Raw genomic sequence first — 280,395 nt, 5'->3', positions numbered from 1 at the left:
AATAGCTGGAAGCCGAATTATTTCATTCCCCCACTATCCATGGCGGCCTGGAGGGGGAATAGTAATTAACGCTGCCCGGACTTGTGCAGAAGCAGGATCAGCCATATACTGCTGTATCCTACGCCGAAGTCTACCGACCCCGATTTCAAATGTACTCGCATCAAGCTACCTTTACTAGAGCGAAGGGTTGAAGGGTCATCTCGCTACCTATACTGAAGGGGGCGGCTGGTGGCAGTGGCCTAGGGCGGTAAAGAGTACAAATCCGCCCCTGTTTGTACCCCATGTTTGTTTCTTACTTTGTACAGCGCCACAGAATACACTGGCATTTTAAAAATCAATAATAATAATAAGACTGCATTCTCATGGTATTGCAACACAAAATGCACATAGTGGAAGCATTCAATCACACGGAAAGTATCCTAGTAGATGTAAAGGAATTGTTCTGAACTTCTGCCTGAGGAGATGTGTTTTGCAGTGTCACGTGTTGGATGTCTGCAATGCATATGCTATTGCTAGAGTCATATGTCTGCCTTGGCATGATATAGTTACGTTCTGCAGAGCTACTTATGTTTGCTTGTGCAGAATATTTTCGCCGTGGCCTCTGTCCAGCTATTTTCCTGGTGACCCCACATACACTACATCTCATTACTGTTGGTTTTTATTCAGCAAGCTCTGTGGCCGTTGGTGTCAGTCTCTTTCCATCTCTTTCCTCCCCGAGTCTCCCTCCCTCCCCCTCTTCCTGTAACACAAATCAGGATCATTTGCTGCTTCAGACTCAGTTCATCCTCGTCATCCTTCACACACATCAGGAGACAGTCCGGAAGAAACTAACTTTCCTTTTGCTTCATCCACTTTATTCATTAATTCATCTGCAACACCTCAGAGCAGCGTGTTCTCCATTCAGTAACCCCCTCTGTCTTCACAGTAGCGACCTGAGGACTTGCTGTGTTCCTTGCTGAGCTTGCTGAAACTTTTTGTCTCCCACTTTCTGCTCAGGTCACCACAGACTCAGCCCGCAGACCCTCCTCCCCCCATCTTCTTGCATCCTGCAGACTAACAGCAAATAATAAACTATTTTATCCCTTATACTTGTACTTATCTCTATACTTTGCCATTCTGAACTTTTGCCTGTGGTTCTATTGGTTTCTTTTCTCTTCTTGATTTATCTGTCGCTTCTTATCCCTGCCCGTGTGGCCCCAGCCTGGGGATGAGTGAACGGGAGGGAGCCGAGGGCTCCAGTGGAGGCTTCTCTCTGGATAAGGAATTTCTCTGCTCGCTGAAAGGGAAGTTACTGCTGGCGGAGCTGGTAAGTAAGTGTGTATAGCGTCTCACCGTGTGTCAGAATTCACAATGAGATCATGAGGTTTCTGGGCTGGACCTCAGCTCATCAGTTTATTTTTCCCAATTAAAGCTATGCAACAGAGCTGCCACCACCAGTGAATTGAAGCAACATGATTTACCAACATGATTTTTTTTTATTGAACAGTCCTTTGTGAATTAAACTATCAGTAGTCACTTACTTTCAGGGGCTCATGCTGCATAGGCAAACGCAGGGGGGGTTACAGCTGCCCTGAATCCCCCTCAGACCAGGGCCGGTGCAGTGTCTGGTAGTGATGGGTCGTTCGCGAACGAGCCGGCTCTAAGAGCCGGCTCTTTGCTGTGAACGACAAGAGCCGGTTCTCAGTTTTGAAAGAGCCGATGCCTCAGCCGCCCCACACAGCTCTGCTTTGCTGTGTAATAAAGGGCGCTGAGGCATGCTGGGAGATGTAGTCCTGTAGTTGCAGCTTGTACGAGTGTATGGGGCGGAGCAGAGCAGTAGCAAGAGGGATTGCCCAAGTCAGAGAAGCAGTCTGAAGTTGTCATGGAGACGGGGGCGGGGCTTTTACTCCGATTCTGAGCGGTGTCTATTGAGATTTAATAGGGTGCCGATTCAGAGCGTAAGAGCCGGCTCTTTAATGAGAGCCGATTCAGAAGAGCCGATTCTCAGAGAAGAGCCGGAATTCCCATCACTAGTGTCTGGGGACAGGCACAAGTTGAGACACCAGGTATCGTGCAGCTCACAGCACCGCCACCTTTCTTTCCCTCCTACAGTTTGGATGGAGCAGCTGCATGTGTACAGAGCATAGAGCAGCAGCAGTGGCATAGCTAAGGAGCTGTGGGCCCCGATGCAAGTTTTACATTGGGCCCCCCCAAGCACTCTATACATAACAGTTGATACGTGCACCAAAACCTGCCAATGGCAGCTACAGTGTCAGAGGTGCAAGAAGGGGACGGGAAACAGTTAGTTAATGATTACCACAATTCAAAGTATCTATAGAAGCGATTATTATGAGCACAGGACCAATAGAGAGCTAATACTGTAGTTGAGGGAGGGCCCAAGGGCCCTGATGCCGTCGCAACCTCTGCACCCCCTATTGCTACGCCCCTGAGCAGTGACGTGTGTACAGATCATGGAGCAGCAGCGTGTGTACAGAGCATGGAGCAGCTCTGGGGAACTTAAAGAGACTGAAGCCACTTAAAAAACGTCTTTTTACCTTTTATTTCTGTTAGGCATGTTTGCCCCTGTAAAAACACAGCTATCCCGCAGCAGAACGAGGATTTTTTACCCCCCAAATCCCCTGTGCAAAATCCATGACTTTCTTGGTCGTGCATTTTGCTGCCCAGGCTGCAGCTCTGCCTCCATGCACGTCAATCAGCGCGTATCTCCACCTCTCCCCCGCCCCTCTCAGTGAAAGAAGACTGAGAGGGGCGGGAAGAGGCGGCGATCAGACATTTAGGAAATAATTGTCAAATCCTGTCAGTCGGACGTTAAATTGCATTATGTGTACCCAGCATGATGTCCTAGCATATTATAATACTGTATTGTGCGTGGCTGAGGGAGACATTTCAGGAATCCCCCCCTTGAAAATCCTGGGTTTGCCCCTGTGCTGGGCATACACGGCTCGTTTTTGCCACTCGATTCTCCCGTTCGATCGTTTCGCCGCTTGATGCTGCAGTCGATTCTCTTATCTATCGCTCGTTTTTCTTATCTTTTTCCATTCACTGCTATCACAAGTCGAGTGGCGAAATGATCGAGCGAGAGATTGGACATGTCGGAAGTTATCTATCGAGCCATCTGTCTGGCTCAAAAAATTACCCGTGTATTCCCAGCAATTGCCTGCCATGTCAGTCTTTACATAAAACACAGCTAAAAGTACACACACACATTAGATAAAAGTCATCCTTAACAGCAATAATGACCTCTTCGGCCAACAATTGCTCGCCTTTCTAATGTGTGTACAGCACACGAACGATATCTCTTAAGGATCCAACATGTTGTCTGATCGTCGTCCCTCCGCCCCCTTCCATGTCATTTGATCGTTGTCCCTCCACCCCCATCCATAGCTACAGAATGCATCACTAGCCTGAAGGCTAGTGATGGCTCTGTACAGCATCGCCCAGTTTGCCGCACAAGGGATCGTTTCCTATCAATAATCTTGCTCATGTGTGTACTTCGCTTAGGAGTGTGCTATGTTTGCTTAACTGTAATATACAGTATATCTGGAGGATTTTCTTTCCCTTTACAAAAGTTTAGAAACCCTTTAACTGTATCCCATTTAGCTCTGGTTTGTTTTACTCATGAATTGTAAATATAAGGAGCTTTCCGCAATTTCCATCTCACTTCAGCTGTGCTTTAAGGTGAAAGGAGTAATTTGTTGATAAGTTTGGCGCTTACTAATATCATTGTTTGCAATGTAATCTATACTATTTTCTGTACAGGTCCTCTGCTTTGTGATATTTATCTGTTTTGCTGCATCCATATCGTCCTACTTGGCAGCCCCACTGATTGAGCTTCTCATCATCCTCATCTTCCTCATCATCTACTCAAGTCACTACCATGAGCGCCTTACAGCCCTCAACTGGCCGTGCACGGTGGGTACAGTGTCACAGATGTCACAGTGCTTCCTACACTTCCTACACTGTATGAAGTACTAACAACCATCATTTCAAAGCCAGGGAAAGATCTGACTGAGTATACTGAGACATTTTATGAGATAAGGTGGTTATACATCAGGAGACTTAAAGAGAAACCTTGACCAAGAATTATACTTCATCCCAATCAGTAGCTGATACCCCCTTTTACATGGGAAATCTATTCCTTTTCACGAACGGATCATCAGGGGGCTCTGTATGGCTGATATTGTGGTGAAACCCCTCCCACAAGAAACTCTCAGTACGTACTCCTGGCAGTTTCCTGTCTGTGAACTTTGTTGCATTGTGGGAAATAGCTGTTTACAGCTGTTTCCAACTGCCAAAAAAGCAAGCAGCAGGTATATCACCTACCAGCAGTAAAAATGTCACCATGTGATTAGAGATGTTGGCGAACGGTTCCCGAACCATTCGCCAGCGAACCCTTCACCCTGTACTACTTCCAGGTCGCTATGACCCGTAGTAGTACGGCTGCACTGGGCCGGCGGTGTGCATCATGAGTAACGTCACGCTCTTGCGCAGAGAGTGCCCGGCAACAGGCATGCGATCAAAGACGCGCAGCGCCGGCCCAGCGCAGCCGTACTACTACGGGTCATAGTGACCCGGAAGTAGTACGGCCAACATAGAGATTCGCGGGGGAACTGTTCAATCACATCTCTACATGTGATAAATGTCAGAATGTAAATCAGGGATTTAAAAGATTTTACAATGGGCAAACACTGACTAAATCATTTATACATAATTATTGTAAAAAATTAAGCACTTTTTCTATTACATTATTTTCACTGGAGTTCCTCTTTAACAGCCGATCGACCACCTGATTCGATTATTATAATCAGATGAAAAACGGAGCCGCCAAACACATGTCTTATCGACAATGCAATCAATTTGGAGCCAGAATTGGTTGCATGTATCGATCAGACATGCTGCAAGATGTAGATGCTTGATCGGGTGTGCGGCATGCGATATCGGGATGAGCGGCAAACACAACTAAACCCCTGTCACTGTCTCCTCTAATGTACAATGTGCCCTATGCAATTATACTTTACCTTTCCGGTGTCCACTGCTGGCTCCATCTCCACACTGCCTCCGATACACACGCCTGATGAGGTTGTTGGCGTATACGTGTGTGTGTGTGACGTCATGCTGGAATCAATCGGGAATTCGCCTGTGGTATAAGAGTACGCCACAGGTCTATTTCCAATCAGATTTAATCTGTCGTTTAGTCGATCTGCAGATACATCGTCTGATGTATGGGCACCATTAGACATAAAAATATAATGACAAACACACTTCCCTAATGACTAGTAACAGTATATATGAACTTAAAGGGACTCCGAGGAGTGCCCGAATTTAAAAGAATACACTTACCTGAGGCTTCTTCAAGCTCACAGTACACAGTAGGCGGCGAGGTCCCGCTTCATCACGGCGGCCGGAGTGACAGGTCTGCGCATTATTATTATTTATTGTATTTATAAAGCGCCAACATATTACGCAGCGCTGGACATGTGCGTGTTTTCTGCGCATGCGCAGACCTGTCACGCCGGCCGGCGTGATGACACAAGGCGGCCGGCGTGATGACGCATTGCATCAATACCCAGGAAGAGCCGGCCTGACACCAGGCCCGGTGTCGCTGGCTGACGCGAATAACCGGGGGTCGGCGGAGGCTGAACGAGTAGACCCAGGAGGACGCCGCGGGACCTCGCCACCTACGGTGAGCTGGAAGCAGCCCTAGGTAAGTGTATTCTTTTAAATTCGGGCACTCCTCGGAGTCCCTTTAATTGCACCATATCAAGTGGATTTTAAGAAAGGCTGATAAGCCCCAGATGGCCCTCAAAGGCTGATAAGTAAGATTTACAGAAATTACTCAAATACCTTCTCTGCTTGTCACTTTGGATGCAGAGAGGATGTTCAGCAGAATCCACCAGGGGGTATTTAGAAAGTGTGTTTAACCTCTTTGGTTGTAGTGGTTTTACTGAAAAAGCAATTCTAGCATTGTATTCAAAACACTTTGCTATTATTATTTACTGTATTTGTAAAGAGCCAACATATGACAATAAATGGTCAATAAATACAAACATAGACAATAAATACAAACAATGATACAAAGGATGACAGACGTAACAAGGTTATACAACATAGAACAAAGCTGTGCAAGGCAAGTGGTACAAAATACATGATCATGCAATTTGGGTTGGTTAGGTAGGCCCCGTAATACAGGTATGAGGCAATCATATGAAAGGAGAACACAATCATGTAGAAAACACTAGGGAAGGGAGCACCCTGCCAAAGGGGAGGGGAGGTGGACACAATAGGTACGGCTGAAGAATAAATAATTGGTAGAGAGTTTTTTTGTGGTAAGGGGTGGGTAGGCTATCTTAAAGAGAACCTGTACTGAGTAAAAATATTTAAAATAAACACATGAGGTAACTTCAAATGAACATTGCATAGTTACCTTGCCATCAGTTCCTCTCAGAAGCTCACCATTGTCTTCTGACAATGATCCCTTCCAGTTCTGACAATATTTTGTCAGATCTGAAATATATCAGTTGCTATTAGTAAAATATCAGTTGCTGGCAGTTATAGCTGAGAGGAAAACTGATGTACCAGGTAATGTTCATGTTTCCCTATGGCTCAAGTGGGCAATGTTACAGTAACTTTGTGCTGACCAGAAAGCTGTTATGGGGTAATGGCCATTTCCAAAATGGAGGACGGAAAATTCCCTTGATCATAGTGAACAAATAGGACGCGGGACAGGAGAAAGACACTGAGGAGTAGACTACATGGAAGGTAAGTATGACTTGTGTATGCTTATTTTGACTTTTAATTTTCAGTTCAGGTTTTCTTTAAAGTGGAATTGTCACCATAAAAATCAAATTTCAACAGCAACTGGTCTGAATGTATTAAGTGATAAAGATGCTAATCCTGCATTCAAAACTTTCAAAAGTTTTTCTGCTGTTATGATTTGGAGTTATCGCATACTTAAAGGGGAACTGAAGAGAGAGGTATATGGAGGCTGTCATGTTTATTTCCTTTTAGACAATACCAGTTGCCTGGCAGCCCTGCTGATCCTCTGCCTCTAATACTATTAGCCATAGCCCCTGAACAAGCATGCAGCAGATCAGGTGTTTCAGTGGTTCAGACTTATAAGTCTGGTCTGACAAGACTAGCTGCATGCTTGTTTCTGCTTTTAATCAGATACTACTGCAGAGAAATAGACCAGCAGGGCTGCCAGGCAACTGGTATTGATTAAAAGGAAATAAACATGACAGCCTCCATATACCTCTCTCTTCAGTTCCCCTTTAAAGAGACTCTGTAACATGAAAAACATCCCCTGGGGGGTACTCACCTCAGGTGGGGGAAGCCTCGGGATCCTAATGAGGCTTCCCACGCCGTCCTCTGTCCCACGGGGGTCTCGCCGCAGCCCTCCGAACAGCCGGCGACTGTGCCGACTGTCAGTTCAATATTTACCTTTGCTGGCTCCAGCGGGGGCGCTGTGGCGACTTTCGGCACGGAAATAGACGGAAATACCCGATCTCCGTCGGGTCCGCTCTACTGCGCAGGCGCCGGAAACTTGCGCCTGCGCAGTAGAGCAGACCCGACGGCGATCGGGTATTTCCGCCTACTTCGGAGCCGACAGCCATCAGAGCGCCTGCGCAGGAGCCAGGAAGGTAAATATTGCGTCACCGCTGTACGGAGGGCTACAGCGAGACACCCGAGGGACGCAGGACGGCGTGGGAAGCCTCATTAGGATCCTGAGGCTTCCCCCACCCGAGGTGAGTACCCCCCAGGGGCCGTTTTGTCGTTACAGTTCCTCTTTAAGGAGCATTGGCCCTTTAGTAGTCAGTGCCAAACAGTTGCATGCTGGGGGTTCTTTTTATCTATAATATATTCCTCTTCTTCCCTTTATTTTCCTGCCTAGCTGCTTATCTGAAACCTTATCCTCTGCTCACTTGTGTTTACAAGCAAGGCTGAGGTGACTCAGCAATTGGAGGAGAAAAGAAAAAAGTAAAGGGCAGAATGACATCAGTATTTGGCCTCAGCTGTGGGCAAAAGACATGGTTCCCACCAGGAACAGAATTCTCTTCATTTACTATATAAAATTCACTGAAATCAAAACATGTACAGTACAATACGTTATGTAAGTAGATCAAGTATTTATCTACTTATATATGTGTTTTTTTCCCTGGCATAGTATGGCTAATCCTACTGCTTTAAAGAGGTGGGTTTTGAGGGCTTGCTAGATTGTGTTGAAGGAGCCTTTGCTAAGATTCTTCATTTTGGCATACATTAGAAAGAGTCTCAAATTAGTAATGGAACCTGTCAGATGTGTCCATTATTACTGCTTAGGCTGGGTTCACACTGGCAATGGAAACATTCAGTTTAGCGGAACAAAATGTTATGAACCCAAACTGATCTTATGCAAGGCAATAGGATCCGGTCACATTAGTGAGTGTAGAACGGATCCATTCGTTCCATCCCGGTGAGGGAAACGCAAGTTTGGGTCCCTTTCTACTTTTCTGGATCAGCCAGACGAAGCAGATAGCAGCTGAACCCTATGGAATCAATGCTAGCCTATGAGAACAGACGGTGTCCAACCTGACTAGGCTTCTCAACACATATTTTGCAAAATACTCACCAGCCACCATCCATTACAGTTCTTCTCTGCTCTATTGGGGTCCATGCACACTAGACACACCGGTATACCAATCCCAGAGCCCCATCAAAAGCTTTAGGCCGGTTTCAAACCACAACCAGTGTTTTGGTGGCTGTGTGATCAACGCTTAAAATAGGCTTCGGAGATCCCCAGATTCCCCGCGGCAATGTGTGGTAATGTAGTTTATGGCAGCAAGCCAAAATATAAGTGAGGCTCTCTAGCACTCACATCCTGTGGCGGAAATCTGAACTGCAAAGAAGTGTATAGAAAATTACTCTTTCATGCATGCTCACACAAAACAATTTATCACGCACACAAAACAATTTAAAATATTTGTGGCACCATTGACTTACATGACTTCTGGTCACCGCATGTCACCACGCATGTTGCCCCGTAATGCGCTGATGCTTTCACGTCGTATGCGATGCTTCCAGCGCATTGAATCAGGTATGAAATGTCCAATAGACTTTCATTGCTTTAGTGTTACTCTGCGGTAAAAAAGGGTAACGCAATGCAATTAAATCATCCCAGTGTGAAAGGGGCCTCAGGCTGCAATTGGCTAGAAATAGACCAATGAGAATCGTCCCTCCCCAGGGAGGATTCTCATTCGTTCAAACTAAAAAGCAAATCAGTTTTTAATATGCTACAGTGTGAATCCGGCCTTAATAGGACAAGTGAAGTGAGAGGGATATGGAGACTGCCATATTTATTACCTTTTAAGCAATACCAGTTGCCTGGCTACACTGCTGATTCTCTGCCTGTAATACTTTTAGCCATAGACCCTGAACAAGCATGTCGATCAGATGTTTCTGACATTATTGTTAAATCTGACAGGATTAGCTGCATGCTTGTTTCTGGTGTGATTCAGACACTACTGCAGCCAAATCAGCAGGGCTGCCAGACAACTGAGCATCAATCTCTTTAGATAAATGTGGGGAAATCTAAAGCCGCATCTACACGCGTAGATGCGGCCGCGATGCTCCTTATCAATCGAGCCGCTGATGTGGCTCGATTGATAAGATCCGACAGGACGGATCTCCGCACCGCCGATTCCCTGCTCGATCCCCGTGAGGGAACAATGGCAGGGAATCGTGCGGGAGATAAGCGGCGCCGGCGGGGACGAGCGGGCACGAGCGGGGAATCGAATGCGGCGCACGCGCGGCGAGCGGGGACGCGGCGGGCACGCGGAAGAGGCGATCCGGCGGCTAATCGAGCCGCCGGATCGCTACAACCTCTCCCCGTGTAGACGGGGCTTTAAGATGCATGACCTAAATGTATAAAAAGCTTTACATATGATTTAGTAACATGTGTGGCCAGTACGGTAGCGTTGTGGTTAGAACTCTTGCCTTGCAGCACTGGGTCCCCAGTTTGAATCCCAGCTAGAGCACTATCTGCACAAAGTTTGTATGTTCCCCCCTATGTTTGCGTGGGTTTCCTCCAGGCACTTTAGTTTTCTCCCAGATTCTAAGAACACACAGATAAGTTAACTGGCTTCACCCTAAAAAATTGCCCCTGGACTACGATACAGACATGATACATGCATAGACATATGACTATAGTAGGGATTAGATTGCGAGCCCCTCTGAGGGACAGGTAAGTGACAAAACAATATACTCTGTACAGCCTTGCGGAATATGTCAGTGCTATATAATTACTAAATAACATTAATAATACATGAAGATGCAACTTTTAAAAACAAATGGTACACACTATTTAAAGTAAACCAGAGACGCTATAAAATAAATATTTAATACTTACCTGGGGCTTCTTCCAGCCCCACAAGCACCGCTGAGTCCCTCACCATCCTCCCATGTGCCTTCGTTCAGCAGCAATCAGCCCTAGTAACGGGCTAAGTCGCGTCAGTCGGGGTCTTCTGCGCATGCATATAGTGGCGTAACTAAGCAGCTAGGGGCCCTGGTGTGAGTGTTACATGGGGCCACAAGCACTCTATTGATATGGAGCCCTAAAACCTACCAAGGACAGCTGCAGTGTCAGAGAGATGTATTTAGAAAAAAGTTAATTAAGGATTACCGCTATGCAATGCACATATAGAGGTGTTCATTACCAGCATAGCACTAATCAAAAGCTAATAAGTTGAATGAAGGAGAACCCCTGGTGGGCCTTTTCTGGTCCAGGGGCCCTGGTACGGTTGCAACCTCTGCATCCCCTATTGTTACGCCACTGATGGCATACTATTCCCAAATTATTACAGTCATGGCCGGAATTGTTGGCACCTCAGATTTTTTTTTCCAGAAAATCAAGTATTTCTCACAAAAAAATGCAGTAACACATGTTTTGTTATACACATGTTTATTTCCTTTTTTTGTGTATTGGAACAATACAAAAAAAGGGAGGAAAAAAAGCAAATTGTACATAATATCACACAAAACTCCAAAAATGGGCTGGACAAAATGATTGGCGCCCTTTCAAAATTGTGTATAAATAAGATTGTTTCAAGCATGCACCGCCTTTAAACTCACCAGGGGCAAGTAACAGGTGTGGACAATTTAAAAATCACACCTGAAAACAGATAAAAAGGAGAGAAGTTCACTTAGGCCTAGTTCACATTATAAATCACCAGCATTATTGCAAGCTCTGATCGATTTCTAGGGCTATTTTTGAATAACTTTTCCAAGCGCTTTCTGAGTGATTTTCGCTTAGAAAAGGGTTTTTCGAAGCGCTTTTGTGCAGTGATTATGTTTTTCACTTCCTTTTCACGTCAGGAAGTGAACTCTTTTACCCGGAAATTAATAAATACAGGGAAATCGCAAATTCAAAGTGCTTTTTCAAGCGCTTTGCGATTTCCCTATATCTTCCATTGCAAATGCTCAAAAAATGGTGCAGGAGCCACGTTTGCGATTGGATAGAAAGCTCATCGCTTATGTGAGAACACTCACAAAAGCGCCATTACACTAGCGCTTTTAAGGTGATTTTTTTAATCGCCAGAGCTAAAAAAACCAAACAAAAATAACAGCAACATTGCTCTGTGTGAACAAGCCCTTATTCTTTGCATTGTGTGTCTGTGTGTGCCACGCTAAGCATGGACCACAGAAAAAGAAGAGAACTGTCTGAGGACTTGAGAACTAAAATTAAGGAAAAATATCAACAATCTCAAGGTTACAAGTCCATCTCCAGAGATCTAGATTTTCCTTTGTCCACAGTGTGCAACATTGTCAAGAAGTTTGCAACCCATGGCACTGTAGCTAATCTCCCTGGACGTGGATGCAAGAGAAAAATTGATGCAAGGTTGCAATGCAGAATAGTCCAGATGGTGGATAAGCAGCCCCAAACAAGTTCCAAAGAAATTCAAGCTGTCCTGTAGGCTCAGGGAGCGTCAGTGTCAGCCTGAACTATCCATCGACATTTAAATGAAATGAAATGCTATGGCAGGAGACCCAGGAGGACCCCACTGCTGACACAGAGACATAAGAAAGCAAAACTAGTTTGCCTAAATGTACTTGAGTAAGGGCCTGTTCAGACTATGTGCGTTCCTAGCCGTTTTCAGGGAATGCGTCCGGGTACCAAAAACGCATAGGAACGGCTCGTAATGCTTTTTAATGGGGTAGTTCACATGTATGCGTATGAGACGCATACGTTTCTCATCCGCATTGCTGCACGCAGTTCTGTGCGATACGCATAGAAACGGACGCAATGAAAGTCTATGGACGCGTATAAAAAACGCGTACTATTGCGTTTTTAGCGTCCGTTTTCCTCTGCGGTTCCCATAATTTTTTTTTTCCCCTGGGTCACGTGTGTGTGCAAAACGCAATAGAATACGCATTAGAACGCAAGAAAAACGCATGCGTTTTTCACCTTGCGTTTCTTTGATTTTAAACGCATTCTTCATACGCAGATAGTCTGAACAGGCCCTAAGTCAAAATCTATCTGGGAGAATGTCTTGTGGACAGATGAAACCCTGTGTCAGAAAGCTGGGTTTGCTTCCGAGATCTTGGGTATTCCAGCAGGACAATGACCCCAAACATAAGTCAAAAATGCAACCAGAAATGGTTGGCAAGTTGGCAACAAAGCGCTGGAGTGTTCTGAAGTGGCCAGCAATGAGTCCAGATCTAAATCCCATTGAACACTTGCGAGAGATCTTAAAATTGCTGTTGGGAAAAGGCGCCCTTCCAATGAGAGAGACCTGGAGCAGTTTGCAAAGGAAGAGTGGTCCAAAATTCCAGGTGAGAGGTGTAAGAAGCTTATTAATGGTTATAGGGAGCGACTGATTTCAGTTATTTTTTCCAAAGGGTCTGCAACCATATATTAAGTTAAGTGTACCAATAATTTTCTCAAGCACATTTCTGGAGTTTTGTGTGACATTATGTCCAATCTGCTTTCCCCCCCCCCCCCCCCCCTTTTTTACGTTTTGTTCCAATACACACAATGGGAATAAACGTGTTACTGCAATACTTTTCTTCAAGAAAACCTTGATTTCCTGGAAACACTTCTGAGGTGCCAACAATTTTGTCCATGACTGTATATAGATCCAGCCCCTATCCCTTTGCCCAGTAGTTACTTAATGCTCCAGCGTAAAATATACAATTAGATTTAAACCGAAAAAAGAAAAGTTACATTTATTACTAAAACATTTTATGAAGGCATATGAGTTCCATATCTGGATTCTTTTTACTATAACTCAAGTTTAGATCAAGCTAAATATTGGTGGAACATATCCAAGGAAACATTATGGTCTTATATACCTTTCACACATTTAGAAGCATTAATCATTGCCATGTTAATGGATTATACGCAATCACCAAATCAATTTTATCCAGCTCAATCGATTATAGAAAGATTAGCTCAAGTACAGAATGATAAAATGTTATAGAATTTAGTAGAATTTTTTAAACAACCCATTACTACTTTCTCAATGTATACCTAACTTGAGTGAATATACTTTACATATCAAAAAAATAAGTTTTTTCAAATTAAACACTATGTAGTTTATGCTGGAGCAGAGTGGTCTGTACATGCAGATAGGCACCCAGTATAACGTCCTCTTTACTGAAGAAAAACATGCAGAGATAAAACATACACCACCATCAGGAAATGTAGCATACTTGGAACAGAGAGGAACATAGATAGAATACAAGAAATAACAATCCCATAAAGATTATCATCACATTTTACACACAGTGGCATTTTGTGGTTGTTTTACTATACTGCAGTTTAGGTAATAATACCGTTGATACTTCCAACAGTTTAGATACCTCTGGTTTAGCAGATTTTGATCTAATAAGAGATCCTATTATAGTCCATATACTGACCGATTTTACCTGTCAATATCCTACCAATTTGATCATTTAATCAAATCTGATGCTCCAACGTGCCAGCCCCCTGATCGATTTTGGGATGAAATCAGGCGATCATAACGGACAGAAGATTTCAGTCGATTGGCGGAGGGTCGGGAGCGGCAACAAATTGACGGCTCTGCATCAGACAGTGCAATGCAGTGGTTAGATATATTTTTAATAGACTCCATTCTGAAATCTGTTAAACATGCTTATGTTTGTGCAATGAGTGGAAGGATTCTATCAAATCTATACCTCTCTGACTAGTGTATAGCTATCTTAAAGCGGAACTGTAAATTCCCTGAAAACAAAATGTTTTACTTACCTTAAACAAAAAACTGGGGACACCGAGAGCCCAATATAGTGTAGTAAGGTTGGACTCGAAAAGTATATAGTGTATATACTCACAAAAGTGGGTTACCTCCTAGGTAACCACTGTACAGGGAGGTGAGGAGATTAGACCTGTCCTCACTCAGGATTAAAAGTCGCTCTCTGTAGATCAGGAAAAAAGAGATGGGGATCGACCCCTCCACCACGGGTGGATATTGGTAATATAAGAGTGAACAGAGGCGCCAGAAGGATAAAAGGTATTAAAAAGTTCAAAATTCCTCAGGAGGTGGTGGTGGACTCGCCTCCTTGAAGTAGACAAGATACTGTCAGCTTTTTAACAACAGGTTTATTTATATACTCCAGACAACCATGCAACGCGTTTCGCAGGTATGTTCCTGCTTCCTCAGGCAATAACAAATAGGAGTACACGCAGTACAGTCTCAAGGTCATGATAAACGCCTCTGAGGCGCTTATCGTGACCTTGAGACTGTACTGCGTGTACTCCTATTTGTTATGGCCTGAGGAAGCAGGAATATACCTGCGAAACGCGTTGCATGGTTGTCTGGAGTATATAAATAAACCTGTTAAAAAGCTGACAGTATCTTGTCTACTTCAAGGAGGCGAGTCCACCACCACCTCCTGAGGAATTTTATACTTTTTAGTACCTTTTATCCTGCTGGCGCCTCTGTTCACTCTTATGTTTCACTTACCTGGGGCTTCCCCAAGCCCCCAGCAGCCGTCCAGTCCCGCGCCGGTCCTGCACGACTTTCCGCTCTCCCGCAGCGGTGCAGCTTCGTTACCATCGACTTACAAGTCAATGGTAAGGGCCCGGGCTACACAAAGCTTTCTTGGCGTTCGAGTCCGCAATAGCATCCTGCACTATGCGCAGGAACGCGAACAAAGCTACGTGTGACACTGAAGTATAAAAAACAAACAAACACAGAACATTTATATCGCGCTTTTCTCCTGGCGGACTCAAAGCGCCAGAGCACCAGATATAATGATTTGTATGTGTAGTACAGCTAAGAAATAAAACATTAGGAACCGAGACATAAGTCTAATATTGTTTCCAGTACAGGAAGAGTTAAGAAACTCTAGTTATCTATGCAAAAGAGCCATTGAGCTCCATGACTTTTAAAGTCAAAGAGAGCTCTGTCTTCTAAAGCTTATTATCTCAAGTGTCTGGCACTGCATTGTTTTTTTTTCTGCAGAGAACAGTTCAAAAGTTCACGCTCTGTAAAATCATTTAGAATGTAGAGTAGTGTGTAAACTGCAAATATTAGAGAATGATGCAATGTTATAAAGAAAAAACTATATAACTGAAAATAAAAATATGAGAATATTTTCTTTGCTACTAATATTCTAGTAATTATCTGTACTACACAACCATTATATCATAATTTTTTTTTCCGCTTCAGTGTCTCTTTAAAGAGACACTGAAGCGAGAATAAATATCGTGTGCCCCTGCTAAAACGCCGCTATACCGCGGCTAAACGGGGGTCCCTTACCTCCCAAATCCCCTCCGTTCTTTGCGGGGATCTCTTCCGCATTCAGGCAGGGCTAATGGCCGCAGCCCTGCCTCACGCGCGTCTGTCAGCGCGTATCTCCGCCTCTCCCCCGCCCCTCTCAGTCTTCCTTCGCTGAGAGGGGCGGGGGAGAGGTGGCGATGCGCCGCTGATAGACGGAGCTGAGAGGCAGGGCTGCAGCCGTTAGCCCTGCCTCAAGAGCAGCAAAATCTATGACCAAGTTGGTCGTAGATTTTTCAGGGGGGGGGGGGTTGGGAGGTAAGGGACCCCCGTTCAGCCGCGGGATAGCGGCGTTTTAGCAGGGGCACACATGCCCCTGCTGAATATAAGCACTGAAGCGAGATTTATTCTCGCTTCAGTGTCTCTTTAAGTCTGTCCTTTGTCTTCAATTACTGTAGTTTAACATTAATACAGTGTTTATTATAAGTATACAGTGTGAAGTATGGTACTGTTTTTTAGCTAAGCCTATTTTCAACATTGACTTTTGAAGAACCCAACTACACTTTATTATTATTATTTAGTATTTATATACTGCCGACATTTTCCGCAGCGCTTACAGTGTATATTGTCTTGTCCCTAACTGTCCCTCAAAGGGGTTCACAATCTAATCCCTACCAGAGTCATATGTCTATGTATTTATCTTGTAGTGTATGTATCGTAGTCTAGGGCCAGTTTTGGGGGAAGCCAATTAACTTATCCGCATGTTTTTAGGATGTGGGAGGAAACTGGAGTGCCTGAATGAAACTCACGCAGACACAGGGAGAACATACAAACTCCTTGCAGATAGTGTCCTGGCTGGGATTTCAACTGGGGACCTAGTGCTGCAAGGTGAGAGTTCTAACCACTACTCCACTGAGCTACCCACTTATCTGGCATCAGCCAATCCCTATTGCTACAAGATAATGGGGAATTTACTGTAATTACTTCGAGGTATTTTTATTAATTTACAGTAAAATCGAAATAAATGAGAGAACGAATTATATTCCATAGAACAGACTTTTGGCAAAACAATTAGGGCTGATGGTTACTGAGCATATGTGGATTGCAACAGCTAAATAGTTTACTGTACAGATCACTGGGAACATTTTTAAAAAATTGTATGATGATGTTACAGGACACCACACAGCTTAGCAGCCTTTCAAAATGACAAATATACACTCTGTTGTAGGGTTATTTTTGTACTGATAGTAAATCATATATTTATTAGTTGTCCCTTTATTTACTTTCCTCTAGGGAGATTTCTACCTTAAATACTGAAATCCCTCCATCATATATTTGACCTCTTTTTGCAGAGTGCCCTAATAAAGAGGACCTGAACTCTTTCAAAGTACAAAATGAAAACAGAGAGAAATGCACCTTGTGTGGATTTAGAGAGTTTAGCCTGTCTAATGCTCCCTCATGTATGACTAATCAAAGTGTAATCTGACCTCTCAGTTGTGTCAGTTGGCTGCCTCAGCAGAGTAGCTAATTTGTAAACACAGGATGTTAACCCCATGTCTGCTTCCATGAAAGCAGGAAGTAGACACACTGCAGATTTATTGCAGAATTTGTATCAGCTGTAACAAAGTAATGTTTTTCTGTAAAAGTTATTATGCTGTTGCTAATCTTTTAGAGCAGAGAGGAAGTTCTGTGTTTAGGTCCACTTTAAATACTTGCCTAAAGAAACCTTGAGAATTACCCATGAGAAGATGGACTAGTCCAAAACCAGTTAATAAGAGATTTAGTACTGTATGTTTATAATACCTACTGTGAGTGGCAACTGCATTGGAAGTATAACATTTACAACGCCTTTGTAACGATCTTAAACGTTACCTCTGGTGGAAAGCAGCGCAGCTGCTTTCACACCTGATGTCACCTTTCTGGCCAAGCCATCCCGGGTGTCGCTTCCCGACTCAGCTGGGACAGGGATCTCTGTTACAGCAGCTTGGGTCCACACGCCTGCACATGGAGCAAAAGGACCTTTACATGGAGCTAAAGGACCTTTATGGGCAGAGGAGACAGATCAGCTGACTTTGTGGTCAGCTGACTTCCACCTGTCAATCTTCCTTGCAGGTTGGTTCAGCCCCTCGGGCGGGGCTGCTTGAATCTGCTGTCAGTATTTAAACCTGGAGTTGTTACTCTGTCTTCGTCTGTCGTTGTGTACACTTGTGTGTCAGTACTCAGACCGTAGTCAGATCCCAAAGTGTGCTAGAACCGGCCTGAGCCGGGGATCCACACTTAGCTAGATTATGTTGATAGTTTAAAGTACTAGTTTGATTGTGATTATCTGTTATGACCTGTTTTCCTGTCTGACCATTCTTCTGAAACTCTGATCTTGTACCTTGCTATTCTGATACTCTGTTGCCGAATCCCCGGCTCGCCTGTAGACTCCGCATCTGCACTCCTGATTCTGTACCTCGATATTTCTGATACCCTGTTGCTGAACCCTGCCTGTACTTTAGACTCCGCCTCTGCCTTCTGAATCTGTACTTTATCTGTCCGTGTGTTTACGACCTGGCTTGCACGACCGCGAGAACTGACCTTACTGTTAGAGGCAGTTCCCAGATCCGTTAGTGACACTACCTTTGGTGTCACTCACGCTCTGTCCTACCTGCGCTCAGCCTGACTCCTCCCTCGGGCAAGTCTAGGCCTTCGGAAGGAATCTGTACTTGCGCAGTACTCCTTGCTGCCCTGTACCTGCTCTTGAGGTGCAGCCCTCAAAACATTACAGTTGCACCAAACACTCGTTACTCAGGTGTCCAGAGGTTAGCTTATATATCTGATTATCGGTGATACTGCAGATCACCAATAATCGGGTATATTCTGCATTCTCGGTGATACTGCAGTTCACCGGTAATCAGACCCTCTCTGTGTTACACCGATCGTTATAGAACGCCAGACCTGTTAGTGACACCCTCTCTCTGGTGTCACTCACGTTCTGTCCTTCCCTCTCCCAGTCTGACTCCTCCCCGTGGAGAGTCCAGACTACGGAAGGAACGTGTTGCTAAGACTGCAGTAAGGTCTGAATCACCTGCTCCACAGATGACCATTAGAGCCGTGTTATTTGTATCTGTTATTTGTATCTCTAAGACCGCAGTAAGGTCTGAATCACCTGCTCCACAGGTGACCATTAGAGCCGTGTTATTTGTATCTCTAAGACTGCAGTAAGGTCTGAATCACATGCTCCACAGATGACCTTTAGAGCCGTGTTATTTGTATCTCTGAGACTTCAGTAAGGTCTGAATCACCTGCTCCACAGGTGACCGTTAGAACCGTATTTATCTGTCTGTACCTTCCAGCCCCACTAGGGGGCCTTGTGTCTAGTCTGTTCTGTTGGTGTCCTGAGTGTTCCTTACCAACTCCGGTGGTAAGGTCCTGTAAAACCATTAGAGTTACGGTGGCACCAGACACACACTTACGCTCTGCTCTCGTTCTTGCTATACTGGTAATATTGGTGATTCTGCGGATCACACATAATCGAGTATAGCGTCTGTATTTTTGGTGGTTCCGCAGATCACCAATAATCAGTCATCTGAGTAGTGGCATTAATCATCACAGCCTTACTCTGGAACAAATATTTGCATATATACATAATTGTTTTATTGTTATTATGTATTTTTATTTCTCAAAAAAGTTACAATTTAAAAAAAATACTGTTTTAAATGTCCTAGAGCTGAAAGCTGCGCTCAAAGCTTTTAAAGGACCACTATCGCGAAAAAAAAGTAAGCATTTAAAATCTGACAGAACCGACAGGTTTTGGGACAATCCATCTCCTCATAAGGTATTTCAAGGGTTTGCTTTGTTTTCAACAGCATTTCCTGAACAGCAGTTTAACTGCCAAAATAGCAAGATACCAGCCGGCCTCCCTAATCACTTGCACACTATTATGTCAGTTAGATTTTGCAACTGTTGTTCAGGAAATGCCATTGAAAACAAAGAAAGCCCTGAGAATCCCCCTTAAAAAGATGGACTGGCCCAAAACCTGTCATCTGTCACATTTTAACTGCCTACTTTTTTCGCGATAGTGGTCCTTTAAAGCTTCTTACCTCATCTAGAATGACATTTGTTCCTTCTCTACATGGACAACACATTTTCAGTAATGTACATAAAATAGCCAGGAGATAGTCACAGCCAGACAACATGAAACACCTCTGTCCTATCATGACCTTATGCTAGGTACACACTATGAGATTTACTGTCAGATCGATTATTTCCAACATGTCCAATATGATTTCCAATCATTTTCTGATCATTTTCTTATCGTTTTCTGACTGTTTTCCCTTCACTTCTATCAGATATATAGAATTCGCTGTTTTCAATGTGTTTATATTTCTATTGGGTTTCTATATAGAGCTCTTTCACATTATACAACGTGTGCAGGAGCCGTTTCCTGCATGCGTTGAATAGCCTGCGGCGTGTCATCGGGATGTTGTGGTGCGATGCTGATTAGCGGCGGTAGTAATGAATTAACCAGATGGGAAAACGCCGGATCCCGGCGGTTCAACGCTCCCAGGTGCATTGAACCGCAACTCACCAAAACGCAGCGTCAGGTGTGAAAGGTAAAATGAAAGTCTATGGACTTGGGCAACGCAAAGTTTCTTTTACACCGCAGAAAAAGGGCTCTAGTGTGAAAGAGCAATTGGCTGCAGTAGTCCACTTGGCTGCCTGGAGGATAAAGTGTAGCAGTGTATTTTCTGTTTTAAAATGCAGATCTGGATCTCCAAAAACAGTTTAATCCATGGGTTATGTGGCACAGGAATATCTTTCCTATGTCTTGGTCAATATCATTTCAGTATTGCTGCACAAGTTTGTAATGTCATGATATACTTTCCAAACAGAAATTTGCCTTCTTAACAGGAAGTATTTGTGATTATTCAGGTTGGAAGGAGCATTTGAGGATTCAAGCCATCCCTTTGTTGTCCGTGATAGCTAAATACACCTCCAGAACTGCTGAATGCAACAAGGTGTCTGCTTGTTCACCTCCTGAGCGTTACGCCGCTCAGGAGGTTTTGTTACATGTTGCCCGATTCCTAAATGATTGTCCTAAATGACTGAAAAGCTTATAGCTAGCACTAGGCTAGCTAGTAGAAGTCTCTGGCACCCCCGATCCCTGCCACTCCCCCGTTTATACATTACCCAGCCTGGATCCAGCGATCGGCGCAGCCTCCCCGGACAGCTCCAGTCTTCTCTATGGGGAGGATCGCACATGACGTCGGCGACATCATGACGTCATGCGCAAACCCAATCCTCCCCATAGAGAGAGCGGAGCTGTGCAGGGAGGCTGCGCCGATCGCTGGATCCAGGCTGGGTATTGTATAGACGGGGGAATGCAGGGGAATGCAGGAGAGTGCTCCATCCTCATACTGCTAGACCTTTCTGCAGCCTTTGATACAGTTGACCATGACATCTTGATAAACAGGCTACAGAAATACTGCGGCATTGATGGCATAGTTCTTCAGTGGTTCCAATCCTTCTTGAGTGGCAGAACCCACAAAGTGTCTATGGGGCCCTTCCTGTCCACCCCTGTATCACTTAAGTATGGGGTGCCCCAGGGCTCAATCCTCTCTCCCCTGCTTTTCACGATTTACATGTTACCGCTGGGAAAACTAATCCAAAAACATGGCCTGACATACCACTGCTATGCAGACGACACCCAACTATATCTTTCCTTCAAGCCTGGTGTGACAGACCCAACTTTAACTATAAACGCCTGCTTACGTGAACTACAGCAATGGATGAATGACAACTGGCTGAAACTAAATGCAGACAAAACTGAAGTCCTTCTGATAGGAGGGCAGAGCATGATAACAAAACAACTTAACTTGCAGTCTTCACCACTGGAAATAGGAGGCACGGATCTGCGCAGCTCTGATCATGTGCGTAGCCTGGGAGTTCTAATTGATTGGGATTTAAACTTCAGAACTCAAATCTCTGCTGTGGTGAAATCATCCTATTTTCACCTGAAGAACATTGCAAAAATCAAGCACCTCATTCCCCCAGAAGATCTGCCAACCTTAGTCCACGCCTTCATCACATCCCGACTGGACTACTGCAATGCTCTCTACACTGGCCTTCCAAAAAAGGACTTGTACCGACTACAGCTGATACAGAATACTGCTGCCAGACTGCTAACCAACCAACCCCGTCACTGCCACATAACGCCAGTCCTGCACTCCCTTCACTGGCTACCTATAGAATGGAGGGTCCTATTCAAGATCGGCCTACTGACATTTAAATCCCTGAATAATTTAGGCCCTGGATACATGAAAGATATGTTGCAGCTGCGTAGCAATCCCCGCATTCTCAGATCAACAGGTTCTAATAATCTAGTCATACCCAGAGTCCACTTGGAAACTTTTGGTCCCAGAGCCTTCTGTCATGCTGCCCCTACGTTTTGGAACTCCTTACCTCAACAGATCAGGACAGCTCCATCCCTGGACATGTTTAAATCCAGACTGAAAACCCACCTGTTTAGTTTGGCATTTGCAGAAATATAACTTTTGTTGTGTGAATACTTCATCCTACTAATTACTGAATCTGAGAGAGCCTAAGCGCTTTGAGTCCTATGGGAGAAAAGCGCTATATAAATGTTATTGTATTGTATTGTATTGTATTGTATTATCCATGGGTGCCAGACACATTTACTAGCAAACCTAGTGCTAGCAGAAAGTTTTTCTATTTTATTTCTGCATATTTATTCAATGTGGGCCACTCATGAGGACAGACGGCGGTATGCCAGACACAGTGTCGGACATACCGCTAAGGAGGTTAAAATGGTCTGAAACTCTGACATAACATTCAATAAAAATGTGTTTTCCTACTTTTTATTACTTATACAATTATCATATTTGCTTTTGTGCATAAGTAATATTGTCTGTTTACAAATTACAAGTTTCCAAAGTGTAGTTTATCTTGCCCTGAAACCTGCCATTGCATTTCATTCAAACTGCTTTTTATTATATACTAACATGTTCTAATTAGCTGTTCTGAGCTGTTTGTGTGCTTGAAGCACAGAGAGCTCCTTTTCACTTCTTACACTGTGTTTACACACGTATCAACATTGGAATGCAAACAAAGATACTGTTATCTCCAGTTTGGATGCAGATTTGAAGATGAATAGCAGGACAAAGTGCTTTGTTTAACCATTTCAGTGATCTTCTGCTAGAAAAAATCTGTGATAGTAGCTTTCATGCTGTGATGAATCTTTTAGAGCAAAGTAGAAATGCTGACTTTCAGACCACTTTAATATTACAGAGCCAACCTGTAACTCCAGTATATTTGCCAGATCTCCTATTTTCTGATATTCTCTAAAACAGTTCAGAGGCTTGGAATCATTTTATGCATTCTTATTTGTGTAGATGAGATTCTGCCTAGTGTGTTCCTACCCTTAGAGGCTCCCATCTAATCTGCCCCCTACAGCCACTTGCATTACATTTTGCTTAATTTTATTGCTGCGCATCAGGGAAGGCTGCCAATAAAATAGCTAAATAGGAACTAGAGGCAACTCTTCTGCAGTTTACATACTGAAGTAATTGCAGCATAAACATGTATAAGTAGAATAAAGTGTGCCTTTAAGCAATGTAAAGCTGAAAAATATGTCAGTTGAGGAATCAGACTGCTAAATAAAAAAAAATACAAATAACAGCAGAAATAAACTGTATGAAAAAAAAGATTTGATGTATTTAAGTGTACTGCATTTTTTTTTACATTATTACTTAATTTAGTGGTCAGAAATAGTGAAAATTACTACTCTGCTGGTCTACCATAGCTTAGGGGTGGATGCACGTGTGGATATTCTACTCCAGTAACCCCCTAAATCTTTAAAGACTCCACCCCACCCACCTGCCGTGCATGCCCACCACAAACCCCCATCGCACGCGTGCGCACACACACTCTCCCCGTCATTACACAGGCAGTGGTAATATGTGTGCACAGCTCTGTGTCCATGCTGTGTATATTACAATGGCCTTTTAGATATATAGATATTTTGGTTTCAGGTTCACAATAACTATGTAAGGACTGGTTTTGCAATCGCTTGTATTATAACGTCCAGTTAAGTGTGCTCAGAATCGTCTCATTCGTAGCTGAATTGAAGGGGAAACACAAACATTTGTAGCCTTGCTTCATTTTACTGGCAGTGACTAAGACAGACTTTACCATTTGATATTGAATGCATTCATCATCATCTTTTCCAGAAATGATACATTTATGTGCAAGGAGACTTATAAACATACTCTATACAGTAGCATGGTGAACAGATAGTACTAAGTGCTTTCATAAATCATACAAGCATTCTATCTACACCACTTTACTCTGACACTTATGTCCGCATACTATAGCATAGGTCTAGGAAACACTGGAGCTTGACAATTGTTTTTGTTCTTTTTCTCACTTTATTCTGTTTATGCTAGCTGTGAGCATGCAATGTAGGGATGTCATCGGGGTGCTGGGAAGATCCTAACCGAGGACCCTCATTATGCTGTCAGATGCTTTGTGACATTGATTCCTTTCTGCATCATTTTCTCTGTTTCTTGTTTCCCCATCACATAGCACCATTGTTTTGAACTCTATTTGTATAAATGGAGTTATGAATGGATTATTGTAATGGCCGCCATACTCTCCTTGTTAGACAGCTGGATGTGTTACCAAAACAACAGGCAGAGAGATATGTGCTTGTCTACTATAATTGACTGTGTGACTTGTTTGTGCTTGTCAGTGGCATGCATGTGATTACTATTACTATTACCCTGGCATGCATGTGATTACTATTACTATTACCCTGTATTTATAAAGTACCATAGATGCTTATCTTGGGAGAGGGAAGTCTCTGGATCCTGGAAAGGCTTCCCCTGTCCTCCACCAGGTAGATCCAGCATTGGGACACCCAACCTCATCTACAATGCACATGTGCAGTAGCAACAGGGCTGTGGAGTCAGAAGTGAAGGAGTCAGAGTAATTTTTAATACCTAGAGTCGGAGTTTGAGTTGGTGGTTTCATAAAACTGATGAGTCAGATGATTTTTGTACTAACACCACAGCCCTGGGAAGTATTAGACTAAGGAGTCGGAGCAATTTTGGGTACCTGGAGTCGGAGGTTTCATAAACTGAGGAGTCGGAGTTGGATTTTTGTACTGACTCCACAGCCCTGAGTAGCACGGGACCACTGGTTGAGCATCAAATTTCTGCCAGATGCGATTAGAACGATGGAACCTGCCAGTAATCCACTGGGAAAATTGATGAATGTTTAGCAACCTTTAGAGATCTACTGAGGATGATTTATTGAGCTAGGCGTGCTCTACTACACTGAAAATCAATCAGGAAATATTAATCATATGACCACCAGAAGGCTGGGGCGTTGACAACACTAACCTTGTATCACTTGGCGCAGTTTAAAGCTATCGCTCACTGTTAAAGTGTTAATAGAGCTTTATATTTTTTTTAAACAAAGCCAGGCTTTAATGTACGCAAAGGTGCTCACAATTACATACAAATAAGTGTCAGAGAAGTCACGAGAAGGGCTTGCAATCAGTACAGTTACAAAATAATGCAGTAACCAAAGTAGAGAATTTTGACTAGGATGTCACAGAAACTTACATACTGTATATATTGTCACAATCATATAACACTGCAAAGATTAAGGCAGTTGGGAGTCTTGCCCAAGGTCACCTTACAGAATAGGTGGTGGCTTACTGAACAGGAAGAGTCGAGTTTTAAACCCAGATACCGTGTGTCAGAGGCAGAGACCTTAACCAGTACATTATCAAGCTTTAAGTCTGTAAGAAGCCCATATCTGCTCTCAATCATCATAGGGCAATATAAGAGTGGACATGCACAACACCACAAGAGATGCAATTCGGTATGGAAGCTGTAGTGCAGTCAGCCAATATAGTACATTGGAGAAGTAGACAACACCTGAAATATGACTGGGTCTCGACCCTGATTTATGAAATTATAGGTTGATTTATTAGTAGCAAGGGCACTAGATAGCACAACGTTTCGGCACGCAGGCCCTTATCAAATGCATTCGATAAAGCATTTGATAAAGGGCTGAGTGCCGAAACGTCGTGCTATCTAGTGGCTGTGCTACTAATAAATCAAGCTATAATTGCATAAATCCAGGTTGAGACCCAGTCGTTTGTTCTTTTCACATTGGATTTTGACACCTGTCGCTGGGATCCAGGTGTTAACTGGTTGACTCCCTGGTTGAGAAAAGATTTGTGGTCTGAGCGATTGGGCAAATCGGTTTTTTTCTGTGAACACCTGAAATACGGTCATCTGCCATGGTGCATTTGGAGGGTGGGTAGTGATGAAATGTATGGCATGCTGCATTAGACAGGTATGGAACACAAGAAGTTCTGTAAAACAACATGTATTGGAGAGGTGGGCAAATACCAACATTTTTATAAATTTGTAAAATGCAATCTAGCTGATCTGCAATTGCAGCAAAAGTGCTGTATTTTAGTTTTTGTTTTTCAATTGCGTAAAAGTAGTCCTTTATGATTCATTACTTTCTGGATCTTTAGCTCTCTTCAGGTATTAGATCAGGGGTGTCAAACTCAAATACAAAGTGGGCCGAACACTGTACACTGCGATCTATTCGCGGGCGGGCCGAAACACACTGGGACCCAGTCGCAGGCCAACCTCAATTTCTACTGGCCACCTTCCTCCCTTATAAAGTTTTCTGGTGTCTAGTGGTCCTCCCTCCCCTATACAGTTCCCTGGTGTTTACTGCTTTCCCCCACCTCCCCATATGGCTTCCCTGTTGTTCTAGGGCAGTGGTGCTCAAAGTGGGTGCCACGGCGCCCTGGTGCGCCGCAGACACTTCCCAGGGGTGCCGCGCTCTGCCCTGCTGTGTGTGTTTTGTGACAGCGCTTTTTTGGGAGGAAACACGACCGCCATTTGCTGTGCTCTTGTACTCAGCTCACAGCGATGTGGGGTTCGGATTGGTCCACTGCTCTCTCCTGTGGGCGGATACAGTAGAGTGTATTGTATCCGCCCACAGGAGAGAGCAGCGGGCCAATCAGTGCCCCACATCTCTATGAGCTGGGGAAAGAACACAGCAATTGGCGTGAGGCTGTCACGCTCAGCTCCTTTCCCCATACAGATCATCCCTGGTAAGTCCTACTCCTCCTCACCTTTTCACCCCATTTTTTTCCACTTCAACACCCTTCACATTTATCTCCAGAGGTATTCTTCTTTCACGCTATCTCCAGCACGGAGACGATTTCACTATTTGGCATCCCCTGCATCCCCTTAGCACAATCTTTTACTTATTCACTTTCTCTGTGTCCTGCTCAATTTACACAATTTCTGGGTCCTGTTTATTACTTTGGTCATCACTTTGGACAAATTGTGGGATATTTCATGTACACTATTAGTGCAATATTAGCATTTTTTACCTCTTAAAGTTTTTTGAATATAATTATTTATACTTTGGCATATATGTCCTCTGTTTGCATTACCAGTGGAATAGATTTGTCTTAGGGATATTTTACCAGCATTATTCATATGTAATTTATTATTGGAGCGTGACACTGGCTTATTTGGTGTTTTAATTGTTTTTAGTTGTATGTCACTTTTTGTTATGAATAAAGACGTATTTTCTAATGCGGGGGAGCAACGGTAGATTGACAGCCCATAGGGGTGCCTCGTAAAAATGTCTAAATCGCCAAGGGTGCCTTCACCCGGAAAAGTTTGAGAACCACTGCTCTAGGGCTTTACCTCCAATAAAGCTTCCCTGGTGGTCTAGAGTGGGCCATACACAATGCAAAATGGGGAAACCACTTAATGGCCAAATTGAATGGCTTCGAGGGCCAAATTTGGCCCACGGGCCGGAGTTTGACATGTATGTATTAAATGGACTTTGCCGATTATTCACAGTTGAATGACATAATCATTGTTTGTTTGTACAAGCATCTCCTAGCATCCACCAACAACATTGCTCCAGCAATTAGCAATTGGCTAGGTTGGAATTTTTCAGGTTGACCCTGTTGTTCTGATCATGTTTGAGGGCAGACAGAAGGGAAGGAAGAGTCTCTGTGCTGATATATTGTTGAGAAAGTGCTTGTTTTGATGGCATTGTTGAAATAATCTATGCAGAATACATTTTGACAATTTAAAGCGCTCATCTCTCTTTTGTCTATTTTATATTCAGGACTTCCTGCGCTGTGTTTCAGCTGCCCTTATTTTTCTAGTAGTGTCAATTGTTGCTGCAGCACGAAGTTCTGGGGAAGGAGGAGCCATTACAGCAGCTGTAAGTGCCTTATATTCTCAAGCTTTCTCTTTCATTCTTTATTTACAGCATCCCCCCCCCCACACACACACACACACACCTGAAAAGGACCTGTGCACACTAGCATAGTCCCCTCCACTTAGTTTTATCCCTACAACAGAGATTGTGTGGCCTCTGAAATGGAGGGGTGATATAGCCCGCTGTCCCCTGCCTTCAATGTCATCTCTGTCTCCACCATTGATGGGCATGAGGACACAAAGTCTGCATGCCTGGTTGGGTACTCACTCATAGGAATGAGGGATTACGATGTGATCCAATGGGCTCAATTCTGGTAGCGTTTAGTAAATAATTATCTCATGGAATTGGGTTTACCTCATGAGGAAAATAAACTTTTGAATTCTGGTAGTTTAAGTAAAGTTTTACATCATGTAATTTCATGAGGTAATTCATGTGGTAATTTTCGACTAAAAATGTGTGGTATTTAGAAGTGAAATACCTCACAATTCTGAAGAGAAATAAGGTGCGTGTTTGCATGTCTTTTACCTCACATAATTAGACCTACCTCTACCACATGATAAATGTAGTTCTGTAACAGAATTGTGATATCTGTCACACAACATGGAGCGCCTTTTCAGCATGTTCTGTGTTCAGGACCCACATAGTTTGCTGAAACAAGTAAAAGTGATCTGACCAACGAATCCCCCCCCCCCCCCCCAAAGCTTCTATTTTGTTTTAAAAAAGAAAAAGTGCTCCAAACCCGGTACAATCCTTCATCTGCCGCCCCCCCCTCTACATTGCCATTCCCCGACCCCTGGTTGGAAAAAAAAAGTAAAAATGCTCCAACCCACAGCCTCTATTTTAAAAAAAAATTAAGTAAAACTGCGGCAAACACCGATCCCCCCCCCCCCTCCTCCTCTGGTTAAAAGTGCTCTGAGCCCCCCCCCCCCCCCAGCAGCCTCTAAAAGTAAAAATGCTGTAGTCCCCCCTCCCCCCAGCCTCTAAAAGTGCTCCTACCCCCCCCCCCCCCCCCCCCGCTCCCCCAGCCTCTAAAGGTAAATGAGCTGGATTTTTTTTTATTTTTTTTTATAACGGATGTCTATAAATGTACTTTTCATAGGTTGCTACATAATCAAATACACCTTACCTCCTCAAAAATAAAAAAATCTTCCCAAGACTATCCTAACTTATGGAAGAGGCTTAACACTGAAATACCTCATGTTTTACCTCATGTTTTACCTCATGTTCGGAAATGGAGAAAAATCTTTCAGAATTGATAAAAGAAGAGGAAAATACCTCATGAGGTATTTTACCTACAAAAAAATATTTACCTCACATAGCTACCAGAATTGAGCCCAATGTCCCCATTTTAGAGCAATCAGTTAAACACCCCTCCTATGAATAACATGTATTGAAGTTTCATAAGCCCCCATAGACATTGGCCCATTGAGTAAACTTTAAAGAGTCAAATAATCACATAGGGGGTTGTTATATTTTAGTCTGAAGTCTTCGGGGTCCTTCTCTGGATGCAAAGACTACTCTTCTCTTTATAAACTCAGCTATTTTTCTTTGCCGCATGGCTCAGTCTGGAATTAGAAGAGGAACATGCAGCAAGCTGATAGTTGAGCAGAAGAGCTGGATGGACTTCCACCTTCTAGCATCAGGAAGACTGCAAGCAACATGGAGAGAATATCAATAGTGATGGAAAAGCCCAGTGCTAAATAAAGCTAAAGATCCTGCATGCTCACAGCTGAACAATAGTCACAATACCTGCTACCGTGATATCCATAATGTGAACAGTTTACTCACGGCCGGCAGGAATACTCAGTGAGGAGCCTCGATAAATCTGGATCAGCGCGAAAAAGACCACGCGTGTGAGGAAAGTTCGCCACTGCCTGTTAGTTCCAAACACGGCAACAAGATATGAAGTCAGTCCCTCTGTGCTCTGCGCTGCGTTCCAAGGGCCGTCGGCTAGAGCTTCCTGGACGCGAGGGCGAGAGAATACAAGAACCAATAGTTTGTACTGCGTCCACAGTTGAAAGACTGCGCAATACACATGTACACTTACTGGAAAGCTTCTTGTTTAATAGCACATCAAAGTTAATACAAAAAGCCCTGAGCAGCTTGTCTTAAACGTGCGCCGCCTCCTACATTTTGTGCAACATGGAGAGAAGCCTTCTGTCAACAGCACAAGAACTACAGGATACTGCAATCAAGCTGGGGGTCCCAGAGAAGAACCTAAAAGACTTCAGATTAAAATATTACGACCCTGAGTGTTGTATAATTACTTTAACACACTGGCCCAATCTATAGGGGGTCTCATGAGACTCCTATGCGCATTAGTTGGAATGACTGGTGCTTAATTGGTCATTGTGAATGTAGGAACATTCCATAAACTGTAATTCCTATAAATGGGCACCCACCAAGCATGGGGATTTGTGTACTTGTATTTGTGTATGTGCTACCTTCTGAAGAGACTCTATGAAGCACAGGGATTTGTCTATAGAGCCCCATACCAACTAGTGGTGGAGATGACACATTCCAAGCTGTGTGGAGGATATTTTTAACAATTTCAATTATTGGCAAGGAGAGGTCTATTTTACATAATAACTGCACGGGGCTGCTGTGCATTATCACAGTTTGCACGTCTTACAATAATACTAAAAGGAAACCTTTAAAAAAAAAAAGGTTAAATCACCTGGGGCTTCTACCGGTCCCCTGCAAACATCCTGTGCTTGGGGCAAAATGATCCTCCCGTCCCTCACTGTGGCTCAGTTTCGTTTTGTGAGTTGGTGGGCCACTGTGCCTGCACGGCCCTGGCCGCACACGTCCTCGCTTGCGTCGCCGAGAGAAAGCCTCGTACTAAGCCTGTGCAGGATGCTCCCGGCGACACGAGCAAGGATGCGTGTGGCTAGGGCCACATAGGGGCAGTGCCCATTGACTTGTAAGAAACAGAGCATTAGAGAGTGCTTCAGTTTGTTAAACTACCTGTCCTTGCACCATCTTGCATCCTCTAGTGTCCCATGCAGCTATTGTACTGGCCGCTGAAGCTCCAGGCTCACTACACTGCCGTCACATCACAGTGAGCCTGGAGCTCTAGTGGATATGCCTGCCTAGTGCTAACTTTTTGTTTTATGTACATGAGGGTAGTTTTTAAACATAGATTTACCTTTAAATACAGAATAAGGTAAGGAGACTCCGGGAAATACCTTTTTAGTATTACGGCCCCTGTCCAATTAACTTTAAGAGGTAGATAAAGGAGTACTATCAAACTTATTTGGGATATTTTTTCCTGTTGGGGACATAAAATATGTTTGATTGCTAAGTTGTGAAAACACCTCCTGTGAGAAAACCAGGACTGTGGAGTAGGAGGAGTCTGAACATTTTTGGGTACCTGGAGTCGGAGGTTTCATAAACTGAGAAGTCAGAGTCAGATGATTTTTGTACCAACTCCACATCCCTGGAGAAAACTCAGGAGAAAATTATTATTATTTAGGATTTATATAGCGACGACATGTTACGCATCGCTGTACAGAGTTTATACCGTATATAAACGCTTATAAGACGACTTTTTAACCCTTAAAAATCTTCTGAAAAATCGGGGGTCGTCTTATACTCCGGGTGTCATTTGTCAGGCCTGGTCCGGGTGTCAGTGTCGGGTGTCAGGCAGAGTTGTAAATACCTCATCCTGCCATCATCTGGTGAAAAGATAGATAGATCGTGCTCTTGTTTAAAATAACTTCTTGTAATCGCTTCTGGCGATGCAGAGCAGCAGTGTAGCTTCCGGCATCACCTGACTGGTGAATTGTGCACCCCACAATACAGCTCTGCGTGACCGTAATCAGTGGAGCGCACACGTCACCAGGCAGGTGACGCCGGAAGCTGCACTGCTAGTCATGTGATCGGCTGCTCGCCAGGAGCGATTTTTGCCGCGATGTTGCTATGCAGAGCATTGCATAGTAAAATCGCGATCGCAATCGCCGGGAAATCGGCGGGAAATTTTGTACTTTGCTGAGTCGCAATCGCTAGCGCTTAGTGCGAACGCTAGTAATTGCTAGTGGAAAAGGGCCCTAACGGTCCCTCAGAGGGGCTCACAGTCTAATCCCTACCATAGTCATATGTCCATCGTAATCTAGGGACAATTTAGGGGGAAGCCAATTAACTTATCTCTATGTTTTCGGGATGTAGGAGGAAACCCGCGCAGACACGGGGAGAACATACAAACTCTGCACAGATAGTGCCCTAGCTGAGAATCCAACCGAGGACCAGGCAAGAGCGCTATCCACTACACCACCATGCTGCCCACGTTGCATTTAAAGTGAACCCGAGGTGGGTTCTAAGAATCCTATTAGCACACAGAGGCTGGGTCTGCATATAATGCCCAGCCTCTGTTGCTATACTGTTTCCCTCCAGGCCCCCCCTGCACTTTTCTGTCCCCCATAATTCACACAGCCGTGCTAGCGACACACAGTGTGTCGATAGCCGGCTGTTTACATTTGCACTGTCACTCTCGTCACTCCCCCGCCTCCTCTATGTCGCTGCTCCCTGCCTTCGTCCCTTCCCTCCAATCAGCCAGGAGGGAAGGGACGCAGGCGGGGAGCGGTGACATAGAGGAGGCGGAGAAGCAGAGAGAGTGACAGTGGAGATGTAAACAGCCGGCTAGCGATGTCGCTAGCACGGCTGTGTGATTTATGGGGGACAGCAGAACGCAGGGGGGGCCTGGGGGGAGACAGTATAGCAACAGAGGCTGGGCATTATATGCAGACCCAGCCTCTGTGTGCTAATAGGATTCTTAGAACCCACCTCGGGTTCTCTTTAAAGAGGAGCTGTTAGGTATAAGGTCTCAGAGAAAATAAACACATATATCAGTAGCTAAATATAGGCTGTACTTACATTACATATGCATTTCACTGTCCACGTTTGGATTTCACAGAAGTTTTATATAGTATTTGCAGAGAATGATGCTCCTGACAGCTTATGGCAGGTTCCATGTTTGTCTGTCTCCTATGAAGCCAAATGTGTCGTCATGTCCTGCCTGCTTCCTGATCACAGAAAAGCTCGTACTGAATAACACTAGTGTGCAGTGAATATTAATTAGCCATGTGGCTAGGAACAATAGCGGACTCCTGCAGTGTACTCTGCCAGGAGATTTATCAGTGCTGTGCGCTGGACTGAGTTACATGCTATTGTTACTTGACCCTGTAACTTCTCATTAGCAGCCGAGGGGAGGGCCCAAGAATGCTTTGCAGTATGGTATGCGGCTTGCGTCTGCTTGGGAATAACAGCTTTGCTGATAAGCACACATCAAATGTAAGAGAGATTTTTATCTTCACTAATGCCTTTTTGGCTTCCTTCTAAACTGTTTAACACTGGAGAATAGAGGTTTAAATTAGCTTTTGTAGCCTGACAGTTACTCTTTAAATACAATACACAGCACTGGTGGAGAAAAGTTAGTGAATGGATGGAGATCAAGGTCTATAGGGCCTGATGCACAAAGCAATGGTAAATTTGCTGTGCGCTGGTAGTAATGCCAGGGGAACAGTGTGCATTACACTATTAAGGCAGCCCTATGGTAAAGTGTGGCATAGTATTGCGAGCCGTTTCCCTGGCGTTAGTACCAGTAAAATAAAATTTACCGCTGCTTTGTGCATCAGACCTATAGATACAATTGCTTATTTATTTTATTTTTTTAAGGCTTTGCTTTAAAAGATTATTTACCTTTTTTTAAATATCTTTGGGACCATAACTGATGTCCAGTTTGGCAGCTACTCCATTCCCTGAATTCATTTCTTTGTATCATTTATCCCTGTGTTTTATTTCACTAGTCCATTAGATAAAATGGATGAACCTGACACTGTCACTGTTTAATAATAAAGGCATCATTCCGATACAGTCCCTCGCAGACAGTGACTGCCTTTTGTTTTATTATTGTTTTGTCAATACTCCCCCAATTCCTGCCATTATTGCTTTTCAGTGTGGAGGCAGAATTAAGAAGAATATAGCAGAGTTAAACAAAGTGCTGGAGAAGCGTTACAGTAATGAAAGCTGTAAACTCATTTCTCTAATAACAGAAAACTGTTTAGACTTTAGCTGGGGACACGCCAGATTGTTGTTGGTTGTACAAAGCATGATCCATCAACTGTCAAGAATATGTGTATGTTTATTCCTATGGAGAAGGGAGGGGAAAGATTGACAGTACTGTTGCAAACAGTATCTTATTAAAGAAAACCTGAACTGAAAATTAAAAGTCAAAATAAACGTACACAAGTAATACTTACCTCCCGTGTAGTCTACTCCGCAATCTTTCTCCTTTCCCGCGTCCTGTTTGTCCACTGTGAACAAGAAAATTCTCCATCCTCCATTTTGAAAATGACCATTACCCCATAACAGCTTTCTGGTCAGCACACTGTTAAACTGTAACATTGCCCACTTGAGCCATAGGGAAACATAGACCTTACTTGGCACATCAGTCGTCCTCTCAGCTATAACTGACAGCAACTGATAAATAACTGACAGCAACTGATATACTTCAGTTCTGACAAAATGTTGTCAGAACTGGAAGGGATCACTGTAAGAAGAAAATGGTGAGCTTCTGAGAGGAACTGATGGCAAGGTAACTATGTAATGTTCATTTGAAGTTACCTCATGTGTTTATTTTAAATATTTTTACTCAGTACAGGTTCCCTTTAAAGCGGATCCGAGATGAAAAACTAACTATAACAAGTAACTTGTCTATATATCTTATCTAAAGTTTAGATGGTTTACACAGCAAAGCTTGCTGCAAACAGTTTTAATAAAATATGATTATTTATTCCTGTGATACAATGACAGCAGCCATGTTGTTTGTAAACATTACACAGAGGCAGGCTTATCTGTATCTTGAGCCATCAGCCTAATCCCCTCTCCTCCCCTCTGCCTCTGAAATCAATGGCTAGTAACACCTCCTGCCCAGACTGAGCTCCCATGAGCCCTTGCTACTGCCAAGGCTCTCTGAACCTATGGGCAGGGCTTATTTAGTTTATAGGGAATTAGAGTATTAAAACAAAAACAAAAAAGTATTTGGCTTGAGGAATGCCCTATAAACAATAGGAAAGGGACACAATTATGCAATGTGTAAAAGTTCACCTCGGATCCACTTTAAAGCCCAAAGCAGAGATGGCAGAGGAAAGACAAAACTAAAGGCTCATATACATGCTTGACTAATGTCGGCTGAAGAGGCTGATCATGACGGCCTCAGCCGATAATATACATGTGTACGGCAGACCCCGACCCCAACCGACGAGTGAACCACGAGGCAGGTCAACTCGCCTGACACTTAACTTTTTTTAACACGCCGCTCTGCCACCCACCATGTAACGTCATGAACATAACGTTCTTTCGTCCCTCCACCCCCCCACATAGCAACAGTATGCGTCGTTAGCTACACAGCTGGTATGCGTCTGTACTGGCCGGCCGGTACAGTGATGTCGCCAAAGAGGATCAGGTCCCAATCCCAGATGGGCGACACAAGACAAAGGTGTTTGTTTACACATTTTAACACAGACTGCATGATTGTCCATTTCAACAACTATCTAATGCAACAGTAGTGTACACATAAACATGAAATAACACCTGATTGGGGAAAGATCCAGAGACAATCTCACATCAAAGGGGGCTGTCTGTACCTACAGACAACCCACTACAGACAGCCCACTGCAGTAGGGAGAGTAGAGTAGATTGTTGTCGTTCTCCCTCCTGAGATAAGCAAGTATGAGTATTGTCTGATACCATCTTCTGGATTCATACCATAAATATGTACACTCTACTAACTGAGCTATGTAACAGCCGAGTGTGGCTGACTGTGAAAGCAAGAGCTTTGAAGCAATCCTGGAGTGAGAGGAATACGAGGCTGACATATTAATTGTAAATTGCCTGACTGTCCTACTGATCATCTGCCTCTAATGGCACCCATACATCTATGACTTGGCTGCTGATCAACCATCCGATTCAATAATTGTTATCAATTCGGTATTAAAATTGGTGCCACTAAGTACATGCCTGATCGATGATGGGACCAATTTTGGGTCGAGCATATTGATTGGATGTGCTGCAAGATGTCGGGCCGTTGTGGTCAACAGTGAGCGATATTGGTATGTGTGACGAATGCAACTGTGCCCTGTGCACTATACTTTACTGGTCTGTGTCCACCACTGGCTCTGGGCTCTGTCGCAATCCGCATACACGTGCCCCATGTGGTTGCCTGAGTAACATGGGCATGATGTCACACATGTGCCCACATATACGCCTGCAGCCACATGGGGCACGTGTATGTGGATTGCAGCGGAGCCTGGAGCCAGCGGCGGACGTGAACCGGTAAAGTATAGTGTATTCGGGCCCCGGTGGGGCACATTTAGCATTAGGGGGGACAGCATTGGGCCGGCGAGGCGGTGGATGCAACTCGATTTCAGCATGATCAGGAATCGGCCTGCGTTGTATGGGCAGGCAACAGATCTCTCTCTGATCACATTCGATCAGTGAGAGATCTGTCTCTTGATCAATTTGCCCATACATCCTCTTATGTATGGGCACCTTTAGCCGTAGCCCCTGAACAAGCTTGCAGATCTTGGGCTTGATTCACTAAAGGGTGCTAAGTGTTAGCACGCCAGTGAAAAGCCCCCTAGCACGTGCAAAGTGCCTTTGCATGCGCTAATATGCGCGCAAAAATTTGCTTGTGCAAAAGTTTGCGTGCGCAAAAGTTTGCATGCGGAAAGTTTAAGCGCTGCATGGTGCACGTGAAACGTTGCACCCGTGTGCACGAAACGTTGCACCGTCCACGTGCAACATAGCCTGATACGCGTACTTTGCACGCGGATGGTGTGACGTTTCGCGCCCACTGGTGCGACGTTTCAGGCGCACCAAATAGCGCGCAATCAGTAACAGCTTTGCCCCGGGCAAATTACTTAGCACCCTAGTTTGCACGTGCAAAGCTTTTAGGCGTGCTAACTGTGTTAGCATCCTTTAGTGAATCAAGCCCCGGGTGTTTCTGACAAAAATCTGGCAAGATTAGCTGCATGCTTGTTTCAGATTTGTGATTTAAGCCCCCTCTAAACCATTCAATTCCAGGCACGATCGACCGAATTCGATTGGATCAAATTTGAGTTTATCGATTAAATCCGACACGTCCGATCGGGATTCGATCAATCGTTTGATCGATTTTGCCTAGTTTTCAATGCAAATCAATCACACAATCGATCGAATCCCGATCAAATCCCGATCAGACGAATTTGAACGATCGCGCCTGCAATTTAATGGTGTAGAGGGGGCTTTAGACACTACTGCAGCCAAGTAGATTAACAGGACAGCCACGCAAATTATATTGTTAAAAAGGAAATAAGTATGGCAGCTTCCATATGCCTCTCGCTTTAGGGCCCCTTTAAGGTAGCTGGATCATATCTGTGAATCCTATTGTCTTTGTAGATATGTTGCCTGCTAAGCACGAAAACTGTTTTTTGAAAGACAGCTTTAACTGACCTCTTTATAAACTGGAAATGGTTGTAGCAAAAATGAATTGTTTTTTCAATATGCTGATAATACTTGAAATCTTTATTGTTTGTCACTTATCACACCTCTGACCCCGGCCCTGTCTTTTTACAGCTATTTGGCTTCCTATTGGTTGGTGTGTTCTCATATGATGCTTACACCATTTACAAGACAGAGATCATCGACAGGGCAGCTGAGGGAAGAGAGGGTAAGTACTCAGACTCACTTGTTTAGTGTGTGTCATTAAAGTGTGTCATACTTTAGAGACTATTATCACTAGTGCCGAATTTGGCACAAATCTGCAGCATTTCTCTGTTGACGAGAGGCTCCCCGCAGACATAGGCTTGCAGTCCAGATCGTACTGAGGTGCACGGCTTAGGGATTCGTGTGGCGGACAAATACTGCATAAATTGGAAACGGCCATGGCTCCTACTGGAAACCGGTACAAAGTCTTCTGGCTGTAATGCTGATTATCTGACTAATGCATTGTGAGTCACTCACTTGGAATAAGTATTGAAAACAAGAGAGTCAGACAACAACTGAAACACCTAATCTGTGTATTTGATCTAGATGAGTATTTAAAAGGTATCATAGCCCAAGGATCAGCATTGCCTCCAGAAAAGTGACATTTTTTAGATGGAAATGGTGATAGCAGCCCACATAGCTCCTAATGACTAGCAGATCCTACGGGAAACCTGTAGCGAGAAGAATGTGGCAACAGCCATTTTTATACCTATTTTCTTTTTTAACTGCCCCTTGCCTGGCTGATCTTCTTGGCTTCTAATGTGTTCTGAGTCACTCACCTAGAAGGAAACTGTACATCAGGTAATTCCAATGGCTGCAAGCTTGCGGCAGGTGTGATTTAAAGAGAACCAGAGATGAAGTACCCTCATGTATTTTACCTTATAAATCAGTGGGAACATGACAGTAAACACCTAATCTGCTCTTTGTTTCTTTGTTCTCTGTTTAATCTGACTGTTATCACCTCTGATAAGAATCCCCGACTGAGCACTCAGGCTGCTCAGTCTAGCTTTGCTATGGAAAGATTATAGCTGAGTCTGTCTTCTGTGGTGTCTTTTCAAGCCCAAGCCTGCCCCCTTGTGGCTCTGCTATAATGACTCAGCAATAATCATTCCCAGCAAAGCCAGATTGAATGCGCAGTCTGGGATTCTTATGACTGCTGATAACAGACACTTTTAGAAGTGAGGATGAAACAGAGAGCATGGTAAGTGTTTTCTCTAATGTTCTTACTGATATACATGGTAAAATACACAAGGGTGCTTCGTCTCTGGTTCCCTTTAAGCTGGCCATATACTGTATCCTAAAATGCCCATTAATGGTACAATTCTGCGTCCGATCAATTGTTTCGACTAACGAAATTAACCAATTAGATCCGATCTATGGGATCCATCCAAAAACTGATCAATTCTATAGATCTAATCGAACTGGTTAGTGGGAATTCGGCTGTTAATGAGCACAACCGATCACGTTTTCAATTGATTACCGATAAGAAACGATCGGTCGGCTGTGGGACTGTACTATTAATGGGCACCTATATAGTCTTGATTGTACAATCTTACCACTTTCATGTAAAAAAAAACCTGTTCAAACTATTCTCAATCTGTTGTCCTTTGTACTGAAGGGATGTGGCAAGATTGTACAATCAAGGTTGTATGGTGTATGGCTACCCTTAAGGCTAATTGCACACTTGGTGCGGTGCAATTGTCCTGCAGCAGGGGAGGCCGCCACAAGACAAACGGACCACACTATTTCATCTTTCAATCACCCTGTGGCAGAGTGTGCTGATAGGATGATTTCTGTAGCTCAGCCCACTGCTTAGTGATGTGCTCCCTGCTGGACAGGAAGTATGTTGCTGAATTTTAAACGATCAGCCTTTGACTCCAATGCAGTTGTGTGCAGAGTCTGCACTGCGGAGCCGTCATTTGGAGCACTTCTGTTGCATTGTGTCGCACCACGGGTATTGTGGCCAGCCTAATAGAGACTAATGGCTACTGCGATGTGGGAGCAGCGGGGGAAATCAGCGTGACATGACACACCGGGATAGCGTGAAACGGGCCTAATGTAAAATAAAAGTAGCTGATCCAACTAACCTGGGACTTCTTCCAGCCACCTGTAGTCGTCCTGGTCCCTCGCCATTGTACAGCTCTGTTCTCTTCAGCCACAGTGCCCCTCCGAAAGCTGGCCAACTGGGCCAGTCACATGCTTCTCCCAGGAGCCTCGTATGTAGCTTTCAGAAGGGCACGGCTGCAGCATGAACTAGAAAGAAGGCAAGGGGCCTAGAGGACTGCAGGGGGCTGGAAGTGTAAATGGCCATCTTTAGGTCTGGTTCACATGGATGGCAGGTGGATTCCGGCGGTCGGAAGCCACCTCGTCCTGTGATGTCTCGTTCGGGGGGGGGGGGGGGGGGGATGGCGCTGCTGTGATCGTTGGCGTCCCGTCGCAATCAGCGTTTCTTGTCCCTGCAAGGGGACATGAAGATGCGGTGGCTAGGAGACCCTAGAAGCCGCATGTGACTTCTAGGGCCGGCTGAAACGATGGGGTAAATCAGGATCGGAACGCCGCGTTTGCGCAATCAACAGTAATCGATGGTAACCGCGCAATGTTACACGTTCCCATTCACTTGAATGGGAACCTTTAGCCGACGAGTCCCGGAAGCTTAGCGGTAAACGTCAAGCGTCCATGTGAATCGGCCCTTATTTCACTTTAAGTTTCCTTTAAGGTGGTCGTTAACGTTACAATATTTTCCTCATAAGCTATCATTCGATCAAATTTTTATGATCGAATTGTACAGAAAACTACACAGTATGTGAAGAAAATCTACATGAAATGATTCTCTGGTCCAATGGAACACAGAATTTTGTTGATCCGAATGTTGGAAATTCACGATAATAGCTGCCCTAGAAAGTGCCCTAATCAACCTGTTTATGGAATAATTGATAATTACCTTCCAATTACTTATGATCCTGCCCGAATGATCGCACCAGAGGAAAATATTGTTCCGTTAATGGGCACCTTTAAAGTAGAATTAAAAAAAAGTAAATGCATACATTTAAACTTAGAAAATAGAAATTTTCATATTACTTTTAAAAATAAAAATTGTACAGAAATGTCCTCCACTCCCAATCTAATTATACATACATTTGACTAGATTTAGATTTTTCTGTTCATCCAGATGTTTTTACTGAATTAACATAAAATGTGATATTTTTATTGCATTGTGTGTGTCCAGCTTTAGACATCATATAAGCCAGTTATAAGGGACTGATGATGGCAGCCTCCATACTACAAAGATTTTGTAATGGAAAGACATGTATACGTTATAAGTGTCTGAAAGCTTACACTTTTCCATATTTCCATCGCTTCTAACATGTTGTATTATCTGTTGTGTTGTAGGAGATGTGTAACCATTCTACAGAAGCGCCCTCAGACTCTGGGACATAACCTGGGCATTTCACTATTCGTGGTTCATTGTCCAGCCACGATGAATTCTGCCTTCACAATACTTTCAGCTGGTTCTGAATTTTAAGTCCATAATTATCATATCTTACCTGTCATGAGCCAAATCAAATAGGGGCCAAGTTGTACACAGGCAGTTTGAAATATTTAAAAGATACCTGTAACCACCCCCCAGAAAAATTAAGATACCTAAGAGAAAGGAAAGCTCTGGATCCCTTTGATCCGTCCCAATCCTCTCTGCCTCCCCTCCTTCCACCGCTGGGCCCCAGTTGTAGTGTTTGACTTTATTGTTGAAGAAGCCTTCTTGTCTCCTCGGAAGGCTACGGAAGTACTTGGGTCTCTGAGTACTTCTGAAGACGAGTGGCTCCGTATTGCGTGTGCACGAGTGTGGGCTTGCCTTCTGAAAGACTCAGAGACCCATGTGCTTTCAAGGAGACCCGAAGACACCACTGGTGGGAAATTTAAACAGTGACCCAGCAGTGGACAGTGGAACAAGGGGACAGGGAGGGTGGCTTTACCGTTATCCTTTAACATTCGCTACTAAATATTGGACTATAGCAGTCACTAGTGAGTTATGAAGCTGCGGTACGATGTACTAAATATTGATGTCAGTTTTACCCATGTCTCAGCTTTACTTCAACATTGTGCACTGATGTGATATTAGTAGAGCTATATGAATATCACGTACTTAGTGGATGTGGATAGTGGATGTTTACATTGCTGCCTTGATAACTACAATGCACATTCATTTCAGTGGGGAGAAATTATTCACTTCTGTGAGAGGAAACTTAAAAAAAATGTATATTGCATTAAAATATGACTGTTCTGTACCTCTTATGGTTATCACTATGGTACTGGTTTACCCCACATGGTATCCAGCAGCTCAGAAATCACCATGAATTCTATATAAATTGCAAGCTATTTGAGATTTCTTGTGCCATAACAAAAAGTGATATGCTATGTACTGAAAAATTAACCTTTATAACTTGGCTCCTAAATTATGTTGTAAACACATAAACAATGTGAAGAGTGTGTGCTTCCTACAGTGTGCGCTATATTAAAACTCAGGTTTCCTTTAAACCATGTTTCAGGGAAAAAAGTCATCCTTGATTCCTCGCAAAGGCGATCAGTAGAAATTTCAAAGTTTAAATGTATGCATTTACTTTTTTTCATGGACAGAAATGTGACATCCCTGCATTGGGTGATTTGTTAAAGTAACACTGAGGCACACATTGAGTCCCCCCAAAAAACCTAAAGCGAAGGAAGCCTCTGGATTTGGCAAAAGCTTCCTGTGTCTCTCCAGGACACTCTGGAAGTTCCAAGCTATGCTCTTCTTCATACTGGGGTCCACAAGCAGTGATGGGGGTCCAGAGCACAGTGTGGGAAGCCTCTACAGGATTCAGAGGCTTTCCTCTTCTTAGGTAAGTATCTGCTTTTGACCCAAGGTTTGCCTTAGGTACACTTTCAGCTTCATACACACGCCATTAGGACATTGGATCGGGACCATCTGAGCTGAGAATTTAACATGTGTGCAGTACATGTGTCTCTTACAGTCGCTTATAGATCTTTGAGCAACAAGAAGCAACAAGTGCATTGCTCCACTCCTTACTCTACCTCCCGGAAGCCACTGCATCATGCGCTACATTGTCATCCATCATCCCCATAGCAACTGTACAGGTAAATTACCCTGCAGGTGACAGTTATTGCTTGTGTGTACGTAACTTTAGGCTTCTTCCTGCACTCGCTAGGAGCCTGGCTGCTTAGATACAGATTCTCCTAGGGCCAAACTCTTTTCTATAAGCTTACAGACCAACCACATTCTTTCCCATAATGCACTGAAGGAGGATCCATGAATTACAGCTTGTGCCCCTCTCATGAAGAACAGGGGAAGGAAGGATGAGGGGCAGCATAGGCCATGCCCCATCCCATAGGTCATGCAATGCTGGGATGATGCAGCAACCTGATTCCTAAAGCTAAGGGGAAAATTATCACTTCAGGTTGAAGGTCACATAATGAAAGCTTTCTCTTCAAGAAAAAAAGTATGTGCTAGAACATTCTGCCTATTACTGATCTTTGTGGGGAAGTGGAGCACAAGGGAAGAACTTGTTCCTTCCTACAATGTAGCTTAAAGCAGACACAGGGCTTGATTCACTAAACCGTGATAACTCAAATATCACACCTTATCAAAGATATCACACGGTTTTAAAGTTATCACACGTTATCAAAGTTAACACGCCTTGGGCTTGATTCAGTAAACCGTAATAACTGATATCACGGCCGCACTTGCGTATAACGCGCGTAACGTGTTTTGCGCAAATGCACATTTTTGCACAAAAATGTGCGTTTGCGCGGGAAAATTTGCGATTGCGCGCAAAAACGCTAGTGCGGCCGTGATATCAGTTATCACGGTTTAGTGAATCAAGCTCCTTATCAGAGTAACATAGCGAGCGGTACGAACCCACAGGGGCTCAGGGCAGGACGAGTGCCATTGCCAATTAGCAGGCATAAGTTCTTAGCGCTCGCTATGCTACTCTGATAAAGCGTGTTAACTTTGATAACGTGTGATATCTTTGATAAGTTGTGATATTTGAGTTATCATGGTTTAGTGAATCAATCCCATAATCTATATATTTTTTTCAAGTCAGTTTTAAAAAGGAACTCCAGTGAAAATAATGTAATAAAAAAGTGCTTAATTTTTACAATAATTATGTATAAATGATTTACTCAGTGTTTGCCCACTGTAAAATCTTTCTTCTCCCTGATTTACATTCTGACATTTATCACATGGTGAAATTTTTACTGCTGGCAGGTGATGTCAGTGGAGGGAGATACTTCTTGCTTTTTTGGCAGTTGAAAACAGCTGTAAACAGTAAAACAGCTTTTATTTCCCACAATGCAATGAGGTTCACAGACAGGAAACTGTCAGGACCATGGTCCTGACATCACATTGTGGGAGAGGTTTCACCACAATATCAGCCATACAGACTCCCCTGATGATCTGTTTGAGAAAAGGAAAAGTTTTCTCATGGGAACGGGGTATCGGCTACTGATTGGGATGAAGTTCAATTCTTAGTCACGGTTTCTCTTTAAGGCCTTCACATGCTGTAAAGGGGATCTCTTGTGAAGCAATGCATCTGAATTGGAGTACTTTTACAGCAAAAATCTAGGAAAGGGTGGTATAGTGACATTATCACACCCTGCTCAGCTCCAATAACATATACAGAGTGGGTTCACTGGCAGATATACTAAGAACGATCAATAGAAAACTGAATTAAAAGTGTAACAGTTGCCCCACAAAAGCCAGTCAGAATCCTTGCATTATTTATCAGGTTATTCATCAGGACTCTGATGAAGTGAACTGTTGAGCCTTGAAACGCTAGACAGGCAGCGTTCATACTGTTTCCTACCATTTCATATAAAGCTTTTTAAAAAAAAATGTTAGGTGAATTCACAGATTACTGATATGTGGTGGCGTGATTGAACTAAACAAACATAAAACATTATAAATGTGACAGGCACTCTTTTCTTCTGTATGAGTATTTTCACCTTTTTTTTTTAATAAGTCATAATAAAATGTACTGATTTTAACAAGTTATTGTCTATTTTATGACTATTTTCCTAAAATCACTGTGACAGTAATGCTGCATGAATGAGGAGATCACAGTTACCCCACATGGTTATAGTATATTTTTTTTGTATCCTAGTTTCAAAATGAATTTTGTCACTATATACAGCATAGCTCCCAACTGTCCCTCTTTTGGAGGGACAGTCCCTCTTTGGGAGCCCTGTCCCTCTTTCCTCCTCATTTGTCCCTTTTTTAGGACTTTGTCCCTCTTTCTATGTAAATATATGTACAGTGGTATGAAAAACTATTTGCCCCCTTCCTTATTTCTTATTCTTTTGCATGTTTGTCACACTTAAATGTTTCTGCTCATCAAAAAACGTTAACTATTAGTCAAAGATAACATAATTGAACACAAAATGCAGTTTTAAATGATGTTTTTTATTATTTAGTGAGAAAAAAACTCCAAATCTACATGGCCCTGTGTGAAAAAGTGATTGCCCCCCTTGTTAAAAAATAACTTAACTGTGGTTTATCACACCTGAGTTCAATTTCTGTAGTCACCCCCAGGCCTGATTACTGCCACACCTGTTTCAATCAAGAAATCACTTAAATAGGAGCTGACAAACAGAAGTAGACCAAAAGCACCTCAAAAGCTAGACATCATTCCAAGATCCAAAGAAATTCAGGAACAAATGAGAACAAAAGTACTGTAATTGAGATCTATCAGTCTGGTAAAGGTTATAAAGCCATTTCTAAAGCTTTGGGACTCCAGCGAAACACAGTGAGAGCCATTATCCACAAATGGCAAAAACATGGAACAGTGAGGAACCTTCCCAGGAGTGGCCGGCCGACCAAAATTACCCAAGAGCGCAGAGAAAACTCATCAGAGAGGCCACAAAAGACCCCAGGACAACATCTAAAGAACTACAGGCCTCACTTGCCTCAATTAAGGTCATTGTTCACGACTCCACCATAAGAAAGAGACTGGGCAAAAACGGCATGCATGGCAGATATCCAAGGCGCAAACCACTTTTAAGCAAAAAGAACATTAAAGCCCGTCTCAATTTTGCTAAAAAAAAAAACATCTAAATGATTGCCAAGATATTTGGGAAAGTACCTTGTGGACCGACGAGACAAAAGTTGAACTTTTTGGAAGGTGCGTGTCCCATTACATCTGGCGTAGAAGTACCGTATTTTTCGGACTATAAGACGCTCTGGACTATAAGACGCACCTAAGTTTAGAGGACAAAATCCAGGAAAAAAAAATATACTAAACCTGGTGCATCTATAGTGCAGGGGTGTCTTGTAGAACTTTTTCCCCCAAGCTGTCCCTGTCTAAGCTTCCATTCCCAGCTACACTATCCCCTGCTGCCCCCACCAGCCAGACTAAGTACACTACACTAACCCCTGATGCCCCATGAGTAACATTGCGCTATACTACATAACACTTATCCCTGATGACCCCACCAGTTACTACACTACTCTAACCTACTCCTGTTGCCCCACCAGTATCCTTGCACTACACTACATTACACTAGTCCTTGAAGTCACCAGCAGTTACTACACTACACTACACCACCCCTGCTGCCTTACTAGTAACACTACACTTCACTACGTCAAACTACCCCTGCCTCCCCCACCAGCTACACTAACTAAACATAACAGCTGCAAAGTGGATTATCTCACCTATCCAGGTGTCCATCCAGGCACTCTCTGTCCTTTTCAAGCAGCACAATCCAGGCATCTCAGCATACCAGGAGGCTTCCGAACTCCCTGTGCTGGTGGTGGTTGGAGCAGAAGATCAGTGATCCACCTGGCTGCAGAGGCTGTCATTAATGTCCCCATGCTGGCAGCGGTGAGGCAGAAGAGCGGCGATCCACGTGGCTGGATTAAGGATTGAGTCAACCGCTGTCATTAGTGTCCCCATGCTGGCGGTGGTGAGGCAGCAGAGCGGCGATCTGCGTGGCTGCAGTCACTGTCAGTGTCCCCATGCTGGTGGCAGTGAGGCAGCAGTGCGGCGATCCGCATGGCTGCAGCCGCTGTCAATAGTCTCCCCATGCTGGCAGTGGTGAGGCAGAAGAAGAGCGACGATCCACGTGGCTGCAGCGGCTGTAATGAGTACCGATGCCTTTGTACTTCCTTGTTTACCGGCGCCCCCTCATGACGTGTGACGCACATGGTCATGAGGGGGCGCCGGTAAACCAGGAAGTACAAAGACATCGGTACTCATTACAGCCGCTGCAGCCACGTGGATCGTCGCTCTTCTTCTGCCTCACCACTGCCAGCATGGGGAGACTATTGACAGCGGCTGCAGCCACGCGGGTCGCCACTCTGCTGCCTCACCACCACCGCCAGCATGGGGACACTGACAGCGGCTGCAGCCACGCGGATCGCCGCTCTTCTGCCTCACCACCGCCAGCATGGGGACACTGACAGTGGCTGCAGCCACGCGGATCGCCGCTCTTCTGCCTCACCACCGCCAGCATGGGGACACTAATGGCAGCGGCTGCAGCCACGGGGATCACGGATCTTCTGCTCCAACCGCCGCCAACACAAGGAGTTCCGAGCCGCCATGCTGAGATGCCTGGATCGTCCTGCCATGGAGTGGCCTGCTCTAAGGAGCCCCATGGAGCACGCTGATAGGTAATACCTTCAGCTGTGCTTTCTGCATCTGGCGTTAGGGGACACATTTGGACTATAAGACGCAGGGACTTTTTCTCCCCAATTTTGGGGGAGAAAAAGTGCGTCTTATAGTCCGAAAAATACGGTAACACAGCATTTCAGCAAAAGAACATCATACCAACAGTAAAATTTGGTGGTGGTAGTGTGATGGTCTGGGGTTGTTTTGCTGCTTCAGGACCTGGAAAGCTTGCTGTGATAGATGGAACCATGAATTCTACTGTCTACCAAAAAATCCTGAAGGAGAATGTCCGGCCATCTGTTTGTCAACTCAATCTGAAGCGATCTTGGGTGCTGCAGCAGGACAATGACCCAAAACACACCAGCAAATCCACCTCTGAATGGCTGAAGAAACACAAAATGAAGACTTTGCAGTGGCCTAGTCAAAGTCCTGACCTGAATCCTATTGGGCTATTGTTGTGGCATGACCTTAAAAAGGCGGTTCATGCTAGAAAACCCTCAAATAAAGCTGAATTGCAACAATTCTGCAAAGATGAGTGGGCCAAAATTCCTCCAGAACGCTGTAAAAGACTCGTTGCAAGTTATCGCAAAAGCTTGATTGCAGTTATTGCTGCTAAGGGTGGCCCAACCAGTTATTAGGTTCAGGGGGCAATTTCTTTTTCACACAGGGCCATGTAGGTTTTGAGTTTTTTTTTCTCACTACATAATAAAAACCATAATTTAAAACTGCATTTTGTGTTCAATTATGGTATCTTTGACTAATAGTTAACGGTTTTTGATGAGCAGAAACATTTAAATGTGACAAACATGCAAAAGAATAAGAAATCAGGAAGGGGGCAAATAGTTTTTCACACCACTGTATTTCTCTACTAAAAAATGTGTTTGATTGACTCTAAACTTTATTCCCATCCTTTAAATTGATATATTACGAATTTTAAAATGTTAATATGAAGGTAATAAACCAGGATAGAAAGAACCAGTGTGGTTTGAATTATAAAACAACATATTTTTCTTATGAAATCTTTATGGTGTGCGTGACTAGGGGTGTGGTGGGGTGTGACAGGGGAATGGCTTAAGTGTCCCTCTTTTTCATCTCAAAAAGTTGAAAGGTATGTATACAGTAATGTGACCAGAAGGCAATTTATGCTTGTTGACTTAGAATATAGACAATGTATTTGCTTTAATGTAAACTAAACTTGTGCTCAGCTATAGAAAGTGTTGCTAAGACTGTGCTCCAGGCAGCTTGACCACCCCATCACCGCTGCAGGATTACCAGAGCAGCCATCTAATGAGCTCCTGTGTGTGCCCCAAGTTTGCCCCAAGTCTGATGAAGGTCCAACTTGAACATAACTGTACATCTGCCCCCACCTCTCACATTGGAGACTTGGGTTTTACAGTTGCATTGGAGCAGGAGGCTTATATAATACGTAGCTAGGGAGGCTATGGGGAATAGTAGGTAGAAGATAGTACATTTCTGCAGATGCAATTTTCTGGCAATATAGGCTGTTCATTTTTGTTTTCTTACTGAACCATTGCCATTGCCATCTACTTTGTAAAACCTATACATGTAAAACATGTACCAAACAAAATGCACGTTTCCAAAACCTATGTCTACACTATGTAGCATGTAAGCAGGGCCGGCGCTACCATAGAGGCAAAGGGGGCAATTGCCCCAGAGCCCCAGAGCTTGTAGGGGCCCCCAGTGGCTACAAGAGGAAAATTATTTCAAAAGGACCTTATAGTTTTTGAGAAAATCGATTTTAAAATGTCAAAGGAAAAAAAATACACATTAAAAAACCAGCCGACTTTAACGGTTAATAGCATATCCACCTTAAATGTTAGAAATTTGCAGGATATGTTAAAAAGACACTGAAGCGAGTAAAAAACTCGCTTCTTCTCTTATATTCAGCAGGGGCATGTGTGCCCCTGCTAAACCGCCGCTATCCCGCCACACAACGGGGGTCCCTTACCCCCCAATTCCCCCCCTGCAAAATCTACGACCAACTTGGTCGTAGATTTTTCTGCTCCTAGAGGCAGGGCTAACGGCTGCAGCCCTGCTTTACAGCGCGTCTATCAGCGGCGCATCGCCACCTCTCTCAGTGAAGGAAGACTGAGAGGGGCGGGGGAGAGGCGGAGATACGCGCTGACAGACGCGTGTGAGGCAGGGCTGCAGTGGTTAGCCCTGCCTCAATGCGGAAGAGATCCCTGGGACTCCACGAGGGGATTTAGGGGGTAAGGGACCCCCGTTGAGCGGCGCGATAGCGGCGGTTAAGCAGGGGCACACATGCCCCTGCTGAATATACGAGAAGAAGCGAGTTTTATTAAGGATATTATTGGGAATAAGAGGAAAAAACAATTTTTCAAAAAGAATTTATAGTTTTTGAGAAAATCGATTTTAAAGTTTTGAAGGAAAAAAGTATACTTTTAAATGCGGTAAATGTCACTTTTAGTACATGTATCAAAAGAGAGCAATACATTTCCTGATGGGGTTTCCAGGGGGTCCATACGCAGCCGCAGCGCTTTGGTCAGGGATCGCTATACAGTCGCAATATGGCTGCATGAAGATCCCTGGCATTTTTTCCTATTTTCACAATTTTTTTTTTATGTTTAGAGTGTGGGATTTTTTTTTTTTTTAATTATGTGGTGTCCCCCCTCCTGAAACTTTTTAACCCCTTGCCCCCCCCCCCCCATGCAGGCTGGGGTAGCCAGAATGTGGAGCTCCGACCGATTCGGGCTTCACACCCTGATTATCCCAGCAGCAAAAAAGTTCCCCTAATGCCAATTTTTGTATCGGGGTATCTGTTGGAGGGCCCCCCAGGTTTATTTTGCCCTGGGGCCCCATTGTTGCTTAAACCGGCCCTGCATGTACGTTTTCTAATCTGCCTGATCATGTAATCTTACATTGAAAGTGATGGTCATCTCTCTGTAATTAGAAAGGACACGGTGTCTATTTTATCTGTAAAGCTACGTTTATAGTGGGCTTTGCATTCTCTGTAATGCTGGGAATACACGGTTCATTGAGGTGATTAGATGGTTCGATAGATCATTTCCGACATGTTCGATCTCCCTTTCGATCCTCAATTTCTGATAGTAGTGAATGGAAAAAGATAAGAAAAACGAGCGGGAGATAAGAGAATTGACTGCAGAATCGAGCGGCAAAAACGATTGAGAGGAGAATCGCCCGCCAGAAACGAACCGTGTATTCCCAGCATAACAGCAGGAACAGAAAGTCGTGCCACACATTATCTTTGCATTGCGTTGCATACAGTGAAGCATACAGCCAATGAATGTCACTGTTGATGCAAGTTTTGAAGTAACGCAGCGCATGCGTTGGGATGCCACACGCCGTTACATGGCATTGTACCCGTATATTGCATAGGTGGTGCATTGCAGTACGGCAAGCCATGTTATAATGTGGCTATTACACCGCACCGCAACACACCACTGTGAACACAGCCTTTTTTCATTATTGGAAAGAGTTTCAATTACCTGCACTTCATTTTTCCAGTAATGTCATTTTGCTGTTTCACAGCTCATCCTACACTGCCTCTGCCTTTGTAGTCTCTAACTAGCTATGTGTCTTGTGAATCTTTGCTTTACTTGTGCTGTCAGTGGAGGGCAGAGACAGATAGGTCAGATCAGCTCGCTGCCCTACTTTCTGCTTTCCCCATCACTGAAATTGCATTTCTTTGTTGCGCTTATCTGCCCTGCTCAGTAGACTCTCATTTAGCTTATTACCGAACTCAGAAATCAATGGATGTTTGTCATTTTAATGCATTGGTGTATTTTGCTCAGATCGTGAACCTACTTCATCTTGTGCATGTGAAATAAGTAATGTCATTGTTTTTAATTGCCAGTAGTGGATAACAGCGCACTGAAGTGGTGGTAACATCGGAGCCTTTTGCTGAGGTCAGTAGACTTGCTCTGACATGCATAATAGTTTCAAGTAAGTCCCTCCAAAAGAAAAAAAGCCTCAGGATAAATGCTGTATTTATACATTAGGCTTGTTAGGGAATGGTCTGGCTACTGTGGTGGCTGGATTGTGTGTACTGGTTAAGGGCACTGCATTTGACATAGGAGACCAGAGTTCGAACCCTGACTAGGGTCAGTACCCATTCAGTATGAAGTCCTTGGGCAAGACTTCCTAACACTGCAGGGTGGCCCCTTCAGTGTTCCCTTAGTGGCTGCAGCTCTTGAGTGCTTTGTGTCCAACAGGAGAAAAGCGCTATACTAATGTTAGGATTAATATTACTATATTGGATCTCATCAATGCAGTATAGCGCAGGAAGTCCTACTGATCAGCATAGGTACAAAGTACCAATTGCATGTGAATTGTATGAATAAAAGCCTACTTGGGAGGTGAAAGGATGATGGACTCAAATATAATGAGCTTCTCACTTAGTGGGTTTTAAAATAAATTGCCAGGATGTTTAAATTTAGATTTACGATATATTACCATAGTACACAGTACAATGTGCTTTATGGAAATTATGTCGGTGTGCCCTGAAACCCGTACGCTGGCAGTGGGGTAGGTGGCGGAATCCAAGTCTCAGCCATGTTCCTCTGCTCTCTAATGTACCTCTGTGTCTCCATGCACAGCTCAGGTCACTACCAGGTAACAGTGTTGATAAATTGACCTGTATGTATGCCTTCAGTGACCACACTCATCTGATTTTAGTATCTTATAAATAAATACTAATGGCAAACGTGCATAAAAGTTATCTGAGCATACCCAGGAAAGCGTATGCAGTTCAAATCAGTGACTCAATTTGTTGAAATAGACTGATTAGCATACCTTCAGTTTTTAGAAGATGATTAAGGGCTCGTTTCCACTATTGCGGTGCAGAATCGCCTGGATTCCATCGCTGTTGAAATTCCATGAAATAGCATGCGGATGCGAATTTTTGCGCGTTTTTTGCCGCGAATTCGCATGCGAATTCGCATAGGTGAGGGTATATGCGAAATTAACCATGTCACTGCCTGCTTGAATTACATTGGTACCTATGCGAATTCGCATGCGAATTCGCATGAAAATTCGCATACCATAGCCGCATGCGAATTTCCTATTAAATACATTAGCGGCGATTCGCATGCATTCCACTCGCAGGCGAATTCGTTGGCTCTTTTGTGCGTTTTTTTACCGCTGAAAAAAACGCACCTCAACAACGCTACAGTGGAAGCAGGCCCATCCACTTGCATTACATGTGCGAATCTGCATGCGTTGGACGCATGCAGATTCGCGATAGTGGAAACGAGCCCTAAGTGTCTCTATGTTATGTATGGTTGCTCTACATCTAATGAGATTTGCAACTCATAAGGGTAGGAGGAGGCAGAAATTCGGGGCTGGTTCTCTCATGAAGCAAGCTGACACATTTGCATCAGGTGCAGTGATTACATAGGCCGCATGTTTGTTCTGTGCTTACACTAACAGCATGCAGTCAGAGTAGGAGGAGAAGCAAGAGGAGAGGTCATCATTGGGGGAAAACAGTTTGTTGTGCTGTGTGAGAAGTCTGACAGTGAATGAGAAGGGGGGAAGCAGGAGAGCAGCAGTGTTTCATTCAACCTGCACAGCAGAAGGGAGGAGGTGGCACTGCTGTCCTGACTGAGGAGGAATGAAGCGGCTGAGAGTGAGCAATTTGTTTGTCACAGACTCATAGCCAGCCAGTTTGCTATTATGTTAAGCTGCAGCATGTCATTTGAGAACATTAAATGAAGCAGAGTATATTGTTGGGTGCTGGGGGGGGGGAGGGGGGGTCATCCTCACAAGTTTGCCTCAGCAGCAAAAAGCCTAGAACTGGCCCTGGCAGCGCTGGACTGTGGCAGAAGATTAAATCTCAAGGTATCATAGCTCACCAAAATAGTTTTTTTTCCTTTCTGATTTTATTATGTCATAACTTTATGTAATGGTATAATACTTTAAATATAAAATACTCATATGGAAAATGTTATTAAATATACTAGAATATACCAAAAACAAATGCGCATCATGTATTGGCACAACCATGAGGACAGTACAATAAAATATGTCCATAGGGAGCAGCAGGAGTGATATCCAACTCTACTTGCATGCCTGTGCTGCTGAATCCATATGCCAGCACACTTGTTTCATCCATTATATATCATTGTTGGCTTCATTAAAATTTGTTGGCAATATTTAGATATTCAGATGAGAGTAGCTGTCTTACAGCTCTTGTAGCATAGAAAAAAAGACGTAGGCATACATTTCTTTTGTGCAAATACCTGAACTTTAAAAGTGTAAAAAATAAGAGCAGTGAAAAAGGGGAGATATTAAAATGCTGTGTTGCAGATGGGTTTACCCATTTGAAGTTGTATGGATGGACTAATGAAAACATTATTTAGAATCTTTGGATAGCTTTTTACTCCCGGGCTACATTTATTAATGGGAAAGAGATGACAGAAACGCAATAGATAAAAAGTAATATCTATCATAAGTATACTGTTGTCGATGAACCCGAAGCAGAGTTCACATATTTTGTATTCGTTATAAATTATCCATCATCTGTATAGTTTCCCATGTATTATTAATGACAGCAATGCATTTTCATGGATGGCTGCCCTCTGGCTTAGTGAGACGAGCCTTTGATGTTTCCTGAATACATTTTTGCACTATTTGGCAAAATTGGATTTATTGCAATCTTAGCCATAGATGCCAAATATGTAAGTGTAGTCTGTTTTGATCAGTTTACGTAAACTCAATATTTGGCGATACATTTGTTTGACAAGCTAGTGTTCGTTTATACCTTTGTTCTGGGCAGGAAAAGGATAGGATAGGCATTGCACTTAAAGTGAGATAAAACTGACATAACATTCAATAACGATGTGCGCTCCTACTTTTTATTACCAATTCAGTTACCATATTTGCTTTTGTGCAGATGTAATATTGTCTGTTTACAAATTACAAGTTCCCAAAGTACAGTCTGCTATGAAAGCTGCTATAGCATTTTATTGCATAGCTGCTGTATTTATATATTAATATCTATCTAGTTATCATTTCTCACCTCTCTCTGCTTTTCAGCTTAGTGCAGCTCAGTTTCAGCACGCTGCTGGCTGTATACAAAATGTGTCTAACTAAGGAATGTAAACAAAAGAAAATGTTATCACCTCTTTGGATTAGGCCAGAAGCTGCCCACTGAAGCAAGGAACTTTCCACTGAAAAACAAAGTGCTGTAATTAACTGAATGCTGTTCTGCTATAATTTTTTTTTTTTTTGTGGTAGTGGATTTTATGCTGTAAATAATCTTTTAGAGCAAAGAAGAAATGCATACCACTTTAATAAAAGTTATAATCCAAGCAGTCAGGTAAATATACAGCTGACAACTGAGCCATTTAATTTGTGAAATGTATTACCTTCTATCAGGGCCGGATTTAGGCCAAGGCCATCTAGGCCATGGCCTAGGGCACCACAGAAGCAAGGGCACCAAAGCAGCAGGATGAACTCATGCAGCATTTGCAAACTGCTGCAATGCAGGGAGATCAGGCGAGCGCCTGACTGCGGTACACTGCTGCTAGGCACCTGTGCAGCAGCCATCTTGCTCCCTGTGCACGTTTGCATTGTGGCCGGTAGCTATGGACTTGGGCAGCATTGGAGACGGAAAGGAAGAGGAAGCTTCTGCACTGGAGAGGAGCGGAGAAATGAGTGACACAGATGGCTGCTGGGGTGTGAAGGTGAGCTGGCTACCTATACTGAAAGGTGGGTGAGAAAATGAGGCATTATTGGAGTCATCTGTCTACCTATACTGGAGCCTGGAGGGAAAGGGGGGAGGGGTCATCTGGCTACCTATACTGAAGGGGGCAGCTGGTGACAGCGGCCTTGGGCGGTAAAAAGTACAAATCCGGCCCTGCCTTCTATTACTGCGATCCTGTAGTGGATCCATGCATATCAGTCTACTATTATATCCCGCAACAGAAGTATTTAATCAAGTTTGTATTCACAGGAAAGAGCAAGCACAGAATGTGTGGAAAGAAGCTTACTTAGTAAGCAGCATGTTAATTTGCATGATCGAGTTACTACGGCAGTCAGGAATGATTTGACTTAAAGGGTACCAAAGACGAAGCAACCTGCTTTACATAATACTACAGGATATACTAGTAGGGACTTGAGAACAGACACTTACCTTGCTGTCTGTTTCATTCTGATCTGCCCTGTGAGCTTGTAATCCCCCCTGTAAAAACCACCGACTGAGCTCTCAGTCGGCTGCTTTATCAGGAAGCTCTATAGCAGTGAGAGCAGTCGGCTCAAGCCTGCCCCCCTCTCTGCCTGTGTTCTCCCTATCTGTGAGAGCAGTCGGCTCAAGCCTGCCCCCCTCTCTGCCTGTGTTCTTCCTATCTGTGCACAGAACGGCATCACAGAGAGCAGTGCCTGTGATAAGAGAAACAGCTCAGGAAACATAGGTTTATTTATCTACCCAGCTAATTAGTGTCTGGGCTTGAGTTACTCACTTATCTCTCCCAATCTGAGCCAGGAACATACAGGGACACTGCTCTATAATAATGATGATGACTCCACACAGATCTCAAGCAGCAGCAGCTGTTTTTGTCTTTGGTTTTACAGGAATAAGTAACAGTAATTGTGCCTGTGTGTATATGACTGCAGGTTTTTTTTCCTAATATATATATATGTCCCTGCATACATTATTTGATGGAGAACTTTACACACAGTGACACTGACCCGGAAGCAGATGGCGGCCATCTTGGATTTTAGACAGGATAAAAATGAAAAAGTAAATGAAATGAGCACAGGAGAGCAACAAAAATACAGGAACAGCCTGTATTTGGCATATACTTTGGAGGGGTATGCAGTGTTCTCCCCAGGCTCTTTTAGCTGGGTGCTCCACCCGGCTAGTTTTGGTGACCACCCGGCTGTCATCGGCTCATCTCCTCTTATACTGTAAGCAGAGTTGCTCACAGAAGCACCGGCCCTGCATTCTCTCATCTCACCCCACCCGGCTACTTTTTCATGCCACCTGGCTGGAAAAAAATTCTAGGGAGAACACTGGGTATGTTTATTTGAAAGGTACCTGTTCATCTCAGGTTTCCTTCAAGCAAACTAAAATATAATTGCTTGTTTTTTGGTTAGTGTATTCACATGTCACTTTTTATCCTTCACAGAATTACTGGATGAAGTAGAATATGTCTATAGAGAATTACAAAACTGATAAGCAGTGGCAGGGTTAAGTCTCGGTTCCCATTTGCAGCGCAGCCTTTTAGTCCATTCGGATTGGTCATTTTCACTGATCTCATTTTTACCCCTCTCTTTTCTCTTCTTCACTGTGTCACACTCCACCCCCTCCATTAGGCACACAGTGCCTGCATATTAGAAGGTCGAGAATCTAAAGGTGGCCACTAACGATCCAAATTCTAGCGAAAAATTTCTCAAGCGATCAGAAATTCTGATCTGATTGGTTGTAAATAATCTCAGTTGATGAGCACAACCGATTACGAACGAGTATAAAAATAGTCGTCCGATTTGATTTTCATCAAACTAAAATTTCTTGTTGGTTGTGATAGATAGGAAGCAAAGATTGGTTCATTGATGGTGTAGTAAACAATTTTTCTTGCGATCCGAATTATCTGATGGATTGAATTATTTTTTTGCTAGAAGTTGGACCGTTAGTGGCCACCTTAATGTGTGCAGCTTCCCCATGGCCTCATTTATTATCCATTGCTCAACCTTCCTCTGCACTCAATATATACGGTGTTCAGCAATACAGCCCTCATTCTTCACAATGTCGCTTTAACGGTTGTTAAATAACCATTTTTTAAAAGTGACGTTCATTTACAGTGTAGTTTAATAGATAATAAATAATTTTGGATTCCATAAAAGTTGTACATATATGAACATAAAGTGGCAACATCTTCTGCAGCACTTTAGAGTACATAGTTATGTCACTGACTGTCCTCAGAGGAGCTCACAATCTAATCCTACCATAGTCCCCCTGCATAATTATTGTGTGTGGTATACTGTATTTCTGCTTAAATATAATATAGTAAAAGAAGTGGTTACTGAGGAAAATACTGTATGTCTCATGTCTGTTTAGTATTTAGGACCATATATTTTCTTCAAGGAAAGGGGGCACTCCACTGGTAGGTCCATGTATATTTGACTTCGCCCACAGTATCTCAGGCCACACCCATTATTTTCAGCGCTGTGCTTTGCACCCCACCTGTGCATTGTGAAGGATTTATCAGATTGGCTTATAATTAACCTCCTTGGCGGTAATCCCGAGCTGAGCTCGGGGTATGCCGCCGGAGGTCGCCGCTCAGGCCCTGCTGGGCCGATTTACATTCTGAAAAAAGCAGCACACGCAGCCGGCACTTTGCCAGCCGCGTGTGCTGCCCGATCGCCGCCGCTCCGCGGCGATCCGCCGCGTGCAGCGGCGAAAGAGGGTCCCCCCAGCCGCCCGAGCCCAGCGCAGCCGGAACAAACAGTTCCGGCCGGCGCTAGGGGCTGGATCGAGCGGCTCTGACGTCAGGACGTCGACTGACGTCCATGACGTCACTCCGCTCGTCGCCATGGCGACGAGGAAAGCGAAACAAGATAGGCCGCTCATTGCGGCCTATCTTGTTACTTTCGATTGCCGGAGGCGATCGAAAGTACGCTTCCGGAGCGCCTTCTAGTGGGCTTTCATGCAGCCAACTTTCAGTTGGCTGCATGAAATATTTTTTTTTTTATTAAAAAAAAAACACATTGCAGCCTCCCTGGCAAAATAATTAAACCGCCAGGGAGGTTAAGTAATTACTGAGCAAAAAAAGAGAGAAAGTTATCTTCTCCCTCAACAGAAGCTTTTTTACATTGTTTACTTAGCTTAGTATAGCTCAAGTCAATCTGATAATTCTGGTAGGGCAATCCAATTTTATCAATTAGCTTCTTAAGGTAGCCATACACTTATAGATTTGCAGCACATTTGACCATCAGATAGATATCTGTCAGATGGCTGTCAAGTCGAATCTGACAGAAATCTATCTGATGTGTGCCACACACTAGGAACAGATTTCCAATAGATTTCAGAATGAAATCTATTGGAAATCGATCTGAAGGGGCCCATACACTGGTTGATTTCAGCCATCGATCAATCGATTCTATCAAATTCTCCATTTGATGGATTTGCGGCCGATTTCGATCGATTTCAATGGATTTTATCTATCTGACAGGATGGAAAATCTAGGTCGATCTGCTGCTGGTAGCAGATCGATGGCCCATAGAGTTGCATTAGATCTAATGGTCCAATAATGCATTTAAATCGATTTCCAATAGATTTCATTCTGAAATCTATTGGAAATCTGTTCCTAGTGTGTGGCACACATCAGATAGATTCCTGTCAGATTACACTTGACTGGCATCTGACAGAAATCTATCTGATGGTTGAATCTTCTGCAAATCTATAAGTGTATGGCCACCTTAAATGCATTATTGGACCATTAGATCCAATGCAGCTCTATGGGCCATGGATCTGCTACCAGCAGGAGATCGACCTAGATCTTCCATCCTATCAGATAGAATAAAAATCCATCGAAATCGAAAAACAAATCGATCAATAGATTTGAAAGAATCGATTTCTGATCGATGGATCAATTCTATAGGATCGATCGAATGATGGCTGAAATCGACCAGTGTATGGGCCCCTTAAAGGCACGTACACACGCCTGATCTCTTTAAACCACGGGTCGCCAGTCCCACCCGCGGGGCGAACGTTCTGACGACAGTTTCCCCGTGTGTACAGTCTGTCGGCAGGCTGATAAGGCTGGTTTTGACCAGTCTGCCGAGCGGATCAGTCAAAACCAGCCTTATCAAACACACGGGGAAACTCGTCAGAACGGCCGTCTGACGGCCCGTCGTTTGAAGAGATCAGGCGTGTGTACGCACCTTAAAGAGAATCTGTATTGTTAAAATCGCACAAAAGTAAACATACCAGTGCGTTAGGGGACATCTCCTATTACCCTCTGTCACAATTTTGCCGCTCCCCGCCGCATTAAAAGTGGTTAAAAACAGTTTTTAAAAGTTTGTTTATAAACAAACAAAATGGCCACCAAAACAGGAAGTAGGTTGATTTACAGTATGTCCACACATAGAAAATGCATCCATACACAAGCAGGCTGTATACAGCCTTCCTTTTGAATCTCAAGAGATCATTTGTGTGTTTCTTTCCCCCTGCAGTTCTCATGCACTGAAGTTTCAGGCTGCTCGTTTCTTCCTGCAAACAGCTTTGCCTTTGTCTGTAATTCCTCAGTATGTGAAAGCCCAGCCAGCTCAGAGGACCATTTATCCAGCTTGTAAAAGATAAGAGAGAAGAGAGAAGCTGCCCTAATCTAAACAATACACAGGCAGTGTGCATAGAGGGGCCTGGAAGGGGGAGTTCATAGCAGAACCACAACACTGAAGAACTTGGCAGCCTTCCAGACACAGGCTGACAAGTCTGACAGGGGAAAGATACATTGATTTATTACAGAGACTGTTATAGTAGAAAGTACTGCAGTAAGCCAGAACACATTAGAATAGCTTTTGAAACTTGTAGGATGATAAAAAACAGGATGCAATTTTTGTTACGGAGTCTCTTTAAGTGTAATGAAAAGTTTGCATATAAACCCATCTAGTAACTTGGAAACCAATAGTATGTTTTTAACTATTCGTTTTGTGCTGTGCTTAATGCTGTACACAATAGATGACATTTGAGTTTCATCCCTCTTTAACAGCACTATTGCTAAGTTTGCAAACCAGCTTGAGCAAATTAACGGTTTGGGAACTGTAACGATCGGTGTAACACAGAGAGGATCTGATTACCGGTGATCTGCAGTATCACCGAGAATACAGATATATACCCGATTATTGATGATCTGCAGTATCACCGATAATCAGATATATCTCTAACCTCTGGACACCTGAGTAATATGAGTGTTTGGTGCAACAGTAAAACTTTGAGGAGAGCCTCCGTATAGAGGGTGCAAGGCAGTAAGAGATACTGCCCAAAGAACAGGCTCCTTCCAAAGGCCTGAGGCTCCCCAAGGGGAGGAGTCAGGCTGAGAGTGGGAAGGACCAGAGTGTGAGTGACACCAATGGTGGAGTGTCACTGACAGATCTGTGAACTATCTCTAAACAGAGGAGATAGTTCTCGTGGTCGGACAAGCCAGGTCGGCAACAGACAGACAGATCAGATACAGAGGAAAGAGACTGATACGGAATCCTAAGGCAAGCAAGGTTTGGCAACGGAGTATCAGATATAGCGAAGTACCAAATCAGAGATCAGAAGAGAGGTCAGGAAAAGCAGAAGGTCATAACAAATAATCAACAATAGTCTAGTCTAAAGGTGTGAGCTCCTTGATCATCAACACCCTGGAACTAGTCTGAAGATATAACAGGATGGTAAAGCTAATTCCTAGTCTTGGGTGTGAGCTCCATAGTCATCAACACCCTGGAACTAGTCTGAAGAATGACACAGATAATATACAGTATTCCTAATCTGGGGTGTGAGGTCCGTGATCATCAACACCCTGGAACTGGTCTAGAGAATTACACAAATTATATACAGAATTCCTAATCTGAGGTGTGAGGTCCTTGGTCATCAACACCCAGGAACTGGTCTAGAGAATAACACAGAATCTGACAAAAAGGTCTGAGTGCTTCCACGTAGTGATCGCAACGGCAGACAACCAGAGAATGACCAGCACCCAGTATATATAGCAAGGCGCTCTCCAGCGCCTCCCCTAAGTGCTGGACCAATGGGAAGTGGTGGAATTGTCAGCTGACCGGCTTGGTCAGCTGACTCCCTTCTGGCTGTCATAAAAGCTCTGCCTCTTCTGAACCTGTGTGGACTATCAGTCCCAGCCACACCAGACCTGTGCTGTAAACCATCCACTGTGCTGAGCGCAAAACCAGCCGCACCGTTATCAGAGCATGCGGCGGTTCCCCTCCATTCCGCCATACTGCCAGATGTAGGCCTATGCGTGCAAACCGCCGCGTCGGACGCGGAATCCGCCGCCTTGTTCTCAGGACATGCAGCGGTTTCTCCACGTTCAGTCATGCTAGCAGATGCAGGCCCACGCGCGCAACCTGTCGTGTTGGACGCAGAATCAGCCGCCTTGCTCTGAGCACCCGCGGCGGCTTTTCCGCGTTTTCTCACAGGTACATTTTACCCCGCTGAAATGGATAGATCATTTTTAATAATATCAAAGAAGTTTGTAGCACCAATTTAAGTTGAAGGCTTTTTTTTTTTGTAACAGAAGTTGAATTCCCCCTTTAAATGAATGCCTGTTGCCTTTTACAGACCCTCAGAGGCTGAGTAACACAGATAAGTAGTGTTGGTGGTTCTGTATTTAGATACCTAATATTACTTACAGAATACAAATAAGATAAAAGGTCACACACACACTGATGATCACAGAACATTATGGTATGTGCGGTTTGATGACACTCTTTATTTTAGTAGTTTTACAGTATATGTACAGTTTCATCAGAGCCTTTGGAGCTTCTGTGATCGTGTCCTTTCTATTCCTCATCATGGAGTTTTTGCTGTGGAAATAAAACATACATGATATGCTGGGTTATTAGAGGTTTAAAGCTTGAGCTGTATTTATTAGTAATAAGAAAACTCAGTGATATGTTAGAGAGGTTGTGGCAAGTTTATGGCATGCATGCCCATGGCACGTAGAGCCACCTCTCTGGGTGTGCACGCCTTTGCCCTATCACCATCTCTATCACATCTGGGGCCTGATGCACAAAATCATAGTAATACTGCTGTGCACAGAGTACCAAGAGTTACGCTATTAGTGCGACCTGCGGTACTAGAGTAGTGCGACCATTGCAACGGTAAAGAGCAGTAGTAATGTGCATTTCTGTATCAACGGCCACGCTACTCAGGTACCGTGGGTCGCACTAATAGCTTGACTCACAGTACTTGCTGTCGCAAATAAGGGTAACATTGCCATGTGCTGTAAGTGCACGACAGTATTACCACAATTTTGTGCCTCAGGCCCCGTAAATGCCCAGCTAAATAGTAGACCGAGGTGCTGTGCAATCTGCAAATACAGCGCACAGCACTGAAGTCACAGGTTGCCATCCGTCTCCGCTTTTTTACATTGGCCAACATTCACGTCAATGAGGTGCAACGTTGGACTTTCAGTAGATGGATACCAGGGTGCTCCTACATCAGGAGATGGACAATCATAGAGCCAGAAGAAGTAGTGAGTGAAGGCTAAAAAATATAATGGGTGAGCACGATATGTTGAAACACAGGACAGCAGGAAATCTACAGCAGCAGCAGGCTGCAGCTAGCCGGCCAGTGCACAGAGAGTCTCACACATTACAACCAGAAACTGGCCGGATAGCTGCAGCCTGCTGCTTCTGTAGATATCCTGCTGTCCGGTGCTTCATCATATTGCCCTGGCTTCTGCATTCAACAATTCTGGTTCTTGTTTCTATAATTGCCACTTAAGCTTTGGTCAGTTTTACGGGGCCCATACACCTAACGATTTTCCCGCTGATATACAGCAGATTCGATCACAGTGATCGAATCTGCTGTGAAATTGTTGCACAAACATTGACTGAACGATCGATTTCCGATCGAAATCGACCGTTCCCGTCGATTCCTGACGTTCCTGTCCGTGCAGAAGATTTTGCTCAATCGCCGGGGGGTCGGGAGTGTGTTGATAGCGGCGTTCGAACGCCTGACGACCGAAGCAATACAGCGGCAATACATTACCTGTTCCGCCGCCACGTGTCACCGCTGCTCCTTCTCCGCTGGGCTCCGAGTCCGGTAGGCTTCACTTCTTCCTGTCCCGGCAGGAAGTTTAAACAGTAGAGCGGCCTCTACTGTTTAAACTTCCCTGGACAGGAAGTTCAGTGAAGCTGGAGCCGAGCGCGGAGAAAAAGACAGTGGAGACCGAGGGACTCGTGCAGGCCGGATCAGGTAATGAATGCGGGCTGGCGGCGGCGGCAGCTCCACAGATTGTGATCGGTTTCATGCTGAAATCAATTCACAATCTGTTTGCAGTAAAGGCAGCAATACAATCCCTCTCTGATCAGATTCGATCAGAGAGGGATCTATCTGTTTGTTGATCTGATGGCAAATCAGTGTATGGCCACCTTTAAAGTCAGAATAGCTTTAGGTATTTGAAATTAAGGTGAAATTGCATGATAATGGTACACAAAAAAATGTAATGAGCTCACAAAAGGGAAATAAACATACTCATTGACTGTGACATTGGTGGCAACGAGTGTCCTGGTGGGGGAGCAGCTGGAAGACTGCGTGTTTGTAAAGTTTGGGATGGCCGAAGAACCAGGATATCCTTTGCACACTACCATTGACTCATAATCTTAATATGAAAAGAGCTTGGCACCCAATGTTGCATCTTTGCACTCAGTTCTGTTTAGTACTCACAACAACTTAGTACCCTCAGAATTTAGGGCACTCACTGCACCTTAACACGCATAGGAACTTGACACCTACAACAGTCACAGCAACTTGGCGCCCACTGTTCATTACTACTTATAATGGCTTAGCCTTTACTGGACCTTGTCGCCCACTGTACTTAGCAATCACAGCAACTTGGCACCTACTGTTCCTTACTACCCATAATGAATTAGCCTTCACTGGACTGAAACAGAGATACATAGATCAGACACTGTCTTGTATTGACCTGAGGAAGCGGGCAGGTCACATGAAACGCGTTGTCTAACAATAAAAAATCGTAACCTCTTCTCACGAGGTAAGACTGTTTCTATTACCTCCACTCACTACATATTGTATTACAATTTGGGCACCTCCTCCCATCTTGCAAATTGCAGTGTTGGCACTTTGTGATAAATTAGTGGGTTTTGGACTGCAGTTCAGGCACTTTGGCCCATATGCAATTCGTTTTTTCTCCTGAGTTTTCTCCTAGGTGATATTTTTAAACTTGTAAAAAAAATGCCTTTTAAACCCCAACAAGCAAGAAAATATTTAAAATAGGTTTTATAGTACTCTTTTACCTCATTTTTGGTACCTTTTCAATTGCTGAGTGCTTTAAAGTTAATTTAATAGAAAATGAAAAATTATCTCTTAGGAGAAAACTCAGGTGAAAAAGTTAATTGCATATGGGCCCTTGTCTCTAAAAGTTTCACCATCACTGTGTTAGAATATTATAGTTAGGTGCTAAAGTTTGTCACAACTCAAGTTTTAGCAAATGTTAGGAAAGAGAAAAACCTGAAGAGTAATTATTTACCTTGCCTCCAACATCTCTGCTCTTGGCTCTCAGCTTGTTGACCTGGGACTCTGCAATGTCTGCTCTTTCCTCAGCCTCATCAAGCTCATGTTGAACTTTGCGGAATTTGCCCAGGTTTGTGTTAGCTTGCTCCTCCTATAGGTTTAATACAAAATAATTAAAAAGAAAGGAAGAATAGATGGAAAGAAGAGAAAGGAATGTGTTTGCCTGAAGACTTACAGCTTCCTCTGCCTGTCTTTTATAAGCTTTCACTTTAAGTTGCAGCTTGTCAACCAGGTCTTGCAGACGAGCCAAGTTCTTTCTATCCTCTTCAGTCTGGAAAAATGCAAATAAGAAAGTTAAGGTGATATTGCATAATTATTTTATCACTATTCAAATTGATGCATAACTTGTAAATGTTTTATTTTTTTTGCTAAACTTTCTTTGCTTCTTCCCTTGTATATAAACACCATACATTGTGATACCTGATAGGTGAGCTCTTTAATTCTCCTCTCAAACTTCCTCACACCCTTCACAGACTCAGCACTGCGTTTCTGCTCAGCCTCAAGCTCATTGTCCAGTTCCCGGACTCGAGCCTCCAACTTTTGCAGCTGCTTCTTCCCACCCTTCATGGCAATCTGCTCCGCCTCATCCAGACGCTGCTGAAGGTCTTTGATTGTTTGCTCCATGTTCTTCTTCATCCTCTCCAGGTGGGCACTCGTATCCTGCTCTTTCTTCAGCTCTTCTGCCATCATGGCAGCCTTTGTAAAAAGATATGTAAAACAGTTATAAAGCCAGTAGCAAGATACACTGTACATAATTCTTGATCCATACTATGTACATACATCAGTGATGGCCTTCTTGGCCTTCTCTTCTGCATTACGGCACTCCTGCACTGCTTCCTCCACCTCTGTTTGCAGCTGAGACAAGTCTGATTCCATTTTCTTTTTCTGATTAATCAAACTTGTGTTCTGTTTAGAATAAAAGGAATTTCAAGCAGTAGCAATATGAATATTCTGGGAAAGAGACTGATAATTAGACTGATTATATGTTGGAAAGTCAGGAAATCTCATTTCTTTCTAACCTGAGAGTGGAGAAGTTGCACTCTCTCACTGGTCTCTATCAGTTCTTGTTCTGCAAGTTTTCGGCCTCTTTCTGTTTGCTCCACCAAAGACCGGAGCTCTTCCAGCTCTGCCTGCAGCAGCATGTTTCTCCTCTCCACAATAGCAATGTTCTCCTTAAGATCTTCATTTGCTCTCAGCGTGTCATCTAGCTGAATCTGGGTGTCCTATAAGTGACAATATGATAGAGTTAATGTAAATTACAGTGACTCTTAGTCATTCTAAGATATTTAGGATAATTTAAGTGCTGGTCTAAACGATTTTACTATCTAAATAGACAATACTATCTAAGATTAATAAGTAACATGTAAAAAAGTTAATAAGCAACATGTTAACTTTTCATTAGCTTCTCACCTTAAGACTACCATGAGCCACCTTCAAATGTTTGTGGGCCTCAGCAGCAGCACGGTTGGCTTGACTAAGTTGAATTTCCATTTCATTTAGGTCACCCTCCATCTTTTTCTTTATCCTGAGGGCCTCATTGCGACTCCTAGTCTCAGCTTCCAATGAAGTCTGTAGAGAATCCACCAAGCGCTGATGGTTCCTCTTCATTTGCTCCATCTCTTCATCTTTCTCTGACAGTTTGCGCTCAATCTCAGATTTCACCTGGTTGTATTCTAGCTGGGCACGCAGAATCTTTCCTTCTTCATGCTCCAGAGAGGCCTGTATTGTAAAAAATCAACACAATAAAAAACATTTTGAACAAGTTCAGCTGCTACTAAGTTACTTTTAAAGCACCTCTTGTTTATTGGAAAGTTGACTGCTCACCTCAGCTTCCTCCAGTGCAGTTTGCAGCTCAATCTTCTCTTGTTCAAGTTGCTTTCTAACCTTTTCGAGCTCATGAATATTCTTTCCATTTTCACCTAGCTGCTCAGTCAGGTCCGCGATTTCCTCTGTGGAACAATTCTATTCTTAGTGTCATTCATCTAAAGATATGTGGTCCACTCATGTATTCATAGGAGGCATTGTGGTCTTTTTATGTTACCAAAAATCATGACCTTATTTTCTTACCTTGAAGATTTTTGTTCTCCCTCTTGCTGGTTTCAAGATGCTCTAAGGATTCTTCATAAGCATTCTTCAGCTTGAAAAGCTCTGTACTTAATGTGCGAGCTTCTTTCTGAGAGGCCTCAAGCTCTGTCTGTGACTCCTCAAATTTCTGCTTCCATTCTGAAAGGATCTTAAACATCAAGGAAAGGTTAGAACCTACTTTTCAGCTTAAATTTTCCTGTTAAAAATTTCCCTTCATTTATGATTTGTCACCTTATCAAAGTTTCTTTGTTTTTTGTCGAGTGCAGCAGAGGCAGCGTTTGACCTCTCCAAATCGACCATCAGATCCTCAATTTCATTTTGCAACCGATGTTTGGTTTTCTCAAGAGATGAGCATTTGGCATTTACAGCCTCCACAGCCTCTTCTGCTTCTTGAAGTCTTTGAGCTAATTTTTTCCTGAAGAAAAATGTGCAATAAATAAAAGCCTGATTTTTGTTGCTGTAAGAATCCGATGACCATATTATGTCCTTATACACTTTTAAGTTAACTTGTGGTCACATAATTATTTAGGTGCCACTGTGTTACATGCATGTTCGTAATCTGCTTCTTCAGCGCAACATAGCTCTGGGAAGGCTCTGTCACTATATGACTTTTGACGAATGAATGAACCTCAGTATATATACAGTAGAGTCTTGGTTATCCGGCACCAACAGGCATCAGCTGATGCCGGATAAGTGTGCATTTTGGTTGCTTGAGACTCAATGTTAAACATAGGCCTAATTAATACAATGCTATATCCCGCTTTAAATGCATACTATGAGTTCTGTATTAAATGGTAAAATACAGTAATTGGAACTATATTAACCTTGGGGAGCCATGTAACACAGTCTTTAAGCACAGCAGAGCCCATAAACACCCTAAGAAGTTGACCTTCACCACTGTGAATACTGCATGCAATTTGTGCTGGTTGGTTGAGACTGCTAGTTAGTTGTGATCCAGATAACCAGGACTCTACTGTATATATACATCTATAGGATAATGTATATATATCTTAAGAATTATCTCATATCTTAACTATCTCCATCAGGGTTAGTGTATTTCAACCAGTCACCTGATTTCTTATTTAACTTCACTTTACAACCTCTGGCTTCACAATTAGTTTGCTATACATTTATTATTATGCTGATTTAATTAAGTAATCATGAGCAATATACTAAGGTCCCACTGGTATTTGCTACTCCTAAGAGACAAACCTTTAGACACTGCACATTAGGAAGATCGGAGATCTCTGCATTTAAGATAGTTCAAAGACAACACACTAAAGATTTATTCAATTCAATTTTTCTCATAACTTTTCTCCCAGGTGATATTTTCACACATTGTCAATAAAATGCCTTTTAAGCCACCAGCAATAAAGAAAATACATACAAAAATTTTGACAATCCTTTTTCCCTCTCTTTTTTGGCACTTTTATCATTGCAAAGGGCTGGAAAGTAATTATAAACATAAAGATGAAAAATTATCTCCAAGGAGAAAGCAAAGGAGAAAAAGTGAATTGAATAAGGCCCCAAAAGAGAAATATACAAATAAACTTGTTTAGGGAATTTTTTTCTTTTAAATCATCAAGCAACATGAGTAGAGATAAGGGCTGGGCTCATTTTAGCTGGGCCTAGACTAGAGTAGGAAGCTTGTTGATAATTTACTCTAATGCCATGCAATAGTTGTTCACATATACTTTGGTTAGGCACAGGTTTGGTCACCCACCTGGATGGCACAGGATGAAGCAGAGCCTTCTAACAAACAAGCTTTATGCTCGTCTTATACGACTGTATAAAACATAATCCGAGCAAAAAGCTTCTCTGTTGAAAGGAATATTAAAGCTAGGATGCAGTAAGATACCTGGGCAGATGTTAAGGAAGCAGCCGGTTATTAGTGAGCTGAGGGGAAAGGATAATGTCATCAAGCATTTTTATTTCCATAAGCAAGCAAAGGATTAAAAAGAAAAAAGAACACTGATGCATGGATGAAGCGAGAAACAAGATGGCACTACAAGAACACTCTTACTCACTTAGCCTCCTCCAACTCCTCAGTCCTTTGGATGGCATCCGTCTCATACTTGGTTCGCCACTGAGCCACCTCTGAGTTAGCTTTAGACAGTACTCGTTGCAGCTCTCCCTTGGCTTCCTGCTCCTCCTCATACTGTTCCCTCAGGAGATCACAGTCATGGCGGGCAGACTGCAAAGCATGGGCTAAAGCATTTTTTGCCTAGTCAAAAGAGAATTTAGAATATTGTTTTCAGAAATTCTTCCTAAGTAAATGTATACATTATCACACATTGACTAGAGTTCTTGGTAGACATTTGGAGGATTTGCAAAGGAAGCATTTTAAAATAATAAATTAGCACTTCTCAAACTTGTTATCAAGTCTCAAAAATGATTAATGGTTTGTGGTTATCCCGATAGATAGTTAAATCGCATTAACCCTTTCCAGCCTGAATATAAATGCTGTAGATGGTTTGTCCTCAAAGTAAACTTATCTTCTGATCGATGGCATCGGCCATTCGCAGTGATAATAAGGGTTGTATGATTGTAACTCATGTTGATTGACCTCTGAACACTATCCAAGTGCCAAGGATGCAAGCCACAGCATGTCCCTGGCAACTGCCACATACAGTCCCTGGCAACTGCAACATGCATTGAAGCGTGCAGCTAGGGCTGTTTTCGACTGCAGATCATTTGCGTTCCACAAAGAGCAAGGCCGCTGGCTCTTTAATGTAAATCACGGGTACACATTCCAACACGTTCACTCCAATTTGGATCTGATTTGGCCCAATCACAAATATTATTATTTAATGTATTTATAAAGCACCAACATATTACGCAGCGCTGGACAATAGGTTCATACAATGGTTTCAAGGATGGCAGACATAACATACCAAGGTTATACAAAATAGGACAAGTTATACAAGACAAACGGTACAAAATGCATGGTCATGTGATTTTGGGCTGGTTAGGTAGGTTCAGTAGTTCAAGTAAGAGGAGTTCATAGGAAAGGGGAACAATGATGGGGCACACGATCATGTAGAATACACTAGGGAAGGGAGGACCCTGCCAAAAACATACATCCTAAGGGGAGGTGAAATGGACACACTAGGTAGGGCTATAGTAAAAGTATTCAGCAGAGAGTTACTGTGTGGCAGGGGGTGGGTAAGCCATCTTGAAGAGGTGGGTTTTGAGGGCTTGCTTGGATGTTTCCTGCTGCAGTTTTTGAGGGTTTGCGCTTGAGTAGAAAATACGGGAGAACAGGAAACTCACTGGCAAAATGCAGTGCAATCTGATTTCCCTGCAATTTTACCCTTAAAAATATGCAATAGCCAATCCAGTGCAAAATGCAATCACAGACACAAATAGACAATATGCAGGGAATCAGAGAAAAAGACAATATCAAAAGTGCTACCCACCCTGAATTCACTATGAATGTTATTGTTAATTATGTAATGATTATTACCTTGCTCTCTTCCTCCAACTGTCTCTTTAGGTCTTCCAGTTGCTGAGTGTAGGTTTGCTTTCCACGTGTTAGCTGTGACACTAATGCCTCTTTCTCATCCAGTCTGCGAGCTAGCTCCCCATTCTCTGTTTGCAGTTTAGCCTTCTGTGAGGTAAAATCATTGATTGTTCTTTGAGACTCTTCATACTTGGTCCGATGTTCATTCATCTGGTCCTCAAAGGTGCGGCACGTTTTCTCTAAGTTGGCCTGGAAGTCACAGTACAGAAATTAGGAAATGGACAGGAATAAAATATATTCTTTTAGTTGCCATTAAGTTCATTAAAATTATACTGAAGCCAAGGAAAAAAAAGAAGAAAGTCACATACCTAGAGACCTTTCCCTGTCCTCGCTTGGTCCCCTTGTTCCAGCGATGTCACCCTGTTGAACGTATCCAACCAACTGAGTGAATATACCTTCAGGGATCCTCAGAAGCACTTGCGGCCCAAGAGCTTTTGAACACGGATAGCTCCTTACTGCGCATGCACGAGCATGCACTCACACATGTGCAGTACGAGGCCACCCATCTTTAGATGCACTCAAGTGCTTCTGAGGGCTCCTAAGCGGGGGACAGAGCTGGAGTAAGGATACTGTGAGAGGACCGGGAAGGCTGTACAGGATCCAGAGCCTCCATAGGTGAGTATGTGACTTTTTTGTCACCACAGATTTGCTTTAACCTGGGGGTCAATGTAATTAATTGAATTATCGATTTTGCTTCATGACAAATGAACACCAGTATATTTGACAAATGGCTCAGCTTATCGGCTCAGTTTAATATGTCTTTATATTACTAATCCATTTTACCTGTCCTATATTTTTAAAATATCCTTATAATATTAGCCTCAACAGCTACTGAGACGTTCGGTCATTGGTGCTTTTAATCAGGTAGCGATTATTCAGTTCCGATAATAAAAGTCATTAGAATAAAAATAGAAGCTAAAGACGTTAATGGTTGTTCATTAATATTCAGATAGAAATTGCTTTGGAATTTTCTCAATGTCAGCAGGGGGCTTCAAAGTCATGATCTACAATAAAGAATAGATATATGATGATGTATTCTTTTTTTATAACCCTATTAAATTATTTTGAATAAATCAAACCGATATATTTTTGACTGTGCAATAAAAAAAGGGAATTTTTGCACACTATAATGCCTAAAGAAGAAAGAAAATAGAGGCATTGGGAGAGACCAAAGTATACCTTTCACTCACCTTGGCTTTCACCAGCTGCTCCATATTAGATGCTACATCATCCAGCTCCAGTTTCAACTCACTCTTCTCTTTTTCCAGTTTCTGTTTGACTCTCTGCAGGTTGTCTATCTGCTCACTGAGCTCTGCTACAGAATCTGCATGTTTCTTCCTTAGAGTAGCAGCTGTGGCCTCTGACTGCAGGGTGGACTCCTCTAGATCTCTCCTGAGCTTCAGAAACTCAGCTTCCCTCTTCTTATTGAGCTCCAGTTGCACAGAGGTGGCTCCTCCAGCTTCTTCTAAACGCTCACTGATCTCCTCCAGTTCTCTTGACAGATCGGAGCGAAGTTTTTCTACTTTAGCTCGTGCTGTTCTCTCAGCTTCCAGTTCCTCTTCTAGTTCTTCAATACGGGCCTAGTTTAGAGGAAAAAAAGCATGAGCTCTATTGTTACTACGTTTGACTACTTAAACTATTCAAAATGATGAATTCATAAATCATTATTGCTTAAAATACCTGTTGCTCTTTGAGCTTCTTCTGGAGCTGCATGCACAATAGTTGCTCATCTTCTATTTTGCTGTTCAGCTGGCTGGTCTCAAACTCTTTTCTGCCAGTGAAATATTATGGGTTATATTACAGCCAACAAGACATTCTAGAAAATGCAATAGCAAATGCTGGAGTGACATACTTTTTCAGTTTCTCTTCTAGCTGTTGTTTGTCATTTTCAAGATCCATTACATTCTCTTGGGTGAGCTTAAGGTCACCTTCCAGTTTTCTTTTGGCTCGTTCCAAATCCATCCTTATTTTCTTCTCTTGCTCCAAGGATCCTTCCAGCTATAAGAAGAACATACACGTCAAAATGGGCAGCGTGCAATACCAGAAATATAACTGAAATGCCTAAGGTAGCTCTGTCACTCACATCATCAACTTGCTGTTCCAGCTTAGCTTTTGATTTAGACAGAACATTGACTTTGTCTTCTTCAGCTTGAAGGTCATCTAGGGTTTGTTGGTGAGCTTCTTGGAGAGCTTTTTTCTCTTTGGTAAGTCTGGCAATAATCTCATCTAAACCTGCCATCTCTTCAGTCATGTTTTTAACCTATAAAACAGAAGACATACTGTCAACAAATCAAATCAGAAGTGATCTCAGAAGGAAATGAGAACCATTCGTGTAACTGAATAGAACTTTACCTTGTTCTCTGTAGCATGTTTTTCTTTTTCCACTTTGGCTAGTGTGAGCTCCAGATCATCGATATCCTTCTTGAGCTCAGAACATTCATCTTCCAGCTTCCTCTTTTTTGCAGTTAGTTCTGCGTTCATCTCCTCTTCATCTTCCAGCCTTTCTGTCTGCTCTTTCAGCTTTGCTTCAAGTTGTATTTTGTTCTTGATTAACTGGTCACATCTTTCTTCAGCATCATTCAAATTATCTTGTTCCTATTGCAAGCAAGAATATGCAGAAGTAAAAAAAAAAAATATGTTAGTGACATGACTATGTACTCCATAAAGCACTGAAAAAGATGTCAACTCTATAATAGGGATACTAATAATAATAACAATACATTTCTCAAGCAAATCCCTGAAACAGTAAGTGTTCTATACTTAGTGAAAAATTATTTTTCTATTAGCTTATTTAAAAATAAGTATGTATGCATTGTTTGCAACTGATGTTGACAAACTATATGTCAAATATTCCTAATATTAAGCATGAAGGATAATGTTATATCCAGGAAAAATGCATTGGTAGAAAAATTTGAAATATTGTGAACATGGTACCAATTATTACTGGGCGGTACCTTGCAGGGAGAAAGGATCAAACTGAAGAAGTATTGTACATCTGCTTGACTAAGAGCAGAAGTTAGGGCTGGTGCACACCGAGCGGCTTTTTGGGCGTTTTCAGATCCGCTTGCGGCTGCGGATCTGCTTGGTCAATGTATCTCAATGGGGTGGTGCACACCAGAGCGGCAGGCGTTTTGCAGAAACGAAAAATGCCTGGGTGAGGCATTTTTTGGATTTCGGATGCGTTTCTGCCTCAATGTTAAGTATAGGAAAAACGCAAACCGCTCTGAAAAACGCCTGTTCAGAGCGGTTTTGCAGGCGTTTTTGTTACAGAAGCTGTTCAGTAACAGCTTTACTGTAACAATATATGAAATCTACTATACTGAAAACCGCAGCAGCAATCCGCAAAACGCTAGCAAAACGCCTCATAAAAATAAAAAAAAGCGTTTAAAAATCTGCTAGCGTTTTGCGGATCTGCTAGCGGGTTTTGGTGTGCACCAGCCCTTAAAGATGGTCAATGAAATTTCTAATAGTCTAAGATGATGTTAATTTTATGCTAACTGTAGGCAAATGTATGCAGTAGCATTCAATTAGTTTCCAAGGTGCATACATCTGCATAAAATCAGAATTAGTAGCATCCTATTGACCAGTAGTTTGCCTGACCAGAGAATGCGACCTGTCATACAACACTGGTAAATTTTACACAAAGCTAATCTAATCTAATTTTTTTTATCTATTTGAATTCAAGCTGAATATGAACAAAGCCTTTAGTGTGCATATAAAATATTCATTGAATTCTTACTGTCCCTTGCTGTATATACACTGTGGTCCCATGTATTTGTGCATTGTACGAGGCATGCAATACAACTGTGTATTATCTTGCCCTTATTTGCTTTGCATCATATAGTGTCCTTTAACCCCCTTGGCATTATGATTCTTTCTGAATTTTAGGGTCTAAAAGCGGTGCAATTTTTTTGCATTCTTTTAGATCCTAAAACCTAGAAAAAAATCATGCTGCTAAAGAGTTCTGCAACAGCTCAGCTCTCACTCACCTCCCTGGGATCCAGGTGGTACTGTAATCCTTTAGTGAGATTTCCGGCTGTGGTCATGACAACAGATGGCGATCTCACCAAGGGGAATCAGAGCCTCGGAGGAGAGGGAGTAGAATAGCGGCCAACATCAGAATCCCCTGGGGGCTGAGTTAAAACACCCGCTGCACGCATTGCTCTGCACAGACCTCCCAGCAGCTACCACTAGTTCAGCTCGGGGATACCGCTCCTAGTATGTTTTTCCTACCCCAATCTGAACTCGTGATTACCGCTAAGGAGGTTAAAGGAATACCAAGTTAACCAGTGATATGATGAGACAGACATACAAATAACTACTCTTTGTTCTTAACATTCAGATATACAAGTGACAGTTTCTCTTATGTTGGGATAGATAAAAAGGTCAATAGTTCACAGAATTTTAGCTCTGGCATACATCAAAGACTGTGCCATTGAGCAGAGACAATGAAACATAAAAAGCTTAAAGTAGATTTAAATGTAACCACCACTGTGGTGCATCTTAAAAGGTCATTAGTAGAAGTAGGATGATAAATACGATTGTTTATCTCATAGTTTATTTTCACCTCTGGAATTCCTTTAAGCTAGGTACACATGATTAAACTTGGCTGAGGTGGCCATTAAAAACCACCTCGGCCAAGAATCTAGCATGTGTACAGGAGCACCCAGGATTTCACCTAAAGATATAGCAGGCCGAATCTTTAGAGCTGTCCAATGCCTAAATGACCCCCGATGTACTGTTCTTCTTCTCTCCTGTTGTCATTCACGCATCTGTTGGCATCCATGCATCATTCCCCTCCTCCCTCCACAGCAACAGTTGTGTTGCTAGCCCCTAGCATAGTAATGCAACCGTACAGATCTCAGCCCCTAACTGTTGCCTGAGGGCTTCAGTACCGATTCCCTAGGCAACAGTCCTCTTACACTCTTACATGTGTACTAGGGTTAAGGCTTTAAGCTTGTGTGGGTAACATTCTTTCGCCTGTTGTATGTTGGTATTACTCTGGTTACAGACTACTATATTCCATCAGTACAGTATTTGTTTAAAACAAGGCCTTCCATATGACTGAGTTTTACCCTACCACTGTTTCTATTTCATCTGTATGTAAAATATTGATTTGTGTGGCCCCATGCAAGATGCTGATGCTGTAAAAAATATGATTATTATATATAGCTACTCAATATACAACTGATTAGCTACTATACTTCATCAGAAGACTCATACTAATGTAAAGCAGCAAAACCAAAGTATTTTTGTGGAAATAATGTTTCTAGACCCATGTATATTATGTGTTGTTAGACGTACAGATTGCACTTGAAGCTGCAGATCATTTTTCTCTTGTAACAGGGAGACCATCTTCTCTTCCAGTTCCTTGCGCCTGCTATCAGATTTTTCCAGTGCATCCTTCAGTCTATGGAACTCTTCCTTCATATTTGCCATCTCCTTCTCAGTTTCCGCACTCTTAAGCAGGGGTTTGATCTTAAAGTACAGTTTCATCCATGGCCAGTTTTTGACACCCATGAAAGCTCGAATGTTCCACTGAATAACCAGAAGGGCATCTCTGAAGAAATACACAGTGCAAAGTGTTAGAACGGATTCAAGAGTGTTCTCCATGCAACGGATCATTTAAAAGCAAGATAATACATAGCACAGCAATAAATGCATTATTTGTGAACTACAAAAAGACTGTGGCAAAACAAAGGATTTTTTCCCTTTAGAAAGCCTTGTGAGATATGTCATGGATATGGTTTACAAAGATTGGAGAGCATAAGTGACCCAGCAAACAAGGCCAAAAGGTTAGTTAGCTAGCAGCTACATGAGTGATTGACTGGGGGGGTAGCAGCCAGGAAGAGGGGCAGCAGGCGCAGTGGTGGGGAGGGGGGTCGTAACCCCCCTCCTTCACCTGGGTCCCCCCGTCCGCTCTCCCCCTCCAGGTAACTGAGCTGTGTGTGGTCAGGCAGTGGGTGGGGGAGCAATTACTCACCTTTTCCTTCTGGATTCCAGCGTGCATACCACCGCTGGTCACTTCCTGCAAAGCTGCCCACTTGAGCAACATTGCAGGAAGTGACGAGCGGTGGTACGCATCGCTGGAACGCGGAAAGAAGAGGTAATTACTTCCCCTCCTGCTGTCTGACACACACTGCACTCATAGCTGGAGGGGGAGAGTGGACAGGGCGACTGACCCCCCTCCCCACCACTGTGCCAGCTGCCCCCCTTCCTGGCTGCTAACCCCTCCAGGCTACCTGGGGCAATTATACCATCTGTCGGGGAAGGGGGGGCGGCATCTTCACAAGTTTGTCTCAGGCGGCAAAAAGTCTAGAGCCAGCCCTGACCCCAGTCACTCAATGACCAACTGTACCAGGTTTGAGGCTTGGACCATTAACAGTTCAAGAATGGCAGCAATTAAATATTCCATTCCAAATATTCCAATTTTGATTGGCTTTTGTAGGCTTCACCCACTTTTCTGTATATTAATCACAGTCCCCCAGTGACCAACTGTGCAAAGTTTGAGAACCTTACTATTAACAGAGTAAGATGGCTGCAGTTTACATTTTCCCAGTGAAATTCGTTTTTGTCTCTGCCCAATTTTTGGTTATGAGGATAAAAAGTATCCTATATGTTATTCCAGGTAATGTACTATGTGTGTGCCAAATTTCATTTGAATCTGTTCAGCCATTGTTGCATGATTGAGTAACAAACATCCAAACTTTCGCATTTATAATATTAGTGAGATAAATAACATATGTATATAATATCGATTATTTTTTTTATGCATTTCAAAGCAAAGCTCAGTGTCCTGAGAGCGAATACAGGATTCTGTTTTACCTCTGATTATATTGGTTGAAGTTCAGCAGGCATAAGGAGAACTGGAAGTGTAGTTAAGCCCTATGGAGGTTCAGGCAATGTTTGGCTTACTGCCGAAAGTCTGCCATGTATGAGGTTGCTACAACTAGGCTTTCAGCCAATGTACATTAGCGTTATAATATATATATATATATATATATATATATATATATATATATATATATATATATATATATATATATATATATATATATGCAGTGGTGTGAAAAACTATTTGCCCCCTTCCTGATTTCTAATTCTTTTGCATGTTTGTCACACTTAAATGTTTCTGCTCATCAAAAAACGTTAACTACTAGTCAAAGATAACATAATTGAACACAAAATGCAGTTTTAAATGATGGTTTTTATTATTTAGTGAGAAAAAAAAACTCAAAACCTACATGGCCCTGTGTGAAAAAGAAATTGCCCCCTGAACCTAATAACTGGTTGGGCCACCCTTAGCAGCAATAACTGCAATCAAGCGTTTGCGATAACTTGCAACAAGTCTTTTACAGCGCTCTGGAGGAATTTTGGCCCACTCATCTTTGCAGAATTGTAATTCAGCTTTTTTTGAGGGTTTTCTAGCATGAACCACCTTTTTAAGGTCATGCCACAACATCTTAATAGGATTCAGGTCAGGACTTTGACTAGGCCACTCCAAAGTCTTCATTTTGTTTTTCTTCAGCCATTCAGAGGTGGATTTGCTGGTGTGTTTTGGGTCATTGTCCTGCTGCAGCACCCAAGATCGCTTCAGCTTGAGTTGATGAACAGATGGCCAGACATTTTCCTTCAGGATTTTTTGGTAGACAGTAGAATTCATGGTTCCATCTATCACAGCAAGCCTTCCAGGTCCTGAAGCAGCAAACAACCCCAGACCATCACACTACCACCACCATATTTTACTGTTGGTATGATGTTCTTTTGCTGAAATGATGTGTGACTTCTACACCAGATGTAACAGGACACGCACCTTCCAAAAAGTTCAACTTTTGTCTCGTCGGTCCACAAGGTATTTTCCCAAAAGTCTTGGCAATCATTGAGATGTTTTTTAGCAAAATTGAGACGAGCCTTAATGTTCTTTTTGCTTAAAAGTGGTTTGCGCCTTGGATATCTGCCATGCAAGCCGTTTTTGCCCAGTCTCTTTCTTATGGTGGAGTCGTGAACACTGACCTTAATTGAGGCAAGTGAGGCCTGCAGTTCTTTAGATGTTGTCCTGGGGTCTTTTGTGGCCTCTTGGATTTCTCTGCGCTCTTGGGGTAATTTTGGCCGGCCAGACACTCCTGGGAAGGTTCATCACTGTTCCATGTTTTTGCCATTTGTGGATAATGGCTCTCACTGTGGTTCGCTGGAGTCCCAAAGCTTTAGAAATGGCTTTATAACCTTTACCAGACTGATAGATCTCAGTTACAGTACTTTTGTTCTCATTTGTTCCTGAATTTCTTTGGATCTTGGCATGATGTCTAGCTTTTGAGGTGCTTTTGGTCTACTTCTCTGTGTCAGATAGCTCCTATTTAAGTGATTTCTTGATTGAAACAGGTGTGGTAGTAATCAGGCCTGGGGGTGACTACAGAAATTGAACTCAGGTGTGATAAACCACAGTTAAGTTATTTTTTAACAAGGGGGGCAATCACTTTTTCACACAGGGCCATGTAGATTTGGAGTTTGTTTTCTCACTGAATAATAAAAACCATCATTTAAAACTGCATTTTGTGTTCAATTATGTTATCTTTGACTAATAGTTAACGGTTTTTGATGAGCCGAAACATTTAAGTGTGACAAACATGCAAAAGAATAAGAAATCAGGAAGGTTTTCACACCACTGTATATATATATATATATATATATATATATATATATATATATATATATATATATATATATATATATATATATGTGTGCTTTGCAGAAATGACAAACCATTTCAGGACTTTATGTCCTGTTTCACATGCATCTGGTTGTAGTGACCTCATTGCGTATGGATGAGGAAAACTGGGGCCATCATGCAGTTTCATTACCTTCATATGTGTTGCTGAATATTCCAATTATAGGAGGAGCGGAAACATCTGTAAAATAAATACAGTCATTGCACATGAATTCACCTGCGCTCCAAAATCTTCTTAAACTCTCTTCTCATCAGCAGTCCTCGAGATTGTGCTTGGATTCGTGTAATGATCCTAGAGAGACGCTCATCCCTCATTTCTTCCAGGGTACCCAAGAGACCAGCCTTAAAGAACACCTACAAGGAAATAAAAACTATGCTTAGCAACTTTTTTTTTACTTGAAATCAAAGATATACACCTTATAAAAATTATTCTTATTAATGTTTACCTTTGTATGGCCAAATTTATACTGTGTGTGATCTATCTCCAGTGAGCCTAGAAGCTTCTCAGCCCCCTTCCTGCTGTCTATGAACTGCCCTTCAGGTATGGCTGAAGGATTCAGGATGCGGTAGCTGTTGAAAATGACACCTAGTGAATTTTGTATTTTGATGACCCTTTTCACAGAAGGTTCCATATGTCACAGGAGCAAGCTTACCGCTGCCTGAAATCCCCATATAGGATGCGGTTGGGGAATCCCTTTCTACAGATCCTGATACCCTCCAGCACACCATTACAACGAAGCTGGTGCATCACCAAGGGATTGTCCATCTCGCCTGTAAGACATGAGTACGCATTTAACACAGACGCGAAACAGCAACAGCCATTCATGGATGTGTGAAGTTATATATACTGTATATATATATATATATATATATATATATATATATATATATATATATTTATATACTGGGTGCTATCTATGTTTTGAAAGAAGAGAAGAATTGGATTAATCTACCTTGAATAATAATTACCTGGAGATTTTCGTTCATTTGGAATGATACAACGTACAAAATGAGGGTGAGTTGTCCTTAAGTTGGTCATGAGCTTGTTCAAATTTTCCTGTTGAAGCACATTAAATATGTCAAGGCAAGATATCATGTTTTCTTATTGCCTAAAAAATAAATGCACCACTTGAGGCATTCTACTTTTAGACCATTTTCCCACTGCATGGGATACGATCTAGTTTTCAGAATGTGTCCAATTTGACAATGGCTAGGACAATAGTTTTTTCAGTCAAATCATGGTGCTCCCTTTCCCCTGCTTGCATTTAACAAGGCTTTCCAATTGCACCACAATTTAACCAAAAAAGGCAGAACAAGTGCAGATGGGAACGATTGTATCCTCCTCTGTGCATTTTCATTGGCAATGGAAAAAAGACCCAACCTCACAGCACCATATTGTCAGAAAGTACGAATGATTAGATGAAATTCCAACGGTAAAGATAAAAGAATCTAAACAGTGGCCACACAGGTAGACCACAATTAACCCCATTGTTGGTATTTAAAACTACACAAACACATTCAACACAAATAAAAACTATGTGTAGAAAAAGACCATTATCATTCCTCCCTCCCTTTTTTAAAAAAGGAGAAAAGTTAAAATAAAGAGTTAAACATCTTACCCTATGTAGGGCAGATACTGTCTGGAAGGAAGAACCCTTCTTCTTTCCTCCTTTACCTTTTCCACCACTGTCTGTAATGTAAGAATAATAAAAATATTTGAATGTACTGTGGAAGCAAATAGTTTGCCAAGATGTATGTATACTACAAAGCTCCTACCTGAATCAGCACTGGAATAATTGGCAAACAAATTTGCCAGCAGCTTAAGAGCTGACTTCTGGTACAGCCCAACAACAGTCTCATTCAGGGGGTCCTTATTCTTCTCCAACCAGCCCATAATATTATAGTCCACAGTACCAGCATAGTGCATCAGGGCAAAGTGGGCCTCTGGCTTCCCCTTGGCATTCCGTGGCTTCTGGAAGTTGTTGGATTTGCCCAGGTGATTATCATACAGCTTGGCTTTAAAGGTGACATCACTGGCTTTGGGAAACATGCACTCCTCCTCCAGGATGGACATGATACCCATGGGCTGCAGAGGAAGAACAATTGTTAGTAAATATACAGTATGTTCATTTTTTTCTCCTGTGCAGAATTATAAAAAAGTACATTTGTTACATTAGAAGCTATTCAATAAAGATGTTCTAACAGTATGGTTATATGAGTCACATGACATAGTTGATTTCATACAGATAAAACTCCAATACATCTTAACTAATGAAAATAAATAAATGAAAAGCAGCTAATAATGACCATCTATCTACCTACGTACCATCCACCCATCCATCCATCCATCCATCCATCCATCCATCCATCTATCCCTTCATCCACGTCTTGCACATCATTCATCCATGTCTCCATCCACCCAGAATCCCACCCACTCGTCCATCCATCTATCCATCCATCCATGTTTTGTGCACCATCCATCCATGTCTCCATCCATCCATCCATCCATCCATGTTTTGTGCTCCATCCATTCATATCTCCATCCATCCATCCATGTCTTCTGCTCCATCCATCCATCCATCCATGTCTTGTGCTCCATCCATCCATGTCTCCATCCATCCATCCATGTCTTGTGCTCCATCCATCCATGTTTTGTGCTCCATCCATCCATGTCTCCATCCATCCATCCATGTCTTGTGCTCCATCCATCCATCCATGTCTTGTGCTCCATCCATCCATGTCTCCATCCATCCATCCATGTCTTGTGCTCCATCCATCCATGTCTCCATCCATCCATCCATGTCTTCTGCTCCATCCATCTATCCATGTCTCCATCCATCCATCCATGTCTTCTGCTCCATCCATCCATCCATCCATGTCTTGTGCTCCATCCATCCACGTCTCCATCCATCCATCCATCCATCCATGTCTTGTGCTCCATCCATCCATGTTTTGTGCTCCATCCATCCATGTCTCCATCCATCCATCCATGTCTTGTGCTCCATCCATCCATCCATGTCTTGTGCTCCATCCATCCATGTCTCCATCCATCCATCCATGTTTTGTGCTCCATCCATCCATGTCTCCATCCATCCATCCATGTCTTGTGCTCCATCCATCCAGCCATGTCTTGTGCTCCATCCATCCATGTCTCCATCCATCCATCCATGTCTTGTGCTCCATCCATCCATGTCTCCATCCATCCATCCATGGCTTGTGCTCCTTCCATCCATGTCTCCATCCATCCATCCATGTCTTGTGCTCCATCCATCCATGTCTCCATCGATTCATCCATGTCTTCTGCTCCATCCATCCATCCATCTATCCATGTCTTGCGCCTCATCCATCCATGTCTTCATCCATCCATCTGATCATGCTGGGTACACACTATGAGATTTTCTGGTCGATTTACTGTCAGATCGATTATTTCCAACATGTTCGATTTGCTTTCCGATTGTTTTCCAAGGATTTTCCGATCAATTTCCTATTAGAGTGCATGGAAATCGATCGGAAAATGCTCGGAAATCGATCGAAAAGCAAATCGGACATGTTGGAAATAATCGATCTGATAGTAAATCGACCAGAAAATCTCATAGTGTGTACCCAGCATGTCTTGTGCTCCATCCATCCATGTCTTGTGCTCCATCCATCCATGCCTCCATCCACCCATGTCTTGTGCTTCATCCATCCATGCCTCCATCCAACCATGTCTTGTGCTCCATCCATCCATGTCTTGTGTACCATCCATCCATGTCTCCATCCATCCATGTCTTGTGCTCCATCCATCTACCCATCCATCCATCCATCCATGTCTTGTGCTCCATCCATGTCTTGTGCTCCATCCATCCATCCATCCATTTATTGCTGAATACACACGGTGCGTTCCCGCACTCAATTTCCCGCTTGATTCCCGTCGATTCGTTTATTTCAAACAAGTCCGATTTGCATTTCGATGGATCGTTAGGTCGATTTGGCATACTTTACATGCGAATCGACCTAACGATCCATCGAAATGCAAATCGGACATGTTGGAAATAAACGAATGGACGGGAATCGAGCGGGAAATCGAGTGCGGGAACGCACAGTGTGTATTCAGCATATGTCTTGTGCTCCATCCATCCATCCATCCATCCATGTCTTGTGCTCCATCCATCCATGTCTTGTGCTCCATCCATCCATATCTTGTACGAAGGATAGGCTGTGTCCTTCTTGGCCCTGGGGGAAAATATCCTCAACAGAAAATCCCAGAAAGCACATTTTTCAAAATAATAAAGGGTACAGTATTGCTCATTTCATCTACACATGAGCAGTTGCTATCCATTGCTGTGTACTCGTACCTTCTCTATGAGATCGATACAGGCCTGCAGATCCATGCCAAAGTCAATGAACTCCCATTCAATTCCTTCCTTCTTGTACTCTTCTTGTTCCAGCACAAACATGTGATGGTTGAAGAACTGCTGCAGCTTCTCATTAGTGAAGTTAATGCAAAGCTGCTCAAAGCTGTTGAACTGAAGGTAAAAAAATAAAATAAAAAATGTAAGCACAATTAATATACCAGACCTAAGTTTAAAACGTTTTCATAAAAAATCATTCTTTTTGTTATTATAGTGTATTTTTTTTTTACATTCCAAGTATAATTTTGTTGTATATAATATTTGAAATGTTTCCCATTGCTTAGTGCCCCACAGTATCATCTTCACCAACAACCATTGCATCTGTTTTAGTTAACCAAAAATGTTTTCATTCAGCTTAACTTAAAAAAAAAAATAGAGACAGTGCATCGACAATGGTGCCTTTATAGGTCCTTTTTCCAGCAATACTAATAGCTTGGAGCTGCCGGTTCCTACTAATTGGGCTATGGTAGTTAGCCAAACTTCTCTTCATAATTTAAAAAAAAATCACTGTCTACCGACAAGAATTGGAACTTTAAAGGGAAGCTTAAAGAGAGCCTGAGGTGGGTTCAAAAAATGAAATAAAAGAAGGCTACCTGATATGGGGGGCTGAGCGGATCAGGTAGCGCAAAAAACAACGCTCCCCGACGCTTTCACTTTTGTGACCTATAGGTCACGACGCTGCAAGGAGAGACTGTGTGTGTCTCGCAGCGTGCAGGGAGGCGGGGGAGTGGCAGGGGAGAGAGAGCTGTCCAATGGCAGCTCTGGAAACCCTGCAGGAATGCCCGTGGCGAGCGTTTTGAACAGAGAATCCCTCTCCCTGTGTTTACCTCCGAGATAGCAAAAATATTGTTGCTAATCTCGGGGGCGGGGGCTATATCGCAGCGGTGAGGGGGCAGAGAGCGGCGGTGTGAGGACACATAGGCATATCATGAGGCAGAGAACATGCCTCTGTGTCCCATCTGCCCCCATCTTCCCACCTCGGGTTCTCTTTAAGTGACATGTGACATGATGAGATAGACATGTATACATACAGTGCCAGACACACAAATACATATGCTGTGTTGCTTTTCTTCTTTCTCTGCTGGAAAGAATGAATATTTAGCTAGGCAACTGACAGCTTTTCTCCAGTCGGGACCTAGTTGGACTAAAGCGTCCCTCACTGACAAGGAATTACAGCCATAAAATACTTTCCTAGCAGAGGATTTGGGCTTCTGAGAGCATGAGAGAGATAGAAAAGGTCAATAGTTTGTACATTTTAGCACTCTGAGACATGAGACAGACTGTTTAATTGAGCTGACACCAAACAATAAATCTACTTTTTTTGAGTTGTTAAACATAACATAGAATTTTTTTATCTCATCAGTTTATTTTCACTTAAAGAGACCCTGAGCTCCTTTTAAAATCTATATTTGGACTTACCTGGGGCTTCCTCCAGCCCACCATAGCCCGCGAGGTCCCCCGGCGTCCTGCAGGCTCCTCTCCCGGCCCTGCTGGTGAATCTGTTAATCTGCGACTTCAGACTGAAGTTGCCGATGCGTGCTTCCGCTGCACACACTATGCGTCATCACACTGGCTGGCGTGTGAGTCCTGCGCATGCGTGGCTAGTCTTAGAGAACCGTGCATGTGCAGGACTCTCGCGCCGGCGTGATGATGCGTAGTGTGCACGGCGGGGGCATGCATTGGCGAGTCGGCCTGAAGACGCAGATTAACGTAGCCGCCAGCGGGACCGGGAGAGAAGCCAGGAGGATTCCGGGGGACCTCGCAGGCTACGGTGGGCTGGAGGAAGCCCCAGGTAAGTCCAAATATCAATTTTAAGGGGTTCAGGGTCCCTTTAAGTTTCACTTTAAGAAAAAGACTTCACCGGTTTTCCCAAAGTCTTCCAATTACTGATAACATCATATGTAATTGAGAAACTAATAAATTATTGTGCACTGCTATGCCTTTTCCACCACATGATGATATAATACCTACATCAAAGATCTCAAATCCTGCAATGTCCAACACTCCAATAAAGTACTGTCTGGGCTGCTTGGTCTCCAGGGTTTGGTTGATTCTCACCACCATCCACAAGAACATCTTTTCATACACGGACTTGCCCAGGGCACCGATGGAATAGTTTACCTAAATAGTGAAAACTAAGATATTAGCATTACTCTTAAAGGACAATTGTAACAAGAGGAGGTTGCGATATTTATTTCCTTTTTAAATAATACCAGTTGCCTGGCTGTACTGCTGATCTATTTGGCTGCAGTTGTGACTGAATAACACCAGAAACAAGCATGCAGCTAGTCTTGTCAGATCTGACAATAATGTCAGAAACACCTGATATGCTGCATGCTTGTTTACGGTCTATGACTAAAAGTATTATAGCCAGGGGATCAGCAGGATAGCCAGGCAACTAGTATTGCTTAAAGAGACACTGAAGCGGAAAAAAATATATGATATAATGAATTGGTTGTGTAGTATGAATGAATAGCATGCGCAGTAGAGCCCGGAGGACGTCCGATGACGTCAGCGCGCCGGCGTGGGACGCAGAAGTTCCGGGCCTTGGAGCGCAGAAGAGCCCGACCTGGCAGCCGGCCTGGCCAGGTCGGGTCGGCCACCGGGAGCCTGCGGAGCGGCGGCGAGGGCACCTCCTGCCTGCCACGGGCTGGAGGAAGCCCCAGGTAAGTGGAAATTGATTTTTATTTTTTACCCACCCTCCCTGAACCTTTCCTTTAATGTTTTATTTCTTAGCTGTACTACACATACAAATCATAATATCATAATTTTGTTTTCGCTTCAGTGTCTCTTTAAAAGGAAATAAATATGGCAGCCTCCATATCACTCTTGTTACAGTTGTCCTTTAAAGTGAAACTTCACTAAATATAACATAATGAATTCAAATGCTTATTTTTTACAAAAGCCCTTTATAAATGATTTAGTCAGTGTTTGCACAATGTACTGTAAAATCTTTCCTCTCCATGATGTACATTCTTACATTTATCACAGGTGGCGTCATCTTTAGTGATGGCAAGGAGCATCACTGCGGAATGTTAGTTTGTCAGGTGTCCCAAAGAAAGCAGGAACAACACCTGGGGCTATATGCAATTCACTTTTTCTCCTGAGTTTTCTCCTAGAAGATAATTTTTCAACCTCTTTTTAAAATAACTTTTCAGCACTTTGCAATTAAAAAAGTACCAGAAAGTTAATAGAAAAGTACTATCAAAATGATTTTTCATATTTTCTTGCTTGCTGGTGGTATAAAAGGTATTGTATTCACAAGTTTTGAAAATATCTCCCAGGAGAAAACTCAGGAAAAAAAGTCATGATATTTTTAAACTTGTCAATAAAATGCCTTTTAATCTACCAGAGAGCAATAAAATACTCCAAATAATTTTGATAGTACATTTTCACTCACGTTTTGGTACTTTTTTTAGTTCAAAAGTGCTGGAAAATTATTTTATATTAAAGATGAAAAATGATCTCCTAGGAGAAAACTCAGGAGAAAAAGCGAATTGCAGATGGACCCTGGTCTCCAAGAATGGGAGAAGAAGGCTGCATAATACAGCCTAAGCTAAACATCACTGGGAGGGTGAGGCTACATACAGCAATATACAGTGGGATGCGAAAGTTTGGGCAACCTTGGTAATCGTCATGATTTTCTTGAATAATCGTTGGTTGTTACGATAAATAATGTCAGTTAAATATATTATATAGGAGACACACACATATTTGAGAAGTGAAATTAAGTTTATTGGATTTACAAAAATTGTGCAATAATTGTTTAAACAAAATTAGGCAGGTGCATAAATTTGGGCACCACAAAAAAGAAATGAAATTAATATTTAGTAGATCCTCCTTTTGCAGAAATTACAGCATCTAAATGCTTCCTGTAGGTTCCAATGAAAGTGTGGATTCTGGTTGAAGGTATTTTGGACCATTCCTCTTTACAAAACATCTCTAGTTTATTCAGGTTTGGTGGCTTCTAAGCATGGACAGCTCTCTTTAACTCACACCACAGATATTCAATTATATTCAGGTCTGGGTACTGAAATGGCCATTCCAGTACGTTGTACTTGTTCCTCTGCATGAATGCCTTAGTGGATTTTGAGCAGTTTTTATGGTCGTTGTTTTGTTGAAAGATCCAGCCCCGGCACAGCTTCAACTTTGTCACTGATTCCTGGACATTGGTCTGCAGAATCTGCTGATACTGAGTGGAATCCATGCGTCCCTCAACTTTGACAAGATTCCCAGTCCCTGCACTGGCCACACAACCCCACAGCATGATGGAACCACCAACATATTTTACTGTAGGTAGAAGGTGTTTTTCTTGCAATGCTGTGTTCTTTTTCCTCCATGCATAATGCCCCTTGTTATGCCCAAATAACTCAATTTTAGTTTCATCACTCCACAGCACCTTATTCTAAAATGAAGCTAGCTTGTCCAAATGTGCTTTAGCATACCTCAAGCTGTTCTGTTTGTGCTGTGGGTGGAGAAAAGGCTTCCTCTCACATACAGCATCTCCATGTGTAAAATGCACCGAATGGTTGAACGATGCACAGTGACTCCATCTGCAGCAAGATGATGTTGTAGGTCTTTGGTGCTGGTCTGTGGGTTGACTGTGTCTGTTCTCACCATTCGTCACTTCTGTCTATCCGAGATTTTTCTTGGTCTGCCACTTCGATTCTTAATTTGAACTGAGCCTGTGGTCTTCCATTTCCTCAATATGTTCCTAACTGTGGAAGCAGATAGCTGAAGTCTCTGAGACAGCTTTCTGTATCCTTCCCCTAAACCATGATGGTGAATAATCTTTGTCTTCAGGTCATTTGAGAGTCGTTTTGAGACCCCCAGGTTGCTACACCTCAGAGAAAATTAAAAGAGGAGGGAAACTTTCAATTGACCCCCCTTAAATACTCTTTCTCATAATTGGATTCACCTGTATATGTAGGTCAGCGGTCACTGAGCTTACCAAGCCAATTTGTGTTCCAATAATTAGTTCTAAAGGTTTTGGAATCAATAAAATCACAACAGTGCCCACATTTATGCATCTGCCTAATTTTATTTAAACAATTATTGCACACTTTCTGTAACTCCAATAAACTTCATTTCCCTTCTCAAATATCACTGTGTGTGTCTCCTATATGATATATTTAACTGACATTTTTTATCATAACAACCAAAGATTTATACAGAAAAATCATGACTATTAACAAGGTTGCCCAAACTTTTGCATTCCCACTGTATATAGTACATATAGGAAGTGTTTCTGATGCTGAAACCAAAGTCTACTACAAAAATATATAATTAACATTAAAGGGGTACTGTAGGGGGGTCGGGGAAAATGAGTTGAACTTACCCGGGGCTTCTAATGGTCCCCCGCAGACATCTTGTGCCCCCGCAGCAACTCACCGATGCTCTGGCCCCGCCTCCGGTTCACTTCTGGAATTTCAGACTTTAAAGTCGGAAAACCACTGTGCCTGCACAGCGATGCCCTCCCTCCCGCTGATGTCACCAGGAACATACTGCGCAGGCCCAGTATGGTCTGTGTCTGCACAGTACGCTCCTGGTGACATCAGCGGGATTGAGGACATGGCAACACAGGTGCAGTGGTTTTCAGACTTTAAACTCTGAAATTCCAGAAGTGAACCGGAGGCGGGGCCGGAGCATCGGTGAGTGGCTGCGCAGGCACAGGATGGCTGCGGGGGACCATTAGAAGCACCGGGTAAGTTCAACTCATTTTCCCCCGACCCCCTACAGTATCCCTTTAACCTCCTTAGCGGTAACCCCGTGTGTGACACGGGGTAAGCCGCCGGAGGGTGCCGCTCAGGCCCTGCTGGGCCGATTTACTTAATTTTTTTTTTGCTGGACGCAGCTAGCACTTTGCTAGCTGCGCCAGCACCCCGATCGCCGCCGCCGCTATCCGGTGCGGCGCGCGGCCCCCCCCCAGACCCCGAGCGCTGCCTGGCCAATCAGTGCCAGGCAGCGCCGAGGGGTGGATCGGGTCTCCCAATGACGTCCCGACGTCGCTGACGTCGGTGACGTCATTCCGCCCCGTCGCCATGGCGACGGGGGAAGCCCTCCAGGAAATCCCGTTCTTTGAACGGGATTTCCTGATCGCCTATCGCCGGAGGCGATCGGCGGGGCTGGGGGGATGCCGCTGAGCAGCGGCTATCATGTAGCGAGCCCTCGGCTCGCTACATGATTTAAAAAAAAAATAATTTAAAAAAAACTGCTGCGCTGCCCCCTGGCGGTATTTTTCATACCGCCAAGGGGGTTAAATGACTATTATTCTTCATTTATAAAGTGCCATCCTGTTACGCAGCATTGGGCGTCAGTAAGGGATGTAGATTACAACTAAAATATAATGAAAGAGAGGAAGAAGACCCAGTCCCATCAGACTTGCCATGTAAATAAAATTGTCCTCACCTGCTGGACACTCTGTCCCTTGGTGACATACTCATTCCCAACCTTGACTCTGGGGTGACACAAACCCTTCAGAAGGTCGGCAGAGTTCAGGCCCATAAGGTAGGCAGATTTGTCAGCCTCTGTAAAGTCAACATATGCTATATTATAGAAGCTGCGGTGTGCTCATCAAATGTGTACAAAGGCCATGTTTCTGTAATTTCAAATTATTCTTGTAAATTGATTAGAATTAGGTTAGAAAACAATGATTATTGAAAAAGTATACCAAAGTCTTTTTTCAAAACATGCATGGACAAACATATCAAAAACAATAGAGGCACTGTTCCAGTAGCTGCAATCCGCTTCAAAAAGCGAATCGCTACTGTTTTGCCGATTGCAATGAGCACCATGATAACATGTAAATTGTGGTGCTCATTTTCACGAACACAATTCTTTTTTTGCCTGAACGCAATTGCTGGCCTGTGCAAATCTCGGCTGTACAGTGCAATCGCTACAAGTGGGAAAAGCAGTTTGTGCAATTGGAAACACAACGAGATTACGCTTGCGATCGCACTTTGCTAGTGGAAAGGCCAGGGGCCCTAATGAATTACTCCTGTAGGCTGGCTGAAGAACTCTAATTAACTTCCAAACTGAATCTATCTTTACTGAATACAGAGTTTGGCAATGCTGTAATCCACTAAGAACAGTTATCTTGCTAATCAGCAATTTAATCTATTAGTCTAGGAGCTAATCCATTATTGTCTGATATTTAGGACTGATCCATTATTCTACTAAACGTACAGGTTATAACACAACTTCGTATAAATGTATTGACTATATCTCTCATAAATATTCAGGACAGTGGCCACAACCTTGAATATGCATCAACTAGAAATTATGTAATGCTTAAGCAACAGCAACAACAAATCATTTGTAAAGCACTTGTTTCCCATAGGACTGAAAACGTATAAGCTTATCTCAGTTGAGTACATAATTGCAGTTTATGATGTGTCACAGAGGAAACAGATATGATCATAAACATCATTCTTTTCAGTTTTGATTTAAATGCCTCCAAGGTTGAAGCTGTCTTGATTGAGTGTGGCAAGGCATTCCAAAGGGTAGGGGGAGCATGACAGAAGACTTTGGCTCCCAAGGTTTTTAGTTGGACTCTAGGAATAGTCAAGTTATTAGATCCTGTTAACCTGAGGTTCTGGGAGGTGTGACCCAGCAACAGGTATCTGGGTCCTAGGTTGTGTAGAGATTTGAATGTTAGCATGCCAGTTTTGAAGAGGATTCTCCATATTATGGGTAGCCGGTGGAGTGAACAAAGGATTGGTGCAATGTGGCGATGGCAGGGTTGGCTTGTTAACCACTTGAGAACTGCATTGTTAAACCCCCCTAAAGACCAGGCCATTTTTCATTCATTGGCCACTGCAGCTTTAAGGCAAAGCTGCAGGGCTGCACAACACAGCACACAAGTGATTCCCCCCCCCCCCTTTTCTCCCCACCAACAGAGCTCTCTGTTGGTGCGGTCTGAATGCCCCCAGATGTTTATTTGTTTATTTATGTTTATTTTTGTGTTTTTTTTAAATAAAAAATGTGTTTTTTTTAAACAATTGTACGCCCCCCTCCCCCCGCCAGCCAATCCCCGTGATCAGCTGTCAAAGGCTTCAGCCTATGACAGACGATCACCTCTGTGCCTCTGGAGGGGACAGCAGTGTCACACGGCTGTCCCCAGTACAGTGCTGTACACCCTAATTAGACAGCAGTTTCGCCGTCTAACAGTCTCCGAACGGCGATCGCTCAGCTCCGCCTACCAAGCAGGAGATGCGCACACAGACTGCGCGCATTCTCCTGCAAACTGAAGCCCCAGGACTTTACACCGCTCGGCGTTAGGTGGTCCTGGGGCTGCTGCCGCGGCCACTCCCTCCAAGTAGTTAAAAGGCTTGTGGCCACATTCTGTACTAGCTGCAGGTGGTATAGGTCTTTATTTGGAAGGCCTGCATAGAGGGCATTACAATAGCCCAGCTGTGAATTGATGAACATGTAAACTAGAGTTGAAAGGTCCTATGAAGGAATGAAGTGCTGAAATTTGATTTCTTAAGTCCTTTCAGACAAAACAATTTTATTTACCGTAATATGTTTGTCTATACATATTTATAAATAAACCATAGTATACTAGTACAAAGGAAGTACTTTTTCCTTGTTTGTTACTATTCTTGTAATCTGATGGAATCCAGAGAGCAGATATACTATAGTTGGGGAACAGTGGGGGACATCTGTCACCCAGCAATGTCGGCTGGATTTTTTAAAAACGGTCTGTAATTGGCTGGGAAGAATGTGTATCCCTCTCCTGGGTCAAATATATTGACTATATCGTGGATTCTTAAAAGTTAATACATTAGATTTGTACGACTATAATTTATATGCACGTACCCTTTTTTCAGATTCATATTTTTCTATTCTACAAGTTCAATTTGAAACATGTTACTAATTTTTTTTTTTACTTTGATTTTTATTGGATATAATGACATGATCTAGTACAAAAATCGGTAAAAACGCTTGTACATTTTCACAAGTAACTGATCATTTTAATATTGCTAATACAATTTATAGTGAAGTTTGAACGGAAAAGCATGTTCTGTTTTCATATTTTAATTTTCTATATATAATTAGTAAGAACATATAGGTAACAACAATAACATTTCTATAGCGCTTTTCTCCCATAGGACTCAAAGCGCTTAGGCTCTCTCAGATTCAGTTATTGGTAGTAGGATGAAGTATTAACTCAAAATTATATTTCTGCAAATGCCAAACTGTGGGTTTACAGTCTGGATTTAAACACGTCCAGAGATGGAGCTGTCCTGATCTGCTGAGGTAAGGAGTTCCATAATCTAGGAGCATCATGACAGAAGGCTCTGGGACCAAAGGTTTCCAAGTGGACTCTGGGAATGACTAGATTATTAGAACTTCTGGATCTGAGATTGCAGGGATTGCTAAACAGCTGTAACATTTCTTTCATGTATCCAGAGCCCAGATTATATAGTGATAATAATTGTAGGAAACCTGAATTAATTGACTGTGGTATGTACAAATGCAGCTGCAAAGCCAATAGTTTTCTAACATTTCAGTAGCCCCACGGATAATTCAGGGTTGCAATTGCAAACTTTTGCCACCTAATGGCAGGCAGTTCCTAAAAAATCTCCTCTACTGAAGGTCGCAGAAGCAGTATAGACAAAGCATGGCGGTCTACCTCTAGAAAACTTCACCTTACAACAGCTTTCCTGCAGGGCATTTACTTAATACTGCTTGAAGTGTAAAGGGTCCTAATCTTACCCTCTGTGCCATCTGGTTCTGCTTGTTCCTCCCTTTGCTTCTGCTTAAATCTCATATTTCCATAATGCATGATGGCTCCTGTCAACTTGTACACACCAGCTTTTTCCTCAGCAGTGAAACCCAGAACATCAAAGGCATTCTGTATGAGAGAGGAATTGTAGACAGAATAGTTACATAGTTATTTGGGTTGGAAAAAGTCATCTGTCCATTGAGTTCAACCAGAAAATATAATAAGGTTAATTTAACTAGAATCCAACAGTGTGTGTTATAAAATAAAGACTAAACATTTCATTGGGCAAGGTCCGTACTATGCCAGAGCAGATCCGATGTACGATCTGCTATGTCTATCCTCGTGTTTTTTATCGTTTTGTGTGTGATGACAATGGATGGCAAGGGAGGATTGGGGGTGGATTTTTGATAGTTTTGTTCATTTTCCATTACAAGCACTAGTGACAATGAATGGAGTCTGTCTCTATGATACGTTGAACACGGACATATCTGAATGGATCCTGTAGATAGCATAGAATTAATCAACATGTCCGTTTATCTACTTCACACAGTTCTGGATGTCCAGTGTAAACCTAGCCTAAAGAAAGGCAAATGAGGAACCTAAGACAACTTTACAAAACATAAAGGGGAATGTATTATAAAAGTTTCAAATGTGTTACAAGCTGCTTCACAAATACATATGTACTATATTCTCTATTGCTCTAGAGGTCTATAAAGACATATGTAGGTAAGTGACTGAGCAAGCACAATGACCATGGTCAGGGCAGACTGCACCCAACAGCAAATTAAAGGATCACTGCTGTGAAAAGTTATAATATTTAAAATACATGTGTACACATATTTATAACAAATACCTTACTTAGGTGAAGAGTGGTAAGCAGGAACCAGGTTACAGAATTTCAAATCACATTCAGGCTAGGGGCCCACTAGAGTGCTTTCAGTTGTGTATTGAGACTGGCAAAAAGCACTATGCTGAAGCATGTCTATGGAGAGGGACCCACACCTGCGATTGCAATTTAGCAGAATTGAAACTCCAGTACAAGAGAAAGGAGTGCTGCAAAATCACTTTTGAATCGCTTATCAAAAGCAATTTTTCATCAGCTTTGTGGCCAATTCTGCTGTTTATATAAAGTTCAAAATACTTACCGGGCCTCCCGAGGTTAATGGGGCTTCCGGAGCGTAGCCCCTCCCCCCTAGCACAAGAGGTGGTCTGCGCTTCTCTAATTTGAGATAGAGACGCACCTATGACCTGTTGGGCTAGTGGGCAGGGCAACGCACCAGAAGATGGCAAAAATGAGCCTCGGGGGCCCGGTAAGTATTTTAAACTTCATTACTACAGGATAAAACAACCACAACAAAAAATGAAAATCAGAAGCGCATGCGCAGGACTCTCAAACCGTCGGCATGATGACGCACAGCGGCTGGTGTGATGACATGTAACATGGCGGGGACTCGTACTGGCGACTTCAGACGGAAGTCACTAATTAACGGAGCTGCTAGAGGGACTGGGAGAAGAGCTAGGAGGACGCCGGATTATCTCGTGGCCTACGGTGGGCTGGAGGAAGCCCCAGGTAAGTACAGATTGTGTTTTTTCAAGCTGCTCAGTATCCCTTTAAGTATTAGTTTGTGCATTTTTAGATAAAAAATAATATCACTTCAGTTTCAGCTTATGCTCTCACATCTGTTGCCATGAGTTCATCGGAATCATCTATGGAAGCGACTGTTACTTCCCCTTGGGAGATGTAGGCATAGTCGTATGGATTGTTGGTAACCAGAAGCATATCTGTCATCAAAGACAAAAAGGGAATTTTGGTAGTAACTTAATAAACATGAATCAACTGCTTTATTGAGGCAATTACAGATGAAAAAGTTTTGTGTAGACAGGTCCTAAAAGACTATGTTGCTCTTTAGAGTATGGACCAAAGTAAAACTCACCTAGAAGCTCTGGTTTCTTATTGGATAATATCTGGTAGAAGATATGGTAATTCCTCTCAGCCTTTAGCTGGAAGATGACTCGAGACTTCTCCAGCAGATCTGAACGCAAGAAAGGGTGATAGCAGTAAAAGAAAGTCATCAGTTTATCACTAAAAGGAATGAACAATGTCGACTCCTGAGGGCATTATGGAGTGTCTCACGGTAAGGGATTTATTAAGTCATAAGTCTTTATCATATGGTGTTGTGTGTCAGCTCACCTTTCAAATATATACTGTGTGTATCTATTCCCCAATGATAAATCATTTTTTCAGGTCAGACTTCTGAAATAATTCTGATAGGGCTAGAGCATACTTACATGTTTCTATGTCTGCAGAAGCCAGCTTCCCAGATGCACCAAAGTGGATTCGGATGAATTTTCCCTATATAAAGTAAAGGGTGATTTACTTATTGTATTTATAAAGCTCCAACATATTACACAGTGCTGAACATTAACCCATTCAGGTTCCGTCGTTTTCACGTGAGAAATGTTCACCTCCCATTCATTCGCCTATAACTTTATCACTACTTATCACAATGCACTGATCTATATCTTGTTTTTTTCGCCGCCAATTAGGCTTTCTTTGGGGGGTACATTTTGCTAAGAGCCACTTTACTGTAAATGCATTTTAACAGGAAGAATAAGAAAAAAAATGAAAAATTCATTATTTCTCAGTTTTCAGCCATTATAGTTTTAAAATAATACATGCCTCCATAATTAAAACTCACGTATTGTATTTGCCCATATGTCCCAGTTATTACACCGTTAAAATTATGTCCCTATCACAATGTATGGCGACAATATTTTATTTGGAAATAAAGGTGCATTTTTTCCATTTTGCATCTATCACTATTTACAAGTTTAAAATAAAAAAAAATATAGAAATATTTCATCTTTACATTGATATTTAAAAAGTTTAGACCCTTAGGTAAATATTTACATGTTTTTTTTTTATTGTAATGTTTTTGTTTTTTATAGTAAACATTTTATTTGGGTACTTTTGGGAGGGTGGGAGGTAAACAATAGATTTATAATGTAAATGTGTGTTAATTCTTTTTTTTTTTTTTCTTCAGGTGTAGTATTACTTTTTGGCCACAAGATTCAAGATTTTTGGCTCACAAAACATGAGTTTGTTTACATGACGTCACTCTAAGCGTAGCACGCGCTTAGAGTGACACATCGGGAAGGAGACAGCCAGAAAAAGCACAGCTTCCGAGAGAAGCTGTCGCTTTTTCAGCGGGGGAGAGGAATCAGTGATCGGGCTCCATAGCCCGATACATTGATTCCTTGGCTACCGAATCCGCGGCTGGGAGTGCGCGTGCACGCGCACGATCGGCTGCGGGAGCGCGCGGTAGCGCGCATGGTTCCTGGACGTAGAAACTACGTCCAGGAACCAAAATAGGTTGATTTAGGTTACAGACAATATTTAGGGGTGACATACAGCAATATGACAATACAGGAATACAAGAAAACCAGATCACGCAGCACAGTATGAGTACAAGGTAATGCTTAGTCACTGGAGGGGAGCATGGAGATTAGGTAAGTCGAGTTCACTTAAGAGTTCACTCAGATCCATAGGATGGGTGTACAGTAATGGAGGTGCAAGAACAGGTAGAAAACATAAGGAGGAGGACCCTGCCCGAAGGCTTACAATCTAGAGGGTGATAAGAAACAAAGCAGAGAGATAGTGATCAGGAGAAAGAAACATTTTGCAGACTAAAGGGGCACATACACTCAGCCGATTTTCTGGCCGACCGATCGATCCCGATCGATCGCAAATTGGTTGGCCAATCGACCGATCGATGGCCGATTTCGATCGATTTCGATGGATTTTCATCGAACTGGCAGGGTGGAAAATTTAGGTCGATCTGATGAGATTGCTTATCAGTTTGCATTGGCCTTAATGGAAATCTGATGGCAAAAAAATGCCATCAGATCGAATTTCAATAGATTTCAAACTGAAATCTATTGGAATTCTATTCTGGTAAAAAAATGTTCTAAAAACGCATCAGATAGATCATCAGATGCATTTCTTATCTATCTGCTGCCGATCTGACGCGTGTATGAGCACCTATACTGTAGGTCAGCAGGTAAGGGAACAGGAGCATAATCAGTGGCACAGCAATAGGGGTTGCAAAGGTAGTGGCCGCATCTGGGCCCTTGGGTCAGAGGGGCACTGAGGGGCCCTCCCTCAAGCACAATATTAGCTCTCTATTGGCCCTGTGCTGGTAATAATCACTTCTATAGATGCTTTGAATAGCAGTAATCATTAACATAGTGTAATGGTTAAGGGCTCTGTCTCTGACATGGGAGACCTGGGTTCAAATATCGGCTCTCCCTGTTCTGTAAGCCAGCACCTATTCAGTAAGGAGCTCTTTGGGCAACACTCCCTAACACTGCTACTGCCTACCGAGTGCACTCAAGTGGCTGCCTCGCAAGCACTTTGAGTCAGACAGGAGAAAAGTGCTATACAAAAAAAGGAATTACTTGCACCTCTGACACTGTGGAAATCCTTGGCAGGTTTTGGTGCGCCATATCAATTGTTATGTATATAGTGCTTGGGGGGCCCCATGTAAAACTTGCACCGGGGCCCATAGCTTCTTAGCTATGCCACTGAGCATAATTATTGTCCCCACTGCTCCTGCAGCCGCGGGGTGCCCCATAAGTGGGGTTGGAGGGCATTGGAAGAGACTGTTATGTAAATTGATGGGGTGTGAAGATTGTGGCAGCTGCACCGATTCTATTTCCTTTCCCCCTCCCCCTGCTGCAGTCAATAGACATTTGCTGCTGAGGCCCTTATTCCATTAACTTTTCTCCTGAGTTTTCTCACAGGAGATTATTTCACACCTAGATAAAATACCTTTGAACCACAGAAAGCAAGCAAACTCTTGGGGCTTGATTCACTAAAGCACGCAAAGTGTTAGCACGCCAGTGAAGAGCCACTTTGCACGTGCTAACTAGGGTGCTAAGGAGTTTGCACGTGCTAACTACGGTGCTAAGTAGTTTGCACATACTAACTATGGTGCTAAGTAGTTTGCACATGCTAACTACGGTGCTAAGTAGTTTGCACGTGCTAACTACTTAGCACTCTAGTTTGCACGTGCAACGCTTTAGGCGTGATAACTGAGATATCACGCTCTTGTGAATCAAGCCCTTGATGTCAAAGTTTTATCTGTGGTAAATTAATTAGAAGGGATGGTCAATGAGATGCAAATAATTCCAAGTTGATGCAAATTGTATGATAATGTTATGCATGGACCAAACCAGTCCAGCCACTGCAGCATTTCATTGGTCCATTTTTAAGCCTCATACATTTTCATACATTTTGCATAAACATTTGTATTAACTTGAAAATGCATTTGCATCACATTGAGATGACCTATTTGAGCCTTAAATTGACTAAAAATTTTCTTTCCAAATTTGAGGAAGATTCGTTTGCTTGGGATTCATCACTCCACTCCTGGACTGGACGTATCAATATTATTAAAATGAATATAATGCCTCATCTCCTTTATCCATTGCAAACTGGAAAAAAGTGACTTCGCTGTGGATCAAGTGTATCTGGAAGGGTCGCAGACTACGCACCAGTCTGCTATATAAAGAGGAAGGTAGGTTAGCTTTGACTCATCTTACTCGAGTGAAAGCCTGGCTTCTTATGTCCAAGCAATGGATCCTATAGGAAAACAAATTATCTTGTGGATTTTTTGAGATTCTGCAATTAAAGTGACACTGAAGCGAAAAATACTTATGCTATATATAATAAATTGTATGTGTAGTACAGATAATTAATAGAACATAAATAGCAAAGAAAGAGTCTCATATTTTTATTTTCAGGTATATAGTTTTTGTTTTTTTTAATAACATTCCGTCACTCTCTAATACTTTCAGTTTACAAAATTACACTCTGCATTAACTTTGAAATAACGCAAAACTATTGACTCTCTGAAGTTCTCTGCAGTAAAATCTTATCTGAAGTTGTCTTTCATTGTTTCTTTGATATTTAAGTGCTGCAGAAAATAGCAATTCTCTCTGACTAAATTAGTTGAGAACTCAGAGAAGCTCGTTTGCATAGATAACAAGTGAAGTTTCTTAACTCTTCCTGTACTGAAAACAATATGAGACTCATATCTCTGCTACTAATGTTCTATTTCTTACCTGTACTACACATACAATTCATTATATCATATGTTTATTTTCACTTCAGATTCCCTCTAACTAAAACTGGAGTGGTGCCCTCAACTTCCTAAGTGTATGCAAGTAACACTCTGACTGTGGTGTACTTTATCCTCCCATCATAGGGTATCTACCTGTCTAGGCCCATTTACACCAGTTTTCTTCCAGGTACCTCATATAGCTTTGATTGTCATCAGAAACGGTGTGAGAAAGTGTTTAATTCCGATCTCCTGCCTAATGCCCAAATTCCCACCAGAGTCCAAGGGGTGTGTAATGGTCAATAAAACAATGAATGAAATGTGCCAAGAATAAATAAAAATGAGCAATTTTAGCTGATGGAATGTGCTGGAGCAAAACTTACAAATCGGGAAGAGTTGTCATTACGAAGTGTTTTGGCATTTCCAAAAGCTTCCAGCGCAGGGTTAGCCTGGATGATTTGATCCTCCAGAGTTCCCTAATAAAGAATGAATACAAGGAATGGAATCAAAACTTCATTTAATACATATGCACCCTCTAACGTACTTATCATTTGTATGTACATGTGATAGCTGTGGTGTACATACATCTGGCCCGTAGATGGCACTGTGCAACTTATATTTCCTATAAGATGATCTGTACTGCTTTGTGTTGTTGGTTCCTGTTTATGCATGCTAGAGACATGGAGGAAAGTAGTGCTTAACCACCCTGGCGTTCTATTAAATGAGCCAGGGTGGCGGCACAGCAGTTTTTTTCGAATTTTTTTTCTAAAATCATGTAGCTAGCCTAGCGCTAGCTACATGATGCCCCCCTCCCTGCGGCGTCCGCCGTACCTGCGGCGCGTACCCTCGTAAGGAAATCCCGTTCTGAACGGGATTTCCTTTAGGGCTTCCCCTGTCACCATGACGACAATTGCGATGACATCATCGACGTCGTGACGTCAGACGGAGTCCCGATCCACCCCTCAGCGCTGCCTGGCACTGATTGGCCAGGTTGCGCAGGGTTTTCGGGGAGGGGGGGGGGCGGCGTGTTACGCGGCGAGTAGCGGCGCATTGGCGGCAAGTGGCGGCGATCATCCCCAAGACGCAGCAAGCAAAGTGCTTGCTGCGTGTTTTCAAAAAAAAATTATGAAAATCGGCCCAGCGGTGCCCTCCTGAGCGGTGCCCTCCGGGGGTCATGGACGAGCTGAGCTCGTCCATACTGCCAAGGAGGTTTTAATGTAGAGAGCTATTAAATCCTGTAAATAAACCTAGTTTCAACTTCCTGCAGCTTTGTATCTTTATTGAGATATGAAAACTGGTATTACTTTTTATACTTACTCTGTACAAGGTATCTATAGCGTTTCTACCATGTTTTATTTACATCACCTCTGAAATAGAATTTTGTTTCCATGAAATCATTTTTCTATGTGTATCTCCCCTTTATCTCTTCTGTATCATTCCTCACCTTGTTTTGGCTGGCTGCATCTTTTTTTCCTCCTATGGCCGCAATGCTGGCAAAGTACTGGATGACACGTTTGGTGTTGACAGTCTTCCCGGCCCCAGATTCTCCACTAAGGAAAAAAGTAGAGAAATAGCAATGAGAATAGTGGGAACAGAAAACAGAGTTCTAAGAATGGAGATTCAAGAAAGGGAACACCTACGTGATCAGGATAGACTGATTCTCACGATCTAGAGAACAACAAACAGAAATATATAGTCAGAAACACACCTCATCATTTATTCCAGGTGACACTTCACTAAATGAGGAGCTGATCCAGTGGCCCTTGTTATAAGTAGTATTTCTTGGATCAGCAAAAAAGGCAACAAGGTGAATAAAATGCCTGGCTTCTTGTAGAAATACTACACAATAGATGGAGAACCATCTAATAGCTAAAAGTAAATATCACAGTAAACCAGCATCCAAAACTGCTGAAGACTAACATTTAACATTTCTTAGTTGTTACAAAGAATATAGTATGTTCAAGAGGTAAATAGAGAGAAAGAGATGCTGGCACAGCAAGCCGTCTACCATCCAGGAAAAGAGGAGGGGGAGGGCAGCTTGATCCAATGTTAGGGTGTATGTGTCATCCGCTGTGCATTCTCAGCGTGCTCAGGCCTAAACAGTCTGCAAACATGGAAGAGAGAGGGAAAAGAGCGCCGGCACTACTGTCATACACGTTTATTCCATATTCATTGGAAGGTAAAAACACATTTGTCCATACAAAAAAGAATGAGACACATACCGTTGATAACAAATGGATGGTGCGGTGGGTGCAAGGGGTGGTGGTGCATGGCCTGACGGCCGTTTCGCGCTATTTGCGCAAATAGCGCGAAACGGCCGTCAGGCCCTGCACCACCACCTCTTGCACCCACCGCACCATCCATTTGTTATCAACGGTATGTGTCTCATTCTTTTTTGTATGGACAAATGTGTTTTTACCTTCCAATGAATATGGAATAAACGTGTATGACAGCAGTGCCGGCGCTCTTTTCCCTGTCTCTTCCAAAGAATATAGTATATATATATATATATATATATATATATATATATATATATATATATACATAGATAGTTCTGCTCCTCACCCCTCCCACTCTGTTGTGCAACACATGTCGTCCTTCCCCCCTGCTCTATAGCAACAGTACACGTCACTAATCTGTAGGGTAGCATGCATCTGTACAGCACTCGGCCCCAAACTGTCACATGAGGGGTCAAGTACTGACCCCTGCAAGCGATGGTAGTTGTGTGGACACACCCTAAGGGTAGGGGCTACAACAGTCACCACTTTTTCTGTTTCCTGGACTAAGTAGAGTTGAGCTGCTAGCTCAATGTGACCACACTACTAAAGTCAAACTAAGTGGCTGGGTAATGCACTGGTTAAGGGCACCACCTCTGAATTAGGAGACCAGGGTTTGAATCCTGAATGAAGCCAGAACCTATACAGTAAGTAGTCCTTTTAGCAAGACTCCCTTACACTGCAGGGTGGCCTATTGAGTGTGCCCTTAGTGGCTGCAGCTCTCAAGCCCTTTGAGTCTGACAGGAGAAAAGTGCTGTACAAATGTCTTTGTCGATGCATTCATTGCAGTGAGCTTGCAGTCACTGCTCTCAGTGTAGCCACTAAGTTAAACTATCTAAGCACTGCTAAAAAAAAGAACTTTATTGCTGTAGATGCAGATACACAAGTATAAATTGCACATACCAGTGACATTGTCCAAATAACATGGGTGGGTGCAGAACCTCTAGCACCCTGCACCCACCCACGTTATTTGGACGCTGTCACCAGTATGTGCAATTTATAGCAATAAAGTTAATTTGAGCAGTGTCAACTTTTTACCTTCCTCCATTGCTGCATGTATACACTAAAGCAGGCCATACACTGGCCCGATTTGCGCCCGTTTCGACAGCAGATTCGATCACTGGGATCGAATCTGCTGCCAATCGTTCACGCTACACGCCGAATTTCGATCCATTTCGTCCGATCCCGTCGATCGTGCCGTGCGGAAAATAACCGTCGATCGCCCGCGGGTAAAGAGCGCATCGCTAGCGGCGTTCGAGTGCCCGACGACCGACGCAATAGAGCCCGCATACATTACCTGCTCCGCCGGCGCGACTGCAGTCTCCCGGTCACCGCTGCTCCGTCTGCGCTCTGGTCTCCGGGTCCGGCATGCCTCACTTCTTCTAGCCCGGCAGGAAGTTTAAACAGTAGAGCGCCCTCTACTGTTTAAACTTCCTGCCGGGCTAGAAGAAGTGAGGCATGCCGGACCCGGAGACCAGAGCGCAGACGGAGCAGCGGTGACCGGGAGACTGCAGTCGCGCCGGCGGAGCAGGTAATGTATGCGGGCGGGCGGGGGCAGCAGCAGCAGTACCACCACAACAGATTGTGAACGGTTTCAGGCTGAAATCGGTTCACAATCTGTTTGCTGTAAAGGTAGCCATACGATCCCTCTCTGATCAGATTCGATCAGAGAGGGATCTATCTGTTGGTCGAATCTGATGGCAAATCGACCAGTGTATGGCCACCTTAATCCAGGTCTGAGCATGCTCTGAACTCTCACGTATACAGCCAGCTGGTATCTTTTCACCCCACTTCATCTCTTCGTATCTGCAGTGCCTATGAACTTCTCTTGTTTGATAGTTAAACTATCAAACCTTGAGACATGTTTGCTTCGAAGCACCAACCAGTATAACTAACCTGTGAGCATGTATTGATAGGCGTTATCAGAGATGGAGAAGATGTGTGGTGGAGCTTCACTCCTCTTCTTCCCCCGATAAGCAGCCACAACCTCTGCATTGTACACAGGAAGCCACTTATAGGGGTTCACCGTCACACAGAACAGCCCCGAGTATGTCTGCAAAAAGAGAATAATACAAAGTTATAGCTGCAGAGTATATTTATAGAATAAACACAGAACCATATCTAATACATGAGGAAATATTCATAAGTAGGGATTTATGAAATATATGAGCATGGCTCTTACATAGATCATCCAGGCTGCATAACGCTCTTTGAGGTTGAACAGCACGGCTGGCTCATGTAGAAAGGTCAGCATGGCCATGTCCTCAATTTTGTCGAACTTGGGTGGATTTTGCTGGTGAACATCACTTTCCTTCACAGTGACAGTCTAGACAGAATCATAAAAGGCATGGGATTACTGATGGAGGTTTAATACATACAAAAAATAAAATAAGTAGTTAAAATAACATAATAAAAAGACTTTAAATGATTCCTAAAATTTGCATATTCTTGCAACATTATTTTGTAAACCTTTGTGCACACAAAACAGGAGCTAGGTGATCAGAGTTTCTAATTACTTTATACTTATATTTTTCTGAAACACCAAGGACGTGTTTTTAAAGAGAACCTGTACTGAGTACAAATATTTAAAATAAACACATGAGGTAACTTCAAATGAACATTACATATTTACCTTGCCATCAGTTCCTCTCAGAAGCTCACCATTTTCTTCTGACAATAATCCCTTCCAGTTCTGACAATATTTTGTCAGATCTGAAATAGATCAGTTGCTGTCAGTAAAATATCAGTTGCTGTCAGTTATAGCCGAGAGGAAAACTGATGTGCCCGGTAATGTCAATGTTTCCCTATGGCTCAAGTGGGCGATGTTACAGTTTAACTGTGTGCTGACCAGAAAGCTGTTATGGGTAATGGCCATTTTCAAAATGGAGGACGAAAAATTCCCTTGATCACAGTGAACAAACAGGACGTGGGAGAGGAGAAAGACACTGAGGAGTAGACTACATGGAAGGTAAGTATGACTTGTGTATGCTTATTTTGACTATTCATTTTCAGTTCAGGTTTTCTTTAAGTTAATGCATAGGAACCTCTTACTATGCTATAATGTTTCTAAAAATAAAGATTCTACTAGAAAAAAAGAAAACCCCAGATCCACTCTTAGGACACTTCCAGATTGATATCATTATTGGATGAGGTACTTCCCTTGCCTGTATTTTGTAGTATGGAATCGTGTAGCACTTGTTTACATTGCAGCCCTAGTAATCCCAGCCCATTATAAGATACCGGTACCAATGCCATCCTTGTTCAAATGAATGGGAAGTTGGGTCATAATCAAGCCAGGTGGAAGTCATTACCACTATACAAGGCCGGCCAGCACTGAATACTCTTCTGCTGCCTCCTATGTACTCTAAAAGTGACCATTTTTTCAAATAAAGAAAATGTTAGCATTTTAGACGGTGATATCTGCTTTAGGTTGCATATTTTATGGGAGAGACACCTTGGCAGTAATGTTGCTTCCAGATTTAATTAAGCTTCAAGTGTCCCCAGAAAACCATGTTCAGGAAAGAGAGTTTCCCTTGTTTTCAGTCATATCATCCTATTATTCCTTGGTTCGGTCTCTCTATGCAGATACCCTGTTTAAGGAATAATATTGTGCACTCAGGAGTTCAGTGTCAAAGTAAATATATAATTTTCTGGTTTGCATGAGAAAAATAGAGAACACCAAGAGCCCAATATAGTGTAGTATGTACTAGTATTGTATAATTGGAAGAGTAATAATATTAATGTAATACTCACAAACCAGGGTTACCAATTAGGCAACCACTGTCAAAGCAGGTGGGGAGATGGGTGGGTAATAGAGGAGGTAGTGGTAGACTTACCTCCTCCACAAACAGAACAAATGACTGTGGATTTTCAGTCAAAACAATTTTATTGGATACTCCAAATAAAGTGCAACGCGTTTCGCTCAGCGTTGATGATACTGGCAGATGCTGTTTACTCCTATCTGTTATTGCCTGATGAAGCGGGTTTGTACCCCGTGAAAAGCGTTGCACTTTATTTGGAGTATCCAATAAAATTGTTTTGACTGAAAATCCACAGTCGTATGTTCTGCTTGGAGGAGGTAAGTCCACCACTACCTCCTCTATTACCAAGATGGGTTTTTAAGTTCTTTTAGTGTTTTTTTATCCTGTTGGTGCCTCTGTTATCCTATTATCTATATCAAGTCCACCCTAGGTGGAGGGTTGTACCCTTCCTTCTTCTACTACAGAGAGTGAACTACAGAGGCCCAACTAATACAGTACTATACCCCAGTCTATATACTGTACATACATCTAGAACTCAGGCGACAGGAAAGGTAGAAGATGGCACCTGGAGGCTCAGGTACGGTAAGTATTTTCTGCTGCATGGGGAGAAGGTTTGTGATTTTTTTGGCCAGGTGTTCAAGCAACTGGCATGCACACGTATCTGGCAATGCCCGCCTGTGCAGGGGAATTTGCTGTACCATGAACTTATTAAATGTTAACATACAGTCATTGAAAGTATATTAACCTTGGGGGAGCTGTGGAACCCAGTCTTTCAGCACAGCAGAGCCCACAAACAGCCTTCATCACTGTGAGTTCTGCTGGCGATTTGTGCTGGTCAGTTGAGACTGCTGGTTAGACTCTACTGTATTACAAAAATGACTCTTATTAAGATTGTTTATTCTATATAATGCTTTACCTTGCCACCCTCAGTCTCAGCTGTCACCTTGGCCCCGTCACGGCTTATGATTTTGGCTTTAACATACTCCTCCTGGGGGTCTGTAACAAAACATTCTGTCTTGATGTCAAAGGGACGAGTCTGAGCTTCTAGTCGCTCCTTGTCAGACTTTCGGAGGTAGGATGCAGCTGCCCCAAAATCGGCCATTAGGGCGTCTCCCATGGTGAAGCCTAGAGAAAAAGACAGAATTAAGACAATAACGTCTCTATAGTGTTTATATTTTATATACAGTACTATATATATTTATAAAATATGTATGTCAACGATGCACTGCTGATGTAGATTTTTTAAAATAGTCCAATAAATATGAAGCATGCCTGAACCATGGAGAACAGAACATAGGAGGAGAAACATAGCTCCATTCTTTATAGAGTATGCTGTGATCATTATTATTTTTTTTCAGTAATTATAAAGCGCCAGGCAGCATTAACTGAAGCACTGTACAGTAAATACATAATTTTGTTATGTCACAAGGTTAGGTAAGCTTTGATCACTAGAAAATATAATTGAACCATAAACAATACAACGGTAGTGGTGGATCACCCCAAGGCACATGGAGGGCACTCAAGAGATGGACCAGAACCACACCAGGAACTAAGGCAGGTAAATTATATCACTGGAATGTCCAGAATGTAAAAGAAATTGAGTGAGCCTAGCTCCTTGCACTGAAATCTGGCCGCACCGCAAAGATGCATTACAAACTGATTTATAGAGAAAGAAAAAAATATGCTTTTATGAAACAATTTACTCTGAAAAACTGACCAGACAGACATAAGAAAATTGCCAAAGTAACCTATGCAAGCTCTACTTACCCGGGGCTTCCACCAGCCCCTGGCAGCCAACCTGTCCCTCGCCACAGCTCCACTTTCAGCTCCAGCCCAGGGTCCCCGCCGCTGCAGAGGCCGTCATCGGCAGGTCATCCTCTACTGCGCCTGCTCAGTAGAGGACGTCCTCGCGGGGTCGGCTTTTGCACTGTGGGGCCCCCGGGCTGGCGGGTGGGAGCGGAAGTCTGGCGTGGGACATGTCAGCTGCAAGGGGCTGGTGGAAGCTCCAGGTAAGTAGAGCTTGTTAATTTGGCAAAAACTGACATATGCCCATAGTGGAGCCCCAGATAACTGTTGAAAATTGGGTCAGAGTGCCTTATTGGCCTTTATTACCTGTCTGAAAAAGAAGGGTATTATTTTACTTTGCTGATTGTTTGTTGTTTTCTACCAATTTTATTATTTTATTTTATTACATGTTACCTGTTGTCAGAGTCTGGTTATCTTACTTACTCGTAATGTTTTGGTTGTCGGAATGATGCTTCTATTTTACCTCTGTTCATAAAGGCCTGTTTTTATTTTTTTCCCCCTTTTCTTTCATTAATAAAACTGACTGTTCAGTAAAATTGGCATAAAATATCATTTATAAAGCTATCTGTATGGCCACCATAAAATATTATTATTATCTTTTTTTTTGTTTGGGTGAACTGATGTTTTATATGGTAATTGCATGTTTTGTTTTATATGCCATGGAAAATGATAGTGCTATATAAATCCAATAATAATAATAATAATAATAATAATAATGAAAAAATATATATTTTGTTTTATATGGATAACTTCTGATCCATTGCTCTTATATTATTTTATAATGTGGTAACTTCTATATCTCCCCATCTGTGGCTGCCCATAGGTTGTGTGCAGTGCTACCAGACTGGCAGGTTTTGCATCAACTTAAGCTATTTAAAAAAATGGTTTGGTGGGATTTAGTGGACTTCAGGGACAAGTGCTGTACAGATATGCTTCTATGGAGAGGCGAGGGGGGATGGCAAGCGAGTGGAGGTCATCAGACAAGCAAAAGGCACCAAGCAATAGTGCTTGTATAGCGATCCAGCAGGATGGAAAACTATGTGACATTGTGGGAAAGCTGCTCTGACATTAGAATTTGGTCATGAACCATTGGCTCTAATGATGAAAATCTAGTGTCCATATTTATTATTAGTATTATTATTTAGTATTTACATAGCGCCGACATCTTCCGCAGTGCTGTACATAGTTAATAGTCTAGTCACTAACTGTCCCTCAGAGAAGCTCACAATCTAATCCCTACCAGAGTCCTATGTCTATGTATGTATCGTGTAGTGTATGTATTGTAGTCTAGGGCCAATTTTTAGGGGGGGGGGGCAATTAACTTATCTGTATGTTTTTGGGATGTGAGAGGAAACTGGAGTGCCCGGAGGAAACCCACGCAGACACGGGGAGAACATACAAACTCCTTGCAGATGTTGACCTGGCTGGGATTCGAACCAGGGACCCAGCGCTGCTAGGCGAGAGCGCTAACCACTATGCCACCTTTTAAAGTAGATTTTGACTATTTTTGCTTGTTTTTGAACAGCATTTTGGTTGGCTCTGAATATTATATTTCACATCTCTAAAGAAATATCATTAGTAGGATTAGATATAGATTTGTTTTACCTTCTTTTCAACTGACGAACCAGAAAGGAACCAGCAAGAGGACACGTTCTGGACAGAAAAATAAGGTATAATTAACATTTGGCAATGGAAATAATATTAGAGATAATCAGGGAGTCCTGCTAAGAGGCGCATGTTGGGATTATAGAAACACATGAGATAAAGAGAAGAGTCAAGTGTTACAGAGAGCAAGTACAGCATCATTTATTGAAACAGAAAGATATGAGGCAGTGTTAGACAGATAGCTGAAGTGTTGGAGATGGCAGGGTACATAGTGCTGTTGGCAAGGCATGCAAAGCTTATCATACTGAGCTGGGAGAGTATCAAAACATAGTAATCATCAAACACAAATATGTCTAATATTGAAGCCATAAGATGATGTAATGTGGAAGCATTATTACAAATGCTGACTTTTTAGTATGGATTAAAAACAGTATCGGATAACACCAAAAGTACAAATTACACTGAAGGAAATGTATTATAAGGGAACGTGCCACTTAAAAAGGCATGTACTAACCAAGAACAAAAATGGCCTAAAACAAGGGCATTTCTCAAGTCATTTCAACCAAAAGTTTGATCTAAACTTGATTGGGAAAAGACATTCTCTTTATCGATCGAAGGCGGAGGCAGGGGCATAAATAGGGGGGAGCAGCCACTGCGACTGAGGGGGGGGGGGGGGCAATTACTAACCTATACCCTTCCTCTGACACTCCAGATCAGGTCTTTTTGTGGCTACATATCTTATGAGTGTGAAGATCCCGGTGGACACACTTGTCTTATGAGGCTTGTAAGATGGTCCCCCAGGCTATAGGGGTCACCAAGAAGAGGCAGAGAAAGGGTATTGAACAGTAAGGAGCCCCATCAAAGTGTTGCTGATTTTTAGTTACGTCCTGAGGAGCAGATGATCAACAGCCACATAGTTTTGCATTGCATTAATAGGTAAAAAAAAGCTGGAGGTGGTGGCATACTTATCAATTCTGTACAAATATCTGCTGAAATCTGATTGAAACTGAGCAGTGCATGGCAGAAAAATGATCCAAATTGTTGGATGGAGCACACGTTGCATATTATTTGACAAGTTTTAGTCTCTGACATCTTATTACAACAAACACCATTAATAAAGCTACTGTATTTTTTAGACTATAAGACTCACTTTTTCTCCCCCAAAAGTGGAGACAAAAAGTCACTGCGTCTTATAGTCCAAATGCAGGGAGTTCCTGAGTTGTGAACACCTGCCAATAAGAACCTCCAACCCACCATAATGCCAGGGACTCCCTGTACTGTGCCCATGCAGAGGAGGACACAGGGGGACAAACTGAGGACACAGGGGGACACAAAGAGGCATAGAGGAGGACACAAGGAGGACACAAGAAGGACACAATGGGGCATAGAAGAGGACACAAGGAGGGAAGAGGGGGACACATGGGGGACACAGGAGAACACAATGGGATACAGGAGAACACGGGGAGACACAAGAGGTACAAGGGGACATGAGGTACAAAAGGGGCATAATCCACAAGATGCCCCTTCACCATGGATGCACCAGGTTTAGTATATTTTTTTTCTCTGGTTTTTGTCCTCTAAACCTAGGTGTGTCTTATAGTCCGGAGCGTTTTATAATCCCAAAAATACGGTAATTAGCATTGTTTTCACAATGTCACAACTGGGGTTAATTCTCTAAAGCCTCATCTACACGCGTAGATGAGGCCCCGATCCGACGGCTCGATTAGCCGCCGGATCGCCTCTTCCGCGTCCCCGCCACGTCCCCACTCGCCCGCACGTGCGCCGTATTCGATACCCGCTCGTCCCCGCGCCGCTTATCTTCCGCTCGATTCCCTGCCATTGTCCCCTCGCGGGGAATGAGCAGGGAATTGGCGGTAGCAAGATCCGACCTGTCGGATCTTATCAATCGAGCCGCATTAGCGGCTTGATTGATAACACACATCGGAGCCTCATCTACGCGTGTAGATGAGGCTTAAAGACTGTTCTCTGGTCAATCAGGGTCAGGAGAATTATTAGAAAAAATTTTATGAACCTGAATGAATGTTTGATGTCAAATTGGCAAGGCCAAACCGTTCTCTCTTTAGTTAGCTAGTCCTAAATCTAAGTACACACTTGCAATAATGGTAATTTAAAATGATCACTCAAAAGGCTCATGCACACGGTGGGATGATGTCGCCCGTCAGGCATCCGGGCCCAATCCCTTGGGCGCATTGCTGGGCCAAAAGCTGTACAGAAGCTTTCTCTGCCTGAAAGAGTTAATATTCAGCTATACAACTGGAGTTTTTCTCCAGTTGGGACCCAGTCAGACCATAGCATCCCTCACTGTTAAGGAATTACAACCATAAAACACTTTCCTGGCAGAGAACCGAGCTTCTGAGAGCAGGGAATAGATAAAAAGGTCAATAGTTCATTTGTTTTAGCTCCATTAGACACAGGGCAGACTTTGTCATTGAGCTGAGACAAAACAATTAATTTTTTTAAGTTTTTAAAAATAACATAAACCTGTGAGGTAGCTAAAAGTCATTTTTAGGAGTAGAAGGATAGATACAATTGTTTATCCAGTGTATTTTCACTTAAGGTTCTATTTTAGCACTTGGCTTACACTATATAGGATTGTAGAGCACAACGGTTATTTGAGAACAGGGCAGGCATACTACAGGGATATAACTTAAGACAAAAGGAACTGCAGGCATTTGGCACTATGAAGTTAGTATTACTATTATCCTGTGATAATCGCTATACAACATCCTTCTCAACCTTTTGTTCATTTTTTAACCATATTTTTTCTAAATGATAGATTCTATTTAATTTTAGGCCACCTTCTGCATAAACAGTTAATCAATACTTATGAATCCCTGCCTACACACCTACTGCTAATAGCAATATACAACTTCAGTGTAAAAAAAGTAAAAAAATGCTACAACAAAATTAGTCATTGCCTAGAGCAACCAGCTAGAATTCTTGTATTATTTAGTAGCTGATTTATTAAAAACTGTTCCAATTTTGTTTCTATTGTCTTGATAAACTGGCTTCACTAATTGTTGGGGAAAAAAGTGTGTTAAAACAATGGTTATATTGTCGGCAGTGGTTATTATGTAGAGGATGCAGTATGGTACACCTGTTGTGTGTGTGTCCAGTGAACTTACCCCAGGCCTGGCTGCTCACTCTGCCTTGGTGACAATAGAACATGTGTCCCTTTTGTTCCTTTATAGCCACAGCTCTCTACCTTATTTGGAACATGTCATCTGTCTATTTCTATTGTGGGCTACCCCCCTCCTTTTTCCAAATCTATTATCCGGTCCCATTCACCTACTAGCTATTGTCTCTGCAATTTTGGGTGTGGGTGTGTGCCTACGTTTGTGCGTCTGTGTAACACAACCCTTGAATGACATGGAGCAGATTGTGGTGAGATGACAGTGACCCAGAAAAAGCAGGTTTTCCATGTAAGGAGAGGCTGGTACCTCTTAAAATTTCACACCCTCATTCCCCTCTGTTCACTTCTTGACCTCTCTGCCCTCTGCAAGAGCTGGATTTAGGATCCACTTGTATGCATTCCTGAGCCTAGGACAATAGGCAGAGTGAGAGTGAGGAGCTATTTCTGGGAGATGGGTGGCCTTGAGCTGTCTGCAAGCAGCATAGAGAATTCACTCCTCGCCACAATATTCTGTCTTCACATCCTTTTGTTTCACAAAGTTATTTCTGAGGGGCAGCTGATCGCAGTACTCATTGTGTTAACTCTTCCCTGCAACACAAAGCCCCACTGAGCCCACTGATAATCCTGCTGTACTTAGCATGCAATACCTACAGCTATCCATGGACTAAGTGTCAAATCGAAGGTTAATTAATATACGTTTCTGCTTCAAAAATAGCACCAAAGGTGTATAAGACAGAAGAGCAAAGTCAGAATAATGTAAGTGCAAAAAATTACAATGGAAACATTTTATTTAATTTTTTTGGTGTCAATACTAAAAGCAGATTTACAACTGAATTGAATTTCAATGTGAAACAGGCAAGATGGCTGAAAGATCTATAGCAGGGGTCTCAAACTCGCGGCCCGCGGGCCATTTGCGGCCCTCGATACAATATTTTGTGGCCCTCGCCGGCAAAAGCTTCCTTATAGTTCGCTTCAGTGTTCCCAAGAAATCCGCCGCATCCCTGCCGCTAAACGAGGGCTGCAGAGCCCCCAAATCGCCTGGGGGCAATCCGCCGGCATTTCCTGGAAGGGGCAGAGCTTTCAGCTTCAGCTCTGCCCCTCCTGACGTCAATCGCCGCACGGATCTCCGCCTCTCCCCGCCCCTCTCTGTGAAGGAAGAGTGAGAGGGGCGGGCAGAGGCGGCGATGCGCCGCGATTGTGAAATTCCTTATGCGGCCCAGCCTCATCCTGACTTTTCCTCCTGCGGCCCCCCAGGTAAATTGAGTTTGAGACCCCTGCTCTATAGTATGTCTTCTTCTCAGAAATAAGAAATTCCTAAAAGATTGAGGGAACCTTCACATTTGTGCTTGCGTTTTATGCATGTGATTTTCCACATGCATAATTCTGTTTTTGCGAATTTAGTACTCTTTTTTTGTACGTATTTGTGCGATCTCTATGCAAAATTTCACATTGCAATTTTTCTGTGAAGACCAATGAAGTTAATGTAAAAGAAAATCTATCTAATTAACTTTAAAATCACACGCCAAAATGCAAATTGTATGCGTTCCCATTGACTTGCATTTAAACACGAATCGCACACGAAAAAAAAGACCGGCTGTCTGAATTGAAAGCGGAGAAACATCACAAAAAAGCAAAGTCCCATACAAATGCAAAAAAAAAATAAAAAAAAAATGCCATTGCAATACATTTCCAAAGAAATAACCATAAAGCAGAAATTTCCTCGCGTCACGCATTTTTCCTTTTATCAGCGGTACAATTTTTAGTGAATAATTGTATTTTCTTATAGAGTATTGAGAAAGTATTGTATGAAAAACAGAGAAGATGGTGGGTAGAGATGTCGCGAACATCAAATTTTCCTTTCGCGAACAGGCGAATCTGGTGAATCGCCATAGACTTCAATGGGCAGGCAAATTTTAAAACCTACAAAGACTGTTTCTGGCCACAAAAGTGATGGAAAAGCTGTTTCAAGGGGTCTAACATCTGAACTGTGGCATGCCGGAGGGCAAACCATGCCAAAAGTCAAACCAAAAATTATGGAGTTGATGCAAAGTCTGGTTTTAATACCTAAAGGGCAGAAATCACATTATGTACAGGGTGCCAGTGGGCTATGGAGTGTCTAACGCAGAGAAATGCAATAGTACTATCAGAATACAGTGAAATAATAATGCACTGGAGTGGTACTGTGTGTGCAACTTAATGTAGCAACAGCAGTAATGTGCACACAGCTCTGGGATCAGTGGGCTGTGAAGTGTCACACACAAAAAAAACACAGGAGACCGATGTGCTAGCCCTTAAAAAGGGCTGTTTTGGATGCTTTCACAGCAAGTGAGGTATGAGGGCACAGGCCTAGCTAATGCTTTCCCTATCTGTCTGCAGCAAGTCTGACCCTGCTCTCACTAACAGTCAGCAGCCAGCAGAGAAGGAATCCAATATGGCCACCGCAACTGCTTTTTGATAGGAGGGTGGGAGGTCCAGAAGGGGGTGCTAGCTGATTGGCTGCCATGTGTCTGCTGACTGTGAGGTAAGGGGTCAAACTTTAGCTAAAAGATGATGTATAGGGGTCGGACACCCCAAATGTTCACTGTTCGCCTCGATTGCAAACAGCAGAAGTCTACAGAATACTGTTCGCTGGCGAAATGTTCGGGCCATCTCTATTGGTGGGTCCAATCCATCCTGCACCTGCACCAATGCATTATCGATTGTTTCCTCTATCAACTGGTCACCCTGGTATAGTGGATTTTTTCATAGATATGATTACAACTTGATTCTTTAATTCTGTAATTGTTTGCTAAAACTATGCTATTTATCTATTATCAGGGCCAGTTCGATCTCTAATGGGTCCCTGGAGCATCACCCTAGAAAATGCAGCCCCTTCCCCCAACTTTGCTGGCTCCCCGGGGCCCCTGCACTATTTGTTTCAGCATTGCAACTCACCTGTTCCGACGTGCTGCTCTGTCCGTGCTCCCTATCTTCATCCCCACTGGCTGCCTTTTGCTCTGTAACCCGATGCATGTTAATGTGTAATGACTTGCGACAGGTCATGGAGAAGAGGCAGCCAGCAGGTATGAAGAAGGTGAGCATGAACGAAGCAGTGACCCGGACAGGTAAATCACAATCCTGCCAAATATGGTGCAGGGGCCCCGTGGTGCACATGTCGGGTAGACCTTTGCCGGAATGGTAGTGCTAGCTCTGCCTTTAACTACCTCCTTCCTCCTTTGGTGTTGGTTGAAATAAATAGAAGTGCATCAATTAGTTCAAGACAATTTTGTTATGTCTTGAACTGGGTTTAGTCTAGCTGGTTATGTTTCTGCAATGCAAGATAAATGACAAATAATGACCTTGTAACGATATGTGTCAGCATGAACAGAGTTCTGATTATCAGGTGATCTGCAGTATCACCTATAATACAGATATATATCTGATTATATGGTGATCTGCAGAATCACCAATAATACAGATATACCAGACAGCTGATGAGATAGCTAATAGCAAGTATAGTGATTGGTGCAACAGTAGTATTGATAGATTTAGCTAAACCTCACCAGAGGAGCTGGTGGGTACTAACAGTACAGCGTCCCTCACCAGAGTCAAGGGCCCTCTGGTGAGAGTAGAGTGGTCAGACTAATCGAGTTGGCAACAGACAGACAGATGCAGTACAAAATCGGAAGGCAGAGACAAGAAGATATTAACAGGCAGAGTCGGCAGCAAGATCAGATGGGCAAAGGTACAGAATCACTGAGCGGAAGAGTTGTCAGAACGAGCCAGAGTCATACACAGACAATAACACAGTAAAGAAGTAACTTAATAGCTATCAAATAATTCCTATCTTGTGTGAAATCCCCGGTTTCCTCCCAGATCAAAGCACACCGGAACTATCTAAGGTCTGAGCGCTAACACAAAGTATTCGCAACAGCAGACAAGTTGCGAGTGATTCAGCTAGGCTTATAAAGCAGAGGAGACCCCCTTCGGCACGCCCCCTCCTATCAGCCAATGAGGAGCGGCGAGCATCTCCTCTGATGTCAGCTAACGCGCCTCCTCCCCGCATAAAGGTCCTGTCTGTGCGCGCGTGCACGCGACAATGTAATCTTATGGGCGGCTGACAGACCCATCCTCGGTGTGCTTGACGCCCGAGGCACGGATACATTGCTAGTAGAGAGCTGGAGGCAGCTGCGGTGGTAGCGCTGTTCCCCGCAGCTGCCTCTCCATCTTTATTACAGACCTACACTTAATATTGCGTGAGACCTTTATTCTGTTTCTGAGAGATCCAGTATGAACTGGCTATAGTTATGCTGCCTGTTTGTATTCATACAATTATGAATCATTGTTTGACCTGGGGGCTTATAAAATATACACAGTCTATTTTTAACACTCTGGAAACAATGAACTAAGTTGTTTTGACATATTCCCATGTATAGCTGACAAGACGAGTCACTATTGTCTTCATCAACAGTGGCACAGTTAGTTTGCATTTTAGCCCAGAAAAAAAATGAATCTTTAAGGAAATCATTAAATTATGTCATAAGAATTTGGAGTGGAAGTCTACCTTTTTAATCATCAAGCTCTATTTGAAAGTGACACTAAACTTTACAAATGTTCTTGCCCTTCAAACATTCATCCTACCACTGGAGCCAAATAAAAAAGTAAGGTAATTATTATTATTATTGTGTATTTATATAACGCTGACACCTTCCACAGTGCTTCGTATATATGGTCATGTCACTAATCAACCTTCAGTGGAGCTCATAATCGAATTCCTACCACATTCAAAGTTTTATGTCTCTATCATAGGCCAGATCAGGGGAAACCAATGACGGTAACTTATCTTTATGTTTTCGGAATATTGGAGAACATTTACACAAGCAATCCAAACACCATGCAGATAGTGCCCTAGCCAAGATTTAAGTCAGGAACCCTAGTGCTACAAAGAGAGAGTGTTATCCACTAGGCCCCCATGACACTGAACATCTAAAAATAAAAAAATAGACATTGTCAAACAATAGATACCAACAAGTGTTGCAGCAGAAGCCCTTCTCACAGGGCTCCCAGCAAATGCCCCCTGCTGACTCATAGCCTATTATGGCTTCAGACTGGCGCAAGAAAGTTTGTGTGAGGGGAAGGGGTGCGATCTGCAGAGAGGAGGAGCAGATGAGGATTGATGGATAAGTCTAGCTGCAGCATTCCTGACAGATTGTAGAGGGTAGACTCTAGTTAATCCTTTCCAATTTATTTTCCTGATATTTTCCAGTGATGCCCTGGTCCAGATCTGGGAGGAGAGTGCTTTGAACACCATCCCTCATCTCATTAGGAGTATGCCCCGACAGTGTCAGGCATGCATACAAGTCCATAGGGGTCAAACAAGCTATTGCCTACGATTCTGATTTGCTGCAATTAAATTTAGCCCTTTGTAAGTTAATTTTGATTTCCATCAAATGATGTGGCATCATTTTGTTCCTGACACATTACCAAGTCCACATCAGTATAGATATTCAACATGATTTTTTCCCATTGAGATCTGATGTGTTTTTAAAGAGTCTCTTATGCCTCTTCAAACTTGCTTCCATCTCAGCCTGTCCCAGAAGGCAAAACTACCTGCTAACAATCTGCTTTGTTACACCTTGCAATGTAAGAAGTCGCTATTGATGCTAGATTTCCTTCATTTTCATTCAAGTGCACATGCAGCCTTTTCATATCTTCTCTAATTGTTCAGTCATGTCGGGGGGTTAGGAAGGTCGCAGGGGCAAGCTTACTAAGAGCCAAAGACAGCGAGTGCTATATTGAAAGGCAGCTTCGTAAGTAGAGGCAATATTAGAGAGATAACATTAGAGAGAGCAGAACTGAGTAAAGTTAGGAGTTTGAGAATAGAGTGCTTTTTTGAATACAGAGGTTGTCTTCCTGCCATGGCCCATTGACATGTTTTGGATTGAGATAGGAAAGGACAAGATGTACTGAGGGTAAAAAGTAATAAAGTTGTGGGAAAATGCTGTTTTTCAGGTGGGTGCAAAGTTTAAAGAAGGCAATCTCAAGTGTATGTCTAGCAAGGCAAGAAGGGCTGCTTATGTTCTGCACACACATTTTCCAGAGACAGATAATGCTGATTTTAGTGATATTTGTAAGCAAATGATAAACAAGGGAAGCTGTTTGAGTAAGCAGACTTAACATTGCAAAAGATATAGTGTTTCATAGTGCCCCTCAACCCCCTTCCCCAATGATTTTTTTCCACTACTGCTGTCAGTCATACTGCTTGGCAAATTGGACACTCCTTGAGGGTGGGTGTTTGTGCTATTTGGGGTAGTGGGGAAGTAGTACCTGGATACAAGGCGTGAACAGAAAGGAAATATATGAATGGTATTGTGATGGCCAACCACAAGATGACTCCACCCATCATCACAACAGTGTTTAACGTCCAGCCTATGACATGTGAATGTTCGCAGCTGTACATCCCAGGAATGCAAACTATTTACAACACCCAGTGGTGAGTGCTTAAAGGTTTACTACAACAATTTCAGTTCAGATTCTAAAGGTGCCCATACATCTAGCGACTTTGATGGCCAATCGCCCAAGAGAAAGATCTCTCGCTAATCAAACGTGATTAGAGAGAGATCGGTTGGCTGAGGCCGATTCCTGATTGTTTTCAGCATGAAATATTTTGGGGTATCAGTCATGTGATACTGCCTTGTCTCCTCACCCCCAACCCTTGCGCCTTGGTGTCTACCGCTGTGTCTACACCGTACTTCATCATTGGCACCCCACTTGGTTGCTGGTGTTATAGCACATGGGGCGCATGTGTGACGTCATATACAATATGCCGATAGTTACGTGGGGTGCCAATGAGGAAGTACAGCGGACACAGCAGCAGACACCTGGGGGACGGCGTCACAGGTAAAATATAAATGCATGGGCACCGGGGGGTACATCTAACATTTGGGGGGACAGCCGCTGGGGAATTCCATCACGTTTTACATTTGCAATTATCACACGCCGTTAACGCCGCACACCCGATCGAGCATGTTGGCTCCCAGCATGTCTGATCGATACATTCCACCAATTTCAGGCACAAATTGGTCAAATCATCAATCGTGCATGCTCTTTGCACTGATTTTCATCTGATTCGATAATAATTATCGATTCAAATGGTCGTTTGGCCACCAAGTCGACAGATGTACTGTATGGCCACCTAAGTCTATATTGATTGCAATAACTGATGCAACCAAAACAAGCTGCTTTTAGTAATCTTGGAAAGCAGTAAATTGCAAACACTGACATACATTGTAATATACATCCTTGAAGCTTTGTTAGGTTCTTCTTTGCTAGGAAATAATGCCTAATTTCCGTTAAATATACTGTAGTTCCATTTTTAAAATGACCCGACCGAGTGGGGCTTTGAACGTTGAGCTATACCAGCCCGCATGGTCCATGGTAGGGGCGGGGGGCTCCGGGGGGGGGGGGGGGGGGGGGGGCGGCCCAGTCTCCCCCTCTTCCTGAGCCCTTGTCCAATCCATGCACAAGGGGCTGTTCCTCTCCTCTGGGGGCCCCAGGAGGAGGTGGAGGGCGACTCCCTTAGGGGGGGGTTCATGGTGGCATCTGGGAGTCCCCTTTAAGAAGGGGACCCCCGATGCCCGCCCCCCTCCCAGGAGAAAGGGAGGGGGGCGGCCCATTTAACCCATTAACAAAAAGGTTAAATGAAATAAAAACAAAACCACAAGTAAACCACGAGTAAAGTATTTTAATATTCTTAATTAACCAGAAATACTTACCTTTGAAAAAAGTTCCCATGCCAATATCCTCGGAAAGGTTCCACGCCAATATCCTCTATCTTGCAATCTTCAATGACATCTTGATTGAAGATCTACACGCACTGCCTCCACACACGCCGCTACCCCCGCGCACTGCTCTCAGCTATACTATAGCTGAGAGCTAAAGCATCTTTAAATTTCCCTCCAAGACTCCCCATTGGGTCCTTAACAGACCGATGGGGATCAGGGGGATACCCATTGGTTGGTTAAGACCCTTGGAGGAAAATTTAAAGATGCTTTTGCTCTCAGCTATACTATATCTCTGCTGGTGGCCGCCACACACCCCCGCTCTCGCCGGCAGCTCTTAGCTATACTAAGTATAGCTGAGAGTGCGACCTATGCAGATGCTTTACTGCCAACTCCCATTGTCCTCCCCACCTGCCCACACCTATCACCCTCACCCATGCTGGCACCCAGTGTACCCATGGGTGTACTGGGTGCCAGCATGGGTGTGGGTGACAGGTGTGGGAGGCAGGGAGCACAGCAGGAGCTGGTGGTAAAGCGTCTGCATGTGACATGCTCTCAGCTATACTTAGTATAGCTGAAAGCTGCCCGGCGGGAGCGGCAGTGTGTAGCGGCGGCCAGCAGAGATCTTCAATAGAGATGTCGCGAACGGTTCGCCTGCGAACGGTTCCAGGCGAACTTTGGTGGTTCGCGTTCGCCTGGACCATGCGAACTTTTGAAGAAGTTCCATTCGCCCCATAATGCACTATGAGGGTCAACTTTGACCCTCTGCATCACAATCAGCAGGCACATTGTAGTCATTCAGGCTACACTAAGCCCTGGAGCCCCCCCCCCCCCCCCCCTTATATAAGGCAGGCTCGCTGGCCATGACACTCACTCGTGTGCTTGCTGCAAATAGACAGACTAGGGAGAGCTGCTGCATATTTTTTCTCCTAGGGAAAGATTAGTTAGGCTCTTGGCTTGCTCCTGGCTGATTGTTATTGCTAAAATAGCACCCCTCAACAGCTCTTTTGAGAGCTCTAATGTTTTCCTGATGTGTATTTTTTTTGTGTGTTGCTCACTGACACTGACATTATACAGCCCTATCTGTTGCAGCTGGACCTTGGTAATTGTTATTATTGTGCCAGCCAGGCCCTGCCTAGCTATCTATACTGGGACACCTACCTATGCTTACCTAACTACTGGGGCACCTACTTAACTATACGGGGACACCTTCCTACCTACCTATACTAGGTGACCTACCTATGCCTACCTACCTATACTGGGACTCCTACCTATGCCTAGCTAACTACTGAGGCACCTACCTATGCCTACCTACCTATACTGGGACTCCTACCTATGCCTAGCTAACCACTGGGACACCTACCTATGCCTACCTACCTATACTGGGTCTCCTACCTATGCCTAGCTAACTACTGAGGCACCTACCTATGCCTACCTACCTATACTGGGACACCTACCTATGCCTACCTACCTATACTGGGTCTCCTACCTATGCCTAGCTAACTACTGGGACACCTACCTATGCCTACCTACCTATACTGGGTCTCCTACCTATGCCTAGCTAACTACTGAGGCACCTACCTATTCCTACCTACCTATACTGGGACACCTACCTATGTCTACCTACCTATACTAGGTCTCCTACCTATGCCTAGCTAACTACTGAGGCACCTACCTATGACTACCTACCTATACTGGGACTCCTACCTATGCCTACCTACCTATACTGGGTCTCCTACCTATGCCTAACTAACCACTGAGGCACCTACCTATGCCTACCTACCTATACTGGAACTCCTACCTATGCCTACCTACCTACCTATGCTGGGACTCCTACCTATGCCTACCTACATACAAGAAGATAATAAGGTCGTTGCTTCATTGTGGACAGACCAAATTTGATCAGCTTGACAGTCACTGTTGTTCTATCATTGAGCTACCACAGCCCGGCGACCATATGGGCTGGAGAACTGCCACGGCCTGCACTCTGGCCATGTTGCGCACCAGTCCAGCACGGCCCTCACTACGCAAACAGCTGTTTGCGGTGCGTTACACAGTGAGTTTGGTGTGTCAGTGTGAAGCAGTACTCTAATTACACTCCCTGATTGATGCATACACATGCAAGATGTTTGAAAGCACTTTAGGCCTGCAATTTAGCATTCAATGTGATTTCTGCCCTTAAAACGCTGCTTTGCGTCAAATCCAGATTTTTCCCCGGGACTTTGGGCATGTATCCCACTCCGCCATGCCCCCCTCCAGGTGTTAGACCCCTTGAAACATCTTTTCCATCACTTTTGTGGCCAGCATAATATTTTCTATTTTGCAAAGTTCGCCTCCCCATTGAAGTCTATTGCGGTTCGTGAACTTTTACGCGAACCGAACCTTCCGCGGAGGTTCGCGAACGGTGTTCGCGAACCGAAAATCGGAGGTTCGCGACATCTCTAATCTTCAATCAAGATGTAATTGAAGATCGAAAGATAGATGATATTGGCCTGGGAACTTTTTTAAAGGTACAGGTAAGTATTTCTGGTTAATTAAGAACATTAAAATACTTTACTTGTGGTTGTTTTTTTATTTCATTTAACCCTTTGTGGAAATAGTTAAGGGGTACTTTGTACCTCTATACTCATTTCTCCTGGGAGGGGGGTGGACATCTGGTGGTCCCCTTCTTAAAGTGGACTCCCAGATGCCATCATGCCCCCCCCGGGAGTCATCACCCCCATCTCCTCCTGGGGCACCAGAGGTGGGGAAGAGCCCCTTGTTCCTGGATTGGACAAGGCCTCAGGGAAGGGGGGAGGCTTGGCTGCCCCTCCCCTTGGAGCCTCCCCATACAATGGACCATGCGGGCTGGTATAGCTCAGGGTGCAAAGCCCCACCCGGCCGGGCTCCGCATTCTGGCTATTCCAGGCTGCATGGGGGACAAGGGGTTAAAGAGGCTCGGGAGAGGGGACCCCACCTCTTTTTTTTTTTTTTTACATTTCCCACACTCTGAACATAAAAAGAAAACGTTTCCCAAAATAGGTAGAGTTGCCAGGGATCTTTATGCAGCCATATTGCGGCTGTATAGCGATCCCTGGCCAAATCGTTGCGACTTCAGAGGGGATTCCAGGGGGTCCAAACGCACTGCCCCATCATGAAATTCATTGCTCTTTCTTTTGATATATGTAAATTTGCACTACTGTTAGGTTTATTACGTTATCTGTCATTTACCGCATTTAAATGTATACTTTTTTTCCTATTGAAATGTTAAAATCAATTTTCTCAAAACTATTAGGTCTTCTTGAAAAGATCTCTTGTTCCCACTGCTCTACTTAACATACCCTACAAATTTGGTGTTTCTATTATATTGGATTCGAATTCGGAATTCCTATTCTATTCGAAATCACAATCACGGCCAATCCGGAAGTGGGCAGAGCCGTTATCAGATTCACTCGAATCCGTGATTAGGAGTGTCCGAGCAACACTGTGCAACACCATGTTTTTGTAACACAGGACAGCACAGCGCATAGATGTGAACCAGGCACATTCAATTACATGGGTAAGTCAATACCTTGCAAAACGCACAGCTCACAGAAACAGATCTGATGTGAATGGGGCCTTAATACTGGCTACAGCCATAGTTCCCATTTTCCAAACAACAGTATCATACAAAGGTAGATCTTAATACTTTTCATACTGCAGAGCATGGACAAGTGACTTATGATTCCTTTAAACCTTTATTTATTGAAAGGTGAAAAAAGCAGCAGATAAATGTTTACGGCAAAAAGTATCAAGTAAAAAAAGATGCACAGTATGAAAATAAGATTTGAAAAGCTAGATTTAAAAAAAGAAAGGTGGAGTTTAATGTTCCTAAGGGCTATTTTACACAAAAAGTGGCTGGATAGTATAATGGTTAAGGGGCTCTGCCTCTGACACAGGAGACCTGGGTTCAAATCTCGGCTCTGCCTGTTCAGTAAGCCAGCACCTATTTCAGTAAGGAGTTTCTTGGGCAAGTCTCCTTAACACTGCTACTGCCTACTGAGTGCGCTCTAGTGGCTGCCTCGCAAGCGCTTTGAGTCCGACAGGAGAAAGGCGCTATACAAATACTGCCATTATTACTGCCATTATTAACCAGTTAATGGCAAACTGACCTATTAAAATGTCCTGTTTGAGCCTGTTAACATTTAAATAAGTTGCTCGCTCCCGCCGCCGCTCTGCAGGTGTGCGCGCCTCTCCCACCACTGTTACCCGTCTGGACTCTGTGTTCGGTCATTGGGGAAGAGGACCGAGTGGTCCTCCATCCAATCGCAATGCTGGAATGAATGGACATCATTCATAAAACAGGAAACAGTCACAGTGTAGTTAAATGTAATGAAAAAAAAAACTGTGAACACTTCCTATAACGTTACAGTGTGCACTAACGCCATCTTGTGGCCAAAAAGTAAAATTATACATACAGGCACATACATACATACACAATATTAATACAATTAATAACTTACAGTTCCAAAGCCCCCCCCCCCCCCCCCCCCCCCCAAAAAAAAAGAAAACCCCTTGTAAAAAAAAAATCAGTTTAAAAAAAAACACATAAATAGTTGCCTTAGGGACTCAGCTTTTTTAATCTAATTTTATGAGGGAAAATTACTTTTACTTTACTACATAGGGGCTTGTAATTATGGACCGGAAAAAAAAACAAAAAAACAGAAAAATAACACCTATATTTCAAAATAATATATTGTCGCCATACATTGTGATAGGGACATAATTTAAACTGTTTAATAATCAGGACAACTGGGCAAATAAAATCTGTTGGTTTTATCCACAGGAGAACGTTTAATTTTAAAACTATAATGGCCGAAGGCCGAAAACTGAGAAATAATGAATTTTTTCCATAATTTTCTTATTTTTCCTATTAAAACGCATTTAGAATAAAAAAAAATGTACTACCTACAGAAAGCCTAATTGGTGGTGAAAAAAACGAGGTATAGATCATTTTGTTGTGATAAGTAGTAATAAAGTTATTAGGGAATAAAAGGGAGGAGCACTGACAGGTGAAAATTGCTCTGGTCCATTAGTGTAAAAACCACTTGGGGGTGAACTGGTTAAACTAAACTTAAAGAGGAACTTCAGCCTAAACAAACATACTGTCATTAATTGACATTAGTTATGTTAATTAAAATAGATAGGTAATATAATCTCTTATCCACCCTGTTTTAAAAGAACAGGCAAATGTTTGATTCCGTGAGGCAGCCATCTTTTTGGTTGAAAGGAGGTGACAGCCAGGGAGCGTGAGACACAGTTCCAACTGTCCTGTGTGCTGATCACCCCTCCCAGTTGCTAGGCAAAGTGAATAACAACATAGGAAATCCCATCATGCTTTGCATAGCATCAGGGAAAAAAAGCCTGGGCAGTTTTCTTTGATGGGTGGAGCTTAGCTAAAAATGCAGCTAAAAATGATGCTTTGGTAAGAAAAACAAAGTTATGATGCTGTGAAACTGTTAAAGAAACACCAAGCCTTTTCAGTTCTGCTGAGTAGATTTTTAGTCCGGAGGTTCACTTTCAGATGGCGGGATTTAAACAAAAAAATATATACTGTATATATACCTGGGGCTTCCTTCTGCGCCCTCCAGGCTGAGCTCTCCCTTGCTGTCCTCCTCCGCCGCCTGGATCGTCCACAATTCACCCTGAAAGTCTTCTGGTCTGGTGTGATCTGCGCATGCGGGGAATGAGAGACCGCTTGCGGCCAGACTGTGCTGCACCGACTGGCTTTTAGCCAGTAACAATAGAAAGCTTTTCAGAAGTCGCTGATCACAGTCTGTGTGAAGGAATGCCTCCTATATCAGGTTTCAGCTTTCTGTGTCGGCGACGGCTTGTAAGGCTGTACCATGTAGATAGGTACCACTTCCATGGAATGAAACACTGTTAATTTCTGCCCTGCTCACACACACAATGCTTTTGTTACAGATTATATAATAACAGCTGAGAGATTTTTTTAAGTACAGAGCAGCTTTTGAAGATAAGGAGATTTACTTTATTCCTGTTCTTGCATGCTTCCCCCCTTACATTCAGAATGAGCTGTTCCTGGTTGTAACATTTGACTGTTTACTTTAGAACTGCATGAGGCAGAGAGCACAGACACAGGAGCAAGGCATGCAGCTTATGAATTATTTAAACAGTATTTCGAATGCTATAACTCTGCTATTTTTGGTTCTGAAGGCATTGCAATCACAGGATTTTGGCCAGAAAGCACTGTCTCTGTATGCTGGACACAGTCCTCCATAGTAATGCCCACAGGAAAAACTATTCTCTGTAAATGTCATATTTTCTTCACATAAGAAATGAAAAGATGAAAAAAAGCATTTTTATTACTATGCGGTAGTAATTACTGGAAATAAATATGGCATTTAGAATTCTAGTAAACTTTGATATTGTCCTTTAATTGCTGTTTTACCTCTTAGCAACAAGAAGACGAGTGTAAGCTGAAGATCATACTGTGTTTAAAGAGTTCCCTACTCCATGGAACAGGGACGTTTTCAGTTTTGCCAGCCATTCACAGAAAAGTGGGGACCTGCTTATCAGGCATTTCAGTCTCCTGTCCATCAGCTAATTAACACCTTTCAGTCGAAATTTAATGCAGCTGAATGGCAGCGTTTGTAGCCCCCAGGTGGATTAAGGTGAAAGGGGGCCCTAGGCAAGTAACAACTCTCAGCCTATCCTTGATGGCCACCTGGATTTTTTGGGGGTATGATTTGGTAGGGGGTAGCATCAAACAGGCCCCTAAACTCTCTCCAGGCCTTAGACATTTGCCTAAGTTGCCTTGTGGATGATCCAGCTTTGTTGTAGCCTCATGTATGTCAGCATCTGACACCCTGTGCGATTACTTGTCAGCCAATAATCACATCACGCCGCATCTGAAAAAAAGCAGCGCTGTGCTTAGATGTGGCTCAGTGTGATGGACAGCCAGACCATGCTGAGCGCTAGCAAGAGCCTGAAGGGTGCATGGTAGCAGGTGACAGGCAGTGAATTCACTGCATCCAGCATCCTGTGTAAAAGTGGCCTGACCCTTTGGTTAACTCAGCCACTTACCATTATTCTGTTCATATTATTTTTGCTTACATATTTCAGGGGTGGAACATGTTATTTAAATACAATTAACCATTTACGCCTTTTGGACGTAGAGGCTACGTCCAGAAGGCCATGTGCACTCCTGCGCGCTCCCACTGCCAATCGCACGCATGCACGCACGCTCCCGGACGCGGATCGTTAGCCCAGGAATCAATGAATCGGGACATGGTGCCCGATCATTGATTCCTTTCCCCGGCAGAAAAAGCGACCGCTTCTCTCGGAAGCCTCCCTTTTTCTGCCTCTTACGTCCCCCTATGTCCCTCTAAGCGTACATGTTACGCTTAGACGTCATGTAAACAAACTCAAGGTTGCCATCTTGTGGCCAAAAAGTAAAACATTGCTCGGATGCATAAAGTGAAAACGACTGAAGGCTGAAGTGGTTAATGATCATGAAACTTGCTCTGCTACAAGAATAAAGAAAACAAAGGGGGGGGGGGGGGGGGGGGACAATATAAAAAACAAAAACAAACCAAAATCAAACAATTTGCCATATTCTCGTAGCACAGCAAGTTTTATGACCATGCTCATTGTTTCAATGTTAGCGTTAGCTATGCTATGCTTTGTGGCAAAAGACTGTTGTGTAGACCAGTGTTTCTCAACATTTTATCGGTATGTACCCCCTTTAAAGCCCTGTACTCACCAAGTACCCCCTAGCATAGTAAACATTATCACAAGTACCCCTTGACAAATATATATTTAATTGTAGTACACTATAATTGGTTCTAAACTATTTCCAAGCATTTACTATTGCTTTTAATTAGTTAAAACACTAATTTGGTGTTGTTTAAATAAGATTTATCATTTTCTGAAACTCTAAATTTGTTATTCTTGGTGAAGTATATCAAGCCCGAGTACCCCCTGGAACCAACAGATGTACCCCCTGGGGTACGCGTACCACACGTTGAGAAACTAGGGTGTAGACTAATTGAGTGCAATGTTATTTTTATAAAAAGTGGCCGTATTTGTAAAGATGTGATCTTGCAACAGGCTGTTTTTCTATCTTGCTACAATAAAAAGATTTAAAAACAAACAAAAACAATTAATGATGAAATTAGAGCTGACTTGCAATGCTGTTATTCAGCCAGTTTAAACATAAGTCTGCTGGGATTTGTAGTTCTTTAGGAAACCTAAAGTGATTTTCTCAGTTATCCTGAACTCCAGTTCTTGATATCATATTTGCCAGGAGATTACAGAGATTCAGGATATGCAATTAACTAGTCTTATTTATAACTACAGTGTGTGGTAGAGCAGAGAGCAGCTGGACTGTAGCCTGATGCCAAATAAAGTTCCTGATAAGGTCCTTCCAAGGGGATCACTGTGACTGACCTCATGCCGGTGGCACCCTCGCTGCACAGACAACTTCTAAAGATTTATGCTTTTGGGAGGAATCTGGTAAAGTTTTTCTGCAGCAATGTGTAATTTGCAAAATTAAAGGTTTGTACACACAGGAGATTAAACTGAAAAGGTCGTCTCTCCTAGGAATCTTATGTGTGTATGGCAGCCCCTGACCCTTCCTAAAGCATCAACGGGAGATCTGGCCTGCCTGATCATCTCAGCCAAATGGTGCCTGGCATCAGGTCCTCAGTTTTTAATTACCTAGTGCTTCTTCCAGCCACATGTAGTAATCCTGGTCCCTCGCTGCCTTTCCGTCTTCTACCTTCAGCCACTGTGCCCCTCTCAAATCTGGCCAACTCAGCCAGTCGCAGGCTCCGGCCCGGATTTACATTACAGGAGCCTATAGGCCCTGCATGAACCTACAAACACCCACCAACCTCCTCCGCAAGTATGCTGGCTGTCCCAGCTGTCACTTCTCCCTTATTTCCCTTACCCATCATAGGTAGCTACAGGTGTCCCGGACCCTTAGCATTAGGTAGCCAGAGGTACCCTGGCCAAAGGAGCGCGATCAAGGCCCGGGGCAGCTCATGCATATATTTAGCCAAGCTCTTCTGAGATAATTTAAAACCACAGCATCATTTGGATCTGTTTTTTTAACCTGAATTATGCACTCTTAGCATCATGCACTGAAGAAGGTAACACTGGGAAAACTGGGAAACTGTCCATACACGTTAAAGAAGACTTTTGAGCTTTGCTTTCTCAGTTGAAGTGTTTGATGGGCATAGGGCCAAATCTCCTCATGGTGATTATGCTTCCTGGAGCTAAGTGTTTCATTTGTATTTGGATCCTGCACAATGGCTATTCCCTCTGAGATACATTAGTACATGGTTGTTTCAGTGTGTTTTCAACTTATATTTGTTTCGCCTCAGTTCATGCTAGGTCTGCTGTCCTACATTGTGATGGAACACACAGCAGGCTCAAAACCAATAATTCTAAGATGGAAATGATTTTCGGTTATTTCATTTTTTTTATCGTGACCTTGTTTGGACACAGCGTTCTACAACAGACAAACCTGGCTTTTGTGGACAGCGGATCGTTCAGGGACAGCCTTATCAGTCCGCCAACAGTGCGTACACACGCACTACAGTCTGCTGAAAACCAGCCCCGCGGGAGGTGCCGACGGACCCGTCGTTGGCTGCTGTCGTGTGTGTGTACGCACCTATACAGTACGGATCAGCTTATTTGCAATATTTTTTGTGACTTTAGATTAGCAAAGACTATCCTTTGCTGAGAAACCCAAATGATCCAAATAACTTGGATCATTTGGGATCTTGGATCATAGGCAAACAGAACTGGTCTGTTTGGACTTTTAATTCAGCCAGCCCCCCACTGCCTCATACCCCCTCCTCTTGGTTCCCCCCTTCAAATGGTCAAGGGGGAGGGGGGGCTCTTGCTAAAGGAGGAAGAGGGTAAGCGGTTCTGCCCATCTCCGCTCATTACCCACCAACTTCCTGAACCTTTTTTGAAACATTTTGCTATGGGGCTAGGGATTCCCAGCAACCTCCTTTTTGTACTTGTGAAGTGATTGATAAATCTCTCCTACTCTATTTTACTTTAAAATGGTTGTTTGTGATCTTGGCCCTACTTTTTATTTCTTTGTAGCAGCATTAAATGATGGAGAACACATGTTCAGAGTGCAGGATCTTACATAAAGGACACAAGGTCAGGATCACCTTCAGTCATTTTGCATTTGGTTGCTGGTGGACTTCCTTTCTCCAGACAAATGAGAGAGGAAATGAATAATCTTATAAATCTCACACAGGAAGGTAGAATAACAAGCTGAAATTCTGTCCTGTACCATATGGCTTCACTGATGAAGATTCACTGATCTCACTTCCAATCCATAGGTGTTAGAGATAAAAGGGATACAGACAGCGGAAGACCCCAGCTGATGACTTTCAAATTAATTAGGTTTTACTAATTATTAACCCCGGAAAGACTTGTTTATGTAGCAGTGACTGCATGACCAACTCTTTCCATATACTGTGGCTTGGAATAAATACAATGTTAACAAAATGGCCAAATGCCATACAATCTTTTTAATTTTGATTCGATTCAAGCATTCCGATCCAATTTTGGAATTAATCGAAGCTTCAATGAGAATCTTCGAGGTACCACACACATATTTTTGAGATTGCTGCAATCTTTGGATAAAAGATCGTAAACTCCGAAAAAATTGGTCGGTTAGAAAAATCAAGAGAAAAACGTGAATAAATAAAGTTTGGTATGTACTGAATAGTTACATACATTTTTATTTTTATTTCACAATCCATCACACACCATACAATTCCCTATTAAATTGGTCTGAATTTTCCAACATGACCAATCTCAAAAACACAGGAAATTCAATCGGATTTCTCTATCGCAAACAAAAGCTTTTGATTTTTTGGACAATCGTATTTATTGAATTGGTGTAAAATTGGATCTTGTAATTGTATGGTGTGTGGCCACCTTAGGGTAGGAGCACACATAACATAACATGAAAGGCTGCATTTTATGTCATGTGCGGTTTTAATTGTGTGCGTTTTTGCTGTGTTTTTGCTGCATTTGTGTTATCGTTTTGTTACCGCAGATGCGTTTTTCAAGCTGTTTGCAGTGCATTTTAGTGCGTTTGCGGTTCGCATATACACAAGGCATATGCATTTTGTATGCGTTTTTCATGCGTTTTACAATTGCGCTTTATGCAAATAACTAGGAAGACAACTGGAAGCGAAAATAGATCACAAAACAATTTATTTGACAAAAACGCATATAAAAACGCATGGAAAACGCATACCATTGCGTTTCAATTGGCTCTTATTAGGTGCGTTTTGATGCGTTTCTGCATATCATGAACAAAATCAGTGTTTTTGAAAACGCACGCATATAATACGCATATGCGTTTTTTTATATGGGTTTTTTTTCCTGCGGCCCATACACTTCCATTAGCTGCAAAAATGCAGCGTTTTCCACAACACTAGTGTTTCTGTTAAGTGTGCACCTAGCCTTACAGGGGGTCACACACCGTACAATTTTTTATTTTATTTTGAGTCAATTTGAGCATTCTGATCCAATGTTCTGATTGATGGGAAGTTATACATTTTTTCTGGTTGTATACAATTTCACAATCCTTCACACACCATACAATTCTTGATAAAATTGGTCTGAATTTTCCAACATGCCCAATCTTAAACAATCTAAAAAAAAACAGGAAATTCGATCGGATTTCTCGATCGAAAACAAACAAAGCATTTTGATTTTTCAGGACAACCGATTGTATTTATCGAATTGGTGTAAAATTGGATCTTTTAATTGTATGATGATTGGCCACCTTTAGACTTACTGTATTTATAGATTGCTAGATTTCTAGATTAACTGTATCTCTAGATTGTGTTTCCTGTTTTTGTTGTATTTTATGAAATGAACATAAGTATTGGTGATGTTTTCAAATTACACATCAGCTACTGTATGTATGTATTTGTACTTTTGTTTTTGGATGTCCTGACTGACTGTGTGTTGAACTGCTCATGTATCTATGCTCCCCATTATTGTCTGTTTTGCACTATGTACACTGCTCTAGAAAATATTAGCAGTAAATAATAATAATAATAACAATACTGCATGGATTTCGCACACCTGCGTTAAAAAACTGGTCCATTCCTGAATCGGAATTGAACGGATACTGTACAAACGGAACGGATGCGAATAGATCCAATGTTAATGCATGGAACCATTCACATGCGTACGTTTAAACGGATCTGTTCTGAACAATCCGCTTAACGGGCCGCAACTTAGAAACGGAAGATGAAGCCCTGCATTGGGGCAATGAAAGAACGGACCGTTAAAGAAAACCTGAACTGAAAATTAAAAGTCAAAATAACCATACACAAGTCATACTTACCTCCTGTGCAGTCTACTCCTCAATCTCTTTCTCCTGTCCCGCATCCTGTTTGTCCACTGTTATCAAGGGAATTCTCTGTCCTCCATTTTGAAAATGGCTATTACCCCATAACAGCTTCCTGGTCAGCACACACTGTTGAACTGTTACGTCGCCCACTTGAGCCATAGGGAAACATGGACTCTACCTGGCACATCAGTTGTCCTCTCAGCTATAACTGACAGCAACTGATATATTTCAGTTCTGACAAAATGTTGTCAGAACTGGAAGGGATTATTGTCAGAAGAAAATGGTGAGCTTCTGAAAGGAACTGATGACAAGGTAACTATGTAATGTTCATTTGAAGTTACCTCATGTGTTTATTTTAAATATTTTTGCTCAGTTCAGGTTCCCTTTAAGGGCAAAATCCACTGGGGTCTGGGGAGGATGTGGGGACGCGAACCGGGCCGTACCTGAGTGGGCCGGTGGGTGAGGGAGGGTTAAAACATACCCAGGCTTCCGTCTTCTTCATTGCAGCTGGGCGGTAGGGAGGGTTTCACACTCTGATGAAGTCCGCGGTGGGCGGGCGCAACGCGTCAGTGGGCGGGGTTAACATCTGCCATGTGTTGTGAGCGTCTCCGTGTTCCATGAACATTTCAGCCGGAAGGGACTGCCTAAAGTGGATTAGCACACCGCTACTCCCCGCTGCGGACGCGCTGTCGGGTTGAGAGGCTGGTGAGCGAAGAAGAGTCCGTATACTGACATCCGGGAGTCGTGACTGGAGGCAGCGTGGTGAGACTGGTGAGATACCAATTGCTGTCCTCCAGCAAAGTGACTTGGTTGCATTAAAATGGAAACCCTTTATTGAGCTGTGGATCAAGTTCATGCAGCAGACCTGGCTACCTCTGTCTCCCCACTCTGAGGATATCGTAGTTGGTACCGGTACCAGTGTGGATGAGGGGTGTCTGTGGTATGCTGGGTTATGCCTGAACGGAGCGCTCCACATGTTTTTAATTGTTTTTAAGATGGAGGTGTCCTGTTAATTGCATATGTGTGCACAATAAAGCATTTGATATTTTGGTATCCCCTGGGTGGTCACAATCACTTTTTTGAGGCGGTAGGGAGGGTTTCTTCCAGGCTTCTGTCTTCTTCCACCTTGTATTGCGTTCCATGTCACATCACGTGACTATGCTTCCTCCTTCAACCCTCCCTGCAATGAAGAAGACGGAAGCCTGGGTAAGTTTTAACCCTCCCTCACCTGCCCAGCTGCTGCACCCTTCCTCACCCACCCAGCTGCTGTGGCAATGGAGTGAAAATGGATCCAGTCGACTGGTGAGTGGTGATCAGATCCGTTTTCATGGATGTCTTTACCAGTGTGAACCAAGCCATATGGATCCGGTGAAGTGGAAACCTGATCTCTTTTACCAAATCAGTTTGGCTGCAAATGCCAGTGTGACACGACCTCTACAAGTCGTTCTGTCCATAATTGTGCAACAGTGTATTTACAGTGGGATGCAAAAGTTTGGGCAACCTTGTTAATTGTCATGATTTTCCTGTATAAATCATTGGTTGTTACGATAAAAAATGTCAGTTAAATATAACATTGAAGTAACACACAGTGATATTTGAGAAGTGAATTTAAGTTTATTGGATTTACAGAAAGTGCGCAATAATTGTTTAAATAAATGTCATTTTATTTATTCCAAAACCTTTAGAACTAATTATTGGAACTCAAATTGGCTTGGAAAGCTCAGTGACCTCTGACCTACATGCACAGGTAAATCCAATTATGAGAAAGAGTATTTTCCGGGGTCAATTGTAAATTTCCCTCCTCTTTTAATTTTATCTGAAGAGTAGCAACATGGGAGTCTCAAAACAACTCTCAAATTACCTGAAGACAAGGATTGTTCACCATCATGGTTTAGAGGAAGGTTACAGAAAGCTGTCTCAGAGATTTTAGCTGTCTGTTTCCACAGTTGGGAACATATTGAGGAATTGGAAGACCACAAGCTCAGTTCAAGTTAAGGTTGGAAATGGCAGACCAAGAAAAATCTCGGATAAACAGAAGCGACGAATGGTGAATGCATTCCAAGAAAAACACTTGCTAACTACAGTAAAATATGGTGGTGATTCCATCATGCTGTGGGGCTGTGTGGCCAGTGCAGGGACTGGGAATCTTGTCAAAGTTGAGGGACGCATGGATTCCACTCAGTTTCAGCAGATTCTTTAGACCAATGTCCAGGAATCAGTGACAAAGCTGAAGCTGCACTGGGGCTGGATCTTTGAACTAGACAATGACCCTAAACACTGCTCAAATTCTCTAAGGCATTCATGCAGAGGAGCAAGTACAACGTTCTGGAATGGCCATCTCAGTCCCCAGACCTGAATATAATTTAAAATCTGTGGTATGAGTTAAAGAGAGCTGTCCATGCTCGGAAGCCATCAAACCTGAATGAACTAGAGGAATGGTCCAAAATACCTTCAACCAGAATCCAGACTCTCACTGGAACTTACAGAAAGTGTTTAGAGGCTGCAATTTCTGCAAAAGGAGGATCTTCTAAATATTGATTTCATTTCTTTTTTTGTGGAGTCCAAATTTATGCAACTGTCTAATTTTATATAAACAATTCACACTTTCTGTAAATCCAATAAACTTAATTTCACTTTTCAAAAATCACTGTGTGTGTCTCCTATAACCTATATGATATATTTAACTGACATCTTTTATCGTAACAACCAATGATTTATACAGGAAAATCATGATGATTAACAAGGTCGCCCAAACTTTCGCATCCCACTGTACTTAAGTTGCTTGGCTTTAGGCCTCTTTTCCATGGGCAGCTGAAGGGGTGAATTCTGTCAGCTGCTCTCATTCATTGACTACGTGCTTGCTGGAGCCTGAGCGGGCTGGTGCTACTGCACTGATGCAGAGAGGCCACTCTTCAGGGATCCCAGCACTGGAGCTGCATGAGGTGGTAGGACGGGGGAAACCTCTTTAGGATCCAGAGGCTTACCTTTATAGAGGCAAGTAGAGTTATGTTGCTAGGTGCATGAGGTTCTAATAGTGTAGCAGGTGGTGCTCCCTTGTTGGAAAATAAAGATAAAAATTGCAGTGCGTGCTGTAAATTTACTAGCCTTTCGTGCATCAGGTCCATGTTATGCAATGCACATAGCGTGAACAACCCCTAAATCATATCAAACTTGATTTGTATATATGGGTAAGCGAGTCCTGCACGGAAATGCCCATATCCATCAGAGCAAGCATAGTTGAAATAACTACGGGGCTATATATACCCATCCAAGATGTTAAAGCAGCGTATGGTAAACCTGTATGCCTGATTCAGAAACTTTTAACGCCTTGAGCCTGCTGTGCACCTCTTTAACCACTTCCCGACCGCCTAACGCACAGGGGCGGCTGGGAAGTGGACCCCGCAAGGACCAGCTCACCCACAGAGACGGTGGTCCTTGTAGGGGCATGGACGGCACGGAGCGATCGCGTCATCCGTGACGCGATCCTCTGCCGGCGCCTGACTCCGCTCATCCGCCGCAACATCCCGCCGGCCATACGGAAGCGCCGGCGGGATGTTAACCCCACGATCGCCGCATACAAAGTGTATAATACACTTTGTAATGTTTACAAAGTGTATTATACAGGCTGCCTCCTGCCCTGGTGGTCCCAGTGTCCAAGGGACCACCAGGGCAGGCTGCAGCCACCCTAGTCTGCACCCAAGCACACTGATCTCCCCCCCATGCCCCCTGATCGCCCACTGCACCCCTCAGACCCCCCCTGTCCACCCCCCAGACCCCTGTTTACTCCCAATCACCCCCCTAATCACCCATCAATCACTCCCTGTCACTATCTGTCAATGGTATTTTTTTTAACCCTAAACTGCCCCCTGGGGACTCCTGATCACCCCCCCACCACTCAGATTCTCCCCAGACCCCCCCCCCTTTTGTACTGTATACCTCTATCCCCCTGATCACCTGTCAATCACCTGTCAATCACCCATCAATCACACATCAATCACCCCCTGTCACTGCCACCCATCAATCAGCCCCTAACCTGCCCCTTGTGGGCAATCTGATCACCCACCCACCCCAATAGATCGCCCGCAGATCCGACGTCAGATCACCTCCCAAGTGCAGTGTTTACATCTGTTATTTACACTAAACACCCACTAATTACCCATCAATCACCCATCAATCACCCCCTATCACCACCTGTCACTGTTACCCATCAGATCAGACCCTAATCTGCTCCTTGCGGGCACCCAATCACCCGCCTACACGCTCAGATTGCCCTCAGACCCCCCCCCCCCCTTATCAATTCGCCAGTGCATTAGTTACATCTGTTCTTCCCTGTAATAACCCACTGATCACCTGTCAATCACCCATCAATCACCCCCTGTCACTGCCACCCATCAATCACCCCCTGGCTCTGCCACCCATCAATCAGCCCCTAACCTGCCCCTTGCGGGCAATCTGATCACCCACCCACACCAATAGATCGCCCGCAGATCCGACGTCAGATCACCTCCCAAGTGCAGTGTTTACATCTGTTCTCTACCCTAAACACCCACTAATTACCCATCAATCACCCACTATCACCACCTGTCACTGTTACCCATCAGATCAGACCCTAATCTGCCCCTTGCGGGCACCCAATCACCTGCCTACACGCTCAGATTGCCCTCAGACCCCCCCTTATCAATTCGCCAGTGCATTAGTTACATCTGTTCTTCCCTGTAATAACCCACTGATCACCTGTCAATCACCTGTCAATCACCCATCAATCACTCCCTGTCACTGCCACCCATCAATCACCCCCTGGCACTGCCACCCATCAATTACCCCCTGTCACTGCCACCCATCAATCAGCCCCTAACCTGCCCCTTGCGGGCAATCTGATCACCCACCCACACCAATAGATCGCCCGCAGATTCGACGTCAGATCACCTCCCAAGTGCATTGTTTACATCTGTTCTCTCCTCCAAACACCCACTAATTACCCATCAATCACCCCCTGTCACTGCTATCCATCAGATTAGACCCCTATCTGCCCCTAGGGCACTCAATCACCCGCCCACACCCTCAGAACGCCCTCAGACCCCAGCCCTGATCACCTCGCCAGTGCATTGCTTGCATCTATTCCCCCCTCTAATCACACCTTGAGACACCCATCAATCACCTCCTGTCACCCCCTAGCACACCTACCGATCAGATCAGGCCCTAATTTGCCCCGTGTGGGCTCCTGATTACTCGGCCAAACCCTCAGATCCCCCTCAGACCCCCTTCCGATCACCTCCCCAGTGCATTGATTGCATATATTTTCCCCTCTAACCACCCCCTGAGACACCTCCTGTCACCCCCCTAGCACTCCTATCCATCAGATCAGGCCCAATACAACCTGTCATCTAAAAGGCCACCCTGCTTATGACCGGTTCCACAAAATTCGCCCCCTCATACACCACCTGTCATCAAAATTTTCAGATGCTTATACCCCTGAACAGTCATTTTGAGACATTTGGTTTCCAGACTACTCACGGTTTTGGGCCCGTAAAATGCCAGGGCGGTATAGGAATCACACAAGTGACCCCATTTTAGAAAAAAGACACCCCAATGTATTCTGTTAGGTGTATTACGAGTTCATAGAAGAATTTATGTTTTGTCAAAAGTTAGCGGAAATTGATTTTTATTGTTTTTTTTTTACAAAGTGTAATTTTTCACTAACTTGTGACAAAAAATAAAATCTTCTATGAACTCGCCATACACCTAACGGAATACCTTGGGGTGTCTTCTTTCTAAAATGGGGTCACTTGTGGGGTTCCTATACTGCCCTGGCATTTTAGGGGCCCTAAACCGTGAGGAGTAGTCTAGAAAACAAATGCCTCAAAATGACCTGTGAATAGGACGTTGGGCCCATTAGCGCACCTAGGCTGCAAAAAAGTGTCACACATGTGGTATAGCCGTACTCAGGAGAAGTAGTATAATGTGTTTTGGGGTGTATTTTTACACATACCCATGCTGGGTGGGAGAAATCTCTCTGTAAATGGACAATTGTGTGTAAAAAAAATCAAACAATTGTCATTTACAGAGATATTTCTCCCACCCAGCATGGGTATGTGTAAAAATAAACCCCGAAACACATTATACTACTTCTCCTGAGTACGGCGGTACCACATGTGTGGCACTTTTTTACACCCTAAGTACGCTAAGGGGCCCAAAGTCCAATGAGTACCTTTAGGATTTCACAGGTCATTTTGCGACATTTGGTTTCAAGACTACTCCTCACGGTTTACTGCCCCTAAAATGCCAGGGCAGTATAGGAACCCCACAAATGACCCCATTCTAGAAAGAAGACACCCAAAGGTATTCCGTTAGGAGTATGGTGAGTTCATAGAAGATTTTATTTTTTGTCACAAGTTAGCAGAAAATGACACTTTGTGAAAAAAAAACAATTAAAATCAATTTCCGCTAACTTGTGACAAAAAATAAAAACTTCTATGAACTCACCATACTCCTAACGGAATACCTTGGGGTGTCTTCTTTCTGAAATGGGGATATTAGTGGGGTTCTATACTGCCCTGGCATTTTAGGGGCCCTAAACCGTGAGGAGTACTCTTGAAACAACATTTCTCAAAATGACCTGTGAAATCCTAAAGGTACTCATTGGACTCTGGGCCCCTTAGCGCAGTTAGGGTGCAAAAAAGTGCCACACATGTGGTATCGCCGTACTCGGGAGAAGTAGTATAATGTGTTTTGGGGTGTATTTTTACACATACCCATGCCGGGTGGGAGAAATACCTCTGTAAATGACAATCTTTTGATTTTTTTACACACAATTGTCCATTTACAGAGTTATTTCTCCCACCCAGCATGGGTATTTGTAAAAATACACCCCAAAACACATTGTACTACTTCTCCCGAGTACGGCGATACCACATGTGTGGCACTTTTTTGCACCCTAACTGCGCTAAGGGGCCCAAAGTCCAATGAGTACCTTTAGGATTTCACAGGTCATTTTGAGAAATGTTGTTTCAAGACTACTCCTCACGGTTTAGGGCCCCTAAAATGCCAGGACAGTATAGGAACCCCACAAATGACTCCATTTTAGAAAGAAGACACCCCAAGGTATTCTGTTAGTAGTACGGTGAGTTTATAGAAGATTTTATTTTTTGTCACAAGTTAGCGGAAATTGATTTTTATTGGTTTTTTAGTATCATTTTCCGCTAACTTGTGACAAAAAATAAAATCTTCAATGAACTCACCAGTACTACTAACGGAATACCTTGGGGTGTCTTCTTTCTAAAATGGGGTCATTTGTGGGGTTCCTATTCTGTCCTGGCATTTTAGGGGCCCTAAACCGTGAGGAGTAGTCTTGAAACGAAATTTCTCAAAATGACCTGTGAAATCCTAAAGGTACTCATTCGACTTTGGGCCCCTTAGCGCAGTTAGGGTGCAAAAAAGGGTAACAGTAAATTCGGGCGCCTGAGGCAAGTGGACAAATCGGGCGCCGCCATTCACTCCCATAATAAATATCGTTTAATGGGACCCCAACAGGAAAAAAGGGCGCCGGAGAAAAATAACGTTTTATAAGCGGCGCCCGGAGACTTTTACTGTTTTATAACTGCTTCTCATGATTACACATTATTTTATGATTTATAATTTTTTAAACATTATTTTTAAACGAAAAACAGTAAAATCTTTTTTAAAACATTATTTTTAAACGAAAAACAGCACAATATTTTTTTCACACGTTATTAATGCTTATCACAGGGGGGTCTTAGGTTTAGGCACCACCAGGGGGGTCTTAGGTTTAGGCACCAACAGGGGGGTCTTAGGTTTAGGCACCAACAGGGGGTCTTAGGTTTAGGCACCACCAGGGGGGTCTTAGGTTTAGGCACCAACAGGGGGGTCTTAGGTTTAGGCACCACCAGGGGAGTCTTAGGTTTAGGCACCATCAGGGGAGTCTTAGGTTTAGGCACCACCAGGGGGGTCTTAGGTTTAGGCACCAACAGGGGGGGTCTTAGGTTTAGGCACCACCAGGGGAGTCTTAGGTTTAGGCACCATCAGGGGAGTCTTAGGTTTAGGCACCACCAGGGGGGTCTTAGGTTTAGGCACCAACAGGGGGGTCTTAGGTTTAGGCACCACCAGGGGAGTCTTAGGTTTAGGCACCATCAGGGGAGTCTTAGGTTTAGGCACCACCAGGGGGGTCTTAGGTTTAGGCACCAACACGGGGGTCTAGGGGTTAGGGGTAGGTACAGGGAGGGTTACTTACTATTTTTTTTTAAACGTTATTATACGTTTCACTTTTTAAACGGAAGATTAACGTTTTCACAATTGCCAATTTCATGCACATTATTTAATGATTTATAACTTTATAAAACATTATTTTTAAACGAAATATAGTACATTATATTTTTAAACGTTATCCATGTTTATCGTTTAAAACCCCGCGCCCTTTTTTCCCAGCGCCCCTTTTTAACGTACGCGCAAAAAAGTGCCACACATGTACGCCGTACTCAGGAGAAGTAGTATAATGTGTTTTGGGGTGTATATTTACACATACCCATGCTGAGTGGGAGAAAGATCTCTGTAAATGGACAATTGTGTGTAAAAAAAAATTAAAAAAATGTCATTTACAGAGATATTTCTCCCACCCAGCATTGGTATGTGTAAAAATACACCCCAAAACACATTATACTACTTCTACTGAGTACGGCAATACCACATGTGTGGCACTTTTTTGCAGCCTAACTGCGCTAAGGGGCCCAAAGTCCAATGAGCACCTTTAGGCTTTACAGGGGTGCTTACAAATTAGCACTCCCCAAAATGCGAGGACAGTAAACACACCCCAGAAATGACCCCATTTTGGAAAGTAGACACTTCAAGGTATTCAGAGAGGGGCATGGTGAGTCCGTGGCAGATTTCATTTTTTTTTGTCGCAAGTTAGAAGAAATGGAAACTTTTTTTTTGTCACAAAGTGTCATTTTCCGCTTACTTCTGACAAAAAAATAATATCTTCTATGAACTCACTATGCCTCTAAGTGAATACTTTGGGATGTCTTCTTTCCAAAATGGGGTCATTTGGGGGGTATTTATACTATCCTGGAATTCTAGCCCCTCATGAAACATGACAGGGGGGCAGAAAAGTCATAGATGCTTGAAAATGGGAAAATTCACTTTTTGCACCATAGTTTGTAAACGCTATAACTTTTACCCAAACCAATAAATATACACTGAATGGGTTTTTTTTAATCAAAAACATGTTTGTCCACATTTTTCGCGCTGCATGTATACAGAAATTTTACTTTATTTGAAAAATGTCAGCACAGAAAGTTAAAAAAATAGTAAAAAGTAAAGTAAAAATCGCAGCAGCAATCAAATAGCACCAAAAGAAAGCTTTATTAGTGACAAGAAAAGGAGCCAAAATTCATTTAGGTGGTAGGTTGTATGAGCGAGCAATAAACCGTGAAAGCTGCAGTGGTCTGAATGGAAAAAAAGTGCCTGGTCCTTAAGGGGGGTAAAGCCCACGGTCCTCAAGTGGATAATTTACTCTAACATGTACATGTTAAGAGGCTAACGTGTTCTAAAGGGAGGGAGGGTAATGAGTGGGCCTCCTCCCCTTGCCTTCAGTAGTATAAAAAGGGCACTGAAAGGCTGACTGATATTTGCTTGAAATTTATATTTAAAGGGAACCTGAAGCGAGTAAAATTATTTAAAATAAACACATGACGTAGCTGCAAATGAATATTGCATACTAACCTCACTGTCAGTTCCTCTCAGAAGCTCACTATTTTTTTCTTACAGTGATCCCTTCCAGTTCTAACAATATTTTGTCAGAACTGAAATATACCAGTTGTTGTCAGTTATATATCAGCAGCTGTCAGTTACAACTGATTGTGCAAGATAATGTCCATGTTTCTCTATGGCTCAAGTGGATGACATTTTGTTAAGAATATTTTTTTTCTAAATGCACTTTAACAGAAAAATTAAGAAAAAAATTGAAAAAAATTCATTATTTCTCAGTTTTCGGCTATTATAGCTTTAAAATAATACATGCTACCATAATTAAATTATTTGCCCACTAGTTCCGGTTATTACACCATTTAAATTATGTCCCTATCACAATGTATAGCGCCAATATTTTATTTGGAAATAAAGGTGCATTTTTTCAGTAGTTTTACTATTTGGCTACAAGATGGCCACAGACATTTTTTTTTATTCTATCCTGTAAGCTTACAGGAAGTACAAGAAGGACATGATTTTTTTATTTTTTTTACTCAGAAAGACCACGGCTTCTGATAAGAAGCTGTTGGTCTTTCTACCGGGGACTTAGATCAATGAATGGGAAGCGCAACAGTAGCCGTTGTCACGTCCAAACGGCTAAATTGTTTAAGACAACTAATGCTATCCTTGCCAACTGTAAACTTCATATATATATATATATATATATATATATATATATTTTTTTTTTACTGACATGACATTGAAAACACTCAGTTATTACAAATGGTACCCGAGTCAGTGAGTCATATAGTGTATACAGTTTAAAATGTGTCTTTTTGGGAAACAAGTTTGAATTTTCTAAAGCCAATGCTAATAATAACATAAAGAATAAAGCAGAGAGTAATGGCACTGATTAGCACACGCTCACAGGGAGACACATGTCATACGCACACAGTTCTCATACACAGTGTGAGGCAGGATTAGCACTCCCTTGGCATTCAATGCTTGAGATCTCTAGCATGCCAGGAGGCCTATGTTTCCCCCTTTGCGCTCAATATTCCGCCTGCAGCCGCTTATCTGCCTCCCATGGGATGAATAAAGTGGTGTGCAAGAGGTCACATCACCCTTTACAACTAGGACTCCAGAACTCTGCACACCCCGCAAAGGCATAGCAGGAAAAGAGGAGCTGGATTATACATACATAATGTAAGTATGACAACTGACCCACATAAGAGAAGGCCAGTGAGATTAAGTAAATGATGAACAATGAGAGGGGTGTTTGGAAACAAGCTGCAGTATTCACTATAGCTTGGCAGGAGCAGATGTTGCTGGACAGAGCTCAGCAGGGAGACCTGTCAGCATTGACAATTGGGACTTACATAAAAGAACTTTACAAAGGTAACAGTTTCTCCTGAAAGAGTGACGCATAGCAAAAAGAAAAGAGAAAAACAAATTAGATTTAGACTTAGAGGTTTATTTCTGCTGATAAATCTATAGAGTCGTGCATTGCTAATGACAACTAGTACACGGTGTGCAGTGCTAACAAACAGTGCAAGCTAAATAAATATCAGGTAAAGGTGGCCGCACACCATACAATTTTTTAAAATATCTATTTAATACAAGAATTGCAATCAATTTTTCTGACTGATTGTAACATTTCAAAAATATGACCAATGTACCACACACATATGTACAATGTTTCCCCAATTATGATAAAAATGATTGAAAACTCTGAGAAAATTGCTAGGGTGTGTATATTAATACATTGACAATCTAACATACACCATACAATCTTTAGAAAACTTAAGAAAAATTTCCAGCATTCCAGATTGATAAAAATCAGGAAAAAAAAGCTTTCGATCTTTTCCAGAGATCCGATCATATTTATCGAATTGCCTTGACTTTCACAAAATGGCCAGAAATTGAACTTTCTGCTGTGTCCATGCAAAAAGAGCGTCGGGGAAAAAGGGCACGTCGTGTAAACGATAAGCGGTAATAGCGTTTACAAAAATAGTTTGTTGTATTTCGTTTACTATAATGTTTTGCAAATTAAAAAACCTTTAATAATGTCTATGAAATCGCACATTGTGAGTACGATAATCTTCCCTGTTTTGAAAGTGAAACTTATATTTATGTTTGTTAAAAAAACAATAATATATGTATAATCGTTATACTTGTATGATATTGTGTATAACCTTCATTTATCGTTTTTTCATGTAATAAAATCTGAAAATATTGTTTATAATAATGAAAAAAATATATAAGTACGTTTATAATAACTGTAGTAAAACATTAGTAAATATTACTAACATTTTACTACAACTAAACCTAACCCTACTCTCACACATAACTCTCCCTCTACCTATCCCTAACCCTTAGACCCCCCTGGTAGTGCCTAACCCTAAGACCCTCCCTGGTGGTGCCTAACCCTAAATCTCCCATGGTGGTGCATAACCCTAAACCTCCCCTGATGGTGCCTAACCCTAAGACCCCCTAGTGGTGCCTAACCCTAAGCCCCCTGGTGGTGCCTCACCCTAAGACCCCCCCTGGTGGTGCCTAATTCTAAATCTCCCCTGGTGGTGCCTAACCCTAAGCCCCCCCCTGGTGGTGCCTAACCCTAAGCCCCCCCTGGTAGTGCCTAACCCTAAGACCCCCTTGGTGGTGCCTAACCCTAAATCCCTCCTGGTGGTGCCTAACCCTAAGAGCCCCCTGGTGGTGCCTAACCCTAAATCCCCCCTGGTGATGCCTAACCCTAAGACCCACTGGTGGTGCCTAACCCTAAATCTCTCCTGGTGGTGCCTAACCCTCAATCCCCCCTAGTGGTGCCTAACCCTAAGACCCCCCTGGTGGTGCCTAACCCTAAGACCCCCCTGGTGGTGCCTAACTCTAAGACCCCCTGGTGGCGCCTAACCCTAAATCTCCCCTGGTGGTGCCTAACCCAAGACCCCCCTTAGTGATCGCTTTATTGTGTGGATAATAATGTTTTACAAATAGTGACTGTAAAAAATATATTACAGTTTACTTACTGATCGCTTTATTATGTGGAAAATAATGTTTCACAAACAGCAAGTGATAACATTTTAAACAATGGTTTAGTTCAATACAATACATATGCTTAGTATATTTGTAAACGTTATTTACCACGGGCGCATTTATAAACTTAAATCATCACAAGCGCAGTTTGAAAACGTTAATAATCTCCGGGTGCCGTTTGAAAACATTAATAATCTCCGGGCGCCCTTTTTTCCTGTTCGGCGCCCGTGGAACTATATTTAATATGGAGTGAATGGCGGCCCCCTTTTTGTCCACCTGCCCCATGCGCCCAAATTTCCTGCTTCCCTTTTTGCTAGTCTCGTCTGTTGACTGTTTAAATGCTATGCAAAACAGAATGTTTCCTCCCTAAAACAGAAGGAATTTGCGATTATCCAGGTTTGAGAGAGTATATGAGGTTGTCCCACAGTGCATAGCTTGCATGTACTGCAGCCCAGCAACAGCTGTAGCAATGGGTTACTTCAGTCCTCTGTGGAAACATGATACCTCAGTTGCTGCACGCAACAAGTGTAATATGATTACTAGCATGGCCTACCTCTTAATGTTTCTATACTGATCAATCCAATCTTTGCACATTGTAAGAAACCAGCATTCATTCTTCCCATTGTCAGAACTTCACCTCTTATGAACTTCGATAGAGACGAGGTAGGTGGTTATTTATGTTCTAGTAAGTCTATGCAGATATGATGAAGCTCTAGCTTAATCAGTGATGGTGGCCAGACACAGGTCAATATTGACTTCACTGGGCAAATTATCAAACTTTGCCAATTGGAAGTAGCAACTGAGAAGTATGGTGCTACATGTAGCAGTAGGTGCTGATAATCCAATTTCAGTCACTCATTTGCACCACTGCTCTGCCAGTTTGGTACTTCATGCACTCAACCAATCACCTGATCAACAGATATTTACTTCTACATCAGATTTCCTGTGGACAAATGGTGGCCACACATGTTACAATTTTTCTGTTCGATTTTACCCCAATTTGATTAAAACAACCCACTGTGTGAAAAAATCCTTTTTTTATCGATAAATCAAATTGAAATAGTTATTTTTCTTGAATAAAATTGATCGGAAAGGTTGGAAAAACCAGATCAATTTTTCTCAGAAATTGAATGGTGGGGGGTGGGTTGTATGAAAGTCATTCAACCTAATAAATGTGAAGTTTACATTCAAGAATAAAGAAACATTATTTGTCAAAGTGACACATTAGATAGAATGTATTTCTTCACTGAAAATCACTGTAATAAACACAGGGTGTACATTTTCATTTGATCAGAAAAACACGATTAAAATTGTCAAATCTAAAAAAATAAATACAAAATTGTCATGTGTGTTGCCACCAAAAATGTCTGAACCAGAGCTTCATGACCTAGCAATGAACAGATGATGAAGTGTTGAACATAAATCACTGGCACCTTGCTGATCACTAGCTATTTTCAATTATCTCATCAGATAGAATGATCGATAATCGATCATTTCCAGCATGTCCGATCTGCTTCCGATTAAGAAAGGGATCGATTTTGTGCAGTGCTCATCCTTTCTCGCTTGTTGTAACCAGATCGGACATGCTGAGAATTATTGGACCATCAGTGTATCTGACGCAAAGATTGCATTGTGTGTACAGTTTATAGGTTATAGTTAAACTATATAGTTTTGTTGGTCATTGTTCAGTAATCTGATTACAAAGAATGGAAGTTTGTTTGTAGTTGTATTTACTCATCACTCGCCATCACTGTTTATTGTACTGCTTGCTGATTGGCTCTCTCATGATACACAGGACACACTGCATCTGTTCAGCTTTTCTGTGTGTTGGGTTTATTGGAGAATGTATATATGTGTGTATGTGTGTGTGTGTGTGTGGGGGGGGGGGGGGGAGAATAAGGATAAGGCAAAATGAAATTGTGAGGAGGTTAAACATGGAAGTATCTTCAGTGTTCTGCTTTACTGCATACTTGTTTTAAACATATTTATTTCTGCACTGCTGTAATGCCTGGTACACACCATGCAATTGCCCATCAGATAGATGGGTTGAATAGATTAATTCCTTCAGGTCCGATCTGATTTCTGATTCTTTTTCTGTTCAATTTTTTTTATAGAAGAGATCGGAAATCAGACCGGACCTACCGGAAATAATCTATTTACCCGTCTATCTGATGGGAAATTGCATGGTTTGTACCAGGCATAAGGGCCAGTGCCCACTAGAAATTGCAAAACACAATTGCTTAACATTTTATTGTGGTGATTTTAGCAGCGTTTTCCAGAGCAAATTCTGGTGATTTTAAAGTGCTTTTGAATGTAATTTGATTGTGATTTGTACAGCGAATGGGTAGTAAAATGTTTTGTACAAGCAATTTGCAGTGATCCTACACTTTGTATTTTAGTGCAGTCATTCCAAAAATGCTGCAGGACCCACGTTTGAGATTTGTGGGATTCTCGCCATCACTCCTGTGGAATCACCTCCATTGACTTTCATTAGCCTAGTCCTTTTGGAATCATCAATGATTCCAAAGTGTGTCTAAAACAGCTCCTATTGGTCCCAACCAACCCTTAAAGGACATCCGAGGTGAAAATAAACTGATGAGAAATACAATTGCATCTATCCTCCTTCTCCTAAAAATGTCTTTTTTAGATATCCCACAGTTTTATTTTATATTTAAATCTAGTTTTTAAGTTGTTACTGTTTCATTGGGCCATGGGCAGCACGGTGGTGTAGTGGTTAGCACTCTTGCCTTGCAGCGCTGGGTCCCCGTTTCGAATCCCAGCCAGGTCAACATCTGCAAGGAGTTTGTATGTTCTCCCTGTGTCTGCGTGGGTTTCCTCCGGGCGCTCCGGTTTCCTCCCACATCCCAAAAACATACAGATAAGTTAATTGGCATCCCCCTAAAATTGGCCCTGGATTATGATACATGCACTATATGATACATACATAGACATATGACTATGGTAGGGACAAGATTGTGAGCCCCTCTGAGGGACAGTTAGTGACAAGGCAATATACTCTGTACAGCGCTGCGTAATATGTTGGCGCTATATAAATACCGAAATAAAAAATATGCAATTCACTTTTTCACCTGAGTTTTCTCCTAGGTGATAATTTTTCATCTTCGATTTAAAATAGTTTTCTAACACTTTTTAATTTAAAAAAGTACCAAAATGTAGGTGAAAAAGTAATATTAAAATTATTTTGAGTATTTTCTTGCTCGCTGGTGGTGTAAAAGGCATTTTATTGACAAGTTTAAAAATATCACCTAGGAGAAAACTCAAGTGAAAAAGTGAATTGCATATGGGCCATTGTCTCTACTCAATGACACCTTTGCTGAAGTATGCTAGAGCTCAAATCTGTGAATCATTGACCCTTTTTATCTATTTCCTGCTTTCTGAAGCCATTTACTGATAGGAAAGTATTTTATGGCTGTAATTACTTATCATTGAGGGTTATGCTATAGTCTGACCCATTCCCACCCAGTCCCGACCTGGACAGAAACTGTCACTTGCATACCTGATGTTTAACTCTTTCAGGCAGTGAAAGAAAAAAAGGAAACATAGCATAGTTATTTGTGTGCTAGGCACTGTACATACCCATGTCTATCTCATCATGTCACATGCCACCTCGGTTGTCCTTTAATAGGGTCTAGGAGACTTTATGAATGTAGATTTTATTACTGCACTGCAGTTGTGAAGTCTTGGCCAATGCAAGTAAAATTGGAGCCAAGTTGATGCAAAGTGGAGCAGTTTTCCAGAGTGACCACTCAGGATTCAGTGTACAGAGCTCCCTGCTACCTTTCCCATCTATATTGGCTGGATAGTCTAATAGTTAATGGCTCTTCCTCTGACATAGGAGACCAGTGTTTAAATATCAGCTCATCCCTATTCATTAAGCCAGCACCTATCCAGTAAAAAGTTTTGGGGCAAAACTCCCTAACACTGCTACTTCCCTGCTAGTGCACCCTAGTGGCTGCAGCTCTGGTGCTTTGTCTCTGGCAGGAGAAAACGGCTATTCAGATATTGGAATTATTATTATTACAGCCAATAACCAGCTTTGACCAGCAGTAACCTGGGATTAACTAGTAATACTCCCACTTCCTTACTATGTGTAGCTGCTAGTCAGACCTACATGTTGGCTGCATGCAGAGGGGCTGATCAGCATGTCTGTACCAGTGTTGCCAACCGCCCATAAATTTACGGACATACTGTAAATTTTGTTTGAAATTTAGCTGCCCGTGAATTCCATAAGGAATTCAGCAGCGTCCGTAAGGGCGGCCAATCGGCCACCCTGTGAGCAGGAGAGGAGCAGTGCAGAGAAGAGGGAGAGCTGTGGGCACAGCGGGAAAGGGGTGACGTCTCCCCCCTCCTTCCCTCACCTTAGGGCTCTCCCTCCCTTGCTCTCCCCTCCAGAACTAAGTGTTGTGCGGCGGCTGGCAGCGGGCGGAACTTACCTCCGCCTCGCTCCAAGCGCCGGAAGTTCTGGTGCCGCTGCTCTGGTCTGGACCAGACTAGCGGCAAATCCATTAGACCATCCCGAGGTAAGTTCTGCCCGCTGCCAGCCGCCGCACAACACTTAGTTCTGGAGGGGAGAGCGAGGGAGGGAGAGCCCTAAGGTGAGGGAAGGAGGGGGAGATGGCCCCCCTTCCCCACTGTGCCCACAGCTCTCCCTCTTCTCTGCGCTGCTCCCCTCCTGCTGGGGGCACACCTGGCTACCTATTCTGGGGACATATACCCCTGGCTACATATACTGTGGACATATACCCCCGACTACATATACTGGGCACATATACACCTGGCTACATATACTGGGACATATACCCTTGGCTACATATACTGGGACATATACCCCTGGTTACATATACTGGGCACATATACCCCTGCCTACAGATACTGGGGACATATACCCCTTACTACATATACTGGGGACATATACCTCTGGCTATATATACTGGGCACATATACCCCTGCTTACATATACTGGGGGCATATATCTCTGGCTGCATATACTGGGGACATATACCTCTGGCTACATATACTGGGCACATATACCCCTGCCTACATATTCTTGAGACATATAGCTCTGGCTTCGTATACTGGGGACATATACCCCTGACTACATATACTGGGCACATATACCCCAGACTACATATACTGGGAACATATACCTCTGTCTACATATACTGGGGACATATACCTCTGGCTACATATACTGGGCACATATACCCCTTACTACATATACTGGGCACATATACCCCTGCCTACATATACTGGGGACATATTCCTCTTGCTACATATACTGGGGACATATACCTCTGGCTACATATACTGGGCACATATACCCCTGACTACATATACTGGGCACATATACCCCTGGCTACATATACTGGGCACATATACCTCTGGCTACATATACTGGGGACATATACCCCTGCCTACATATACTGGGCACATATACCCCCTGGCTACCTGTTCTGGGGACATCTCTACTCCTGGCTACCTGTTCTGGGTACATCTCTACCCCTGGCTACCTGTTCTGGGGACATCTATACTGCTGGCCACCTATCCTGGGGACACCTATAGACCTGGGGCTACCTATTTTTGGGGAACCACTGCTGTCAGATTAAGTGTATTGTGGGGAACTGCTGCCAGATTTATGTGTATGTTGGGGGAATCGCTGCTGCCAAATTACATCTATTTTTAGGGAACCACTGCCATATTATCTGTATTTTAGAAGAACCTCTGCCAGATTACGTGGATTTTTGGTGAAATGCTGTAAGATTACATGTATTTTGGGGGAGGGGGGGGGGGGGACACTATGGCAGAGCTAAAACTTCTCTGGCAGACGGTTTACAGCACTACTAAAATCATGTATATTTGGCCCCACCCATGACCACGCCCGCATTCTGCTGTGTGACCACGCCCATTTTACGGCACGCTGTGATTTTGTCAGTAAAAACAATATTTGGCAACAGCCGTGACCACGCCCGCATTCTGCTGTGTGACCACGCCCATTTTACTGTGATTTTGTCAGTAAATACAATCTTTTGTCAGTAAATTTTTAGGTATTTGTCAGTAAAAAATAACGTGAAAGGTTGGCAACACTGGTCTGTACACAAGCAAAAGAGCTCACAGTCTCTTTTCTATCATAAGATATTTGCACTGCTAATGGTGTTCCAGCATAGAAATACATGTTTTAAAAAATGACATTTAGGCTTAATTCATACATCTCCATGCATCTCTAGTTTAAGAAAGTTGTTGTTTTGTCAAGTTTGTGAGTGCAGTTTGCATTCTGTGTGATGCAGCTTACATCTTTCCGTGTGCCTCACAGGTTAATCAGTTTTGCTGCTGGTAATTATGGACACAACCACTGGCATAGGAAGAGCATCAGTAGCAGTAGCCCATGAGGCCTTGTTTGAGGTCTCTTGTGATCTTCCTCATTTGCACACATTGGGTATCATTCATAAAGCATTTCCGCATGCGGAAATGCTTAACACCGGTGACTTTCCCGACCACTCAGCATAAGCCCCATTCATAAAGGCTCTTTCCGCATGAAAAAGTGACAGAGCGATACATTTCCGCCTTGTGCGGAGTTTTTCTAGATTAATCTAGAAAAAGTAACAAACACATCCATTCATAAAGATTAGAGCAAGCGGTATCCGGAAGGAAAATACCGCTTGCTCGACAGTAGCGATAGGCGGGCGGAATACATATAAATGAATGGGAGGGACCTCCCAAGCAGCATCAGACAGAGCAGCGCAGGGAGGGAATCGGGCAGCTTTTAAGTTTCCGCATGCCTACCGCCACGCTGCCGCCAGCTTCCTCCAGAAAACCTCCGCACTTCTTCCGCAACAGGCAGACTTCTTTATGAATGGCCACCCAGAAGTCTTAATTACCGGTTGCGGAGAAGAACGGTGTTTTCCCGCACTACCGACAGCCTGTTTATGAATGATACCCATTGTAGGTAAAGTAAGACTTACATGCTGCTCATGCAGAGCTTCACAGCACTTCAACAATTACCCCTATGGTTACCTTATCTGGCACTGGTAAACATTAGCAAACTGATGAAATTGAGCGGTACTGAGCTGAGAAGCAGAAAGAGCTGAGATGTGGTCACTAGATAGATTTTAATAAATAAACACAGCAGCTACGCAATAAAATGCAATGGCAGCTTTCAGAGCAGATTAGCTGTACTTTGTGAACTTGTAGATTGTAGACAGACAATATTGCTTGTGCACAAAAGCAAACATGATAAATGTATGGGTAATAAAAAGAAGGAGCGCACATTTTTATTGAATGTTATGTCAGAGTTTTATCCCACTTTAAACTATTATGGAAATAAGAAAAGCTAATGAAATTTTTTTTCTTAATTTCACATATGTTGTAAAATACAAATTCACAAGGTTATTGTGTAGTAATTGAAATGGTTAATACTTTTTTGAGTTGATACAAATTTTATGTTAATTTTATGCTGCTTAGACTTGCTCTTTAATTGTCAGTGTATCACATATTTCATACATTTTCTATGCACAGCAATAATCCTAAAAATACCAAATGAAATACGGCATGATGCCTTAAAATACCAAATGAAATATCGCATGAGGTAAAAACCATTGTTAATAGTTACAAAATGTTTTGAAAATGTACTGAATTAATACCACATGTTTTTACATCTTAGTTAATACTCAAAAAGATTTTTTTGAACTGCATGAGCTACGCTACTGAACATTACATTTTTACCAAACAGGTCTTAGTGACTTAAAGCCATTGTGGAAACAGAATACAGTGGCATAATGTTTTAGGGTGATCATTGTCATTTGGTTGGTTAAATAACTTAAAAAAGGTACCAGCCTGATACATGTATGGGTTTTGTACTTGGTCTGCACTTGAAAAAGATGGCATGCATTCTAATAAACAGGTCTGCAGTGAGCATGTTTGTTTGGATTATAAAATGTCATTGCTATTGTGGGTGAAGGCAAATTAGCTTCTGTTAGCAACACAATCTGCAGTTAATGTCCCAGGGTCACTTGTTGTTGGCATCAGACCTGAGATGACAATCAAACATGCAGGCACATTCCAAACATTGGAAGAGGCCGTTTTGTGTAGATACAGTAATAAAACAGACCTTCTGGAGAGCAGATGCTATCTAGCATTCCACCACAGTCATATTTACGTCCAACCTCGCGTTTTACATATTTATAAATAAATTGCATTAGGTAGCTTCAGAGCACCAGCAGTCTCTATGCAGACCGAGAGGCAAAAGTTCAGCTGGTAAATGGTCACAACATGAAAAGAATGTTAACTGATCTGTTTATGGCCAGATCAGACATGTCTCTCATCTATGACAATAACATAAATCAAATGCTCAATACTCTTTGTAGGAAAATTAATGTGAATCCGTGTCTAAATCTGTAAAAGAGCTAACATGTGAAACCATTATACGTACGCTGCCTTATCACTTCACCATGACTGGCTTTAGAGCTATTTGCCTGTGCTCTGAAAATGCCTTTGGTATTTGTGTATTAAGTGAGACTTCAGCCTGTGTCATAAAGTGTGACCACGCCTTTCTCCCTTGCTATAGTGCTCCCACTGGCCACCAGCCGCCATTATTTCTAGTCATGGAGTACTGGCGACTGATTAGTGTAGAGTATGACCCTTCTAAAGAGAGATATAAATATGACCCCTACTTTTTTTTTTAAGGAAACCATTTGTGCTTGTTACCCATGGCAACTAGACATATTCCTTGTTCCTGTTGTAAGTCAGCACTATACAATGACAAATGAAAGCAGGGCAAACATTGCAGGGGATACAACAGTCTCACATTGGGAATTCGTTGTATGGGACGGGGTACAAACCTCCTGTGCACCATTTAGATTTAAAGCCCTAGTTCAACTGCCAAGATTTTTAATTGTTAATAAAGGTGCATAGAGGGCTATTTTATCATTTACACACTTCTCATATGTGATGGAACTGTTCCTGAGAAATACCCTTGTAAAACACAGTCACCCAGAGGGCCATACAACAAACATGGAGCTAGCAGCAGAGTGGGCGTTCCCTGCTAGGGAGCAACCATACCACACCCTCAATCTACTCTATCTGCTCTTTACTGATTAACTCTCTGTGGTCAGCACTGTAGCTCAGTAGATTATTATAACTCCGCTGCAGCTGCAGTGCTGGCCACAAAGAGTTTTTCTCGCTATAGGGAAGAGATGGTCTGGATAACATGTTCTGTATTCAGATTGTGATAAGTTTGTGATTGTGATAAGATTGCTGCCTCCTCCCAGTTCCTCCATGTGTGATGAAGTACAGAGGGAGTGGTCTGAACAGCTCTCTGTCTAGTTAAATTGCACTGTCAGTTTAGCAAGAAGAACAACTGCATTACCCAGCCAGCTAGGCAGGAAGATGAACAGTCCACGACAAAATAAAACAGACAGTAGGCCAGCAGTGATTTATTCATCATTATGTCTGCATATAGATTTACACTGTTAAGCATATCAATGACACTGGTTCGCCGTAACACGTTTGAAATTCTTGCCAGACAGCAGAGTATTCTTCTGAAAAGGAATATACGCAGGATGCAGATGCAGATGATTGATCACAAGCTTCAGACATGCAGCTTACAATTACTATGCAATATATAACTCCAGCTCGGCCTCTTATTTGTAATCAGCAGGAAACTGTACTGTACAACACTTCATCATCACCACCTGCTGGCCAAGCACAGTCCGTTCTCTTTTCCTCTCAGGAAAACTGTGCATGCAATCAAATGTCATATTGTTGATTAAAATCATCCTTTGAATATATCAACTACCGGTATATGGCTGGATTAACATGGTGTGTGTTGCATAATGCATGCATTATAATGAGTGTGAACTGCAATGGAGACTGGACATAAACTTTAATGCAAAGCCTGCATGCAGCGAGTTAAACAAACGCAAACAGTTATAATATGTGATCAGGCCCATAGAATTGTATAAGCTTGATCACTGTGTACAAATTGTATAAATATTTGAGATACCTGGCATACTTGTATAATTCTTCTACTTCTACCTTTGGTACTATTACTATGTTCTTTATATGCACCGTGGGGCTGCCATTAAAGTAACTTCATTGTGTTACCCAATGACAATAAAGTGTTTGAATCTCAAATCTTAAATGGGCAGTAAGGTGTCATGCAGAATTATTCTGCAAGACAATGGGCGTAGTGTGAAAGGGCCCTCCCACATATTGTACCATGAATTAACCTGAAAACTGAGGTATCTTAATTATTAAACTAAAGCAAAATGTAAATCTTTGTCTATACGGTAGAGGCAGTAAAAGAAAAATCTAGGCAAATATCACTGAACTATTGCTATCAAGGAAACACTACCAATATACAGTACTTCACATACTCATTACGTCTGGACTATATGACTTAGTGTCTCTACAAGCAATGTTAAAGTGGAACTCCTTGCTAATATTAATAACTCTAAAGTTTTCCACGGTATGGGGAAGAGTTCATATTTATCTTTGCACTTTGCATTGGGAGAGGGGATAGAATGGTAGATGGGTATTGTGTACTTAAATTAGACTAAGCCTCTGGCAATAAAAAGAGAGGTAATCACTCCACCAGGCAGAGCCGGGACAAGGTCCTCCAGCACCCAAGGCTGAGACACCAAAGTGCACCCCTCCATCCCTCCCACCCCAGCCGTCACACACTGATTGCTATTAGACTAAGACGGGGGCGTAGCAATAGGGGGTGCAGAGGTAGCGACCGCATCAGGGCCCTTGGGCCAGAGGGGCCCCGAAGGGTCCACCCTCTATCACAGTATTAGCTCTCTGTTGGTCCTGTGGTGGTAATAATCACTTCTATAGATGCTTTTAATAGTAGTAATCATTAACAAACTGTTCCCCATCCCCTTCTTGCAACTCTGACACTGTGGTTGTCCTTCGCAGGTTTTGGTGCGCCATATCAATTGTTATGTATAGAGTGCTTGGGGGGGCCCCATGTAAAACTTGCACCAGGGCCCACAGCTCCTTAGCTACGCCACTGGACTAAGAGGTGCCACAGGGCCCACAACCTCCCCAACACCTTAATATCTAGTTATCTGGCTTGCAGTCACTGCCATGTATCCCCTTTTCTTATTTCTTTCTGCTTCAAAAACAATGACAGCTGAATGAATTCTGCGCCCCCTCCTACACTGCGCCCTGAGGTTGGAGCCTCTCCAGCCTATGCCTCGGCCCGGCCCTGCCACCAGGACAACACAGCTACAAAAAAAGTAAGTAGTGTGGAAAAGGTTTAAAAGTGTAACGATCGGTGTCAGCCAGAACAGATTTTCTGATTATTGGTGATCTGCAGTATCACCAATAATACAGATGTTATACCTGATTATGTGGTGATCTGCAGAATCACCAAAAATACAAGTATAGCAAGACACACAGGATACAAAGATGTAACATGGTGTTTGGTGCAACAGTAAATATAGATGGAGATACCCACTGTCCAGAGGAGCTGGTGAAGGGGGTATGTCTAATCAACACAGTAATCAGTCTTCCAGCAAGCTGGAGACTCAGAGGAGTAATGCTAGGTTCACCCGAGGAGCGGGTGATGCACAGTAAGACAATGTAGCGAGTGATTCAGACTGTACTGCAACAGGTGATCCCCTGAGGGGCAGGAGACGCAGACAGCATATAATGATAGCTAGTCACCTGAGGAGCAGGTGATTAAGACTGTACTGCAGCTATCAACCTGAGGAGCAGGTGATTCAGACTATACTGCAGCTATCAACCTGAGGAGCAGGTGATTACTACTTTGAGAACCCCTCACCAGGACTAGCTCCCTGGTGAGAACAGAAGAGTCAGACAAGCAGGTTCGGCAACACACGGACAGATACGGTACAAAGGTGGAAGACAGAATCAGAGTGAGGGATAGCCAAGTCGGCAACTGGATCAGATAGGCAAAGGTACAGAATCACAAGACAGAAGAGTAGTCAAGGCTAGCAGAGGGTCATAACAAATAATACAATTCAATTAGTACTTTAACCACTTGCCGACCGCGCACTCATAACGCGCGTCGGCAAATTGGCAGCTGCAGGACCAGCTACGCAGTATTGCGTCGCCGGCTGCAAGCTAATTAATCAGGAAGCAGCCGCTCGCTCGAGCGGCTGCTTCCGGTCAATTCACGGTGGGGGGCTCCGTGAATAGCCTGCGGGCCGCCGATCGCAGCTCGCAGGCTAAATGTAAACACAAGCGGAAATAATCCGCTTTGTTTACATTGTACGGCGCTGCTGCGCAGCAGCGCCGTAAGGCAGATCGGCGATCCCCGGCCAATCAGCTGCCGGGGATCGCCGCCATGTGACATGGGACAGCCTGTCACTGGCTGCACAGGACGGATAGCGTCCTGTGCAGCCCCGATCACCGGAGGGGTAGCAGGTAGGAGAGGGAGGGGGGAATTTCGCCGCGGAGGGGGGCTTTGAGGTGCCCCCCCCGCAACACCCACAGCATGCAGAAGTGATCAGACCCCCCCAGCACATCATCCCCCTAGGGGGGAAAAAGGGGGGGCGATCTGATCGCTCTGCATGCCAGCTGATCTGTGCTGGGGGCTGTAGAGCCCACCCAGCACAGATCTGAAAATACAGCGCTGGTCCTTAAGGGGGGGGTAAAGGCTAGGTCCTCAAGTGGTTAAGCTATCAACAGAATCTGTCTAAGTGTGGATCCCCAGCTCCTGCTGGTTCTAGGCACACTTTCGGATCTGACTATGGGTCTGAGTGCTAACATGTAGCATATGCAACAGCAGATGAGGAACAACTGACAGGCCTGTTCTATATATACTGGGAGCGCTCCTAAACACCGCCCCAGTCACTCAGCCAATCAGGATCAGTGCTGGAGTCAGCTGACCGGCTGATCAGCTGACTCCCCTTCTGCTTGCATAAAGATCCTGTCTGACCTCAGTCTATGTGCGACTGAAGGAGCAGGCAAAGTTCCACCATGCGACCATGCGGCAAAAGCCGCTGGCTGAGACGGGGGGACAGCCGCCATGCTACTCGGCGCTGCAGCGACTTCCTCCTCATTCCCCACAATCCCAGGCATATTTCCATCATGTATCCGCGCGGCGGAAACCGCCGGCTGAGACGCGGAGATAGCCGCCATGCCACTCTCTGATGCGGCGGCATCTCCGCAATCCCTTACAAAAAGCTTGAGAAAAAATCCATTGGGAACATTTTGCTGATACTCGTTCTAGGGGGCAGAGCTACAGCACTCAAGCTGGTGCTGCCTACCCCCCACTGATGCCAGCTCTAGAGCGACGAGGTACAGATCCTCCGAACAGCCGCTGCTGATCCTTTTTCCTGATCGCCGTATTCCCCAGACAACCGCCTCTGCCCGTCCACCCACCCCCGTCCACCTGGAAAAAATTAAGTGCTGTGAGGGAGGGAAGGGGGCATTGGTGACTGAGAAAAAGGACTGGTAAATATTAAAGCACAGGTTTTTTTTATTTTCCTGGGTTTTTTTTTTTTATCAAAGACGGTACAGGTAGAATTTTTTTTTTTGGCAATGGTCACACTTCACACATAGGAATTGCCCAGATTGGAATTGGGTCCACAAAGTCTGTGATAAACTTTGGATGCCAGTTTCAAAAGAGCTTTAAAAGTATCTGGGGCTCCCAATTCTTTCCCAACAAAGAACTGTATGTTGTGCAGACAGATGAAATCAGATGACCTGATGAACATGTGTGTTCCCCCACCTGCACACAATAGCGGTCTGGACAACCAAGTACCAACAAGGAATGAGGTTTGACACTTCTCCACTCTTGCTTCCATTTAGATTCATTTTCCTTACGCTGCTTTTAATAACTCCAGAGTTCATAGAAATGCTCCTGTTAGGACAGAATTTACAGTATATCCTTACTGATGGATTTGTATCCCTAGACATGCAGCAGTGTACTTGTAATGTGGCTAACAATAACCCTAGTGGTGTAGCAGTAATGTTCCTGGTAAAATCTCTGATGGGCTTATGGTATTGTGGCAGGAAGAGTTCCTAGTGGTATAGTGCTTGATTTTATAATGGAAATACTGGTACAATGGCCTCAGCCTTTGAAATGTCTCAGGTGTTGTAATGGTTATGTCTTTCATAAGGTCCCTGATGACCTAGGTTAGAGATAGGAATGGGTTAGTAGAGTGGATCCGAGACACACTTCTTCTGCCCTCATTTTTCTGCCCCTTATGTATAGTTTATTAGGCATTCTTCCCCCCAAATGTTTTTTTTAAATTGTATTTATTACCTAATTGCATGCAAATTAATGTATCCATGCCCCCAGCCCCTCTAGTGCCTAGGCATTCTGAGTCCCATGCTGCAAGTGCTTATGGGAGCTCAGCCTGAGGAGGAGGAGGCTTTTGCTGAAGCATGCACAAGATTTTAGAGGCAAGGGGGCGGAGAGTGGAGGAGAGGGGAGTGGAGTTTTCATAGGCTGAGGGGTGCAGATGCAGAGCAGCTTGCCTGTGTAATGATGACAAGCAGAATATGGCTGCTCTCATTGCATCACAGGAAGAAATAATCGTATACTGTTGAAGCTGTTTGCAGCTAGATTTACTGTGTAAACCATCTAAACTTTAGATAAGATATATAGACAAGTTACTTGCTATAGTTTTTCATCTCGGATCTGCTTTAAAGTTAGGCATGAAGTAGAGGTAAAGGTTACTGTTAAGTATATAGAGGATTAAGGTTAAAGTCAGGCTTAAATTCTAGGTTAGTTGTTCCAGGTTAAATTGCCATATTAACATAGAACAGAGCTAAAACTTTAGCTCTCAAGTTTACTGTGTGAAAAACTCCAGGTTTAAAATCTAACAGACCGAGTCAGAAAAATCCCTGGAATTATCCCTGGGTGCCTAATGTATAATGAATATAATTACCTTAACATGAAAATTCCACTATTGACTCTGATTCATGAAAGCCAGATAAAAATAGCATGTGCACACAGCAAACGTATATTTTACCTGTGTTTCCACAAACAACATAATGTACATTGCACAAATAGTGTAATTCGCATTATGAATACAACCCATGTGTTGCTAGTAGAACTCACGCTATGCAAATTTCTCAATGCACGTTACGCTAATTGCGGAAGCACCAGCAAAATGTATGTGGAGTATGTGTGTATATATATATATATATATATATATATATATACTCATATACATATATATATATATATATATATATATATATATACAGTGCTGCCCATAATTAATCATACCCCTGGCAAATTTTGACTTAAAGTTACTTTTATTCAACCAGCAAGTAATTTTTTGACGGGAAAGGACATAGGTGTCTCCCAAAAGATAATAAGACAATGTACAAGGGGCATTATTGTGGAGAAAAAACATTTCTCAGGTTTTATTTCCATTTAAGCAAAAAGAGTCCAGTCCAAAATTATTCATACCCTTCTCAATAATCAACAGAAAAGCCTTTATTGGCTATTACAGCAATCAAATGCTTCCTATAACTGCAGATCAGCTTTTTTCATGTCTCTGCAGTTATTTTTGCCCATTCCTCTTTAGCAATGAGCTCCAAATCTTTCAGGTTGGAGGATTTTCTTGCCATCACTCTGATCTTTAGCTCCCTCCCAATTTATCAATTGGATTGCAGTCAGGACTGTGGTTGGGCCACTCCAAAACATTAATGTTGTTGTCTGCTAACCATTTCTTCACCACTTTTGCTGTGTTTTTGGTCATTGTCTTGCTGAAATGTCCACTGGTTGCCAAGGCCAAGTTTCTCTGCAGACTGCCTGATGTTGTTGTCTTTGAGAATCCTCATGTATTGCTCTTTTTTCATGGTGCCATTTACTGTGATTAGGTTCCCTGGTCCATTGACCGAAACATCACCATGTTTGACAGTGGGGATGGTGTTCTTTGGGTTGAAGGCTTCTCCTTTTTTACGCCAAATGAAGGAAACATCATTGCGACCAACAAATCAACTTTGTTTAACCACTTAAGGTCCCCAGGCTTAACCCCCCTAACGACCAGGCTCTTTTTTGCTCAGCTGGGCTGTGCAGTTTTTTCAGCCTCCTGCACAGCCCAGCTATGGAGCCCAGCAATCGGACTCACCTCCTTGTTTTGTCCCGAAGGGGACATGCCGCCAGAGGTGTCCGATCGCTGTGGCAGTTTTTTTGGGTTTTTTTATTCAGCCTGTATGAGGCTGTTTCTCCCTCCCTCCCTACTACCTCCCCTTCCCTCCTTCCCTCCATGTTTTGTATGGAGCAAGACGGTGATCCGTCCTGTTCCGCCTCTCATAGGCATCAGCCTATGAGAGCGCGGTGATCCCGAGCCAATCAGAGGCCAGGGATCGCCGATCTCGTACAGCGCTGCTGGAGACCGCAGCGCTGTACTGATGTAAACAAAGGGGATTTCTTTCCCCTTTCATTTACAAACAGCCTGCTAGCTTCGCTCCGTGAACCGTCAGGGAACGATTGCGCATGCTCGTGGCCATTTCCTGGGAAACTGCAGCTCCAGGACCTGATGCAATCGACGTACGGCAGTCCTGGGGCTGCTGCCGTGGTCACGCCCGTCGGCGTTATGCAGTTAATCTGACCATAACACAGAAGACCAGAAGTCTTCTTCTTTGTCCTGATGAGAATCTGCAAAGGCCAAGCAAGCTTTTGTGTGCCTTATCTGGAGAAGTGGTGTCCTCCTTGGGCTGTATCCGTGGAATCCAGCAGTGTGCAGTGCTCATTGGATGGTCTTCCTTGAGACTTTGCCACCAGCAGAGCCCAGATTCACCAGGATGGCCTTGGTGGTGATGCTTGGATTCTTTTTCACCTCTCTCGCTATCCTCCTGGACAGCACAGGTGTCACTTTTGGCTTCCTACCACATCCTCTGAGATTTTCAACAGTGCGGAACATCTTGTATTGTTTAATAATACTTTGCACTGTAGCCACTGGAACTTGAAAACATTTAGAAATGGCCTTGTAGCCCTTTCCTGACTTGCGAGCAGCCACAATGCACAGCAGCAGGTCCTCACTGAGCTTGTCTTAGCCATGACTGTCCACAAACCAACGGCAGAGAGCTGCTGTTTTTCACCTGTTGAGTTGATTCAAACAGCTGTTCTCAATTAATCAGGGTAATTAGGATGATTTAGACCAGCTTCGACTATTTGGAATGGGATAGAACTTTTGATTTTTCCCACAGACTGTTAGGGCCTGTTTCCACTAGACGCAGATTGTATGCAGAATGGATGCAGAAAAACTGACTCCAATGAATGCCTATGGGCCTGTTTCCTCTAAACAGAATTTTTCTGATGCAGATTTTCCCATAGGCATTCATTGGAGTCAGTTTTTCTGCATTCATTCTGCATCCAATCTGCGTGTAGTGGAAACAGGCCCTAACAGTTTGTGAAGGGTATGAATAATTTTGGACTGGACACTTTTTGTTCAAATGTAATTTTTTTTTACCCACAATAATGCCTCTTGTACATTGTCTTATTATCTTATTTCCCGTCAAAAAATTACTTGCTGGTTGAATAAAAGTAACTTTAAGTCAAAATTTACCAGGGGTATCAATAATTATGGGCAGCACTGTGTATACAATATATATATACAGTATATACTGTATATATATATATATATATATATATATATATATATATATATATATACAAATATATATATTATATATATATATATATGTCCCTGATACTATATTAGCAATGTCCCTAGAAATGCTTCTAGGGGACTTGAGATAATGTTCCTGGAAATGTCCCTGGAGGTGTAATGACGTAATTACTCTAGTCGCTGGATATGTATCTTGCAGTGTTGTGTAGTGGTCCCCTGGAATGTCCCTGGTAGCCAAGTGGGAATATCCCTAGTAATGTCCCTAGTGGTCTACTGCTAATATCTCTGGAAAAATCTCTGTTAGTGTAATGAAAGCATTTGTGGAAGTCACCCTAATGATGTAGTGGTCAGTGTAGTGTCCTTGAAAATGTCCTTGGTGGACCACTGCTAATGACCCTAATAGAGTACTATTATTATCAGTAAGAATGTAGCAATAACAATAGCAATCACAGCTGCTATGTGGCCCATGGTCAGGCGGGGCACAGTTGGTAACATCTTTGTGAATCATGAGTTGTATTTATGGAGGGTGTTGTTTGCACATGTCAGTGAGCACCGATCCATGGTGGATGGAGGAGGAGGTTGTCTTGCACAGGGGCCCGTGACATTTTTATTATGGGGCCCCTTGACTTGTAGTTATACATCTGATTACTGAAGATGTCAATGCAGCAAAAGCCAGAGTATTTTATGTCTGTTACCAACACACATCCAAGTATGTGCACAGAAGTTCCAGATGTTGTGAATTTCCATGCACTACACTGGATTTCCTTAGAGGACAATTATCGGTAGACATGGCTAATAAATAGGACACCGTTTGTAGTAAGACAATAGTATAAAAAAAAACAAAAAACACAATTTTTCAATACTGATGGTCTCGGCTCAACGAGACAGTCCATCTTCACAGTATTTTCTTGCTTGTTGGTGGCTTAAAAATAATTTTATTGATAAGTTTTCAGCACTCTGCAAATGAAAATGTACCAAAAAGTAGGAAATAATACCTTGTGGGCTAGCACTCAGCTGCCTTCCCATAACTCCCTGCAGAGTGCTGAGGCCTATCCTCTGCCCTATCAATGCCAGCAGCAACATGCTGTCACACAAGCGAGCGGCAGGGCTACGTGCTAGGGGAGGGGGTGGGGCTACCTCATCTGGCCATGGGGCCCCATGCCATTAATTACTGTACAGAACATTGGGGCCCCTAGAAAAGGCTCAGCAAACCACTAATGGCGCACAAGCTGGACTTTGGACCCCACAGTCCTACGAAAAAACTTAAAGGGGAACTGAAGAGAGAGGTATATGGAGGCTTTCATGTTTATTTCCTTTTAATCAATACCAGTTACCTGGCAGCCCTGCTGGTCTATTTCTCTGCAGTAGTATCTGATTAAAACCAGAAACAAGCATGCAGCTAGTCTTGTCAGATCAGACTTATAAGTCTGAACCACTGAAACACCTGATCTGCTGCATGCTTGTTCAGGGGCTATGGCTAATAGTATTAGAGGCAGAGAATCAGCAGGGCTGCCAGGCAACTGGTATTGTCTAAAAGGAAATAAACATGACAGCCTCCATATACCTCTCTCTTCAGTTCCCCTTTAAGAGAAAAAGTGAATTGGCCCAGTGTGTCTAAAATAAAAAAAAAACATTTCTGGGATGACCCTTCTACATCACAATGACATCAGCATTTGGGAAAGTTGAGTTAGAGCCCATTCAGACTTCACAAAACGATCACTTTGCATTTCGATCACATTTGCGATTGTACAGTTATTACGATTTTTGATTGTCATTCATTAAATGAGAATCGTGATTGCTCCAAAAAATGTTGCAAAACGCTGCAGTGTGAATGCTCTCGTAGTGATATATTGTGCACAGCACTTTGCTTATTGCTGGCAATCAACCAAGTGATGCAAAATGCCTGCAGAGCACCCCAGTGTGAATGGGTCCTTAAAGGCAGGAGACAGGATATGCTTCATGCATCGGAGCAGCTAATTATAGCGCTAAAAGATTTGGCCGCGGATATCTTTTCAATGTTAAATATCGGTTTTGTAATTTTTCGTTCAACTTTGCACATGTTTGGGTGCCGTTGTGAAATATCAAAATTTTATCTACAACGATAAAGTACGATTGATAAATAGAGGTTTGTGAAACTAAATCTAGACTTTCATTGTCTGATATTGTGTATGTTTATTACGATATCTCACTAATATATATCGATATATGTGGATTATATCGATATATGTGGATTATATCGATATATGTGACATTACGATAAAAAAATATGTGTAATGAATGATGTAATTACGATAATAGGTCATTGTATGTAATGATTTATTTACGATAATATGTGTTATTACAATATTATACTTTCTATGTGTAAAAGGGTGTTTATGCAGGGGAAGTGGTTAGGGCTAGGAACCATCAGGGGGGTGGTTAGGGTTAGGCACCACCAGGGGGGTGGTTAGAGTTAGGCACCGCCAGGGGCTGCTGTACACAAACACAAGATTCTCAGCAGAGGAGATCTTTAGCAGCTGCCTCGCTGAGTGTAATCCAGTGGGTGTTGAATTAGAGTTATAGAGTTCTTTGAGGTAAACAAGTACTGTAAGCCATTGGAGATAAAGTTTTGAGTACACTGAAGTTATTTTGTTTATTATGGCTTACTAAAGAAGATAACCCAGGAGCAGATCGATGTAGAGGCTGGAAAGGATTTGCTGATGAGTCCGGCTGCATTATGCAATATTTAGTCATAGATGTATCATGAGATGCCAATTAAGGTAATTGTTCTGGTCATGTGAAATAAACATCATAGATCCTCATAAACAAAAATTGCATTAAGTGACTCTGCACTGCATTGAGTAAAATTAAATTAAAAATAACATCTAAGTATTGAAAGCCTAACAAAGGAAGACAAAACAGAAATGTGGCCTGCCCTGTTCATAACTTATAAAGCAAATAAGATCTATAATTATAGCAAAAGAAGCAAAATGGTCAAGGGCAGACATATATTTATGCATAGCTCCCAACTGTCCCTCTTTTAAAGGAGCAGTCCCTCTTTGGGAACCCAATCCCCCATCTCTCTTTCTTCCTTATTTGTCCCTTTTTCAGGACTGATGGACAGATCTGTGCAAATATATGCATTTTTCTACTGAAAAATTATTTATTAACGCTAAACTTAATTCCCATCCTTTAAATTGATATATTTCTTGTTTTTAAATGTAAATATGAATTTATACCTTACTTGGGGATTAACTTAACGTCGACATATGAGACTTTAAGCATACGTTTCCTTCTTTGTTTGCCTATGTCCTAGAAACTCTGAGGTAGTGGCTTTCTTATAACATTTCTCGGATGGGTAGAATGGTGGCTTATAAAGTGAACCTTCTGCCAAGGCTCCTGTATTTTTTTCATGCCCTTCTCATTCCAGCTTCGAGATCCCTCCTTAACTTGGTTCAGAGTCAGATCTTGAAGTTTATATGGAATAGACGCCCTCCCCGAGTCAATCATAAGTATCTACAAAGGCCTAGGTATCTGGGTGGGGTGGGACTTCCTGATCTCTGGAATTACTATTTAGCTTCCCAATTTGCCCAGCTGGTTAGCTGGTACTCTGCTAAAGATTGTCCACTTTGGGTCTCTTTTGAAAGAGACTCTCTGGGCCCTTACGATCTCCAGTCTTTACTGTCCTCCAGTAAAAATCTTGTTATGCCCTTTTCGAATTATAATAAGTGTGTCTCTCATGGGGTATCCCTGTGGAAGTGTGGTAAGTTTGGACAGTCCCCTCCTGCGATCTCTCAAATTCTCATGATAGGTAATCCTGATTTTGCCCCTGCCTTTGACGACATTTGATTGGTGGGTGGCTAATGACATGCATTTTGCTATACAAAAAATTGGATTTACGATGTATTTGTTTCTTTTGAACAATTAAGGTTTACTAAGGATATCCCTAGATCTGAGTTCTTTCAATTTTTGCAGATTAGGCACTTCTGCAGTCTCGGAGCCTTGGCAGAAGGGTGGATGCCCCTTCTCTATTTGATAGGTTATGTGGAGTGATATCCTGGGCAAAAGATTGAGTTTCTCTATTTATGAGGATTTGATGGTGGCCCTAGCAGATTCCAAACCCGAATATGTATTAGACTGGGAGGCTGAGCTGGGGACCGTTCTCACGGACAAACAGTGGTCTCTTATTTTGAAAGAATTCAGAGATCTTCTTCGTCTCTATGTCTTAGAGAAACGGCTTTTAAACTACTAATGAGGTGGAATAACACCTATTTGAAACTTCTCAGCCCACTCTCCCTTGTGCTTTCCGGGATGTGGGGGAACGGGTAGTCTTTTTCTTGTGTACTGGGATTGTGCGATAGCGCAGTCTTTTGGGGCTGAAGTTTGGAATGCTTTAAAAGCCACTAATGTGTCAGTGTCATGCTCTCCAGCTCGGGCTCTTTTATATGCTGACACTCCAGCTGTTCCTCGCACTTTCAGGCACCTCTATAGTGCTCGTTTGCTAGCGGCCCTATGGGTTATTGCGTTTCATTGGAAACAATCTACCCTTCCGTTTTCTCAATTTGAACAAAGGGTCAATCTTATTATGGATACTGATAGACTGGCTCAAGCTATTTCCTCCACTAATGAGTAATTCCAGTTTCACTGGGCCGAGTGGTCTGCTTACAGATCTACTACACTTTCTACGTAATGGTCATGGTCGTCCGCACGTTAGGCAAATTGGGGCGCCTGGCCCCCCTGGCCACCAGCTGCCCCCCCCCCCCTGGCCACCCCCCGCTGCCTAGTGATAGCAGGCAGCCCAGCGCCTGACCTTCGATCAGCGGCGACCAGTGGGTGCGGGTGCTAGGACCTCATGGACACAACACTGATATGGGGAAGTGACATCACTTCTGCATATGCAGCGTGGTGTTCACCAAGGATGGGTCCCTGTCACTAACTGAACTGGGAGGCACCTGTCACTACATACACTGGGGGGCTCCTGTCACTACATAAACTGGGGGGCACCTGTCACTACCTAAACTGGGAAGCTCTTGTCACTACCTAAACTGGGGGGCTCCTGTCACTACTTAAACTGGGGGGCTTCTGTCACTACCTAAACTGGTGGGAACCTGTCACTACCTACACTGGGGGGTCCCTGTCACTACTTGAACTGGGGCGCACCTGTCACTACATACACTGGGGGGCTCCTGTCACTACCTAAACTGGGGGTCCCTGTCACTACCTAAACTGGGGGTCCCATGCACTGCCTAAACTGGGGTGCTCCTGTCACTACCTAAACTGGGGGTCACCTGTCACAACATGCACTGGGGGGTACCTGTCACTACTTTCACTGGGGGCTCCTGTCACTACATACACTGGGGAGGTCTCTGTCACTACCTGAACTGGGGGGCACCTGTCACTACATACACTGGGGGGCTCCTGTCACTACCTAAACTGGGGGCTCCTGTCACTACCTAAACTGGGGGCTCCTGTCACTACCTGAACTGGGGGTCCCTGTCACTACCTAAACTGGGAGGCACCTGCCACTACCTAAACTGGGGGTCCCTGTCACTACCTAAACTGAGGGCTCCTGTCACTACCTGAACTGGGGGTCCCTGTCACTATCTAAACTGGGGGTTCCCTGTCACTACCTGAACTGGGGGTCCATGTCACTACCTGAACTGGGGGGCTCCTCTCACTACCTAAACCGGGGGGGGGCTCCTGTCACTACCTTAACTTGGGGTACCCTGTCACTACATACACTGGGGGCACCTGTCACTACATACACTGGGGGGTCCCTGTCACTACCTAAACTGGGGGTACCCTGTCACTACCTAAACTGGGGGGCTCCTGTCACTAACTTAACTGGGGGCTCCTGGCACTACCTGAACTGGGGGGACCTGGTCACTACCTAAACGGGGGGTCCCTATCATCCCCTAAACTGGGAGACTCCTGTCACTACCTAAACTGGGGGTCCCTGTCACTACCTAAACTGTGGGTCCCTGTCACTACCTAAACTGGTGGTCCCTTCACTACTCACTACCTGAACTGAGGGGCACCTATCACTACATAAACTGGGGGCAACCTTTCACTACCTAAACTGGGGGGCACCTGTGTCGGAGGCGCTCGTAATCTAATTGTTACTATAGTCCTAATCTAATGTCCCACTATTGCTAAATTCATATAAATTTGGCTCCACCCATTACCACACCCACATCCTGGTCCATGCCCCCCCCCCCCGGATATTTTTCTGCGGACGTCCATGGTATTGGTATCTACTGCACTATATGCCAGCGTTTTTGTCATATTTATTTTACCAGGAGCATTGTTGTTCTATTCTCTGTGTTATTTTTGCTGTAATTTTTATTCTGTTGTACTGGCTCTATATTTCTTTTACTTTGTTTATAGTAGATGTACAATTTCATCTGTTTGTGCAATTCTCTGATGACACTTGTTTTGAAGTTCATTAAAAGCTTTTGTAAACGTGGCCCATAGCTGCGGCGAGGGCACAGGACAGCTGCCATGGGCTGGAGGAAGCCCCAGGTAAGTGGATCTTTAAAAAAAAAAAAAGCTTGGATCACTCCTTTAAATGTAAATATGAAAAAAAAAATATGACCCATGATAGAAAGGACCAGTGTGGTTTGAATTATAAAACAACATATTTTAACCTTCCTTTACAAGACTGTCTATATCTATATATAAATTTCCTGCTACAATGTGTATTCTATTTCCTGCTACAATGTGTATACTCAAGACTTTGTACACACACCTGACTAAAGTCAGCGGAGGCGGCCGATAAAGACTGCCTCAGCCGAAAATCAGGTGTGTGTACGGCATCCAACGACCCACGATGCCCAACCTGCAACCGATCTGCTGGATGGATGTACCCAACACCAGTGACACTGATCCCCCCACCAATCCCATTGTTTGCGACACTCCCCTGCCCATTGCGTGACGTCACGCATGCGCCGATCATCATCTCCCCCCCTCCCGCATAGCAACACGACGTGCCGTCAGCTACACAGCTAATAGGCGTGTGTTCAGCAAGGCACAGTGGTGTCATCAAAAGGAGATCAGCACCTGATCCCTGATGGGCAACATGCGTTAGGCATGTATACGAGCCCTTACAGCTGTAAAAAAAGAACTATACCCTCTTTTGTGCAAAATAGATAAGCAATTTTTCTGCATTTCTTTCCACAATACATTTTCAGATGCACAGAGACCGAAGGCAGATTCAATTCTTTATTCTACAAAGGAGAAGTTACAAAACACAGGGTCTTGGACTCTGTATCCTGCAGAAATTCACTGGACTAGAGAGTGTAGATTACTCATTCAAACTTTTCTGTAAAGAAAGAAAACAGAGATTAGCATGCCTACTCACAAATAACTACTAGTCAATACTATGATTTCACTTTATATATGCCTATATTTTGTTGTTACAACTCTTCTAGCTGAGCAGACCTATCCACATATCAGCCCCCAAATGAGAATTAATAGAGTAACACAGATAATGTATATGCTTAGATACTGTCCTTCCTTCTTAAAGAGTATTTAAAATGAAAAAAAAAAGGTAAAATTAGATACCTCCGTAGTATAAAATCTCTGGATAGTCCAGAAGCTTCCCAGAGCCACTTACAGCCCACTGTTCCAGTACTGCTTCCCTCTAAACATATTCGACAAGAGCTTGTTGAATGTGTTTTAGTGGCTGGGCTCCTGCCATGTGTGAGCATATACCGACTGAGGCATGCACATACTGACAAAGGCATGCACATGCTGACAAAGGCATGCACATGCTGACAAAGGCATGCACATGCTGACAAAGGCATGCACATGCTGACAAAGGCATGCACATCCCCACTAAGGCATGCACATACCCACTGAGGCATGCACATACCCACTGAGGCATGCACATACCCACTGAGGCATGCACATACCCACTGAGGCATGCACATACCCACTGAGGCATGCACATATTCACTGAGGCATGCACTGAGAGATGCACATACCCACTGAGGCATGCACATACCCACTGAGGCATGCACATATTCACTGAGGCATGCACTGAGGGATGCACATACCTACTGAGGCATGCACATACCCACTGAGGCATGCACATATTCACTGAGGCATGCACTAAGGGATGCACATACCCACTGAGGGATGCACATACCCACTGAGGGATGCACATACCCACTGAGGGATGCACATACCCACTGAGGGATGCACATACCCACTGAGGGATGCGCATACCCACTGAGGCATGCGCATACCCACTAAGGCAGGGGCATACCCACTGAGGCAGGAACATACCCACTGAGGCAGGCACATACGGACTGAGGCATGCACATACAGACTGAGGCATGCCTATGCCAACTGAGGCAGGCACATGTCCAGTAGAATGAAACAGCTTGTGTACAGCTTTCTTCCTCCATGCATGTGCACTTTGTCCTATTGGGAATGCATGGACTCACACATGCTCAGTGGGGATACTTTGTACACGGATAGTCAGAAGAAGAAGAAGAGGGTCCTGGGCTGCAATGGTGTGTTCAAAGAGGATATAGGGACCATGAAGAGGCTTCCCTGTACTGAGATATCAACCCCCCCTTTACCGTCTCATCACAAGTTTGCTGTAACCAACTGTGGACTGCCTAACACAGATTGGTGGCAGGTCCGCAGCTCTCTTGTTCCTCAGTGATGCATATATGGGTCATCTCACGAGGAACGAGATTTGACGGGAGCACGCACGAGTGCGAGCTCCCATCAGTTTGGCAACTGGCCCCAGCAATCAGCCTGCCAGCCAGTGATCGGTGCTGGCAGGCTGGTTTTTTTTTTAGTAATTGTTTATTTTAGTATTTATATAGTGCTGACATCTTAAACAGCGCTGTACAGAGTATATTGTCTTGTCATTTAACTGTCCCTTTGAGGGGCTCACAATCTAATCATTACCATAGGCATATGTCTATGTATGTATAGTGTATTTTATAGTGTAGGGAAGCCAATTAATTTATCTGTATGTTTTTAATTATTTATTTTTTTTACAATTTTTTTTTGCTTAAAATAATAAAAACTAAAAACAGCAGCAGCAATCAAATACCACCACAAGAAAGCTCTAATTGTGAGAAGAAAAGGAGGTAAAATTAATTTGGGTGCTAAGTTGTATGACCAAGCAATAAACTGTTAAAGTTGTGAAGTGCCGAATTGTAAAAAATGGCCTGGTCAGTAGAGGGGTATAAACCTCTGGGGCTCAAGTGGTTAAAGGGACACTTTGCTGTAAATAACTTAATATAAACAATTGATTGTTCTTTTTTTTTTTTTTTTACAATATTCATGTATAAATTAATTACTCAGTGTTTGACCATTGTAATATCATACCACATCCCTGATTTACATTTCTAAATTTATCACAGGTGCTGCCATTTTTACTGTTGGATGTAATTTTAGCTCCCTCTGTCTGTTGAGCAGAAAAATCAGTTGATTGCTCTGGGGAAGAAGGGCAATGACATCACTGCCATGGCAAAATATCGCTGAGGGGGTGGGCCTACATGCTAATATCTTGCAGAATATATAGATTATATAGGAGTATTTCTGCCACTGAAACTAAGGTAAAAACAGGTGTCCTGAATAATTTAGTACAATCTGCTATGTGTCATCAAGGTGTTCATTTAAGATTTGTTTCACATTTGCCAGAATGTTTTTTGGAGTACATCAACGGACATGTTGAAAGGTCTCATGCTTTCGTATTGGCTTGTTCACACATGTCATCTTAATGGCTCTGGTTTTGTCTGTTGTGCTACCACACCACAGGTATTATATGGCTATGCTAAAGATGAAAAAGATGACTAGGAGGCACTGCGGTCTGATACAGCTCTATGGGGACACTTATACATTGACTAGAACAAGTGGGTTCATTATGTGAAACGCATTTTTGTGTACAGTAAATACATTGTTAACCTTGCCTGTGGTCTTTTCCTTGGAGGAGATAAGTCCACCACACTTCCTCTTTTTAAACTGTTACTCATCTTATGAATCTGTTTGGACCTCCTAGTAGTATTTTGTTAGTTACCCACCTTTAGTGTAGACTGGGCCCCCTCCATGCTCCTGTTTCTTATGGAGTGCAACTACAATAATTGGCGATTCGCAACCCCCGAGTGTGGACAACCTTGTGCTCAACATCTAGCTTGTGATTGGCTGCCTTTCAGGTGACCTCTGTCTGTGAGTACGCATCTTTATATTTTTATTTATTTTGTGTTACAATTACTCAAGACACATTAATTTATTGTCTAGTTCACCTTTGGTATTCCATTTTACCTGTCTTGCATGATTCTCCCACATTGGGGATCATTATAATTGCCTCTTAGAAGTACTAACCTTGGTGCTCACATCTCTGCTCTTGGCTCTCAGCTTGTTAACCTGAGATTCAGCAATGTCAGCTCGTTCCCCAGCCTCGTCAAGCTCATGCTGAACCTTACGGAACCTGGAGAGATTTGTGTTGGCTTGTTCCTCCTACAGATCAAAAGTAAAGAAAGCAGATGTTATTTATGCAATATTATAAGGGCAAGTGAAGTGCTTCCAAAGCAATCCAAATATTTTCATGTCATACATTAATATTCTTGTTCCAGTCCATAAAATCTACCTTCTCAGTGCCAGTTGGGTGTATGCACTAAACTGCATTAAGCAGAATTATGTGCGTAACATCCTTTGCACAATAAGAAGAGAATAATGCATTGCATGTCATGTATTGGATTCTGCTCTACTTATAATGCAGTAAGACTTTACGCACATTAGTCTGCTGAACACATTTTAGTCGAAGCAGTTCATTTTGGTGCCTGGCACTGAAGCTGGGCACCATCATAGCAGCAATGCCATGCTGCACACACTGTGTAAAGGTAATTCAGGGCTCCGGCAGTTGCCATACCCTGAATTACATTTCCCTCCGAGTTGTGACAACTCGGAGGAGAATAGTATTTAACACCGCTGGGGAGTTTAGCGGCAGCAGGGAGAGCCATCATTTGCTGCACCGAACTGCTCGGCACCAGAATGCTGTGCACCCATGTTTAGTGCATGCACACCAATGACCTTGAAGAAAAGACAAAGAGACCGACAGCCCAATATTGTGTAGTATTTCAGTAAATGGTAGTATGGTGCATAGAAATGCAATGGTTATCCTCACAAACATAGGTTGCCACGTAGGCAACCACTGGATAGGCGGGAGGGGAGAATTATAACCTGACCCCACTCAGGTATAAGAAGTCGCTCTCTGTGGACAGGATAAATGGGGATACACCCCTCCACCCAGGGCGGACTAGAGAATTTGCAGATATGTACAACAGAGGCGTCAACAAGAGTAAAATAATGAAAATCCATCTAAAAGGGGGAAGTTGGTGGACTCACCTCCCTCGTTGAAAGAAAAAAGGGACTATGAGACGTTACTAAGATTCAAAGTAACATTTATTTAAAAACTCCAAGGATGCAACGCGTTTCACGGGTCACTATCCCGCTTCATCAGGCAATAGTTTGGAGAGTACAAAGTCGGGACAATATCATGGCCAACCGCCTCAGTAGCCCGGGACAGTGTTGCATCCTTGGAGTTTTTAAATAAATGTTACTTTGAATCTTAGTAACGTCTCATAGTCCGTTTTTTCTTTCAACGAGGGAGATGAGTCCACCAACTTCCCCCTTTTAGACGGATTTTAATTATTTTACTCTTGTTGGCGCCTCTGTTGTACATATCTGCAAACATTAATGACCTTGGTGCTTTATAGTTTTTCATTCTGTAGTGTTACAATGAACTGTAGTCTTAGATGGGTTGTTTGTATTAGTTTTATTAGCTACATAGTTGCTAAATGGTTAGCATTTTTGCATTTCAGTGCTAAAGTCCTAGCAAGGACACTATTTGGTCTACTGCTCTCCTGCTATGGTGAACTACCGTATGTTTACTCCATGGACTGTGTAAAATATCCAAATCTTTTTTTGAGAAGCTGTAGCAGTAGCCAAAATGTAATGTGCAATGAGATTAGGTTTTATATAAGCATTTTAGTAGCCTTTTATTTGAGGAAAGAAGTAGTAAAAGGTAGTTGGTGAGGATGTATGAGGCTGAAACAAAAGCTCAGAGTCAATTAATACCCCACACAGTAAGCATTAAGGTGCCCATACACTCGTCAGATTGGCAGCAGATAGATAAGAAATGCATCTGATGATCTATCTGATGCGTTTTTAGAACATTTTTTACCAGGATAGAATTCCAATAGATTTCAGTTTGAAGTCTATTGAAATTCGATCTGATGGCATTTTTTTGCCATCAGATTTCCATTAAGGCCAATGCAAACTGATAAGCAATCTCATCAGATCGACCTAAATTTTCCATCCAGCCAGCTCGATGGAAATCCATCGAAATTGGCCATCGATCGGTCGATTGGCCAACCGATTTGCAAACGATCAGTCGATCGATCGGGATCGATCGGTCGGCCAGAAAATCGGCTGAGTGTATGGGCCCCTTTAGAGTTGGGGTGTTATAGCAACTACAGGACAGGTAGGGAAGCGGAAAGATATGGTGTATGACTCATATTAAATTTGAGGAAATCAGATAACATGAATGAAGGCACAGCAAATGGACTGTCAGGAACTCAAGATAACTGGATGTGATAACTGTAGAAGTGATACTAAAAACAAAGTGAGATTACTTTCTATTGCAGACAGTTAATGTAGATGAAGAAGAGGAGTCCAAAAGCAAAACCTTTTGGTATACCAACAGCGGATGTGGGGAGAAGTTGGTATTGGAGTAACAAACAGTAAAGAAGTCCTAGACAGGTACGAGAAAATCCAAGAATAAAGAATAAGAAGATTAAACATGCAGGGTGAAGAGGGATAATGCAATGTCAGTGGCTGACATTAAAGCTTGCTGAGCAGACTGCTCACTTCAGTTCTAATTTATCATAATAGTACTCCTATGAAGATGTACTTATCATAAGATGCGCTGCTGACAATGTTGGCAGGCTGAGCTCCCAATGCTAGTAATAGAGAAACCGAGTAACAATGACTAAGCCACAGTCAGTCAGTTTGTAAGTATATGGGATGGAGTCTACTCTTAACACATGTGGGGGATTGTTGAAAGGTAGTCAGCCTTGTTTCCCCAAAATATACAAATGGAAATCAGAAAACAATTGGCACAAAATGAACCTGTTCATAGAGCAAAACAGGCTGAAAAAAATGATTAGTACAAAATGAAAATTTTGCAGAGATCAAGGCTGGATTGCAGATTGTATTTCTAAAAACTGGGAAGTGCAGCATATGAACAGCAGTGTTACAGTGCTGTCAGCAGGCGTCCTGGAGGCAGTCTTGGATGTAGCATTAGATATACCAGATTGTGAGTACCTTTGAGGGACAGATATGTCAGTGCTACATAAAAAGAGGAAATAGAGACAGACACATAGACACTAGCGCCAAGTGGTCATAAGCAGGTCTACTCTTTGTAGCATATGCAGCATATGAACAGCAGTGTTACAGTGCTGTCAGCAGGCATCCTGGAGGCAGTCTTGGATGTAGCATTAGATATACCAGATTGTGAGCACCTTTGAGGGACAGTTATGTCAGTGCTACATAAACAGAGGAAATAGAGACAGACACACAGACACTAGCGCCAAGTGGTCATAAGCAGGTCTACTCTTTGCATTAATTTCTTGTTAAAAACAGCTGAAGACCTCCTGTGCGTTGTCAGTTGTTCTTCCACTAAAAGCTATGATAGCAAAGCCAAATAGACCAGGACAGACACTTACTGATTCCTCAGCCTGTCTCTTGTAAGCCTTCACTTTGAGCTGAAGCTTATCAACAAGGTCTTGAAGACGAGCCAAGTTCTTTCTATCCTCTTCAGTCTGTAGGTGAAAATGAATGCGAGAGAACAGCAGTAAATGATATCATGGTCAGAAGAAGAAGCAGAAGTGCTGTCACCGATGAAGTCAGAAATGTAAGAAAAGAACTTTAGATAAGATAATGCTAGGTGCATAATAGGTACAGTAGCCTGTGCGGATGACTAAGGATGATAGCTTGCTCTCTTCCTGCATGATGACCAGCAAATGCTTATCTATATACAACAGATACAGGTTGATTCACAAAAACATTTCTCATGAATTAACTCTCATTATCAGGTTTTCATCTTATGCATGTAAAACCTTTTTAGCAACCAACCACCAAAAAGTATATCATTTATTGAAGAAAATATCAAAGTTAATAAAAAAACAACTCATGACTTGGCTGATTTTGTTGCTTGGAAAGTGCTGAATGCTCATGAGATAAAGTTTATTGAACTAACCTCATAGGCAGAGATATATAGACATAAGCTCAGATAATAAAGCCTCCAAGCCTTTTGTTTCACAAAACCCAGTATTATAACTGGGTTATTATAACCATAGTGATATTTAAAGTGTACCTGAGACAAAAAAAATGCATTCCTGGGGCTTTCTCCATCCTTCAGGCTGATCAGTGCCTTGCCGTCCTCCTAGGCTGCCTGGATCCTCTGCTAAGTGGCCCAGAAAATTCGCCAATTGGGTCCAGTCGGTGCAGACGCAGTCCAGCCACGCATGCTCACGTGGCTGGGAGCAGACTGTGCAGTAGCACTGCGCTGGCGCAGAACTCTCCTGGTGGCGGAGCACGATGGGGGGCCCACACCATGCCGGGCCGTGCATGCACAGCTCCCACACCCACTACAGGAAATACTGGGGGTGCGCGCGGCCAGGCCGCACATGCACAGTTCCCTACCCCAACTGGAGGAAATACTAGGCCACCTAACAGAGGATCCAGACAGTCTGGGAAGCCTGAAGAGGGCTGGAAGGAGGCCCCAGGTGTTTAATCTATTTTCCATGGTCCTAGGTTTCCTTTAAGACTGGTAGCCAGGTTACCCTGAACCTCAGTATCTAGCAAATGATCTTTCTTTTAGTGTTGATTCATTATTACACTTGAGAAAACATCTCAGTTGTGAATACAAGTGAATGTAGAACTTGTGCAAAGCACACTATAAGAGCTTCAAGACAAATCACAGTCACTCAGACCTACAGGGTGGGCCATTTATATGGATACACCTTAATAAAATGGGAATGGTTGGTGATATTAACCTTACTGTTTGTGGCACATTAGTATATGTGAGGGGGAAAACTTTTCAAGATGGGTGGTGACCATGGTGGCCATTTTGAAGTCGGCCATTTTAAATCCAACTTTTGTTTTTTCAATAGGAAGAGGGTCATGTGACACATCAAACGTATTGGGAATTTTACAAGAAAAGCAATGATGTGCTTGGTTTTAAAGTAACTGTATTATTTCATGAGTTATTTACAAGTATATCTTTGTTTACAGCCATTTCATGTTGCCGAGGTTAACATGTGAGGAGTGAATAGAAATTGTGTTGATGTCTGGTGAACGCAGTAACCGGGTCATTGCAGCAGATTTCAATGCAAGACACTCCTACGAGACCACCCATCTCCCATGCTACAGTTAGCAAACTGCTTGCTAAGTTTCGTGAAACTGGTTCAGTGTTGGATTTGCCAAAATGTAGACACATGAAATCTGCCACTAATGAAGAAACATCAGTGGCTGTCCTAGCTTCATTCAGCAAGAGCCCACAGCGTAGCAGTCGCCGCATGTTACTGGAGAGTGGCATTAGTCGAACATCCCTTTGGCGGAACAGGACCCTCAGTTTTCGCAGAAGATTTTGTTCAGTGATGAGGCAAACTTTTATGTGAATGGTGAAGTTAACATACAAAAGCACCGCTATTGGTCTGACACTAACCCACATTGGATAGATCCCTCCAAGACTGTTGGAACAAAAAAAATGATGGTATGGTGTGGTATATGGGGTACAAATATAGTGGGGCCATTCTTCATCAATGGAAACCTCAAGGCCACTGGATATGCGAAATTGCTACATGATGATGTGTTTCTCTCTTTATGCACTGAAGCTGGCACGTTCCCTGAGTTTTTCCAGCAAGATGGTCCAGTTGAATGGCCCCCAAGGTCTCCCGATCTGAGCCCCTTAGACTTTTATCTTTGGGGTCATCTGAAGGCAATTGTCTATGCCGTGAAGATACAAGCTGTGCAGCACCTGAAACTACGGATACTTGAAGCCTGTGCTAGCATTTCTCCTGCAGCATTGCTATCAGTGTGTGAAGAGTGGGAGAAGAGGGTTGCATTGACCGTCCAACACAATGGGCAGCACATTGAACACATTTTATAAGTGGTCAGAAACTTGTAAATATCTCATGAAAGAATAAAGTTACATTAAAACCAAGCACACCGTTGCTTTTCTTGCGAAATTCCCAATAAGTTTGATGTGTCACATGACCCTCTTCCTATTGAATAAACAAAAGTTGGATTCAAAATGGCCGACTTCAAAATGGCCGCCATGGTCACCACCCATCTTGAAAAGTTTCCCCCCTCACATATACTAATGTGCCACAAACAAGAAGTTAATATCACCAACCATTCCCATTTTATTAATGTGTATCCATATAAATGGCCCACCCTGTACTTATAACTAAAGCCCCATCTACACCATACAATGTTTTGTCCGATTCGATTCATCGATTCGATTTAATTAAATCTGGCATGTCCGATCGGTATTCGATTCGATTCAATTTGCCATTGTTTTGCAATGGCAAATTGAATCAAATCGAATCCCGATCGGACATGTCGTATTGAATCAAATCAATGAATCAAATCGAATTAAATCGAATCGGACAAAAAACTGGTGGAGTACAATAGTAGCCTTGACACACACCTTTCCATATGTTTACAAAGATGCTAAAATTTTATCTCTGCTTTTAAATTATATTAGAGACAGTGGTTTTGGAATTGTGAGTCTGGGTAAGTTTAATTTTTGATTGCCTTAACCATTGTGCTCCACTGTTCCTTTCCACCAGCACATACACAAGTACAATGACTGGGAATCGGAACTCGGTCTCACAGACGATAGTTGTCTACACTCAATGTTTATCTGATGCAATGTATGTCCCTGATTGGATATTTTCAGTGCAGGACCAGCAGGCTACAGTTACAGATACAGCTTTGACAAGGGCCTGCGGCCTTCCGTATGTTTTGAAACATGCAACTTCCCTTATATGTCTATTTTAAATTGATTTTGAGTACAGGTATTTTTTGCAGAATTGATTGGTGAGCTCTTTATTAACACATGTAGTGTGCGTATATCTTCTGTGTACCTGATAGGTGAGCTCTTTAACTCTCCTCTCATACTTCCTTACACCCTTCACAGACTCAGCACTGCGTTTCTGCTCAGCCTCAAGCTCATTGTCCAGTTCCCGGACTCGAGCCTCCAACTTCTGCAGCTGCTTCTTCCCACCCTTCATGGCAATCTGCTCAGCCTCATCCAGACGCTGCTGAAGGTCTTTGATTGTTTGCTCCATGTTCTTCTTCATCCTCTCCAGGTGGGCACTTGTATCCTGCTCCTTCTTCAGCTCTTCTGCCATCATGGCAGCCTGTCATGCGAGGAATAAATGTAGTTTACAATGAAGTGAGTGTCTGATCACCCTATGTTAGCCAAATACACTCTACATGGTACATACATCAGTGATGGCCTTCTTGGCCTTCTCTTCTGCATTACGGCACTCCTGCACTGATTCCTCCACTTCTGCTTGCAGCTGTGACAAGTCTGCTTCCATCTTCTTCTTCTGATTAATTAAACTTGTGTTCTGTGTCAAATGTTAAATATGTAATTAGACATTTCAAAGTCACATAGCCAGAATGAAATGGGAAACTGCATTTTCTAAATGTCGGAACTGTCTTGGCTCAGACTATTATTAGGAGGACAAAAGACAATGGAACAATCCATTTACAGAGCCAAGTGCACATCTAAATATGGATCAAAGGGGAATGTTGCAGGACATGTTATTCTAAGAACTGGACCTTATTTAGACCGGGGAAGCTGCAGCAATGCGATAGAAACTTAAAGTGAATCTCCAACCACATTTTTTTTTTTAATTTTTGATAGAGAAAGGACCTCTGACAAGTTGTTACCACCGTTTTCTTTGTTTCAGTGGAAGACTCTTCCAATCATTAACTGCCACAGTGAAAGGGACATTGATTACAAGGATTTAGGAAGTTCTCTTCTGCAGTGACAAAAGGCAGCAATAAAACAATTTTAGTAGCACCGACAACTTTAAAGTGAACCAGAGACGAAGCACCCTCATGTATTTTACCATATATATCAGTGGGAACATTAGAGAAAACCCCTACCCTGCTCTCTGTTTCATTCTTCACTGCTTAGCCTTCTTGTTATCAGCCCTGATAAAATCCCCCGACTGAGCATTCAGTCTGGCTTTGCTCAGGAATCATTATAGCTGAGTCATTATAGCAAAGGCAGAAGGGGGCAGGCTTGGGCTTGAAAAGACATCAGAGAAGACAGACTCAGCAATAATGATTCCTGAGCAAAGCCAGACTGAATGCTCAGTCGGGGATTTTATCAGGGCTGGTAAGAAGCAGGCTGAGCAGTAAAGAATGAAACAGACAGCAGGGTAGATGTTTTCTCTAATGTTCTCCCTGATATATTTTAATAAAATACATGAGGGTGCTTCGTTTCTGGTTCATTTTAAAACCACTGTGAATTTTCTGATACTATCGGTGACCTCTCTGAGAAGACTCTTCTTTCAAACCAGCTTTTTATTATTGTGCCAGGGACAACAAGAATGTGAAATGAAAAGGTACATCCCTAAAAAACTCAGGATGCTAGCATAGCAAATGTTTAGTTCTCTTGTAAGACTGCATCTGAAATAAGGAATTCAGTTTTTGGCACCGCATTATAGAAGGGACATTGCAGCGTTGGAGCAGGTGCAGAGATGAGCAATAAAACTGATCAGAGGCATGGAAGGTCTCACTTAAGGTGCGTACACACGTCCAACTTTATGCCTGATTGTCGTTTAAACTGGTTGTTGAAGTGCAAACAAGTCGTTCAGACATCATGTACACACTGACCAACAAAGCCCTGATTTGCTAATTTACCTAATTTACATGTCGTTTAATCAACTTAATAATGGACAATGGACAGGATAGAACAACGGACTAGATTAAATGACTGATCAAATGACTTGTTGTTTGAACTTCTATTAGTTAGACAAATGACTAAAAGTCTTTTGTACACATGTACAGACCTAACAGTTGTTTGAACGGCAGTTGGTCCAATGGGTCATCTGAACGGATTGGGCAAACCGCCTGTTATCAGTCGCACGACAGCACGCACACACGTTCAACTTGTCGTTCAAACGACAAGTCGGACGTTAAGTTGTTCAAAAAAGTTTGACGTGTTTATGTACTGTAATGTTTGTATACATAAGCAATACTGTCTGTTCACAAATCACAAGTGTAATGCTTGGGGGTTATACTTTGACCACCCAGAGCAACAAGGCTGGTAGCTGAATAATGGAAGAGGCTACACAGGCTGCCCAGAGCAACTGCAGCTCTGGGCTTCCTATCGCTACAAATAAGACGCAATGGCAGTGCAGTGCGATGTTGCGCTGCCTTAGCGATAGCAAGCATTCCGACAGGTACAAGACAGGACTATAGATTGGACCGTAACTAGTAGCAACCGCAGCTCACAGTCACGTCCACAGAAGCAGAGCAAGCAGGCTAACAAAAGTCACCAGCAAGCATCCACACAGGCAAGACTACAGGAAAGAACGTAACTAATAGCAACACAACTATGCTAGCTAAGCACGGGTGATCACAATAAGCACAACCTACCGAAACATGCTAAACAGACTAGCTAACACAGTAACTGAAAAATCTCCGTAGCTCGAATAAAGAAAATAACAAACGACTCAACTAATGGATAAATATATATTAGCAAGTCTGCATATATATTTATCAATAACTAGCTAAAGTAATAAGGTCACATTGAACTACAATAACAGAACTATACAGAGTAGCACAGTGCCCAGCAGACCAGCATAGTGATCGCTATGATGGGCAAGGTCTAAAAGGGGAGACAGACTTTTATGCCGGCATCGACCAATGGATGCAAGCATGCAAATCTCCACACAGCTGAATGGTAATCATTCAATCCTGAGCTGGCTTGATTACCATTTGCTAGCTGGTTGTGAATGCAAAGGACTCTCATAGGAAATACATGCAGTATTATGTAACAACAAGCCTGCAGGAAATCCAGGGGTTTCTTGCTGCAGCTCAGCTGTAGTAAGCAATTGGTGGAATGATGCCAGCATCCTGAGCTGCCCAGAACTGCAGTGCACTTGCAAATGACAATGTGACGGATTGCAAATGCACAACCAAATGCAGGCAGGCAAGCCATAACTGTCCGTTTGCTGCTCCACTGCAACGGACAGAATACACTACAGGAGGGATCCTTACATGTACCTTTACCAGGAAAGGTTAGATAAGCCGGGCTTGTTTAGTCTGGAGAAAATTTCCTTAGAAGAGATCTAGTTACCATGTATAAATACATTAGATGGCTATATAAAAGCTGGGCAGTTGACCTTTTTGTCTCTAGGCTTGTGCAAAGGACTAGGGGACATGCAAAGGACTAGGGGAAAAACGGTTTTGCCATCTATAGGAAAGGGTTACTTACAGTAAATACATTGAGCCATTAATACCAGTATAATTGTCACAGAGGATTACATGTTGCACAACATATGTGGGTTGTAACGTTTGCTGCTTTTCATATGTGGAGGTTAGCATGTGCTGCATTTAATTTGTGTGTGGTAATGTATGCTGCATTATTATATGTTGGAGGTAAAATTTGCTGCTTTTCATAATTTTGGAGGTATCTTACATTTCATATGCACTTTGCGCACCACCTCCTCGTTTGATTGGGGGGGGGGGGATGTCTGTAAATAACCTGCACTGGGTGTCAGATAACCTAGGTACGCTACTGGTTGTATTCTATTTTCTTGATAAAAAAATTTCTTTTTTTAGCCCTACTAACTATAGTAAGTAGGGGTAGACAGACTGAAGTAAAAGATAAACAAATGCTCCAATTCTTCCTCACTGTATGTAAACCTTACAATAAAAAGTATGGCTGGAATGCTATATTAAAGCAAACCTTTGAGGAAAAAAACCTCCCCTAGGGGGTACTCACCTCAGGAGAGGGAAGCCTCTGGATCCTAAAGATGCTTCCCCGTTGTCTCCTTCCACCACTGGAACCCCGGACACAGGCAAACAAAAACAATCCAGCCACTGCTGCACACAGGCGCAGTAGTGGCTTTCCCCCAAGGCTCCGGCAGAAATAGCCAAGCCCAATCAGGTCCACTCTAGTGCGCATTTGTAGACAGGCCACACCTGTGCAGTAGAGTGGACCCGATCGGGCTCAACTATTTCCGCCAGAGCCCATTGGAAAGCTGCTAGTGCACCTGCGCGACACACATCAATGGATTATCTTTGTTCTGAATCCAGATGACTACTGCCTTGTTGGCAGATTTTTCTTTTTTTGGGTGGGGGTGGGGGGGTAACAGTGCTGGGTCAGGGGTGCTGAGGAGGATGGAGGAAGCCTCTTTAGGATCCAGAGGCGGAAGCCTCCCAAGGTAAGTACCTCCTAGGGGCACTTTTTTCACTACAGATACATTTTAATACACTTTAGCCACCTGACCTGTGAGTGAAGGAGTTGCACTCTTTCGCTGGTCTCTATCAGTTCTTGTTCTGCAAGTTTCCGAACTCTCTCTGTCTGCTCTGCCAGGGATCGGAGTTCCTCCAGCTCAGCTTGTAGCAGTGTGTTCCTCCTCTCCACAATTGCAATGTTTTCCTTCAAGTCCTCACTAGCTCTTACTGCATCATCCAGCTGGATGTGAGTGTCCTGTGGTAGTAAGAACATTGGGGTATTTAACATGCTAAGAAGAAGCAGTGGTTGTACTTACATAAAAATTGATGGGACTATTATTAAGTTCAGGGACTATTTTATGAATGTAATGTACAGGTTTAAACTTCTAATATTTAACTTTTTTACTTAAAATCTGTAATTTTGTATTTAACCCTTTCAGGACTGGCATGTTTTCCCCACCTTAAGGAACAGAGGATTCGTGTCCCTGGTGATGTAGTGCTCTCCCTTCCTGAAACTTTCCCTGGTCCCCCCTCCCTCCCCCCATGCAAAGATCAGCAGCAGGAAGCAATGCTGGGTGAGTATTACTCACCTCTCTCCCTCGCCAGCGGTGAACAGGCATCACAGCAGCCAGCCCCATGCCGAAGCATGTACTGGGGGCCTGGCTTGGTGACATCATCAAGCCAGGCCAGTACATGCCCCAGTACGGGCTGGATGCCGATGAGGAAGTATGTGCACGGCCATTGTCGAGGGAACGTGGTCAGGTGAGGCACTTGTTGACCTCCATGATCACTACGATCACCGACGTTCATAGTGATCAATGCCAGGAGATTAAGCTGTCAATTGACAGCTTAATCTCTGACCTGCTGATATCACAATCTCTGTAGGGGTAGCCGGCGCACCTTATGCCTGCTACCCCTGCAGAATGTAATTCTTCTACTACTCTGAAGGGTGTGAACAAAGTTCACAAAATGCTTTCCATTTTTCTTTGCTTTTCTGTGTACAAGCACACAGCAATTTCATGTGACTAGTGTAAGTACAGTACAAGTAAAGTTGCAGTAAACATTATGTGACTAAAGTTTCAGAGCCAGAACAAAAGTAGAAAGAAAGGTAAAACGTCTGCACATCGCAGCATTGCTTTTGTTACAATACAAACTTCTTATACTTCATATCCCATATTACTGCACACAGAGTAGGGTGACATTAACCACTAACTATATTATAGACAAGCTCATAAATATTTTGCCCTTGCCCTGGAAGGCGTTTATTAGATTTCCAAAGAGAAATAAAAGGAAAACAAAAATAATGTTATTAGTGTAAACTTGCTGAAAAGCACATTCCTTAGCTATAACATTCTTACCTTCAGGTAGCTTTGAAGTATCTTCACTTGTTTCTGAGCTTCGAGTGCCACACGGTTAGCCTGGCTTAGCTGAATCTCCATTTCATTTAGATCTCCTTCCATTTTCTTCTTGATCCTTAAGGCCTCATTTCGGCTTCTGGTTTCAGCCTCCAGTGATGTCTGGAGTGAGTCTACCACTCGCTGGTTATTTCTCTTGGCCTGCTCCATTTCTTCATCTTTTTCAGCCAGCTTGCGCTCAAAGTCAGCCTTGATTTGGTGCAGCTCAAGCTGAGCGCGGAGGATCTTACCCTCCTCATGCTCCAGTGAGGCCTGCAAGGCATGACAATAACCATCAGGTATTTGGGTGATACACTAAGCACATATAGAGCACATGCATCTTGGCAGAATCTGCCTGAAATCTCCTACTTACCACTGAATGGGACTGAGTGGCACACAAGGAGTATCATGTGGTGGGCAGGATGAGTGAAAAGAACAATGCTCTTGGCCACCGTTCAACTGAGTCGAGGCAACAGAGGCTGCGGAACTCACGCCAGATTCTCTGAGGCGGTCAATATCGGCAGCCTCAGCCGAGTTTCATCTAATGTGTACTAGGCTTGAGTGTTCACCCCCATTCCACTCATAATCTTAAAATACTTCTTTCTTCCATACCCTAGCATTCCCCCTACAATAATCCCCATAACCTAGCTTACCACGCCCACTCTACTAGCCTTGCAATCCCTCCTACTTCCAAATTAATTTTAGCCTAACATAAACATATATATTTCTTCTCCGTGTCCAAGCAAAACCCCCTCTAATATAATACCCGCTCTTATGCTCCATGCACGCTATACACAAAAACAACCGATAAGAGATTGCATACCAGTTATTGAAAGATGGAAAACTGATCCATAAAAAAAACTGCTCCACCCTGACTAAAATGTCTACATGATTGTTGCAGGTTTATGACACAAAATTACTGTAGCCAGAAGAATGTTTTTAATATAAGAATGGCAGACACTGTATTCTTTTCAGTTCAAGTTTCCTTAAACCCCATTGGTACAGATGATTGACATGGTTGTTAGTGTATACAGTATGACTATCAGTATTTCTATGTTTGCTCACCTCAGCTTCCTCCAGTGCAGACTGGATCTCTATCTTCTCTTGCTCCAGCTGTTTCCGTACCTTCTCCATCTCATGGATGCTCTTTCCACTCTCCCCCAGCTGCTCTGTGAGGTCTGAGATTTCCTCTGTGGTCACATTAAATATAAAATTCCTGAGTCAGCCCTTGCAGACAAAATAATGTGCATGTTGTATGATGCTAGGAATGTCATTTTAATATGAAACATGTTTGTCTGACTTAGCGATGATGGTAAAGATTCTGTACTAAATACTAAGTCATCACTATTACATCAAACGCTGAAAACTACTATGTCTATTCTAATGAGTGCATTATTCATGTCTTTCTTACCCTGAAGATTTTTATTCTCTCTCTTGAAAGTCTCCAGATGTTCCAAAGACTCCTCATAGGCATTCTTCAGCTTGAAGAGTTCAGTGCTCAGGGATCGAGCTTCTTTCTGGGATGACTCCAGCTCTGTCTGGGACTCCTCAAATTTCTGCTTCCACTCAGCTAAAATCTAAGTTCATATGAGAATAGTGAGATTTATAGTCCCATCATTGGTGGGAGGAATTGTTCACTGAGCCCTCTAAACCCTACCTTATCAAAATTCCTTTGCTTCTTATCCAGCGCAGCAGCAGCTGCATTTGACCTCTCTAGATCAACCATCAGATCCTCAATTTCATTTTGGAGACGGTGTTTAGTCTTTTCCAGAGAGGAGCACTTTGCATTGACAGCTTCTACTCCTTCCTCTGCCTCCTGCAGCCTCTGCGCTAGCTTCTTCCTGGAAATGTCCAATGAGATCAATTACATAATAAGAGTTGATGTGAAACTCAGTTGCACTTACCTGAGGATTCCTCCAGCCCTCCGTAGCCTGTGAGATCCCCCTGCATCCTCCTGGCTCCTCTCCTGGTCCCACTGGCGGCTTAATCGCAGACTTCAGCCTAAAGTTGCCCATGTACACTCCCCCCGGGCATGCTACGCATCATCTTCCCGACCGGTGTGAGAGTCCTGCGCATGCGTGGTTCAGTCTTAGAGAACTGCGCATGCGTAGGACTTACACAGCGGCCGGCATGATGATGCGTAGCATGCATGGTAGGGGGAGGCAACTTCAGGCCAATGTCTGCGATTAACGGAGCAACCAGGGGGACCTGGAGAGGAGCCAGGAGGACACCGGGGACCTTGCGGGCTACTGGGTACTGGAGGAAGCCCCAGGTAAGTGCAAATTGCGATTTTATGGAGAGCTTAAGGTCCTATTAAGTCTCTTCAGTAAAATGCTCAGTAGGTGTTATTATTTATTATAATCTTACTTGGCCTCCTCTAGTTCCTCAGTCCTTTGGATGGCATCAGTCTCATACTTGGTTCTCCACTGAGCCACCTCTGAGTTGGCTTTAGACAGTACTCGTTGCAGCTCTGCTTTGGCCTCCTGTTCCTCTTCATATTGTTCACGCAGGAGGTCACAGTCATGACGGGCAGACTGAAGGGCATGTGCTAGAGCATTTTTGGCCTATATAAAATTTTATTAAGATATAATTAACTTTACTCTTTATATGACATATTTGTGTTGTTGCCTTTTAATAATATTGAGGATATAAAACTATATTCCACGTTATATAGAACATATACCTTTGATTCCTCCTCTAGCTGTCTCTTCAGATCTTCTAGCTGCTGTGTATAAGTCTGTTTGCCCCGGGTCAGTTGTGACACCAGTGACTCCTTCTCATCCAGCCTACGTGACAGCTCTCCTAGGAGACCGAATTTCAAATAATAGTTAAAGGGAGCCTGAAGCGAGTAAAATTATTTAAAATAAGCACATGACGTAGCTGCAAATGAATATTACATACTAACCTCACTCTCAGTTCCTCTCAGAAGCTCACCATTGGTCACAGTGGACAAATGGGACCCAGGAGAGGAGAAAGAGATTGAGGAGTAGACTTCACAGGAGGTAAGTATGACCTGTGTACGGTTATTTTGTCTTTTTATTTTCAGTTCAGGTTCTCTTTAAGGGCAGAAATAGATACTCATGAAAGGGGACCAATCACTAACACTCTTCACTAGCGATGAGCAAAGGATTCTCTTACCATTCCACTGACCCAAGAAAGAGGAGGCATTGAAGGTGAGAGGGATATAGAGGCTGCCATATTTATTACCTATTAAACGATACCAGTTGCCTGGCAGTAATGGTGATTTTTCTGGTTTCAGTAGTGTTTGAATCACACCTGCTATAAGCATGTTGCTGTTCTGACTCAGACTTCAGACGCAGAACATCTAATCTGTAGGCTTGTTCAGGGTCAATGGCTAAAAGTAATAGAAGCAGAGGATCAGTGGGACAGCCAGGAACTTTGCATTGTTTGTTTATACGGAAATAAATATGTCATCCTCCATATGCTTCTCACTTCAGGTTCCCTTTAAGCCATCCAAAGCCTGGAACTGCTGATTTATTACCTGGGAGGTGGATAAGTAACCAGCAGTTCGATGTTTTGATTTGGCAAACTTAAATCTAACTCAGTCAGTGGGAAATATACAGTAAATGTCAGGAGAATTCTTTTTTTTCATGTCCACTCTTCACTTAGATCAATACGGTATGTCAGAAAGGAGGGCAGCTCTTCCTTACTGGTGTTCTCACTTCACCAGATGCTCCAAAAGGTAATAGATATTCTGCTACAGGGATCTGTGTTGCCCAATGCCATACAAAACCAACAATTCACCTCGCCCCTTATTTGCCAGTAAAAGCAAATTACTTAGGTGACGGCCAACAAATATTTAGATATTCTTTGTAATTGTGCTGTTTTATTAGTAGTTGCCTTTTAATACGGTAAATTGCACAGGAAGGGAATGTTATTTCACACCAATGAGCTGTATAAGGCCTCCAATTTAATTTGATTTAAAAATGATTTAATATGTATTAATATTTTGCCTGAAACATAGGTAAATATTGTCATCTCATATGTTTAGATAAGTGCTAACTCCTATGAAAACTAATATTGATGGGAAACTTTTGTGAAGATTCCTTGGATTGGGAAATTAATATGAGTAACATTTGTAAATAACATTGGTAATATCTATGCTGCATATCCGGCTCCTGATCACATGATGTGCATTGGGAGTGGGGTATGCAGAGGCTGCCAGGAAGAAGAGGAAACCCAATGCATCGCTGAAGCAGGTAAATATTACACTGCTCCAATGCTTTTACTTTGCAGGCAGGGGAGATGGAGAGGAGTGTGTGACTGGCCATGTGCACGCAGGAAAGGGGGGAGGGAGGTTGTTGGTATGCCCCTGCTTCTTGGTTGCCGTAGATTTGGCTGCCGGTAAATTAAATCCAATTTTGGCTGCTACCATTTCAAGAACAATTCAGCAGAGATGCTCAACTTCTGCAACTACAAATCATCATTCTCTCCCAGCATATCCCCATATTGTAGAAGGATCATGGGAAACCAGCTTATAAGGGATTTTCAGGACCGTTGCTTGGGCTGTACGGGCAGGGCAACTGCACTGGGTGCAGACTAGCAATTAGAATAAAGGGGCGTAGGCAGAAGGACTTAACCGCTAGGGAGCTGGTGATGCACGGTGCAGCCAAATGGAAGAAGAAAGAAGATTACCAGCACGATAACCTTCCTTGACTCCTCCTGGGCTGCCTGCGTCCGACGTCAAGTCATCATCATGTCACCACTGCGTGATGACACCTGATGTCCTGTAGTAGTACTGCAGGCTGTCAGTGCGCAGCGCTCAGGCAGTAGTGGGCTTTCCAGGCTCTCTTCCCCTGTGTGTTTTCCTGATCCCTGCTTCCTCCTGGTCATTAGTAAGAAGGCAGATCTACTTGTAACCTGTAGCTGTGTGACTGTTCCTAAAGAGTAAGGGTTTGCAAGTTCACGGGGGTGGGGGGGAAGGGGTGTAATTTTTACAGCCTTGCCTTGTGTGCAGTTTACACTAGAAAATTGCCCTGGTGATTTTGTACGTTATTTAATACACCAGTTATTACGCACAATTGATACTTTATTCTTAATGTTCAGTGCTAATATCACAAACTGTAATATGTTTATGTAGCCTGATAAAGAAAACAGAGTCCCTTCCCACCTGCTGTTACTTTAGCTAATACAGTACTGTACGTTTCCTACTAATTGTAAAATGGGGATGCACTGTCAAAGGAGTGACACATTTTTATCTATAAGATATGTACAAAATAGATCAATCCTGTCACAGTTTTTCCTGCAGTCAGTTGGGGGAGCAAATAGGCATTGGCAGATGAAGTGATAATAACACTGCAGCACAGTGAATACAACCATACCATTTTCAGTCAGCAGTTTGGCACGCTGGGTGGACAGATCATTCACAGTTCTCTGGGTTTCCTCAGCTTTCGTCCGATGCTCGCTGACATGATCCTCCAGAGTGCGACATAACTTCTCCAAGTTAGCCTGCCAAAAAAACATTGGAAGTAGGCTGTAAATCTGGCGTTGTTTACAACAGGCTGTATTGCTGCTACCATAGTGAATATTGTTAATACAATAATGTGTTGACGAATCTCTCTATCAAATTATAGATAACTGTATAAGACAAGCTATAAATACTACAGAAAAATAGCAGGGCGTGTTTGAACTCTGCCTTTTCAGTGACAACAATTCACACACCAAATACTGCCAGCATATGCATTTTACAAACTGCAACTGCAAGGGTCTCCCAAAAGAAACACATTTTAGCGTTCCCACCAAAACATGTACTGTATATTCTGGCATATAATACTACTTTTTAACCCTTGAAAATGTTCTGAAAAGTCAGGGGTCATCTTATACTCTGGGTGTCATTGATGCCGGGTGATACGCCTTATCCTGTTACCGACTCTCAGATCTTGCTGCTGAGGACTGTAGTGAAGCGGTGCACGCGCACATGTGCGAGGTCTGAGAGGCAGAGAAGGAGGTAAATATGATACAAGGGTGGGCCAGACGGGTGAAAGAGGCGTGTTTTATGGGCACGGCTCAATCTATTCTTCCATATCGCTCTGATAAACAGGTAGACAAGGAGAGCTGACCAATTCATTTAGGGAGAGGGAGAGTTGACCAATCCAAACAGTCAATCACCTATATATTGTTATATACTGGGTTCCATATACAGTACAGCACCAGTATCTGTTCGTACATAGCACCAGTATATGATGTTTATTTAATTTTTATTTGGTGTGTGTTGGAAGAGGGGTAGTCTTATATGGCAAGTATATTCCAAACTTTATATTGTAACTGGAAAAGTTGTGAGGTCATCTTATACGCCCAGTTGTCTTATACGCCAGAAAATACAGTATATGCATTGCATTTGCAAGCCTCCAGCGACATCTTGTGGTCTCCCTGCAGCTCGTAGCGGACTCCTATCGGCTTTCTGGCATCCTCAATGCGTGTAAGCCAGCTTGTCACCTGACCCACATCAGGTCAGGTGACACTCTGCATTTTGCGCATGGACGCCGAAAAGCCGCTAGTAGCTGCAGGGAGACTACTAGGCGTAATATGAAACCACTTTTCCATTGCTTATCCATGTAATTTGAGTTATATACTATTTAAATATTATTTAAATAGTATATATTTATACTGCAATATGTAAGATGTTGGTGCTATATAAATCATAAATAACAATAATGAAAACAATAATAGTTACAAAAGGAAGATTATAAGGTGGTTTAGTTATTAGGCAAAATTACGTTCTGGGCAAAAAAAATGTGGGACCCCATATATTGTAATATTGTACTGACAATAAAGCTGTTGACCTCTGCAATCTCTGACATGGGGGAAGCCAATGAGTTCAAGGTCCTGGGCAATTACCTAGATTACCCAGTGGAAGCACTGGATCTTTTAGCTATACAATGCTACAGGAGAAAGCAGAATAGCACTGACTGTAGGTGGACTACTATATATAGCAACAATAGAAGGGAAAACAAAAATAAACTGTTCAAAATGGGTGTCAATCGCTTACAAATCTGGCAATATGTGACCCCTGTCTTTTGGCACTTCATAAATGTGTCTGTGTTTGCAGTAGTTTGTACTAATCTAAGACCATGTCATAAGACATAGGGGTATTCTCATGTAACACTTGTTTTAAATTACATAAATCTGATATGGCTTGCATTCTACTTGTTCTACTCTAAGTAGGAGGACCTGCTCATCAGTCAGGTTCTCACCTTGGCTTTCACCAGCTGCTCCATATTAGATGCTACATCATCCAGCTCCAGTTTGAACTCACTCTTCTCTTTTTCCAATTTCTGTTTGACTCTCTGCAGGTTGTCTATCTGCTCACTGAGCTCTGCTACAGAATCTGCATGTTTCTTCCTTAGAGTAGCAGCTGTGGCCTCTGACTGCAGGGTGGACTCCTCTAGATCCCTCCTGAGCTTCAGAAACTCGGCTTCCCTCTTCTTATTGAGCTCCAGTTGCACAGAGGTGGCTCCTCCAGCTTCTTCTAAACGCTCACTGATCTCCTCCAGTTCTCTTGATAGATCTGAGCGAAGCTTCTCTATCTTAGCCCGAGCTGTCCTTTCTGCTTCTAGTTCCTCCTCCAGCTCTTCAATGCGAGCCTGATAAAAACAAAATTTAGCAGTGCTGTAACACAAATGTATTTATTTTATTCTGCTTAGCATCTGGCACATGAAAAAAGTTCAACATCTTGAAACAATTGTAGTAAGTTCCCACAAAATATACATTAAAAAAAGGTTACTGTACTAATAGTTTCTTTCAAACAGAACTTTGAGAACAATCCTAATTAGACTTACCTGGAGCTCTTTCAACTTCTTTTGAAGCTGAACAGACATATTCTGCTCATCCTCAATTCTTGTATTAAGCTGGCTCAGTTCAAAGTCCTTCCTGAAATGGATTCAATAAAAAATTGGTTAAGTTCCTCTAAAAAAAATAGAATACTAAAATATTTAAAATTATCATCTTTTCCAGTGCTGCTATCGGAATTTTCTGAGCCACATACAAAGTAGATGTCATGCCCTACCTGTAGGAACTCATGGTGCCACTAAAATATTTTTCTAATTTCTATCATTGTGATTTTAAAAGCAACATTATTCCAGACTCATACAAAGAATATTTTAGGCCACATTTATTCTCTTACTTCTTTAGTTTTTCGTCAAGCTGCTGCTTGTCATTTTCAAGATCCATCAAACTTTCTTGAGTTAGTTTCAGGTCTCCTTCTAATTTCCGCTTTACCCTTTCTAAGTCCATCCTCACTTTCTTCTCTTGCTCCAAAGAGCCCTCTAGCTGTAATGATCAGGAAATTCTTAATGAAACATCCAAGGAAAAGTTAATTTCTTGATGTCAATGTGTATGTGTCACTTACGTCATCAACTTGCTGCTCTAGCTTTGCTTTAGCTTTAGTCAACGCATTGACCTTGTCTTCTTCAGCCTGGAGGTCATCCAGTGCTTGTTGGTGAGCTTCCTGAAGAGCCTTTTTCTCTTTTGTTAACCTGGCAATTATCTCATCCAATCCAGCCATTTCTTCAGTCAGATTTTTTACCTGTCAAAGAACAAAAAAAGTATGTTTCATTACTGGCACAGTAATATTTGTGATGTTTGAGTATATTGTGGAATTTCGTGCTCTATGTATCATTTCTGCTTTATTTTTCTCTTCTTCTTCTTTGTATTCTTTAACATTTTTCAAATACAAATGGAATAAACTCAAAAGCAATAAAGTATATAAGCAATAAAGTACCTTATTCTCTGTGGCATGCTTCTCCTTTTCCACTTTGGCTAGTGTGAGTTCCAGATCATCGATATCCTTCTTGAGCTCAGAGCATTCATCTTCCAGCTTCCTCTTCTTTGCAGTCAGTTCTGCGTTCATCTCCTCTTCATCTTCCAGCCTTTCTGTCTGCTCCTTCAGCTTTGCTTCAAGTTGGATTTTGTTCTTTATCAGTTGTTCACACCTTTCCTCAGCATCTGCAAGGTTATCTTGTTCCTAAGACACATGTCAAAAATGATTAAGTATCTTCTTAAAATTAAATTGTGGTTCATATGAGAATATGTGATTATATCCATCACTGCTATCCATACATCAAAGTACAATTTGTAAATGCTTCCCAGTTGACATGAACAGATGGTTAATTTGTTTAATATCTATGCTCTTTGATGCAAATTTACAAAGACGCATGTGGTCAGTTTGATCATGTGATTGATTTTTCATTCTTATTGGCTGGTTATGATAATGTCTCACCTTGGTTCTCAGTATAGGCTAAAGCAAGAAAGTGTGTGTGACCACATGATTGCGAAGAATCAATTAGAGATTTAAAATCAATCATATTTGTTTCCATAAATCAGGTTCCTTGAGCAGATGTTATGTAGAAGAAATTGACTGTTATTATGATAAGCTAAAATTTATGAGTGTAAAGTGATTATTATTTGGTACAGGTACCTGTTTTGTTGCTTAACATTTTGTTTTTAAAACATTTTAATGTGGTTCCAACTAACCGACTAGCACCAGTCCAATCTGTACTGAACTCTGCTGCTCGACTCATTCATCTCTCCTCTCGCTCTTCCTCTGCTGATCCTCTCTGTCAAGCTCTTCACTGGTTACCAATCAACCAGAGGATCCAGTTCAAACTCTTAACCCTAACCTACAAAGCTCTCCACAATCTCTCTCCCGGTATATCTCCTCACTAGTTTCCAGATATCAACCCAACCGCAATCTCAGATCTGCACACGAGCTTCTTTTATCCTCTTCTACAATTACCTTCTCACATTCACGGTTACAAGACTTCTCACGTGCCTCACCGCTCCTCTGGAATGCCCTTCCACAGCACATCCGCCACTCTGCCACCTTTGAAATCTTTAAACGCTCCCTCAAAACCCACCTTTTCCGACAAGCATATTCTCTAGCTTAGGCCATGCACCCTTCAACCTCGCATCTACATTTACTCCTCACGAAATAACCTAATCACGCACTGCCTGTACATATACTGTATACTTCCCCCACCTCTTGTTTCCACCCCATTCCTTTAGATTGTAAGCTCGCAAGGGTAGGGCTCTCATCCTTTCGTGTCATGAAATGTTACCGTATTTTAATTGCTTGCACTCTGTTATACATTTATACATTTTAGTCAGCATGTTAAATTTGCTATTGTATCACCTGTTCTGTATTTTGTACCAGTGTTCATATTTGATGTATATCATTGTCTGTATCATTATGTATCCCTTGTTTGTTTTCTTACATTGTACAGCTCCACGGAATATGTTGGCGCTTTATAGATAAATAATATTAATGTGGTTGTTCCTCAATTACATTGATACAACTCCTGCATGGAGTCCTTAACCTTTTACAAAAACCACGCTTTTCAGCAAACAAATATAAGGCACAGGTATTGACATCTGTAAAAAGAATTCAAACCATTGAACAGTTGGCAAGTACATAAATGCCATAGCAGTCACAAGCTAACAAAGGACTGCTGTTAACAAGTAAAACATATGTAACATATGTTATCAAAGTAAAACATATGTAACATAAGAACATAGAAGAAATGCCATTGATGTTATTTTAAATCTACTAAGAGTGTCTGTTTTTTTTTATAGTAGCTTTAATTTTTAAAGTCTTGATCAAATTATATACTGCAATTATTTTATAGTTAATGAGTTATGTGATTTCTATTCTTAAAGATCCTCTGTTTTGAGTTAGTAAATAATGAGTTGCTTACTCACAGCTTGCACTTGAAGCTGAAGGTCATTCTTCTCCTGCAATAAAGACACCATCTTCTCTTCAAGATCTTTGCGCCGAGTCTCTGACTTTTCCAGAGCTTCTTTCAGCTTCTGGAACTCTTCCTTCATGTTCTGCATCTCCTTCTCAGTCTCTGCACTCTTAAGCAAAGGTTTGATCTTGAAGTAAAGCTTCATCCATGGCCAGTTTTTGACACCCATGAAAGCTCGGATGTTCCACTGGATCACCAACAGGGCATCTCTAGTCAAAATATAAGAAGAAGAAATTCAAGAACGGTGTGTGGTCCCATAATTCCATCTGATACTCTTAAAGTGAACCTAAAGCCAGGGGAAAAAAATGAGATTAACTCACCTGGGGCTTCCCTCAGCCCCCTGCAGCCGATCGGTGCCCTCGCAGCCCCGCTCTGACGCTCCAGGACCTGCCGGCGAACACTTCCGGTTTGACCGTCACCGGCCGACAGGCATGGGAACGCGAGTGATTGTTCGCGTTCCCAGCCTGTATATCGCCCCCTATGCTGCTATTGCGGCCAGGAGGCCCAGGTGAGTTAATCTCATTTTTTTCCCCCGGCTTTAGGCTCACTTTAAGTCAAATGCAGCGTTAGTACATATTTTATTCTATATTTATATTTTTTTATATATAAGTAATCGCATTCGCAATGTTTTGTAACTTAAGACTGTCAAGTCTTATGCTTCAGTTTGTATCTGCCTAAATCCTCCAATAAAAAAATAAAAATCAGGTTTGACAGTGTGGAAAATAAATCAGAACATCTTGTGGGTTTTTACTGTTTTCTGTGTCCTGACTGGGGAAGTTTTCACTTCCTTCCTTGACCTAAACATAGACATTGGAGGTTTTGAGAACATAAAAAGAGGAATCACTATAAAAGCTTGATGTCAATTTTAGTTTGTCCCTTTACTACATTTTTTGTTATGAAATCAGGTGAAGAAAATTCTCCTAGATAATGATGCAGGCAGCATTTACCTCACCACCACTATTGTGTTATCACCCCTGAATGCCCAAGACCACCAGTCTGCTCATTTTATAGGAACAGTCATTTTATAGGAACAGTCACACTTGCTGATGAATAGTTAACCAAGTGCCATTGATTGGCAGCACCAGGCCATTACTTAACCTATTAATTCCTATTGAAGTGGAAGGGTGTACTTCATTTTTCACTCTGCTTCTGTAACTTGACTTTAATAATGTGTTTATTTGAACTGAGCTTGCATTTTCCTATATATATAGCACATCACATTTTTTTTTAACTATAACATACATTACATCTTCAAACATTTGTGGCATAGATATCTCACCTGCGTTCCACAATCTTTTTGAATTCGATTCTGGATAGAACCCCCCTAGATTGAGCCTGAATGCGAGTTATAATTCTGGAAAGTCTTTCATCTCGCATCTCTTCCAGTTGACCCAACAATCCAGCCTTGAAGAAAACCTGAAATTATATGATATAGTTCTGCAATGAGAAGGTGTTTTTTCCCTGGTTGTCAGCTGTATGCTTGCCGTAGTTTACTAAGACTACTTAAATTACCTTGGTGTGTCCAAATTTATATTGTGTGTGATCAATCTGCAGTGAGGCCAGGAGCTTCTCAGCGCCCTTCCTACTGTCAATGAATTGACCTTCTGGGATAGCTACAGGGTTCAGGATTCGGTAACTGTGTAACATGAGAACACATTATTATGAAATGACATTGTGTTACAAATCCTGTGGTCACCAGATGTCCCATATTTTTATTTCACACCTACCGCTGCCTAAAGTCCCCATACAGGATACGATTAGGGAATCCCTTTCTGCAGATTCTAATACCCTCTAACACACCATTACAGCGGAGCTGGTGCATCACCAAACGGTTGTCCATCATCCCTGTACACAAATAGAAACAGAATTGCTTAGACTTCTTTCATTAGGATTTGGCTCCCCAAGTCATAGCCTTTGCAGAAATCCCACCTTGATGAGGTAGGTGTACTGTACTGCAGGACTCAACATAGCCAAAGAGAGACATTCGAGATTCTAAGCTCCAGTGTCACAAGACCTCTATATAAAATATTTTTTCCAGTGGGGTAGTACTGCCAGGCCTTGACTATAATTTGGACCATAAAGATCTCCATCCCCAACCCCATCACTCTCCCATCCACTACCACTCCTCAGTTCAGTTGTGGTGGCATCATAGCTGAGTTATAAGGATAACTCAGCTATGATGAGTTCTCTGTACTGTATTTTTCAGCATTCTGCATATGCATTTCTTTTCACATCCCAAAAACATCCAGGTACGTTAACTGCCCCCCCCTTCCCCCCAAAAATTTGACCTTAAACTATGGTAGGGAGATAAGTGTTTGTGGTAGGGATTAGATTGTCAGTGATATTACTAAGTACTCTGTATAATTTGGCCATATAAATATAAAATAATAATAATATGAAATCTTTAAGGCCAATAAGAATAAGTCAGCTACGGATGTCTTCTTACAGCATACATGTCAGACTCTGTCCCACAGTGCCATCTAATTTGGCCCGCCAGTGGTTTGCAATAAATTTGGCCTGTAAGCTCCTGAGTGCTGAGTCTATATTGCTAAATGCTGAAATTATAAGGTCATATGATGAAGGGAGAGGGCCACTAGACACCATAGAGTTGTATAAGGAAGGGAGGGGGCTACTAGACACCAGGGAACTGTAAATGAGAGGGGGTGGCATTAGACACCAGGGAAGTTTATGAGGGAGGGAGGGGCCACTAGACACCAGGGAACTATATAGGGGAGAGAAGGGGCCATTAGACACCTTGGAACTGTATAAAGGAGGGAAGGAAGACCACCAGATACCAGCAAACTGTATAGGGGAGGGGTGGGCCCTAGACACCTTGAAATTGTATAAGGGAGGGTAGTGGCCACTAGACATCGAGATTGGTCTGCAACTTGATCTTAGTTTTCAATTTTGGCCCACTGTGTATTTGAGTTTGACACTCTTGTCTTACAGGGTTGCAGGACTGCAATGTATATAAACCTATACAGTTACTGGCGTAGAGGATTTAAGATCAACTGTTGATGAGAGTTCTCTTTATATTTGTTTATTACATTTAATTCACATTAATAGCCATATGAGAAATAAGAATTAAATATTCATACACCTCTTTTAACGGTTGTTTTTACAGTTTTTCTATATTACCTGGAGCCTTGGTTTCATTGGGAATGATGCAACGGACAAAATGAGGATGGGTGGACCGAAGGTTGGTCATCAGCTTGTTCAGGTTCTCCTGGAGATGTGAGAATTATCAGACAATATTTGAGGTACAAAGAGGATAACTTTTCACTCTTTCAAACACAATAATACTGTATAAGCTTACATTTAAAGAGAGTCTGTAGCCGAAATAATGTCCTGTTTTTATTGCCCACTTATGTTAAGCAATAAGACCATAGCTAATTTACCGCAACAACGTGGCAGAACGAGGTTTTATCCCCTGAAATCAATGGGGCAAAATTCTACCCTTGCTTCCTGGAGGAGGCAGAGCTTTCTGCCTCCAGTCCAGTCAATCTCAGCCGATCACTGCCTCTCCCCGCCCCTCTCAGTGAAAGAAAACTGAGAGGGGCGGGAAGAGGCTGCCTTCCCCGGGCAGCAAAATCCATGATCTTGAAAGTCGTGGAATTTTGCCCCGGGATTTAGGGGGGATACAATCTCATTCTGTTCTGTTCGTGCTGTTGCGGCGAATCAGCTACGGTCTTATTACTTAACATAAGTGAGCAATAAAAACAGGAAATTATTTTGGCTGCAGACTCTCTTTAAAAAGCAGAATACATTTCTATTGTTTGGATGCTTCCCAATGTCAAGAGATGGATTATGTAGAAGCATATGTAAATAAATTTGGGCACAGATGGACAGACAGAAACGACTTCACCCGCAGCAATTTTGAGCGATTCTTTAAAAAAGTAAACTTTTAAACAGATCAAGATTTCTTCAGGCAGGTTTGTTAAAACTTTCTTGGTAAAATGGTTTGGTTCCTATGGCCAGTGCATGCGATCTTCTATAAATTTTTGAGATCAGCGCAAATTTATGAGTAGTTCCTAATTTTTAAACAGGTCTATTATACTTTCCCTACAAATATGTGGATAGGTTAATGAAAATAAAGTAACAATATTGAATCAGATCTTTTTTTTATCTTTCTTACAGTATTTGAAAAGCTACAGGTGAAATAAAAGCAGGATGATATAAAATGAAGCTTTTACCATCACTAGCTATAACCAGTTGACAACAGCTTATGGTGGAGCAGTTCAGATTGGGCCATTTCTAGTCATGCTGGTGTCCTTGGCAAGATATAAACCAGGACTCCTATGAATCCAGGCACCATGCTACCTGAATACTGAACTATTATGGAAGAATAATTAATCTCATCTATTACAATGGCTGAATAAAATGTTTGGTCTTGCATTTTGCCAGATTTCCATATCTACCTAAATTTGTTGAAAATGTTAATGGGGATTTTGATCACTTCTTTATTATTGCAAATTTTTTTTATCTGTTAACATCCTTCTTTCTTTATTTTTGTTATGGTTTGTAGTTTGTTTTTTTATAGGTCCCTTTTACACTTGCATTGCAAGTGTGTATTGTGTTACCCTGTTTTATTAGAGGGTGATGCAACAACAATGCAAGTTAGTGGGGCCTTTTAAACTTACTGCGTCGTGTTGAGGTGTAAATGTTCACCCTACCGCAATCCTGATGCACAGCTCAACGCACAGTGCCTGGGGTAATGTAAGTCAATGGGTGACGCTGTAAAAGAATGACGGAGTGCGGTAGGTGTGAACCCATGGCAATCCCAGTAAGGTACTTCCTCTTGGGGGTGACGCTATGCATATGACGCTGTCGGCGCACTCTGCTGCAGGGTCATATGTTTGTTACTTTTTGCACTACGGTGGGATGCGGCAGGGGCATAGCATCACACCGCAACACAACGATCGGGTGTAAAACTGCCCTCAAAGTAAATCTGAAGTAAAAATAAACTGATTATACAATTTTCTATAGTCCTAATAGTAAATAGGCCTTTCTTTGAATCCCATAGTCTTATTTTGGCTTTAAAGGTTAAAAACATGTCGGATTAACATTTTTACTGTCTCAGGTATTATAATCTATTTAAATAGATTTCAGCAAATACACCACTGAAAACAATTATTACATTTTTAAGGATTACAAAATAACAGAACACAGTGTTTTCATATATGTACTTATGGCCCAAACACACTGGTGTACTTCTGTTTGCTTCTGTGCTGATCTTAGCTATGAATATCACAGGGGTGTTGCTAGGGCGTACGTACAAAAAGGGCGCCCGGACAAAAAGGGCGCGGGGTGTAAACTCTAAATAATAATTAATCATTAATAGGGTTTATAAAAATAGTGTGCTATATTTCGTTTACAAATAATGTTTAACAAAATTATAAATCATTAAATAATGTTTATGAAGTCGGAAATTGTGAAAACGTTAATCTTCCCTGTTTCTAAAGTTAAACTTATAATTACGTTTATGAAAAAAACAATAATATATGTTTAATCGTTATAATTCTATATTATTGTGAATAACCTTCATTTACGGTTTGTTCTTACAATAAAATCTGAAAATATTCTTTATAACGATGATATAAATATAACTACGTTCGTAATAAGTGTTGTAAAACATTAGTAATTATTACTAAAATTTTACTAAAACTATACCTAAGCCTACTCTTACACAGAACCCTCCCTGTACCTATCCCTAACCCCTAGACCCCCCTGTTGGTGCCTAAACCTAAGACCCCCCTGTTGGTGCCTAAACCTAAGACCCCCCTGTTGGTGCCTAAACCTAAGACCCCCCTGTTGGTGCCTAAACCTAAGACCCCCCCTGTTGGTGGCTAAACCTAAAACCCCCCTGTTGGTGCCTAAACCTAAGACCCCCCCCTGTTAGTGCCTAAGTAACCCTCCCTGTACCTACCCCTAACCCCTAGACCCCCCTGTTGGTGCCTAAACCTAAGACCCCCTGGTGGTGCCTAAACCTAAGACCCCCCTTTATTATGTGGATAATAATGTTTTACTAATTGTGGATGCAAAAAATATTTTGCAATTTACGTTACGTACTGATCTCTTTATTTTGTGAATAATAATGTTTTACAAACAGTAAGGGATAAAACTTTAAATAATGTTTTAATTAGTTAAATAAGATAAATATGTTTAGTATTTTTATAAACGTTATTCGGCACGGGTGCATTTTATAAACGTAAATCACCACAAGCACACTTATAAATCATTAAAAATCCCCTGGCGCCGTTTGTAAACGTTATTTATGTCCTGCACGTTTTTTTCCTGCTCGGCGCCCATTAAACGCTATTTATTATGAGAGTGAATGGCGGCGCCCTTTTTGTCCACTAGCGGCATGCGCCCTTTTTTCCCGCTTCCATTGCTAGGATCCTAAGAGATCAAGGGCACTTTTAGGCACTCTAGATAGAAAATGGGTGTGCCCATGCACCAGAGTGTGGGTGTGGTCATGGGTGGAGCCAAACTTACATGAACTTAACAGCAGTCTAAGTAGGCCTGCCCAGCAAAATGTTGGATGCAGCCCCCCTCCCCATTAATAAGGAAATAAAACAAAAGTGCATCATATCACATAAATAGGCAGTTTCACTTAACCACTTCCCGACCGCCCACTACACAGGGGCGGCGGGGAAGTGGAGCCCTTCAGGACGGCCTCACCCACAGAGGCGGCGGTCCATTTAAGGGCATGGGCGGAGCGATCGCGTCATCCGTGACGCGATCCTCCGCCGGCGCCTGTCACCGCTCGCTCGCCGCAACATCCCGCCGGCTATACGGAAGCGCCGGCGGGATGTTAACCCCGCGATCGCCGCATACAAAGTGTATAATACACTTTGTAATGTTTACAAAGTGTATTATACAGGCTGCCTCCTGCCCTGGTGGTCCCAGTGTCCGAGGGACCACCAGGGCAGGCTGCAGCCACCCTAGTCTGCACCCAAGCACACTGATTTCTCCCCCCCCTGCCCCAGATCGCCCACAGCACCCATCAGACCCCCCCCCTGCCCACCCCCCAGACCCCTGTTTGCACCCAATCACCCCCCTAATCACCCATCAATCACTCCCTGTCACTATCTGTCAACGCTATTTTTTTTTTATCCCCCCCCCTGCTCCCTGCCCCCTCCTGATCACCCCCCACCCCTCAGATTCTCCCCAGACCCCCCCCCCCAGACCACCACCCCCTGTTTACTGTATGCATCTATCCCCCTGATCACCTGTCAATCACCTGTCAATCACCCGTCAATCACCCGTCAATCACCCGTCAATCACCCCCTGTCACTGCCACCCATCAATCAGCCCCTAACCTGCCCCTTGCGGGCAATCTGATCACCCCCCCCACACCAATTGATCGCCCACAGATCCGACATCAGATCACCTCCCAAATCCATTGTTTACATCTATTCTCTCCTCTGAACACCCACTAATTACCCATCAATCACCCATCAATCACCCCCTATCACCACCTGTCACTTTTACCTATCAGATCAGACCCTAATCTGCCCCTTGCGTTCACCCAATCACCCGCCCACACGCTCAGATTGCCCTCTGACCCCCCCTTATCAATTCACCAGTGCATTAATTACATCTGTTCTTCCCTGTAATAACCCACTGATCACCTGTCAATCACCTGCCAATCACCTATCACCCATCAATCACCCCCTGTCACTGCCACCCATCAATCAGCCCCTAACCTGCCCCTTGCGGGCAATTTGATCACCCACCCACACCATTAGATCGCCCGCAAACCCGCCGTCAGATTACCTCCCAAATGTATCATTTACATCTGTTATCTTCTCTAAACACCCACTAATTACCCATCAATCACCCATCAATCACCCCCTATCACCACCTGTCACTGTTACCTATCAGATCAGACCCTAATCTGCCCCTTGCGGGCACCCAATCACCCGCCCACACGCTCAGATTGCCCTCAGACCCCCCCCCCCTTATCAATTCGCCAGTGCATTAATTACATCTGTCCTTCCCTGTAATAACCCACTGATCACCTGTCAATCACCTGCCAATCACCTATCACCCATCAATCACCCCCTGTCACCCCCTGTCACTGCCACCCATCAATCAGCCCCTAACCTGCCCCTTGCGGGCAATCTGATTACCCACCCACACCAATAGATCGCCCGCAGATCCGACGTCAGATTACCTCCCAAATGTATCGTTTACATCTGTTATCTTCTCTAAACACCCACTAATTACCCATCAATCACCCATCAATCACCCCCTATCACCACCTGTCACTGTTACCTATCAGATCAGACCCTAATCTGCCCCTTGCAGGCACCCAATCACCCGCCCACACGCTCAGATTGCCCTCAGACCCCCCCCCCCCCCCCTTATCAATTCGCCAGTGCATTAATTACATCTGTCCTTCCCTGTAATAACCCACTGATCACCTGTCAATCACCTGCAAATCACCTATCACCCATCAATCACCCCCTGTCACCCCCTGTCACTGCCACCCATCAATCAGCCCCTAACCTGCCCCTTGCGGGCAATCTGATCACCCACCCACACCAATAGATCGCCCGCAGATCCGACATCAGATCACCACCCAAGCGCAGTGTTTCCATCTATTCTCTCCTCTAAACACCCACTAATTACCCATCAATCACCCATCAATCACTCCCTATCACCACCTGTCACTGTTACCTATCAGATCAGACCCTAATCTGCCCCTTGCGGGCACCCAATCGCCCGCCTACACGCTCAGATTGCCCTCAGACCCCCCCTTATCAATTCGCCAGTGCAATATTTACATCTGTTCTCCCCTGTAATAACCCACTGATTACCTGTCAATCACCTATCAATCACCCATCAATCACCCCCTGTCACTGCCACCCATCAATCACCCCCTGTCACTGCCACCCATCAATCACCCGCTGTCACTGCCACCCATCAATCAGCCCCTAACCTGCCCCTTGCGGGCAAACTGATCACCCACCCACACCAATAGATCGCCCGCAGATCCGACATCAGATCACCACCCTAACGCAGTGTTTCCATCTATTCTCTACCCTAAACACCCACTAATTACCCATCAATCACCCCCTGTCACTGCTACCTATCAGATTAGACCCCTATCTGCCCCTAGGGCACTCAATCACCCGCCCACACCCTCAGAATGCCCTCAGACCCCAGCCCTGATCACCTCGCCAGTGCATTGCTTGCATCTATTCCCCCCTCTAATCACACCTTGAGACACCCATCAATCACCTCCTGTCACCCCCTAGCACACCTACCCATCAGATCAGGCCCCAATTTGCCCCGTGTGGGCTCCTGATCACTCGGCCAAACCCTCAGACCCCCTTCCGATCACCTCCCCAGTGCATGGATTGCATCTATTTTCCCCTCTAACCACCCCCTGAGACACCCATCAATCACCTCCTGTCACCCCCCTAGCACTCCTATCCATCAGATCAGGCCCAATACAACCTGTCATCTAAAAGGCCACCCTGCTTATGACCGGTTCCACAAAATTCGCCCCCTCATAGACCACCTGTCATCAAAATTTGCAGATGCTTATACCCCTGAACAGTCATTTTGAGACATTTGGTTTCCAGACTACTCACGGTTTTGGGCCTGTAAAATGCCAGGGCGGTATAGGAACCCCACAAGTGACCCCATTTTAGAAAAAAAAAGACACCCCAAGGTATTATGTTAGGTGTATGACGAGTTCATAGAAGATTTTATTTTTTGTCAAAAGTTAGCGGAAATTAATTTTTATTGTTTTTTTTTTCACAAAGTGTCATTTTTCACTAACTTGTGACAAAAAATAAAATCTTCTATGAACTCGCCATATACCTAACGGAATACCTTGGGGTGTCTTCTTTCTAAAATGGGGTCACTTGTGGGGTTCCTATACTGCCCTGGCATTTTAGGGGCCCTAAACCGCGAGGAGTAGTCTAGAAAACAAATGCTTCAAAATGACCTGTGAATAGGACGTTGGGCCCCTTAGCGCACCTAGGCTGCAAAAAAGTGTCACACATGTGGTACCGCCGTACTCAGGAAAAGTAGTATAATGTGTTTTGGGGTGTATTTTTACACATACCCATGCTGGGTGGGAGAAATTTCTATGTAAATGGACAATTGTGTGTAAAAAAATCAAACAATTGTCATTTACAGAGATATTTCTCCCACTTAGCATGGGTATGTGTAAAAATACACCCCAAAACGCATTATACTACTTCTCCTGAGTACAGCGGTACCACATGTGTGGCACTTTTTTACACCCTAAGTACGCTAAGGGGCCCAAAGTCCAATGAGTACCTTTAGGATTTCACAGGTCATTTTGCGACATTTGGTTTCAAGACTACTCCTCACGGTTTAGGGCCCCTAAAATGCCAGGGCAGTATAGGAACCCCACAAATGACCCCATTCTAGAAAGAAGACACCCAAAGGTATTCCGTACGGAGTATGGTGAGTTCATAGAAGATTTTATTTTTTGTCACAAGTTAGCGGAAAATGACACTTTGTGAAAAAAAACTATTAAAATCAATTTCCGCTAACTTGTGACAAAAAAATAAAAACGTCTATGAACTCACCATACTCCTAACGGAATACCTTGGGGTGTCTTCTTTCTAAAATGGGGTCATTAGTGGGGTTCCTATACTGCCCTGGCATTTTAGGGGCCCTAAACCGTGAGGAGTAGTCTTGAAACAAAAATGACCTGTGAAATCCTAAAGGTACTCATTGGACTTTGGGCCCCTTAGTGCAGTTAGGGTGCAAAAAAGTGCCACACATGTGGTATCGCCGTACTCGGGAGAAGTAGTACAATGTGTTTTGGGGTGTATTTTTACACATACCCATGCTGGGTGGGAGAAATACCTCTGTAAATGACAATCTTTTGATTTTTTTACACACAATTGTCCATTTACAGAGGTATTTCTCCCACCCAGCATGGGTATGTGTAAAAATACACCCCAAAACACATTGTACTACTTCTCCCGAGTATGGCGATACCACATGTGTGGCACTTTTTTGCACCCTAACTGCGCTAAAGGGCCCAAAGTCCAATGAGTACCTTTAGGATTTCACAGGTCATTTTGAGAAATTTCGTTTCAAGACTACTCCTCACGGTTTAGGGCCCCTAAAATGCCAGGGCAGTATAGGAACCCCACAAATGACCCCATTTTAGAAAGAAGACACCCCAAGGTATTCCGTTAGGAGTATGGTGAGTTCATAGAAGATTTTATTTTTTGTCAAAAGTTAGCGGAAATTGATTTTAATTGTGTTTTTTCACAAAGTGTCATTTTCCGCTAACTTGTGACAAAAAATAAAATCTTCTATGAACTCGCCATACTCCTAACGGAATACCTTGGGGTGTCTTCTTTCTAAAATGGGGTCATTTGTGGGGTTCCTATACTGCCCTGGCATTTTAGGGGCCCTAAACCGTGAGGAGTAGTCTTGAAACGAAATTTCTCAAAATGACCTGTGAAATCCTAAAGGTACTCATTGGACTTTGGGCCCTTTAGCGAAGTTAGGGTGCAAAAAAGTGCCACACATGTGGTATCGCCGTACTCAGGAGAAGTAGTATAATGTGTTTTGTGGTGTATTTTTACACATACCCATGCTGAGTGGGAGAAATATCTCTGTAAATGGACAATTGTGTGTAAAAAAAATTAACAAATTGTCATTTACAGAGATATTTCTCCCACCCAGCATGGGTATGTGTAAAAATACACCCCAAAACACATTACACTACTTCTCCTGAGTACGGCAATACCACATGTGTGGCACTTTTTTGCAGCCTAACTGCGCTAAGGGGTCCAAAGTCCAATGAGCACCTTTAGGCTTTACAGGGGTGCTTACAATTTAGCACCCCCCAAAATGTCAGGACAGTAAACACACCCCACAAATGACCCCATTTTGGAAAGTAGACCCTTCAAGGTATTCAGAGAGGGGTATGGTGAGTCTGTGGCAGATTTCATTTTTTTTTGGTGCAAGTTAGAAGAAATGGAAACTTTTTTTTTTTTTCCCCACAAAGTGTCATTTTCCGCTTACTTGTGACAAAAAATAATATCTTCTATGAACTCACTATGCCTCTCAGTGAATACTTTGGGATGTCTTCTTTCCAAAATGGGGTCATTTGGGGGGTATTTATACTATCCTGGAATTCTAGCCCCTCATGAAACATGACAGGGGGTCAGAAAAGTCATAGATGCTTGAAAATGGGAAAATTCACTTTTTGCACCATAGTTTGTAAACGCTATAACTTTTACCCAAACCAATAAATATACGCTGAATGGGGTTTTTTTTATCAAAAACATGTTTGTCCACATTTTTCGCGCTGCATGTATACAGAAATTTTACTTTATTTGAAAACTGTCAGCACAGAAAGTTAAAAAAATCATTTTTTTGCCAAAATTCATGTCTTTTTTGCTGAATATAATAAAAAGTAAAAATCGCAGGAGCAATTAAATAGCACCAAAAGAAAGCTTTATTAGTGACAAGAAAAGGAGCCAAAATTCATTTAGGTGGTAGGTTGTATGAGCGAGCAATAAACCGTGAAAGCTGCAGTGGTCTGAATGGAAAAAAAGTGGCCGGTCCTTAAGGGGTAGAAAGCCCTAGGTCCTCAAGTGGTTAAACATAACTAGGCAGAGTTACCTGGCTTCTGTACTCGCTAGTCTTGCTTTCTACTGGGCGGACTGGCCTGCTGCCAGGTTATCTCGCATTTCCCCCATAGTGTTACCTGACCTTCTAGTGGACCCTCTCCAATGCTTCCACGGGCCTCCTATTGAGGCACCACAACTCCCAACATGCCCCAATAAAAGAACCACAGCTCCCTGCATGCCACCATAAAAGCATCACTACAGCACCCAGTACACCCACATAGAGGCACCACAGTACCTAGCATAACTCTGATTGATGTATCACAGCTCCCAGCATGCCCACCTTTGACCACAGCTAATTCTGCCTGGGGGACATTTGGGCCACCCCAGAATAGATCTTGGGCAGGTGCCACTGATCTTTGGGGCAACGCCCCTGGCATATCACTCTGTGACATTCATGTGTTGCTGAAATCAACACAGATGTGGACAGGCGAGCATAATTGTGTCTGGGAGGGTTCACACTTGCAGCATCACCCGCGTTTTCCCTACATCAGAAATAGCATTGCAATGTAAGTCAATGGGTCATTTTCCATTAGCAATGTGTGATTTCTGATGCATAAAAAAGAGCCATCTGCAGCATTATATCTCACACCGCATTTGATTCTCGTAGCCAACAGTCAGGTTCAGGAGTGTGTTCAAATGCACATTATAAATAAATAATCATGGAAAACCATGGTCGTTTTTTGCAGACTTAGGTGTGAACCCCAATAGAGTAAAAAGTGCACAGTCATCTTACCATCAGCTGTAAATAATGTTGGAAGCGGTATCATCTGGTAGCACCTTTCACAACATGAATGCACTCACATTTGATGACGTACAAGTGATTCAATGACAAAGACCACTTGGAAAAGCCACTTACCCGATGCAGAGCTGACACTGTCTGAAATGTTGAGCCTTTCTTCTTACTGCCTTTGCCTTTTGCAGCTTGATCTAATTGGTGGGTTTGAAATATTCAATAATTAGTACAACAGTATCTGTGTGTTAGACCAGTAGCTGTGTGTTAGACCAGTAGCTGTGGGTTAGGCATTGGACAAGGGAAGCAAGAGATCATGTACCAGACTAATAATTAGTGCTATTCAGAAGTTCAAACATATGGCAAGCCCAAGGCTTTCACAATTATTAGCTGAAACCAAGAAAAAAATATTCCTGAATACATTTTCTTTAAAAATAGTAACTCATGCAGTATTTCTTCTGTACCTGAATCAGCACTGGCATAATTGGCAAAGAGGTTTGCCAGCAGCTTAAGAGCTGACTTCTGGTACAGCCCAACAACAGTCTCATTCAGGGGGTCCTTATTCTTCTCCAACCAGCCCATAATATTATAGTCCACAGTACCAGCATAGTGCACCAGGGCAAAGTGGGCCTCTGGCTTCCCCTTGGCATTTCGTGGCTTCTGGAAGTTGTTGGTTTTGCCCAGGTGATTATCATACAGCTTGGCTTTAAAGGTGACATCACTGGCTTTGGGAAACATGCACTCCTCCTCCAGGATGGACATGATACCCATGGGCTGTGCAAAAAGAGGATGCAGTTATTATATAGAGGAATGCAGACCACTTGGATTAGTGGTCAAATGTTCTATAGAATATGACGATAAAAAAAATCAGAGTAAGCACAGGTATCTTTCCTTCATGACATTAGAACCTTCTACCTCTATGAAAGTAGTGTCAAAAGTGTTGGGCCACATAAAAATGGTATAGTGTATCATAATAATGTTAAAATTTGCATAGCGCTGTTCTCTTTAGACTCAAAGCTCTTAAAGGGAACCTGAAGTGAGAAAAAATATTTAAAATAAACACATGATGTAGCTGCAACTGAATATTACATACTAACCTCACCGTCAGTTCCTCTCAGAAGCTCACCATTTTCTTCTTACAGTGATCTGTTCCAGTTCTGACAATATTTTGTCAGAACTGAAATATACCAGTTGCTGCCAGTTATATATCACCAGCTGTCAGTCACAACTGAATGTACAAGGTAATGTCCATGTTTCCCTATGGCTCAAGTGGGTGATATTACAGTTTAACAGTGTGCTGACCAGGAAGCTGTTAGGGGGTAATGGCCATTTTTAAAATGGAGGATGGAGAAATCCATTTAAGCGGCGGCAGCAATAATTCTTTCAAAATTAGCCTCAGGCGGCAAAAAGTCTAGGGCCGGCCCTGCGCTAAAGGTTTTCTCTAAAAGTGCTAAGAGATGCAGGATCAGTGGGGGATAGCCGCTAAGCCCCATATACATTTTAAACTGGTCTGATTTAAAGCGTATTCTTTTAATAGCTATGTTTTCTTATGGATCCTTTTGACTGCAGAGCATCACTCATTGCATATACAAAGCTTCTCTTGAGCAACTCTGGCTAATTGCCCTCAAATAATCAAGTGTTCTCACCTTCTCTATGAGATCGATACAGGCCTGCAGATCCATGCCAAAGTCAATGAACTCCCATTCAATTCCTTCCTTCTTGTACTCTTCTTGTTCCAGCACAAACATGTGATGGTTGAAGAACTGCTGCAGCTTCTCATTAGTGAAGTTAATGCAAAGCTGCTCAAAGCTGTTGAACTAAACATTCAGACAGACAGATATAAGAAGAAAACAAAAAATAACCAATATAATTATATTATAATAACCATTACGTGTGTGTGTGTGTGTGTGTGTGTGTGTGTGTGTGTGTGTGTGTGTGTGTGTGTGTGTGTGTGTGTGTGTGTGTGTGTGTGTGTGTGTGTGTGTGTGTGTGTGTGTGTGTGTGTTATCACACATGTTCCTGACTTCTTGTCTGTTATATCAGCTCTACTGAGACACTAATTACCCCACCTGTGCATGTTTGTAGTTTACTGAAACATACTGTATGTTCTGTTGGTGGGCCTTGAGCATAGGGTTGGGGAACTGTGTGCTATATCTTCTTTCATAACCTCTCCTTTCTCAAAACTTAATATGAGTAAAACAGAACTAATCATTTTTTCCACTGTCTCTGTCCACCCCTCTACCTGATATAAGAATAAAAGTTAATAACACGCCTATATCTTCAGTTCCGTAAGCACGGTACTTACGGTTAATATCTGACTTCTCTCTCTCTCTCTCTTTTTTTATTCCTCACATTCCCTCCCTAACCAGCTCTTGTCATCTCCAACTCAAAAACATATCTCGCATCTGATATTTTCTTAGTCAATATCTGTACTGAACTCGGCTGCTCAACTCTTTCTTCTTTTTTCTTGCTCTTTCTCTGCTGCTTCTTTTTGTCAAGCTCTTCATTGGCTACCAATTAACCTCCCTGGCGGTACGCAGTTTCAGAGGCTGCGTCCGCGGGAGGATTTTTTTATTTTTTTTTATAAAATTTGATTCAAATGTTTAAGCTAGCACTTTGCTAGCTAAATATGGCCCCCAAGTCCCCCGGCACTGCTCTGATCCCCCACGATCGCTGCCGGCAATATTTACCCGTCCGCAATCCCGCGAGAGCCGCATCTTCACCCTTTAGCTTCAGTCGTTGTTATGGCGACGATCGGACATGACGTCATGCGCAGTCCCGATCCTCCCCATAGCGCTGCGCCATCGCGGGATCTCTGGGGGTACGTATTACGGCGGTGATCGGGCAGGATCGGGGAGAGCGTAGGGACTTGGGGGGCATAGTTAGCTAGCCAAGTGGTAGCTTAAGCATTTAGGTCACATTTTTTTTTAAATAAATCCTCCGGGGGCCATGTAATCCTCCCCGGCGGCTAGCCCGAACGTAGGTCGGGCTTACCGCCAGGGAGGTTAACCAGAGTATCCAGTTCAAACTCTAAACCCTAATCTTCAAAGCTCTTCACAATCTCTCGCCCCTGTAAATCTCCTCACTAGTTTCCAAATACCAACCCAACCACAATCTCCGATCTGCACTTGACCTTCTTTTGTCCTCCTCTAGAATTACCTCCTCATATTCACGTATACAAGATTTCGCACGTGCTTCACCCCTCCTCTGAAATGCCTTTCCACAGCACATCCATTACTCTGATACCTTTGATATCTTTAAACACTCCTTCAAAACTCACTTTTTCCCGACAAGCATATGCTCTACCTTACGCCATTCTCACTTTGTCCTAAGCATGGGCGTAACAATAGGGCCTGCAGCCCCTGCTCCCGTGGGGGAGCCCGGGCCCACCGCGGGGGCCCACTCACGGCAGTCTTGGGGGGGCTGGAGGGGACACAGCATGATGGGAAAGCCATGGCCACACTCGGCGAGGATGGGGGATGGTCCCCCCCCCCCCCCCCCACCACCCTCACTTTGGGCTCTCCCCTCTGCGCTCCCCTCCAGCTTAAATTAGTGTCTGGTCAGCGGCGGGCAGTGGGCAGATACATACCTTCCTTGCGTTCCACCGGGAATGTTCCTCTTTCTAGCGTCTGACATAACTTCCTGCATAAACAGGAAGTAGTGTAAGACACTAGAGCGAGGAGTATCCGTGGTGGAACGTAAGGAAGGTATGAATCTGCCCGCTGCTGCCCAAACACTAATTTAAGCTGGAGGGAAGCGCAGAGGGGAGAGCCTAAGGTGAGGGAGGGGGGGACTGTCCCCCCTCCCCGCCGAGTGTAGCCATGGCTTTCCCTTCATGCTGCGTCCCCTCCAGCCCCCCAAAACGGCCCTGAGCAGGCCCCAGGGGGGGACCCTGTCAGAATCTCTGCAGGGGGGCCCGGTGGTTCCTAGTTACGCCCCTGGTCCTAAGGGCAAGTTGCACTCCTACTAGATATACTAAACACACACTGCCTCTAGATATGTTTATTGTATACTACCCCACCTCTTGTTTCTCCCCTATTCCTTTAGATTGTAAGCTCACAAGGCCAGGGCTCTCTCCCCCTTTTGTGTCTTGGAATTTGTTATACATTTTATTCATCATGTTACTTGTGTCACTGTAATTTCCAATTCTGTATTTTGTAACCAATTCTGTTTTTATATATTGATGTATACCATTGTCTGTATTATTATTTACCCCATGTTTGCTTCTTATTTTGTACAGCTTCACAGAATTTGTTTGTGCTTTATAAATCAATAATTATAATAATACTGCACCGCTGTAGTCTTTGTTTTTTTCCTGCACGTTAAAAACGCATTCAAGTGTAAATTAACCTATTGATTAACATACCTATTTTTATTTCACAATCCTCTCCAGCAGCTATGAGCTAAGATGATTTGCTGCATCCCCGCGGCAGTACAAGGTCTTTATTCCCCCCCAAATCCCGAGGCAAAATTCGACTACTTTCAAAGTCGCAGATTTTGCTGCCCGGGGAGGCAGAGCTTTGTGCTGTAGCTCTGCCTCCAGTCCATTCAATCACCGCTGATCGCCGCCTCTCCCCGCCCCTCTCAGTCTTCTTTCAAAGAGAGGGACGAGAAGAGGTGGCGATCGTCATTGATTGAATGGACTGGAGGCAGAGCTACAGCACAAAGCTCTGCCTCCTCCAGGAAGGATCTTCCGGAGGATTCTGCCCGGGGGATTTCAGGGGGGATAAAGACTTCGTACAGCCGCGGGGATGTGGCGAATAATTTTAGCTCATACTGCTGAAGAGGATTCTGAAATAAAAAATAGGTATTTTTTTAACACTTCAGACTCTCTTTAAATGCCTTTTTCTGTGCAGAAACTGTGGACAAAAACAAACAAGTGTGAATTCTGCCTAAAAGCTGCTAGATGCCACCATCCCTCCCATCTCCTTCATTTTGAATAATGTGTCTCTGCATCATTCATCATATTTGAAAGAAGTCTTCTTTAACATACATCAAAGATCTCAAATCCAGCAATGTCCAATACTCCAATGAAGTACTGTCTGGGCTGCTTGGTCTCCAGGGTCTGATTGATTCTTACTACCATCCATAGGAACATTTTCTCATACACTGACTTGGCCAGGGCTCCTGTAGCAAAGTTCACCTGAAAGAAATGTTCAGATGCAAGTGAGATTTTATATGGGTTTTATTTCAGCTATGTATAAGAGGCCTTCGTGCATTATTCTATCACACATAATGAAGAAGATGTCACTGACCTGCTGGACATTTTGTCCTCTGGTGACATACTCATTCCCAACCTTGACTCTGGGGTGACACAAACCCTTCAGAAGGTCAGCAGAGTTCAGGCCCATGAGGTAGGCGACTTTGTCAGCCTCTGAGAAAAAACATGAAAGTAAACCTCTACTGAACTCAAATAAATAGGACCCTATCGGCAGTACAGTATAAGTTATGGAACTAGTGATGATTTAATGCAATCTGCAATTAAACATCTCCTTCTCCATCAGCATTAGGTGGGAAGTGGATGCTAACTGCCCCGCCAATGATGCAACTGCAATATACAGGCAGCTGAAGAGCCCTGCAACTCTTTGCACAGTCTCAGCCAGCCATACTCTTCACTACAGGTAGTCCACTAACATTATTTAAGTAATAAACGCAGTACGTTTCCTGGGAAACACTTAATTAACACAGAATGTTTGAATGCAACATGCACAGAAAGTGTGAATTGGTAAGCGACAAAGTGCTCTGTCTCATGTCTGTGTCCCCCAAAAAGGGCCAACTAGATGTTTCAGAAAAGAAAGGCGGATTACGATGCTGGATTTTGATATAAATGTTTTTAAAGCCAGGAATGAGCATTAGTGTTAGTGTATTCTTAAAGAGAACCAGAGACGAAGCACCCTCATGTATTTTATTACATTTATCAGTGGGAACATGACAGTAAGCACCTACCCTGCTTTTAGTTTCATTCTTATCTGCTTAATTAGTCTATTAACAGCTGTGATAAGAAACCCCAACTGGCTCAGTCTAGGTTTGACCTGGAATCATTAGAGCTGAGTCACTCTTCTGTGGAGTCTTTTCAAGCCCAAGCCTTCCCTCTCCTGGCTCAGATTTCCTGCTTTGCATACTGAGAGCTGTGATGACATGGGAGGGGCTGCTGCTGCTGAGAGAGAAGCTCTGAAACAGACACGTGTGGCTGCAATATGATCCCTGTGTGCTCTGTGTGCACTAGATAATGATGATGACTGCAGTTTTATTCCTACAGGCAGCTGCACATCATACCAAAATGAAAGCACACAGATGAAAGGCTGCAGCAGCCTTTCTCATATAGCCTAGATAGCAGCCTAGTCTCATATAGCCTAGACAGCACATCCAGAACCACTCATAACCTGGAAGCAGAAGGGATATGAGCCGGCGGCCATATTTGATTTTTCCTGGAGCAATAATGGATAAAAAACACTAAAAAAGGCACACCAGAGCGGCAAAATTATCAGGTAAAGCATTTATTCTTTACAAGCTATCGACTGATATGTTTATTTTGTGTGAAACGTTCATCTCTGGTTCCCTTTTACTATTACTGTTTTTGGTGAATAACTTTTAAAGTGAAAACTTTGGATATAGCTGTAGAGTAACTGGTAAATAGAATTCAAAACTAGCCCTTGGAAGAAGTACATGTAGAGGATGCAGAGCGTAACAAAGATCATTGACCAGAGTTTAGGCAATCTAATGAATACATCAAAAAGTGGAGTGCAGGTATTCTGTAGGAAAATTAGGATTCTTCCTCTATTACACACTCTTCATGTACGATCTTAACCAGGTGAACGGGTGATAGACAACACTTATGCATTCAATATGCACAACATTTTTAGTGGATTCACAAAATCCCTGCAGGGAGTGCATATGTAGAATATAGGACTACTGTAAAACTTAATTTGTAGTCAGCAACCCTGAATTAAAATATCAAATTTATTTATTTCATGAGCAAGGGGAGTTTGTAAATCAGGTAGAATAGGTTCCGGAGCTGACAATAGTTACATGCATTAAGTTAACTTTCAAATGCACTTGTTTTGAACAAATTACAGCTCATACAAAATTATTACTCTTTTGTAATGTACTAAAATACATATTAAAATGATATATGAATGTCGGTTTGCAAAATAGTTCATCTGGATGTTGCAGTAGTGATGGTGTGTACACACTTGAAAGATTAATGAAAGATCACAGTCCAATTTTACCCCCTTCCATGTGGTATGAGAGCCATACTCTACACCAGGGGTCTCAAACTAAATTTACCTGGGGGCCGCAGGAGGCAAAGTCAGGATGAGGCTGGGCCGCATAAGGAATTTCACAATCGCGGCGCATCGCCGCCTCTGCCCGCCCCTCTCACTCTTCCTTCACAGAGAGGGGCGGGGAGAGGCGGCGATCTGTGCGGCGATTGACGTCAGGAGGGGCAGAGCTGAAGCTGAAAGCTCTGCCCCTTCCAGGAAATGCCGGCGGATTGCCCCCCGGGCGATTTGGGGGCTCTGCAGCCCTCGTTTAGCGGCGGGGATGCGGCGGATTACTTGGGAGCACTGAAGCGAACTATAAGGAAGCTTTTGCCGGCGAGGGCCACAAAATATTGTATCGAGGGCCGCGAGTTTGAGACCCCTGCTCTACACAGTCTATTCCAGTGTTTCTCAACACGCGGTTCGCATACCCCAGGGGGTACGCGAGACCATAGCTGGGGGTACGCAGCCAGGAGGGGATGCAGAGCAACCCGGGGGAGCATGCCTACACATAGCGGCGGGGAGGGGGTCCACTCCCCCCCCTCAGACTCCCCAGTCAGCGCTTCCCCCTCCGACACGCATTAATAGCAGCGGCGGCGGCATGGTGAAAGGACCGCGGACTTACTTCCACGTTCCACGCCAGAGGTCCTTCTCTCTCCGCGATGACGCTACTTCCTGTTTATCAGGAAGTAGTGTCAGGCTCAGAGAAGATCGGACCTCCGGCATGGAACGCAGAAGTAAGTGTGTGTTCCTTTTACCATGCCGCCACCACTGCTATTAATGCGTGTCGGAGGGGGAAGCACTGACGGGGGAGTCCAAGTGAGGGTGGGGGGGGAGTGGACCCCCTCCCCGCCGCTATGTGTGGGCATGCCCCCCCCCCCCCCGTTTTGGGCTGCATCCCCTCCTGGCTATACTTTGGGCACACATGCCTGGCTAAACTGTAGGCACCCATGCCTAGCTATACTAGGGGCATCCATGCCAGGTCACCCATGACTGGCTATACTGGGGGTACTTAAACCTAGCTATACTGGGGGCACCTATACCTAGCTATACTGGGGGCATCCATGCCATGCTGTACTAAGGGCACCCATAACTGGCTATACTGGGGGGTACCCATGCCTGGCTATACTGGGCGGCACCCATGCCTGGCTATACTGGGGGCACCGATGCCTAGCTATAATGAGGACACCTATACCTATATATACTGTGGGCACCAACCCATGCCTGGCTATACTGGGGGCACCTATACCTAGCTATACTGAGGGCACCTATACCTGGCTATCTATCTATACTGGGGGCACCTATACCGGTATATATATATATATATATATATATATAAATATATATATATATATATATATATAATATATATATATATATATATATACACATATATATATATATACACACACACATATATATTTATAGTGTGTGTGTGTGTGTGTGTGTGTGTGTGTGTGTGTGTGTGTGTGTGTGTGTGTGTGTGTGTGTGTGTGTGTGTGTGTGTGTGTGTGTGTGTGTGTGTGTGTGTGTGTGTGTGTGTGTGTGTGTGTGTGTGTGTGTGTGTGTGTGTGTGTGTGTGTGTGTGTGTGTGTGTGTGTGTGTGTGTGTGTGTGTGTGTGTAAGGGGGGTACTTGGCTGGAACTGAATTGCGGTAGGGGGTACTTGGGTCGAAAAAGTTGAGAACCACTGGTCTATTCTATTGAGATGAACTCTCCATCAGATAAAAATCTTTGCAAGATCCTGCACACACAGATGCTGTACACATTCTGAGTAGGGAAGGTCAATGAGATGCAAATAATGCTCAGGTGATGCAGGATTATGCAAATTTTGTATGGAAATGTATGCAGCTTGGAAATGGACCAATCAACTCCTGCAAAGATGGAATTTGATTGTTTCATTTTCAAGCTGCATAAATCAACATACAAGATTTGCATCTCGTTGGGCTTTTATTGTTACAGTAAAGATGTTATTTATTATATATAAAGGATTCCTGTGTATATATAATATACAGTTACAATCAGATGTGTACTGTATATCTGATTTTAAAAACACGGTGACTGCTTTATTGCAGCAGCTCCAGTAACTGTATTTTGATTGGTTTATTATTTCATCTTTGTGGACTAAGCAGTGCTTTTACTGTATATACAATTTATTTATGATGACTATTATTTGAGAAATATAACATTTTATCATATTTCTTCCTATTTACAGTTTAAATCAGGAGTCGGTGCATTTTTTTTATGACTCAAAAAATTGCTCCGACTTCTCAACTCTGAGTACAATTCCACAGCCCTGGTCTCTGCACTGCTGACAGGTGGTGGATTCACCGCAATAGGCCTCCTGTGTGAAAAAAGCCTTATTCCTGTACCAGTACAGCCCATTTTAAAACCTAATAATGCCTGTTTGCTGTGCTTTGTAGTATAGGGACCAGTGACCAGAGGATAACTTTTTGGGGTTGATTAGCACAAATACCGCATGTTTTTTTTTTTTTTGGGGGGGGGGGGGGGGTTGTAAACTAAGATCCTCCATTTAAACATGGTTACTGGTTATTATCTGTGTTACAGGCTGCTATGCACGTTTTTAGATTTTTGTTTTTAGGTGAAAAGTGTTATTACTGGTAAGGCTTTGTTCACATTATAAATCGCCAGCGCTATCGCAAGCGCTGAGCAATTTATAGAGCGCTTTTCAAATCGCTTTTCCCTGTGCTTTGCGCTTAGAAAACCGCTTTTGTAAGTGATTTTGCTGAGCGATTAAGATTTTCATTTCCTGACGTCAGTCTGAAAGTGAATTCTTTGACCCGGAAATGAATAAATATGATGTATTTATTCTTAAAAGTGCTCGGGAAATCGCTATACAAATCGCTTTTTCAAGCGCTTTGTGATTTCCCTATATCTTACATTGAGCAAAAAGCGCTCAGAAAATGGTACATGTAGCTCGTTTGCAATTTTTAATAAAATCGAATGCTCACATGAGATTCTGATTCTGATTCTGATGGGAAATCATTACACAAGCGCTTTTAGGGAGATTTGCAAAATCGTCAGCGCTTAAAACAATCAGCAAACGTTGATAGTGTGAACAAGCCCTAAGTGTATATAATTTACCCACTTCACAACTGAGGGGTTTTACCCCTTCAGCATCCGAGCAATTTTCTCCTTTCAGCGCTCCTTACATTCATTCGTCTATAACTTTATCATTACTTATCACAATAAAATGAACTATATCTTGTTTTTTTCGCCACCAGTTAGGCTTTCTTTAGGTGGGACACTATGCCAAGAATTATTTTATTCTATATGTGTTTTAATGGAAAAATAGGAAAACATTTGGAAAAAAAATTTTCCGCCATTATAGTTTTTAAAGTGACTCCGAGCTCAGAGTAAAAATAAAATTTGAACTTACCCGGGGCTTTCTCCATCCCAGCCCTGGTCGGGACGTCCCACGCCGGCCTCCTGGCTCTTCTCCCGGCGGCTGTCCGCATAGCTCGGACATGCCGGTTCCAGGGGCGACACTGGCGAGTGTCGGGCCTTCTCCTTCCGTATACGTCACGAATGACGTCACACGCCGGCCGCCGCGCGTCATGACGGCGGCCGGCGTGACAGCACGGCGCATGCGCGGTTTAATCGCACATGCGCCGTGCTGTCACGCCGGCCGCCGTCATGACGCACGCCAGCCGGCTTGTGACGTCATTCGTAACGTATACGGAAGGAGAAGGCCCGACACTCGCCAGTGTCGCCCGGGGGACCGGCCTGTCCGCGCTATGCGGACAGCCGCCGGGAGAAGAGCCAGGAGGCCGGCGTGGGACGTCCCGACCAGGGCTGGGATGGAGAAAGCCCCGGGTAAGTTCAAATTTTATTTTTACTCTGAGCTCGGAGTCCCTTTAAATAATGCATGCTACTATAATTAAAATCCATGTAACTTATATGCCCATTTGTCCCAGTTATTACACCGTTTAAATTATGTCCCTACCACAATGTTTTGCACCAATATTTTATTTGCAAATACAGGTGCATTTCAGTTTTGCGTCTATCCCTAATTACAAGCCCATAATTTATAAAGTAACAGTGCTATACCCTCTTGATATAATTATTTAAAGATTTCAGTCCCTAAGGTAACTATTTAAGTTTTTTTTTTCTTGTAATTTTTTTTAATTTATTTTAATATTACAAAAAAAAAAAATATTGGTAACAATTGAGGAGTGTGGGAGTTAATGAGTTAAAATTAGTAGTGAAAATAATGTATGTGTATGTGAAAAATGTTTTTGGGTGTAGTATTACTTTTTGGCCACAAGATGGCCACATTTTTTTTCAGGCGTCCTACAAGCATCGGAAGGACGCTTGCAGGAAGGGAGGCTGGGAAACTGAGTTTTTTCGCAATGGTCGCGCTGCTTCTCATAGAAGCATGCCGATCATTGCGGGGGCAGAGATCAACGAACGGGAATGGATTTTCCCATTCATTGATCTTCGGGCGAGCGGGCAGCAGCGTGCACGATCATGGGAGTGCGCGCACGTGCGAGTGGTAGCGGCGGGGGGTGCATATATCTACGCTCCGGGCGGGGAACTCAAGTCCAAAGGAGCGTAGATATACTGTACCCGGGCGGCGAAGTGGTTAAGAATAGGTATCAGGATGTGGTTAAGAATATTAATAGTGATAATATTTATATAATCCTTTTCTACTGTTGGACTCAAAGCAGATGAGAGCTGCAGTCACTAGGGCAGGGGTAGGGAACCTATGGCTCGGGGGCCAGATGTGACTTTTGATGGTTGCATCTGGCTCACAGACAAATCAGTAGGGGTTGTTTCACTAAGCTACACTGCTCAAGCAGCGTAGCTTAGTGTGGCAGTGCAAGTAAAATTTTCGAAGTAGTCATGCTGCTGCTGTAGCATGCACTGATAACTTACTTGCGCTACCCCAAAACTAACAGCTGCTCCAATTGCCCCACTCTGGGCCCTGTCAGGTCCAGTGACTTTGTAGAACGAGATCCCTGCACTTTGATTGGCCCAATAGGCTGCCTGTCACTTGATTATGTTGCTGAAATCCAAGAGAAGCTGAAGACGTGTCTGACATCACCATGGCAACAGGGACCTGAGCCATACTGTCCCAGTTTGAAACATATTGTACGGCTCTCATTTTACATACATTTTAAAACATGTGGCGTTTATGGCTCTCTCAAAGGGGTTCCTGACCCCTGCCCTAGGGGCATGCTCAATAGGTCACCCTGGAGCATAAGAGAGTTTTTCCCAAGGACTTCTTGCTAAATAGGTAACTGACTGCAGCCAGGATTGCAAACGCTGATCTTCTGTACCATAGGTGTTGTCTTTAACCAGTACACTATACACCCAGTGCTTGTAATGGCCTAATTAGCTATTCACTTCTGCAAATCATTTTGTGGTATGTTAATCGGCGCTCAATGCACTTGACTTTCTGTCTTGTATGAAACAGTTTGCCCTAGAGGGAGGTATGATAATGCGGAGAGTGAAGGCGTTTCCTTCTTTCTCAGGCTAGGTTCACCAAGTTTGCTTATGCAATAGTTGAATAGAGTTTGGTCTTCTATGCTTATACATTATAATAGAGAGATGATGTAACAATATCTGGAGACAACGAGCTCCACAATAGCACACTGCTAACTGGGGGTGTAATGATATTAGCCATGTACCGCTTTCACATGATCACTGACCCACCATAGTGATATTACACTGATGTAGTAGTATTCCCTTTCATCAGTGCATCTTTCATACCTTCTGTGCCGTCTGGTTCTGCTTGCTCCTCTCGCTGCTTCTGTTTGAACTTCATGTTCCCAAAGTGCATTATAGCTCCTGTGAGTTTGTAAATTGAATTTTTCTCATCCTGAGAGAATCCCAGAACATCAAAGGCACTCTGAGGAAGAAAGATCAGAGAAAAGATACATATAATGTGTACATAGACTGTATTACATGATAACTCAGTGTATATGAGCTAAGGCTTATAAGCATTATTAATAGATACATATATTTGCAAAGTAACTGCAAAATTAGATTTAAGAACTGTACTTAGAATGCCTTGTTAGTGTGTGGCATAGAAGCATGCTACGGCAAAGATCAGCAGTATATGATTTCACCTGTAGGCCAAAGGACCTTAATGTGGGATGAATCCCCATATACAGTAAACTGAAAAAAATTCAGCCGAAGAGAAACTACTTATTTAGCCTACATATCATGTTGTCTTTAGTGTTCACTGTCAGATTTAGGAGAAATGTGATATGCAAAAAAGAAAATAATATTTCTGCTGGTTTCCACCTTTGCTGTTTCTCTGTGATGCCAAAAGTGACATCACTCCTGTACTTTTCTTTTTCAACCAAGCTAAATGTAATTTTCTTTCCCTCCCACAGCAAACATCACCTAGACAACAGGCTTACATCATTGTGTAAACTCTTCAATAGGCTAGGGGGACAATTACCTTCTTCTGGTCATAGTGTCTTTATCGGGGCTGGATTTGCCATAAGGCACAGTAGGCACGTGCCTACGGGCGACTGATGATATAAAGGTGGCCCACTCCCCTCCCTAAGTGCTTTCCTCTCTCCTTCCCTATGCAGAGACCCAAGCAGAGTGTAAATAAAAGGTTACTCACCTGGGTCTCTGCATTCCACCGATGAGATCTCCCTTCATCAGGGGCACCTCTAGCTACCTAATACTTGGGGGCACCTCTAGCTACTTAATATTGAGGGTACTTCTGGCACCTGTAGCTACCTATGATGGGCAAGGTAAGTAAGTGAGAAGTGATAGCTGGGCCAACTTGCAGTGCGGTTCGGTGGGGGTGTCACAGGAGCCCTCCGTGGCTGACCGCACTTAGCCTTCTAAACGATGCCAGCGCACAGATCGTGCGAACTCTGGTCGCAGTCAATGCGCAGGAACCGTTAAGAATTAGCCGCAGACAGCTCAGAAGGGAGCCTGTGAGACACGGGTGATTACAACGTCACCCACTGGTTCAGAGTAAACTGCCACCACCGCGGTTACTATGGGACCGTGGGGCCCACTAACTGACTGACTAATCCTGCGAATAAAACGGTTAAACACACGATATTCTGTCTAGCCAACAACAAACAAACAGTAGCGTATCTTCAGAGACCCGGAATCAGTTCTGTGTGTGCTGATAAGCAGGGTAGCGGAAAGTGAATGACTTGGAGAAAGTCATTTATTCACGCAATATAAATAATTAATATATACAGACAATTATGAAAATCAACAATTATGAAAACAGTAATAGCCAGTATGAAAAATAAAAGAAGGGAGAAAAATACTTAGTTCCTGGAAAGATGTCCTTATTGTGGGAAGAATCATAAAGTCCTTGGTTTCAAAGTCCAGAGTTCAGAGTTCAGACCAGGTGGATGCCAGCATATCCTCAAGCTGGCATCTCATGAGTGCAAGATGGTTCAGTGTGGAGGACCAAAACCCGCCTGCTGGCTCTGTGCTTTTGATGAAGCTGGTTTGGGGGTGTGGCAATGCCGGCCCCCTCTGAACTACCAGCAAATGACAGTTCATTCCCTCTCAGAGATTTTAGAGCTAAACTTATGAATTGCTGTAACTCCTGAACCATACACGTTACATTTAGGGGGGTAACAGCTTCATACTTGGAGGAAAATACAGATTAATATGATACCTGACATGGCTAGTGCATCAGATCAGGGTCCTGAGTAGATTCATACCTGGGTGGTAGGGGCCCCGGGCCCCTCTCGACTGGTATCAAGAGATCCAGCATGACCCTACGGATCCAATGATACCGCTCTCATAACCACCCTATTTATTGTATTCTGTAAATGGGCAAAAGATTATATTGTACATTCATTTCTTCCTGCTAAGGCCGGAGTCAGCCTGACTGGAGTCCAGCTGTGTCTGCTTCTTGTCTATGAAAGGCCCTGTTGGCTCCTTCAATTAACATCTGAATGTGAAATCTGCTTAGACAACTTTGAGTTTACACCTCTGGCTTGATCAGCAGTCACAGGGCCAGTCTTCCTGCCAGCTGCTTGTCACCTTATACCTGATGGATGGGCCATCAGCACAGCTTGAAGCCAGGGACTCTCCAGTGCAGATTAGGCTCAGGCTCATTAGCATATCAAAAGAGCCAACCAGCATTTGGAATGGTGCTCTCTTTGCTAAGAAAAGGACTTTAGCTGTCCCTACACACTCAACCCAGATTGTACCGTTTTGAAGCGCAATCGATGCAGGAATCGAGTGCGATCGTTCTTTTCTTCACGGGCGGTTCCAGGACACGCCTGCGTCCCCGCAATCGTCCGTGACAGCCCTCCCCCTTGTCCGTGGCTTAGCCACTCATCCGCAAGATGTGTGGCGGCGCCGCTAACCTGGCTGACGGGCCTCGAGTTGCCGGTACGGCGGGAAAACCTATTGGAGCCTGTGGCTCGGTTCCCCTGGACCGGTCGCGGTCTGCTACCCTCAGGGTTGACCCAACATGGACCGTTCTGGACAGGGCGTTTGCGCCACTGCAGTCGGACGTGGTGTCTGCCGGGACTGTGGACAACGGGCAGTGGGTTGGTTAGGTCAACAGCCAGCCCACGCAGGGTTCCCCTGCTGAGTGGCTGTGGACCTAAGGGAACCCCGCGGGAATCCCTGGACCTTCCCAGCTCCTGACAGACGGCACATGCCCTGCAGTAGTTGGCTACATCCCTGTTCATCCGGGGCCAATAAAACTGTTTCCGAATACCGGCGAGTGTCTTGCGGACACCCGAGTGCCCGGTCAGAGGATTACCATGTGTGGATTTCAGCACATGTCCCCTAAACGCACTCGGGACCACAAGCCACTTGGTATCCGCGTGGGATCTACCTGTAGGGGGCTGTACAGACTCACTGTACAGTCTCCCACCTTCCCAGTACACCTTGAAAGCGGCCCCGTCTGCGAGGGGCTCAGCGGCTTGCTGCCTGAGCACCTCCAGGCTTGGGTCACTTTGTAGTGCGGCTGAGAATATGGCGCTGTCAGTTTCAGCCAACTGGCTCATGTCACACGAGGCCAGCGGCTGAAAGGTCTCATCCCTGTGGTCAGAGGAGGGGGAGGAGGCCGGAACCCCCTCCACCTGTCCTGAGCTCGGGTTCTGAGCAGTGCAGCTGCGCGGTACTGCTAGCACCGGTACACTGTCAGAATGGCACAGACGGACATTACTCAAATCATCATTGCATGCAGTAATGACATTGACAGGTATAGACATTTTTTCATTACAGACAGGTTGTACAGTAAACTCAGGTACAGTTACAGCATCATCACAACAGACAGTCTGTACATCAAACTCAGGTGCCTTTGAAGCAGGCACTATTGAACCTGGTACCCTTGAACTGGGCACATTCAACCCACCTCCCCCTGGTGCTCCCCCAAGTGTATAAAGTACCTGGTGGTGGGTGGAGAGTCCGTCTCCTTCCGTGAGCGACAAGGCGGTCGTGGCAGGTTCATAGTAGGACACAAGCTTGCCCAAATCAGTCCCCAGCAACACAGGGACTGGGAGATCCTTCATAACCCCAACAACCCTTTCGTGGACCCCTCCCACTCCCCAATCCAGCTTCACTCTGGCGTGGGCTATGTGGAAAAGGGTGCCCTCTACTCCAGTAAGGGCAAGGGATCGGCTGGAGCTGATGCTCTCCTTTGGCACAAGATGTGAGTGAACTAACGTGATGTCAGCTCCGGTGTCTCGAAATCCGGTGACAACTTTGCCGTTCACTCTAACAAGTTGCTGCTGGTCGGTTCGGTCGCGGATTTCCTTTCCGCGGGCAAACAGGACAAAATCGGATGATCCAGGCTGTGGTTCGCTGGCGGGCTGCCTCTGCTGTGGGTGAGGTGCAGGTGATGCAGATGATCCAGGTGCTGGTGGTGTCTGTCTCCGCTCCGGACAGTCGAATTTCATGTGTCCGGGCTGGCGGCAGTAGTGACAGGTGACCTTTCCAGGCGCTGCAGGCCTGGGTGCAGCAGCTGCGCTGGGTGGCCTCTGTGGCGGACGGCTCACAGGGGCAGGAGGGTCTGCCGAGGTATTGGGCTGACCTCCTCTCCAGCTGGATGGGACAGTTCTGCGGGGATCAGCCACCCGGGTAGTTGCAAAAGTCTCAGCAAGGTCTGCAGCGACAGTGGCTGAAGCCGGCCTGCGTTCTAACACAAACTGTCGTACATCAGCAGGGCAAATGTTCAGAAATTGTTCGAGGACTATCAAGTCCTCCAGGACGCCATAAGACCCTTTGGTGAGGCCTAGCGTCCACTGGCGGAGTGTGGTGAGCAAGCTGCTGACCACATCTCGGTACGAATCAGAAGACTTTTTCTGCCAGGCCCTGAACTTTTTGCGATAGGCTTCTGGCGTCAGCTGGTACTTAGTAATGATAGCGTCTTTTATAGCAGCATAATCATTATCCTTTTCCGCAGGCAATTCTGCGAAAGCATCAAGCGCTTTGTAGCGCAGCAAAGGTGTCAGATGTCTGGCCCACTGGTCTTGGGACAGACGATACTGACGGCATGCTTTTTCGAAAGATCGCAAAAACAAGTCAATGTCTGTGTCTTTCTCGATATTAGCAAATTTAAATTTTGCACTTACGGGGGCTGCAGCTCCTTCAGCAGGGCGGCTGGGCGGTGAACTCCGGCTGGCCTGTTGCACTTTTGCCATGTTTAGCTCATGCTGTCGTTGGCGCTCCCGTTCCGCAGATTGGCGCTCCTCACGCATGTACTGCAGGTACTTGTCCAGGTCAGTCTCCATCAGCTTTTGTAATGCCTGCTGCATTACCGGGTCAGCACCCATGGACAGTCCAGTACTGGCCAGTTCCGGGCGAGTACTGTCAGAAACTCTGGGATTGGGGTCCACACTGACATTCTCCGGCGTAACTGTTGATGCAGGGCCCTCAGGATGCACAACCTCTGTACGGTCAGGAGTCTCAGTCTCTGGTTCCCCTTGCCTTGAGTCAGATGGGTCAGCGTCTACCTCAGCAGACACATCCAGCTCCTGCAGTTGCTGGGTATCCCATTGAAACAATTCCGTTACCAGGTCCCCTTGTTTCTTGCGGCCGACATCAATGCCTCTCTCTTGGCAAAGATTTTGCAGGTCCGCCAGGCACATTTTCTTGTAGTTCCCGGACATTTCCATGCCAAATAAAATAAAACTTTTGGGGAGGGGTACTGGCTACACAGTCTCTCTGTATATATAAAAAATATATTGCCTTCCAGCTACACCAACGAATTAGTTCGTTTCTCGATAGCGCTAGCGCTATCGCAGATACTTTCAGCACAACACAGGTCCCAACCGCTGCCTAACACTGTCACAGGAGCCCTCCGTGGCTGACCGCACTTAGCCTTCTAAACGATGCCAGCGCACAGATCGTGCGAACTCTGGTCGCAGTCAATGCGCAGGAACCGTTAAGAATTAGCCGCAGACAGCTCAGAAGGGAGCCTGTGAGACACGGGTGATTACAACGTCACCCACTGGTTCAGAGTAAACTGCCACCACCGCGGTTACTATGGGACCGTGGGGCCCACTAACTGACTGACTAATCCTGCGAATAAAACGGTTAAACACACGATATTCTGTCTAGCCAACAACAAACAAACAGTAGCGTATCTTCAGAGACCCGGGATCAGTTCTGTGTGTGCTGATAAGCAGGGTAGCGGAAAGTGAATGACTTGGAGAAAGTCGTTTATTCACGCAATATAAATAATTAATATATACAGACAATTATGAAAATCAACAATTATGAAAACAGTAATAGCCAGTATGAAAAATAAAAGAAGGGAGAAAAATACTTAGTTCCTGGAAAGATGTCCTTATTGTGGGAAGAATCATAAAGTCCTTGGTTTCAAAGTCCAGAGTTCAGAGTTCAGACCAGGTGGATGCCAGCATATCCTCAAGCTGGCATCTCATGAGTGCAAGATGGTTCAGTGTGGAGGACCAAAACCCGCCTGCTGGCTCTGTGCTTTTGATGAAGCTGGTTTGGGGGTGTGGCAATGCCGGCCCCCTCTGAACTACCAGCAAATGACAGTTCATTCCCTCTCAGAGATTTTAGAGCTAAACTTATGAATTGCTGTAACTCCTGAACCATACACGTTACATTTAGGGGGGTAACAGCTTCATACTTGGAGGAAAATACAGATTAATATGATACCTGACATGGCTAGTGCATCAGATCAGGGTCCTGAGTAGATTCATACCTGGGTGGTAGGGGCCCCGGGCCCCTCTCGACTGGTATCAAGAGATCCAGCATGACCCTACGGATCCAATGATACCGCTCTCATAACCACCCTATTTATTGTATTCTGTAAATGGGCAAAAGATTATATTGTACATTCATTTCTTCCTGCTAAGGCCGGAGTCAGCCTGACTGGAGTCCAGCTGTGTCTGCTTCTTGTCTATGAAAGGCCCTGTTGGCTCCTTCAATTAACATCTGAATGTGAAATCTGCTTAGACAACTTTGAGTTTACACCTCTGGCTTGATCAGCAGTCACAGGGCCAGTCTTCCTGCCAGCTGCTTGTCACCTTATACCTGATGGATGGGCCATCAGCACAGCTTGAAGCCAGGGACTCTCCAGTGCAGATTAGGCTCAGGCTCATTAGCATATCAAAAGAGCCAACCAGCATTTGGAATGGTGCTCTCTTTGCTAAGAAAAGGACTTTAGCTGTCCCTACACACTCAACCCAGATTGTACCGTTTTGAAGCGCAATCGATGCAGGAATCGAGTGCGATCGTTCTTTTCTTCACGGGCGGTTCCAGGACGCGCCTGCGTCCCCGCAATCGTCCGTGACAGCCCTCCCCCTTGTCCGTGGCTTAGCCACTCATCCGCAAGATGTGTGGCGGCGCCGCTAACCTGGCTGACGGGCCTCGAGTTGCCGGTACGGCGGGAAAACCTATTGGAGCCTGTGGCTCGGTTCCCCTGGACCGGTCGCGGTCTGCTACCCTCAGGGTTGACCCAACATGGACCGTTCTGGACAGGGCGTTTGCGCCACTGCAGTCGGACGTGGTGTCTGCCGGGACTGTGGACAACGGGCAGTGGGTTGGTTAGGTCAACAGCCAGCCCACGCAGGGTTCCCCTGCTGAGTGGCTGTGGACCTAAGGGAACCCCGCGGGAATCCCTGGACCTTCCCAGCTCCTGACAGACGGCACATGCCCTGCAGTAGTTGGCTACATCCCTGTTCATCCGGGGCCAATAAAACTGTTTCCGAATACCGGCGAGTGTCTTGCGGACACCCGAGTGCCCGGTCAGAGGATTACCATGTGTGGATTTCAGCACATGTCCCCTAAACGCACTCGGGACCACAAGCCACTTGGTATCCGCGTGGGATCTACCTGTAGGGGGCTGTACAGACTCACTGTACAGTCTCCCACCTTCCCAGTACACCTTGAAAGCGGCCCCGTCTGCGAGGGGCTCAGCGGCTTGCTGCCTGAGCACCTCCAGGCTTGGGTCACTTTGTAGTGCGGCTGAGAATATGGCGCTGTCAGTTTCAGCCAACTGGCTCATGTCACACGAGGCCAGCGGCTGAAAGGTCTCATCCCTGTGGTCAGAGGAGGGGGAGGAGGCCGGAACCCCCTCCACCTGTCCTGAGCTCGGGTTCTGAGCAGTGCAGCTGCGCGGTACTGCTAGCACCGGTACACTGTCAGAATGGCACAGACGGACATTACTCAAATCATCATTGCATGCAGTAATGACATTGACAGGTATAGACATTTTTTCATTACAGACAGGTTGTACAGTAAACTCAGGTACAGTTACAGCATCATCACAACAGACAGTCTGTACATCAAACTCAGGTGCCTTTGAAGCAGGCACTATTGAACCTGGTACCCTTGAACTGGGCACATTCAACCCACCTCCCCCTGGTGCTCCCCCAAGTGTATAAAGTACCTGGTGGTGGGTGGAGAGTCCGTCTCCTTCCGTGAGCGACAAGGCGGTCGTGGCAGGTTCATAGTAGGACACAAGCTTGCCCAAATCAGTCCCCAGCAACACAGGGACTGGGAGATCCTTCATAACCCCAACAACCCTTTCGTGGACCCCTCCCACTCCCCAATCCAGCTTCACTCTGGCGTGGGCTATGTGGAAAAGGGTGCCCTCTACTCCAGTAAGGGCAAGGGATCGGCTGGAGCTGATGCTCTCCTTTGGCACAAGATGTGAGTGAACTAACGTGATGTCAGCTCCGGTGTCTCGAAATCCGGTGACAACTTTGCCGTTCACTCTAACAAGTTGCTGCTGGTCGGTTCGGTCGCGGATTTCCTTTCCGCGGGCAAACAGGACAAAATCGGATGATCCAGGCTGTGGTTCGCTGGCGGGCTGCCTCTGCTGTGGGTGAGGTGCAGGTGATGCAGATGATCCAGGTGCTGGTGGTGTCTGTCTCCGCTCCGGACAGTCGAATTTCATGTGTCCGGGCTGGCGGCAGTAGTGACAGGTGACCTTTCCAGGCGCTGCAGGCCTGGGTGCAGCAGCTGCGCTGGGTGGCCTCTGTGGCGGACGGCTCACAGGGGCAGGAGGGTCTGCCGAGGTATTGGGCTGACCTCCTCTCCAGCTGGATGGGACAGTTCTGCGGGGATCAGCCACCCGGGTAGTTGCAAAAGTCTCAGCAAGGTCTGCAGCGACAGTGGCTGAAGCCGGCCTGCGTTCTAACACAAACTGTCGTACATCAGCAGGGCAAATGTTCAGAAATTGTTCGAGGACTATCAAGTCCTCCAGGACGCCATAAGACCCTTTGGTGAGGCCTAGCGTCCACTGGCGGAGTGTGGTGAGCAAGCTGCTGACCACATCTCGGTACGAATCAGAAGACTTTTTCTGCCAGGCCCTGAACTTTTTGCGATAGGCTTCTGGCGTCAGCTGGTACTTAGTAATGATAGCGTCTTTTATAGCAGCATAATCATTATCCTTTTCCGCAGGCAATTCTGCGAAAGCATCAAGCGCTTTGTAGCGCAGCAAAGGTGTCAGATGTCTGGCCCACTGGTCTTGGGACAGACGATACTGACGGCATGCTTTTTCGAAAGATCGCAAAAACAAGTCAATGTCTGTGTCTTTCTCGATATTAGCAAATTTAAATTTTGCACTTACGGGGGCTGCAGCTCCTTCAGCAGGGCGGCTGGGCGGTGAACTCCGGCTGGCCTGTTGCACTTTTGCCATGTTTAGCTCATGCTGTCGTTGGCGCTCCCGTTCCGCAGATTGGCGCTCCTCACGCATGTACTGCAGGTACTTGTCCAGGTCAGTCTCCATCAGCTTTTGTAATGCCTGCTGCATTACCGGGTCAGCACCCATGGACAGTCCAGTACTGGCCAGTTCCGGGCGAGTACTGTCAGAAACTCTGGGATTGGGGTCCACACTGACATTCTCCGGCGTAACTGTTGATGCAGGGCCCTCAGGATGCACAACCTCTGTACGGTCAGGAGTCTCAGTCTCTGGTTCCCCTTGCCTTGAGTCAGATGGGTCAGCGTCTACCTCAGCAGACACATCCAGCTCCTGCAGTTGCTGGGTATCCCATTGAAACAATTCCGTTACCAGGTCCCCTTGTTTCTTGCGGCCGACATCAATGCCTCTCTCTTGGCAAAGATTTTGCAGGTCCGCCAGGCACATTTTCTTGTAGTTCCCGGACATTTCCATGCCAAATAAAATAAAACTTTTGGGGAGGGGTACTGGCTACACAGTCTCTCTGTATATATAAAAAATATATTGCCTTCCAGCTACACCAACGAATTAGTTCGTTTCTCGATAGCGCTAGCGCTATCGCAGATACTTTCAGCACAACACAGGTCCCAACCGCTGCCTAACACTGTCACAGGAGCCCTCCGTGGCTGACCGCACTTAGCCTTCTAAACGATGCCAGCGCACAGATCGTGCGAACTCTGGTCGCAGTCAATGCGCAGGAACCGTTAAGAATTAGCCGCAGACAGCTCAGAAGGGAGCCTGTGAGACACGGGTGATTACAACGTCACCCACTGGTTCAGAGTAAACTGCCACCACCGCGGTTACTATGGGACCGTGGGGCCCACTAACTGACTGACTAATCCTGCGAATAAAACGGTTAAACACACGATATTCTGTCTAGCCAACAACAAACAAACAGTAGCGTATCTTCAGAGACCCGGGATCAGTTCTGTGTGTGCTGATAAGCAGGGTAGCGGAAAGTGAATGACTTGGAGAAAGTCGTTTATTCACGCAATATAAATAATTAATATATACAGACAATTATGAAAATCAACAATTATGAAAACAGTAATAGCCAGTATGAAAAATAAAAGAAGGGAGAAAAATACTTAGTTCCTGGAAAGATGTCCTTATTGTGGGAAGAATCATAAAGTCCTTGGTTTCAAAGTCCAGAGTTCAGAGTTCAGACCAGGTGGATGCCAGCATATCCTCAAGCTGGCATCTCATGAGTGCAAGATGGTTCAGTGTGGAGGACCAAAACCCGCCTGCTGGCTCTGTGCTTTTGATGAAGCTGGTTTGGGGGTGTGGCAATGCCGGCCCCCTCTGAACTACCAGCAAATGACAGTTCATTCCCTCTCAGAGATTTTAGAGCTAAACTTATGAATTGCTGTAACTCCTGAACCATACACGTTACATTTAGGGGGGTAACAGCTTCATACTTGGAGGAAAATACAGATTAATATGATACCTGACATGGCTAGTGCATCAGATCAGGGTCCTGAGTAGATTCATACCTGGGTGGTAGGGGCCCCGGGCCCCTCTCGACTGGTATCAAGAGATCCAGCATGACCCTACGGATCCAATGATACCGCTCTCATAACCACCCTATTTATTGTATTCTGTAAATGGGCAAAAGATTATATTGTACATTCATTTCTTCCTGCTAAGGCCGGAGTCAGCCTGACTGGAGTCCAGCTGTGTCTGCTTCTTGTCTATGAAAGGCCCTGTTGGCTCCTTCAATTAACATCTGAATGTGAAATCTGCTTAGACAACTTTGAGTTTACACCTCTGGCTTGATCAGCAGTCACAGGGCCAGTCTTCCTGCCAGCTGCTTGTCACCTTATACCTGATGGATGGGCCATCAGCACAGCTTGAAGCCAGGGACTCTCCAGTGCAGATTAGGCTCAGGCTCATTAGCATATCAAAAGAGCCAACCAGCATTTGGAATGGTGCTCTCTTTGCTAAGAAAAGGACTTTAGCTGTCCCTACACACTCAACCCAGATTGTACCGTTTTGAAGCGCAATCGATGCAGGAATCGAGTGCGATCGTTCTTTTCTTCACGGGCGGTTCCAGGACGCGCCTGCGTCCCCGCAATCGTCCGTGACAGGGGGTTTATAGGTTCATGAAGGACGATGTATAAGGTGCCAGGACATCTGTGCCTATAGGCTCCTGTGATGTAAATCCAGGGCTGGTCCTTATATTATGCTTAGAAAGATTTCTGTTATTTTAATGCTGTAGCTAAGAAGAAAAAAAATTCCACGAATCCCGCTGGCACTGCACAGTACCTGAAAATTAGGCAAATACACGCAGACCAGGTAAAAATGAAAAACATGGGGGGCATGAAGGGACCTATTTTAGAAAAAAATTTAAAAGGTTTTCAGATATATTTAGGGCACTAACTATTTTTTTTACTTTTTACTTTGTGATGATACAACCCCTTTAACATGTAAATGTCTAGTACCTTTAATGTTCATAAAATACAATGACACTGTGCAGACGCTCCGGTGTTTGAAAAAAATTACTGCAACACTTGATTTTAACCTGAAGAGTGGGGAGGTGAGTCATTGCCTGCAAAACACGTTGTCATTGTGTTTCAAAAACTGTGTGTGACCTTTTGCTGATGTTTCTCTTTTAAGGGAGTAAGTCCGCCACTTTTCCTCCATTTTGAACTTTTTTGATTTATTTTAAAATGTTATACTATCACTTTAGATGTTTACACTACCAGCAAAATAGAAAGAGAAGAGAACTCTGCCTTTATGAGCGTATAAGGGCTTGATGTATAGAAAAGAGCCATTTAGACATATTTGAAAACCTTGCCTGACCGTTTTTGTTGTTTTCCCTAAGATAAGAGTGTTCTGCTTACTACCCTTCTCCAAAAGCATGAACCTGATAGCGTGGCCAAGCCAAGTAATTCATTGCAGTGCTGGTCCTAGACTTTTTGCTGCCTGAGGCAAACTTGTGAGGATGCGACCTAATCCCAAGGAGAACTCTATTATATATATATATATATATATATATATATATATATATATATATATATATATATATATATTTTTTTTTTTTTTTTTTTTGCGGCACATTCATACATCATGCTTTCCTTGGTCATGCAAGCGTGCGCAGCAATAAGTTGCCAATGTAGGGGGACCAGAGGGTAGAAGTGCATATGGAGAGAAGGTTAGCAAAGAGCAGTGCATACTTAATTAAGGGGCATGCCAGCACACACAGTCTTACATCAGGCAAGCTCTGTGCTCCATGAGTCAGGCAGAAGAAGCAGAGCAGAGGGGGAGACTGAAAAAGATCAGTTGAGTGTAGAGCTGGAGCTGCCTCCTACAGTCAGCTGCCCTGAATCGCGTGATTCAGTTTGCTTTATGGTAGGGCCGACCCTGATTAATTGGCATTTGTCTGCCTATCCAACCAACTCTAGATATTAGGGAGGAGTTACACTGTATCTGAACTAAACTCTCCTTCACATATGCCTATCTCTGCCCGGTCTACATATCAAAAAAACAAGCTGCTGGTTCTGTTTCATGGGGTGTCATCTTGGTTTTTGAAAATGTTTCATTTTAATTATGTACAAAGCTGATGTTCCTGAGAACTGATAGCTAAATGGTAGGTTCTGCCTCTGAGGTTCCTTGGCAGCAGTTTGTTTATACTACAGAATCACATCAAGATCAAGCAGTCAGCCAGTGTAAGCAATTTTCACCTACAACCACAAAGTGACCGCAAAAGAGACCGATATCTCTTTAATGTTGAAACAAAAGGTATGTGTGGAATTGTCTTGGTGAGGGAAATGTATTTATAGCTTTTGTTTGCAAACTATTTCCTAAGTTCACATCTAATTTAGGTCATGGGTTTATGGTAATTACTAAAAGTCAATTTGTCATTATGGGGATGTAAATGCAGTCATTTTTTTGTGAACTGTGGTGTTATAACTTTTATTTGGCTGTTATATGCTGCATTGAGTAATTACAACCGGAAACATTATTGTTCTTGTTAACAGACCTAAGGTTATGTCATACAGTGCTACAGATGATGATTTCTCTATATAAATCCAAGATAATAATCATTGTTATTTTAGAAAAATTATGTAAATGACAAGCGTAGGAAGCTAATTCTTTTTAGAGAGGTTTATTTCACACAGACATACAGCATCTGAATACAAACACGCTGATAATAGTACCCTATTGAGCACACACTGTGATATATTCTGCTGTTTTGTGTAGCTTTGTAGTCCATAGATCAGATGATGTGGCTGCGTTATGAGCTGACACTAATGTACAGTGTAAAGTATGTGTTTGAAAAGGTTGGATGCAAGTTTTTGCTGACCAGGGGATCCCACATCAATTATGGAGGAGCTGCATAGGAGTTGGCTGTTCATTTCCAAGAAAAGGGTGAATGAGAGAAGCAGGAAGCCTCCAATGTCAGGGGAATACAATGGACATAGGCTGAAAACAATTCCATTTCAGCCAGCTGCTATTCCCCTGGGCAGGGTTGGCTGAAGAGGTTAGTAAAAAATACATAAACATGCAATTGTTGTCTAATCCAAATACCAATGGCAAAATCAGCAGCAATCATTTAGTGCCTGTGTATAGCTCTACACACAGCCACTGACCTCCTAATATATTCTTATATTATAATATTAAATTATATTATAATGTTCCTCTGTAAATTGTGTTTAACCTCCCTGACGGTATGATTATTTCTGGATTCTAGGGTCTTCTCCAAACGTTTCAGAACCTAAAAGCAGGAAAAAATCATGCGGCCAGAATGACTGCAGCAGCTCCTGCACTTACTCCCTCCTTGAGCTCTAGCTCTGCAATTTTCCCTCCGTCCTCCAGGAGGTGCTGTAACTCTGTAGTGAGATTACTGACGGCGATCCCCCCAGAGTGATTCACAGCTTCAATGGAGAAAAAGCAGAATGGCTGCCTGCCTCTGGATCCCCCGGGAGGTGAGTAAAAACGCCCGCTGCACTCCATTGCTTTGCATTTTTGGTAAAGCGGCCTCTAGTTTTGGTGCTTGGTGGTGAGCACCGTGCATCGAAACAACCTGCTTCGCCTGGGAAGGCTGGCAGCTTGCCTGAGGCCGGTTTTACACTTGTTTTTTGTGTTGCGGTGTGCTGTGATTCTCTTGCCGCATCGCACTGCCCCGCAAAAATCCTCTCATACGATCCTGCGGCAGAGTGCTCCGACAAGGTCATATGCATGGCGCCGCTCTCTGCTCAGTGACGTACACCCTGCTGCAGGAAGTACGTCACTGGGATTCTCGTCGGTCCGCGCATGCAGTCAGCGACACACCGTGCTCCATCATTTACACTACGTGGGTCACCCATAGATTTTAGTGCAGTTTTACACTGCTGCCCTTGCATTGACTTGGATACTTCTGGCGCACTGCAATGGACCACAATAAGTGTGAAAGTCTCCATAGACTTTCATTGCTTTTGTGGCCCCTTGTGGTAAAATAGGGTGACGCAAAACAGGAATTAACTGCAGGTAAAAAAGGGCCCTGACCTGGCTTGAGTTTGCAACACTTACATCAGTAGCAATCAGTTCTTCTGCATCATCAATAGAAGCCACAGTGGTTTCCCCCTGAGAGATGTAGGAGTAGTCATATGGATTATTGGTGACCAGCAGCATGTCTGGAACACATAATGAAATTGGAAAATTAGAGAGACAGTGTGGTCTCGGATGATTGAGAGAAAATGACAGGGACACTTACCCAGAAGCTCTGGCTTCTTATTGGACAGGATCTGGTAGAAGATGTGATAATCCCGCTCAGATCTGAGCTGGAAGATGACGCGAGATTTCTCCAGGAGATCTAAACAGAAGGGCGTAAACAGAAGGGCGTTAAATGAATGTTTTATAATAAAGAGTGAGTTGGCAGTCACAGAACAAGGAATGAGCAACACACAGGTCTGCCTGTAACTTTAACAGAGGGCCTCCTACTTGAAAATTTAACAATGTTAACGGCAGCAGGTCACCTCCAATAAAACGTCTTACTTTAGTATTGCACATTAACCTCTTAATCCTATCTGGACGACTATATTTGTTCAGATGGGAGCCGCTCTGGTCTATCTGGACACGTATATATGCATCCAGTGTTTCTGCAGCAGGTGCACCCTTGCCCGCCGCTCCTTACCAGCAGCATTTACACATCGGTGATTGGGGAAGGGGAACTGATGTTCCCTGATCAAATCACAGTGCCTGGCATTAATGGACATGACCCTGATCAGGTGCCATGTCCATTCATAATAGTGAAAGCAGAGTGACGCAGGGGGAAAAAGAAAGAGCACTACTTGGAAACTCAGGATAGTGATATTAGTACCATCGAGTGGCAAAATAGTAAAAATACATTGAGGGCAAATTTAAATTAAAAATTAATCAAATTAATCCCTTCTAAACTCTCCCCCCCCCCCCCCCTCCCCTAAGAAATTCAGCTTTTTTAATATGCATTACATGTAGGTATGTACTGTTATGGTAGCAAATGAGGGCTTGTAATTAGGGGCCAAAAAAACAAAACACAAGACAGAGAAAAGACACCTTTAATTCCAAATAATGTTTTGTCACCATACATTGTACTAGGAACATAATTTAAATGTTGTGATATTCGGGAACGGGGAAATAAAATGGGTTGGTTTTATTTATAGTAGCATTGCTTATTTTAAAACTATAGGGGATGGAATTAAAGAATTTATGTATTTTGGGTTTTTTTTCCCCCCTTGTATTTCCCTATACGAAAGCTCACTGTTTATCCATCTCTAAGTTAGCCAATAAATGGTATCATCCTGATTCAAAACTTCTTGCTTTTACTCATGGCTAACACGGTACAACACTTTACTGCTTCTTCTGTATTTCCCTATAAAATGCATAGAAAAAAGTATAAAGAAAAAGTAAAAAAGTATGAAGTAATTACTGAAAACAAGTATCACCCCCAAAAAGTCTAATTTGTGGCGAAAAAAAACCAAGATATAGATCATTTACGTATGATCAGTAGTGATAAAGTTATTAGCGAATTAATGGGCGGAACGCTGACAGGGGCAAATTGCTTCCGCCCTTGAGGTAAACACACCCATAGCCTGAAGTGATTAAACCGTTTACAGCAGCTGGCATAAACTCACTGTTGGGAGAGAGACACAAGATTGGTGCAAAGGTCGTCAGCCGTTTCACGCTATAACATGAAGCGTTACATCTTAAGGCGTATTACACAACTCAAAATTATATGTGCCTCATATAACACACACAGCTAGTATGTGCTCCATACATTGTGTACCTCCCTACTGCATTTGTAATATATAACAAATGCAACTACAATGTTTAGCCATTATCTTCCCATATATTGTTCAGTCATCTACTGAGAGGACCGGTGTCACGAAAATCTTAACATTTTAAATATATGTACAGTAAATACATCCAATAACTAGTAAGTTTCTTCCTGAGTAAGATGAGCCATAAATTGCTTCTCTCCTATGTTGCTGTCACTTACAGTAGGTAGTAGAAATCTGACAGAACCAACAGGTTTTGGGCTAGTCCATCTCTTTATGGGGGATTCTCAGCATGGCCTTTGTTCTTTATAAAGACACTCCCTGAAAAAGATTAAGGGCCCGTTCAGACTACAAAGTGCGGACCGCAACGCATGCGGACCGCAACGCATGCGGACCGCAACGCGTATGAACGCACGCCATCCGCGTTCGTATGCGTTGCGTGGCTGATCCCATCACTGAAAAGTGAATGGGACAGCCGCGCGTTTTTGTAAAATCTGCGTGCAGCATGCGTTCCCGGACCGCACAGGTCCGGAACGCATGCTGTGTGAACATCAGACATTGCACTCTATGCAATGTCTGATGTCCTGCGTGTCGGCCCCCCCGCACGCGTTTCCAAAACGCATATGGAAACGCGTGCAGTGTGAACGGGCCCTTATGCAGAGATGCTGGCTGGCCAACCTCACTGCTCACTGTACACTTTTTTGGCAGTTGAACTGCCATTTACAAGTGCTTTTGAAAACCCTGAGAACCCCCCATGAGGAGGGTTCTCAAAGTCCCGCGCGCAAAACTTTGCGCGCGCACAGCGAGGTGATCGCGAAACATTGCATCGCGGTGCGATGAAAACGGCGCACCCGATGCGCCTATAAGTTTTGCATGCGGGACTTTGCACGCGATCTTAATTTCACTGGTGCGTGCTAAGTACTTAGCACCCTAGTTAGCACACCCAAAGCCTTTAGGCGTGCTAACTAGGTTAGCACCGCATAGTGAATCAAGCCCGAGATGGGCTAATCCAAAACCTGTCAGTTCTGTTAGATTTCTACTACTTAATGTAATTGAAAGCAACATAGGAGAAAAGTAATTTATGTCTCATTTTACTCTGGGAGAAACATACTTATTACTGTATTTGTATCTGTTTATATATATTTTACATTTTGATTTTCATGACAGTGGTCTTTGAAGCTCGTATATAATGTGCAATAATCAGTCTCAAATTACATGAGCATCCATCTGCCCGATGTAACAAGCAGCCATAATGTGAACATATATTGTGCACCCATCTGCACCATATAACAACATGTACAGGTCTGTTTCAATTCACCTTACAATATGCTAACCTAACGGAGAGACAGAGGGAATATTATACATCTATCTTAGTAGCCAGTGAAGGCGACTGATCTCATCTGCCCAAAGATGGAATTTGCGCACACAAATCAGTAATGCTGACATGTGACCTACGGATTCATATAATAATAATTGATATGTCTGCTGTAACAAGATGTAATTGTTGAGAAGAATACTTTAATACTAACATGGAAAACTTGTATAAGACTAGATTCACACTGGAGCATTGCATTGCACATCCCGTATTAACAGAGAGGAAAAATTATATTGTGCCTTAGGCGCACGATGAGATGCATACAATGCATGCAATGAAGCATACAGTCAATAAAAAGTATGCTTTACTGCAACTGTAAGGGCTCTGTTCCACTGAGCACAATTCGATTGGAATTGCAAAATGCAAGAGTAGGTGGTTTAAAATAGGAATCACTGTATTTTCCATTTTCCTGATTTGATCTTAAGTGAAGCGCAACCGCTTCTTGGAGAGATTTTACGTGCGATCACGCTCCGTTCCCGACGGCTATAATCCGCAATGCAGCAAGTGGGAAAAGCAGCCTGTGTGATCACAAACGCAGCAGGATTGCACTTGCTAGTAGAAAAGAGCCCTGCATAGGCACAGATATTGCAAAGCATGCTTTATGTTGTGCCAACAGATTCCACCACACTGCACTGCACTGCTATAGAGATGATATGCATACACCCGCAATGCTGGAACCCACTAGAGCGATTTTTTGAGTGTTTAGGGAGCATGAGAAATCGCTAGCGTTTTCCCTAAACACTCTGCCAATGTAAATGGATGGTGCAAATTTCACAGAAGCGATTGCGATTAGCAAAATCGCAAACGCAGGACATGCAGTATTTTGTTAGCATTTGTGCTTCAATGTAAAGAATATATCATCGCTGGCGCAATCGCTCATCAAAACTTGCACAGAGCGATTTTGCTAGCGTTTGGAACTTAATGTACACTGTAACAAAATTAAAATTAATAGAAAGGACCAATCAGACTTTAAAACGCTAATCGCTAATCGCTACACAACCGCTGGCAAATTGATAAACTTTTTTAAATCGCTCCCTAAATGCTCAAGGAATCGCTTACAAACTGCTCATACGAAACGCTAGCAATTGCGATTAGCGATTGCGTTTTGCAGTGGGTCCCAGACCTTACAGTATAATTGCATCAAGATACCAATGTGATTTCATTGTCCAACACAACAGATTGCAATGCCCCAGTGTGAATATAGGTTTAAACAACGCCAAAATAACAGCATGATGGTATTGATGGTATTATTATTATTATTAATATTAATAATAATAATAATATTAATACTTGATGTTATAATAATAATAATAATAATAACACTGTTAGATTAGATAGTAAAGTGTTGGAATGGGGGAGGGGGGGGGGGGGTGAGAACTGAGGATTATTGGGGGTCAGAAGAGGGGAAAGAAATGTAGTCATTCTCACAGGTCTCTATGTCTGCAGAAGCCAGCTTCCCAGTTGCTCCAAAGTGGATGCGGATGAATTTACCCTAATGCAGGAAAGAAGGAGAAATAGATAGGAAAGTAGAAGGACAGAAAGAAAGGTGTGACAAATAGATACAAACTACTGTTCATTACTCAGAAGCTTGGTGAAAAATAGTTTGTCTAGGATTCATATGATAAAATACAAAGAATAATCTACCATAAACCATTCATACAGGAACTCTTGCATTTCTCCTAATTTAAAGGAAATGTCCAGCCCCTGGCAGCCGCTATGTCCCACGCCTGCACAGTACACTCCAGACAATGTGAACTTTGTGCAGGCGCAGTAGAAGACGACCTGGCGAGGTCGTGCTCTGCACCGAAGGGGACCGGGAGCCATTGTCTGAGAGCGAAGCTGCAGCGTGGGACATAGTAGCTGCCAGGGGTTGGAGGAAGCCCTGGGTAAATGGATCTTTTTTTTCCTCTAGCCTGGACATTCCCTTTAAGGAAAAAAGTTTGTAGAATTTATAACTTTTCCACAGCCCTGTTCTTAGGGTGGGCAAGGCGGTTGTCCGCCTGGGGCGCAGCGAGGCAGGAGGGTGAAGTGAAGTCAGCTGTGGGGGAGGGGGCCCGACTCTGCCCTCCCTCTCCTGGGATCCCTCCCCTGTGATCCACTCTCAATCTGGCAGTGGCAAGGGGACTCTTAGTAAAAACTTACATTCTGGGCTCCAGGCGATGATCATGAGTTAAAGACTTAATGGAACCTAAAGCAAACCTTAAAAAAAGAGTTTCACTTACCTGAGGCTTCGATCAGCCCCCTGCAGCTCCCCTGTCCCATGCTGGGACAAAATGATCTTCCGGTCCCCCATAGCCACTCAGTTTCTATTTTGGCGGCTGGGCCAGTTGAAGGCCACTGCGCCTGCACGACCCTGGCCACACGTGTCCCAACACCGGGAGCATCTTGCGCATACACGAAAATCTAACGGCGGCGGGAGCTTGAAGGAGGACGCATGCAGCCAGGGCCGAGCAGGTACAGTGGCCATTGGCTGGCTCTGTCGTTGAAATAGAAACTGAATGGCTGTGGGGAACCAGAGGATTGTTTTGTCCCGGTGTGGGCACAGGGCGGCTGCAGGGGGCTAGTCAAAGCCCCAGGTAAGTGAAACTCTTTTTTTTAAGGTTTGCTTTAGGTTACCTTTAAGGAGACCTGAAATGAGAGGGATCTGGAGGCTGGCATATTTATTTAATTTTAAACAATACTGGTTGCCTGGCTGTCCTGCTGATCCTCTGCTTCTGATACTTTAAGGCCTGCAAAACACAATTGTTTTTCAATTCCAAGTGTGAACAGGGCTTTAGCCATAGACCCTGAACAAAATTACTGATCAGATGTTTCTGACAAAAACATAACAAGCTAAGCTGCATGCTTGTTTCAGGTGTGTGTATCCGACACTACTGATGCCGGAAAGATCAGCAGGACATCCAAACAACTGGCATTATTTGAAAGGAAATAAATATGGCAGCCTTCATGTACCTCTTAGTTCAGATTCACTTTAAGCTGCAGCAAGCTTCTTTACAGGCTTCATTCGCATGCACACTGTGCAAATGTAAAGAGTGCAGGTGTCACTCGTAACTATAAGCCTGGCCAGGCCACACAATCATTTTCTAATATTCCTTAAATCCCATAATTAGTAATCCCAGCTGTGCTGTGGCTGTAGGTCAGGGATGGTAAGTAATGAGACTGAGGCAAATCACTTACAAATCTTGAGGAGTTGTCATTTCGCAAAGTCTTGGCATTACCAAAGGCCTCCAGGGCAGGATTAGCCTGGATGATTTGATCTTCCAGAGTTCCCTAAAGATAAGGCGGGAGAAGAGGTGGACTGGTGAGACACGGATTCTGTCACTTTATATAGCATGAAATTCTCAGTTCCAAGGAAAAAAATAAGCAATCATAGCAGATTAAAAATATGAACTATGCAGCAAATGTCCCTCCTGGGTCCCTGAGCCAGCTGCTGATCCTCCCTCCCAACTTAACGGTTCTCCCTGGGGGCCCTGCAGAGTCTATGGCAGTGTAGCGCCTCGCATGCCCGCCAGCACAGGTGAGACGCTACTCTGCCAAAGACTCTACTTAGGCCTCAGCAAGCAACAGTTAAGATGGGGGAAACACCTTGGGTGCCCCTACAGGCTCTAGGGCCCTGGAGCAATTGCCCACTTTGCCTCTGTGGTAGCGCCGGCCCTGACTGTGTGCTCCCTGCGACTTTACTGCAGTGTAGTGCATCAGGCCCAATATGCTGTATGTAGTATACATGAAAACTCTGCTTAGCAAAATATGCAATGTTACAGTCAACGCCCCATATTTCCGGGGGGAACAAACATAACTTTTCTGGCATTCTCAGTCCCCAAAAGGGGTGTGTTTATATGCATATGAACATCACCTGGTCCTGAAGGAGATGGACAGGTTAAGCACCTGTCACCTAAGGATTGCAAGGCACACAGAAACACTGGTGTTTTCTTGCAGATGTAGTGTTGGGTGAATATTTCCCCCTTTTTTTCATTTTATAAGTGTATTTTACATTATCAAAGGCATTCTGCACTTTTTAAAATACTTGTTTTCCTTCTGTTAGCAGGTCTTGTACTTTTCTAGATAGCACTACCTAGAGGGAAGGGGTTGCCTATGTGGTATGTGTAAATAACACCTGCCATTTTCTTTAAGGTGTAAATTAAAGCAAAACAATCCAGCATAACATACAACTAAACACCTGTCTCCCCCCACCTCTCCAACTCCTAATCAGCTATATAGTTATCCAAACTGCCTCTGGCCCAAATTAATGTCACCTGTGTGAAAATCACAATTCTTCACAATATTATATCCATTTTAATCTGTAAGCACCACACTGCTATTTTCAGACTGTTTATCTTTGTAGTTTGCTGCTAACTCCCTGTCACATCTTATTGTCTGCATTCAAATGTAAAGCAGCAATCCTCAGCTAAGACAGCTCAGTACCACTCAGCTCAGTGACTGACAACAAGGCTCCCAGGATAAAATGAAACTCAATCTATTAACCCTTTTTAAAACAAAAACTGTCCTTAGAGCATACAATGGTGTGGATAATCTATTGATACCTTGATCCAGCAAGGGGGATAATGTTTACCCTTGTGGCCCCTGTTTGGATTTAAGGCCCATACACACGTCGGATTTTAGTGAACGACCCGTCGTTTGAACGTTCCGTCGTTCGGACGTTTTCGCGTCAAATCCGACGTGTGTACAGACTATCGTTCGGGTGATAAGACTGGTTACCAGTGATCGGACAACGAGGGCAAGAGAGGGCGGCTGGCGCAGGTGGGAGCAGTAAACGATTGAGGATTTCATAGCTTAGTGTTGCATCTGACACTACAAAGCTAGTTGCAGTGGCACAATTGATAATTGATTTACGGTATGTTGAAATTTGATTGATGTGTAGTGGACCAAGGTGAAAAAACTGTATTTCATGAGTTTCTAATGGAAAAATTGATCATACCTAATGTTGGCCATAAATCATGTTGTGTATACTCACAAGCAGTAAAAGATTATGCCTCTCTACAATATGCAATATGCTGAATGTGGGTAAGCAGAAATATTATAAATATTATAACAATGACACCATCAGACCTGAGTGCAATAACAGACACAAGTGAGTGATTTTTACTGTACGGGGTACAACAGTACTGGTACAGCTTTCGGCTTTCCGGATCCCTGCCCCTGCTATGTATATGTACGCCCCTGAAAACTTCACTTCAGGATCATTGGCGTATATACTGTATATGTACAACAGTGCTTTCACCGCCACATGCGATAGCGCATGCCCCTGTTCATATCACTGTGAACTGATTGGTGTATGGAAACATGTGTTCCAAAAGCCAGTCAAAGTGCCTGTAATTAATGATCACCAGCATCAGCAAGATGCCTGTGGCCAATCACAAAATGAAAGTAAAAACACATGCACATCACATGTTCACTAGGGATGATCAATGAGATGCAAATACTTCCTAAATTATGCAAATTTTCAAGCAAATATATGCATGACCAATCAATTTAAACCTGGGTTTAAATTGATTGGTCCATTTTCAAACTGCATACATTTGCATAAAAGTGTGCATAAATTTGCATCAACTCGGATGAATAAGCATATCTGTGATCATCCCTAATATGTACACAGAATAATGTGTGGGGACATCCAGTGGACAAAAAAATAAATGTAAAATACATTTAAAAAATCCCCCATTAGTTATTTTCTTTTAAATACATAAATAGTTACCTTAAGTACTTTTTTAATATGTATTTCATGAGGGTATATTAATGTTATGTTTGCTAATTATTTAGCAAATTATTGATATAATATAAATAAACATATACTATTTAAATGTTGTAATAACCAGGGCAAAGGGCAAATAAAATGTGTGGGTTTTATCTACAGCAATATTTTTATTTTCAAACTATAATGGATGAAAACTGAGAAATAATGTATTCCCTTTCAAATGCATAGTTTGTCCTGCAAAAATCAATATATCAATGATTTTGGTGTGATAAGAGCAATAAAGTTGTTGGTGAATGAGTAGGAGGAGCATGATATGTGAAAATTGCTTTGGTTTTTAAGGGGAAATATAACCTGTGGTAGGGAAGTGGTTAACCACTAGAAAAAAAAAGGGAAAAAAATCATTATTTCTCAGATTTCGGCCATTATAGTTTTAAAATAAAACGTTCTACTGTGCATAAAAGCCACACATTTTATTTGCCCAGTTGTCCCGGTTATTGCAACATTTAAAATATTTCCCTAGTACAATGTATGGCGCTAATATTTTATTTGGAAATAAAGATGCATTTTTTCAGTTTTGCATCCATCATGTATTACAAGCCCATAATTTTAAAAAATAACAGTAATACACCCTCTTGACATACATATTAAAAAATAAGTCCCTAAGGTAACTATTTATGTTTTTTTTTTTAATTGTCATTTTTGTATGCAAAAAAAAAATATTTGGGTACTATGGAAGAATGTGGGAGGGAAGGAACTAATTTTAAATGTAAGTGTGGGTCTTTTGTATTAGCATAAATGTATGTAGGTGTAACTTTACTATTTGTCCTCGCATATTATTTCCTATTAGTGTACTAACAGTATGCGTACAGGAAGTAATGCGTGGACGTGTTACTTCGGAAGTTACAATGACGCCGGCATCTCATTGATGCCAGCGATTATTAACATGTGTACTTAGATTAATGCATGGGAACTGCATTGACAGGGGCGTAGGGCCTGTGGTCGCAACGGTCGCCACGGCGACTGGGCTCGGCTCCTGAAGAGGCGGGGGAGGGGCCGGGGGGCCCATGTCTTATTGTAGTGCCGACCGTGCGGCCCGTGCGCTCTATTGGGAGGGGGGAGCCGCAGCCGCGGGGAGGGCAGCCCGACCTCTCCCTCCCTTCCTCTCCCCGGGCCCCCCCTTTCAGATGCAGAGTTAAGCGGCGCACGGAAGCGCTGTAGGCAGAACTCACCTCCGTCCCTGTGTTCCAAGCGCCGCTGATCTCCTCCCGCTGTATAGATGCTGATACACACTGCTTCCGGCTAAACAGGAAGCAGTGTGTAACAACATCTATACAGCGGGAGGAGATCAGCGGCGCAGGGACGGAGGTGAGTTCTGCCTACAGCACTTCCGTGCGCCGCTTACTCTGCATCTGAAGGGGGGGGGGGGCCCGGGGAGAGGAAGGGAGGGAGAGGTCGGGCTGCCCTCCCCGCGGCTGCGGCTCCCCCCTTCCTACCTACCTACCCTATCCTGGGGGGCAGCTACCTAATCTAACCTATCCTGGGGGGGCAGCTACCTAATCTAACCTATCCTGGGGGGGCAGCTACCTAATCTATCCTGGGGGGGCAGCTACCTACCTAACCTATCCTGGGGGGGCAGCTACCTAATCTAACCTATCCTGGGGGGCAGCTACCTAATCTAACCTATCCTGGGGGGGGGGGGGGCAGCTACCTAACCTATCCTGGGGGGGCAGCTACCTACCTAACCTATCCTGGGGGGGCAGCTACCTACCTAACCTATCCTGGGGGGGCAGCTACCTAACCTATCCTGGGGGGGGCAGCTACCTACCTAACCTATCCTGGGGGGGCAGCTACCTACCTAACCTATCCTGGGGGGGCAGCCACCTACCTAACCTATCCTGGGGGGGGCAGCTACCTACCTAACCTATCCTGGGGGGGGGGGCAGCTACCTACCTAACCTATCCTGGGGGCAGCTACCTACCTAATCTATCCTGGGGGGCAGCTACCTAATCTATCCTGGGCGGCAGCTACCTACTCTAACCTATCCTGGGGGGCAGCTACCTACTCTAACCTATCCTGGGGGGCAGCTACCTACTCTAAACTATCCTGGGGGGCAGCTACCTACTCTAACCTATCCTGGGGGGCAGCTACCTAATCTATCCTGGGGGGGGCAGCTACCTACCTAACCTATCCTGGGGGGGGGGGGGGGGGGCAGCTACCTACCTAACCTATCCTGGGGGGGCAGCTACCTAATCTAACCTATCCTGGGGGGCAGCTACCTAATCTAACCTATCCTGGGGGGGCAGCTACCTAATCTATCCTGGGGGGGGCAGCTACCTACCTAACCTATCCTGGGGGGGCAGCTACCTACCTAACCTATCCTGGGGGGGCTACCTAACCTATCCTGGGGGGGGGGGGCAGCTACCTACCTAACCTATCCTGGGGGGGGCAGCTACCTGCCTAACCTATCCTGGGGGGGGGCAGCTACCTACCTAACCTATCCTGGGGGGGGCAGCTACCTACCTAACCTATCCTGGGGGGCAGCAACCTACCTAATCTATCCTGGGGGCAGCTACCTAATCTATCCTGGGGGGCAGCTACCTACTCTAACCTATCCTGGGGGGCAGCTACCTACTCTAACCTATCCTGGGGGGCAGCTACCTACTCTAACCTATCCTGGGGGGCAGCTACCTACTCTAACCTATCCTGGGGGGCAGCTACCTACTCTAACCTATCCTGGGGGGCAGCTACCTACTCTAACCTATCCTGGGGGGCAGCTACCTACTCTAACCTATCCTGGGGGGCAGCTACCTACTCTAACCAATCCTGGGGAGAAGCTACCTACTCTAAACTATCCTGGGGGCAGCTACCTAATCTAACCTATCCTGGGGGAAAGCTACCTAATCTATCCTGGGGGGCAGCTACCTAATCTAACCTATACTGGGGGGCACCTACCTATCTAACCTGGGGGCACTTACTTGTCTAACCTGTATTCGGGGCACCTAGCTAGCCTATACAGGTGGCAACTATACTGGCTACCTATATTGGAGTCACCTACCTAACTAACCTATACTGGGGGCACCTACCTATCTAACCTATGCTGGGGGCAACTATTCTGGCTACCTATATTAGAGGCACCCACCTAGCTAACCTGTACTGGGGGCACCTATCTATCTAACGTATCTAACTTATACCGGCGGCGCCTGCCTATCTAACCTATACTGGGGGCAACTATACTGGCTACCTATGCTGGAGGCACCTACCTGGCTAACCTATACCGGGGGCAACTATACTGGCTTACCTATGCCTGGCTACCTATACTGGGGGGACCTATAGCTGGCTATAGGGATTCGGATATGTGTGTGCGTCGGGTGTTGCCGGGGAAGGGGGGCTGTTGTTGCCGTGGGGGGGGGGGCACATCCAGATTCCGGAACGGGGCCCAGAGGTTTGTAGCTACGCCACTGTGCATTGAATACTTTTGAGCAACAAGATGTGTCACCAATTCTGCTTCTGTAGCAGCAAAATTACTGCCAGTGTTTGCCAATTGTAAGAATACAAAGTGAATGTAAACCTGACGTGGTTAAGAAATTGAGCACATCCCCAGCAGGGTCATTCCTTCCTTCTTAATCATTATTATAGCAGAATAATTCCCACTGGTAAGATCATAGAAATCCAACTGTCAGAGCAGAGTGGCCTGGAGCACCCAGATGCAGTGCCAGCCTTGCCCCTCTCCACTCATGGGGCTTGATTCACTAAACTGTGATAACTCATAGGGCTTGATTCACTACGTGCTAACCCAGTAAGCACGCCTAAAAGCTTTGCACGTGCAAACTAGGGTGCACATAAAAGTTTGTGTACGTAAAGTTTTGTGCGTACTGCTTCGCGTGCAAAATCACATGCACAGTGCTAAACTTTACACGCGCAAACTCTTACGCGAATCCAGTTTGCACGTGCTAACTAGCTTTTCACTGGCGTGCTAACACTTTTCACGCTTTAGTGAATCAAGCCCTAATCACGGGCGCGCAAGTGTTTTCGCGTACAATCGCGAATTTTCACACGCAAATATTTGCGATTGTGCACGGAAATTTGTGATTGCAGGCAAAAACGCTAGCGCGGCCGCGATATGAGTTATCATGGTTTAGTGAATCAAGCCCATAAAGTGATGTCAAACCCTGCCCACCTTTTCCTTGGCACAACTTGCTAGTGAGGAGAGGAATGGGGGAGCCAAATGGCTACAGCTCTCTCGGGACCAGCAAGCCAAATCCACATTCTAGTGAGTTTAGTATGGGCATTTTTAATGAAACAGGTTGCTTCAACACGTAGGTTCTACTTAACTTTGCGTGCCTGCAAGTGCCAAACCACCCTGCAGAAATATAATGATGCATTTATAAAGAGTTAAGTATTTCAGGGTTTAGAAGTGGTATGGTTTCTTTACAAAAAAGTTTTATAGCCACCTCTAAATTGTATTATTATGGGTTTTAGGTGTAAGGAACTATCACAAATCTTGGACTTCTTTATATTGTTAGCATTTAAGGATTGTGGTATAATGATTTATATTTATTGTTTCATGCTCACCTTGCCTGTTGGACCAGCATCTTTTTTGCGATCACCGATGGCAGCAATGACAGCAAAATACTGGATGACACGCTTGGTATTCACAGTCTTCCCAGCACCAGATTCTCCACTAATTACAGCAAAGTAGGAACAGAGAATTAGATGTATTTAAAGGGGCCCATACACTTATACTATTTCCCGCCGATATACATCAGATTCGATCACTGTGATCGAATCTGCTGTGAAATAGTTGCGCAAACGCTGACCGAATGATCGCTTTCTGTTCCGAAATCGATTGTTCCCGTCGATCTGTCCGTGCAGAAGATTTCGCTCGATCACCGGTGGGTCGGGAGTGTGTGTTGATAGCGGTGTTTGAATGTCTGACGACCGACGCTAGCTGCAATACATTACCTGATCCGGCCGGCGCGTATCCCCTCTGTCCCCGCTGCTCCTTCTCCGCTGGGTTTCGGCAGGCATCACTTCTTCCTGTTCCGCCAGGAAGTGTAAACAGTAGAGCGCCCTCTACTGTTTAAACTTCCCCCAACAGGAAGTAAAGTGAAGAGAAGTGGAGACCAGGGGATCAGGTAATGTATGCGGGGGGGTGTGGCGGCAGCTTCACAGATGGTGAATCGATTACATGCTGAAATCGATTCACAATCTGTTTGCAGTAAAGGCAGCCATACGATCCCTCTCTGATCAGAATCGATCAGAGAGGGATCTATCTGTTGGTCGATCTGATGGCAAACATAAGTAGACAGACAAATTAAATTACATACGTGATAAGGATAGACTGATTCTCTCGATCTGTAAGGAAGAAAGGTGGAGTTACCAATGCTGTCACAATGGAATAGAACGAAAGTAAATAAAGTCACAGTAAAGGGGCCCATACACTCAGCCGATTTTCTGGCCGACCGATCGATCCCGATCGATCGATCGATTGATCGTTTGCAAATCGGTTGGCCAATCGACCGATCGATGGCCGATTTCGATGGATTTCGATGGATTTCCATCGAACTGGCAGGGTGGAAAATTTAGGTCGATCTGGTGAGATTGCTTATCAGTTTGCATTGGCCTTAATGGAAATCTGATGGCAAAAATACGCCATCAGATCGAATTTCAATAGATTTCAAACTGAAATCTATTGGAATTCTATCCTGGTAAAAAATGTTCTAAAAACGCATCAGATAGATCATCAGATGCATTTCTTATTTATCTGCTGCCAATCTGATGAGTGTATGGGCACCTTAAGGTTAGGTTACACAGGCTAGACATGCTTGGCCAACACATTGTGTGTACATGAGTCCCCCGATGCTGCCTAGAGATCCGGCGTGCCCAATCTTTAGTGACAATAATGCTTAACCAGCCCCAAGCGCATTGTTCTCCCTTCATCCGCAAGTAGCTGCTCCGTTGTGCACCGTGCATTGTCCCTCCTCACCCCTTTATGGCAATGGATGTGTTGCTAGCGATGCCTCTGAACAACACTCAGCCCAAACTGTCGCCCAAGGGATCAAGTCATGATTCCTGGTGGTGACAGTATTAGTGCATGTGTACTTCATGTTACCATTATTTTATTGTAGTAGCTTGTTTCTGCTTTCTGTTATAATTATTAGCAGGAAGTGATGGTAAACATCGAGATGCTAATAATTCTGGTTTACATGCACATTTAATGCAAATTCCATCCAATGCTTTTCCTGCCGATTTTGATAAGATACATACAATTTGGATTAAATTAACAGGCATCTCATGCCACCATACACAAATCAGATTTAAAGGGAACCTGAGAAGAGGGGGTATAAAAAAAGTATACATTCCTGGGGCTTCTCCAGCCCCCTCCAGGCTGATCACTCTCTGGATCCTCCTGCACTGCCTGGATCCTCCGCAATTCGGCCCCGAAAGTTCCTCGTCTGGGGCATACTGCACAGGTTCCGACTGGCCCATATGGAATGACTTTCGGGGCAATATTGGCCTAGGTATGTATAGTTTTTTGTACCCCCTGTCTCAGGTACACTTTAACCACTTCAGCCTAACTGGACGAAAATTTTCGTCCAGTTAGGCTGTGCGCACTCCCGCGGGTCGCGCGCGCTCCCATGGGCTTCCCCGTGCGCGCCCCCGCTGCTGGCCGTTAGCCCACCGATCAGTGAAAGGGATTATAAATCCCTTTCGCTGATCGGACCCCCCCGGAGAAAAGCCGACAGCGTCTCTTCAGACGCTGCGGCTTTTCTGAGCTTTGGTCTCCTTTCTTCTGCCTGGGAGCGAGATCGATCGCTCCCAGGACTTTTTGACTTTGGCCATCTTGTGGCCAAATAGCAAATTACACCAAAAACACACGTTGTGTTAAATAAATACATTTTAATACATTAAAAAACCCCTGTTTACCTCCAACACCAAAAAATACCCACATACAAGTTTAAATAAAAAATAAAAAATTACAATAATAATAATAAAAAAAAAACATAAATAGTTACCTAAGGGTCTGAACTTTTTAAATATGCATGTCAAAGGAGTATATCAATATGATTTATTAAATTATGGGCTTCTAAATAGTGATGGACGCAAATTGAAAAAATGCACCTCTATTTCCAAATTGAATATCGGCGCCCTACATTGTGATAGTGACATAATTTAAATGGTGTAATAAGCGGGACAAATTGGTAAATAAAGTACATAGGTTTTAATTATGGTAGCATGTATTAATTTCAAACTATAATGGCCAAAAGCTGAGGAATAATGATTTTTTTCTATTTCTTTCTTAATATTCCTGTTAAAATGGATTTACAATAAATTAATTCTCAGCAAAATGTATCACCCACAGAAAGCCTAATTGGTATCGAAAAAAACAAGATATAGATCCATTAATTGTGCCGAGTAGTGATAAAGTTATTAGCAAATGAATGGGAGGTGAAAGTTGCTCAGATGCAAAAAAATTTCAACCCTGTGGGCTTAAGTTTAGGAAAGAAGGTTGAGATTACAGGACTCTCCAAAAGACTTAAAAGATCAGTCAGGGAAATCAATTGTGGAAGATCGAGCTAATGCAGAAATTTCAAATGCATGCTTTGTATCTGTCTTTACCAAGGTGATACCATTGTGTCATAATACAGCTCTGGGTTGTTCCCAATCTACCTAATTTTCCCATGAATTGCCTAACACAGGAAGATGTGCAGGCACGGTTTAATAAGATCAGGATAGACAAGGCACCTGGCCTAGATGGCATCCACCCCCGAGTATTAAGGATGTTGAGTCCAGTTATCAATATGCCACTTTATCTTATTTACTAGTTCTCAGTTCCCTATGACTGGTGTACTACTAATGTTTTTCCCTTATTCAAGAAAATAAGTAAAATATGAAGTAGGAAACTATAGACCTGTAAGCTTAAAGAAAATTTGTGTTAACACTTCAAACAGACCCGGATTTACATCACAGGAGACTGTAAGCACGGATGTACTGGCACCTTATACTTCGCTATCCAAGAACTTACAAACCCCACAAACCGCACTGCAAGTGTGCTCGCTGCCCCAGCTGTCACTTCTCCCTTACTTCCCTTGCCCGTCACAGGTAGCTACAGGTGCCCCTTAGCATTAGATAGCCAGATATACCCTCAGTATTAAGTTACCCCCGACCTATGGGAGATCTTGGAATGCCGACACCCGGATGAGTAACCTCTCATCTACTCAGGACTCTGCATAGGGAAGGAGGGAGGCGCTCTGGGAGGGGAGTAAGCCGCTTCTCCAGTATGAGGCGCCTGTAGGCACGTGCCTACAGTGCCTTATGGTAAATCCAGCCCTGACTTCAAACGTTGTATTAATACTCCATCCTACTACCAATTACTGAATCTGAGAGAGCCTAAGTGCTTTGAGTCCTATGGGAGAAAAGCGCTATAGAAATGTTATTGGTGTTGTTATTGTTGTTAAAATCGGTAACACCCCCCCCCCCCCCCCCCAAAAAAGAGAAAAAAATAGCCCACAACCCCTGTTGAGTACTTTCCTCAGAAGGTGGAAGCTTCTGGATCTATATCAGGCTTCCCCCATCCATTTCACCCTCCGGGATTCAGCACTGGCAGCCCCCCCCAACAGCTGTGATGTAAATATTTATATTCTGCACTCCTGCGCAAATAGCTGAGCCCAATCAGGTCCACTCTACTGCAGTACCTCCTGAGGTAAGTATCCCCCAGGGCTGTTTTTTTGTTTTTTTTGTCTCAAATTACCTTTAACTTCAGTAATGTGTAAACTGTCTAAAATTATCCTAAGGGATGCTATACAAGATTATATAGCATAAAATAATCTCATCGCTGTTCATCAGCATGGGTTTACTAAGGACAGATCTTGTCTCACCAACATGCCCAGCTTTTATGAAATGGTGAATGTAAATTTAATTTGTGACTACACCTATTATTTTCTGACCATTTTCTTCCATCCGGTATTTTAATTCAGAATCACTGAAAGCACTTATCTTTATTTAATGTATGGCTACAGATGTACATCAAAGCTGGATATCAGAAGAAGATGAAAGTGGGGAGTCTATTCGCTGATATGTAGCATTGATGTTCAGCTGCTGGCATCATGATTCCACTACAACACAGAGCTCAAGCATCGATTTTTGTCTGAAGATAAACTTCTATAGTCAATCTGCTAGTCATCCCCTCTGCTCTGCAGTATCTGACCTGTCAGCATGTATTGATAGGCATTATCAGAGATGGAGAAGATGTGTGGTGGAGCTTCACTCCTCTTCTTCCCCCGATAAGCAGCCACAACCTCTGCATTGTACACAGGAAGCCACTTATAGGGGTTCACCGTCACACAGAACAGCCCCGAGTATGTCTGCAAAAAGAGAATAATACATGCAATTCAGCATTGCAAAGATATTCAGACATGCAAAAATTTCTTTCTAAAAGAACTAGTATATAATGTAAATCTAACCGTATTGCCAGACTTCAATCGGTAATGAATGCGGCAGCCAGATTGATACATTCTTCTCATCGCAGCGCCTCTACAACTCCGCTCTGTAAAGCCCTACACTGGCTCCTTATCAGCTTTAAGATCAATTTCAAAATCCTGTGCTTGGCCTACAAATCAGTGCACAAGACTTGTCTGACCTACATCTCCGATCTTGTCCACAGGCACATACCAGCCCGCCCCCTCCGATCCTCCAATGACCTGCGCCTAGTCGCACCATGCATATCTCACTCCCATGCACGATTGCAGGACTTCACTAGGGCTGCCCCCACTCTCTGGAACTCGCTCCCACCAGCCATCAGAATCGCCCCCACCTTTAATACCTTCAAACACGCCCTCAAGACTCCCCTTTTCATGCTTGCATACCTCTCTATACCAGCACCATAACACATTCTGTTGGACACCCTCTCAACAGATGCACCTATTGGGCTTGATTCACAAAGCAGTGCTAAGTGTTTGCACGCCTGTGAAAAGCCATGTATCACGCCTAAAGTTAGTTTAGGCGTGATAAATAGCATTCGCATGCAAAGTCCCGTGCGCAAAATTTTGCGGGCACGCTGCACAGTGCGCATGAATTGTCGCATCGCGGTGCGACGAAAACGGCGTACCCGATGCGCCTATAAGGTCGCATGGAGTGCGACCTTTTTACACCCCATGCGACCTTATAGGCGCATCGGGTGCACCGTTTTTGTCACACCGCGATGCGATGATTCGCGCGCACCGCGCTGTGTGCGTGCAAAGTTTTGCACATGGGACTTTGCGCGTGATGTGATTTTAAAAAACGGTGCTAACCTACTTAGCACCCTGGTTAACACACCCAAAGTCTTTTGTAGGTTAGCACCGCTTTGTGAATCAAGGCCATTGTCTCCACCCCCACCCTTTAGATTGTAAGCCTCTGGCAGGGCCCTCCTCCCTAGTTTTTCCAGCTTGATTATGCAATCTTACTTTCAATCACCCCTCTTGTGGACTAGAACAGTCTCTATTTTGACCTATGACACTGTACTTTTACCAAATCATTTGCATGATCTTGTTTTGTTGTGAGTTTCCTGTATGTCCTACGTTGCATGTTAACCCATTTATCTATTGTGCAGCGCTGCGTAATATTTTGGCACTTTATAAATACAATTAATAATAATAATACATTTCATATGATCATATTGATAAGCGTCAGTGTTGTACAGTAGAAAGGAACTGGAGGAGATGCCTACAAACAACATGTTTTGGGAATGAGGGATTACAAAATGCATTATTTGTAGATTGGACAATGTTTGAAATTACAAAGTGATTATGTGGCACAGATGCCTAGCAACAGTTATGACATAAATCCACAGCTATTAAATAAACTAATTAAAAGGTCTGTGTGGTGTTGCTGGCTATAGGTGAACTGCCTCAGACATCTTTCTGTGAGGTGATGCTGGTGACAGGTGTGCTGTGTCAGACAACAATCTGTGTGGTGATGCTGGTGATAGGTGTGCTGTGTCAGACAACATTCTGTGTGGTGATGCTGGTGATAGGTGTGCTGTGTCAGACAATGTTCTGTGTGGTTATGCTTGGTGATAGGTGTGCTGCGTCAGACAACATTCTGTGTGGTGATTCTGGTGATAGGTGTGCTGCGTCAGACAACGTTCTGTGTGGTGATGCTGGTGATAGGTGTGCTGCATCAGACAACGTTCTGTGTGGTGATGCTGGTGATGGGTGTGCTGCGTCAGACAACGTTCTATGTGGTGATGCTTGGAGATAGGTGTGCTGCGTCAAACAACGTTCTGTGTGGTGATGCTGGTGATAGGTGTGCTGCATCAGACACTGGTGATGGGTGTGCTGCGTCAGACAACGTTCTGTGTGGTGATGCTTAGTGATAGGTGTGCTGCGCCAAACAACGTTCTGTGTGGTGATGCTGGTGATAGGTGTGCTGCATCAGACAACATTCTGTGTGGTGATTCTGGTGATAGGTGTGCTGCGTCAAACAAAGTTCTGTGTGGTGATGCTGGTGATAGGTGTGCTGCATCAGACAACGTTCTGTGTGGTTATGCTGGTGATGGGTGTGCTGCGTCAGACAGGTGGCACTCACATAAATCATCCAGGCTGCATAACGCTCTTTGAGGTTGTACAGCACGGCTGGCTCATTCAGGAAGGTCAGCATGGCCATGTCTTCAATTTTATCAAACTTTGGGGGGTTCTGCTGCATCAATTCGCTGTCTTTCACAGTGATGGTCTGCAATAAAACACATCTGTGTAAAGGTAAACAGCACTACAGAACACAGGGAATATAACACAATTATGCAACACTCACTTGCTGTTTTGTTTCTTACTCAAGACAGCTACAATGTATTAACCACTTGCCGACCGCACGCTTATACCGTGCGTCGGCAAAGTGGCAGCTGCAGGACCAGCGACGCAGTACTGCGTCGCCAGCTGCAGGCTGATTAATCAGGAAGCAGCCGCTCGCGCGAGCGGCTGCTTCCTGTCAAATCACGGCGGGGGGCTCCGTGAATAGCCTGCGGGCCGCCGATGGCGGCTCGCAGGCTAAATGTAAACACAAGCGGAAATAATCCGCTTTGTTTACATTTGTACGGCGCTGCTGCGCAGCAGCGCCGTAAGGCAGATCGGCGATCCCCGGCCAATCAGCGGCCGGGGATCGCCGCCATGTGACAGGGGACGTCCTGTCACTGGCTGCACAGGACGGATAGCGTCCTGTGCAGCCCGGATCACCGGGGAGGGGACAGGTAGGAGAGGGAGGGGGGAATTTCGCCGCGGAGGGGGGCTTTGAGGTGCCCCCCCCGCCAGCCACACGCAGGCAGAAGAGATCAGACCCCCCCTGCACATCATCCCCATAGGGGGGAAAAAAGGGGGGCAATCTGATCTCTCTGCCTGCACCCTGATCTGTGCTGGGGGCTGTAGAGCCCACCCAGCACAGATCACTAATAACCACGCTGGTCCTTAAGGGGGGGGGGGTAAAGGGTGGGTCATCAAGTGGTTAAAGAGGAACCATAACGACATAAAGTAGAATGCAGTAAATTATTCAGGATACCCACTTTTCCTTTAAATATCCTGGTTTCAGCATCAGCTATACTTCCTATAGCTATATACAGTATTGCTCTATACTGATTTGTAGCCCTGTCCTCCCAAAATGGCCTCAATTCACTAAGCTTTATCAAACAATTTATCAAACGTTTGATAATTTCACACCTCCCAACATTTAAGTTGTAGAAAGCGGGACACTTAGGCCACACCCCTGGCCACACCCCCAACCCATAGTCACGCCCACCAAAAAGTTTTTGAAATAAATATTTTTAATAAATAATATGAATTACTCCTGAAAGGGGAGGCGCCTGAGGGTGCCAGTGGGTGGAGAGGAGGGTGAGGGTGGCCGTGGGTAAGCAGAGAGGGGAAAAAAACGATCGAGGCACCAGCCCGGGGATGCGGTATGCGGCATGGATGGCCGCAGCCATTAAATGATGAGACAAGATGAGATCCCGGTACGCACGGAGAGGCAATGGTAAGATTTACAGCCCGCTCCGCTGCGCATTTTTTACTCTGCAGGCAGAGGGGACACTGGGGGCACATTAGGAGGGAGGGAGAAATTTAATGGCGGCGGCCATCCATGCCGCATACCGCATCCCTGGGCTGGTGCATCGATCGTCCTCTCCGTGACAAATGCACGCTGCCCAGTGACAGTGTGAGGGAGGGCTCAAAACGGAACTGCCACGGCAAAATCGTGGCACTTGGACCCTATGGATAATTTACCTCATGAGTAAAACCTAATTTTAAATTCAATAAACAAACAAACAAACAAACACAGAACATTTATATCGCGCTTTTCTCCTTGCGGACTCAAAGCGCCAGAGCTGCAGCCACTAGGACGCGCTCTATAGGCAGTAGCAGTGTTAGGGAGTCTTGCCCAAGGTCTCCTACTGAATAGGTGCTGGTTTACTGAACAGGCAGAGCCGAGATTCGAACCCAGGTCTCCTGCGTCAGAGGCAGAGCCCTTAACCATTACACTATCCAGCCATCCACTAAGGTGGATCCAATAAGGTGTTATAGATTTATTTAACATTTTATCGCTAGAACATTCGATAAATCTTTAACACCTTAGTGAATTCAAAATTAGATTTTACCCATGAGGTAAATTATTAAACGTTCGATAAAGTGTTTGATAAAGCTCCGTGAATTGAGGCCAATGTGGCTTGGCCTAAGCTGTTTATTATGTACAATCCCCCCCCCCCCCCCCCTCAGTTCAGTTCTTATAACTCAAAACAGTAACTAAAACTTAAACTAAAACTAACAGGTACCATGTAGTGTTCTCGAAAGATCTCATCAAATTGACAATCTTATCCCTATTAAATGTTCTTTCTATGAAAGCCTGCCAAGTTTTGAAAAATGTTCCTATGGTTTTAGATTTTTGTCTTTCCAAGTTCAAACATTCCAACTGGAGAAGATGTTTCAGCAAATCACTTAGGTCACCAGCCGTGGGTGGGGAGCTATCTAACCATCTTTTCATTACTGCCTTTTTAGCCACTAGCAACACCATGGGCTTGATTCACTAAACCGTGATATGACAAATAGCACACCTTATCAAAAAAATCACACCTTATCAAAGATATCACACCTTATCAAAGTTAACACGCCTTATCAAAGTTAACATGCCTTATCAGAGTAGCATAGCGAGCACTACGAACCCGCAGGAGCTCAGGGCAGGACAAGTGCCATTGCCAATTAGCAGGCATAAATTCATCGCTCTCGCCTCAGGAAGATAGTGTCATATTGCAACAGGATCTGGATAGGATGGCTATATGGGCACATACATGGCAGATGAAGTTCAATGTTGACAAATGTAAAGTCATGCATTTTGGTCGTACCAATGGTCTAGCACCATACAAAATAAATGGGATACAGTTGGGGACATCAAACTTGGAGAAGGACTTAGGAGTACTCATCGACAACAAGTTAAATAATCGTACTCAATGCCAAGCCGCTGCAGCTAAAGCGAACAAAATTTTGGGATGCATTAAAAGGGAAATAAAAACTCGAGATGCTAGCATAATATTGCCCCTGTTTAACTCTCTAGTAAGGCCACATCTGGAATATGGAATTCAGTTCTGGGCACCACATTACAAAAAAGATATTGCAGTTTTAGAGCAGGTGCAGAGACGAGCTACAAAATTGATACGTGGGATGGAAGGTCTCGCTTACCAAGAAAGGTTAGATAAACAGAGGGCAATATAATAGCTTGGCGGATGAGCTTTTTGTCCCTAGGCCTTCTCAAAGGACTAGAGGACATGATCTGCGCATGGAGGAAAAACGTTTTAGCCATTTATTTAGGAAAGGGTTCTTTACAGTAAGAGTGATTAAGATGTGGAATGCATTGCCACAGGAAGTCGTTATGGCAAACTCTATACCTGCATTTAAAGGGGGCTTAGATGCTTTCCTTGCTTTGAAAGACATCCATGGCTACAATTACTAGTGTCACAGGAGCCCTCAGTGGCTGACCGCACTTAGCCTTCTAAACGGTGCCAGCGCACAGATCGTGCGAACTCTGGTCGCAGTCAATGCGCAGGAACCGTTAAGAATTAGCCGCAGACAACTCAGAAGGGAGCCTGTGAGACACGGGTGATTACAACTCACACACTAGTTCATGGGATCTGCCACCACCTCTGTTTCCTGAGACAGAGGAACTCACTAACTGACTAGTCCTGCGAATAAAACGGTTAACACACGATATTCTGTCTAGCCAACAACAAACAAACAGTAGCGTATCTTCAGAGACCCGGGATCAGTTCTGTGTGTGCTGATAAGCAGGATAGCGGAACAGTGAATGACTTGGAGGAAGTCTTTATTCACAGCAATATAAATAATTAATATATACAGACAATTATTAAAATCAACAATTATTGAAACAGTAATAGCCAGTATGAAAAATAAAAGAAGGGAGAAAAGTACTTAGTTCCTGGAAAGATGTCCTTTTGTGAGAAAATCGTCAAGTTCAAGCAAAACGGTTTCAAGTTCTTAGAGTTCTTTGTTGCAGAGTAAAGTTCAGCAAGATTTAGAATCCAAACAAAATGGAGGATGTCCTTTGTTTTAGCTCTGGCAATATGGCCACCACTTGTTCCTCATAGTGGCCGTGTGTCCTGAAGATGGTAAAGGGAGGAATGATGCCCTCCTGCTGGCCAGGTGCTTTTGATGAAGCTGGTTTGGGGGTGTGGCAATGCCGGCCCATCTGAGTCACCCACCAATGACAGTTCATTCCCTCTGAGAGATTTTAGAGCTAAACTTATGAATTGCTGTAACTCCTGAACCATACATGTTACATTTAGGGGGGTAACAGCTTCAGACTTGTTGGAAAATACAGATTAATATGACATCAGACACGGCTAAGCCAGCGGGTCAGGCTCCTGAGAAGATTCATATCTCGATAACCGGACGGTCTATCCCAAGGAATTTCATATCAGCACGATGGCCAGATTTTACCGGACAAGACGATATGAATTTTATAGCTGTGCGACATACGGTTTTCGTATGCCGACAGGAAATCATATCACCCATGCTTTCCTTATGGCCCATGCTCGGTGCCGGATCGGCTGGCTTTCTATGGCCCCCCTGTGGAGACAGTTTCCTGGTCCTTTTCATGGGGACATCTGCTGTAGGGGGAATGAGCTGGGCCCCACAGGGAGTCCAGCCACGTGCGACATTCCGGAGGGGTGAGGGGACTGCTTTGGCTCACAGGGGAACAGATCTCTGGATTTAAAACAACACAAAAATGTCATTTTCGGATCGCTTGCCTGACTACACAGATCCGACAGGGAGCGATCAGGAAAGCGACTGTGAATTCTCTAGATTCACCTGCGTTTCTCACGGCTATTCCGTGACACCTCCCTTTCCTGACGCTGTGTGGAGGGTTGTCAGCAAGACATCCGTCGTAGCAGCCATTGGCGCTGTTGGGCCTAGTTCCCCCTGACACCAGGACAGCCCATCAGCGTTCCGGTGTCGGCCAACCTGGCTGACGGGTCTCGGGTTGCCGGTGCGGCAGGGAAACCTATTGGAGCCTGTGGCTCGGTTCCCCTGGACCGGTCGCGGTCTGCTACCCTCAGGGTTGACCCAACATGGACCGTTCTGGACAGGGCGTTTGCGCCACTGCAGTCGGACGTGGTGCCTGCCGGGACTGCTGACAACGGGCAGTGGGTTGGTTAGGTCAACAGCCAGCCCACGCAGGGTTCCCCTGCTGAGTGGCTGTGGACCTAAGGGAACCCCGCGGGAATCCCTGGACCTTCCCAGCTCCTGACAGACGGCACATGCCCTGCAGTAGTTTGCTACATCCCTGTTCATCCGGGGCCAATAAAACTGGTTCCGAATACCGGCGAGTGTCTTGCGGACACCCGAGTGCCCTGTCAGAGGATTACCATGTGCGGATTTCAGCACATGTCCCCTGAACGCACTCGGGACCACAAGCCACTTGGTATTCGCGTGGGATCTACCTGTAGGGGGCTGTACAGACTCACTGTACAGTCTCCCACCTTCCCAGTACACCTTGAAAGCGGCCCCGTCTGCGAGGGGCTCAGCGGCTTGCTGCCTGAGCACCTCCAGGCTTGGGTCACTTTGTAGTGCAGCTGAGAATACGGCGCTGTCAGTTTCAGCCAACTGGCTCATGTCACACGAGGCCAGCGGCTGAAAGGTCTCATCCCTGCGGTCAGAGGAGGGGGAGGAGGCCGGAACCCCCTCCACCTGTTCTGAGCTCGGGTTCTGAACAGTGCAGCTGCGCGGTACTGCTAGCACAGGTACACTGTCAGAATGGCACAGACGGGCATTACTCAAATCATCATTGCATGCAGTAATGACATTGACAGGTATAGACATTTTTTCATTACAGACAGGTTGTACAGGAAACTCAGGTACAGTTACAGCATCATCACAACAGACAGCCTGTACCTCAAACTCAGGTGCCTTTGAAGCAGGCACTATTGAACCTGGTACCCTTGAACTGGGCACATTCAACCCACCTCCCCCTGGTGCTCCCCTAAGTGTATAAAGTACCTGGTGGTGGGTGGAGAGTCCGTCTCCTTCCGTGAGCGACAAGGCGGTCGTGGCAGGTTCATAGTAGGACACAAGCTTGCCCAAATCAGTCCCCAGCAACACAGGGACTGGGAGATCCTTCATAACCCCAACAACCCTTTCGTGGACCCCTCCCACTCCCCAATCCAGCTTCACTTTTGCGTGGGCTATGTGGAAAAGGGTGCCCTCTACTCCAGTAAGGGCAAGGGATCGGCTGGAGCTGATGCTCTCCTTTGGCACAAGATGTGAGTGAACTAACGTGATGTCAGCTCCGGGGTCTCGAAATCCGGTGACAACTTTGCCGTTCACTCTAACAAGTTGCTGCTGGTCGGTTCGGTCACGGATTTCCTTTCCGCGGGCAAACAGGACAAAATCTGATGATCCAGGCTGTGGTTCGCTGGCGGGATGCCTCTGCTGTGGGTGAGGTACAGGTGATGCAGATGATCCAGGTGCTGGTGGTGCCTGTCTCCGCTCCGGACAGTCGAATTTCATGTGTCCGGGCTGGCGGCAGTAGTGACAGGTGACCTCTCCAGGGGCTGCAGGCCTGGGTGCAGCAGCTGCGCTGGGTGGCCTCTGTGGCGGACGGCTCACAGGGGCAGGAGGGTCTGCCGAGGTATTGGGCTGACCTCCTCTCCAGCTGGATGGGACAGTTCTGCGGGTATCAGCCACCCGGGTAGTTGCAAAAGTCTCAGCAAGGTCTGCAGCGACAGTTGCTGAAGCCGGCCTGCGTTCTAGCACAAACTGGCGTACATCAGCAGGGCAAATGTTCAGAAATTGTTCCAGGACTATCAAGTCCTCCAGGACATCATAAGACCCTTTGGTGAGGCCTAGTGTCCACTGGCGGAGTGTGGTGAGCAAGCTGCTGGCCACATCTCGGTACGAATCAGAAGGCTTTTTCTGCCAGGCCCTGAACTTTTTCCGATAGGCTTCTGGCGTCAGCTGGTACTTAGTAATGATAGCGTCTTTTATAGCAGCATAATCATTATCCTTCTCCGCAGGCAATTCTGCGAAGGCATCAAGCGCTTTGTAGCGCAGCAAAGGTGTCAGATGTCTGGCCCACTGGTCTTGGGACAGACGATACTGACGGCATGCTTTTTCAAAAGACCGCAAAAACAAGTCAATGTCAGTGTCTTTTTCAATATTAGCAAATTTAAATTTTGCACTTACGGGTGCTGCAGCTCCTTCGGCAGGGAGGCTGGGCGGTGAACTCCGGCTGGCCTGTTGAACCTTTGCCATGTTGAGCTCATGCTGTCGTCTCTCCCGCGCCTCTGCGGCATCCCTCTCCGCGTGGCGTTCAGCAGCAGCAGCAGCAGCTGTGCGTTCCGCAGATTGGCGTTCCTCAGCCGCCTTGCGTTCTGCAGATTGGCGCTCCTCACGCATGTACTGCAGGTACTTGTCCAGGTCAGTCTCCATGAGCTTTTGTAATGCCTGCTGCATTACCGGGTCAGCACCCATGGACAGTCCAGTACTGGCCAGTTCCGGGCGAGTACTGTCAGAAACTCTGGGATTGGGGTCCACACTGACATTCTCCGGCGTAACTGTTGATGCAGGGCCCTCAGGATGCACAACCTCTGTACGGTCCGGAGTCTCAGTCTCTGGTTCCCCTCGATTGTCAGATGGGCTGGTATCCACCTCAGCGGACACTCCCGGCTCCCGCAGTTGCTGGGTATCCCATCTGGACAAGTCGGCTATCAGGTCCCGTTTTGTCTTGCGGAGGATGCCAATGCCCCTCTCTTCGCAAAGATTTTCCAGGTCTGCTAGGCACATGTTCTGGTAGTTCCCGGACATTTCCATGCCAAATAAAATAAAACTTTGGGGAAGGGGTACTGGCTACACAGTCTCTCTGTATATATAAAAAATATATTGCCTTCCAGCTACACCAACGAATTAGTTCGTTTCTCGATAGCGCTAGCGCTATCGTAGATACTTTCAGCACAACACAGGTCCCAACCGCTGCCTAACACTGTCACAGGAGCCCTCAGTGGCTGACCGCACTTAGCCTTCTAAACGGTGCCAGCGCACAGATCGTGCGAACTCTGGTCGCAGTCAATGCGCAGGAACCGTTAAGAATTAGCCGCAGACAACTCAGAAGGGAGCCTGTGAGACACGGGTGATTACAACTCACACACTAGTTCATGGGATCTGCCACCACCTCTGTTTCCTGAGACAGAGGAACTCACTAACTGACTAGTCCTGCGAATAAAACGGTTAACACACGATATTCTGTCTAGCCAACAACAAACAAACAGTAGCGTATCTTCAGAGACCCGGGATCAGTTCTGTGTGTGCTGATAAGCAGGATAGCGGAACAGTGAATGACTTGGAGGAAGTCTTTATTCACAGCAATATAAATAATTAATATATACAGACAATTATTAAAATCAACAATTATTGAAACAGTAATAGCCAGTATGAAAAATAAAAGAAGGGAGAAAAGTACTTAGTTCCTGGAAAGATGTCCTTTTGTGAGAAAATCGTCAAGTTCAAGCAAAACGGTTTCAAGTTCTTAGAGTTCTTTGTTGCAGAGTAAAGTTCAGCAAGATTTAGAATCCAAACAAAATGGAGGATGTCCTTTGTTTTAGCTCTGGCAATATGGCCACCACTTGTTCCTCATAGTGGCCGTGTGTCCTGAAGATGGTAAAGGGAGGAATGATGCCCTCCTGCTGGCCAGGTGCTTTTGATGAAGCTGGTTTGGGGGTGTGGCAATGCCGGCCCATCTGAGTCACCCACCAATGACAGTTCATTCCCTCTGAGAGATTTTAGAGCTAAACTTATGAATTGCTGTAACTCCTGAACCATACATGTTACATTTAGGGGGGTAACAGCTTCAGACTTGTTGGAAAATACAGATTAAGATGACATCAGACACGGCTAAGCCAGCGGGTCAGGCTCCTGAGAAGATTCATATCTCGATAACCGGACGGTCTATCCCAAGGAATTTCATATCAGCACGATGGCCAGATTTTACCGGACAAGACGATATGAATTTTATAGCTGTGCGACATACGGTTTTCGTATGCCGACAGGAAATCATATCACCCATGCTTTCCTTATGGCCCATGCTCGGTGCCGGATCGGCTGGCTTTCTATGGCCCCCCTGTGGAGACAGTTTCCTGGTCCTTTTCATGGGGACATCTGCTGTAGGGGGAATGAGCTGGGCCCCACAGGGAGTCCAGCCACGTGCGACATTCCGGAGGGGTGAGGGGACTGCTTTGGCTCACAGGGGAACAGATCTCTGGATTTAAAACAACACAAAAATGTCATTTTCGGATCGCTTGCCTGACTACACAGATCCGACAGGGAGCGATCAGGAAAGCGACTGTGAATTCTCTAGATTCACCTGCGTTTCTCACGGCTATTCCGTGACAACTAGGTTATGCCTAATGATGTTGATCCAGAGATTTTATCTGATTGCCATCTGGAGTCAGGAAGGAATTTTTCCCTTTTGGGGCTAATTGGACCATGCCTTGTGGGGTTTTTTTTCGCCTTCCTCTGGATCAACAGGGGTATGTGGGGGACGGGCTGGAGTTGTACTTTGTACTGGTTGAACTCGATGGACGTATGTCTTTTTTCAAACAAAATAACTATGTAACTATGTAGCTATGCTACTCTGATAAGGCATGTTAACTTTGATAAGGTGTGATATCTTTGATAAGGCTTCTATTTGTCATATCACGGTTTAGTGAATCAAGCCCTATATGTTCAAATTTGCTAATAGAGGATACATTCTCATTTTTACAGTTCCCCAAACTATGAAATAGACAATATAACATATAAACTTTTGTAGTGTGCCAAGTGGACCAGAGATCTTTCCTACTGTCTATAGAACACACAGTAATCACACTTCCACAGAGATTACCTGCCAGCACTAAAGATTTTGCCTCTTGTAATGATTATTTAACCTCCTTGGCGGTAACCCCGTGTGTGACACGGGGTAAGCCGCCGGAGGGTGCCGCTCAGGCCCTGCTGGGCCGATTTACTTAATTTTTTTTTTGCTGGACGTAGCTAGCACTTTGCTAGCTGCGCCAGCACCCCGATCGCCGCCGCCGCGCGCCCGATCGCCGCTATCCGGTGCGGCGCGCGCCCCCCCCCCCCAGACCCCGAGCGCTGCCTGGCCAATCAGTGCCAGGCAGCGCCGAGGGGTGGATCGGGTCTCCCAATGACGTCCCGACGTCGCTGACGTCGGTGACGTCATCCCGCCCCGTCGCCATGGCGACGGGGGAAGCCCTCCAGGAAATCCCGTTCTTTGAACGGGATTTCCTGATCGCCTATCGCCGGAGGCCCTCGGCTCGCTACATGATAAAAAAAAAAAAAAATTAAAAAAAACTGTTGCGCTTCCCCCTGGCGGTATTTTTCATACCGCCAAGGGGGTTAAAGAGAATCTGTATGGTTAAAATCGCACAAAAGTAAACATACCAGTGCGTTAGGGGACATCTCCTATTACCCTCTGTCACAATTTCGCCACTCCTCGCCGCATTAAAAGTGGTTAAAAACAGTTTTAAAAAGTTTGTTTATAAACAAACAAAATGGCCACCAAAACAGGAAGTAGATTGATGTACAGTATGTCCACACATAGAAAATACATCCATACACAAGCAGGCTGTATACAGCCATCCTTTTGAATCTCAAGAGATCATTTGTGTGTTTCTTTCCCCCTGCAGCTATCTTCCACTGAAGTGTCAGGCTGTTTCTTCCTGCAGAGTGCAGACAGCTGTGCCTGTATGTAATTCCTCAGTATGTGAAAGCCCAGCCAGCTCAGAGGAGAATTTATCCAGCTTGTAAAAGATAATAGAACAGAGAGAAGCTGCACTAATCTAAATATCACACAGGCAGTGTGCAGAGAGGGGCCTGGAAGGGGGAGTTCATAGCAGAACCACAACACTGAAGAACTTGGCAGCCTTCCAGACACAGGCCTGACAAGTCTGACAAGAGAGAGATAAGTTGATTTATTACAGAGATGGTTATAGTAGAACGTGCTGCAGTAAGCCAGAACACATTAGAATAGCTTTTGGAACTTGTAGGATGATAAAAAACAGGATGCAATTTTTGTTACGGAGTCTCTTTAAAGAAACTAAATCGGGGAAAGATTTTACAAACTAACCAGATAATTTACAATAGGCAAGCACTGACTTAGTTATTTATAAATTAATATTGTAAAAAAAATAAGCAGTTTTATTCATTATGTTAATTTGATTACAGTTCCTCTTTAAAGAGAATCTGTACTGTAAAATTCTTACAATAAAAAGCATACCATTCTATTTATTATGTTCTCCTGGGCCCCTCTGTGCTGTTTCTACCTCTCCCTGCTGCAATCCTGGCTTGTAATTGCCATTTTTATGCAGTGTTTACAAACAAAAGACTGATACTCTGAGAGTATCTTAGTGTGCGAGTCATACAGAGTGTGCAGGGACCTGGAGAGGGTGTGTATAGCTTCTGCCAATGACAAGCAGTGCAGCACATTCCACACATTCCAGCCTCAGCCGACAGAGCTGACAGAAGAGAGAAGATTAGATCATATAACAGAGATAACACAGCCACTGTGCAAATAGGAAAGGCTGCAGTAAGACAGAGCACATGATATAGAACAGCTATAGGAACATATAGGATAGAAAAAATAAGGCTCAAAATTTTGTTAAAGAGTCTCTTTAAGAAAGAGCAGTTTTTATTGTTTCTTACCTGCTTTCAAAGTCTTAGGCTAATTTCACACCAGGACGTTGCGTTAGAGGGGGCGTTAAGGTCGCATAACGTCCCCCTAACTCAACGCCTGGTGGTGCTGGATCTCCTGGGCCCCTCTGTGCTGTTTCTACCTCTCCCTGCTGCAATCCTGGCTTGTAATTGCCATTTTTATGCAGTGTTTACAAACAAAAGACTGATACTCTGAGAGTATCTTAGTGTGCGAGTCATACAGAGTGTGCAGGGACCTGGAGAGGGTGTGTATAGCTTCTGCCAATGACAAGCAGTGCAGCACATTCCACACATTCCAGCCTCAGCCGACAGAGCTGACAGAAGAGAGAAGATTAGATCATATAACAGAGATAACACAGCCACTGTGCAAATAGGAAAGGCTGCAGTAAGACAGAGCACATGATATAGAACAGCTATAGGAACATATAGGATAGAAAAAATAAGGCTCAAAATTTTGTTAAAGAGTCTCTTTAAGTCTCTTTAAGAAAGAGCAGTTTTTATTGTTTCTTACCTGCTTTCAAAGTCTTAGGCTAATTTCACACCAGGACGTTGCGTTAGAGGGGGCGTTAAGGTCGCATAACGTCCCCCTAACTCAACGCCTGGTGGTGCTGGATCTGGACGTCAGAGTGAGCCGCGTTGTGCAGCTCACTCTGGCGTCAGTGATGCCGTGATGCGCACTCTTGTGCGCATGCGGCATCACGTGGTCCCGCCGGCCAATCGCCGCATAGAGCGGCTGCTCCAGGAAGTAAACACTGCACGTCATAACGTGCAGTGCATATTAATTAGCCATGTGCCTGGCCGCTCTCCGCTCCTCCCCAACATTACTGAGCATGTGCAAGCAGTCTAACGCGGCTCAGCCGCGTCCAAAGTACTGCATGCAGTACGTTGTCTTGTGACGCAGCGTTACAATGTAACGCAACGTCCGCACTGTGAACAGCCCCATTGATTTTTTATTACTGTGCGGTGGGCTGCGTTACAGGCTGCTCTAACGTGCGCCTGTAACGTCCCACTGTGAAACCAGCCTTAAGGTACGTACACACTTTTTCGAACAACTTGTCGTCTGCCTTATCGTCTGAACGACAAGTTGGACATGTGTATGCGCTGTCGAGCGACTGATAACAGCCTGCTCAGCGGATCCGTTGGACCAACTGTCATTCAAACGACTGTTATGCTAGGTACACACCATAAGATAGTTTGGCAGATAGATGTTCGATAGATCTTCTCTGTCATGTCCGATTGTATTTTCGATCGTTTCTCTGATCGATTTCTCATAGAAGTGAATGGAAATGGATAAGAAAAGATCAATCTGAAAATCGATCGGACAGAAAATCGCCTGAAAAATCTGATTGTGTGTACCTGGCATTAGGTCCACACATGTGTACAAATGACTTTTAGTCGTTTGTCCAACTAACAGACTTTCAAACAAAAAGTCGTTGCATCTGTCATTTAATCTAGTCGATTGTTCTATTCAGTCTATTGTCCATTATCAAGTTGGTTAAACGACATGTAAATTAGGTAAATTAGCATATCAGCCGCTTTGTTGGTCAGTGTGAACATGAAGTCTGAACAACTTTTTTGCACTTAAAGTCATTCAAACTACTAGTTTAAAGGCAATCAGGCATAAAGTTGGACGTTTCTACGCACCTTTAGTTCAGCTTCCTTTTTTAATGTCTTTGATGGTCAATTTGTAGTAATTAGCAAGGTATATCGTTTTGTTCACTGCACGTCTGTGTTTCTGCAGTACACATATTGTTGGCTGCATCCACTCGCTCATTATTGCCTGTAGAGTGGGAGTTTTCTCCCAAAATACATCAGGTCACCTGACGCAGTGCACCTCCTTCCACTGATGACAGAGATTTAACTCTTTCTGGCCACTATTGCAACTACGGTTCATCAATTACTTCCTTTTTGCTATGTAATAAAGCATTGAACCCTTCCTCTGTGTCTTCACCCTACAATTTTTACAACAAACTGGTGGTAGTGTGGGAAAAGTATGTGCTTTATTACACATTGAGGAGAGAGGAACTTCACAGCAATCAAAGATGTAGTGCTGTCAACAAAGAGTTAATCAGAAGTGTAGGGAGGAAGTGGGCAGGGTCACATGATCAGGAAAAAACTGTCTGGTGCCCCACTTTCAGCTCCTCCCTGACTGCTTCATGTCAGGTAAGAGGACATGTCCTGCTGAAGGGAAGGTCAGTGACATTTGGGACACCTTATTTTAGCTGAGTAAAATCTAAAGTGTGTTTGTAGCTTTAACATTGGGCTGTAAGTATATTTCAATATTTCTCATAGCCCTTTTCAACACATATTAATAACAATTAAGTAAAAGTAAAGTTGTAGCACTTTAAAGATATTTTCATTATCTTTGGATTTTTATTTTGTTGGCTTGACTCACTGACTCCCTGCACTACTAACAAATATATGCAATTATACTAACAAATGTATGATGCAGTGAAAATTTGCATGTTGATGAAAAAGTATGAGCATTTATCCATTACATGCATATTTTTATTTTCAACAGCCTGCTTCATTTTTTTTCGCAAGCCGCATGCGTCCACATCCAAATTGTGCATAAAGATTCTAAATGACTCTGCATGTGAAGTGCGGAAATTCGCAAACTGTTTACAGAGGAAGCAAAGCGGGAAGAAGTTGTCATATGCTAGGTGCACGAGAACATGTACAGGAAATTTGAACATTTTTCTTTTTTTGCATGTAGATTTTCACACATAAAATGCAAGCATGTACCGGTAGCAGAAATGAGCAAGAAAAAAAATATAAAACTCCAGCAGCTGATTGTTTTAAAAGACAAAAAAATGTAAAAAGGTACAAATAATTACAAGTCACTGTCCAATCTAATGAGACTGCATGGAGTTCCCCCTTGATGTCTGATATGGTACTCACCTTGCCATTCTCTGTTTCTGCTGTAATTTTGTCCCCTTCTCGGTTGAGGACTTTTGCTTTTACATATTCTTCTTTTTCATCGGGGACAAATATGTCTTTCTTCATATCAAATGCACGCGTCTGGGCCTCTAGGCGCTCTTTATCTGATTTCCGCAGATAGGGAGCAGCAGCCCCAAACTCCGACATCGCAGCATCACCCATGGCTGTGCTGCAATCGAAGGAATGTCAGGAAATTGTAAATAGATGTATAATAGTAATAGCAATAGTTTGTGGAAGGATTCAATCCCTCTCAGATTAGATTTAAAAATGTTGCTGAGAAGAACAAAGTCCATTTAGGTTAGATCTACCTTATATAATGCAAAGGTTTCTAGCAAACCTGATTTCAGCTTACTTGTTCTGTTTATATGTGCATACATAAAACACTACAATATAGTACCAGACACTACAGTTTGCTGCCAATTAATGGATTTGTGCAGATGTTAAAATTGAAAATAATGTTTCCTGCTTTGTGCAGCTTATTTTTCATGTAGAAAGGTACCCATTTGTGTGCAATTTTTACTCCAGAGTCCTGTTGCCATGGTTGCAAAAAACTGCAGTGTGAGCTTACAGTCAGTTGCAATTCTTAGCAAGTTGTAAATTGAAATGGTATGATAATTTTAAATAATGTTTAATTACAAAATTAAGTGTGCAGCCCTGATCTAGGTTTAGGGCTCTTTCACAGTGCGACGTTAAAGTCACACGTTACAACAACATGTAACGCACAGTAACTTACAGCAATGAAAAATCAATGGGCTGTTTACAGTGCAGACGTTGCGTTGGTGTCTAATGCTGCACGTTAAATGAAAGTGCTGCATGCTATGCGTTATACACGTTTTTAGCTGCGTTAGACTGTTTGCAAATACTCAGTAATGTTTTCTTTTTTTTTTTTACGCATGCGCCGTTTTCGTTCTATCACTGTGCAACGAAAATGGCGCACCAAACGCAGGGCTGAATAACGTCCAAGTTATAGTCTTTCAATGCGTTGCGTTAGGGGCACGTTATGCGACCTTAAAGGAGGTCGCTCTGTACTGTGCCTGCTCGATCGGCGCTGTCAATCACCGCCACGTGGGCCTGAGCGGTCCGTTCCGTGGGCCGGAACGGACCGCTCCGGCCCACGTGGCGGTGATTGACAGCACTGATCGCGCAGGCGCAGTACAGAGCGACCTCCAGGTCACTCTGACGTCATCGCCGAGGACCAGGACGGAGCTCCGGCAAACGGCTGTGGGCAGAGCTGCGACGAGGGAGGTCCTGGGAGCTTGGGGCTGGAGGAAGCCCCCGGTAAGTAGCGTTTATTTTATTACTATTTGCCTGACAACTCCTTTAATGTCGCATCAAACGCAACGTCTTACTGTGTAAGAGGCCTTACAGTAGCTGAAAGGGAAAGTATATTTTCCCTTTAAACCTCTAGATCCTTCTCCTTCCCTAGTGTTAATAAAACAGGTACTATCAGTAGTGATGACCACAAATTTTTCATAATTGTAATGTGAAATTTTGGGGAAAATTATAATTAATTTTGGGGGTAAATGTGAACAGGAACAGTAATTTCGCAATTTTGCTTAATTTTTGCATAATTTTGTGACAAATGTATCGGTTAATAGCAAAGCTCCCACATATCCTATCTTCATCAAAATTGCTATGTATATTAAGGGGAATAGTGATACCAATGCACAAAATTTTTTTTTTTCTAAAAGCCCTTGTAGTTTTTGAAAATATCGATTTTAAAAATCTAAAGGAAAAATGGAATTTAAACCGTCATTACATTTAAAACCCCTTATTATTATTATTTTTTTAAATCGATTTTCTTAAAAAGCAAGAGGTCTTTTTGAGAAAAAAATGTTTTTGTCTTCTACCCACTATTCCCCTTAACATACATAGCAATTTTGGTGATGATGGCATAGGGGCTTTGCTATTAACCACTAAAGTGGACAAGAAATGACACAAAAATTACGAAAAAATTATGAAATCAATTGAATGTCCAAATCATAATTATGTATGGCTGTAATAGCAATAATTTACATGAATTGTTCACAATTGTAATTAGCAAAGCACAATCATCACTAACTATCAGCAAAAAACACAGCCAAGCTGGTATTTAACAGATTCTCTTACAACACATATAATTTCTTAACTATTTTATTGAAAATAATAAGTGCAAAAAATGAAATAAAAACCATCAATATAGCAGTATGTATCTTTGCTGCTCACTCAACAAAGCTGTTGTGTCAATTCAGCCCTACAGGAGCTCAGATGAAATGTGACAGGTGACATGCCATACACAGTGACAGAAGAGCATTATCTAACAGTCACTACACCTCACAGTACTCACCGAGAAGCAGCAAGGAAGCAGATGCAGAATTACAATGATGCTGTGTTTACATGCCTCAGTATGCACATGCATGCATTTATATAAGTTCACCTGTCCCTTTTCCTGTTTTCCCCCTCCAGATTTGGGCTCCATTGTCTGGCCGCCACTCCCCCTCAGACAGCCAGAGAACAATTGAGGGTCTAACGTCATTGTTTTGGAATCATGGTGGGGAGATATGGGGGACATGTGAGACACAGCAAATGTGGCATGCCAGTAGTTACATTTCTTTTCCCGAGGGACTTGGAAGAATTGATTAACTCATACCCTGCACATTCCTCTGAAGCAACAGTTATGTTACCCTTGATGTAAAATCTCCTGCAGGGTAATTATAAACTGTTTTTTTTAAACATGTACATTCTAACTTATTATTATATCTAGATTGTAATAATTGTCTAGCTAGATTTCTATTAGTTTGTAATCAGATTTATGGAAAATAATTTCAAATCAGCTGCTATGAGTTGCCATGTCTGATAAAAGAGCTGTTCCTTACTAGCTTAAAATACAGCTAAATGATTGTTGTAATTCAAACAATATAATACATCTACATGACTTCTCCTCACCATACCGTCCTGTACCTGTACCATGCCCCTCCTGTACCAGCCATGCCCCATCCTAAGTCCAGCCACGCCTCCTCCTAACTCTTATTTCCTGTCCTTTGCACCAAAATTGAGTAGGATTCTTATGCAATTGTTTAGACTCCGTGGAGCTCAGCAGAGCTGGCAGCAGCCAGTGCTGTTGAGGTAGTATGGCTGCATAGTGAGCACCCTTTTTAACGCATACAATCAAAAGAAAGTACTGGCAAGTGGCCAAGACAGATTAAATCTCCTAGCATTGCAAGTCAATTGCCGGCTTTATTGTGTGCAAAGGTATTACCAGGCATGCAATCAAAGCACACGGCACCTGCACCAGCTGTGGGTTGTTAACTGATACGACGACCCTACATCTGTTTCACGCTCCCGTGCTTCTTCCAGGTTTGGTGTTAACACTCAGAGCCCCAGAAAATGACTTCCAAAGCAGGGTACCTTCCATGCTGCCGGCCTCACTCGTGACAGGAACCTGGAGCACTTTCTTTGCTCCCTCTACTCCCCTTCAAAAAAGTACACCTTTTTTCACACCTCTCAAACCTATGGCCTGTTCACACATAAAACTGCAAAACGCTGGCGATTTACTGGACACTGTGGAGGTTTGGGAATGATCGTGATTAGTAGTTCTATACATGCTAATCGCGATCGCTCCAGAATCGCAGCCAAAACGCTGTATGTAACATGTTTGCTGTGAATGCTAACCACAAATGCAGCAGTGAGAACACTGCCATAGTGTTACATGTGCTAGCAGTTTTTAGAAACCGCTAGCGGTTTGCCTCGTGAGAACGAGCCCTTACCGTGGACCCATCATGGGTGGCCTTAGTAATGCTCAGCGAGCAGGGATCTTGGCTCACCACTAAATATGTCCCTCAGACACTCCGCTAAGCATTTCTTTATGGGGCAAGTTGTTTTGCCTACATACATTTTCTTACAAGGGTATCTAATGAGGTATACTACCACTTGAGTTTCTCAGTGTAACATCCACGGAAGCAGCGGCTGCGGGCATGCAGGGTGTCTCCCCAGCCGCCTCGCTTCCCTGCTCTGGGACTTCGCCCGTTCCTCTGGCGTCTAGTACGCTGAGGACGGGATTGTCCATTGCTCATAGGGTTGCTGTATCGTGCGAGCGCGCGCGGAGACAGGATCTTTATGCGTGGAGGAGGCGCGTCAGCTGACCGGCTGGTCGGCTGACGTCAGAGGAGACTCACGGCGCTCAGGATTGGCTGATTGGTGGTGGGCGCGGCCGTGGGGTCTCCTCTGCTTCAAAAGCCTTCAGTCTGCTGTTGCGAATACTTATGTGCTAGCGCTCAGACCTTAGATAGTATCCGGTGTGCTTTGATCTGTGAGGAAACCAGGGATTTCACACAAGACTAGGATTATTGTATTATTGTATATTTGATATTCTGTGTATGACTCTGCCTATCCTCTGACCCTGCTCTTGCTTATCGATTCTGTACTTCTGCCCATCTAACTCTGTTGCTGAACTCTGCCTGATATCTCACTACTCTCTTGCCTGTCGATTCTGTACTGTACCTGCCCGCCTGTTGCTGATCCAAGCCTGTCTGACCATTCTACTCACCAGTGAGCCCTGTCACTGGTGAGGTGCTCTTTAATAGAACCTACCAGCTCCTCTGGTGAGGTTTAGCAAAACTATTCAGTTACTGTGTACCAATAGTGCCCACCAGCTCCTCTGGTGAGGTCTAGCAAAACTATTCAGTTACTGTTGCACCAAGCACTATACACCTTGCTAGCTATACTTGCATTATTGGTGATTCTGCAGATCACCACATAATCAGGTATAGCGTCTGTATTATCGGTGATTCTGCAGATCACACATAATCAGACGTCTGTGTTGCTACACCAATCGTTACACTCAGCTAATACATTATCGTATGGAAAAGTTACATCTACCATCAGACGATTTTAAGTCCGTAGTAGGACTCTCATACAACTGCTGAGGCTCACTGGAGTTCTGCAGGGCCTATTTGTGATCACATCTTGTGCTGTTAAGGTAGCAAGGCTGCCTAGTGTGCAGCCTTGCTTACACATAGTCATGAGGAAAAGAAAGTACCCTTTCTAGACTTATCAGGAGATAATACAAAAATCCTGGTTCTTAGCGAGTTATTAAATTGATTTGGTCTAACCTCCGATGTCACCTCTCCCTTCCTGTGCATCCCTCTGTCCCCTGTGCCTCCTTCTGTCCCCTGTGCCCCTTCTGTCCCCCTGTGCCCCCTTCTGTTGAACTGTGTGCTTCCTTCTGTCTGCCTTTGTGCCTCCTTCTGTCCCCCTGTGCCACTTCTGCCCCCTGTGTGTCCCTCTGTTCCTTTGTACCTTCTTCTGTCCCCTGTACGTCCCTCTGTCCCCCTTTGTGCCGCCTTCTGCCCCCCTTTTGTACCTCCTTCTATTCCCCTTTTTTGCCCCCTTCTGTCTTCTTGTGCCTCCTTCAGTCCCCCTGTGCCATCTCTGCCACTCTGTGTGGCCATTTGTGCCTCCTTCAGGCCCATGTGGCTACTTCTGTCCTCTCATGCCTTCTTCGGTCACCTTTTGCCTCCTATCCCCTAGTGCTACTTCTGCCCCTCTGAATCCCACTATGCATCCTTCTGTACCCCCGTGCCTCCTTATGCCCCCTCATTGCCCCCTTCAGTCCCCAAACCTCCTTTTGTCCCCCATTGTGCCTCCCTCTGTCCACCTTTGTGGCTCCTCTTGTCCCCCTTGTGCCTCTTTCTGTCCCCTTGAGCCACTATCTGTCCCCATCAGTACAGTACTTGGCATAGGGAAATATCTGGGTGTCTCACTACTGAAGATGATTTCACGATTACACCTTAAATACTCTGCATACTGTTACCGTATTACCCCCACCTCCTGTTCAGCACCCACATGTTTATATTCTTGTGTGTGTGTGTGTGTGTGGGGGGGGGGGGGGGGAGAGATTTGAAACAGGACTTCTGGCTAGAAACTGCCCTAAATGTATTGTATGTATTTTGAATGAGCACAAATTCTACAAAATATGTGGCAGTCCATAAGGGTCTTTTCACAGTGCTCAGTTGCACTGCAGAATAATTTTGCTTGTCAACTCGGTGCCCATACAGTTCTATAGGGCTGTTCACATCTCTGAGTTGAAGCGTATCACATTCATTTAGCTTGCTGCATGCAGGCTTTGAATTAACATCTATGCCCAGTCCATTGCAGTTTACACTCATTATAACGTGTTTTATGCAGACAGTGCACACAGTGTGAATCCAGCCTAAAAATAAAGGACATTGGGCTTCCGAAATATTAGATTAGGCTTGAAAATACATTTCTTCAGCAGCCACGATCACAGAGACAGCTGGAAAAGGATCTCGCTGTCTCATCACAGACAGATATTTGCTAATTGCTATGTTGTTCTGTGGGTGCAGAAACTCTTTTTTAAACAAGTGATGTATATATTATTACCAACTATATGTCAGATGTGATGAGTGACACCTGTCATCGTGTGCCAGATTGTGGGTGTCACATCAGAAGGACTGGGTGAGGAGGTTAATAAACAGGGCGAGGGTCTCTATAAATATCAAGGTTCCAGTGTCCTTTATCATCATATCACTTCTTTATAAGGCAGTCCAGGTCTGCAAAGGTCACCTCTACATTATTACCCAACAATTGTCAGCTGCCCTTTCCTAAAAGAAAAGAGACCGGCTGGAAGGATGGGAAGGAGGGGGGGGGGGGGGGGTTTGGAATATGGCCAATTTTGCTTATCCAGGAGGAATCTGAACTGGTCCAGAGGATTCTTAAGTTTCTAATCCCCTCTGAGGTATAAGAATAGGATACTGAATAAGAAGAGTTCTTTGAGGGCTATGTAATGGCAATAGACATTTTTCTTCCATTATTACAGCTAAAAAATGTGTGACCCTATCTGATTGTACAGAGCAGAAAGTGAGGGTAGCTGGGCTGGTTGGAGATGTTGTAGGGAGTACAGTGACAGTGATAAGACTGGGGAAGAGGGAGGGGACACAGGTAGGGACTGTAGGACAGGGGCTGTTCATAAGAAGGTGTGGAGCTTGCAGTGTGGGTAATAATTCAGTTATAGAGACTCTGTAACATAAAAAACCCCTCTGGGGGCTACTTACCTTGGCAGGGGGAAGCCTCAGGGTCCCAATGAGGCTTCCCGACTCTGTAGCTTAGAGGGATCCAGTGCTGGCTCCCCCGAATCCTCCCTCAACAAGCTTGACAAAGGATGATATATTTACCACTCCGCAATCCTGTGCAGGTGCACTAGCGGCTCTTCATTGGGGTAAGGCGAAAATAGCCGAACCCGATCGTATCCGCTCTACTGCACAGGTGCAAAGGACTCGCGCCTGAGCAGTAGAGTGGATTAAGGCTATTTCTGCCTTAAGCCGAACAGAGATCCGCTAGTGCGCCTGCACAGGCTCGTAGTAGGTAAATATTTCCATTGCCGCTCTTCAGGGGTCCCGGCAATGGAACGGAGGGACGGAGGAGGACCGGGGAAGCCTGGTTAGGATGTTGAGGCTTCCCTCTCCCGAGGAAAGTATCCCCCAGAGGATATTTTTTGGTTACAGATTTTCTCTAAGGTGGGGCGCAAAGTATTACAGAAGGGAACAGAAGCATACTATGGGGGAGAGTCAGGGCTTGTTCACACCTAGGGCGTTTTTGCTATTTTTTTAAGCGCTGGCGATTTTAAAAATCACTTTAAAAGTGCTTGTGCAATGAATCCTTATGGAACTGCTCATATCTGCGTGTTTCGTCAGCTTTCTGCTGACCAAAGCGCTGCCTGCCCCATTTTTTGGGCGATTTTGCTACAATGGTATAGGAAAAACGCAAAACGCTCATAAAATCGCTTTTGTGGCGATTGCGTTTGCGCTTTTAAGAATAAATACATTGTATTTATTATTTTCGGAGTAAAAGAGTTCACTTCCTAACTTGCGTCAGGAAGTGAAAAAAAAATCGCTCCGCAAAAGTGCTTTGAAATTTACACTAAATCGCAGCGAGCAGGTAAGCACCGGGAGGGGGAAAAACAAATTACTCGCGAAATCACAAAACGCGGCCTCCAGCGATTTACATTTTAGATGTGAACAAAGCCTTACTGTATCAGGTTCACAGAAAACTGTGGCAAAGGTGGAGCAGCTGCCTGGAGCAAACATTCAGAATCATTATTGCATGAACACTAATGGATAACTGCATTACTTTTGCTTTGGTCTTCCTTACAGCTGCTTTAATAAGTCTCCTGCAGTGTGTTTTAAAAGGGCATGTGAGTGGATGGCAGAGCAGATGCCAAGTGCCCAAAGGTCTCCCCTCCAACTGGGGCTCCATGGGGCCACTGGAAAATGTTGCCAGCTTAGCAACTCACCTGTTCCGGGGCACTGCTGTGTCCATGCCCCAGCTTCATTGCAGCTGTCTGCCTCCTCTCTATGACTTGTCGCATGTCATTATGCAGTAACATGCGCTGCGTAACT

The 280,395-nt window shown here is 43.7% G+C and overlaps 3 protein-coding genes and 2 long non-coding RNA genes across 9 annotated transcripts; 3 read left to right on the top strand and 2 right to left on the bottom strand.

The window, feature by feature from the left end:
* The first annotated feature begins 760 nt into the window (after positions 1 to 760).
* Positions 761 to 44,567, top strand: CMTM5 (CKLF like MARVEL transmembrane domain containing 5). Of its 3 annotated transcripts, XM_068242307.1 has the most exons (5): positions 761 to 1,306; positions 3,760 to 3,912; positions 27,906 to 28,004; positions 37,614 to 37,707; positions 40,914 to 44,567. In XM_068242307.1, exons 1-5 carry the CDS (start codon positions 1,208 to 1,210, stop codon positions 40,922 to 40,924), a joined length of 456 nt encoding a protein of 151 aa, XP_068098408.1. In that variant the 5' UTR covers positions 761 to 1,207; the 3' UTR covers positions 40,925 to 44,567. The 3 variants fall into 3 exon arrangements, with proteins under 3 accessions (XP_068098408.1, XP_068098401.1, XP_068098413.1); XM_068242300.1 differs by lacking the exons at positions 37,614 to 37,707; positions 40,914 to 44,567 and adding an exon at positions 29,566 to 29,908; XM_068242312.1 differs by lacking the exons at positions 761 to 1,306; positions 37,614 to 37,707; positions 40,914 to 44,567 and adding exons at positions 1,950 to 2,045; positions 29,566 to 29,908.
* A 17,024-nt stretch (positions 44,568 to 61,591) lies between these two features.
* On the bottom strand, positions 61,592 to 111,638 carry LOC137522254 (myosin-6). Its single transcript, XM_068242285.1, has 39 exons — positions 111,613 to 111,638; positions 108,467 to 108,514; positions 105,972 to 106,180; positions 103,477 to 103,620; positions 103,191 to 103,347; positions 100,659 to 100,686; positions 100,463 to 100,568; positions 99,402 to 99,494; positions 95,186 to 95,249; positions 94,831 to 94,929; positions 94,575 to 94,678; positions 92,887 to 93,025; positions 89,575 to 89,693; positions 85,138 to 85,287; positions 83,110 to 83,280; positions 80,549 to 80,858; positions 80,392 to 80,462; positions 79,742 to 79,829; positions 79,426 to 79,543; positions 79,219 to 79,342; positions 78,990 to 79,126; positions 75,352 to 75,607; positions 72,400 to 72,642; positions 72,131 to 72,307; positions 71,900 to 72,045; positions 71,728 to 71,818; positions 71,238 to 71,627; positions 69,991 to 70,236; positions 68,552 to 68,748; positions 66,756 to 66,939; positions 66,507 to 66,672; positions 66,264 to 66,388; positions 65,850 to 66,158; positions 65,459 to 65,662; positions 65,220 to 65,345; positions 64,860 to 65,135; positions 64,615 to 64,710; positions 64,396 to 64,530; positions 61,592 to 61,705 (listed from the first exon to the last, which is right to left on the bottom strand). Exons 3-39 carry the CDS (start codon positions 106,170 to 106,172, stop codon positions 61,682 to 61,684), a joined length of 5,814 nt encoding a protein of 1,937 aa, XP_068098386.1. The 5' UTR covers positions 106,173 to 106,180; positions 108,467 to 108,514; positions 111,613 to 111,638; the 3' UTR covers positions 61,592 to 61,681.
* Positions 74,948 to 79,223, top strand: LOC137522262 (uncharacterized). Its single transcript, XR_011022265.1, has 3 exons — positions 74,948 to 75,008; positions 75,415 to 75,842; positions 79,028 to 79,223. It is a non-coding gene; the product is annotated as an uncharacterized lncRNA (long non-coding RNA).
* A 30,887-nt stretch (positions 111,639 to 142,525) lies between the features above and the next one.
* On the top strand, positions 142,526 to 200,103 carry LOC137522242 (uncharacterized). 3 transcript variants are annotated; one of them, XR_011022263.1, is made up of 3 exons: positions 142,526 to 142,670; positions 198,859 to 198,994; positions 199,872 to 200,103. It is a non-coding gene; the product is annotated as an uncharacterized lncRNA (long non-coding RNA). The 3 variants fall into 3 exon arrangements; XR_011022262.1 differs by lacking the exon at positions 142,526 to 142,670 and adding an exon at positions 184,025 to 184,152; XR_011022264.1 differs by lacking the exon at positions 142,526 to 142,670 and adding an exon at positions 187,915 to 187,973.
* On the bottom strand, positions 169,266 to 274,430 carry LOC137522232 (myosin-7). The gene is made up of 39 exons (XM_068242267.1): positions 274,326 to 274,430; positions 271,961 to 272,168; positions 257,400 to 257,543; positions 255,040 to 255,196; positions 251,159 to 251,186; positions 250,404 to 250,512; positions 243,296 to 243,388; positions 241,547 to 241,610; positions 237,201 to 237,299; positions 237,017 to 237,120; positions 222,106 to 222,244; positions 214,367 to 214,485; positions 214,105 to 214,254; positions 210,758 to 210,928; positions 209,576 to 209,885; positions 209,238 to 209,308; positions 198,873 to 198,960; positions 197,462 to 197,579; positions 197,247 to 197,370; positions 197,014 to 197,150; positions 195,688 to 195,943; positions 193,712 to 193,954; positions 193,340 to 193,516; positions 193,115 to 193,260; positions 192,771 to 192,861; positions 192,186 to 192,575; positions 190,314 to 190,440; positions 187,655 to 187,773; positions 187,339 to 187,535; positions 186,629 to 186,812; positions 186,383 to 186,548; positions 186,037 to 186,161; positions 184,936 to 185,244; positions 183,630 to 183,833; positions 179,602 to 179,727; positions 179,239 to 179,514; positions 175,810 to 175,905; positions 172,406 to 172,540; positions 169,266 to 169,379 (listed from the first exon to the last, which is right to left on the bottom strand). The coding sequence occupies exons 2-39, from the start codon at positions 272,159 to 272,161 to the stop codon at positions 169,362 to 169,364; spliced, it is 5,811 nt and encodes a 1,936-aa protein (XP_068098368.1). The 5' UTR covers positions 272,162 to 272,168; positions 274,326 to 274,430; the 3' UTR covers positions 169,266 to 169,361.
* Positions 274,431 to 280,395: the final 5,965 nt, after the last annotated feature.

This window comes from Hyperolius riggenbachi, chromosome 1 (genome assembly GCF_040937935.1).
Source record: "Hyperolius riggenbachi isolate aHypRig1 chromosome 1, aHypRig1.pri, whole genome shotgun sequence".
Taxonomy (NCBI): domain Eukaryota; kingdom Metazoa; phylum Chordata; class Amphibia; order Anura; family Hyperoliidae; genus Hyperolius; species Hyperolius riggenbachi.
Note: the sequence above shows the minus strand (reverse complement) of the source record. Positions and strands in the feature narration are given on the sequence as shown.

Excerpts from the sequence above, each read along its gene's own strand:
- CMTM5 (XM_068242300.1), top strand. The coding sequence starts at position 1,208 with ATGAGTGAACGGGAGGGAGCCGAGGGCTCCAGTGGAGGCTTCTCTCTG. Across the intron at positions 1,307-3,759 it reads AGTTACTGCTGGCGGAGCTG|GTCCTCTGCTTTGTGATATT; the intron begins GTAAGTAAGTGT and ends TTTTCTGTACAG. Across the intron at positions 3,913-27,905 it reads CCCTCAACTGGCCGTGCACG|GACTTCCTGCGCTGTGTTTC; the intron begins GTGGGTACAGTG and ends TTTTATATTCAG.
- LOC137522254 (XM_068242285.1), bottom strand. The coding sequence starts at position 106,172 with ATGGGAGACGCCCTAATGGCCGATTTTGGGGCAGCTGCATCCTACCTC. Across the intron at positions 89,694-92,886 it reads AGAACCAGATGGCACAGAGG|AGGCTGACAAATCTGCCTAC; the intron begins GTAAGATTAGGA and ends TTGACTTTACAG. Across the intron at positions 71,819-71,899 it reads CTAGAAGAGAAACTGAAAAA|AAAAGAGTTTGAGACCAGCC; the intron begins GTATGTCACTCC and ends TTTCACTGGCAG.
- LOC137522232 (XM_068242267.1), bottom strand. The coding sequence starts at position 272,161 with ATGGGTGATGCTGCGATGTCGGAGTTTGGGGCTGCTGCTCCCTATCTG. Across the intron at positions 198,961-209,237 it reads CAGTGTCAGCTCTGCATCGG|GAGAACCTGAACAAGCTGAT; the intron begins GTAAGTGGCTTT and ends TCACATCTCCAG. Across the intron at positions 195,944-197,013 it reads AAAAAGATTGTGGAACGCAG|AGATGCCCTGTTGGTGATCC; the intron begins GTGAGATATCTA and ends TATTTTGACTAG.